General features: G+C 39.4%; 13 protein-coding genes across 25 annotated transcripts; 3 read left to right on the plus strand and 10 right to left on the minus strand.

Moving 5' to 3' along the window:
• Nucleotides 1–28,866: 28,866 nt before the first annotated feature.
• Nucleotides 28,867–136,570, minus strand: ksr2 (kinase suppressor of ras 2). Its single transcript, XM_068311342.1, has 21 exons — nt 136,058–136,570; nt 124,502–124,642; nt 123,692–123,842; nt 102,878–102,913; nt 100,847–101,348; nt 78,173–78,345; nt 64,738–64,807; nt 61,250–61,333; nt 60,839–60,924; nt 57,067–57,087; nt 56,179–56,288; nt 54,134–54,302; nt 53,124–53,165; nt 51,029–51,098; nt 45,160–45,208; nt 38,275–38,636; nt 35,696–35,792; nt 35,404–35,537; nt 34,396–34,530; nt 30,676–30,805; nt 28,867–29,013 (listed from the first exon to the last, which is right to left on the minus strand). The coding sequence occupies exons 1-21, from the start codon at nt 136,229–136,231 to the stop codon at nt 28,867–28,869; spliced, it is 2,883 nt and encodes a 960-aa protein (XP_068167443.1). The 5' UTR covers nt 136,232–136,570.
• Nucleotides 136,571–137,788: 1,218 nt separating this feature from the next.
• On the plus strand, nt 137,789–141,487 carry rfc5 (replication factor C (activator 1) 5). Of its 2 annotated transcripts, none has more exons than XM_068311237.1 (11): nt 137,789–138,061; nt 138,325–138,389; nt 138,637–138,773; nt 138,890–138,969; nt 139,089–139,162; nt 139,488–139,647; nt 139,844–139,925; nt 140,058–140,187; nt 140,311–140,388; nt 140,708–140,864; nt 140,994–141,487. In XM_068311237.1, exons 1-11 carry the CDS (start codon nt 138,018–138,020, stop codon nt 141,091–141,093), a joined length of 1,107 nt encoding a protein of 368 aa, XP_068167338.1. In that variant the 5' UTR covers nt 137,789–138,017; the 3' UTR covers nt 141,094–141,487. The 2 variants fall into 2 exon arrangements, with proteins under 2 accessions (XP_068167338.1, XP_068167339.1); XM_068311238.1 differs by having other exon boundaries at nt 137,814–138,061; nt 140,810–140,864.
• A 144-nt stretch (nt 141,488–141,631) lies between these two features.
• Nucleotides 141,632–146,867, minus strand: wsb2 (WD repeat and SOCS box containing 2). Its single transcript, XM_068311236.1, has 9 exons — nt 146,641–146,867; nt 146,327–146,495; nt 145,249–145,451; nt 145,040–145,171; nt 144,432–144,532; nt 143,556–143,752; nt 143,275–143,364; nt 143,070–143,186; nt 141,632–142,227 (listed from the first exon to the last, which is right to left on the minus strand). Exons 1-9 carry the CDS (start codon nt 146,678–146,680, stop codon nt 142,011–142,013), a joined length of 1,266 nt encoding a protein of 421 aa, XP_068167337.1. The 5' UTR covers nt 146,681–146,867; the 3' UTR covers nt 141,632–142,010.
• A 324-nt stretch (nt 146,868–147,191) lies between these two features.
• Nucleotides 147,192–153,876, minus strand: vsig10 (V-set and immunoglobulin domain containing 10). Its single transcript, XM_068310754.1, has 9 exons — nt 153,614–153,876; nt 153,204–153,518; nt 152,130–152,435; nt 151,007–151,285; nt 149,967–150,251; nt 149,607–149,720; nt 149,145–149,157; nt 148,028–148,170; nt 147,192–147,927 (listed from the first exon to the last, which is right to left on the minus strand). The coding sequence occupies exons 1-9, from the start codon at nt 153,789–153,791 to the stop codon at nt 147,833–147,835; spliced, it is 1,728 nt and encodes a 575-aa protein (XP_068166855.1). The 5' UTR covers nt 153,792–153,876; the 3' UTR covers nt 147,192–147,832.
• A 566-nt stretch (nt 153,877–154,442) lies between these two features.
• Nucleotides 154,443–158,086, minus strand: emb (embigin). Its single transcript, XM_068309836.1, has 9 exons — nt 157,880–158,086; nt 157,232–157,309; nt 156,925–157,108; nt 156,642–156,724; nt 156,345–156,481; nt 155,486–155,647; nt 155,227–155,344; nt 155,104–155,134; nt 154,443–155,014 (listed from the first exon to the last, which is right to left on the minus strand). The coding sequence occupies exons 1-9, from the start codon at nt 157,950–157,952 to the stop codon at nt 154,957–154,959; spliced, it is 924 nt and encodes a 307-aa protein (XP_068165937.1). The 5' UTR covers nt 157,953–158,086; the 3' UTR covers nt 154,443–154,956.
• Nucleotides 158,087–158,224: 138 nt separating this feature from the next.
• Nucleotides 158,225–169,111, minus strand: malt1 (MALT paracaspase 1). 5 transcript variants are annotated; one of them, XM_068309798.1, is made up of 17 exons: nt 168,900–169,111; nt 168,249–168,415; nt 167,815–167,936; nt 166,639–166,786; nt 166,247–166,425; nt 166,075–166,171; nt 164,234–164,281; nt 163,375–163,398; nt 163,226–163,270; nt 162,929–163,132; nt 162,634–162,811; nt 162,427–162,498; nt 162,202–162,329; nt 161,850–161,999; nt 161,525–161,682; nt 161,257–161,382; nt 158,225–159,990 (listed from the first exon to the last, which is right to left on the minus strand). In XM_068309798.1, the coding sequence occupies exons 1-17, from the start codon at nt 169,046–169,048 to the stop codon at nt 159,511–159,513; spliced, it is 2,475 nt and encodes an 824-aa protein (XP_068165899.1). In that variant the 5' UTR covers nt 169,049–169,111; the 3' UTR covers nt 158,225–159,510. The 5 variants fall into 5 exon arrangements, with proteins under 5 accessions (XP_068165899.1, XP_068165924.1, XP_068165913.1 ...); XM_068309823.1 differs by having other exon boundaries at nt 168,249–168,384; nt 168,900–169,035; XM_068309812.1 differs by lacking the exon at nt 164,234–164,281.
• A 1,488-nt stretch (nt 169,112–170,599) lies between these two features.
• prlrb (prolactin receptor b) lies at nt 170,600–180,852 on the plus strand. 4 transcript variants are annotated; one of them, XM_068309834.1, is made up of 10 exons: nt 170,600–170,826; nt 171,234–171,270; nt 172,327–172,447; nt 173,374–173,506; nt 175,494–175,663; nt 177,528–177,691; nt 178,659–178,800; nt 178,888–178,987; nt 179,067–179,136; nt 179,238–180,852. In XM_068309834.1, exons 3-10 carry the CDS (start codon nt 172,387–172,389, stop codon nt 180,027–180,029), a joined length of 1,632 nt encoding a protein of 543 aa, XP_068165935.1. In that variant the 5' UTR covers nt 170,600–170,826; nt 171,234–171,270; nt 172,327–172,386; the 3' UTR covers nt 180,030–180,852. The 4 variants fall into 4 exon arrangements, with proteins under 4 accessions (XP_068165935.1, XP_068165933.1, XP_068165934.1 ...); XM_068309832.1 differs by having other exon boundaries at nt 172,280–172,447; nt 179,238–180,851; XM_068309833.1 differs by having other exon boundaries at nt 172,289–172,447; nt 179,238–180,851.
• Nucleotides 180,853–182,873: 2,021 nt separating this feature from the next.
• secisbp2 (SECIS binding protein 2) lies at nt 182,874–189,822 on the minus strand. Of its 5 annotated transcripts, none has more exons than XM_068309828.1 (18): nt 189,679–189,822; nt 189,117–189,232; nt 188,867–188,963; nt 188,707–188,779; nt 188,397–188,584; nt 188,223–188,307; nt 188,027–188,121; nt 187,383–187,529; nt 187,201–187,290; nt 186,973–187,071; nt 186,737–186,869; nt 186,376–186,536; nt 186,146–186,275; nt 185,841–186,015; nt 185,505–185,725; nt 185,036–185,190; nt 184,458–184,653; nt 182,874–184,316 (listed from the first exon to the last, which is right to left on the minus strand). In XM_068309828.1, the coding sequence occupies exons 1-18, from the start codon at nt 189,685–189,687 to the stop codon at nt 184,192–184,194; spliced, it is 2,295 nt and encodes a 764-aa protein (XP_068165929.1). In that variant the 5' UTR covers nt 189,688–189,822; the 3' UTR covers nt 182,874–184,191. The 5 variants fall into 5 exon arrangements, with proteins under 5 accessions (XP_068165929.1, XP_068165926.1, XP_068165931.1 ...); XM_068309825.1 differs by having other exon boundaries at nt 189,084–189,232; XM_068309830.1 differs by having other exon boundaries at nt 189,084–189,232; nt 189,576–189,713.
• Nucleotides 189,823–190,520: 698 nt separating this feature from the next.
• Nucleotides 190,521–196,718, minus strand: mfsd10 (major facilitator superfamily domain containing 10). The gene is made up of 13 exons (XM_068311117.1): nt 196,653–196,718; nt 194,984–195,169; nt 194,039–194,135; nt 193,825–193,928; nt 193,464–193,622; nt 193,033–193,224; nt 192,599–192,692; nt 192,379–192,490; nt 192,184–192,292; nt 191,978–192,068; nt 191,746–191,793; nt 191,553–191,642; nt 190,521–191,355 (listed from the first exon to the last, which is right to left on the minus strand). Exons 2-13 carry the CDS (start codon nt 195,134–195,136, stop codon nt 191,252–191,254), a joined length of 1,353 nt encoding a protein of 450 aa, XP_068167218.1. The 5' UTR covers nt 195,137–195,169; nt 196,653–196,718; the 3' UTR covers nt 190,521–191,251.
• Nucleotides 196,719–197,039: 321 nt separating this feature from the next.
• LOC137593224 (RE1-silencing transcription factor-like) lies at nt 197,040–203,115 on the minus strand. Its single transcript, XM_068311895.1, has 6 exons — nt 202,109–203,115; nt 201,773–201,998; nt 201,262–201,404; nt 200,936–201,159; nt 198,308–199,388; nt 197,040–197,784 (listed from the first exon to the last, which is right to left on the minus strand). Exons 1-6 carry the CDS (start codon nt 202,233–202,235, stop codon nt 197,675–197,677), a joined length of 1,911 nt encoding a protein of 636 aa, XP_068167996.1. The 5' UTR covers nt 202,236–203,115; the 3' UTR covers nt 197,040–197,674.
• A 1,049-nt stretch (nt 203,116–204,164) lies between these two features.
• LOC137592536 (zinc finger protein 462-like) lies at nt 204,165–210,184 on the minus strand. Its single transcript, XM_068310801.1, has 3 exons — nt 205,571–210,184; nt 205,198–205,484; nt 204,165–204,865 (listed from the first exon to the last, which is right to left on the minus strand). The coding sequence occupies exons 1-3, from the start codon at nt 210,182–210,184 to the stop codon at nt 204,739–204,741; spliced, it is 5,028 nt and encodes a 1,675-aa protein (XP_068166902.1). The 3' UTR covers nt 204,165–204,738.
• Nucleotides 210,185–215,428: 5,244 nt separating this feature from the next.
• On the plus strand, nt 215,429–220,437 carry coq2 (coenzyme Q2 4-hydroxybenzoate polyprenyltransferase). The gene is made up of 8 exons (XM_068311439.1): nt 215,429–215,513; nt 215,926–216,310; nt 217,080–217,246; nt 217,594–217,715; nt 218,378–218,463; nt 218,559–218,692; nt 219,829–220,017; nt 220,172–220,437. The coding sequence occupies exons 2-8, from the start codon at nt 215,989–215,991 to the stop codon at nt 220,319–220,321; spliced, it is 1,170 nt and encodes a 389-aa protein (XP_068167540.1). The 5' UTR covers nt 215,429–215,513; nt 215,926–215,988; the 3' UTR covers nt 220,322–220,437.
• A 5,979-nt stretch (nt 220,438–226,416) lies between these two features.
• mboat4 (membrane bound O-acyltransferase domain containing 4) lies at nt 226,417–228,554 on the minus strand. Its single transcript, XM_068310802.1, has 3 exons — nt 228,439–228,554; nt 227,712–227,936; nt 226,417–227,374 (listed from the first exon to the last, which is right to left on the minus strand). Exons 1-3 carry the CDS (start codon nt 228,552–228,554, stop codon nt 226,417–226,419), a joined length of 1,299 nt encoding a protein of 432 aa, XP_068166903.1.
• Nucleotides 228,555–231,125: the final 2,571 nt, after the last annotated feature.

The following is a 231,125-nucleotide window of genomic DNA, read 5'->3' on the forward strand; positions in this document are numbered from 1 at the left end:
TCCAAGTAATGCAGTTGACACCTACTTGACGTGTGAGGAATTTTCTGTTTATATTATCTGTAAAATTGATTGTATCAAATCAAATATCACATGTCATTGCTGCATTTCTCTTACTACCCACAGTCCTACTGGTTACCTGCAACATTTTACTCATCTGTCTTCCTCTGAACTTTCTGAAAGACTAACATTGGGCATTACAGAGCGGTAAAAAATGGAAGGAGATGACAATGTTGGATATGTGCGAGATTTAATCCACCTCTACTAGACAGTGATAACGCCAATACACTAAGGTGACAAAACATCATGTTCGTCATCATTGTTGTTGTTGCCACTGTCGCAATTATATGACCTCACACATTACATGCACTGCACGACGCTTCCGCCCCAACGTTGCTACAGCAACCTATCAGATCAGCTGATAACGTGGCCCAGTCTGAATAGAGCAAGATCACATTTGGACACTTGCTAAAAACAGTGTGGACTGTCAGCCCTAAAAATCAGACAGTGATGTGCAGTGAGGTTCATGGCTGGTGAGGCACTGATCTCAACATAATTAGATTTATAAACACATTAACCTACAGTGTAGCTTATTCACTATTTACTTATCAACAGTGAGTGGGTTATTTTTAAAGTCTCAGAGCAGAATTGTTTACACGTACAAACTGTGACACACAAATAAGCACATTTGATTAAAAAATATGTTGTTTTGTTGTTACATGCATGTTTGTTTATATGTTACGTTTACTTATAAATGAAGTCGCTCCTTCTGAACAAAAGCAATTAAAAAATTATATAGTAAGGCAAAGCGAGCGGAAAACAAACAAATGGCTACATTTGACTCGCTGACTATAGATTGTAGTTTGCTGTCACTTCTTCTACAGCCGAGGAAGAGGAATCCTCGGCCGATCCCTGGGATCACCAGCGCCCCCTACCAATGAGGCACGACAGCATTGTGCCTCACGTAGTGCTTTTTTCCACTAGTTTCAGGACCGCTCAACTCAATAAAGACGTTACACTCATGCAGTTGTTGACAAAAAAACACTGTACAGTTTCGCAGTTTCCAGTTTTGCTGCCTTTGTAGTGGCGTTTCAGAATTTGAAATTAGGTGGGCAGCACTGGCCAAATGGGGATAAATAAGGAGGTTAGAATATATTCAAAACAGGGCCAACAGTTCCCCACCAGCTATGAGATGGAGAACTCCTTCCTTCTGATGTGATCCAAAAAAAAATCACATCAGTATGGATTCCCTGTGGCTCCTGGGTGATTCTGAAATCTGTAAGGCCAAAGCAAGGCAGGAGCACAACCGGGGTACTGAAAAATATTGCACTTCAAAAGATAACACCCACTCTTTGTTGGCATTGAGATTGCCTTGGCACCAACAAATTCACAGCTAAAAGGGTCAACACAGACAGAGGCAGACAGAGGAGTGAGGAGATCTAAGGCCCTGTCCACACGATGCCGGAACTTTTTGAAAACGCAACTTTTTTGTTGCGTTTACGCCTTCTGTCCACACGACAACGCAGATATCCGGAACGAAAATGCAACTTTTTGAAAACGCTGGCCTAGGTGGATTTTTTTTTAAACGTTGGGTCTGCGTTGTCGTGTGGACGGTGTACCCGCAACTTTTAAAAAACGCTGACGTCTTGCCTGCGACAAAAACCGCTGTGACGTCATATTTATTGGCTTGTGTGTACAAACATGATGGATGTACGAACCTTGTTGATGGCAGCATTCTTGCAGGCGCTTTGTGACAACAAAACACGGATGATTCCTATTGGATAAAATTTGACTCAATACTGCCACCACATGGTTTGGCATGCTTATAGCCGTCTTTGAAAATGCACTGATGCCTTTATGTATGGACGGAGATTTTTTTGTAAAAGCTGTCCTGTGGACGCGAATCGTTTTCGATGCGTTTTCAAAAAGTTGCGTTTTCAAAAAGATCCGTCATTGTGTGGACGGGGCCTGAGGGCATTGCTGCATATGGAAATATGTTTGCGTCTTGTCAAGGTCAATGGGCAAAATCATTTACACAAAATGAGCGTTTGGTTTCTTGTTTCTCAGCTTTACAACAGACTGTTGAAAATGATAACAGTAGCCTGTGTAGTTTCGCCTCTCAAATACTCGTGGGTGTTATGCAAGAGCCTGCAGTGGTTTGGATGTGGCAAGTCTTTTATCCAAATCATATTTTACTCTTGACATTTTTAATATTTGATTACTTGAAGCATGGGTCTAAATCTGTAGCACAATTTCAGAATCCAAAATTTTCCCTGGCTTCCGACTATTTCTTTTTGGACAGATGTAATAGATATCCTAAAGCAATTTATCCTGCCTCTAATTTCACTGAAAAAAAACCTCAAGACCGTTTATGGTGTAGCTCATTGGTAAGATTACTCTTAAATTCACAGCCGAATACTTGAGCACTGCAAAACAGAATAAAAATAGCTTGTTTTGGAAAGTACCGTAATTCACACTAACATGTAAGCTTCATTAACCTTCCTGGGGCATGAAAGTAACACACTGCCCTGGTGAGATTCCGACTGTATGAGCAAATTACACTCTTCTTTCTTACTAGAAATTTTGACTCATCACAGTAGAAAAAGTAAAAGTCTTACTACTACCATTAGTTATGATTCCTCTATATGTAAGTGTGCAGGTAAACCATAGTGACCCAGCAATTGACCAAGACCCTGAAACTGAAGACTCTAGATGAATTTAAGACTTATTATGCAACATTGCTTCCCCTTTTAGCTGAACATAAATGCAACATCATCAACCGCTGCATGAGACAAATCATATATGAATCATTTTTCATTTGACATCACTGGACATGATTGCATTTTAGACGTTTACTGTGGTCTATGATTACATGTCAGAAGTGCTTGGAAGGATTTAGATCCTTTTTCAGATATTTACGGTGACACTATGAACATTTACACAATGTGACCAGACACCAGGCCCCCACGAGAAAAGAGAAACTTCACGAGTAAAAGTGTTGAAATGACTTCCCCAAGTTGCATTGAAGCATATCTATTCTTGTGTAATCCAAGAACCCACAAGAAAAATAGAAAATCTGAATGGGCAAATGAAATCCAAAACTGACCTAAAGCTGGTCAAGAAATCAAAATATCTACCAAATTTAAAAAAAATAAATAAATTCTCTTTTGTCTTGGTGCCATAGAATTGGAGGGTCCAGTTCAGACGTTAAAGTATTAGACGATCGGTCTCAAGGGTGTGTTATAATTTTATTGGCTAGCCCAGCCATGAAAACCATTCAAAATAATAATATAATTTAACCCAATTCAGGATAATTAAAGGGACTGTATTATGAAAAACACATTTTTTTCTGGTTTCTATATAAATATAGTGGTCATCCCTAACCCTAGCAATTCCTAAAATCTGGTCTTGTATTGATTGTGCCGAACATAAACTTGTGAAACAGGCCTTAAACAGGCTGATCAGCATCAGCTGTTGTTGTGATGTAACGGAAATGATTGACAAGAGTGATTGGCATAGCCTGGCCTGGTCTGCACAACAAAACCCCCCTCTCCTTGGATAGGGGTGTATTCCTTGCCAAGGTGAATTTTTTTGTGTTCAGCGGTAAGGTAGCAGCATGCTGCAATGTTGTTGCTCAGAGCTAGACAAAAATAGCTCAGTTGTTGGTTGTACAAGTCAACTGTCCCAGCCAGAGGAGAACAGAAGAGACGTGGTGGCCTTTTATTTTTAACGACAATGTGTCGGCTACATTTCCTGCAAGTTTGTTTGTGTGTGCGGATAACTTAACTTTGGCTTGCTTCAGCAATGAAGATCAGTACGAACATGGGTTTGACTCACCACTGACCCTCAGAAAAGGAGACCCTCACTCCCAACTATTCAGGACCCAGTAATCAACCCAGCTCAGAAGTTAGTGTCAACACATTTTTATCTTATTTACATTTGCCTATGAGCGTGAATGAAATCTGCTTGTATTTGGCTAACTAGTTAGCTCCGCTTCTGTCTGCTCTGCAAAGGCACTTGAAGCAACTTTCATGTCATCATGAGGAAGTTTGGTTTCCCCACTAAAATATTTGCAAATTTACACAGATGACTGCAGAGAGAGACTACAATATAGACAACAGTTTCAGAATTTGGAGACTGCGTTGGCGACATTAGCTTGTGTTAGTTGTTATTAAGAGTCTGTTATCAGTGTCGGGATGGGAGCTGAGTGGTTGTGTTGGCAAGGACTACCTTTCGTCTTGGAACTGGAAACTCAATTTCCCACATCTCAGGGTTAAAGAACTCTGGAATATTCACTGTTCACGCCAGATGCACAATTATTCGCGCCGCCTCTCAACTGTGGGTCTGTGTGTATGTGTGTGTATGTCCACGGCGTCACTCCCGTTGTCACCTATGTTGATGAATTCATCAACATAGGTGACAACGGGTAGCAGCACCAGCAGCACAGCTACACACCTATAGTGTGTGCACATTACTATATGATTTCCACATTTTTACAGTATTAAGATGAGATGAGGCGAAATGAGGAGATGAGTTTTGGAAATGAGGAACTAGGCGATTCAAAATATAAACTTATGAGTGCAGTATGCCATTTTATGAACATTTAGACCTTAGTAACACGCATTGAAACACATAGCTCAATATCATTTAAGGATGGAGGTCTGAAATAGCCTGTAGAGATAATTTGAGTGACTTTAAGACAGGACCAGTTTGGGGCAATACAGTTCAAATAGTTGAGTTTGAAACATGACAACTGGGTGTTGTCTGGTGTCCAATATGTCCTAGATGACCAAATTAGGGCGGCACGGTGGCGCAGTGGGTAGCACTGTTGCCTCACAACACGTCGGGTGCGGGTTTGAGTCCTGCTCTGTGCGGAGTTCGCATGCTCTCCCCGTGTCTGCGTGGGTTCTCTCCGGGTTCTCCGGCTTCCTCCCGTGAGTGTGAGTGATTGTTTGTCTCTATGTGGCTCCGCTGTACACTGGCGTCGTGCCCAGGGTGTCCCCCGCCTCACGCCCTGAGACTGCCGGGATAGGCACCGGCTCCCCCGTGACCTGCGTAAGTGGATTAAGCGGGTTAAGAAAATGACTGACCGACTGACCAAATTAGGAATTGGTTCGGAATCCATGTTTGAGCCCATACACAGCTCAGGGAACCACAGTGAGACAATCTCTTACCACGTCAATCATGCTCCTCAACAAAACCTTATTTTAGGAAATCCATGGCTTAGAATACACAACCCACACATAAACTGGTCCACAGGAATCCATCATACTGACTTTGAACAGTTTTCCTGTCTGTTCAAAGTTTGTGTGTGTGTGTGTGTGTGTGTGTGTGTGTGTGTGTGTGTGTGTGTGTGTGTGTGTGTGTGTGTGCGCGTGCGTGCGTGCGTGTGTGTGTGTGTGTGTTTTCTATAGGGCAATTCAAAGTGTTATTGCCTTTGGCTGTAATAAAAATCCTTCCTTGGTCCATATCAAGAGAATAATAAATTAGCTTTCCAAATATAATGTCAAGGCAACATGAACTGCATAACTGGCAACATTAATTATAGCCTGAGGCAAATTATGAGTCAGACTATTTAGTTTTAAAAAAATCAATCTTGTCCCATGGAACAGTGATAAATGTCATAACACGTGAAGCAGTTGACTTCCGTGAATTACATCCCATGAGGTGACACTCAACATTCAAATAAAATTTAGCACTTAACCAAAAGTCACTTGAGGTTTTTATTGACAATTTGTCTTCTTCTCTAGACATTAGAACAAACCCAAAGTTGCACAAAAAGACACAATTTTTTATTTCAAGGCCTGAAATTTGTAGTTAATTTACATTCATTTTAACAGCAGAAAGTAAATCATTTCTGGAAAGGTAGAAAACCTTTATAAACTTTACTGTACAAATTATACAAATGAGGTTCAATTACAAGCTTGAATGACAGATTTGCTTTCTAGTAAAGACTGCATTTTGTGTTTTTGATGCTATTGTGACACCGATGGTTATGAAGTGCTGATCAAACAAAGTAATGAACCTGGAGGTAAACGGACATATTGTTACATAATGGCCGCACCGAAGCAAAGCATTTAAGGTACAAATAGACAATAAAGAGGAATAACTGTGATAAGTTACAGGGGGATGAATTCTTGACAAAAAATTGAAACACAGCATTTATTCAAACAATGAAAGCAGATTCAGAGCACGTTTGAATCAAAAATTAAGATTAGAAGATAAGATGTGAAAGAACTTTATTAATCCTGAAGGAATTTCTCAGTCAGTTCAATATTTCAGCTAATCTCTTTGTAAGGTATCAATTATACCCTTTTGGAAAACCTGTTTCTATTTGACATCATTTCCAATTTGTTGCAGCGACTTAAAACTTTGAAAACCAAGCTTGGAGAAAAAATCCTGGCAGAAGCCAGCTGTGAAGTCCTTTCAGTGTGTTCCCTTGTAGGCCTATAGCAATCAGACTAATGAGAATTTGAAGGTGCTGCTTAGGATAAAATAGTACTGAAGCTTGACTTTTATTTTTGCTGAATCTATGTTAAAGAAACAGTTATTTTTGAAAATAGCAGATAGCTGTCCCTGTCACCTCTTAAATTTATGAATTAACAGTATTCATCAATTTCTAAAAAAATATTTAAATGTAAAAATGACAAATTGTTTTTAATTAGAAGTTGCTGGTTAGCAGAGTAGGCTTAGCTGTTTCCCACCTATTTCCTAAGATTACAGGCTACTTGCTTCTACAACATCCTTAGTCAAAATATATAGTGCATCTCACAAAGTGTTAACTTTTGACTTCTCCAAACATTTCTCTGTTTTAAAAAATAAACGTGGGCCATAATTGTGAAACCACAGGCTGAGAAAAAAAACCGCAATTGTATCGAGAAAGAAGAACCATAAGCAATTCTAAGTGGAAAAATAAACGTCTTTTTGTCCCCCCCTTCATCCTCTTGAACTATTTTTCATGGGATGCTGGTTTCCCTCGGATGACTGTCTGGCATAACACACAGTTTTTGTTGAGCCAAAGGGAATTAAGTGAGCACATGACCTGAGCTGGGTTGCCTTTTATCCGTGAATTTTTTTTATTCCTTTCCATTTTTGACTGTGTTTGATCCCAACAGAGCCCTATTATTCGAGTGCATGAAGGAAGGTGTAAAGGAATTGCAGAGAAATAGATCTAAAGGGTCTGTTTGCTGCCCACACTGTGTAAACTCATACATGATGCAAAAATTCATTGTACTATTTGAAATCAGCAGGTTCTAGTTAAACTTTCAAGTCTTGAAACCAGTGTGGGGACCAAGTTGAACTAAGACATGACGAAGTGGAATCATTTCTATCCCTTTTCTCTGCTACAGACATGATTGAAAATATTGCAATACAATAAAATATGTAAATAAGACATGTATGAAAATGTTAAAGTTCATGTAAATAACATGCCCAGTAACATAATACCACAAAGTCAATTCTCATGAAGGCCAAACCAAACAAAAAAATAAAGACAAATATCAATACCCTTTGTGCCACCTGCATTGTTGTTTAGAAATCTATTATAAATAAATCCAAAGCTGTTTAAATCAATCCACTGGACTTTAAGAAAGTTCTTGAAGACGTTTTGTCTCTCACCCAAGAGACTTCTTCAGTCCTGTGTGGACCAAAAGGTTTAGAGTGTGAAATGGCAGTGGAGAGGTGCCAGTTCACCGCCTGAGCACTGCCGAGGTGCCCTTAAGCAAGGCACTGTTCCCTTACAAGTTGCTCATAGGGTGAGCCATGAAGCAGCTGCCCACTGCTCTACACCTGACTATTTACTTGCATGCTTACAGGTCCCTTGAAAAACTTATTTTCAAGACACTCCGTGAGTGTTTGCGTGTGTGTGTGTGTGTGTGTGTGTGTGTGTGTGTGTGTGTGTGTGTGTGTGTGTGTGTGTGTGTGTGTGTGTGTGTGTGTGTGTGTGTGTGTGTGTGTGTGTTTGTGTGTGTGTGTGTGTGTTTCAGGGCCTGTACCATATACGAATGTGTAAAAAAGGCTGGAATGGATTCCTAGGGGATAATAAAAGTGTTTCTTCTTCTGTACAGACAATGTGTAAAAATAATCAACAAGAAAAACCTGTGTGACAGAGCACCCACTACCTGGGCCAACAGGATGACAGGAAATGGACCTGACCCACAGTGGAGACTTTTGTACAAACTTCCCCTCAAGAAAAAAACAGCCGACCTCCAGTGGAGGACTTTACATGGTGCCATCGGTTCCAATGCTTTTATCTCTGTTTTTAACCCTGCGGTGTCCAGCCAGTGTTCCTTCTGTCCCCTTCGTGAAACAGTTTTTCATGCTTTTTGTGAGTGTGGGAGACTTGCAGTGCTCTTCACTCTTCTAACGAATGTTTTTAATCTGTTCAGTGAAAATTTTAGAATCAGGAAATTCATCTACGGTGCTGGGTACAATAAATCGAATCAGAGAAAGTGGCAGCTTTTAAATTTTATCTCTGGAGAGGCAAAACTCGCAATTTATGTGACCAGGAAGAGGAGAATTGAAAACAATACTGTTTAAGAAGCAGCTACTGTTTTTTGCTGTAACATCAGATGTCTCTTAAAACTAGAATTTGGTTTCTATAAAATGACAAAAGACCTGAATAACTTTAGGAACATCTGGTGTTACAAAAATGTCCTATGCACTTTAGTTGATGATCAACTCACTTTTGCAAACTTCCTGTTATAATGCACTAATTTTTAAATTGTATTTCTTTTTATTGGTTTTTAGCACTTTAGCACTTTCATCTAATGTAAAATTGTAAAATGTTTGAATGTGATTAAAGTGTTTTTGCAAAAATCTAAATCAAAAATTCTTCTTCTTCTTCAGTCTTTCATGTTTTTAGTGAATGTAAGATACTTGCAGTGCTCCACTCTTTTAACGAATGTTTTTAATCTCTTCTTCTTCTTCTTCTTCTTCTTCTTCTTCTTCTTCTTCTTCTGTGTTTTAAGTCCTGTACTTTGAATATGAATGGAGCAAATTCAACATGGAGACAAGAGCCTCTGTTATTAGTTTGATAAATGTTAGTTTTCTTCATTTAGGAATGTTTTTGATGTGAATTCCTTTTTGTGTGAATCTATTTTCGATTTTGTGTCAACGTGATTATCTTGTAATTTGGCTTTTATGAATAAATATACTTTTAAAAATAAAAATAATCTTCTTCTTCTTCTTACTGCAGTGCAGAAGCCATTTTAAGAAGAATGTGTCAAGCAAGAATCAGAATCAATTTTAGCTATTTCAGAGCTTCGAATGATTTAGACACTTCTACAAACCTATAGTGTCTCAAAGGTGTCTTATGTTTCGTGTTGAGTGAGGAACTTATGTTCAGGCAGTAGTTGGTTTAATCTCTTTTGGATTTTGTGTCAACATGACTATCTGGTATTTCGACTTTTATGAATAAACGTGATTTTAAAAATCAAATTTTCTCCCTGTTAATACCAAATGCCAACTAAAACCACAGCTGAAAAGAGTTCACTGATAGTCCTCCAGTAGTCTATTACCTTTATTAAAACCCATCATGTTTTTCTCATAGAGCAGCCTGTTCTAATAGAGTTATTCCTCAGCTGGGAACTGAGTGGCACAGATCTGAATGTAAAAGACAAACCTAAACATTGGTGCTTTCAGTATGTTCAAGGGGAAAAGTCTACAATGTCACCAGCCTTATTTGTTAAAGCTAGTAACATTCGTGAATTACACTAGTACTGCAGGTATTCACTCTGAGTTATTGAGTATTGTTCATTATTAATGAGATCTTAGAATTTCAATTGTGCCACGTAGAAAAATAAACATTACTGATGAAAATGGCTGGAGAGAGTTGTAACAACATGAAACCATGTCAGTGACCTGATGACATACTTTCCTTGTTCATATTGTTGGTATTATTTGCCTAATGATGTTTACAAGAAAATAACAAATATTACTTTTTATTCCCCCATTCCCATCATTGCCAAAGAAATGGAACAGAAATGATGACTACTCCGTATTAATGGAATGTGATTATTTCAGTCAGCGCTGCAGACCAACTCTGGATCCTGTGTGAATCCAGATTGCCATTGTAGAATCTTGTCAAATATATAGGAGTGAGGACTCCAGTGCTCTCACCAAAGATCTTATTGGAAAATGTGTTCCCTAAATGAAAAAAAAAAAAAGCCTGTAAAATTTGCAGATGTAAAGATATAGAAAGGACTTTTATTACCACTAGAAAATGTTAAATGCATACTCAAACCTGTCAAGAACGAGTAGTCAAGCGTATTAAATCTGCAATCTAGTAAAATATTTACCATATTAAAATATTGAACTGTATGTTCTCTTCATTTTAATTGCATAGCCTTGAGGTCACTTGACGCCTACATGTGTGGGGGAAGTGTTGAATAATCTTAGCTCATTGTCTTTCACAAATACATACAAATATTTCATCCAATTATCTGTATTTTTGGGCTGTGTAAACAGGATTCAAGCTGTGATTCCAGAAAGAAGAAAACTCACATCCTAACATTCTCACATCTTAACATTCCTCCGGTGGGTACACGGTTCTTGCAGTTAATTTCATTCTTCTTCACTCATTCGGAGAAGATTAATTTGTCAGTCCAGACAAATGGGCGTGCCAATTCCTAACTTAATAGACCATGTAATGGAATCAATTAAACTGAGATATTCTCACCGGAGGGTTTAATCCCCTCCACCAGCGTTTGATACCCCTCCATCTTTTCTCACTATCGATAAGATGCTCAAGATGAGATAAGATGCTGAAGCACGCTTCAGAGTTTAAAATGAATGTGAAATTAGCAACTTTGTTTCTTTCAGTTAAAAAAAAAGCAGTGTCAAAAAGGAAATGTGCAGTGTGCACACCTAACGTGTTTGCTTTGCTCATATCCATTGGGGCAATTTTCTAAGATGGGAACTTCGCAAAACCTATCTGTGTGCATATAAAAACTGGCCTTAACTGGACAAATAAATCTGGGTAAAAAAAAAAGAACTTTTTTTTTCTCAATGTCGTCTTCTGATGTGGTACGCTTGAACAAGGCACTTAAACTCAACTGCACAGACAAAGCTGTTTAGTGGCCATCAGTAAATACTTTGCAGATTTCAGGTCTAAGTATCTGTGCTGCTACATATCATAATCAAAGAAATTCTGTTTACATAGTGTTTCCCAATCAGTTAAAGTGTGGTATGTAACTTAATCACTGCCTCAGCTGAAATGTGCTCATAGGCTGCATCTTAGTACTGCACAAATGATTGTGGACATAGAAAGCACAGAGCTGTGAAGTGATGCCCTTTGGTTAACATCGTGGTAAACGAGTGTTTTGAGTCATCATTTAGTTTTTCGTTATTCAGCCAATATGAGAAACTTTCTCAGACCTAAAAAAACAATGTATGAGGCCTTAAACATGACCACCAAAATATATGTCTATATCAATATTATGTAACTTGGTAGATACATTAATGTTTCTTTACTGTCTCAGAAAGTCTCACACCTCAAGAAACATTTTGGACAGAGAGGACAGTGCCTGTATTTCAGACAAATTGAAAGGGAATCGAGTATCTGTTTGTTCCCATCAAATGTGATATATGGGACACTGTCACATGAAAAAACCTAAAATATGAGTACATTATCTCAGCACTGTGGAAAGAAAATATATTCATAGTGAAGCGAACAAAATTACTGGCCCCACTGATTTGACTATGTTAAAATAAATAATTTGCATAATTTCACACTACAGATGTTGTGATTTCCAATTTTGTAGTTGTGAGCTCCCTAAAAAGCTGAGAACGACATGTTGTAGGATTATAGTTTTTAAAAACATATTTGCAGCTTAAGATGAGTTGCAGCATGGTATGAATGGTGTCGTGTGCATGTAGAAATTTCTCAAGAGAAAGACAAGGGTGCTGTTTGGGGAGAGGCTTCAGGCATAGTGTGGAGAAAGGCCTCTCTGTTAAAAAGTCTGCAGTGTGTTTGTCATCCACTCTGATAAAGTCAACCAGTGCTGACTGCTAAAGGGTCCAATCAGTCATTGAAGGGAAGATGTGTGTCATAACTGGAGGAGCAGGAGAGGTTTGTGAAAAGCAGGGTAGGCCAAGAGAGGGTGTGTCGGAGGGCATGCAGCGGTGGAACAGATGTGAGTCGAGCTGCGGACGAGCTTCACGCAAAGAGGCAGTCCCATCGATGACTCCGCTACAGCCTGGAGCAGGAAGGTTGGGGAGAAAACAGAAATAATGTCAAACTGCAAGTTGTTTGAAAGCACAGCCTGAAAAACACCAAACTGTTAACAGCCTACATTAAACTGACATCCAACAATGCAGAGCCCATTAAATAAAATTTGAATCACATACCGATAATTGTGTTCAGGTTTAGTTTTAATTTAGCCAGTCTAAGAATGACAAAAACAAAAGTGAAGAGAAAAGATGGAGTCTGGAAACTTTTGCCGTAATGAGCTCCGTACCGTGAGTGGAAAATGTTGTCGTTATTCATTCCTGATGAACTGCAGAAAGAAACAGAAAATTTAGTGGTTCTTATTTTCTGTGCTTCCTTCCCTGGTTTGAAGTCAGTTGGGCTCCACAGGGAAAATGAGAAGCGACTGTTTACCAACCACATTGTACAGAATTTCAATCTGCAAGCTGATGAGGGTTGAGGGGTTGTTTGTTTAAGGTGCCACCGCTATGCCAGGTGTGCTGTTTTTGTCTTCCCAAGACAGTGACACCCAATCTTGCCCTACTGCTGTGATTGACTATTCATTGCCAGAAATTTTTCAGAATCCATAAACTAGACCACAAACCACTATCTTTTCCTCAACCTAACCAATCTGAGTGAAAAGTAAAAAATGTTTGTTTTTTTTAAATAAAAATAAGTCTTCTGCTTCTAATAAATGTAAAACACTATATAAATATAATGACATTTGGCTAAGAATGGGATATACTGTACATTCTCCCACGAATTCACCTGAAAATAATCCTTATTATCATTATACCAGAAAACAATTAGGTAATGAAAAGCAGTCAATTTGTATATGAAACTAGATATCTGACTGTCTGTCTAGGCCCTCGGTCATCTGGGTCAAGTTAATTGACGAAGAGAAGAACAGAATCAACTGGACTTGCTTTAGTTTGGTGGAAAATGTTTCAGTTCTCAGTCCTTCAGTTCTGAACTGGAATTGCAAAGTCTTGTTGAAATTTGTTTGCTATTCTTGATCTCATAGCTTTTGCTCTACCCTTTATTTACCAGAAAAAAATGAAGTTGGAAAAAAAAAAATTCTCGTCAAGAAGCAACCTACTTCAAACATTGGACTATCCCTTCAAAATCAAAGAGAGAAGAGACGGTCCTGAATATTAAATTTTATTAGAAAGAATAAGGTTGTCAAGGAATCCAGGATTAGATTTTTTGAAAGTCAATCATTTGCCTGTCGAAATGCAGATGAGTGCAAATATAAAACTCTGCTGCATAAACTCAATCATGTTCACAAAAATCGTAGTTGCACACATGTCTCTATCATAATGTAAAAAGACAAGGACATACGGTGGCATTCTTATCTTTAAAAAATTCAAGATCTTCAAAACCTTTTAAAAATCTACAGCATGTACCATCCCATGCATGAACACCAGATTTCAAACTTGTCATCCACGAGACTCACAATGGATCTTAGGGAGTCTGAATGGCACTGTCGCTGCACATTATCTGCCAGATGGGCTAGCATAGGGCCTGCTGGAGGGGAAGACAGGGTCACTTCCTCCTTCCTCTTTCATTATGTAAGATTTATTTTTGGGATGTACAGTTCAAATGAGTGTGGGTTTGCCAAGTGGCTGTCAGACAGTCAACCACTCTCAGGCTCTTGAGTATGATGTGAAATCATACCGTATGACTGCCAAAAACGTCTTACTGAAATATGTCCGACAGCCTGCATCGCTGGGAATAATGCTGTCACTGAAGACATTTGTGCATGATTTGATAAGTAGCTCTAGCAGTGTTACATTTATGTGCTCACTGAAACAGGTCAACAGTTGCGTGGGGTTTATGCTACATGCATGAAGGTGTTGTGCTGGCCTTAAGGCTTAACAAGCATTACCTTACTGACACGGCTTTAGTCTCAGATTGGTTGAGCATCCTCTTTCCATGGCGCATGTTGAGTTGCTTGTGCTCACTGTTTGTCTTCCAAACCCCTTGTCTAATGAAATACATCTCCAGCATAATAAGCCTTGTGGGTGTCTTTAAATGAATAAAGATAACCTCACAGTCTGGTGGGGTTATAAGGCAGAGCTAATATGCTGCTCTAAATTGACTGTTTTCAAGTGTGTTTCTGTAGACATGTTTGTAAAGGTGACCACTGAATAGATATAATTAACCTCATTAATCAAGGTCCTAGAGGAATAAAATCTCCTCTTGTTATGTCTTCAATCTGGGACATTCACTGAAACCCAGGAGTTATTCACTGATGTTGTGCTGCACATCAATTATTTCAGGTGTCTTTTCAACAACTTGCCTGCCCTACCATTGCATCCCTTGATTAGATTTCCCACATTTCTTCTACATCATTACAAATGAGGTAGATGCTGGACCCTTTGCACTTATTTGTGAGTATTTGATGTAATGGGAGTGAGCAATAACTAGACAGCATAGAAGATTAAGGCTGCAAAGATATCTGAGTCACACCCTGGATCTACTATGCCTGGTTGCACTATTACCAGCCTAACGTATCAGGTCTGCAGCACGTAGGTGGGTATGTATATATTGGTATATATCCATTTGCAGGATTACACAAAATGTTATGAACAGATATTAAGGATTTCCTTTCAAGAGGTAGGCACATAAGTATAAATAAAGCCATGACAATTTTGCAATCATTCAAAAAAAATTTTCAAAAACATTAAGATTCTGCAAGACAGTAGCAAGAAGTCAGTGCATATTACACAGTAGAATCCCAGTCAGTCTTTATTTGAAGTTCATCTTGATCTAATTATTTATAAAAATTATTTTTCGTCATATGATGTCACCTTAATACAATCAGTTACATTCAATCTATGTAACATTCTCTGGCCCGTCTATTTTTAAGAAACCCACGGATCATTCTGTTTCTGATCATTTTTCATCTGTTTTTGGAAAAGATTACCTTCTAGGAATGCAAAATACATGTGCCATATTAAAATCCTTTTCAAAGTTTCAGTGATGTTTAGATGCTTTGCATAGAATTTAAGCTGCTGTCCTCAAGGTAACTAATGACCTCTTTTCAGCTGCCAGCAGGAGAGAGGCAATCATTTTAGTTTAGTACTTTTAGACTTTAATGCAATTTAGAGTTAGCAATTTGTCTTCTGCATATTGTTTGTTTTTGGTGATGGGAGGAAGCCCAAAAACCCAGAAACAAAACACACAGACATGGAGAGAACACGCACAATTCCATATGAAAAGATCCCATGTAGATTTGAACCCAGGGACTTTTTGCTGTATGGCCACAGTGCTATCCACCCATTTCAGTGAAAATTTCAGATTACGTTTTTTATAATCCTGTTGACTAAACTACCAATGCAGATGACACATAAATTCTTTGGCAGGGGTAACAGATATCAATTCTTAATCCAACAAGAGTCACCTCCAGAAGTAAACCAATGCTGTAACCTTCTGATCTATTACAAGTCATTCATGCACATTTTTCCTCCAGACTAAACCTCTCTCTCTTCAATGGCAAAAACTTATTAGTTTCTCGTCCTGAATTCAGGAATTAGGTATGCTGGTTTTGACAAATTTTGGGGGTTTTTTCACATCACCTAATCCCAATTCTTTCTATTCAATGTCCATTTAGAATTGATAAAAATGAAGCCACAAATTAACAGAAATAATAGAACGGTTGACTTGATATCAGCCAATAATTTTTTTGACAAAATATGATACGATAAGATGAGATGAGATTAGATGATATGAGATGAGATGAGATAAACCTTCATTTGTCCCACAGTGGTTAATATGTTGAGGCATGTTCTTATGGTAGTTCTGCAGTTGCCATCAGGGCTCCGTAGCATTTGAGCAACATGGGATAAGACTTCTCAAATTTAAAAAAAATAAATCACCCACTTAAACGCATTTACACAAATTTGATGTTGTTCCTTGTTATTCACGAAGTATGGTGATTTGTATTTCCATTTTGTTTTTGTCTTTTACCATTATGTGTATAATGTGTGTAATTGATTTTTTACTCATGTTAACTTTACATCTGACCACTTTTATCATGAAAACTTGATGTGAATGTTTTACCCCCATACTGTCTGTTGCATGTCATGTCAGTATTAGAAAGCACATTGTTAATCAGTTCATGCTGATCTCCTTTCTCTCCATCTGATAGCTGAGCCTTCATCCATGGAGTCTAGTCGGCCTCAACCTAAACCAAGGATATGGGTGCATCTTCCCATGGGTCCAACAGTAGTCCAGTTTCCACCGGCACCCTGTAGAGTTTCAAATGTAGCTATCTTTGATTCTGGATGAGGGGCCATGAGAGGTGGACTACAGGTTTGAGTTGCATGGAACATCATATTGCAACAGTTTAGTGTGGTCTACCACCCACAGGAGGAGCAGCAGATGTTTAATGCAGTGTGCATTGGGCAGTAGTAAAAGGCAGGTACCTTGGCGGCCCAAAACCCTGTTATTTAAGTTAACTGCAGGAACATGTCTGGAAGAAGAAAGAGCCCAAGCTCATGCAGGAGGTATAGACTACAGTTGGATCAGGAGTCAGGGAAGATGCAGACTTGGGAAAGCCAAGATGAATAGGTTCTGGTCTGTCATGAATGTTAAGATGAGGATGCAGTTAAGTTGGTCTACAACTCCCATCTTCTGTAAAGCGTTGATGATATTCAGGGGAGTGGAGGGGACACGGAATCTGAATGGTCCATGTCACTTCCTGCCATTGCTGAGGCAACTGAGTGGAGCTGTGGGCGCAAGACTGCCGGTGCTGGTTGTGATGGTAATCCTCAAACCTGCTGGCAGACACCTGAGGTGAGGGATACTGTTAAGATTAAGGAAGAGTCCTTACAGGTCTTGATTGACTTGTGGAAGTCCAGAGGCAGCAGATGAATACCAGCAGTCATAGCATCAGCCCTCAAAAGAGGCAAAGATCCGGTCATGGGAAACGGTTTGTTAGACCATGGAAGAAAATTTTCAGTTGGCCCAGAAGAAACTGGCAAATTGTTTGATGTCTCAGGAGGAGAAAGTGACCATTTCTCCACAATCTTTATGGGATGGATGGAAGCCTGTTGACCTCAACTGAAGGAATAGTCAAGTGGTGGAAGGAATACTTCAAGGATCTCAATCACACTGGCATTCATTCCAGGGAGGAAAAAGAGCTGGAGGACTTGGAGGTAGGTCCACTCACACGTCTCTACAACTTTGCAGGAACAACAGGCACCATTTCTCTAGAGTGGCAGACTGGGCTGATGGCTCACATTTTGAAAAGGGGAAACAGAGAGTATTTCCCAGCTATTGGGGGCTCACACTGCTCAGCGTGCCCAGGAAAGCCTATTCCAGGGTACTGGAAACTAGTCTGGCTGTTCGTTGAACCTCAGATCCATGGGAACAAGGATATTTCCAACCTGGTTTCAGAACACTGTACCAGGTCTAAACTCTTTTGATGGTGTTGGAGGGTGCCTTGGAGTTTGACCAGTTCACATGTGCTCTGTTAACTTGGAGAAGACATGACCGTTTCCCCTGAGGCATCCTTTGGGGAGTGCTTTGGGAGTATGGTGTATTCCCATTCTGTATTCGCAGAGTTAGGGTTACAGTCTGGTTAGCATTGCGGGCAGTAAGTTGGACTCATTTACAGCTGCGGTTGGACTATGTCATGGCTGACCCTTGTCACAAGTTTTGTTCATAAACTTCGATGGACAGAATCAGCCAAGTGTCGGAGGATGTTGTATTTGGTGACTTGGGGATTCCCTCTCTGCGTTTAATTATAAACATTGAGAATATTTCATCATTTGTGCTTATAACTTCCGAATTATGCAAACTGCATGTGTATCAAAAACCTCCCCCAACCCTAGCAACAAATTTGGTTTTGGTGGAGGTTCACTCCCTGTAATCACTCTTGTTATATTTTGTGTGCTGCATTTTCATCTCCTTCAAAGTTATCAACATTATTGTTTATATTATGGTGGATATGGCGCACAGCTCCCGTGAGTGCATCCATAACCACACCTTTATCATGGTATAATTCAGGGCAGGCAAAAATTCTAGACAAATTCTAGGCAGATTTTCTATATGCAGTAATTTCCTAAGAGACTTGTTCTTCTGATTCAAGGATTGTTGAATGTACAAAATGCTAATATTAATACATATTGAAATTATTTATATATTTTGTCTTCTAAAAATGTTTTAGATGTTTGTAGTTTCTCAATGACCTCTCTAAGAAGGAATTTCTTTCCACTCTGGTTTGATTCAGCTGTTTAATTAGACTTCTCTTCCTTTTCTACTTCCAATTTTTGCTTTGAATATAATTTCTATATAAACACAGCTTCAGCTATAAATACTGAGATATGAAAGTGGTCTCAGCACAGTGTGAACATGAGCCTACTGTATTTTCAATCTGTGGTGTAGTATCTTTTGGCCCTTTTTAATTTGTTTGGGATTTCCGTTTATGCTTTGAGTAAGAAATGTTCCCTGTAGCTGTATTTACTGAAACAAGTAATACACAGAACCTTGTCAGGTTTAACACTAAGAACCTGTACTGAAAGTCATGCTCTGGTGGTCCTCTGCTTCCTTGAGATTGGGTCAGGTAAATACTTTACGCTTCAGTGGTCAAGTTTGGACTTTTGAGGTTAAGGTAGAGAACAAGAAGGAGGTTGGTTGACTGAGCAGATGGGCAGGGCTCTCATCTGTTCATCTACTTATCTATCTTTCCATTTTCCCACTCTCTGCCTTCACTCAGGCTGCCTTCAACCATTGACTCACAGGTATGCCACACAAATACACACCAGCTCACAGACAGTGGCTCTCACATTCACAGAGGAGCTGATACAGTTGAAAATCAAAAACACAAGATCTCAGGATTATAGGTGTTTCCTTAGCTTCTCCAAAATATGAATTGAGTGACTTTACAGCTAGCATTTTCTTGTATACAAAAACAATCACTATCATCTTGTGTGCAATTGCTTATCTGGACATCTACGTTTAGAGACAGAATGCACTTCAATGCAGTGCTTGTAGGTGGTAACAGATAAGGCATATTATCTGACCTCCAGCGAACCATCCACTCGGAGAGCACCTTATGTCTCCCTTGTCCTTATAAAAGGCATTCATGATTACCCAAATTAACATTGAAACAGTTTTCTGAGAAAGATGAGACATTTCTTCTGCTCATACAACGTCTGTAAAAATAGGGACCAAAGAGAAGAATGATGACATCCACAGTCAATTATTCCTATTTTGAGCTAAGCATTAGAAACACCAGTTGTTGTTTTTTTGCATTAAAGTCTTGCAAACTGTCTAAGAATCTATCATCATGTATTCACTATTTTAAAAGATGAATGCTGCCTGTGTGTCATTTTAAACAGCATTAGGATGATTACAGAGCATTAAAAAACCGTTGATAATGTGCATGCAAAAGAAGCACAAAATGTGGCAACAGACTGTGAAACACAGTAACATCTGTCCCATCATTTTACAAACTAACTTATTTGTTTTTGTCACTACTTCTACTGGCAGCTTAACTGAAAGACAATTCATTTTACTTTAATTCAAGTCAAATGCATCTGTTTTGCATTTAATTTGGATATTTGACACAGAGAAGCAACAGGGAATAACAGCGATACATTCTCACCTTGACCCGGCTGTATAAAAGGGGTCACTGCCACAAAAAAACACATGGAGACTGCAATGTGGACATACCGACTCAGTTTACATTGATAGATTTAGACGTTTTTAATTTTATTCTATTTTTCTTTTATTCTTACTACTTCATGTTGCTATCTCTCCCCTTGGACTGCTGTGTCAAAGTGAATTTTCCCTTAGGGGGATCAATAAAGGTCCATCTTATCTGTCTCTATCTTATCTTAGGTTTAATTTAACATTCGACACAGCACAATGACATGAACACAATCAACTGGCAGCTTTATTGTATTGCCTCGCTGAGACATCAAATTAGCAAGATTAAATGTGACATCCTGCTAGACTTGGGGAATGGCGTACATCAGCTAAGATAAAATTAGGAACATGCATAGCTCTGCGATGGCAGTTAAGTGTGTTACTTCGTCGAACATCATGTGTGTTGTTCTTTATGTAACGTTCAGCATCTTCAGCGGGTCAACAGGTCTGTTCCCTTTAGAGTTGGACTGAACTAAAAACTGGATTGTAATATGAGCGTTAAACGAGGACTGTTTGCATTACTCAAGCCCTAGTTCCTATGTGTCACACCATCTTTACTGGACTTGGTACTATTCTTTTAGTACCACCTGTGTTGTAATCCCTTGAATTTGTTATTCGCGTGTGGTTCCTGGAACGCATTAACCGCAAGTAACGAGGGAGCACTGTACTGAACGGTCAGGTGAAACATGAGACCACTTTTGGTCAGAGAGGATCAATCCCCAGCACGCAAAGAATATCCTGCATGACACAAATCATTGGTCACCTCCATTTGTGGTATGAGACTCTTTTTGATGTTAGGCTCTAATACATTATATAGGAAGTGATATCAGCTACCGCCTGTGGTCTGTTTATTTAGAACTGCTTGTAAGATCTGGTCTGAGCTTCCTGTTATATCAAAGTGCTTCACAAATGATGAGCATGATTAAGTAGTGTAATATAATGACACGAGTAAGGTTTTATGTGCCAGTATGTTGTTTCATTTTGCTCTGCATTTGATGGAGTTTCAAATGTAGCTATCTTTGATTCTGGATGAGAGACCATGAGAGGTGGACTACAGGTTTGAGTTGCATGGAACATCATATTGCAACAGTTTAGTGTGGTTTCCACCTACCCTGAGAAGGTGCTGTCCTGTAATGAAAAATGACCTGCATAAAAGTATTAGATACAAAACCAAGTGCAGTTGAGTAGACCCGGTACTACATAGAGGAAATGCTACTTTAGAATGCAGAAATAAGAGATGTTTTAAAGGGACTATTAGCATCAGGAATGATTAATGCAATAAAATCACATTTTTGAAAAGAAAAATTGCTAAATGTGTGAGCATAACATTTATGTATCCCAAGAAAAAGTAAATAGTAACAGATAGAAATACTGTAAGAGATTTCATGGCATTGCTTTCTTTTGAGTATACATGGGCCCCACCTTGATGATTACCACATTATGCATATTATTAATTTCTTCTTGGGCAAGCTTGTCCTGCTACTTCAGCTGTCTGGCTTTTTGGAGCTCATTTAGGCTAACAGGAAGTGGAAAATTTTAATGTGTGTCACTAAACACACCTACTCTAAACCACTTACAACCTGGTAATGTGTTCTGTCTGCATATATTCTCTGCCTTACTTTGCCTTTAACCATACACATGCCCAGCATAAATGGGGTTATGGGGGGGGGGGGTCAATTTCCCTTAAAAGTTTCCCCTCAACCAAAGAAGCGAATGACACATAATTTCCTATTATTTCAAACAAACATGACATGTTAGTGATATGATACAGACTTTCATATCTGACATGCGTTACTAGGTTTAAAAAATGAATTACATCTAGGACTGGCTTCAATGGAAATTTATTGTAGGTCTTTTAACAGTAAGATAAACAGATATTTGTAATGTTATTCTATAAAGACTGATGTATTTCCCTTAATAAACCTGCTGAGCTCGGTTAATTAAGTCATAGAAACAGGTAAACTCCACGGAAGATAGGAATTAAAGAAGCCAGTTAGCTTTCAATATTTTCGGTTTCCTACAACACTATTTACCAATGCACATGTCATTGTGAGGACAGCATCCCTTTAGGCTACTGTTTATTCATTCACAGACAAGTGCAGAGTGGCTGTTTGCTGTGTGTGCAGTTAAATTACCCTGCCTGGTTTGGCCAGTGCAAGAAGAGGACTGGATTTTGGTGAAAGGATTTTATATGATTATTTGCATTTGCTGAGTAATGTAGCCGCAAGAGGGCACAAGCCAGTGTTTTTTTTGTGCCGGTCCCATATACAGAGGGTTGTGTCAGGAAAGGCATCCGTCGTAAAACTTGCCAAATCAAACACGCAAATCAAATCTATGACTTCCATACCAGATCGGTCGAGGCCCGGGTTAACAACGACCGCCATTGTTGCTCTTCACCTACAGGGTGCCGGTGGAAACTGGACTACTGTTGGTCAAAGAAGGAGAGGAGGAAAGAGAGGAGTGCCAAGAGTATAGGACTGAGAGTAGGGGCCTTGAATGTTGGAACTATGACAGGAAAAGGTAGAGAGTGGGTCGACATGATGCAGAGGAGGAAAGTAGACATACTGTGTGTACAGGAGACCAGGTGGAAAGGTAGCAAGGCTAGAAGTTTAGGAGCAGGGTTCAAGTTGTTCTATCATGGTGTAGACAGGAAGACAGATGGAGTAGGAGTTATCTTGAAGGAGGAGTTTGTTAGGAATGTCCTGGAGGTAAAAAGAGTGTCAGATAGAGTGATGAGTCTGACGCTAGAAATAGAAGGTGTGATGTTCAATGTTGTTAGTGGGTATGCTCCACAGGTAGGATGTGAGCTGGACTACAAGGAGATATTCTGGTTGGACTTTGATCAAGTGATGCAGAGCATACCTAGAAGAGAGAGAGTTGTCATTGGTGCAGACTTCAATGGGCAGGTGCAGGTAACAGAGGTGATGAGGAAGTGATGGGCAGGTTTGGTATCCAGGAGAGGAATGCAGAAGGACAGATGGTAGTTGACTTTGCAAAAAGGATGGAAATCGCTGTAGTGAATACTTTCTTCCAGAAGAGGCGGGAACATAGGGTGACCTATAAGAGTGGAGGTTGGAGCACACAGGTAGACTACATCCTGTGAAGACGGTGTAATCTGAAGGAGATTAGTGACTGCAAAGTAGTGGTAGGCAAGAGTATAGCCAAACAGCATAGGATGATGGTGTGTAGGATGACTTTGGTGGTGAGGAAGATGAAGAGGGCAAAGACAGGAAGAAATGATGGAAGCTGAAAAAAGAAAAAAGTTGCATGACTTTTAGGAAGGAGTGAAGACAGGCTCTGGGAGGCCAGGAGGTGCTCCCAGATGACTGGACAGCTATAGCTAATGTGATCAGGGAGACAGGTAGGAGAGTACTTGGTGTGTCATCTGGAAGGAAAGTAGATAAGGAGACTTGGTGGTGGAATGAGGAGGTACAGGAGTGTATACAGAGAAAGAGGATAGCTAATAAGAAGTGGGGAACTGAGAAGACTGAGGAGAGTAGACAGGAGTACAGGGAGATGCAGCGTAAGGTGAAAGTAGAGGTAGCAAAGGCTAAACAAGGGGCTTATAATGACTTGTATGCTAGGTTGGACAGTAAGGAGGGAGAGACTGATCTATACAGGTTGGGAAGACAGAGAGACAGAGATGGGAAGGACGTGCAGCAGGTTAGAGTGATTAAGGATAGGGATGGAAGTCTATTGACAGGTGCCAGTAGTGTGATGGAAAGATGGCTAGAGTACTTAGAACAGTTGATGAAGGAGAGAGAACAAGAGAGAGAAGAACAAAGACTAGAAGAGGTGACTGATGTGGACCAGGAAGTAGCAAAGATTAGTCAGGATGAAGTGAGGAGGGCATTGAAGAGGATGAAGAGTAGAAAGGCAGTTGGTCCTGATTATATACCTGTAGAGGTTTTGAAGTGTCTAGGAGAGGTGGCAGTAGAGTTTGTGACTGGGTTGTTCAACAGGATCTTAGATAGTGAGAAGATGCCTGAGGAATGGAAAAGTGTACCGATGCCCATTTTTAAGAACAAGGGAGATGTGCAGACTTGTGGCACTACTGAGGAATAAAGCTGATGAGCCATACAATTAAGTTATGGGAAAGAGTACTTGAAGGTAGACTTAGGGCAGAAGTGAGCATTCGTGAGCAGTAGTATGGTTTCATGCCAACAAAGACTACTACAGATGCAGTATTTGCTTTGAGGATGTTGATAGAGATGTACAGAGAAGGCCAGATGAAGCTGCATTGTGTTTTTGTGCCCAGAGAGGAAGCGTGGTATTGTATGAGGAAGTCTGGAGTGGCAGAGAAGTATGTTAGAGTGGTGCAGGACATGTACTAGGACTGTAAGACAGTGGTGAGGTGTGCTGTAGGTGTGACAAAGGAGTTCAAGGTGGAGGTGGGACTGCATCAGGGATCAGCTCTGAGCCCCTTCTTGTTCGCTATGGTGATGGACAGGCTGACAGAGGTTACACAGGAACCTCTGTGGACTATGATGTTTGCAAATGACATTGTGATCTGTAGTGAGAGCAGGGAACAGGTGGAGGAGAAGCTAGAGAGGTGGAGGTTTGTCCTGGAAAGGAGAGGAATGAAGGTTAGTAAGACAGAGTACATGTGTTTGAATGAGGGAGACCCGAGTTGAAGAGTGAGGTTACAGGGAAAAGAGGTCAAGAAGGTGGAGGATTTTAAGTACTTTGGGTCAACAGTGCAGAGCAACGGAGAGTGTGGAAAAGAGGTGAAGAAGCGTGTACAGGCAGGATGGAACAGGTGGAGAAAAGTGTCAGGTGTGATGTGTGATAGAAGAGTTTCAGCTAAATTGAAAGGTGTAAAAAACTGGTGAGACCAGCGATGTTGTTTGGTCTAGAGACAGTGTCACTGAGGAAAAGACAGGAGACAGAGCTGGAGGTAGCAGAGATGAAGATGCTGAGGTTCTCTTTGGGAGTGACCAGGATGGAAAGGATCAGGAATGAGTACATCAGAGGGACAAGCACATGTTAAAGGTTTTGGAGATAAAGTGTGAAAGGCCAGACTGAGTGTTTGATTTGAAAATTGTTTCGACCATCACGAGTAACCAACACCAACACATCCAAAAACTATTCCTCAAACAAGTTTCAAAAGACTGACTTTAATAATCCTGCATGACAACTGGAAATTTAGCTGAATAACTGCCATCATTCTCCCTAAGAGGAAGGATTATCTATTCAAGATACAACTTCAGGATGATAGCCAGTGGGTGTTTTAAGATCTAATTAATAGAGATATTACAAATTATAATATTGGTATTTAATTAGGAATAAAACATTGACACGATACCGGAACTTTTTGAAAAGGCAACTTTTTTGTTAAGTTTACGCCTTCTGTTGACACGACAACGCAGATATCCAGAATGAAAACGCAACTTTTTTAAAACGCTGGCCAAGGTGGATTTTTTAAAAAAACGCTGGGTCTGTGTTGTCGTGTGGACGGTGTATCCGCAACTTTTTAAAAACGCTGACGTCTTGCCTGAGACGAAAACCTCTGTGACGTCATATTTATGGGCCCGTGTGTTGTGACAACAGAACACGGAGGATTCCTATTGGATAAAATCTGACTCAATACTGCCACCACATGGTTTGGTATGCTTATAGCCGTCTTTGAAAATGCACTGATGCGTTTCCATGTGGACGGAAATTTTTTTGAAAACGCTGTCGTGTGGACACGAATCGGTTTCGATGCATTTTCAAAAAAATCTGTCATCGTGTGGACGGGGCCTAAGTGTAAGTTTGTCAGAAATGTCATAAAAACTTCAACCAAAGTAAAATATGGATAAGGGTTGAGATAAAAGATGACATAATAGAAACAGAAAACATCCAAATGAAAACATCTTTTTATTGTCATAACTTTGTAAAGGATGAATGCAAATAAAAGAGCTTGTGGTCAAAATGTACTCAACACTAAGCCATGGACCATAAGGCATCATTAAATACAAGCTTTTTTGAGCTATCATCTAGAAAACAAGGACGGAATCAAGGGGGAAAAAAACAAGAACAGCATCAATGCTTATGCAATTAGAAGGAAATGGTGAGAAGGAAATTCAAATGAAGAGAAAACAGAAATAACAAAAAAACACAACACAATTTCTACATTCAAAAGAAAGAATTAACATAAAATCACACAGAATATTGATAATACGGCAAGTGATGATAAATCAATCTACAATCTGTTATGTACATTTGGCAGTAATGTTAGATTTTTGATTGTTGTCCAGTTAATTATTCTTTTTTCATTTTAAATGCTATTGTAATCATTTATATAGTCTATAAATATTCTGAAACAATCACTCTCTCAAACAAATCTGTTCAAAAGTTCTGCAAAGCCTGACATAAAACTTCATTAGGTACTGAGATCAAACTGCTCAACAGACAACAATTCTTCCGAAAAATGCTCACATACTATATTATATTCCATCTCATGCACTTTAAAGATGTAAACAATACAAATATAAATGATTCACTTTCAATATTTGAATCCCAGCAATAAAATAGACAGACTCCAAAAACAGCAGCAGATTGTTGGTAAGCATTTTCCAAAACACAAATGTGTTTATAATAAGGTGGAAAATGGATATTTAACATGATTGGATTGTCTCTATCTATTCAACGTGGCTAGAGAAAATCAAAAGCAATATACAGCTCAAATGACGCTTCCAATAAATGGTTATATGACTCAATAAACCTATAAAACATACAGGTAAAATATATTATGATATACAGAGTGAAATACAAATATACAACCTGGGGTGATCTTCAGCATCTTGATATGTCTTGATGATATGTTAAAGGGAACATTCAGCCAGATTTAAATTATACTAACTAGTTACATTACATTTAAAATCCAATAACAAGAATTAATTATTAATTAACAATTTAGGTGAAAAAAAAGTTTCAGTTTTATTTGGTAGCAGTGTTGTGGTCAGAGAAAAACAAAACTGAAATCTAGCTAAACATAATATACACAGTCCCAAAGTTTGGAGTTACAGTGATTCTCAGGGAGCTCGTACAACCCCTTTTAATAGTGGAGGCATTAGAAAGCATTTGTTCAGGTGTGTTCAAACTAAACTAAGATCTTCATCTCGATCTTTGGCATCCAGATGAGATGCACTGAGATTTTTTGGAATCCTTTCGGAAACACATACGTGTTACAAAAACAGGATCTGAGCGATTTCATCTGACAGTTTACAAAGTGAGAAAAGTGACTGATGTGGATTGAGTGGCAGGTCACACATCTTTGTTTCCAAAACTTTACCATGTAGTAATTTTTCCTAAATTTAACGAAAGTATAATCTCATGTTAGGCTCCTCCAGTCAGTCTGACAACTCGGGACAAAGATAAGGGCTAGATTAAAACTCCACAAATATTGATGGGAATTAAATGAGTCATTTGTCAGTTCAGTTGCTACAGAAGGATTTTTTTTTTTTGGTGTGATCATATTTTATGGTGGCTAAATGAAAATGGTGGTGTGATATATTTGAAATAGTTTTGCTAACAGACTTGCTAAGTAATAAGAACTTCACCATTAATTATTACTTTACTGATCACTGTTGTCTTGTTTATTGTTTAGCAAAGATGCAGCATGTAGTTTGGCTGTACTTTCAATGAATCCAGTATCTGCTCATGTCCCCTCTTAGTTTCTCCAACCGGTTTATATTAAAATTAATTTTACATTCGGTCTGAACACACCTTCACATAGCTGATTTCTAAATGATCGATGAAAGTATTTTATCAACTTATGAAAAACATTCTTAAATCCACTCAACAAAGGTCTTGGATGAAAATTCAGCTTGTGGCAAGAAATTAAAGAGTTCCAATTGAAAGCTACTGCAACACTGAAAATCTCAACATATTTGAAAAAACTCAATCTCAGTTTTGCCCTTGTAGAGGTCATACTGTAAGCTCTCTTGTTACTGTTTTAAAATCACATTATTACAACGCTTGGATCCTTAAAATCATTCTGTCTCTCAAAGTGTACCCAACTTTGATTCATTAAACAGGATTATATACAACAAAGAAAGCTAATTTATAATTTTTCAAAACTTACTGATTAGGGTCTGTGAACTTCATACATCAGTGGCCAGGTTCCAATTTGTATTAGTAGGTTTTATATTCTGTATCAATCAACAGCTGTTTGAACTAAAACAATATAAACTGAGAAGGGGGGCTCAGTTATAGCATTTCTGAAGTATAACTATCTCTGTAAAATACATTTCCAGTGTCAGTGACGTCACAGAACAGTGAGTCCTGGGATTTTCTTCATGTCCAAAATTATTGTTCAAATGTCTCACTTTATGTTCACAGGACAAAATCAAAGCACAGGCTGGTCAGAGAACAGCTGCCCATGAAAGAACCGTGCCAACACATCCCTTCACAAACAGGGACGTGAGCTTTTTCACATTCAAATTGTACCTTGTAAATATTAGGACATTTTTCAATTTCATAAAGACTACAGACAAACATAATCTGTATAGACATCCATACATGTGGGACCATGAAGTAACAGTGACAAATGGTCTACACAGTTGACAGACATAAGAAATGGCAAGACAATGTTATGAAACTGTACAATACTTAATGTACAAGAGTTACATTCATTCAAAATAAAAGACATGGAAAAAATTGATAATTATACAATCAAGTTTTTTTTTCTAAAGTCCAGGATGATGTGAGCAGTTGAATGTCACGAGCAAAATACATCCAGGAAAAAACAAAAGTAAAATGACAGAATCAAATCAAGAATAAAGGACACCAAAGGAAAAATATCCAGTATGGTTTAAAGCAAACCAAAAAAATTATGAGTCCCCACTGCTTTCAGATACTGGACAGTCAATCTGTACACACACATGCGAACGTTCTATGAAAAAACACACAACATGGGCAGTTTTCATCACTGGGCTGGCTTTTGGATTCAGTTCTTTAAGGGGTTCGGTTATTTATGTAATTATGGTGGTTGCTTCTCTAATAGTTGCTAATTGTTAGCTTTTTTTTGTGTTCCTAACTCATTTGACATACTCAGCTGACTTCCAGAAGTGCCCTGGGTGGGAAAGGCGACGGTTCCGTTTTGGCAGCTTTTCCAGTAAATCTACCAGCTTGGAGAAGCTGGGCCGCTCTTCCTGCTTGTTCGCCCAGCACAGAAGGAGTATATCCTGGGGGAAAAAAAAAAATTGCTCTTCACAATTTGCATTTAAACATGCTGTACTAAGGTGTAGTTGTTTACAGTCTTAACTGAGAAAAACTGTTCTGAAATACTCATTTAATAGAGGAACAAATTTTATTTGATTTAACTAGTAATGGTTGCTTGATCATTACCTGGTTCACATGGCCAATACTAATAAGAACCAATTACATAACGTCTGTATTACAAAAGTTCATGAATAGTCCATAGTGCCAAATGGATTTATTGAGAGGTAAAAATGGGAATGTAAAATGTTAGAAAATCTTTAATCCTTGTGAAGCACATCTTGAAAATTATAAATGTGTTATCATCCTTTGAAACTTTAAAAATATTTAAAAATACAGTTCCTCTCCTCCATTTCCTCAGTTTTCCCTGTTTTTCTTGTTTTCACTTTTAATAGTATGTCCCACCAACTACTGACTCTGAATGTGGAAATGCTTTGCTTGTTAAATCAATGAAAGCAGTTTGGTTTTCTATTAATGGCCAAATATTTTTAAAGTTATACATTTCTCATTATCTTATTGATAATTTTTCGGTCTGATTGCTACAATGCCTTTTTTTTTTTTTAGTCTGAGGAGGGTTCCAACTGTGAGGTGTGTGACCTGAAGTTGGGATGCGGTTTAAGACAAACAAGACAAAACAACGGTGTAAGGTGACAGGTGTCATTGTTTAACAATGAAAAGTTGGTTACTGTTTGGCCAGTGGATTCTGTGTTCTCACCAAAATGGCCAGAAAATCCAGCAGAGGTGCGGATTTTGGAAAACAGCTTATCAAATCAAATTGAATTTTATTTACAATACATAGCACCAAATAATAATATCTGACGAGGCATTTAATATTAATATCACTATAAAACTACTGAATAATTGAGTTGGATTTTACCTTGATTGACTCAAGCTTCATGACAAAAACATGCTTTGATTTCCTGTAATTTCAATAAGATTTGTTTTGTTGAAACCAGTTACTGCAATGTCTTTTTCATTTTATTTTTCATTGTTACTTTGTCATTGTAATCTCCTTCAGCATCTCTGTCATTAACCATTGTCTTCATAATCATCATGATAATTGGTGTTGTCTTCCTTGTTACTTTGTCTTCTCTGTTTGTTTTGTCATCACCTTTATCGTTGTTGTCGGCTTTGTTGTTGTTTTTTTTATTATTTATGTATTTGACATATTTAATATCATTTTCTTTGTCATATTCATCTTTCTTATGTTGTTGATGAATCACAAATTAAAACCATTCTGCAGACGTAGGATATTTAAGTTAGTTTGTTTTGTATTATAACCAGTGTTTATTGGAAATTATTTCATAATTGGCTTAAAGATAAAAATGTAAATTCTGTGTCCCATTACTGGCCAAATATAGGGTACAGTATGTCCTGCCTCCTTAGTGAGAGAGGATTGCTTTACATTAATTTAACTCTAATTTATTCATGCCCAAAGCTAAAAAATCTTCAGCATTTTATATTTGCCCTGTCATGTTTTTCAAGTGGAAAATGCACTTTCAAGAATTCTTCTAAAATGGTTTTAATTATTGTCTAAAGAGCCATATTGCGAGCATTTTAAACATGGAAAATATGCATTAATTGAAAGGTTGTAAACATAAATTTAGGCAGTATAAAGAAAGACTTACTGATATCTCCTTCCCCATGCCCGTCTGGGCAAGGTTGGGTTTCATCCCACTGCCGATCTGCCATATGATCACCTCTGCTGGCTGACTCTTGTAAGGCCACTCACGTGCATGTAATTCATACCAGATGGTGCTATGAAGATAGAGGATTGGAGCAGGTAAACCCTTTTGTCTGTCTTTTCAAGAGAACAATGATGTGCATTTTACAACAAATTTAAGTGGCTACAACTAACACTGATATCTCTAACTATGAAACATCACATTCTGTGGCTTTGGTCAGATAGCAGATTAACTCACAACTCCAAAAAAAGTGCATTTCATGGATGAGTTTTGTCATTCGCTTCAAGTTTTACAGAGAAATTTCATCCAAGGGTTAAACAAACGGCACATTTTTAATTAATGCTCATGCAAAATTAGCATACACCACCCTTGTGTAATTTCCTATTGCTCCTGCACGTCATGTTTAAGCAGCATAAAAATAGCTCTTCGCCAGAAGTAGCAGAGAAAGTGGCAGCTGATTGTTGATGAATATGTAAAACAGCCGCAAGGGTCACCTCAAGGTAACACAAAGGCTGACAGAGCAGCTGGACATTGTGCAATAGTACTGCACTCATTTTCCCTTTAAAATGATATGATGACGAAATCTGCATATGAAGGCCTATCTGAAAATCCGTCTGTGCAAGAAGACAACAGAGCAGGGTCCACGCTCACAAATAATTCAGTGATGTCAACAGAGGAAGAACAGGAGCCAGATGGATTTTTAATCAACTTAGGCTAAATTTCAAAATGGACTGAAGGGTGGAGGAGCTGGGGTGGTGGGAGACGCAGTAACCTGAATAGAGAAATTAAGGGAAGGATGTGATTTCGGACACAAGGGATTAAATACTGCATTATATTTGACAAATGACACTAATAATTAAGTTATATTTTCAGCAGTATTTCTGTTTCAGGTCACTCCTATAAATATCATTGTTTTATCTGTGTATCAATAATATTTTAATATCAACAATTATAATACCTCCATTAGGTTTGTGTGAAAGTCTGATGAGAATTTAATGAGATTAATACTGTTTGTTAATTATGAAGCTAATGCTGACAGTTTGTTGTCAACGATTAAGCTTATGTTAAAGACTGGAAAGTGGAAACAGTAAGATTCCCTCCAGGTAACATTAAGCCTATCAACATCTCTAAAGCTCACTGTTAACCCTTTAAATGTCATTTGTTTAATCTGTTAAAAAAAAAAAAATACACTGACTTTGTGGCTCCTGGCAAAAAGCATCATGACAGCAGGACTCCTGGAAAAAGCTCTCGCCAAACGATGTCTGGCTCATAACCAGAAGTTATGACCGTCCGTCCATCCATCCGTCCATCCATCCGTCCGTCCATCCATCCATCCATCCATCCATCCATCCATCCATCCATCCATCCATCCATCCATCCATTTTCTAGAGGATGAGAGGATATGAGTATGACGATCTCGTCTACAGCTCTTATCAACCATGCATGTCTTGGATTTACTGAAATCTGTCTTAGCCGGCTATGGGCGAGAAGTGGGGTACACTCTGGATGACACGCCAGCTCATTGAAGGGCCACACGAAAGACAGACAAACACACAGGCTCACATTCCCACCTGCAGACAACGTGGACAACAGACATTTATAATCAAATTGACTTATATTATATATTGAATTTTATCAACTGAAGCAATGATTTGTCTTTTATTTACGTTACCTAGGCTGATATCAACTGAGAGATTTTCTTCTTCCAAAAGCAGCAGTGTTGCCTTACTATGTTTCCACACCAGCCAGAATGAAAGAAAAACAAAACAAAACTACAAAACTACCAAGTATTCAGATGGATTTTTACACTATGCTCATGCTGTTAGAGCCTGAAGGAGAGACAGGTGAGATGGTTGATCCTAATCTGCAACCACATGACTAAATTTCATTAAATTCTTCAAAAAGGACATGTTATATAGAGACCGTTAGCAGCAGGTAAGTTTTGTTAACATCGAATGGTACCAGTCTAAATGTTACATTTATGCTAAGCCACCACTAACCTGCTTCTGGCTGTAGTGTCATATTTATTGTATTCTAATTACTGCAGGCTCTGATCCAATTTTGAGATATTTCACAACTTCAGCTGATTCTCTTTCTGTGTTTTTGTGCAAACTGTGCCTTTGAACTCTTTTTTGTGAAACATTTTCCCACATGAAGGTCGTAAGATGGAAAGCTTAGTTTGGTTCACAGAGCCTTCCTTTAACCAGATTTTTTTTTTCTCTCTCTTAAATCTTGTGGAGTGGAGTGCAGTGATCTTCTCAAAATGTAGAAATGTATTTGCAGAAGCAGTCATGTTACACACTGTTACAGACTTGATTCAAGTCACATCACGTAGGACATGTGATAAAAACACCAATGTTTATTCAGAATCAACAACAATCCAGATGGAATCACAGTAATTCATGACTGTCTCTTTTTTTTTTTTGATTCAATGAAGTTTGAACTGAAATTTCAATTGAATGTTCACATTTACCACTAATCATATGGAATGTCTTTGGAAATTGTCAGTCATCCAGCTCATGGTAGATTTCTGTGTTATATAAAATTTACAGGACATGAAGGAAAAACTTTGTAGCTGCTTCACCTCTTATCCCAGAGGCTTTTTAAGTTGTGAATGCTTGCTGGGGAGTTTAAGATATTTAACATCGTGGAATTGGTTGTGTTATTGGTCTGCTGCTCTGTGATTCAACACAGACATCTAATTCCTTTCTTTAACCTACATTTCCTTAATTATTCCACTGATCGATGTTGAATCATCTCTTCAAGTAATTCAAGTATGCAATTTGTACAATTAACTATGGTCTTGATTCTCTCAGATGAAACAGAGTCAGAGAAACATTGTGATAATGCTCAGTAAAGTAATGTAAATACAATTTTTTAGCCATTTTAACACACTTAGCTGTGGGTATGTTGCATAGTATGTCTTCCACAAACTCCCATTGCTGCTGTCTAAACATAAAGGCCCATCACCTTCTGCACAGCTGAGACCCTCACTCTGCAAACACTCTGCCAAGACACCAGCTGTTTGGAATTCTGAATACAAAATCATCCTTTCTGATAAATTAGCTGATGTCTCTTGACTCTTCAACAATTCTATATTTTAACCTCCTCCTGCAATAATCCAATCAATTTTTAAAAAATCTTAATTTGGTTTCTATCTTTTGATTGACTAAGGCTTCAAAACATACCAATATGTGGGAACAACTCGAGAGCCATCTATTCTAAATGCTTATTTGTACATTATTTGCTCTCTGAGTGCCATTATAACTGAGTGTCTATTCATTTAGTCAGGTCAGGAATGCATGGAAAATTAGCTAGTGTATTCTAAGTGGAGTCATGTCTTTTTAAATAAAATGTTTTAAAATTGTTCATCCTTATTATTAAATACCTATACGTTGGACATCTAATGTATTACAATCACAGGAGCACAACTGTTATATCACATTTTCTGTACATGAGAGTAACCTCATTTTCATGCGACATCAGGGCACAGATCTGTGAAAGTAAGTAAGTAAGTGGGAGAGAAGTCATCGAATACAGTCACACATTTTGGGTGTGGAAGCCCTCTCTGCCATCAGGTCAGAGCTCTTTGGTCGACTGCGGTTGTGGTAAAGTGCTCAACAAATAAAGTTTGGATTGGATTGGATTGGAGAGCTCACTTACCCAAAAGCAAAGACATCTGACTGTTTGCTAAAGGGAAGCTTGTCCTCCTCTGTGTCTGGAGAGAGCTGCTGGATGATTTCTGGGGCCAGGTGACACAGCCAGCCATTTGGAATCCTCAGTTTGTCTTCTCTCCGGCTGAAGAAGATCGAGATGCATTTACTGAGCTGCTGTATCAAGCTGCCAAGCACTTATATATGTTGTATTGCTCAATTATCTTCACAATGTATTACCATTACAAACAGCCGTGAGAGGATAAGTGAAAAATGTTGCTTTTCAATTACTGCTTAAGAAAAGTGTGAGCACTATTAGCTTTGTGGTTGCATCACAGGGACCCACCTATTAATTTATTTTCAGTCCAATAAAGAGTTTATCACAATCTATGTTACACAATGAAACAATTTCAGTTTCGAGGTATGTGCTGATGATACTACAGAACTGCAGTTTAATGATGTAAAAAGGAGGAAAAAAGATGGAAGCAGAGACACGTCATTCGCTCATGCTAAGAGCGAGACAAAAGCAGATGCTTGCAGTTTCTATGTTTTGAAAATCCACAAAGAAGAGAGAAAAATCGACGTAGTCCCCTCTCACCTGTGGCCAGATTTAAGAAAAATCAATCAAATTTAAACACAATTGTTGAAGGCAATTTGAATTTTAACTCAATGACAGCAACAAAATTTTGTGAAATCAAACAATTTATTTTCATTGAAAGATTTAGATGATAATTAACCCCTCAGTTCTATTTGTTTTGAAAGACTTAGCAGTACTTTGAAGCGGCTGTCAATTCCAAACGGAAACTGCAGTTTCCGTTTGGAACAAAATTAACAAATCTGAAAAGAAACACTGTCCTTACTTCCTGTCTTAGAACATACAAAAACAAAGAACCGTCGAAGAATATAATTACTCACACAGTCATTTTGTTTTGAGTGTTTGTATCAATGCTATTATAATAATGACTCGAAGACCATTTCCTGTGGTTCATGTACAGAAAAATAATTCAGACAAATCTACCTGCCAGCCTGCAAAACCCCAGAGATGGTGAAGAGTCCAAAGTCGGTGATGACAACTTTGCCGTTGTCGTAAAACACATTCTTGGATTTCATGTCTTTGTGTAAAATCCCTTTAGCGTGAAGGTAGCCCATCCCCTGAGGACGCACACACACGCAAACACACACACACACACACACACACACACACACACACACACACACACACACACACACACACACACACACACGTCGTTTTTATAGAATTCAATGTGTGTTCCAGTGTGTTCCGGAAAATCTATGTTGAGATGTTTTACCTTGACCATCTCTTGTGCAATCTGTCTAGTCTTGTTGACATCCAGAATGACTTTAGCATCCCGCACCACCGAATAAAGTGTCCGACCTTTACACAAGCTGTGACAGGGGAAAAAACAATCACTCAATTCCTTCTGTAATTCATAATATTGCTTTTCTTCAGTCAACACGAGGTATATTTATTATGTTGTAAAAAAGATAAAGAGCGTTTCAATGAATAATCTTATTGTTCTCAATCATTCATTGCTAACTGCTTCGTCCGCTGTTGCGGGTCGTGCGGTGCTGGAGCCTATCCCAGCTGACTGGGGGCACGAGGCAGGGGACACTCCGGGTGCAATGCCAGTGCACCCCGGAGCCACACCTAAACAAGCAACCACACGCACACACTGAAACCTATGGACACTTTGGTATCATCACTTCACCTAAGCTGCGTTTTTTTGGAGGTGGGAGGAAGCCAGAGAACCCGGAGAGAACCCATGCAGCTACGGGGGAGAACATGCAAACTCCGCACAGAGCAGGACGCAAATCCAGAACCGCCTTGCTGTGCGGCAACAGCGCTACCCACCATGCCGTCCACACCTTATTGTTCTAGAGCGTAAAGCTAGTTGATCACCCTCACAAGTTTGCCTTGAAAGAAAGAAATATAAATATATGACTTCCGGATTAGCAATTCACAGCTTAATTCACAGTTAATGATATAATAAGGGTATTAACAAGCTTTAAACTTGTGTTTTATTAGCATAGAAAATTGGATAAGTATACAGCATAGCTCGTTTTTCATGAAATAAATTAATTACATTAGTCTGCATTTATTATTTGCATTGAACTGCTTACGTAGGGGCTTTATAACCACTTTGGCACCAAGTTGATGACACGTTTCAGAATGACAAGAAGGCTGATAACACAACAGCTAATTAAAGGACACATTTTCATTTTCTACTGTTGGGATAATGTATTGGAATCCGTTTAGCACCACCTTGTCCTTTATTCACTTTCTTCATCAGCACACAACTTTATCTTCAAACACACCGGAATCCCTTATTTCTGGATGAAGAAAAAAGTTCCAATGTGAAAACATTCATATTGGACCATGAACTCAGATATCGGTGCTTTAGCTTTTCAAATACTTTCCTTTAATGAACTAGCGTATAAAAGCCTTTATCTTCTCAGTTCACATATTGAACTTGCTTCATTTAAATGGTTGTTTTTCTAATTTTTAACAATTTGCACAAAAAACTCAAGCTTATCCTGATGTTCATATGTGTGACACTGTGTTATTGAGTTAGTGCAGTTTGAGAAGTTGTTAGACAATAAAATGTCATCATCCTAAAGTGAATTGCGGGCCCACTCAGTGACAGGGTGTAGCAGTGGTGCGTGGAGGTGTTGTCATATTTCTGGTGAGGTGCCATCATAACAGTGTATTAAAAGACAGCTCTTCAACATCCCCCTGCTTCACACCTGAAGCCCTCAACCCTGACTGCGCCACACAGGTGACCACCAGACGACCTGAAGCCAACAGTTCATGCATATTCATTCCCAACCTCCCAACTGCATTTTTAGTAGCTCTCTTCCCTTGGGCTGGGTTTTTATAGTCTGTGTGTCACTTCAGTCCACACTTTGCATAAACATTATATCATCTGACAGCAATTACTGCTATACCACAGACAATATCACTCCATATACGCCTGAAAGGCAGCATTTGGTAGAAAGAAAAAGCTAATGAGGAAAGTTACTTATGTGCGATGAAAAGTAGTAATTATGCTACGTTATTAGATAAAAAACTCAGCAGTAAAACCACAGATGGTCCTGTCTTCTATGCCACGAGCAATAGAGCCTCAACGATTTGTAATAAATGAAGCAATTTAAGATAAAGGTAAAATTAAAAAATACATTTCCATGAAATTTGCAGAAGATTTTCACCTTTAACAAACCAATAAAATACACTTTAATTTAACGGGTTTGTCTTGTTTTGCTTTGGGCTACAAGACCGTAAAGATCATGTGTTTTACTTTAATTATTTTCAACAGTGTAACAGAAGAAGCAGAGCATTGGTGGATAACATAGCCACCTGTTGCCTTGACATTTACAACAATTTTTTAGCAATCAGAGGTGACAATTTCTGAGAAGCTCATCTGTTGTCTCCGCTGCTCTTGCGATAACTTCATCTGGCATCAACAGCAATCATGCATCTCAATCAATCACTCAGTTAGTCTGGTACTTCAAAGGTATTTGTGACCAGAATGAAGCTAGCAGAGTTTTGTGACGCATTTAAATATGAATCTGTGAAGCTACTAGGAAGTATCTCTTGTCGTACACTTTGGACAAAAAAAACAATTGGAAAATATTTTTGACAGCTTGTGTTGATTAGAAACAGAGAGTAGCAAAAATCAAAACATTTTCCTGTGCAAATTTATTGAAAAGGAAATCGATGACTGTTTTCAACGAGAACACAGCTCTGACTTTTTTATATTACAAGAGTTAAAATGTTGAAATCTATAAACAAAACAGTCAGTATGAAAACTAAAATAAGTTTGAATTTGAGCTCAATCTTTAAGACATTCTGTTTCACCTCAATCTTTACCTGGTGATGATGGCCAGGTGCGGGGGGCTCATGCAGGCTCCCATAAAGAGCACCACATTCTCATGGCGGGTGTTGCGGTAGGCCATGACCTCACGCTTGAAAGCCTTGAGCTGGTCCTCGTTGTCACGCTCAATGTCGATCAAGCGGATGGCCACCTCCCCGTGCCAGCGTCCGTGGAACACTTTACCAAAGCGTCCCTTTCCAATCATCTCACCAATCTCCAGCTGTTCGAAAGGGATATCCCACTCCTGAAGGAAGATGCTGGTCTGGCTGACCTTTCGTGGGAAGTTGCGAGCCGAAAGGAGCGACAGGTTCATTTCCTCAAACTCATCACCAGAATCCTCATCGTTGCCCTCTTCGTTCTGTCAAAAGGCAAAATTTTACTGTCCTTTGGTAGCTGCAGGCCCTCATTTCACAATTTCAGCAGTATGCATGGTGATAAAAATGCTGTTATAAAATAAAAAAAGGTGGTGTGGAACATTTCTAAGAAGATATCAAATATTAAATTCCTATAAATGCCATTCAGCATCTGGAGGATTACAAATATTAAAACGTCCTCCAAACTACGTTTCTGATGTGAAATACACACATAGTTGTTAATCTGCTCATTTTGATGCCTGTGGTGTCTTTTATAATTTGAGCTAGGCAAGATTAAGGGGATCTCTCCTCCCCAGAAAAGGATGTCAAATATAGGATCCACCGAACACCCCCTATAGTCCCCTATTGTCCCATCCACTTTTTATAATAATTTGTTCAGACTCCTCCCACACTTTTACAACGTGCCAAATTCATTAGTCTGTCCTTTAAGTGCTCTTTTCAGCACCCTGTCAGTCGACTGTCATCAAATCCATTCCACTTGCTTGGAATAAAATGTGGTATAAAAGACAAATTTATACCACATTTTCATCACTGTCTGGAACCAGGGTACCACTAATGCTAGCTGCTGATGGAAGCCTACTAACAATGTTAAGGTGGAACATAAGGCTGCCATCACAAAAAGCTTCACCAACCATTGGAGAAAAACACAGTAGAATGTCAAAAGACACTAAAAGACAAGGAGAGAAAGAAAGGATAAAATGCAATAAACCACACATGCAAAAACATTTACAGAAAAAGACAGATAAAAGAAAAAAGCTTAGAGAAGTTCCCACTTTAAACTTTCATTTTCTATTGCATCTAACTTTTTTTTTTTATTATTTATATGTCTTTACAGATTTTATTAGCTACTGCAGTGCCACTTTAAATCACTTCTCAAAATGAGCACAATGGGAAATCAAACCTCCTTTTTGATCACTGTTGTTTCTCAGTCATTTCCCATTTATTTGCTGATTGGGTTGTTAAATGTGTATTTTTAGCCACATACAAACTCTATATATCAGGAATGTGTGGCACAAAGCTATACCGTATACTGTATACCTAACTCAATGAGTCTGCTGATGAACTCTGTGTGTCACTTATGGATAGAAACAATTACATATGTGAGAGATAACAGATGGTCGATGATGCAGTTTGACATGAAATATTTCCCCAGGCATATACGTGGGGCGCTGACATGAAGCAGTGTTGTATCTAATAATGTCTACGTAAACAAGGCCACCAAGAAAAATATCTCAACAGCAAATGACATCATCAGGAATCTGTGATTATTGTTATTATTATTATAATTATTATTGTAAGTTGCTTAAGATTACCAACGATTTCGGGTCAGCTTACGAGAAAATATTGTGAGTATGGGCAGCAGCTCATTGAGTGACAAAGCAGCCTTTAAATAATTCACCAGTCTTCTTCTTTCCTTTCAGCTTTTCCCTTCAGGGGTCGCCACAGTGAATCAATTGCTTCCATCTAACCCTGTCTTCTGCATCCTCTTCTCTCACACCAACTACCTTCATGTCTTCCCTCATTACATCCATAAACCTCCTCTTTGGTCTTCCTTTAGGCCTCCTGCCTGGCAGTTCAAAACTCAGCATCCTTCTACCAATATATTCACTATCTCTCCTCTGGACATGTCCAAACCATCTCAGTCTGGCCTCTCTGACTTTATCTCCAAAACCTCTAACATGTGCTGTCCCTCTGATGTACTCATTCCTGATCCTATCCTACCTGGTCACTCACAGAGAGAACCTCAGCATCTTCATCTCTGCTACCTCCAGCTCTGTCTCCTGTCTTTTCTTCAGTGACACTGTCTCTAGACCAAACAACATCGCTGGTCTCACATCAGTTTTGTACACCTTTCCTTTCATTTTAGCTGAAACTCATCTATCACACATCACACCTGAAACTTTCCTCCACCTGTTCCATCCTGCCTGTACACATTTCTTCACCTCTTTTCCACACTCTCCATTGCTCTGTTTGACTGTTGACCCTAAGTACTTAAAATCCTCCACCTTCTTGATCTCTTCTCCCTGTAACCTCACTCCTCCACTTGGGTTCCTCTCATTCACACACATGTACTCTGTCTTACTGCGGCTAACCTTCATTCCTCTCCTTTCCAGGACAAACCTCCACCTCTCTAGCTTCTCCTCCACCTGTTCCCTACTCTCACTACAGATCACAATGTCATCTGCAAACATCATAGTCCACAGAGATTCCTGTCTAACCTCATCTGTCAGCCTGTCCATCACCATAGCGAACAAGAAGGGGCTCAGAGCTGATCCCTGATGCAGTCCCACCTCCACCTTGAACTCCTCTGTCACACCTACAGCACACCTCACCACTGTCTTACAGTCCTCATACATGTCCTGCACTGTTCTAACATACTTCTCTGCCACTCCAGACTTCCTCATACAATACAACAGTTCCTCTCTGGGCACCCTGTCATGAGCTTTCTCCAGATCTACAAAAACACAATGCACCTCTGTTTGGCCTTCTCTGTACTTCTCTATCAACATCCTCAAAGCAAATACTGCATCTGTAGTACTCTTTTTTGGCATGAAACCATACTGCTGCTCACAAATGTTCACTTCTGCCCTTAATCTAGCTTCCACTACTCTTTCCCATAACTTCATTGTATGGCTCATCAGCTTTATTCCTCTGTAGTTGCCACAACTCTGCACATCTCCCTTGTTCTTAAAAATGGGCAACAGCACACTTCTCCTCCATTCCTCAGGCATCTTCTCACTATCCAAGATCCTGTTGAACAACCCAGTCAGAAACTCTACTGCCACCTCTTCTAGACACTTCCAAACCTCTACAGGTATATCATCAGGACCGACTGCCTTTCCACTCTTCATCCTCTTCAATGCCCTCCTCACTTCATCCTGACTAATCTTTGCTACATTCTGGTCCACAACAGTCACCTCTTCTAGTCTTTGTTCTCTCTCATTTTCCAACTTCATCAACTTTTCAAAGTACTCTTTCCATCTTCCCATCACACTACTGGCACCTGTCAATAGACTTCCGTCACTATCCTTAATCACCCTAACCTGCTGCATGTCCTTCCCATCTCTGTCTCTCTGTACTGCCAACCGGTATAGATCAGTCTCTCCCTCCTTACTGTCCAACCTAGCATACAAGTCATTATAAGCCCCTTGTTTGGCCTTTGCTACCTCTAGCTTCACCTTACGCTGAATCTCCCTGTACTCCTGTCTACTCTCCTCAGTCCTCTCTGTGTCCCACTTGTTCTTAGCTAACCTCTTTCTCTGTATATACTCCTGTACATCCTCAGATGACACACCAAGTATTCTTCTACCTGTCTCCCTGATCACATTAGCTACAGTTGTCCAGTCATCTGGAAGCACCTCCTGACCACCCAGAGCCTGTCTTAACTCCTTCCTAAAAGTCATGCAACACTCTTTCTTTTTTAGCTACCACCATTTTGTCTTCTGCTCTGCCTTTGCCCTCTTCATCTTCCTCACCACCAGAGTCATCCTGCACACCACCATCTTATGCTGTTTGGCTACACTCTCGCCTACCACTACTTTGCAGTCACTGATCTCCTTCAGGTTACACTGTCTACACAAGATGTAGTCTACCTGTGTGCTCCTACCTCCACTCTATGTTCCTCCCTCTTCTGGAAGAAAGTATTCACTACAGCCATTTTCATCCTTTTTTCAAAGTCAACTACCATCTGTCCTTCTGCGTTCCTCTCCTGGATACCAAACCTGCCCATCACCTCCTCATCACCTCTGTTTCCTGCCCCAACATGTCCATTGAAGTCTGCACCAATGACAACTCTCTCACTTCTAGGTATGCTCTGCATCACTTCATCAAAGTCCAGCCAGAATGTCTCCTTCTCCTCCAGCTCACATCCTACCTGTGGAGCATACCCACTAACAACATTGAACATCACACCTTCTATTTCTAGCTTCAGACTCATCACTCTATCCGACACTCTTTTTATCTCCAGGACATTCCTAAGAAACTCTTCCTTCAAGATAACTCCTACTCCATTTCTCTTCCCATCTACACCATGATAGAACAACTTGAACCCTGCTCCTAAACTTCTAGACTCGCTACCTTTCCACCTGGTCTCCTGGACACACAGTATGTCTACCTTCCTCCTCTGCATCATGTCAACCAACTCTCTACCTTTTCCTGTCATAGTTCCAACATTCAATGTCCAGACTCTGACGCAACTCTGATGCCCTTCCTGAAGCAACCCTCTGTATTTATCCGGGCTTGGGACCGGCAAAATAAGACACTGGCCTGTGTCCTCTTGTGGCTACATTTTTAAATAATTCATCAATACTTTACAGAATAATGTTACTTTTAACCTCTAATCTTCTGCCCTTCATTCTCTATTGCCCAAACACACAATGTTTGAGAAAGTGAGACAAAGAGTCAGACAGAGTTCAGGACCCTAATTGAGGGTTACTTGGATTGCTATTATTCAACAATTAAGAACACTGTTTGGAACAATTTGCCTGTTAATTATAGCTTTAGACCTTCCCAGTCATTTGAATGGGAGAAAAAGGATGAGGGGGAAGACGAGCAAGGCTGCTCCCAGCAGGATCATTAACTTGGATAGCAACCCGGCATTCATGTCGTCTACTTCACTGACTCACTACTCAAACCTGGGATTCATAACCGCATATTTCTGTAAGTCCAGCAACACGGACTGGCCCTAAAATTGGGCGGGTGGTATTCAAAAAACATGACCTGCACATCACCAGGCCAGCTTATGAAAGAGAGAGTGGGAGATGATAAACAGACAGAACACGTCATTCGGTCGTAGAAATCCACAGACAGAAAGGAAATGACAGAGAACTAAAGAGAACAGCAGCCTGCCAGAGAAGGAACGAAAGAGAGAGAGAGGGAGAGGGTGACTGTTTACATCATAAATATTCAGATATATGTAAAAAAAAAAGAAAAAAAAGAAAAGGTAGTACATATTGAACACACACTTGTATCTAGTCTCTATATACAATAGACCTCGGGTGACACAGTAGCTCATCCAGCAGGGCCCTTTGCTCCTTGTCATCCCCTCCCTCTCTCCTTTCCTGTCCCCCTGCCTTTACCCACAAAATAAAATGGAAAAAAAACTTTTCCTGAGTTCTTAGTCCTTTGAAATATTACAGAGAAGTAGAACACTTTTGTTAAAATATGAGAGAGAGAGAGAGAGAGCGAGAGAGAGAGAGAGAGAGAGAGAGAGAGAGAGAGAGAGAGAGCGAGAGAGAGAGAGAGAGAGAGAGAGAGAGAGAGAGAGAGAGCTATGACAATATGAAAATAAAAATCACCCAGTGGAGAAACCAACTGATTTATTCTGATTTGATTTTAAATTTAGTGTACAGCAGGAATGAAATGCACCTACTCAAAGACACCTTCTGGAATACCATTCAAGGCACTATGCATCATATTTCTTCAAAATATATAATTGTGGCAGCAAAAACAATGACGATGGGTGAAGCTTTTTTATTCCTTCTTTCTGCTTTCAAAGTAAACAAGTTGACAAAACCAATTGTGAGAGAACAGGAACATCTCTAGGTGTCCAACCAAGCAAATGTCAAACCAGTTTTATTTAACGGTGCAGTGGAAAACCAGTTTGCATGTCTGTATATAGGTAATATTTGTTATCTTACATTCGGTGAACTTTGCTAATATTGTAATGTCTGTTTCTGCAGGTTATATATTTGTAATTAAATGGCAACACATAAGTTTGTTGGCAATATTTCAATTTGAAGACATAAAACAAAGCAACTCTGCAAAATGAGTAAGTAAATGTGTATATAAAATACAGAAAACATTCCTACAAGTCAGAAGCAAAGTTACTTTAGTATACTTCCCCGAAAAAGTCGACAGAGATAATTGGATTCTTTATCACTTTTCCTCCAGCAGCCATGACACCTACCTTATGTGTGAGGAAGAGAGTCTCATTGAGACATCCAGGAACCGGGATATGAAAACTCAGTTCAGTCACAAAGCACTGCCAGATTTCTGGATGCTGTTTCCTACAAACCGAACTATGTGAGACTGGGTTCTCAGCTGTCGCAGGCATGAATATAAAGTTCAGGAACATACTGTGTAGAGAGCAATCCCCAATACAACCCCACACTGCAGGATCATCAGAGGCCATTCAAGCCCAACGCTCTCAATGATCTGGGAGGCGCTGGGTGTTCACACCATTCAGCAAACTGCTGTACTGCCAAAGGTGTGTTACAGTGGTTAAAACACGGACTGAAAAACGTTGGAATAAATCACATCCCATTATGTGCAGAGCAAACAGCACACTTGGGACAGACGAATGTACAGATGGGCAAAAAAGGTTAACCTTAAATGTCCCCTTTGGCGGATGGACAACAAAGCAAAAAGCTGTTAAAATTGATGCTAATTGAATCAATGTCACTGATATCACCGACAAAATTGTGTGAAGAAATGAAAGAGTGGAAAGTGTACATTTATTCAACAGCATCATAATGGGAACAATTCAAAATGATAAGAAGAACTCACGTCTGATGTAGGTTCAACTTCGATTTGAAGCAAAGGGTTTCCTTCATTCCTAAAACAAAGAACAATTGGACCAATAAATAAAGACAAAGTAGGTCTCATTATGCCCATTTAAAATAATGAGCGCATGCTTTTTTTTTTTTTTTTTTTTGCGCCATCTGTTAGATTTTCATTCTTTACTGCAAAATGTAAGTGCAAATGAACCATTTTGGATTTCTGGTTTCCTGACAATGTTGCAACATTTAATGATACCTCCAAAAAGATTTAGTTACCGCAGCTATGTTGGATATTTTGACAGTTGCAGTTCCCTCTAGAATGGAAGACTGTTAAAAGAAAGTCATTAGATGGGAGACTGACTGAATACAAAATGACATAACACTCCATGCACCTTATCGTTATTTTTCTTTAAAATTGAACCTCGAATCTTATATCTGTAAAAGAAAGGTGTGCTTGGTATTCAAATTTGTATGTCTGATGGTTTTTCCAAATTTCGATGCACTGTGTGTGTGTGTGTGTGTGTGTGTGTGTGTGTGTGTGTGTGTGTGTGTGTGTGTGTGTGTGTGTGTGTGTGTGTGTGTGTGTGTGTGTGTGTGTGTGTGTGAGCATTGATGTAATTGCTGCTTGAGCTTGATGTCAGAACTACAATCAGAGTGAATATACGTAAGTAGTCCCGGCTGAAGCTGGCCCTTTAAGAGCAGGCTCCTCCCACTTCATTGGACTGATTGCCCATTGATCGCGCCGGTGTGTGGTGTCATTAGGAGAGGTGAAGCCTTGAATCGGTGAGTGCTGCTGAAACAGGGACTGAACAGTTCATTATTATTGAGGCTTGGCTTTTTTTTCTTTCTTTTTCCTTTTTTATGCGCCAGAGCACGATTACACAATAGAATAAAGCTGCATAGTTTCTGAAGCTGTCAGCTGTCCACTTTATTTTGTGAGTGGGTAGCTTTTCAGTCTTTTTTCAAACACAAGAAAGTCAGATGATGCAGAATCCCTCCTTGTTAAATTAGTTGCGACACGGAGGCCATCTTAATGATTACTAAAAGAGCCATTTTCACCACGACTGATAAAACAGCGTCTATACCACACAAGCGAGAATGTAAATGAAAAGAGTTTCTCTTCTTTGGTTTCCAAGTAGGTCATCCTTGAGTTTAATTTGTGTTTTCGAATGTTGTTTATTTTTAGCGTTAGTTATCCAGGCAGTGGATTTGGTTCCTAAAACGTTTCCTGCTGATATTACGCTAGAAGTGAATACTGCACCAGAAGTCTTTATACTTTAGACCAGTAGCAGGAGCACATCCATGTAAATATCATTTCGCATATAAATCAATACAATGTGAACTGGATGAAACACAACACAGAGCACTCCTAATCACTGATGACACTTCCTGAATTTTAATTTCACAAATTCTTTATGAATTTTCAAGCTGATTTCAAGCTGATGAGTCCCCCCATTCATTTCTGACCTGGCTGTGTTACGCCTCCACCTACCGTACAACCCTGGGTCTTGAAAAGGATGAACCACAAATGGACCCACTTGTTCTCCTCCACCTAACTGGACGTGTACCAGCACCAGGTGACCTCACAACCCCTTTGTGCTGTATTAATAATGGTGGGCAAAGCAATCCCAGACTCGGCGGGCAGACCACAGGTGAGCCAGCATAAAAAGTAATGTGATTCCTGTGGTGCTAAGGGCCCCTACCAGTGATTCCATCTCTGCTCTAATGAGGGGTACCTGCCGAGTGTTGGGGTCTGAGACAGGCCCTCATTAACCCTGGACTGAGGCCATTAAGACAGAAGGAATCTGCCAGCTGCCACTGCGAGAGCATGCAAAGACGAAGGACGGGAGGGACAATAGCATTAATTAAATCAGAAGACTATGGGTTTCAAAACCATTATTATATATTTTCATTGTCAAAAGGCAGAGATTGGGTGACTGCCACAGCAAGAAAAGGAGAAATTGGTGAAACTGTCAAACTAGAGACATAATAATGAGCAGAGGCTGAAAGACAGAAGTTTTTCGGGAGTTTTTCTCCCCATTTTTTCCTTTAGTGCATATTTTATAGACTTTTGTTATACTTTACTGGCTATTTCATTTTTTATTATATCTGTTGATGTATTTTCTGCAAATATAGCATGGAGGCAGTTGCAGCAACATTTCATTGTAAAGTACCGCACTGGATTATGGCGATGAAGCTGAATCTTTAAGAGAGCTTTTAAAGTACCTTGTTTGTTCTGGCTGGGGAACACCATAAATCAATAGTATCAACAACTCCCACCACATTCTACACTTGTGTATTTGCCTATCCACCCACTACTTTTCAACAGGGAAGTGAGAAAACAAGTCCTTATTAATCCATTCACATTCAATAACTTGCCTGTCACAATCAAAACAAATTTTTGCCAGGGGATAGATTTTAAGACAAAGCTTCTGTTCAAAAGGGAATTTTCTGATGAATTTTAATTATTTGATGAATCTTTCTAAAATATTTGTTTGTATTTGGTTGGTTAGTGTCTGTTTTTGTTTTGTTTTTTCATGAATAATCTACATTTAATTCATTTTTATTTACAGGTACAGTCAATGATTAACTTAATGGGTGGTGCAGTGAGTAGTGCTGTAGCAGATGAGACAATTATGATCTTGAATACAAAAAAAAATGGATGGCTGGATGGATGGATTAACTTCATAATTCATTCATTATTTTAGAGGCAATCAATCATCTTGTTTTCAGATGCTTATGTGGATTTGCTGGAGCCTATCTCAGCTGACATTCATACATGGTCACACTCACGTCTCCGGTCGATTTAGAGTGTCCAATTCACCTAGGTTGCATGCTTTTTTGGAAGTGGAAAACCCCCAAGACACATGCAGACAGACAGAGAACATACCAACTCCTCACAGAAATGCCACAGGTGGATCAGAACTAAGAACTTCTTGCTGTGAGGCAGCAGCAGCACTAACCACCGTGCCATTGTGCAGCCCAGAATATACATATAATATGGTGAAAGCTCTCAAGTGTACAATATTTTGCCAAATCAGTTTGTCCCTCATCAGCTATGATAACAGATGTGATTGAAGGCCTCATTGATTGGCTCAACTCGCTGTGGGAGGACAGAGCCCTCATTATTCAGAGCTGCCTGTTCGGTGTTCATTCAACGAACACTATATGTTTTTAATGGGGTTTAGTTTCATTGTCAGTTGTTAAAGAACTTTCAAATTGCCTCCAGTATGCCGATGGTGTGATCCCTGTCATGTTGCTCTGGATGTAACATTCTTACAGACGTCATATTGTCCTCAGTCTTCATACCTTCCTTTGGGGCGAGTTAGTTTTTCAATACGGTGGTAATTTGCATTGAAGTAATTTCTTTCAGACTCAGGGTTACTACTCACAAATATCTATCAAGTAGGTCCAAAACTCACATTTTGATAATAATCGCAACAGCTTCCCTACAAATACTTGGACAACCGATTTTAAAATACAGACAGTGTTTTCTTTTTTCTGAAATTCTTTTCTGACTCAGTTCTACACAACTACACAAGCCCTTCCTGAAATAGGGACTTTGGACACAGACCTAAAAACCAGCTCCTGGTCTTGTGACCATATAGCATAACAACATATTCATCTTTTAGAAACAAGTCAACTTACACACCCTGGAGTTTTATGAAGTAAGCTTCTCAAATAAACCAGCTAAGTTCAGACTGACTAAGCTTTCTTTTTTGTTTGTATTGACCTGAGAGCAGACGAAGGAATGGACGAATGAATGAATGAATGAATGAATGAATGAATGAATGAATGAATGAATGAATGAATGAATGAATGATTTCATTGTGGTGAATGTCAGTAATGAGGTTGTGTCAACATATTCCATTCATTGGTGTTACCAGGCAGTAATTACCTGACAGAATAACTCCAGAATGAGTCAGGATTGTGAAAGAGAATTGTATTAAAGACTGTCAGGATGTCCTTGAATCCACAGCACTTCTTAGGATTATACCATGGAGCTACATCAGAAACACATGACTCCGCAGAATTACATTTCCCATGGCTTGTGCTTTCAATAGATCAACAATACTTCGCTTGTTTTCCTCTCTGGTTTTGTCTTGTGGAAACTGGATCAACTCTTTTAATCTTTACCATTTGAATTTCTCAAATGTTTCTTAAAGTCAGCCCTGTTCATTGCTATGAACACTCTTACTGTTTTTTCCAACAGTGGATAAATGGTCAGCCTCTCAGGTTGCTTAACCACAGCATGCATTCACATTATTTCTACTAGCTGGACCTGGCTAGAATAGATCTGGCTGGAAGAGCTAAATTTACCTAATTTGGCTAAAAAAAAAAAACTTCAAAAGCTCCTATTGGTTTTTTAGGCTCATTCAAGTCAGGTGTTAAACTTTAATCCGCTCTTTTCTTGGTGCCCTTTGTGAAACAGGCTTCTAGTCACACCAGAAGGGAAAACAATTCATCTCTCTCCAGTGACAGAGCATTGTGTGAAGGTTTCACCTTGTCAATTCTGTCTGCTAGCAAACATCAGACAAAGGCTGTCATGTGAAGTGATGCACTACCGACAGGGTAAAGAGCCCTGAATTAAGTATTTATAAGCTGCCAAAATGACATAAAGGAGCCTTTTAAGATGACAAATGTGGATACAGGCTGGGGGATCCTGACACTCAGCATGGCGTAATGTGTGCTGCAAGCATCTTAATCTGTTATAAGAGCTGCTTTTTTTTTTTAATTATTGAAATGTCTACGTTCAAAAGGGATTCCTAATTCAAAACCAAATACTTCTATGATGGTCTTTTATAAACTATAGAGTTGCTAGTTTGCAGCTGATCAGAATCAGAATACCTTATTGTAATGTATAATACGAAGCTGAGCTCTATCCACATTCACGGTTCCCTTAAATGGCATTTTTGAGATGCTAAATTTTGACCACAAAGAGAATGGTGACTCTTTAAGGCTTCTGGACAAAATAGATGCTTCAATCATTCATATTTTACACCTTACACACTACCACAACCACTTGATTTAAATTGAAAGTGCAAAAATGAGCTTAATGACACATGAAAAGGATTAAGGTAAAGAGTGTCTCTATATATTTCACACAAGCTCGTTCTTTTCAAATACATAGAAGCCTGCTGTTTTGAATACATACCATGAATTACAGCCATTTCTTTGCCTCTGATTTAAATCAATTCACTCACTATTCTGCATCTAAAAGCTGGAAGCTGCGACTGAATGTCAAATGAAAACCTCATATAGATTTTTTTTATCCAAATAAATCACTAAGATGTGCAACCTCCTGCCATGCACCTTAATTTAAAACTCATAGCACTTACCTTTTTCTATACAGGACCTTTTCAAGACCATGCTGATATTTTGAAAACAAAATTAACAGTGACATTATTTGCTATTGATTAAACCATTACGATCTACTGGTATGGTTCCCCCTCACAGATGGGAGTTCTCTTGTCTTGTTTCTTATGATAGATTGAGATTCAAATCTAATTAACATCTGGGTCGAAAAGCATCACTCCTCGCCCTCTTCCGGTTGTTTGCCTGTGACCACTGGCTTTCTCAAAGAGTCAGTGGAAATCCACTTGGCATCCCAAGTGTAGCGTAAACTAAAGGCCAATCTAACATTAGTCTCTCGGTATTCGTCATGTCGGCTCTCACATTAAAGTTGTCACCCGAATGGCTGTGCTCCAATAAGTTTGACTTGGCTTCTGACCAGCAGCAGTGGTAAGAGGAGGATGTGAGGGAGCATGCAGATGAGAGGAAGATGACAAAGAGAATACATGGGCCTGATGATGATCAGAGTTACTTTTTAGGTCGGCATCGTTTCATTAAATTCCTCGTTAAAAGATTCCACTCACCCTGGTTCAGAAAGGACGGGGTGCAGGATGAGCTGTGGTGCTCTGCTTGGCGGAGCCTCTGGAGCAACATCTAAAAACATGGGAAAAATATGAAATAACCGCCACTGCATTCAGCTCTGAACCCTTTTTAGCACTGTTCGTATTTTTTTTCTGTGTTTGAAAAAAAAAGGAAAAGGAAAAATTGAATGGATCCTTTTAAAGCTACAATGATTACAGAGATATGAAAAGATCAGCTTTAGCTGCTTATGTTTGTGGCACCAGTAGAGATTTTTGATAGTGAAGACAATGTTAAATAGAGAAGAAAAAAAGTCTCAGTAACTTTTTCAGGAACACATGAACCAAAACCATCAGCACAGCTAAAGCTTCTAGTACTCTTAGTTTTAGTTTGCCATATGATGAAAGATAAAATCTCCATATAGCAACCACATGGCATGAAACCAGGTCTCAGACACGTTATTACAGTAAATTTAAATACTGTAGTCCTACTAAAATCATCTATAACAATATAGTTCTGCATTTCTTTGAATACTGAAATTAGAGACAGTAAAACCTAGCACAGTATAAACCCATGATGCCAATATAAACCAGTTTTACAAAGAGACCCTCAAGGTACTGAGATTTTAGGGGCCAGTGCAAAGCATGGTTAACATCAGAACACCTTGCTGACGATTTTTCTTTATCAAATCAGTTGCAAAGAAAACCATTCATTTCTCGCATGCTGTCATCGCTTGAGTGCAATGAAAATGCACCGTTTCAGTTAAAAACATTTGTCGAGTGTAGCATTCAGAATGTGACGCTGAAAATTTGTGACACAAAGCGGGAGCCGCTAAATACATTCCCTCGGCTGGCACACAACATCTTTCAAACAGCGGTACGCAGTTGTGTTGCTTGTGTGGCTTCTGCATGGATGCTTGTATGGATTTACTGAAAAGACTGGAGACTTTACCACTGGAAAATAATGTGAATCTGAGCTAGTCGATCGATCTGCTAACGCTGTGACAGACTCAACAGGGTATCCCGATAATTTATGTGAGTGCAAGATTAATAAAGTACATTTCTTTTTTTTCTTTTTTTTCTTACATCCCTGCATTCTACTGAAAAATAAACTATATAAAAAAATAAGTAAAACTACACACTCAAGTCTTTTGTGAGACTGAAAATAAGTCTTGCATACAGACAATAAATTAATTCCTTTCAAACCATATTGTAATTGGCCCTGAGAGGTTTAAATGATTATTTTTGTTTTGCTCTCTTTTGTTTTTTTCAGTGCCATGGTGTTGCACTGATTGAACTAACAGTAAGTGGTAGCATTTGACCATGTTTTTGTGCTGCTTATAAAGACCAGTAGCTGAAAAACAGAGAACAACATGTGCTGTTGGTTGTCTGTGATGTATGCAGTGACCTTTGACTCAGGTTTCTGCAGTTGACCTCTGAGTCTGGTAGGTCCTGAACCGGTATTGATACAGTACAACAATTTGTCGGTTCATCTACTATAAATGTTCCAAATGCTGTGTGTGGGGGAGAAAGAGAAAAGATTAAGAGCTGTGAGAGCAGCCCACGGAAATGTGATGTAGTGCTCAGACTTGTTGCAATCATGACAGATGCAGCAACTTAATGCAGACAGTTAGGCATTTGTAGGTGGGGTCAGGTCCCTGTGGCCTGCTGGCTAACATCGAATCAGACGATTTGAAATGTCTATAATAGCAGGATGAGCAATCACTGGTATTAAAAAATTCTAACCTGCTGCATAGCACTTGTGACTACAATAAAATAAACCTAGAAGCCATTCTCTGTGCTGTATATTTATGCCTTCCTAAAAGCCCGTCTTCCCAACTCGCAGTGACATCTCAATCTTTTCCTCACACCATTTCAGACTGTCTGGGTTGAAATAACCTACTGAATGAGCAGACTGTGCAGTACCAGTGGGGGCAAAAGCAGAGGCTGGGCATTGACAAATCATGAGTAGGCCCAAATGAGACAAGTGATGAAAAGGTGTTATGGTCTGCATCAGCACTGAGAAGAACCCTCTTCTATCTCACGTTTACCTGGAAGCTTGCAGTGCACTATGGGTAAAGATCAATTATGAGGTACATACCTGGAAAGATGAACTGTTGTTTGTATTTGAAATAACTGGATGCTGCGGAAAGAGACAAGGGAAGAGCTGGAGTTTGATCTTAAGTCTGATGTGACTCTTAGTCCAGGATATATTCTCAAATTCATTCATATACCGTATTGGCCCAAATATAAGACGGTGGTTTTTGCATTGAAATAAGACTGAAAAAGTGGGGGTCGTCTTACATTCGGGGTCTAGACATTATACCCATTCACAACGCTAGATGGCGCAAGATATCTTTAAAGCGAATGCTGAACTTAACTCCCCAGGCCAAAGCAAACCCCTGTCACGAAGAAGAAAAAGAAATAATAGCAGTAAGAAAGAAAAGAGAATAAAATAAGAGAAAACAGAAAATTGGGGAAACGTAGTGACAATCTGGAGAAAAGTGTCTCGGATGGTAGCAGGGTTGGTGACATTCATTTACAAATGTGATGGCACTTTAGTTTACATATTTAAATGTTCAGATATTAGGATGTGATAGACAGTTTTTCCATGATTTCAATGAGGCACAATAACATGCTTTTTCTCTCGAATATATTGTTGTAATCATTTGTTTCAGATGTACTGTAATTATTTTCTGTATAAAAATTAAATTTGGTGTTCAAAAAGTCTTTTTTCAAACTTGAATCTTGAAAAAGAGGGGGTCGTCTTATAATCAGGGTCGTCTTATATTTAGGCCATTATGGTACTGTTAATAAAGTCTGCATTTTTTTCTGCATGTTTCTGAATGCATTGTGAATTAGACATTTAAATTATGTATCAGGTTTGCACTGTAACCATTAGGATTGGAAGTTGATTTTCAGATGATAAAATGATTATGATTATAATTATAATAATGAGGCAAAATCTCAATCTAGAAATTTCTAAACTCGTCTCAGATAGACTATACTGTGCACAACGATATTTTCTGGGAATGTAAAGTATATCAAGGCTAAGTAACAGTATTGAATATTGAAGTCCGAGAGAATCCATGTTTCATTAAATTTTAATACCTGTCAAGTTGAACTGTTTCTGTTGCCGTGCTGACTGTGGGGAGGGATGTAGCGGCGAAGGGGGAGTAGCACTACTGGGTAGAGGAGGTGCTGGGGAGGAAGGGGTGGAGGAAGTGGTAGATGAGGGATTACTGCTGGAGTCTGGCTGGTATGGAACGGAGATGTGATCCTGAAAAAAGAGAAGCAGACGAGGAAGCTCAAAAGAAGCTTTGCTTAAACTTTAATTGTGGTGATCCTGAAACTTTTATTTAGGTAATCATAAAATTCCTCCACTTTAATTTCATAGTGCGTCCTTTCTAAATCATAAACCCACGTTTTTAGATTGATTTTATACCTTCCAGGGAGCACTTGGTTTAAATTATTTTTAGTGTAGTATGAAAATCATCTTGCAGAAATTTGAAACTTGTACACAGGTAATCCATCAAAATGAGCAATGTGTCGCTTTTGCTTTAACTCAAGAAATCACTGTGCGGGACTGCTGTTGTGAACAGGAAACAGAGCTGCAGGAATATCGCACTTAGGTCCTTTGTAATCAGCTTGTGGTCACATCTGTTCAGCTGACTGCAGATTAACAAGTAACCTCTGGAGTAAATGTCTTTGTTACTAAACCCACGTTTCAGATCGAAATCACAACCACTGTCTAGACATCCAATTTCAATACAAATTATGGCTAAACATAATAATTTCATTATGAATTCTCATAAACCAGAGCTTTTTAGTAATAATTCATAAATAATAATTTCCTTCTGAAAGCCTCACAGGAATATACAGACCCTGCTGAAAAATTGCCTAATTACATCGTCACTGAAATGTAATCTTCTATAAGGTCAACTGAAGGTCCCTCTCCACAGCGATCCTGAACTTATCTCACACCCAGTTTGATGCTTGAACAACTTCTGAAACTTCTTGCTTCCTGGTACGCGCTTCCTGATTCAGGAGACCCCTCTGACAACAATGATCACTTACTAACTCACTATGTAAAACTAATGCCATAAGAACAGAGTTTAAAAATATCTGTGTAATAGGCCAGAATTTTGAATAATCAGGAAAAGAATAAAAGTGAAATACTATGTCATGTTGTATTTAGGTATTATCTTTAGCATCCCACATCTTTGTAGTTACAAAGTAGACTGATGTCATGAGGTCTGATTACAACAAAATGCACGTCATGACATCTCAAATCATGAAAGAAATTGTTCTTTGTGTTACAAGACCTCTATTTATGACTATAATTTTAATTATTGATTACTCATCAAGATTACAAATTTCCTATTATGGTGCTGATAATGTATCAGTCCAATATGTAGCTGCATTTTTTAATATTATCTGGTATTTCTTTATTAGAAAGGAAATGTGAAAGTTTTGTATTTATAAAGATCTTAACCTGCATTTTGTGACAATTACATTTTCTTTCTTAGCATTCATATTTTGTTTCCAGGATTTACATTACAACGGTAGAATCTTAAGATAAACTGTTTCCTCTGACACTGAGAAACTGTTAGATGTGCTGTAAAATATTCATGAAAACAAAAACAAAGACATCAAATCCATCTGTGAAAACATCAATGCTGCTGAGGATATTTGTGGATGTTTCATAATCCTCTAGGGAAGTCACATTGACTCTTGACTATGTACCAGTACCTCAAAAAACACAAATGAGTAACACACTTCTGAGAAAAAAGAAAGAGAAAAAGCCTGTGGCTCAAAACATGACGTTACCTGGTACATGAGATTTAGACATTTTTGGAAACATTACTTCTAAATAACAGCTCCACTCTTCAGGCCCAGGGAGGTCATACACAGAGATTATAGAAATGAATAATGTTTATCACCTCTGCCAAGTGTAAATGAACCAGCCTGGAGCTTGGCTGGTTTATTCATTTACGATCCTGCACACACAAACTCCTGTGTCTAGTTGCATATGAACGTAGGTCTAATAAGGGGATACTTTCATGTATAAAATATAATAAAAAACACTGCTTCATTTCTTTACCCATATATATTAAAGTTAAATACTGAATGTAAAATCAGTTTTTTATACTTACTTTGTTGATTTTGTTGGTTTTGGGGAGCGTCTGACTGATATGCAGGTCTGTGTACCTGAGTGGGTTGTTGATGTCACATGGCACTGATTCAGTCCGTACGAGACGAGCTACTAAAAAGACAACAACAACAAAAAAACCCAACCAAAACAAAAACACAAAAAAAACCACAGAGGAACATTGAAGTATTGTGGGAGAATAAAATGAAATAATCATCCTTTGCTAGCTTGAAAATTTGGAAAATGCTTAATTAGCACATGCTTCTCGTACTTAAAATGGAGAAACTAATTTTCATAAAAAGCATTCTTTTGTTATCCACTGCAGACAGTTCTTTAAAGTAAATGTCACATTATGCAAATTTCGTCATTGAACAAACCGTTACTTTTTGCTCCAGTGGAGAATATGACAGTAGAGGTTACTAATTTTACAGTATTCTACCGTATATAATTTTCTGGTTATCATTTGCTTACTGTATATTTTAAAATGATGAACAGACAATCTCTGTTACTGCCCTGCTGCTTGTCAGAGCTGCTGACCCCAACACAGCAGGAGAAATGGAAGAGAAGTGAGAAGAGAGATCCCTAAACCTGATCCTCACATCCCATGTTATATAGTCATTATATTCTTCTAGATTTGTTTTTAAACAGGGTAAGTAAAAACAAAGGATTGTGGATCATGTTCCATGAGAAAATAGTTTCATTAATTTATAAAACATCTGTTCAACAAAAAAAAAATACAGAAATTCTGTTTTGATTATTTTGAGTCCTTGCAAATGCAGTGACCCCATCTGTTACTACTAACAGTAGGGCAGAACCTTATACCATGACAAAGTAACACTACGGTATTTTCTTGGATCTTACACAACCCAAGGGTTGAAGGAGTGTTGTTTACCTTGAGTTGTTCCTTGGTGGTCTTATTTGGCATAGAAAGGGAGGGGAAGGAAGAGAAAACAAAAAAGTCTCAATTCTGAAGATAATTCAAAATTTTAGTACAAACAGTGCATGATGCAGCAGTCACATCAGTGCAACCTAAGTGGCTTAATTACTCAGTAGATAACTTTTCATTGCCTCAGGCTGTTGTACTTCTATAATGGGGCCAGGTCTGAAAAAAAGTCTCAAGACTCTGACACATTCAAATACATGAATAATCATGAAGGCAGAATAAGTACCAACCCACAAATTTGATATCCACATAAACACAACTTATTTTTAAGATTTTTCATCTTCCATAGGTTTCTACTACCTTCAGTCTGACAACTTTCTTAAAAATCATTGCATATTACTAACTGGCATGTGGGCTTATCACCAGCAAGGAGAGGCTTTCAGGTCAAGTACACTGTGCTCATGTTGGCAGGTAAAGGTAGGGTCCTTGGTGTGCTGATTCCTGGCACTTCTGACTTGTCCTAAGGATGTGAAATATCACTTCACTGGCAGGGAAGGAACCAGAGCTGGTGCAGTGCAAACTAAATATAGTTGGGATAATCTCTATGCCTTTCCAAAATCCTGGAGACAAGCAGTAGTCTCTCATTATCCAGAATTTCTCAGGGTAGATGGAACAGTCTGCCATTCTTGGAGTCTATGGGTGGTGTCCTGGAAAGGGTTCCCTTGAGAGACTCTACAAGTATATTTGGGACCAGGATTACTGCCAATCTTCACATCTTCAGATGTGCAAATGTAGGTCTTAGACACTCCAGTGAAGAGAAGAGAAGAACTGTCAAATGATCACTTCCTGGGTTGTGATGTGGGTGATATGGCAGCCAAAGATGCCAAATAAACTTGGTAAACCAAACAGGCAGGAAGAGTGTACTTGGGACATGTGTTACACATGGATTGTAGGGATCTTCAGCGTCCACCTTTCATAAAGTGAAGGCTTGGGACATGTATTTCAAGTTGGCCAAGACCTGTGCTGTCAACAGACAGACACTTACTGTTGATGAAGGACACCGTCAATACTCCTTTCAGGGTTAGCTGGCCCAGGGGTCTGCCGAAGCAGCACACTGTTAGCAAGACGTGTTAAAACTTCAGTAGTGACTACAGCAAAAATGCAGATGTAGGAGATGTTTGTAATCCTACGACAAGGACTTCTGTTGATTTCAAGGAAATTCTAAGAGACCGCTGACAGCTGAGAAAGAAAAAGTATACCTTGGCCTGAGGTGTGCTTTCTGAAGGGACTTTCCATTTTCTTTGGCCTGAGGGCACATGTTTCACAGTGGCACAACCTAGTTTGCCAACCCCGAGCCCCTCAAGGTTTTTTTCAAGTACACATCTGAAATAAAAAAAACAAGCCAAGACCCCATAGATTGCAAATCTGGAAAAGAAAGTGGATTTGGATTGACCATACCATCAGAAAACCTGCCACAAACAACACCCGACAAGCCCTGAAATGGAACCGTCAAGAGAAAAGGAAAAGAGATTGCAACAGGAACAGGTGAACGAGAAGTGAAGTTGCAGAAATCAGAGAGTGGGAACAGTTTAGCGAAAAAGCACAAAACTAACTGAAATGGAGGATATTCGTCATTGGTCTATGGACCCGTGAGGTGCAAAAGGTTTAGAATCTGAAATAAAAGTGCGTAAAACAGAGTATTTGTTGATTTCATGACATCAGACAAGTTTTTGTGAGTAGTTGAGTAACAAAAGGAAAACACTTACAAACCTAGTGTGATGTCATAATCAACAAGCACGAGGAGAGGACCCAAAAGCCAACCTGAGTCCAAAGAAAGGAATAAAAATAACTTAATTATGGACAAAGCTGGAAGCTAGTGAACGATGTAGTCTAACAAACAGTTTAAATTAAACTCCTGGGTTCAGAATAGGGTGCGAAGGAGGGGGTAGGCGCTGACGCAGTTAAATCTCACCTGAGAACTACAGAAGCGGGGATCACAAAAAAGTGGTCTCCTGATTACCAGACAGGATGAGGAATGAATCATTCAATAACTTTATAGAAGAGTCTTCCGTCTTAAGCTTCTACTAGCTTGACTGGCGAAGGGCTTCACAGTGAAATTACTGTAGCTTGACGAAATTATCATCTGCATTGTGGTCTGAGTGCCTATAGGGGCATGACAGATAAATGACTGGACAGGCTAGCAAAGAACAAACAAGGAGACCGAGGTGAAGTGGAGGTCTAGCTCAACAGGGTGCTCTCTTTTCCTGATGAGCGTGGTCTTTTGGTCAAGCGGGGGCATGAGACAGCGAGGTGACCAGTTTCCCCACAGTACAAGCGGAGTCTATTGTCCAGATGGCATTGATCCTCGGTCGAGGTTAACCTCGTCGGTCCTAGCTCCATAGGCTCCTCCAAAGGGATGGAGGAAGAGAGGATAAGGTTGGGGTGACAGGTTGGGAAACAGAGGGTATAGTGGAAGGCTCGGGACTAGGAGCAGGTCTATGGAGTCTAGCTGTTCTCACTTTCCTTTGCTGCCTTAAGCAGTTGTCAATTTGTCTAGGGAAGATTGCTCATCTCAAGCAACTAACTTATCCTTTAATTCATCAGACACGTTATGTAAATAAAGCGCCTTTAACGCCAGTTCATACCAGTCACTCCCTGCAGCCAGAATGAGAAAAAAATTTGAAAAACTGGCTGCAGACTGAGAACCCTGACTAAGGGTGAAAAGCTGATTCAGAGCTTCCTGACCCCTTAATTGGGTGATCGAATAAACTCTCTGAACCTTCCCAGAGAAAGAAGGAAAAAAAACTCCAAAAAGGTGATTTTCTCCCAGAGAGTGGTCGCCCACTGACCCGCTTTTCCACATAACAAATTAATGCAAAAACCTAGTGGAGACTGCCGGGGACTACCGGAGACTAGCGGTAACTAGCGGAGAGCTGGATACTCATGGTAGAAGTCAAGGCAGAAGCCAGAGCAGGAGAGGAACTGGAGGAGAGTGACTGGTTGGAGGATGACTTAGGGATATGAGACCCTATTTGCTGAACATTCAGAGAGAGCACCTGCGGGGAATCCTGTAACTCAATAATCAGTCGTTCATGTTTTCTGAGAAGAGTCTCTTAAAAAACCAAGAGCTTCCTTGAAACGGTCGAGTTCCCTTGGTCCGTGTTTGGCGCGTTGATTCTGTGATAATCGACAAGCACGAGAAGAAGACCAAAAAGCGGTGCTGAGACCAAAGAAAAGTATAACAAAATAATTTTATCGTGGACAAAACTGGCAGCTACTGAAGGATGTGCAGTAGTCCAACGAACACGGGTAAAATGAACTCCCTGAACCAGGTTCAGAAGTACTGGAACAGGGGGAGAAGGCAAGGTTGGGCGCTGAAGTAGTCAAAGTGGTAAGAAAACGTTGATTAGGTGGCGAATTGATTATTCAATCAACTCATGACACGGAAGAGGTTGGACGGGAATAACAAGAGAAATGTTGGGGACAAGTTGGACACAGGTGTGGAGGTAGACAATGTACCATCCCCTGACTGCCCGGCCACACTCAGAATGCAAGGAAAACTCACAGGAAAGCAAAATCAAGTTCTTTTAAAGCAAGAGTCTCATAAACGCCACACTTAGTGATCCAACCCTACAACAGAAGTGGACATGTCACTCTGAAAAAAATGCTGTAAAGAATTAAGACAGCTAATAGAATTTTTAACTATTAAAATTATTTCATTTCATTTCTTTTTATACAGCCCATGACTCATGAAAACACAAACATTACATAAAAAAAATACCTTTGAGGGATTCTCGTCCGCCTCGCTGAATGATCAGTAAATGGCAAGGTGGGGCTTCTTTGGTGCATTTGTTGTGGCACTTCAGCCTGAGTATATTCAAAATGTCAGGAAAATTGATTACATTTTGTTTATTTACTCAATTATAAAAGTCAGGGCATTAAAATGTAGAAAAACAAACTGTTAATTGCTAATTCAATCAGGTGAGATGAAAATAAAGGGCTCAATATCAGAGAGAAAAGATATTTTAAAAACATCCAAGAAGGCACAATGTAAGTAAATAATGATACATATCCTTTGATATACAGTATCAAAGGAAATGTCTTATATTTGCATGCAAGTTAATATCAGTGATCAGACACAAACCACAACAACAGTTTCAATCAGTTGTTTAAAAAAAGTACTTGTACCTACTTGCAGTTTTTACATTTCAGTCCAAACAACATTCCCTTTCCACATACTATGCATGTCTGGGACATCCAATACTTTGTGGAAAACCTGCAGACAAACAAGGAAGGAGTGACATAAGGACGTTTAAAAAAAAGCCAGAGCAAAAAGCCCATTTCACATCTAATATATTGTATAAGACACGTAGGAACTGTGAATTACCTGAAGAACACTGCTTTTGACCTTTTGCATTTTTAAAAATTCTGTCATTCTGACACAGCCTTTGCCAAAGAACGCCTAACGTTCGGTATAACCTTTATGAGAGGATAATAAATGCCTCAAGAAGCTTACCTGCTAGTTTAATTTGGGCCCATGTCATTTTTATCTCGCAGTAAGTCCGTCCAAATGAAAATCTTAAATTAAAAAAATGTATCAAAATGTGACACGGCAGAACAAGTCAAAGCAAATATGTGCCAACTGATGTGAATGACAAGAAAGTGTGAAATTTGCATTGTTTGCATTAGAGTTTAAATTATTCTGGTTCAGGAGAATATTTCCATGTGAAGAGGGTCTTTTCTTATTTGGTGAGGACCCAGCAGGTCATAGATGTTCAAGCATAGCTTAGCTAGTGCAGTGGCCAAGATTCTGGAGGGGATAACCTGAATATTTGTGGACCTTCTGATTAAGTTAACAGATACACTAGATTTTGAACTTATCTGAAATAATTTTGTAGGTCAGAGTTTATGTTCAACAATTAATAGATGGTTCATAGCTTCACTCTTTCTTTTGTCTACTGTATGCTGTCTACTGAGTTTAGTCAGTAGCTGTTGAAATGACTTTAAAAATAGAAACAAAATTGGGTTATTTTTTTCTTATAGAGTCTGCTGATAATGCTGCACTCAACATTTATGCCACGCTTTATTGCTTAAAACATCCATTAATTGGATTTCTTTCGCTATGTAGGCTGTCACATAAAGAGCTAGAGCTGGGCCTATTGATTATGAATTAGAGCAGAAGATGGATGAATGACCAAGACATCCCACAATAAGCTGGAGTTTTAACCGGGGTGTACCCTGCCTTTTGCTGATAGCCAGCTTTGATGGGGTTCAGCAGACCCGTCAGGAGCAAGGCGGATTGTGATTTGTGATTCTTGTTTCCAAAAAAAAGTGGATGGATGAATGGAGAAATCTTTAGCAGAAATCCCTAAAAAGCTTCAGGCTCCAGGTTACTGTCGGAAATGTCTAAAATCATATGCATACATTTCTACATCAGGCAGCTATTCAACAAGTGACAACATACATGCAGCCTATAACTCAATAAAGTGCCGTTGAAGGAAAGATACACCATACAAGTCTTGAGTAATTACTGTTATTATACTAAGTTTATTATATTATTTTAATAGAAATAAAAATGTGTTTCTTTGCAATACTGTTTAATAGTTGTTTATGTAACTGTGAGCTCATGTCACCGCTGATGTTTGATCTATATTGTTGTCAATCATTGTCAAATTGTTAAATGACAATAATGAATTTTCAATGATCTTCTGTTAACTGTTAAACCTGCAACCTGAGGAGATAGAGAATAATAATAATAATAATAATAATAATAATAATAATAACAAATCACATGAAAATTCAGTTTATTAAGCTACATTTTTCTAATACTGTTGTGGGAGGGAGTAACGATGACAAGTGAAGTGGCTATAGGGACAATTCTAATGTTACATCACAGCCTCACGAGCCACTGCTTGTGAGCTGCTTGGGGACGGTAAACATGAGTAGCACAAATAAACAGATGATCCCAAAATCAACCTCACATGAGTTACGCAAAAAAAAATTTGTTTTGATTTTTTGTTTGTGCCCACTTATGAATTGCTATAATGCAAAAGCCACAGGCCAAAACTTTCAAGCAAAAAGTACGGCAATCAGCGCAAGTAATGTGAACTCACAGGGTTCTGCCACTCTAAAAGGGTCTAACAAAGTGGTTTTCTGAAACACAATGTTGCAATCAATTTCCTGCACAGACTGAGTGAGAGGCCCATGTATGTATATGATTATTGGTTGCTGACGGGGTGCCAAAAGTGCTGCTGGCTGACTATTGGCAGGTGACAAATGTTATCTCTGTTGTCTCGAATGTCTCTATTAGTCTCTTTCTTCACCTCAGTTGAGAAGTACAACTCAGTCCAAACCCTGATATATTCTTGGGGGGACTCTGCTGTCAAATAAATACACTAATGTGAAACTACGGAAAAATTCTGAATAAACAAATAATCTGTTTAGCATCACCAGGGCTCTAAAGTAAAAGTGGTGCATTTTGTACTATTTATGCAAATTAATTTATGTTAACAGGACATCAATGTGATCAAGAGCCCATATTAAGAAGTGCAAATGGGAACATCTAGCAAGGTTTTGATGGAATAATGGAATTTCTTCAAATAAGTATTAATCTTCCCTGTAAATTAGCCTTGCACTCAGTTTGTCTGCAGTTTGTGAGGCATAGAGCATCTTTCTCCACCTCTGACTCCACCTGACTTTCGGTAAGTCAAGCACTCCCCATTCAGGAGAATGCTGCATCTCAGAACTAATAAGGTATTCTTTTACTGTTTAGATCATTAACTTTTGGAGCCAAGAAAGGTGGGAGGCAATAAAAAGATGGTTATGTATGTACAGGCAGACATAAATACAGTATCAGTCAAAAGTTTGGACACATCTTGTCTTTCTTTTTTTTTTTTAATATTCTACATTGTACATTATAACATTGCTGCAAAGACGCCACTTCTGAGGAAGAAAAATAATAAATACAGAATTGCTTGGGACAAAAGTAATAGATATTAGAGCAGTGGAAATCTGTCCTTTGGTCAAATTTAAGATTTTGTTCCACCCACCATGTCTTTGTCAGACACAAAAAAGGTGTGCAGATGGTTTCTACGTATGTGGTTCCATTGTGAAATAGGGCGGTGGAGGTGTGATGGAATGGAGGTGCTTTGCTGGTTATACTGTTGGTGGTGTATTCAGATATAAAGTACACTTAATGGGCACGAGGACTACCACAAGGACAATGACCCCAAACCCATCTCCAGACTGTGTCAGGGCTATTTGGTCAAGAAACACAGTGATGGACTGCTGTGTCAGATGACCTGGCATCCTAATTGATCTATTTGGATGAGTTGCACATAGAGTGAAGGCAAATCAGCCAACTAGTGCTCAGCACCTCTGGGAACCCCTTGAACACTGTTGAAAAACCATTTCAGGTAACAACCCCATGAAGTTCACTGAGAAAATGCCAAAAGTGTACAAAGCTACTGTCACAAGAAGGGGGGGGGGGTAATTTGAAGAAAAAGCATGTTGTACTTTTTAAGTTTTTTTTGTTTATTTTATAGTTTCTTTGTACTGTGATGTCTTCAGTATGAATCTCCAATATGGAAAATTGAAGAAGAAAAAAGAAAAGCCAGAGAAGGTGTTGTGTTCCAAACTTTCCTGTGGTACATTCGTTCACAAACTTTCCTTCAGACCTACCTGTGTTTTATTGAGTTTCCCAGATCTCTTCGGGGAATCTGTGGGGACCAGCGAGGCACTGAGAGAGTGTCTGGAGAGGAAGACAGAGGAGGTTTTAATGTTTTATTTGTGTAAGATTTCAAGAAATGAATGGATGGAGGGATGGATGGATGGATGGATGGATGGATGGATGGATGGATGGATGGATGGATGGATGGACGGATGGATAGATAAACAGATCGATAGATATAGGTAGATCTGCTGAAGGTTCCGTCCAAAAAATAAAAATATTGGTCCATCAGCGCTCACAATGACTACATGGCCTAGTATATTTATGTGCCACTTCTTACTGCCAAGAGACAACAGAAGCCTTCACAGATTCGGCTGGGAAGGAAGCTCGATATGCCGAACATGCATTGAGATAACAGCTACTCATAACCATGCATATAATTCAGTAACAAAATAGCCATGCTAATAATGTCATAAGTCAATCTCTGCATCAAGCAAGATCAGTGTGTTCTGTTTCATTTAAATCTCCGCGGAATTCCTTTATAGTTCATAGTCCTATTTAGGTTAAATTTTGTTACATTTTTAAAAATTTAATACATAACAAATATAATGAATGAAACCAAAATGAGCACCTGAAATATTGTTTTCTCCACATATTCACACTGTGAATACACACTGTGCACAGAAAAGAACAAAAAATTCCTCATCGATGTCTTCGAACACCTACATTACCCACTTTGAAACTCATCCACTGAACTATAAGTCTGAACTGCGGATGTGCTTTCCTTGTGTATTCTACAATTAGTAATTACCACAATAATTCTTTAAATAAAACTGCATTAGCAGTTTATTATAATTTGGAAGAGAGCCCAGAGCCACACATGTTTTTATAGTACCGGTATATAGTTTTTTTTCTCACAGATGCATTAGAACCGAGTACTGGTACAAATACCTGCTGTTGAGTGTCAATCCAATTTGTCATTTTAGCTGAAAACAGTATAGAAATTTGTCATTTTTTCTTAAGAATAATATAAGTTCATCGAATGAAGTGTTGGACCAACATTGTTTCAAAGGAGAAACCTGAAGGATGCAGAAGTACAATTGTACCATTGTGGAAGTAAAATATAAAAACTGTTGTCAAAAGGAACTACAGGGAGTATCACACAAAGAAAAAGGAGCACTAGCATCAGTTGTAATGTTACTGGTGCCATTACTAATGTAGTACTTGCATACTTTAATAACATACCAAGACTCCAGGCATGCAAAATATATATTTTTTATTGGTAGGAATTTTGGAATTTGTCATCGACACTGTAGTGTGTTGGTGCAGCTTGTGTGAAAACGTAGTCCTCAGGCTTGAGGCGAGGATCCAAAAGGGGAACTAAGGCCAAAGAAAGGTTTAACAAAATAGTTTTATTGTGTACAAAACTGGCAGCTAGTGAAGGGAATAATTCAAAGAACACGGGTAGGACAAAACTCCAGGGTCTGGCATCAGAAGGTCTGTAGCAGGGTAACAAGGCAAGGCTGGGCACTGGAGCAGACAAAGAGGAGAGGAGACACACGTGAGCAGCATCGCACACTGAACTCTTGAAAGGAAAAAGGTTGGATGGGAATAAGAAGATGAATGTTGGTGAAAAATAGGAGACAGGTGTGGAGGTAGGTGATGTGTCATCATCCAAATGCCCAGCCACTCCCAGCCTGCAACACAAAAGAAAAGAAAACTCTGCATAGGAAAACAAAAATATTCTTTCAAAACCAGAGTTCACATAAAACACTACAGCTTTTTGCCACACAACAAAAACCTCTTGCTTCAAATAAGATCAAAATCAACCTGTGGACCTTTCTATTTGGAGTTAACCTATGTTTACTGTGTGTGCATAGATTTCCTCTGGATACTGTGGATTTTGCCGCAGTCCAGAAATATGTTTTAAAGGTGAAAACTACATTACCCATACATACAGGTTGTTTGTCTACAGTACGTGTTGGCCTTTGATTGTTTTGTTTTTTTTACTCACTTCATTGTCACGTAGTTGCAATGCTTTTTAGAAAAATAAAAAAGTATCACTCTCATACTCTATTCTCTTTGTAAGCAAACACAAACACATGGCCTTATGTGTCATCTATCACATCTTCTAGGATGCAAGTCTGAATTTCAATAGCGAAAGCTCTTTTATTTGAACAGCTCACAATAACACTGCAGCACAAAATTGACTGAAGAAACCTGAATAGACTAGGAATGAATCAATAGCTGCAGTCAAATATGTAATAAAAGGGTAATTTTTGGAGTACTTCTCTGTAGAGTTATTTATGAATATTATAAATGTCAGTGGGATGGGAGGAGATACTGGAAACTATAGATGGAAAGAGGACGTAAACAATATATTGAATTTTGAAGCTAAAGAGCCACAAAATTAGACCTGGAAGTTACTTCCTCAACAGATCAAACTCGTAATGGCTTAAAAATGGAACCATGGTCAAAGAAATTGATCTCTCTGAGAGGAAAGATGAGGTTTTCCTAACCTTAAAATGAAACTGTGAATGCTTTTGTGATTTAAATATTCATATATCACACAGAATATACATTATTTATTTTTATTCAAAATGTAAAGAAAATACATGAAGAGTTATTGTCACTGGGATGGAAATGTGAAAAGTTTTCTGACATTTCATTTGTGGTACTGTAAACTCTGATTAGAGATAGGGCGATGAATGTAGATCTCCTGTACATCAGTTTAGATGTAAATTAAATAGTGGCCAATTACACTCTGTTGTTCATTAAAGGGGTTTTTGTATAGGAGGAAAGCATTTAGATCACAAAATCCTCTGATTGTGTTTAGGTACTTATTATAATTAGTACTTACTATTTGGGACTCTGGTAGGTGTCTGAGGTCCAGTAGTAATAAAAAGTCATGTCACAAAAACAAGCTTCTGGCAGTAGGCTTATCAAAAAGGCATAGATACCCCATCCCCCCTGCCCACATGACTCTGACATTTATTCTGCCCCTGTAGCCACTACACATTGCATCAATGTGTAGTACTAGCACCCATGCATTAAATTGACACACTTTTGTCTTGAAGGACTGCTTGTAGACACTACAAATGCTGAGCCTCAACTGGGACTTTGCAAATAGCATCAACACATTTTTTACTTTCACACAGAAAGTGTACGACACCTTATTGTTTTAAAAATGTGCTGTTTACACATCTAAATAATGTTATATCTTGAAGATGTTTCTATATTTACGCTTATTTTTTTGTTGACTTTTACATATGCACTAGCATGCCAAGTCGAATTCTTGCCAATGGTAATAAAACAGTTCTGATCCTGATTTTTTTTTTTCTCCCCATCCCTATAACATGAATGTATTTAGGTTAAAAGTGACTCGATGCCGAGAAGCAAAAGTGACTCTTGTTGCTCGGCATTGACAGCAGATAAGCAAGATAAGAAGTTTTATTCAAAATTATCATCGGAAGAGGGAACAGCCATCCATATCAATTGATTATTAGGCATTGACAGTGCTAATCTCATGGCACTGGTGCCAAATAACATTTCTTGGTTCCTGAAACCCCCACTCCCCCTCCTCCTTTTCCTCCTCCTCCTGCTCCAGTTTCTCGAGAGGGTTGGTGTCTTCTCTCCACACTCCGATGCATCGCTCAATTACACTCAATCAACCTGATAACTCAATACAGAGGGGAAACTGACATCATCTGCTTATTGTCTGCCTTGTTGGCGACTGGCAGATGATTGGACTTGTCAGCTGCGTGGTCAGGGTTATTTGTCACTGTGAGTGCATGCTGCTGACATCACTGACCGTCTTCCACAGCAATCTTTGATGATTCCACCATCCGTCAAACATTGAAGAGAGTATAAATTAATGTCAATATGTACTCATACATTTTTGTCATTAAAAAATGTAGGCTTTAGAAATAATTACATTTGCCCCTTCACTTCTAAGAGTCACCAGAAGTCATATCAGTTTATTTAAAGCTAGATGATTAAGAATAGGAATAAGAATTAAGAATGTGTGTGTGTGTGTGTGTGTGTGTGTGTGTGTGTGTGTGTGTGTGTGTGTGTGTGTGTGTGTGTGTGTGTGTGTGTGTGTGTGTGTGTGTGTGTGTGTGTGTGTGTGTGTGTGTGTGTGTGTGTGTGTGTGTGTGAGAGAGAGAGAGAGAGAGAGAGAGAGAGAAGGGGAGACAGAGCCTGCAGGAGCTGCGAAACCCCAAGGCGCCAGACATCAGTGTTCTCTTCCATCTTCTCTGATTGGTCTCATCCTAATTAAGCCAAGACCTTCCTTTCTCCTCCTTCACTGACCAGTCACAATTGGCCATCATGATGAATTGGCATTTGTGTTGGTTTGAGATAAGACGAGATCAGATCAGATCAGATCAGATCAGACGAAACGAGACAAGACAAGATGCACTGGTGACGCATCCGGGGTATACCCTGCCTCTTGCCTGTAGCCAGCTGGCATAGGGTCCAACAGACCTTCAAGGCAGATAAACACCCAAAGACAAGACATTTTCGGTCGTCACTTCTTCTAGAAGATGACTGAATGGATGAATGGATGAATGGATGAATGAATGAGATGAGACCCTGTACAATGGGTATCAAAACACCAACCTTCTGAAGGATTGCACTGATAAAATTCTGATGAACAACATAGTCTTTTTTTTTTTTTAAATCAAAAATTTACTTTTTAAGAGACTATGGAGAATGAACAGTTTGCAGTAAGTCAAATACCATTTACTGCATATTGTATATTCCTGAATGTGAGTCAGACACGGTGGAGCGGTGAAGATTGTGTAAAGAGATAAAGAGGCTCCAAGGGTCTAGAAGTATATCTCAAAACAAATCTAGTTTATTTGACATAATTCAGATGCCTCTCCCAATGATTGAATATGGGCTGAATTCTATTTCCCATGAAGCACTAACTGTTACTGTGGGTAAAAAAAAAGATATGTAGAAGATAAGGTGAAAAATTACACCCTCATTAACCACATCCTTCATCTGTTCTTACAATTAGGTCATTGAGGTCCAAGAGGTTAATGTGTAGATTATAGCTCTATAGGCAAAAAGACTCAATCCAGATCCATACAACAGCTTGATCAGGGTCAAATAAACCAACTCAAACTGTATATTACAAAACAAGAACACAAGATGTCAATGAAGGTCCTGTTTAAGGAGATAAGAATGAGACAATATGGTTGTTGCAGCAGATTGTATATCATAGCAGTAGAAGTTAACATGACTGTAAAAGAAAGCATGGGTGTTTTCGGCACAATGTGCTGCATTATAGCATGTGCCATATGTACCATAGGATACAGGCTGTTTCTCATCTTATTCTCTTATTCTCTTATTTGTCATCCTTACATTTTAATGGGGCTATCTCAAAGGTGAAGTGACACAACTTTATCGGTATTAGCGTGGAGTGGAAGCAAGAAAAAACGGAAGAAAAAGAGTGGGAATACACAAGTGTTTTTCTATCTGAGTGTGAAAAAAAACTCATCAGATGAACAAGAGACAAAACCAGGTTGCTCAGTTCCTATGGTAACAGCTACACGCTGATCAGCCTTTTTGCAGAATATTGTGCTGTCAACGTTGACTAGCAAATACACACACACGCACACACACATACACATTTACAGATAACCCGCATACACACACACAGAATCCCTGTGATAAGCGACAACAGCAATCAAAGCCCCAGGAAAAATAGCAATTATCATGGATGAAACAAGTATCTCTGCATGGCCTTACAGATAGTGGGAGTCTTTTAAGACTGCACAGCCTAAAGTGTGCCTATGAGACAGAGGGAGGAGGGATGGGAGAACAGATGATGCCTGGCAGCCTTATGGTTCTGTAGTGACTTCCTCAGTTGGAAGAGGCAACTGGCTCTGAGCACCCAAACGTTTCAACCGGCCGATACACAGCAGGTGTCGGTGGTGAGGTCTGTCTGGCACGGCTGAAGGCTTTCAGGGCCTCTTCGACGACACAGATGATGAATGGGTGATAAATTTAAAAAGTCCAAGTCTGTTGTCTTATTAGAGCTCGGTTGCCCCCTCTAAGTTATTGTATATAAAAGTGTAAAAGGGCTAAGATAGAGGATAGGAAGGATTTGTACGAGATAAGAGATGTGTGGCTTAAAACAGGAAGAATTCAATGTTTTATTGGCGCTTCCTTCCATATCACAGAACCATCTGTTGTTCTGTTCCACTGCTGTGGCTAACTTGCTATTGAAACAAATTGTTAGATAATTTACTAACACTATTTAGAATCTCTGGTGAGACATTTAAAAGATAATGATGGGATCTATGCCCTCTGAGCTGCCTCTATCAACACTTGTCACCCCCTCATTTTCACTTAGGTTTTGTTTACATGCGCTGCATGAACGCGTGCTACTGCTATCCATCGCCATAGTCTGGAACTTTTTTAACTCTCAGTAACTTTGTTGTGACGTACTGTGTTTTATTCTTATTCTCGTGTTTTGCGCTCCTGTTTTCCATGATACAACTGTTGATTTTTCTGCACTAAGCCTGGAGCTGGTTTCTTAATGTGTAAGCCACGAGACTGGCCCGTGATCGCAGAGAATTTTTTGGAGAAAACACAGTTTTAGAAATTTAGACAGAAATCAGTGGAGACAAGAGATGATTAAGAACAGGATGTAATAATGGTTCCGGACAATCATCACGGACAATGAGAGATCGCTGGTTAACAACACACGCAGACTAATGAAATGTAAGAGAAAATATATGGAACTGTTGTCTGTTCCATACTTTATTCCCGTCCACTAACCTGCGTCGCAGTGATGAGGAGGACGTATAATTATAGCACTTTTGCCATATTCATAAGCAACTGTAAATAAGATAAAAACATGTCTCTCACTTAAATAAAGGCTGAGGCTGTTTGTTATGAGCGCTGTAGCTTTGGATATATGCAGCTGTGTTCACTATGATGCTGAGGATAGACCTTTAGCGGACACACACAAATGACTGAAGCGGAGTTAGCCAAATGCTATCTGACTTCAACAGCTTGTGAGGAACTTTCAGTGTGTAGCTCCGACCCAGGCCGTTACCACACACTGCTACCGTAGCCTGAACGAACTCCCCATCGGGGATGACCACGCCAATATCCGATTGGACAATCAAATAGGACTCAGGATAGGTCAATTTACTCTATCAATCATTACATTTCTTACACAAATTTCTTACACAAATTGAACTGTTACAAATCAGAGCTTATTTGCTGTGGATTTTTCATTTTTAAATATATTTATTGATGCAGGAAGTGTTTGCTTTCCAGATTCTAGGATTTGTGTGTGGACCACTGTATATACTGTATGTAGAGACATGAAAAAAAATTGATTTTCATGATAGGACCCCTTTCACAAAAGGAACTTCTGACAGTGTTTGAGAGTTCATGGTCCATCATTGCTGTCCTAAGAATAGGTGAGTAGGTATTTTCGTAATTGGTCTCATTTAAGGGTCAAAGCATGTTAAAAGGTGAGCTTATTCTGTTAGCTTCTGTCAATAATGTAAAGGGAGTGAATTTGCTTCACACTTTTAGAAAGAGTCACCATATCTACTTCTAACTTACCTATAAAAGTAAAATATTACTAAATCGAACTATGCAACCTCATTTTTCCCCAAGTCCCATTTTATATATAGTTATTAGAGTTTGGCACTTTTATTTGCCAATGGGGATAGCCATTGTAGTGGGTCACTTACAGATCCGTGACTCAACTGCAGAGTGTCTATATAAGGTTAGGGTGACTGAGTGATGTCATCAAAACAAATAATACAAATACAAATAATACAAATAATAAGTGAGCTGTGTGCAAAGAACAAGAACATTTGAGCCATAATATCTAAATGCATACTCTCTCTCGCTCTCCCTCTCTCTCTCTTTCTCTATCTCTTTTTTATCTCTGCAATGAACAAATCTTTTACATTGCAATTTATTGTTAAAATGTTATCTCAAATCAAAACCACTGTTTACGAAACCCTTGATTTGATTTGACTTATGAGTCCCCATAGGGATATTTGTCTTCGCTGACTACATTATGTGGAGGACACCATTTCACACAATATTCACCAGTCAGTGACCATACAAGATAGATAGATGGATGGACGGACGGACGGACAGACAGACAGAATAAACAAATAGCAACAAAAAAACATTAACAAGCACAGAGACAGAGCAGAAGCAGACAGACATGTCAGCAGAACCTGCTGTTCAGGGGGGCAATGGCTGCTGGGAATGCATCGGTGAACACACCCTTAGCTTAGGCCAGTGGTTCTTAACCTTGTTGGAGGTACCAAACCCTGCCGGTTTCATATGCTCACTCACTGAACCCTTCTTTAGTAAAAAAAAATTATTTTTTTTCAAATTTTAGACATAAGTATATGTTTTACTGGTGTATTTAATGAATAGTGCATTAATGTCACATTTTTCAAAGAACAAATCCAAGACAGTGCATGAACTCACATGAAAAAACCTACCTGCAAATCAGTGTGACTTCTGCTGTTGTTATTGAGAGACCAGTTCAGATATGTGTGGGCGATCACTCTGCCCGGTTACACCAGTGAATATCCAGGGTACGGACATCGAGGTGGTGTCCTCGTACAAGTACCTGGGTGTTCACCTGAACAATAAACTGGACTGGAGTACAAACACTCACTCCCTCTACAAAAAGGGTCAGAGCAGACTCTATCTGCTCAGGAGGCTGAGGTCTTTTGGAGTGCGGGGGCCACTCCTAAAGACTTGTTATGACACAGTTGTAGCCTCAGCTATTTTTCATGGGGTGGTCTGCTGGGGCAGCAGCATCACTGCGGCCGACAGGGAGAGACTGGACAGGCTGATTAGGAGGACAGGTTCTGTCCTAGGATGCTCCCTGGACCCAGTGGAGGTGGTGGTGGAGAGGAGGATGACAGCCAAGCTGTCATCGATGATGAAGAACCACTCCCACCCTATACAGGGCACACTGAGATCACTGGAGAGCTCCTTCAGCGATAGGTTGCTTCACCCAAGATGCGTAAAGGAACGCTATCGCAGGTCCTTCCTGCCCACGGCTGTCAGACTGTACAACCAGCAGTCCTCCCAGCAGACCACTCAAAGAACTCAGGGAACTCAAAGAACAAAACATTGTAATTCTGGATGAACAATGTAATCATCAGCCTGTAGTGTATATTTTTGATGTGTAAATATAACTGTACATTCTGATAATATGATGTGTGTTAATATGTTAACAATATGTGAATATGTATAGTTCATATGTTGCAAATGTTAATATGTATGTATATTATTTAAGTATTTATGTATGACCCCCCCCGCTGCCACGATCGCACAAATTTCCCCACTGTGGGACAATAAAGGTTTTTTATTATTATTATTATTATTATTACTATTATTCACCTTGGCAAGTGCTACTTTTATGTCATTTTCACAGAAAAGTCTGTTTCTTTTGTTTTCTATGCAGCTTAAGGAAGTGTTCCTTTATTTTTGCCAGTGTGAGACTAGAGTTTCTCAACTTGACATTGCAAATCATGCAGAACGCTGACTCCCATCACTTTCCGTTATACAGCACATGTACATTCACGTTGCACATATTCGTCCGACCACTTTCTTTTTTTGCTCAATATAGTTACTATGAATTAAAATATCAAGAAAGCAATCAGATGACGTACCACCATGACAGGCATAAATCGATTACTGAGCGCGCAAAATCCCATGTAGCACAGGTAGGCTAATCGATGTAGCGTCACGTGATCAGCTGCAGCCAGTCATAGCTCAGGGATGTATGTCATCACGAAATTGACACGATTTGTCAAACGTACACAGTAATTCATGTATGTTCGGCAGAAACATCCGACCCGATGTGTCGGGTGTTAATTCGGTTCCGTGACGTTAAACCGGTTCCTGCTGGTCTCCCCAGAGGAAGCGCCCCCGACTCCAAAAAACACCCAACACATTGTGTCAGGTGTTTTGTCTTGACCTACGTCTCCGCCGAACCCCTGAGACCGACTCACCGAACCCCTACGGTTCGATCGACCCTGGTTAAGAACCTCTGGCTTAGACATTGACCCAAAATAATTTTGTTCGCTGTGAGAGACTCTGATTTTGTCCTGATCTGGACAAGCCATCCCTAATGAACTGGCATTAAGCCGAAAACACTCAGGTTTGTATGTTGATCGAGTCCCTGGACTTCTAAGTGGGTAAAAAGCATCATCACAAATCAAGTGTCTATCCTTACTGTTTGAGATGAACAGCCAGGGGCACTGAAGGCAAGCTAACAGGAAAAATGACCTTCTGAGGCCACCACAATTTTCATACTGGAATAAATAATGATTTATCATAATACCTGAAGCAAAAACAAAAACAATGAAAACTGAATATTTTATTCAACTTGGCCAAGAGGGTAAACAGTAACAAAAACATACTCAGTCAAAAGCTCCTTACTTGCAAAACGCATTCAGCATAAATGAAAAGATGGTGCAACAATGAACATGCCAGTGGATATATTCATATATTTGCAGGGGTGAACATTCACATATCAATGAATTCACATAAAATCTGCATTATCTTTCTAGGATCAATATAACAAAACAACAGTGATTCTGTGATACACAACCAAGCTGAAATGTACATTTAATCACGACGTGACGTTGTGTCGACATTTTAAACTAACAAAGAAAAAGTTACATTTTATAAAAGGTACTCCAGTAAGAACTTATATCAGAACACTGTCATATCTCGCCTCAGTCTGTGGCTCTCCAAGTCCTGCTGGCAGCATTAAGAAGCATGAAAATTGATAACAGAGGCCATGCTGTACTAATTAACTAAACATCTATTGCTTTTATGTGGCAGTAAACACAACACATGATGTGCCAATAACTAACTGTGCTATATTTAAGCTTTAGAAAGTAATCAGAGCTGATGAGTGATGATGGCAATGCCAACACGATAAGCAGCAGGGATACTATGTTCTGACACACAAACACACACACACACACACACACACACACACACACACACACACACACACACACACACACACACACACACACACACACACACACACACACACACACACACACACACACACACACTCAAACTGTCTGTTTTTCTAACACGGATACTGAGAGTCTGACAGTTCTGTTCATACCTGATCAGTTCTTTTTCTGTCATGTTTAACTGGTGCCCATATGACCATCAGGTGTTCAACACACCATTCTAGAGAGGGAAAAGGGTGTAGTGCTCTTTTGATGCAAGCTAATACGTCAATAATGTCTTCTTAGTGGAAATACTGCAAGATATTGCAAAATAGTGTTTTTCTTTTTTTTTTTGTCCAAGCAATAGCCAATCACCTGTGCATCACAAAGTGTTTTCATATTTCTATTTCTCAATGGGACAGAAATGTACATAAAAACAGTTTCCAGCTGTGTTCTAGCCTCAGCCTAAAGAGACTGAATACCAGGATGCAGTTTTATCCATCTGCATACATTATTTGTATAAAATACCACAAGACCAGATGGAGATAGAGCTTGTGTACCAACCCCATCGTAACATAATAACTGCAAGGATAATAACTGCAAGCAGGTGACCCGTGTCTACATGTACACACAGAATGGACGGAGTGAAAACCGGCTATTTTCTGACGTATAACAGCTCCACGTCAAAGATAAACATGCCTGACAGTTGAATATTTATTTGTCTGTTTCCTTATTTATGAGTCATAAAGTTTATATACAGTATTTACTTATTTATTCATTCATTCATTCACGTTGATCGCCTAAGATGGCGACGCCGGTTCCAGGTCGGACCGGGACGCCCTGCCTGCTGGCGGGAGAACTCGGTAATGGAGGACGTCCTCCAGGAGGAACGACGTGAATTTCTACATGTCCCGGTCCTCCTCTCGTTTTTGGAGTTGTTCTTCTCATAAACGTGTTGATCAACGCACTTGTGCAGTTACGTGTGGATGGAGATTTTTTTGAAAATGCTGTCGTGTGGACGCAAATTTTTTTCTATGCGGGGTGAAAAAAGTTGCGTTTTCGGAAAATGCAGTCTAGGGCCATGTCTGGCACCGTGTGGACATAGGCCTAGACTGATCACTGACTCATCCTGAGAAGACAGACTTCGGTGTCCTCGGCGTCTTTTGATTCAGATGATTTGTGAGATGAGTGATATGCCTTTTGCTGGAGGGACCTGATGTATGAGATGACAGTGACACAGTAATCCCAGACATACACAGACCCGTTGCAGATGTTTAGCTGTACTGGTGCCAAGGCTTGTCTGAACATCAACACAACAACGCTACACATACAAAATCATACACAAGTACTGTCAAAGAATGAGGGGAACACAGAACACTAAATACTGTACACAAGGGTGTATTTAGGTGAAAGTAATTAACATTTACACAGGCAGCAAGGATGAAGTAAAACCTTAAATAATGAACACAAGACACGAATAACTAAACATACAATAAGTGCGCTTTTACATATATTTTTGTAATTATTAGCTTTATTTCCCCATATCTGACAAACAATAAGACCAGTACTAATAATTTAGCCAAAAAAGTAAAATGTTCAGGTGTGACAATAAGCAAATCTTCTCTTTATTAATTATTAAGATATAGATGACTGTCTTTTCTATTTCTTGGGGCAGAGAGGAATTTAATTAAATTGTGAATCTGTTTTCAACAATAATATTTTAGGCGTCTGACCAATTTATTAAGGACGTGCTCATGTGATTATGCCATGTCATGCGTCTAAAGGCAAATATGCAGTGCAGTGTCCCACATACCCATCAGCTAACATCTACAACTCTTCACAACACTAAAAACATCTATTCATCACCCCTTTCCTTGACATGTCAATTATGTCGTCCTTCCTCCCCAGGCTAATGGCTATTGTAGTATGCCCAAAATACATTAGTCAATATGGCATTGATGTGTGGCAGTGTAACATCTCCAGGTGTCATGGTGTGGCCTGATAATTTTTTACACTTTTCAGCAGAGCTGAATTAAAGGATATTAAAAAAAAAACAAGCAAGAGTTTAAAATTACTTTTTGTATTTTTGTAAATTTCCTTGACAAATAGTATTAACACAGAATATTTACTGTACATGCTACAAAGTGAAACAAAATATGATTGTTCCAAAACTGGCTTAGGATAAGGGTCATAATAAAAGTAACATTCCACCAGTTCAACCTCATTCTCTTCATATAACAACTAATAATTTTGGATGAAATTCAACCCCAGCACAACCAAAGAGAGCACAACTTTTTGACTTAGCCAAGTGCAAATAGCACCTCAAGAACACTGTGTGAGAACTAAATAAGCAGATATCAGAGGAGATATGAATGAAAGAGATGAAACTGAAAGCATTTCAAAAATCTCAAAAGCTACAGCATGAGCTGATTAGGATAAAAAAAACCCAGTTACTTACTTGCAGAAGGTGTTTCAGCATGGACGGGAGGTGTGGATGGGATGAAGGAGGGGAAAAAGAAGGATCGCAGAGATCGTTCAGTATGGAGGGGCGAGCGTTGCGTGGGCAGATTCTCACAGCTGCCCACGCTGCTGTGGATCTTAAGGTTCAAGGGCTTGGTTTTCTTCTTGGCTCTGAGGGAAAAGACAGGGGACATCAGAGGAGGACATAAGAATCAAGCTGAGTATATTTAGATGAACTTCAACTATTTCTTTTTAACGACTGTTTACTAAACATTAGAAAATTAGTGATAATACATAGTTTGCAAGATATGATGTGATATGCTCCGTGGGAATAAGGGGAGCATGTCACATCTCAAACTGTGGTATGCTCATCTTGGTTGGAAGATAATTCCAACACAAAAGTGTTGCCATGGAAACGAAGAGAACTGAAAAAAAGAGCAAAAGATGCATTTTTTTGCATTTTTTATGGTATCCATGAACAATTTTCCAACAAATATAGGTAAAGAATAGGTAAAATATTACCATAAATAAGTTTTCTAAAATTTGCAAATCAAAAGGCACCACCATGGCATATGGTTATTGCTTACCAAATCCTTGAAAAATTAGTTATGAGGAATATTGCAAACGTAAAAAATCTTTACAGACAGAAGCCCTAATGGACAGAGTGTCATACATGCCCACAATTTTTGCCAATGGGGATAAAAATATAAACAATGAAACTGACATTGTTGGACTTCAAAAGCAGTCCAAATGCAGGCTGACATTGTACATTTCTGTTGTGAAGTGAGGATAGAATAAAACAAAAATATTGCAAGAGACATTGTTTAATCTTTGGGTGGTACCACTATGAGATACAGCCTAACAAAAGTACTATCAGTGGATCCTTAGACATTTGAATATACAGCTAACAAACAGGAAATACTGTTTCTTGGATATGGCATATGGCATTCCTCTGCAGGGAGTTTGGGCTCACCCTTAGAGATATTCATTTAGGAAGATATCCAAGTGGAGCCACTGCTCCTCTACATTGAGAGAAGTCAGCTGAGATGTTTCTGTCATTTGGTTTTAAGATTTATCCCTGACACCCCTCTGGGGACATATTGTTGGCATGTCTCACTGGGAGGGAACTCTGGGGTAGACCCCAGACATGCTGAGCGGATCACATCTTTGGAATGCCTTGATGAATTCTAAGATACCTAGAGGAGGTGGCTGGGGAGAAGAGTCTGGGCTTCTCTGCTGCCTCATTGATGGACGGATGGATGGATGGATAGATAGATGGATGGATGGATGGATGGATGGATGAACGGATGACTATTGGTTGAATCTGTCTTTAGTTTCAGTATAAATTCAAAGTGCTAAGGCCTCCACCCACAATAGACCACATGTATAAAACATCATGTAATTCAGCTTTAAAACATGCTGTATTTGGAGTTAGTGATATGAATCTGGCTTTTAAAGGAAAAACTCTTATCACTAACTATTTATTATTCTCTCCACCTACACATACTGTATTCCCCACAGCTGAATGTAATAAGCTATCTGTTCTCAGAGGTATTGTGAGCAAAGGTAAATATTCACCAACTGTACTAATGAAATAATAAAGACTCAGTGCTAAAATTCTTGAACACAATTATGAAAACAATGGTGGAAAATTAAGGGAACATTATACCGTCCCACAAACGTGATTTTTAAACATGCACAAGCTCTTATTTACATATAATTCACTCTGGATCTCAACAGACAAATAACACTACCACAAATGTATTTTGGTACAGAAATATTTGGTAAAGCAACTTAAATTATAACTACAGGGTTGATACAACTTAAAGACATTTATATATATATATATATATATATATATATAGAGAGAGAGAGAGAGAGAGAGAGAGAGAGAGAAAGATAGATAGATAGATAGATAGATAGATAGATAGATAGATAGATAGATAGATAGATAGATAGATAGATAGATAGATAGATAGATAGATAGATAGATAGATAGAGAGAGAGAGAGAGAGAGTGTGTGTGTGTATATAGTATATATACTGTATATATATATATACACACTGTATATATATATGTGTGTGTGTATGTGTGTGTATATATGTATATATATACGTATATGTGTGTGTGTGTGTGTGTGTGTGTGTGTGTGTGTGTATATATATATATATATATATATATATATATATATATATATATATATATATATATATAAACTGTTGACAGCTTGGTAAAAGTCAAAGTGACAAAAAGAATGGAAAAAAGGCAGTTAATTGGGAATGATATGTCATGGATCACTTAATGTATTAATAATCCTTCCTCGAGGTGTTAATTGTGGATTTAATGTTTGTAATTCAGTGTTTTGGCTGATAATTCTCTGTCAGTCTTACTCATTGTTAGATGTTAATTCTTATACTTGCATGTAAATGATGTGATCGCAAAGCAACTCAAAGTAAAACAAGCCAGTCTAAAATCACACTGGCTGCTATGTGAGCTTGTACTTAGGCAAACTTGTGCTCTGAGGCAAATGCCATTGTCATTCTGCTCACGATGACAAGACCAACATTTCTAATGACATTTATCATTAATCAGGTTCAGATTCTGAGTTTGGCAAATTAGCCTGGTGACGTTTACTAATTAAGTCCATGATCAGCAGACACAGATGGGGGTGTTAAAGATACATGTGGATGAAGACATTAAAGGCATTACCTGGGCCACCAAGTTACTGAATAGTATGCAGTGGGGAGGCCACGATACATGAACCCGCTGGGAAGGTTGTGGGCCTATTGGCTAAACACCGAAGATGAAGGGCAACCACCTGACAACGAATTAAGCTGTTTGGCATTTAAGGGGTTTTGACAACTAGTCCAACTGAATGATGGGAATGATGGGACCAGATGCTGGGAAAAGTCAAGCAATTATATGTTGCTTTCTTTAACGTTTTGACCTATTTTTAGTATTTCCATCTATTACGCATAGACTTGACAGATATAATAAGACTTGGTGGAAGAGTTAAGACTTTCATTTAATTTCATTCTGTCATGGTTGTGTTTTTTGCTCTGATCATGTTTCTCTGCACGGGCGGCATGGTGGCGCAGTTGTTAGCGCTGTCGCCTCACAACACGGCGGGTCCGGATTCGAGTCACGCTCTGCGTGGAGTTCGCATGCTCTCCCTGTGTCCGCGTGGGTTCTCTCCGGGTTCTCTGGCTTCCTCCCACCTCCAAAAGCATGCACTTCAGAGTGATTGGCGGGTCCAAATTGCCCGTAGGAGTGAGTGTGTGTGTGTGTGCTTGTTTGTATGTCTTTGTATGTGGCTCTGCGGTGCGCTGGCGTCATGCCCGGAGTGTCCCCCGCCTCACGCCCTATGCCAGTTGGGATAGGCCCCAGTTCCCCGTGACCCGCTGCGGCGGATACAGCAGCGGTACATGAAAATGAATAAATGAATGTTTCTCTGCTCTGGTCTCCCTTTCCCTCTCTACAGTGCTGGAGCGTGGCAGGAGGCGAGTCTGAGCCCGTGGGCAGAGTCTGGTCTCCGCACCTTCGTTTCATCAGGCTGATTACCAGCGTCCTATTTAGCCACCTTTCCCCTTTTGTTCAGCATCGGAAGAGTTCCATATCATGCACTCTGTGTTTCGCCATTTTGCTGAACTTGTCTCCTGTCATGCGTTCCAGCTGCAAGCTTACATTTCCAGTGATTCTCTTGTTTTTAGTCTTTGTGAGTATTTGCCTGAGTAAGGTGATTTTCCATTGTTACTTTGTTAGCTAGAGTTATTTCTCAGAAGATGATTCTCTCTTGTTACTTTATTAGTTACGTTCTTCCCTTGAAGGTGATTTTCTGTTGCTACTTGGTTAGTTTAGCCTTTCTCTAGAAAGTGATTTTCTGTTTGTTTCTTTGTGCTTAATAAACTGTATGCCCTTGTTATCTGCATCTGGGGTCCTGGCCTTGCTTTTGCCTCGCGACACAAAACACATTCATTCTATTCAGTTCTAAACTAGATCAATATAAAAATCAATGTTTTTTTTAACTTCCTTTAATGCTAGAAAACAGGCCTGTTATCGCTGTTTTTACCAGCTCTATATAAACTAACAGACAGGTTTTGGTTAGACTTCATAGAGCAATGAAGTATTTGTCAAATGTGTAAAAACTCAACTATTGAATTCTGGAGAAAATCCTCATAAAGTAGTGGGTTCATTTTTTTAAAATAACTTTAAGAGAAACCCGAGGGCAGCCAATCTATTCCATTGGAATTTAAAGTTTAATTTAACCAGATGAGAATGTTGAGACTCCATTGAGTGCCCCCCTCATTTTAATAAAGTGAAAGATATGGAGGGTTATGATTGAATGGCTGGTTGCTGCAACAGAACATAAAAGGACACCACTATATAGTGCAAAGTACTCTGCAAGTTACTTGGAAAGTGTCGCGAGTTAACTGACAGTAAAAGTACATTAGAAGAGGCTTCAGGACAGCATAGATATCCCCAGAGAAATGGGGCAAGCTACAGCAACATGGCAAAAGCAATTTACTAAATCAAAGCTGTGTTTTTCCATTAAACCCACTTCATTCTGAGTCTTTGCTATCTCAGTGATGAAACCAGTTGGTCCAACAATAGGGAGGCAAAACATGTTAAATTCAATTGTTTATGTCAAATAATAAGCTACACTTTCTGCTGTCACTGTGCCGAAACCAATTTTACGAAAATGTTCCACATAATTATGGAGTGTGTGTGTCTGTCTTTCTGTCTGTGTGTGTATTTGCATGTTTAACTTAAATTCACGGCCCATGCCAAGCCCGGTGAACTGATAGTTGGAGAGGTGTCAGTTCGCCTCCTGAGCACTGCCTAGGTACCCATGAGCAAGGTACCGACCCCCACAAGTTGCTGTTTGGGCACTATGCGGCTGTCCACTGCTCTACTGTCATCCTCTCCCACTTTGCATGCCTACAGGCTCCTTGTGTGCTTGGGTTTGAATATGTGTGTGGCTTTAGATCACTTCCTTATGGGGATAAATACAGTACATAATATCAAATAAATACCTAGTACAAGAATGAAGGTCCCACCTCTACCACTACGCTCTCTATCTTCACCCTCAGCCATGTTTTCTTGAAGTGTTTGTGTTCACCTGCAGCAGACATTAGCCTTGGAACGATCTGCTGCAGGTTATACAGACATTTATTAAAGTTCTGTGAACATACACATCTTGTATGGAAGTGGATATCATTTACTAACAGTCTTATTTTAGACAGCTTTATCTAGGACTTCACAAACACTGGAAAATGTATCTTCTGTACTGCAGAGCACCTGAATAAATGTAGCTAAACTATTGAACAGTGATGACATGACATCATTACTGACAAATGTGGTCAAACAAGTAATGCCGTTACTAGTAGCACCTCTATGGCAAAACATTGATGGAGGTTTCCTCAGTTGACTGTCTTGATAAACTGTGATGGGGTTGAGAGAATGTCTGATGTATTCAGGGCCATCTGTCCACATTACAATCAGACAGCTGCTGAACGAAGATTGGGAATGAATGGATAGCTTAACTGAACTATAGTCCCATTAAGATTATTATGAATAGAAAGAAATAACAAATAAATTGAGTAATGTTAATATTATAAACACACAAATGACAGTCACGCTAATGGTGAGCTACCGCCAACAGACAAATCAAACAAATTAAGAAAAACACAGACATTTAGCAAAGGCCACATGTTAAACTGCAGCAAGCTGAGAAGCTTAAAGGGGTCCTATTTTGAAAATCACATTTTTTCAGGTCTCTACATATGCATAGTGGTCCTCCCTAACCCGACCAACTCCTAGAATCTGGTAAACAAACACTTCCATGCATCAATAAATATTTAGAGTTTTAGGAATTCATGGCCGGAACCGAATCAAAACGATTGGATTTCGCTGGAGTGATTTCACAAAATTGCGCTCTATGATTGGACAGAGTGATTGACGATATTAGATTGGTTGACATACCCAATCACGTTGCCATCCCCGAGAGGGAGTTTGTTCAGGCTATGACAACATTGTACGGTAATGTTCTAGCTCAGAGCTACACACGGAAAGTTCCTCACAAACTGATGAAGTCAGCTAGCATTTGGCTAACTAGTTAGCCCCGCTCCAGTCAGGTGTGTATGTGTGTGTGTGTGGGGGGGGGGGATGGGACGTGTCCATTGTTATTCACAATGTTAGGCTTGCGCTAGCCATTAGCCACTTTGCCATAGGCGTAGTAAATTCCAGATTGGCTACAAGATTTTAAGACTGTGTAGCCACAGTGGCGTTCTTATTTTTACGGAAAAAAGGCTAAAACTTACAACTTTTTCGCTCGCTAGCGGCGCCTGCTATTTCCGCTAGGCTATTTCCGCCACTAAGCGGCGCTATCGCCGCTACTTCCTCTAGCGAGCGGCACTAGCGCCACTACTTCAGCTAGCGAGCGGTGCTAGCATAAATAGCGCCGCTATTTCCGCATGCCGACAGAATTTAGCCGAAGCATGTCGACGGATATAGCCGAAGTGACCCGAACGCTCCCGATCATTGAATATGCACTCGGGTCATCACCTCCTTTCGTCCAATGAAAAACAAAAATATTGTTTTTTTACAAACTGAACCCGCGAATTGGTGTAAGACAAGGCGAGGACGATCGATCAAAGGAATCCAGTGTTTTATAGTAGAGTTTGTGTTAAAGTCCTCATTAATAAACAAATGGTGAATGCTGAGAGGGGGGAGGAGTGGAGACAGACCGATCAGAAGGTAAATGAAAGATATTATCAATACTTGTTTGCAGTCTTAGACTTTTGTTCCCTATGACCGGCAGGAATAACCAGCGATGCATGTAAATATGTATTAACCTCGCTTGCTATTTTTCATGCCTTTTTAAATTGAAATGAAAAATCATGTTATTGAATTAAAAAAAGTAAAATAAATGAAACTATGGCATACCAATTGTGTTGGTGGTGGTCAAAGTTAAAATGTCTTCTAACTAAAACTTACAAGTAAACATTGAGTAATATTTTGTATGACTGTATCTTCACATAGTGAATGGAAGTTTTCAATTGTCGAATCTCACATTTATACCTGCATAAAGTAGGACAGAAATAAAGATAGTTCAGCTTGAACTGTTGACTTTAGTGTATTTTTGTAGGTAAAATGAACAGAAGATTTTGCCCTCAGAATGCAGGAAAACAACCCCATTTTCTAAAAAATTTCCCGGGGGAGGCCCCCCGCACCCCACCACCCCCTCCCGCGAAGAACATTGGTCGTCTGCGTGCTGCACCACTGTCTTGGACACAGAGTGTGGCTTTTTGTGGCTAACTCAATTCTTTTACACTGAGCCACAGTGGCTTAGTTATACTACCTCCTAGTGCAAGCCCAGCAACATATTTGCAAATAACGATACGAATTTGGAAATGTTTAAGAATGTTTATGTATAAAAAGAGCCCTTTATATATGTAAAAAGGAACGTGAGTTCTGAATTCCAGTAAAAGCAAGTCTCATAATGTGTGGAATCTCGCAGTGCTATCCTCACATCAATCTCTCACTCCTGAAAGTGAGTCAGGCAATTAGACCTGTAAACCAGCCCAACTCTTTGCTCCCATCTCCTGCATTAAATAAGCAGACTGCTGGTTATCACTTCTCCATCACACTGCTTTTGTCAGCTATTCCGATTAGCCCATTTTGTGTCATTTGAATTTAAATTAAACCATTCATCACCCTGTATGGATGCTTTTATCCTCCCCTTGAAAGATTTGTGGAGAAAAGTGAGGGAGTACTGAGAATGAATGTAGAAAGAAAGGAGAGGATTCCCAAATTTGGTTTTGAAACGGCTGTCTGTGAAGGCAGACGGGCAGATGGGAACTCCGCAGTTGTTAAAGCAGCTTTTCAGTTACCTTTTCTCTGCTCGGCGTATAAAAAGATCAAGACAAACATAGAGAATACATGATACAGAAAGACAGAAGAAGGGGGTGGGTGACTTGTCAAATGTAAGTGGAAAAAAAATCGAAAGTGTGACTCGTAGACTCTAGGAGTTTACAGTGTGATGTATTTCTCATAGATGGAAATCACCACATGTATTTCTTCTGGTAGAAGTCTTTTATCCCACTATGTCTTCAAAGTTTCTTTTCAGAACACCACTGACTTTCCACTTGATATACTGCAGTGTTTAAAATTTAAAGTTTTAACAGAACAATTTGGTAAAAGTCCAAGGATGAAAAGTTGTGATGATGATCATTTGTTTGAATCTTGCATCTGTGAAGCTTTTTTCAGCTGCTTTATCAGTTGAAAATCAATAGAAGTTCATCCATTGTGAAAGACAACTTGTACTGTATATACTATAGCACCTCCCTTCTAATATGTCAATATCTGTCTTGCACAGATCTTCATGTTTTGGCTTAAGAACCAGTAACATGAGATTGTAGCTTTATTTAAGGTTTCTCACATGGTTTGTATTTTAGCAAGAGGAAGATTAATATACAAGCAATAAATAAGTAAATATAACACTCCTGAATATCTACTTTTTCCACATTCAATTCCATCCTCTCTATCAGAGACTAACAGTGAAACCCTTCAGGTAGAAGTTTCATTTGATCAAGGACAGAGAAGGAGACCATCGATGATTCAAAGGACATGCAACATTCATATCCTGGCATATCAAGAGTGTTTCAGAAAAAAGGGGGTTATGAATACTGCATAGATCTCTATCTGCAGTTAAGTTGCTACTAGTTGCTCAATTTTCAAATGCAATGTTTCCTTGGTGCTCTGATATGTAAAACATTCAAGCTCTGCCTTTATATTCATCTCAGAGATTTTTTTTTAATTGGAAAATGGCCATGGCTGAAAGCGCTCAAAGTATGATGCCATACACATTGATGGTCAAAGAATAATTGCTTTATAAATAAACAGTAGGAGACACATCTGATAAGAACAAGCAAAAGAGGACAAGTCTCGAAAGGAGAGATATGACCGCAAGTCAAGTTTTTGTAATTAAATGTGCTTATTTGCATGTTACAGTTTGTATGTGTAAATAATTCTGCTACAAGACTTTAAAAATAACCCAGTCACTGTTGCTTATTAAATTGTGAATAAGCTATACAATTTCTATACAATTTTTATACAATTTCCTCCGGGATTAATAAAGTATTTATCCATCTATCTAAACTGTAGGTTAGTACGTTCATAAAGATCTTCATCTGATTATGATGAAGTCAGTGCCTCACCAGCCATGAACCTCACCGCACGTCACTGCTATATAATGGATGCAAACTTCCTACACTCAATTTTCATAAGTGAGCTCTTTGAATTGAGGAAATGAACATATGGGGGGAAAAAACCCACCAGACTGAATGAATAACAAAGTAATAATTTAACCTTAACAGATTCCATATGCATTTCATACACTTTAAATAGAAATACACTGAGAGGTCTCCTGGGCCCAATATTGTAACAAAAGGCACCCTGTTGCTTTTTTATTCAAATAGTCCAGTGATCCAACGTCATGCAGCCGAGCTTTTCACTGCTTTAAGAAAGTTTGTGGAAAAATGACATGAAGGTGGCTAGAATAATGATTAGAATAGAGAATTACTTTAGGCGCTTTGAGCTCTTTCATACCAAGCAGGACGTCTTTCTTTGAGAAGTCTCAGGTATCAAAATGGCCACCTAGGTTAGACCTGTTTCTTACCAGAGGCAGTGTAGTAAAGCCAGGGTTACAATTAATCCAAAAGGAAGTCACTGTTACTGGAGCAGACCAAATCTTATCCTTATTCAATGATTAAACAAAATTCACGAGTGGAAGATTTTGTTTGATCTAAATTGGATGAGTCCACATTTGCATGAAGGTCAGACAAATCTGAATTCATCTGCATACTGTGTGTGATGCAATGGCTCTGAAATTACAGTAAACCTGCTGAAATAATATAGAACCAATCTTAATCTTATTTACTTTCTCAATTTTGCTTATACTTAAACCTCATGAATAAATAACTAATAAATGACATAATTCAGTAATTAATTTAGATTTAGGTTTGTATTTACATTTAATTTGATTGACTAATTTGCCTTTTCATCAGACAATGATGGCTTGTTATTTGTACAGTTTTTAAGGCCAATAAGACAGCATTATAGTTTATATGCCTGGTCACCTCTGTCTCAACCCCCAAACTACGTCATATAATCTGGCTACATGTTTGATTGTCTTTTCTTGTAGTAATGTCTGAATATAATGAAACTCATTTATTTGCCTAATTACCTTACTGCCAGTCAGAGATGTATACACATTACTATATATAAAATTATCAACACATGTTTCATGGACACTGAGAGGGTCGTGTCTGTCAACTCATGCAGGTAGGTGTGTGACTATGCCCACAGGTTTTATCCTGGTCGTCATTCGATCTGTCATCAAGACAACCTCTGCTGACCCCCCACTGATATTGTCACATGATTGTATGATGGATTTAAAAAAAAACGTTTTCCTACTCTTTTTCTGTCTTGCTCTCCTTTTTTAACTGGCAGTGTCACCTTCTGGGACAGGGGTGGGTGTCAGCATATTGTCAGAGGCCAAGGGTGGTGTAGCACTCTCAGTGGAAATGAGATTCATGTGTGTGTGTTGTGAATTGAAAGTTCAATATGATGATGAGGAGACAGCAAAACACCTGAGGTGTGGAAGAGTGAGACAAAGGATTGAAAAAGAGGACAAAGCCTGTGCTAGAAACAGAAAATGAGAAGGAGGGATGGGGGGTGGAGTTGGGGGGGGGGTGCTGATGACCAGATGTGAAGCGTGACGAGGGTTTTGGGGACCAGTGAGCAGGATCACAGGAGTGACAAGTTGACAGGAAGGCGGACAGTGACATGTTGTTTGCTCAGTATCTTCTCAGGGATGTGTGTTGGTGCACACTACCACTGCAAGACTCTGCCTGGTTAAAATAGCTTTATTCTAATGTCATGTGGAGGCATCAGAAGAGGTAATGGTGGATAAACGTATATGTTTTCAAAGCTACTGATCGATTCGTTGTCTGGACATGACTTGAAATATGCTGTTGCCTGTTGCTGGTTGCTGGACCACCACCATATGAGAGTTTGTGTGGATGATGAATGCTACCTTGTGTTGTAAAGCCCTTTGGGTGGTCGGGACAAGACAGGCAACATAACGGCAGTCCATTTACTGGCAATTCATAAAACACAGTAAACACCCATCCATCATATTCAGTCAGTGATAACTTTGGATAGTTGATGCTATGCTAACAGGTTTTTCTGTGTATTGATGCAAACAATAGTAAATATCCAACAGTTGCATGTGGTGTATCATGCATCCTTCATTAACTTCATAGAGTTCATATACTAGAAGAGTCCATATACAGACTCTTCTAGCTCTTGTTTGAAGATATTATAGTTAAAGTTTGTAACAAATGTGTGTTGTAGCTGTCATCTCTTCTGTGGACACATGATGCATTTAGGTTACCTATGACAGCAGATATTTCCTTAACATTAACATGAGTAAATATTAAGACTGTTCTGAAGTACAAAGGCTGAAGTTTGAACTGAGTCTCTGACGACAAGATGATTGCGAACGCTCGTCTTCAAGATGGCTGATAATAGACTTTGTTTGTTATTATCTTTTTCTAACAAGTCAATAAAAAGGATAAATGTCCTAAAGGTAAATTTTATTGTCCCAAAAATCTTTTTTGGAAATTGACACACCTAGAATTGATCAATATACAGTATTAAGATTTCAGTTCAAATTCTTATCCAGATAAAAATGAGTGGAGAAAAGTTTTGGTCTTTAGATTGGAGCTGAGCGGGTGGTTGAGAGCAGATAAGTCTGGAATCGGGGTCAAACCAATGACTATGTTGATTATGTCAGTCGTTAGAACCTTTGCTCCTTTATGAAAAAGGCATGAGCTACTAAAACTCCTCCTTCCTACTCTTTCCATCCATACACTAATTTGTGTGCCATAAATTCAAACTTAATTTACCAGCAACAGGCTAAAGGAAATATAATTTTGATGTATTTTTAGGAAAAAGTTGTTGAGCATTTCACTAAAGAACACAACAGTTATACACCTTCTCTGCCACTGTTTGCATACAAAGTTTATTTAAAGGACTGCTAAACTCAGTGCAAAATAAACAGAAATGCTGCTGAAGTCATCTCTTCCATTGACAGCAGTAGTTTCTGTGACTGAGGGGTTTGTACACTGGCCAGCTGGCTGGCTGGTTAGCGAGTTCCCCATAGCTAATCAACACCGAAAACGTTGTTGGAAATATTTAATCTATTCTATTAAACTATTTCTACTATTATATAATTCATGTTATTATTTTATACTTATTTGGACCCCCCCCCCCCCCACACACACACACACACACACACACACACACTCCATTAAAACTTTTTGGGAATATTTATAACATGTTTATTGTACTGCAACAAACAAAACAAGGAAACAGCACAAACAAAGCCATCCCCAAACAAATAACTAATTTCTTAGACAAAATGCAAATCCCCGTGACATCATCACACAAGCTGTCTGTGCACTTCTCTAAACTTTACAACAGCCACCTCCTAACACACTAAAACATCACACACACACACACATATCACATATTCCATCAGCATTGCAAGGATTTGCATGAAGTCCATTTTAATGACACCAGTGACACCAGGAGCAGCCAGGATAATCAGTAACATAGCATGATGTTAAAATCTTACCCTTTGATGGTCAAAAGTTACTTGAAATCGACACTCTGGTGTGAATAAAGGGCTTCGTTTTTGGGTCATGAGGTCCAGTGAGGTTGAGGTAATGGTGTGTTTTGACAAAATATTCAGCCAGTAAGATGTTTAAAAGTAAAAATGGACAGTTTTCTCTCATGTAGTTCAACCCTAAGGCCTGCTTCACTGCAGACGCTTCCATAATCTTGGAATCTGTGTCTAATGGCTGACCTGCATAGATGTGCCGCAGCAGACGATCTGATCCTCCAAATCAGGCTCTCGCTTAAAAAGATTTATCATATCAGTTTATAATCCTGCAGATGTTTTATTAATTCATAAGAAAGGGACTGAGTGTATGAAAATTGAAGGTGATTCAGTGATATCTGAACATCACAGCTAGGAGGTTCTGGGTTCGAGTCCTTTATGTGCGGAGTTTGCATGTTTTCCCCGTGTCTGCATGGGTTCTCTCCGGCTTCCTCCCAGCTCCAAAAACATGCACTTTTCAAGTTACTTGGTTGGTTCCAAACTTTGTTCCAATTGTTTCAAAGTGTGAGTGTGTGTGTGAGGGATTGTCTTTCATGCGGCCCCACGGTGCACGGGCGTCATGTCTGGAGTGTCCTCCACCTCTTGTCTATATGTCTGCTGGGATAGGCTACAGCAACTTTGGTGACCCGCAAAGGCGAAAGAGGAGATGAAGGAACAGACATAAGCTCTTAATGTGTGCATATAAAGGACTGATGATATAAAAATGATATTCAAACGATCATCAGAGCTGAGTTGTTGCATATTAGGTATAATGTTCTCATGTTTCTCTCTCTTATAAACTTGCCTACATACCATCAAAGTCTGCTAAAACAACCTATGCTATTTAGATTTAAGATACCCATCTACAGACTGAGATGACATTATTGAAAATACATCATTCTGGCATGATAAGAAACTGATTATGCTTGATGACAACCATCAATAATCTGCTGGGAATGCTCAAGAACACTTATTGATGTTTTCCTCATTAGAACTCTTGCATTGACATATCTATTAGCTCATATGCTCTGGTACCTTTTTATTGTTTGCTAATCTCCAGTTTCTGTCTTTTTTCTGAACTACAAATGTATAAATTGATGTAATAAATGTTCAAGTAGTAAATGTTATCATAAAAAACTGAATTAAGTCTTATATCTAAAAAGAAAAATCAATGTAAATGTCCTTTTCAGGGTTGCAATCAGTGGTCTTAGATGCTGACATTTTATCATGTCCCAACCTTCTCGTAGTTGGTGCTCATTTTCTCTAGCATTGAATTGAAGGAGAAATTATTTTCACATCCCAGTCAAATTGAAACCGTAGATCAAACCTTATCCCCTCTAATTGAAGTATTAAAGCAGCGGCACTGAAAGCAAGCCAAGTATCTAACCCACATCTGTGTGGGTTAAGCGGTGTTTTTTACAGCACAAGCTGAGCATTAAATGACAGGCAGCCTAAAAAAGGAGGAGGTCAGGGACAATATGGAACCCGGAGGAGTTGTTATCCATCTTGACTTGAACATCAAAGAGACGCACGGAGATGAAAGCTTCACTCCAATGGCCCGAGTGATGAATGATGGTAATAACTCCCATTATGGTTGTAGGACAGTAAAACTGGTAAATCAATCAAATAGCAGCTGCCAAAATGGTCTTTTACTTTGGTTGGTCTGTTTGAGCAATGCTTGACATTTTCCAAATTCACACTCTGGTATTGAACATGAACACGCAAGGAAACTTGAGATTTACTAAATTGATGCAAAAGCAAAAAAAAATTTTTTACAAAAGGAAAAAGACATTTTGTACGCTGATTTTTTTTTCTGCATCTTACATAAGAATTTAACTTTAAGGATAACTTCTGTTTACCGCTCCAACCAGCTCCAATTTTTTTATAAGACAACACAGGAAAACTCTCAGACTAATAAATCCATTCTCCTCTGTCAAACTGTGGCTTTTTAACAAACCACTACCTCTAAACACTAATATAAATTCATAATCATGACTTCAATTTCTGGGATGCCAGCAGAAGCTACCCATTATGGCCGATAGTCAGTGGATGGATGCAAAGGTAGGAGCATCTGGCTGTTAAGGGTCTGATGTTGACATCCACTCCCACCTGACTTGTCATTAATGGCAGTGGGGCAAAAGCCATGATTAACATGGATGAGCTCTTGTCTGCAAATGAAAGAAGACACACACTCGCAATCCCCTTAGCCCAACACTGGGGCGACTGCTGCTCTTCATCCCTCTCTCACATACATACACGCATTATTTTGCAGTGTTGACATACACAACCTGTTGCAAAACACTTTAATGTGCAGAGAACATTCCAAATCTGGAACCAAAAATCGTTCAAGGGTCAGAGGTCATCCGATAATGTGAAGATGTGTGTGTGTCTCAACAATCTGTATCTCAGCAGATCCTCAAGGGAGCAATAGCATCAATTTGATACAGGCTGAATTTTCAGGGCCACTCTTTTTCTGTAATGAAAGGTAATTAACGTCTTGAAATTACAGATTATTCCATGAGACAAAGTGCAATAATAGTGAAGACTAATTTTAGTTGTGATAAGTAGGGGAGCTTCTGCATTTAATTATAAGATTTTTTAATACATCTTTCTCAATATCTAGTTGAGTATTTAATCAAGGCAACATAAAATATTGATAGCAGAGCAGTCTAATGCAAAATTATATTGACAATGTCTGAACAACACAACAACTGCAGCATTCTTAAGAGACTTCAGTCTTTGTTGTATTGTTATTCCCTTCTCCAAACCTTCACAAACAAGCTACGTTTCAGCAGAGAAAATGCATTTATACAGAGTATTTCTAGTAGTGGTAACCCCCACAAGAGACAAACAGACGAGCAGCAAGGCAAAAAAAACAAAACAAAACATAACCTTCTCAAGGTGACTGGGCTTAATTCAACAAAGCTTTTCTCAAATCCAATTATGTTTTTTATCACCAAATATTATTTTCTAGCTATTTAACTTTTTTAAAAAACTGAGAGTATCTTCTTGTTGAGTGTTTTGTGGTTTAAACGAAGAATCATTGTTTCTGAGAACTGACAGAACTGATATTTGCAACACTAAAAATGTTTGCTTGCAAACATAAATGAAAAACACAGGCACACTAATACAGCTCACATTTTAAATTACAGTATTTTCTGCACTATAAGTCGCACCCTCAATAATTTGTTTGTTTTATAATTTATTTCATATATAAGGCGCACACAATAAAAAATAAATAAAATGTATTTGATAAACTGCAGCGGCTGTAGTTGCGCAATCCATCCACTAGATTGAGCCGCGATGCTCAGATAGTCATGATTGCATTCATGACTTCCTGACTACCTTCGAATGGCCCCTATTGTTATGTCAATAAGCCATTATGAGCCTCATCAAGGAAACCCGATCACTCGATCACTTTGCCATCTTAGAAAGAAGTCAACACCCATATTAAAAAACCTGACATTAAAAACTGGTTAAATTCATTACAAGTGCAGTTAGTGCGAACAGAGCGGATTATTTCCTGATCTGAAGTTTGAAGCAGATATTTAAGCTCCAAAGCTCGTCTTCATTTATTACTTAAGTATTGTTTCGATCAATCAGTAGTCCAGTCGGAGGTGAGGTGCAGCTATTTGCTGCTTTGTGTCCTAAACAATTTTTTAACTAGTTTTTAATGTCAGGCTGCTAATTTACTGGAAAATGTGACGGTTTTACTCCTAGAACTGACCTTAAAGTCGGTGTCTATCTGCCGTCAGACACCGTAAAGTGGGTTATTTACGACGCCAAATAGTTAGGAAATACTGAGATCAGTCAGTCAGTCAAACTTTAAATAGAATTGTTGAACGTTCCTTATGTATTCCTACGTAATCATCGGTGCTCCTACAGTCTGCTCTACCGTCTGAGAGCAGCTCCGTCAGAGCCGGGACTTCGGTGACGCCCCTTGACTACCGTTGTTAGGGGGCGTGGGCCCGAGTGCCTTGTGAGGGAGCTCCTCTGGTGGCGGAGTGCGGCATGACTGGCGGCCAGACTGCCGGATTTTTTTCAGCGATCATGTTTTTAACCAATATTAATATGAATATTATATATATGCGAAAAATACGGTAATATGCCTCTGAGGAGTCATCAACTGTGATGATGTAATGTAGTAAATAATGTAGAATTTAATTGAATCATGCATTTAAATGTTTTTAAAACTTCTACCTATTTTTTACCATAATAATGATAGCATGCAAAAAAACAGAATACGTTTAAAAGTAAATCACTCTTGGACAAACTTCAAGAAAACAATTTATTTTTGTCCATTTAACTTTTTAATGGACATAAAATTCTTCAGAATATTAAATATAAAACTAATTTGTTTCATCCTGTGTTTTGTTTCATTCCCTCTAGTTTTTACTTTCAGTCTAAACTAAATTACTTCTAAACAAAGCATTTTTTCAGCATTATGTTTTCCAACACTGCTGATTTGAACCATCCATCACATTAAAAATATAATAAATACCGTAGTACCTAGAATATTTACTGTATCATAAGCCTAATGTTGTTTGTCCATATCTTTAAACATCTGAAAGTCAATTTTAGGTCCTGTTCAGGTGTAGATCTTATCTATTTTACATTTAGATGACAGATAGTGTCTTTAACACACTATGTACCACCTCATAGCTGCCTTTTAGTGAATTCTCTACCAGAAATAATGCGATGCTCGATCCCAGTCAATGTCATCAACATTTCATCAGTTCCCATCACACTGCACAGAAAAAGAAATCAAATAAAATATGTATTCTCTATCTGAATTGGTAGACGTTATAGATGACGTTAAATAACACATTGACAAGCTCTCAAAAGACATGCATTACGAGAGGGGTGAAAGGAAAGACAAAAGGCTACAGAGAGATAAGGGGGAAAGGGAAAGAGGGAGCAAAATATATGATGTGTACACCAACTCAGTGAAAGCATACAGCTAAATTAGTCATGGAAGGAATGCAAATTTGTTTCCCCTGAGAGTTGCATGGTAAAATTACCCTAAGAGAAGCAGAGGGTGAATCATGCCAACCCCTGGCACTGTGTGATTTATTAGCAAACATTCAATTCAATAAGAAAGTGCTTAACATTCAAAAAGCTGTGAAAGTCTCATGAGGTGGTATTAACTATACGATATTACCATTTCCACTGGAAGGCAAGGGGAACACAAGAGACAGTGGAAAACAAACACGGCTGCTTCCAGTATGATCTTGGTGCGACACGCCAAGTAGGAATGTGACGGACTGAAAAGTCACTTGGCCTTTTCCAAGCGTGCATGTTACCACTCATTAACATAGACAACAAGGTTCATTAATTGACACTCCAGCTCAGAGAGCCTCTCTGCTTTGAAAAGGGCACAGGGAGGAAAGAGAAGGGACGGATATAGAAGGGTTGAAAACATATGCAAACTGACGTTACTGTCACACTCTTCCCTGGAAATTAGAATGTATGTGCGGTTGCTTATCTATCACTCCTGTTTTTTTGTAAATATCATCTAAACATTTGACAATATATTAAATCCATCAAACATATGCTTATTTCATAAATATTTTACATCTCATTTTTAAAAAATTTGTACAGTGTATATGTACTGTATTTTCTGGTAACTGGCATCATCCAATTCTTTTGTCCAAAACTTCAGAGTAATTTTCAAGCGTTGATGTCAATGACAGGTCATATACAGGTGGCATGGCTGATTCAGCAGGAGTACTTTCATTATAACAGTCATCCGACGATATTCAATTCATCTACACACGAAGGCATTAATGACAAAAAAAGACATTTACTGAATCTCAATCCACCCAGTAAAAAATCGAGGATCATAATTTCCAATGTAAGGATGAAGCAAGTAAAAACAAAAGAAGTAAGAAGTCTTTTGTGACTTCAGCTGTAGGAGAAACAACTCACTTGATTTCCCTAATCGGTAAGATACTGAAACCTGTTAATGGTATGCCATGTTCTACTTTTAGAGTACATCTATTAGACAGGACCTGAAGTCATTACCATAGGAACAAGAGCTCTGTATCTATCTGCTGTTATGCAATGAAGTACAATGGAGAAAAAGTACCATTAATATCAAATTTGTTTTGTATCAGATATTATATATGTTAGCATTATTAAATAAAAAATCTACAATACTTCAAGTACAGTGAAGAAGACCCCTGTGTGAACTTGAATTAAAATCTGTTTGGTCCTGTTCTTAATATTAATGCTTTTTTCATGTTAAAACTTTTCTCTTTACCTACTGTATTTGAGTTATTTGTTGAAATGGGGCTGTCGATGAATATTCATTTTTAGTTTGTTAATTACACTTTGCCATTTGGAAACCTACTTAGCCACCACAAAATGCTGTGTTTCCAAATAATTACACACCTTGAATGAAAAAAACTTGTATAATTATGTGACACCAGCAAGGTTTATTTTATCCACAAAAATAACAAAGTTACAGGAAGATTGTGATTTGGTTTAGTTCTGCCCACTTCAAGATAGTAAGTATTTTACATGTAGGTGACATAAGGGACCTCATCAAACACTGATCGGGATTTAAAGTAATCGGCACTTGAAAAGTCGAAGGAATACCATTTGAAAAAGAATATAAGTGTTCTCAGTGCTACTCAAAAATAAAAATCAAACAACAATACATTTATGTGTGTACAGTGTGTGCATGGTGTTGTTTACATGAACATATGATCACCAATTCCACTTTTTGCTGCTTCAGTTTTCTTCCCATTGTGTCAAAACTGATTAAACTCCTGGGAAATCATAACAGCAAAAAAAAAAAAAATCCAGCAAGTCATCACTGACAATGATTGTTAACATGCAGCCTCTTTCCATGCTGATCACAGTCGCGTTGAACACTAAATGCTCGTGTCAATAAGAAAGATCAAGATGACCAAGAAAGTCTATAAAGTTGAATAAGAAGGATGAGGGTTTTTCATCTTGATAAATGTCCAGATTGCAGATTCTGAGAAGACGAACAGTGACAAATACTGTACAGGCCTGTCAAAATTTTTGGAAGCCCTTCGTAACTGTAAAGCAAACCTTGATTTTTTTCTGATACTTTAAAGTTCCATCCAACAATGTACAGTATATACCCACAAGACAAACGCAAATGTGTTTGTCAGTAGGCTGAGGACCGAGTCACAACTGAATAAATTTGAACATTAGGATTCATTGGAAAGCAAACAAAACTTTGCTTTCCAATGAATCCCAACTTTTGAAAGCTCATCTCAGACTGAGATTATCATTCAAAGATATTCATAGATATTACTAAACACATCAGCAAGGAGGCTTTTTGATCATTATTTCTGCATATGGTTTACAATAAGCCAGAATGAATAGGCATTATCACATAGAAAAACACATTAAACCAAGACAATCAAAGTTATGAAGGAAAAGATGAAAGGCAACCCAAGGAAAAATAGAGAATTTGCAGAATTCTTAAGTTAATGTGAAGAAAACAGTTCAGAAAAGCACATCATCCTGGAACTGAGGCTGCTGTGCATTAGAAAAGCCATCAGACACAGGCATTGCATTTAATGACAACTTTAAGACTTTAACTTTAAAGCAGGAAGCACTTCTTAGAACATTATCCAAAAACATTGATTATAACCATAAATGGACATTAAAAACTTTAGTATCAACATATAATGATTGAAATATAATGTGCCCCAATGCCTAATACAATAAATGTACATTTTGTCCATGCATAGTCTATGGTGTAATAACCTTTCAATTATGAAGTTAACGGAAATACTTGCACTGCACTATCTTTAGGTCATATTCCGCAACGATAGCTTATCTCATTAAGCTAAAAGGATGAAAATGTCTCTTCGGGTCAGAGGATAATCCCTGGTTATTTTGTCCCGGCCACAGAACCAAGCAATTAGAACTATATGTGGACCTCTGAGGTTATTAAAATCCTAAAAATCCTAAGGTTGGTAATTAGAGGGAAATGGCAGTATGAGACAACCAGTGAATCAGCAAAGAGTGTGTGTGTGTGTGTGTGTGTGTGTGTGTGTGTGTGTGTGTGTGTGTGTGTGTGTGTGTGTGTGTGTGTGTGTGTGTGTGTGTGTGTGTGTGTGTGTGTGTGTGTGTGTGTGTGTGTGTGTGTGTGTGCGTGCGTGCGCGTGTGTGTGTAATATTTTAGATTATTTTAGATTAGATTTTAGATTAGCTAGATGATTAAGAATAGGAATAACAATTAAGAATGTGTGTGTGTGTGTGTGTGTGTGTGTGTGTGTGTGTGTGTGTGTGTGTGTGTGTGTGTGTGCGCGCGTGTGTGTGTGTAATATTTTAGATTATTCCTTTAGAATCAGTTTGCTTCTGTGTTTTTTTTTCCATCCTGAACCATTAAGTGAAATAACAGTTTAGAATTTGTCATCTTAATAGAGGATTTAGGAAAAAATAATATGGAATGATCACTCCCTTAATTGTGATCATTTTCTCTTACATCAAAAGAAAACAGATGCCAACTCTGCAGTGAAGCCAATTCTGTTGCACACATGGATACAAAAAACACAAGTACAAGTGTCTCATACCAGAACTGAACCACTCTGACTTGATGCTTGCCAGCATCATCCTCCAACCAATTATGATATATTACGAGAGGTACTTGGCTATCGAAGAAGCCAGCAGATCTGCCAGGTCTCGATTAGTTGCAACATTTCCAGGCACACACAGCCCATTGATTAAAGGGACTCAACTCAAAGCCTGCAGCCTATCAGCGCTCAGGGACCGGTAATCAATTCTCTAATGCCGTTTGAGTCTATTCACTGCAGCTTTGATGCACTCCTCACCGTGCAGATACAGATACGAACACCCACATGCGTAGACACGTGTGGACTGAATCCTGTCCACAAACGAAGCAGAACACCGAATGTAACCCAGATGGCTTCTGTCAAAGCCGAGGACAACTCCCAAATATCAACTTACAAAGTGTAGCAGTGATAGGCCACTGTCATATAATGGCATTATCAAAATGAGTGCAGCTCTCCTGAGGCGTACTGTGGTTCCTGATTACCTAGCAGTGGTCGACCCTGTTTGTGGAAAATCTGATCAGCATAGTACCAGACACAAGAACGGCCGGTCAGGATCTCAGCCTCAAGGCCGCTTATCTTCACCGTCAGGCTCTAGGTTCTTTATGGGCAATGATGTCCTCCTAGGAATTAATCTGATTGGACTCTGGTGGTTGATAATGTTCTGGTAAAACTGTTAAAGGGAAAGATGGGCCTTTGACTTCCTCTTTATGTCAGTTGGATCAGTCAGAATCATGTTGCAAAGTCTTGTCTTCCATTGAGCAGAGCGGAAAAGGACTGAATTTCTAAATGTGTACTTCTGGGGAGGTTAACTGCTGACAATTATTCACCAGCAACAAACTATAACAGAACTTCTAACTAAATATTGTCAACAGTCAATTAAATGTGTGTAATAAGACATATGCATCCTGACTCCTAATTTGCTACTAACCTATGTTTAAACTTCGTCCACATCATGTTTATTCCAGTCATGCACAAGGGGACTTGGAAAGTCAGATATTTTATGGGTCTGAAGACTTTCTAGCAGATGGAACTGTCTAAAGTTTAATTGCTCAAAACCCCATTAACAACAACTGGGAAAATATCATAAAAATTAATTACATACCGCTTGTAACCAGTAAGGCTTTGTGGATCTTCAGTGGTGGAAAGTAACCAAGTTTATTACAGTTCTGAATTCTTAACCATCCAAGTACTCGCATATAACAATTACGTAGTAACATTTGAGTCCGAATTAAAAGTATTTTGTACTACACATGATATATTTGGGGGCATGTTTCTGAATTTTAAGTCATTTGAAAGGGTGACAGGACTTACACTGTGTGCTTACAATTTGGACCATTGTGTTTACATTTGTCATCGCAAAAATCCAGAAGAGTGCATCACTTACTTTGGTGTTTGTGTGTCATCCAAGCGGTTTCCCAGCTGAAACTCATGGGATTTGCTGCGGTGCAGTGCAGTGAAGCCGGGCAGCAGATGGATAAGTTTGCGGCTCGGCGGAGGTGGCGTTCCTGGAGCTTTAACTTTGTTTCTTCGCCGCATAGGGGGGGTCCCAGGCGGGGTCATGGTGTTGACTACTAATGGAGTCCGGGGAGGCGTGTGGCCAAAATGCCTCTGGCGGGGTGAAGGAGGCAGGGATCGATGCCCGGAGTCCAAGGGTGGGAAGAGCCCTGTGGTGGGGCTATCGACAGTCAGTCGATCGGCATATAAAGGGGGGGCCACAGCCTGGGGGCTCTGGCATATGTGCTGGTTGTACTTGGACTGGACTTTGGGGCTTTGAGAGAGCTGGAACCGGATCCACTGGCTGGCCTCTGGTTGGCATACAGGAGTGTTTTCTTTGCCTGATTCAGAGGTGGGCCACTGGATAGACCAGTCCTGCTTCACTTGGCTCCCTGTTGGAAGAAAAAAATATGATTTTATGCCCACATAGCCCAAGTTTATGAAATTCTGTTTAAAATGTATGTTAACAGATCACACGGATTATCTTCAGTCTGGGGAAAATTTTGTTTAAATTTCTTCTGGTTGAGATATACCGTATGTCTGGAAACCTTCTGGCACAAAACCAGCACAATAAAATTAAATGTAACATTATTAATACTGATCACAGCTTATTAGAAATATAAACAGGATTTTCTGTTCAACTACTATCCAATGTCAAGTCAGTGTTACTTACATAGCCCAGGGCTTTATAATATGTACAGCAAAAAACAACCTCTATCCTTAAATTTTTCTGTCCTTGTAAAAATACTGAATTTCTCTTTAAAAAGAATAAAATAAAATAAAAAATAAAACTTTGCTTTTGAATTATCTTTCAGAACTACAAACACAAATGTTTTAGAATTCTCAACTGTAGATATTTGAAATCAGTAGAAAATAAAGGGCAGGTCACATAAGGTGGGTGAAAAAAATCATCATGATTGAGGTAAACATTTGCATAATATATTGTAATAAGTCAAACTAAATAGATCTTCATCATACACTTAATATTGAAACAGTCACTAAATGCAATTCTTGACTGCGGTGAAAAGTCATCTTGACAGCAGGTGAGCATTTCAAGAGTAAAGGGAATTCATCCTTGAACAAATTAAGGCCCATATATGCTCTGCATTAAAGATGCACACAGATATGGATGAAGTCTGCCCTATACTCATTATGTAAATATTGGGCATATTTTCAGAGCACTTTCTGATAAGGATGAGGTAGGCAGGAAGAAGAAATACCATCAGAGATGATTGGAGTAAGCAAGACATGAAAAATGCGTTAAAACTTCATTAAGCCTGTTCACTGAGTATTATTTCCACTGTACTAAAATCAGCAATGATTCCCCTCAACTCTAGAAGGTGTCTTAAAAGAATGGTAGTGAATGAAGCTAAACGGGTAAAGGTATTATTTTCATCTACTGCTAGACAAAAGGGCCAAATTTTATTTTAGTATATGCAAATATTCAACAATATTGACTGTATATGTCACATATGAAAATATCAGAATACACTTCCCTGTAGGCACCCAGAGTCAAAGACATTTTTGGATCAAATCAAATGAATGACTAAAAAAGTCAACATGTCAAATGTAAGTCGTCATAACATAATAGAAGTATTTCAACAACTACTAAAGCCATAAGTCTTTAATAGTCACAGATATATGTGGGCATTGATGCACAAGCCTTTAGTCATGCATTGCTGTACAGAAATGCTGATGTGAAGCAGACTAAGCATGAATGGATGGCACAAGCGAGTCTGAAAAATGGGTCTGCCAGAAGACAATAGTTCAAAGCTGCATGAGTCATGAAATAAGCCAACTTCTACGAAAAGTAAACTTTCTGTAGAGAAAGAATGAAAAACAAAGGAACAGTTCAAAGGTGAAATAGTTGAAGGTGAGCAGCCAAAATGAGTGTTTTTGAGCTCAGACGATAATACTTTACCTTCATTACTATGCAACTTATCCTCCTCAAGTTGTTCTTCAGAAAGAGAAAAGGAATGTGTTTATTGATCTGGCAGAAACACAGCTGCAATAGTCTGCAGTATTCTACTTTCTTTCCACCTGTAGTTATACAAAGCTAAGAGGCTGTTCAATTCACAATTCATCCAGGGTACATTTCAACAGGTATGTGTGTGTGTGTGTGTGTGTGTGTGTGTGTGTGTGTGTGTGCGTGCGTGTGTGTGTGTGTGCGTGCGTGCGTGCGTGTGCATGTTTAAATATGTATGCACAAACACACACATCATGGCTGACCTCACACTGATCTGCTACTCAACACTAAGCCATGTAAATTTCATTCAACAGTCCTGTACATTTCTTTTTTATTTTGAGTCATTATTTTCATTGCCTGTGTGATGCTTATGATTCTTATCTCTAAGGACCTACAAGCATCAAAAACACAAACTTCAAAAACAATATCAACAGCAACATCAAATGAAGCACACAAAATATCACCCATAAAATGTCCCAGTGGAATTGTGAAACTTGATAGGAAAAAAAGCCTGCAGTCTTTCCTATTTTGCAATTGTATGTAGAAGCCATTAAGATCCACTACCAATACACAAAGGACATAACATATGTAAGTTTTAAGCATCTTGTGCTATTTATATATATGTTTTATATTTTAGTGATATCTCAATTGGGCTTCTTGTTAAAGTCAACTCAAACGACACCCAGTGTAATGCCTCTCCAAGTATTTGTTCATTGAAGGTTATGTTATGTGATAATGAATTGTAGCAAAACATTTAGTTCACATATAAATAAAAGAAATAGAGGTGCAGCACCAAACTGCTGTGGTTCAAATTTTCTTCCTGGCATAATTGTTAAAGAACGTAGTGTCGTTGTCGGGTAATCAGGAAATATGAGTTCTTATAGGCATGATGGTGGCTTTAAGAGCTTTGGCCTCGGCATGAGAAAAGTTGTATTCAGCAGTGCAGAGATGCCAATACAGGAGAAATATCTTATGGGTGAAAGTGAACAATGCCTGTTAAAATGTGTGAACAAAGTTAAATTCCCAGATACAATATGTCAGTAACTGAGGTGGAGCAAATGTCATATGTGGATGGACATATGATATATATATATATATATATAGCAACACTAGAACCCAGTGCTCAGACAGCTATACTGAGCAGTCCATTTCATTCCATTTCAAAATTCCTATATTAAAGTTTATCCATATTTGTTTCCTGTATGGTCACAGAAGCCCATTGCAGTCAAATCCATTAATTTAGTAACCTCGGATGTTGAGGATGTACCATTATTATGCTCTCTAAACCTTGAAACAATTGCAGTGTGACAATTACAGAAAACATCAGCAACTGCTTTATTGAGGGTTTTAGAGAGAATGGGAAGATACTATGAGTGTGCTTGATGTATACAGCTGAAACCGTTAATGTTTGTAGTTAACAAAGGCAAATCTGGTCCTATCTGAAATAGAAATGCTTAATACAAACTAAGCAGGGGTCTGGGATAGCGTGGCTTCAATGAAGAACTAAAAGAAGTCAGTTTTTTGTGTTGTGTTTGGAGACGAATTTCTATTAGCTGAGAGCAAGAGGTGATAAATTGTCCCTCTAATAGGTAGAATTTTATGATCGAAATGCTCATAAAGTCATTTCTACTGAGGGTTACAAGAATACAATACAGAGTCATAGCCCCAAACAGGGCTATGACTCTGTCAACCTGATGAGGTTCTTCTTTTCCTCTATTAATACTCAGTAATGGGCTGTTCTTGTTGCAGAGGGCCTTTTTATATTTTTTAAAGCTATCTTTCCAGATGAAATGAGATGCTCTCTGTTTAGTGGAAAGTCATTTTCTACAGACACAAACAGAACTTTAAATCAATGGTAATAATACCCTATGTCTGCTAGATCTGAGCTCAACACCCAGGGGATTACTGAAACATTGTACTGCATTCCTATGACATTATTGTTCTCCATGGTAACAGCTTCTGAGGATCACGGGTACGGCAGAATTTAAAGCCAATCTCTACCCTTACCTTAAAAACTAATATATTTTGTAGAAATAAAATGTGAACAGCTTGAGAACCAACATCATCCAACTATGTTATGATAACCAGGGAATTAAAGGTAGCAAGTCAGAACGGGTCTTTGGTGGCGTTATTATACTCACGGAAATACATCATATGAAGGTTTTATCGAAGCAATGGGTATTTTGTGCAAACTCTGATAAGTTCCTTCAAGTATTAAGAATCTTGTTTCAGTCATTAATTTCATTCTAGGTTCTGATAATGAAAATATATCAAAAACAAATCTGACTCAAAACCTGAATGTTCTATTTGTTGCCGACTAAACAAACAACTAAATATGTGATTACAAGCGAACTGTTCATACTAAATGATACTCAACAAATACATCTGCTTTACTTCAAACAAATGTATGAATTTGACTTTCTCCATCTGTAATCGACTAAAAACGTTCACGTCCAAGCTACTGTCACAAATTGTAAGTAACAAATAATCTTCCTCAACATGTAATATTTTCCCATAATATTTTAAATGATCAACCAATGCAGTATGAAGACGGAACGATTACGATCATCCCATTTTCAAGAAGATGAATGTATGACAAAAATCTAAATTACTGTTAAAAGGGACTTGAACATTTACTGTAACCTTGATGACGTTTCATGAAAATTAAAAGGTGACATGGTTTGTTCGTCATGCAAGAAAGCCCATTGAGAATAATTTATATATTTAAATTGTAAGAAAATTAATTACTTTTAATTACTTTTATTTGGCAAATCTTGGAAGGAGCTGGCCATAGTGAGGTCAGTGTTCTTAACTGGTGAGTACAGTATAGCTAAGTCTCATCAGCATTTTCAAATTTTATACACAGTGGGGAAACATGTCACTATTTGTCTCAGTAAATATATTTATTTGTTCAATAATTATTTTATCCACTGTATTATAGTTTCTCACCAGCATTGAGAAGCAGTTTTGAAATATTCTTTTAACAGTCTTAGAGATAAAAGTAGCGGTAGAATGTGGACAGTGATTGTCGGCGGCAGCAGGATCCATCCCAGGTTTAAAAAGACTGGTTGGACACAAGCAGACCTAAAATAAATTGGGACATTGCCAGTGGACAGTGAACTGAGAAGTAAATCAGGCCATACACAATGTAGAATTTTAAATATAAACCGAGAGTAATGTCAAAGGAGCAGGAGGATATTTTCATGTGAGACACGGTGTCTATGAGTTCAGACACAGAAAAGTGGTTTAGCAAATCTATGAGCGTGATGAACCTCTAAAGCAGCACAGTTACCACATCTGACTAACTCTACTTTTTCAGCAAAAGCTCAGGAAGAGATGGGGTTTACTACCTGACCAAATGCCTGGGATAGAAATCCAGGATTATGTTGGTGGGTAGATACTGTCTAAGGTACAGAGAAGTGGCGCATGATCTTCCTTCAATGTCTTACCACAGAGGAACAAAAAAATTTTCACAGCCAAGTGATTCTGGAGTATGCCATTCAAAACAGGTTGATATTAAGATGTCAAATGCAAATGAACACAGAAGTAACTAGAAAGCACTCAGAGAGTGTGTATATCCACCAGTGCCATCAAAACCTAAACCATCAGAAAATGTATAATATATATGTATTTGTAATAATTGTTTATCAGCAGGCCTCTGAAATAAGCAGTGAACGTCCCTCATCAATCCGTATCTATGACATCACTGGTGAGCTTGTTCTCTCTGCTTGACTCATAGTCATCTATATCCTGCACAGAATGTTTCCATGGAAAACAAACACAAACAGAAACAACTGGACAAAAATGTTGGAAAACATCAGAGCTTACTTTGGTTCACATGTGTGTTCTTAAAATGATTGACACTTCAATAGCACTGTTTATTTAAGACTATCGCGAATGTACTCCCTGTCAACAGCCGTAAGCTGTAGTTTGCACTTACAGATACTAGTCAGTCAGGTCCTCACTGATTGTTGTACCTGAAAACAAAACAAGAGGCTCATTTTCTAGCCCTTTCAGAGAGAAATGAAAATGCAGAGATTCCGAGTGGACCCGGAGGAGTGCTCATACACAAACACGGGGAAAGATATGGGAGAAGTTCAATCAAAAGTCCTCTATTAGCAGGAATAAACCTACTCATAATGTAAAAAATCCAATTGACCCCACATGAATGATCACATCTAATCTACGGAACAGTTTACATCACTGAGGTTGATATTTGAGATGGGAGTCAACAGAAAATTAATTGCTTCTGGTCAGGTCTGGAGCCATTTAATACCTGATACATGAGGTACAAATTTGTCATCTTCAAAATTTGTACCCTCTAAATTCTAACAAGACGGCGTTTTTTTTTTAAATGTCAGCCAATCACCTTTGATTTGAATTATGAGCATGCCTTTGGTAATTACATTTGTGCATGAGGCAGCCTCTCTTTAAAAATTAGTTTGACAGGACTCATCAAGTTGATACCACAGTGAAATTTCTCTGTGAGATAAAAAATGAACTTGAATCACATTCAGGAAACCATTGCTTCGAGTAATGAGTCACTAGTATCTTAGCAACTGCTACAGCAATATAGTGACAGGATTTGACTTATGAATTTCTTGTTTCTCTAAATCTAACTAAGATGAAGCCTCAGGCACACAAGAAAGCTCGCTACTGAAATGAGCTGAAGAACACAGAGTGAGCATAACCCTGTCAGAAGAGTAACTACAGTACATTTGTGTGGATTATGCTTGTTAGAAACTTTAAAAGTTGTTTTTTTCACAGAGAGCTTATTAGAAGAAAGTCCTGTAATTAATCACAATTTCGAGAATATGAACTGAACAAAGAAATAACTCGCTGATAGCGAGACTCGCCTGTGCCCAATCAATTTCTGACGGCATTCATCTCCTCCGGAAATTCACATTGGAAGTTTGGTTTTCTTTTACTAAATTGATGGATTTTTATGTGATGCATTAGATAATATTTTAAGTACTGTACTGTATGTAAGTATTGCAAGCACTGTATCATTCTATAAAATTATCAGAACAGACTTGAGAGCACTTTGATTGTGGAAGGTGCAAAAAGAATTTATAAGGAGGAAATCAATACGGAGGTCTGCTCCAAATAGTTACATTAAAGCTTCTAACACTGGACTACTGTACCTGTAGCATTAAATACTCAAAGTTCAGAGTCCCAGATGAAGGTTACTTAGGAGGATGTATTTCTTTGCCAAAGAGATAGATGACTAGTCATAATCATGTTGTTGAGGTGAATAACACAAATTACATCACTGATTCTCATCACTTCTTTCCAAGGTGATTAAAGCGTCACAGTCTGTGTAGTTAATGCTTTCATCCCCCTAATAAGATTTTGTATCACTTTTAAGATGCACGTTAGCGCATATGTTGAACGGTATGTGAATGAATCATCATTCAGAAACACTTCAGCACACATTAGTAAGTGAATGCATCACTGCTCATTCGTGCCGAGGCTCGGCACTGACAGCAAACGTTTCAGCTCAGTTGCCCATCCGTTTTGTTGATGCCTGAGCTGTCACATCGACTTTGGTAAACCTAGTCAGTACAAGCAAAGTAAGATTAAGACCTCACTCATCTTGTTTCGGCAGCTCGCATGTTTCTTGTTTTTTTTCAAAGATCAGGCTGTGAATGACAGCTGAGCTGACAATATCACTCATCCATTCATTCATTTTACTATCTGCTTCCTTCCTTCTACTGTAGCTGGTCACAGGGGTTACTGGAGTCTATCCTAGCAGACTCACAAGCAAGAGGCAGGGGACACTCTGGGCATGACGCCAGTGCGCCGCAGAGCCACACGTAAGACAGATAATCACTAACACACACACTCACACCTACGGGCGATTTGGAATGATTAATTGACAATATCACTCCTGACCAGTAAAGAAAGCTAAGCATAGCTGATTGGTTATAAAGGTTCAGTATTCAGTCAGTTCAAATCTACTGTTAAACAACTCTTCATACAAGTACTGTGTAATGAATTTGTGTAATAAATGGTAATAAATGCAAAGCTGATGAGTTTATTTCAGGGAGAATAGCTATTTTCCTTTTCATGAAAACTTCACTCTCTGCCTCGGCTAAAATATCATGCTAAAAAAACCCCAGAAATAATGGTTTCTAAGTTTTGTAAAGTTAACCTAAACAACCTATTAGTGTGTGTGCGTGTGTGTGTGTGCGTGCGTGCGTGCGTGCGTGCGTGGGTGCGTGCGTGCGTGTGTGTGTGTGTGTGACATTCCTCTGCATTCAAAGAACAAGCAGGGGAATGCCAGCCAACTCCACAATGTCATAAAGAAACATAATGACACCTCAGACAAAGTTAGCGTCTGATGTTATAGTGCTTTAGCTTATGATTTTATCGCAAACCAGGGTTTAGTTCAGCGTCATTTCTCCACCAACCATATTTCCAGTGACAGGTGGCAGCTGTGAAAAACCAAATATAAACTGCTTGATCAAAAACAGAGGGCAGTTTAACAGATGGATGAATTAACCAGTGTTTATAAGCTTGGTTTAATTTACTTAGACACAGTAAAACAGAAAATACTATGATGTATAGGAATTACCATGGTGTCATTGTTGGTGACATTGTGAAGTGAAGCTCTTCAAGGCCCATTATTGCTCTAGAGTAAATTGGATGTACAGATCGACGGACCTCCCTCTACATTATCTGCATTTATTTACTACATAATCATCTACGTTTTTGGAGGACTTACGCACACGGACAAGACCAACAACATGAACACTGATGAAGATTTATTGCCATTTCCAGTCTAGGAGTCAACACAGACAAGTGCATGTGATTGCCTGTTATTCCTCACTGAAAATTGATGTAAATGTGCAGATGTGAGGACGTGATTCCATGTGTAAAACCTGCATCCAAAGAATATATCTCCCCACCTATATATTTGAATAAGCTCACTTGAAAACCTCATAGTGTCATGTTTTAACTCCACCCAGCGCCTAACTAATCAAGCGCACAACCAATCACCGCACATCTGCCAGAAGGAATCACGTGAACAATATGGCGTAAGGCATCGGGCAGCAAAACTTTTACTATCCGGGGGGCGTCTCCCTGCCACGAAAACCGCTGTGATGTTACTGTGTGTGACCCGTGTCTACATGTACACACAGAATGGACCGAGTTAAAACTATTTTAGAAGTATAACAGCTCCACGTCGAAGGCGCGTTGATAAACATGGTTGACAGTTGGATATTTGTTGGTCTGTTTCTTTACGAGTCATAGTTTATATATTTATTTATGCATTCATTCATTCATGTTCCCTCGCCAAAGACGCCGACCCCAGTTCTGGGTCAGACAGGGATGTGCTGCCTGCTGGTGGGAGAACTCTTGTGATGGGTGCGCTTGGTTTATAATACCAATACATTTGTTTTGATGTGTTTGGTATGAAGTCTGATATTATTGTTTTATCCCACTAGTACAAATATTTATTCTTTCATTCATGATATGAGCAACGCAATGCGTTGTAATGTATTGAATCGCATTACAGTATATCCTTTATATTGGGAATGTATTTCTTGATTAGTGGACAAGGGACCCTGATGCCACGCCCACCTTGCATCTGGCAATATAACTACAGATATTAAGTGAATTATTGACATGCATTCATTTCATCCAGTGGTCCAAAACATGACTCCAAATTAGCAATGTAGCTTCAGGTTTGATGCATTGGGAACACAGAACTCTGTACAAATAAACCACACTGCATTCATACGGTGATAATAAGTATTACCACTTGTTTCCGCAGCCTTCGGTGTGGTCAAACATCAGAGAAGTTGTATGTGTTCCTGATTGGAATTACATATTTGTGAAAAAATAAATAAATAAGCAAGACTTCAAAACCACTAAATCATTCAATTGATTATTTCATTGAATCTATTCATTAAGAATCCAGCTCCTGTTAATGTGAGGATCCTATCATTCACCGTGAGGACCTAAATGAGAAAACAAATTCGAATGCACAGATTTTTAAGTGCAGATCATGGTTTTAAGAATTTCCATGTGACAGAAAAAATAAACAAAGGGGCTGAATATGATTTACATAATGACGAAATCTTTCTTTTAAAATGTTTCTTTCCACACATTTTCGCAAAACGATGGTTACATTTATACATGTCTTCATATTTAATTTTGGAGCAGCGTTAGCATCAATATTCCATTATCTCCTCTCACCTGAATAATCCCACATCTACACATCAATCAAACAATGCACAAAGCATCTGCAACTGCTTACCCAGTGATTAATGCAAATGGTACACCCCGCCCCCATTAATAAGGCAATCTGAACATGCAGTGAGGCTTTGAGAAAGGTAGATAACAGCTTCATAATTGGACTAACTACCACTAAATGTTTTGTTTCTTACGGCTAAATGGCAGTGAAATGCCAGTGGGACAGAGGCAAGTCTGTCTTACTGCCATTGTAAACAGGATTTGCTGAAAAGGCCAGTGATTCAATGAATGCACGTTTCGTTTTAATCTTGACCCCTTGAGAGTTTGAGAATGTTACAGTCAAAGTAACACTTCTACCTGTCTTATGGCTGCTGCACTGGGGTGCATTCAGGGCTCAGGCCAACCCTCCTCCTGGTAGTTTTCCTGCCATGTTGCACCTGCTCCTTCCTTCTCAACATGAATACATTGCTTGATCTAATGTCATCATTGTCTCCTATTCACCCTAATTCTCACTTTGGTTGTTCCACATCCTTCTTTCTCCACATGCTTCCTTCACACTCCTATCTCCTCCCTCACAAATTCTACGCATCCCTCTCCTCTCTTTCGCGTCTGTCTCTTGCTGATGGCATTTGAAGCCAATTATGTGTTTTGTGTGAGTGAAGTTGTCACCAGGCATTGCGAAGGGATGCTCCTCTAAACTATCAGCAGCAACAACAAAAAATAACGGAGAAAGCTAAAGAGGAGATCCATTGTGCCGAACCAAGATCAGAAGGATTAACCTGATCTACCGAAGAAGTCATTTTCACGACATTCCGTGCGTGTGTGCGTGTGTGCGTGTGTGCGTGTGTGTGTGTGTGTGTGTGTGTGTGTGTGTGTGTGTGTGTGTGTGTGGACTCATCTAGAGATGTGGGCTGGATAATGTGTGTATATTGCAGCACAAAGCAGCGACCGGCTGCCTCCGAATGGTATGACTCATCCTCATTGCAGCTCATTGAATCCCATGAGCCTCTAGTGAAGAATTCTATTAAGCTGCATTAGTCTCCTTCTTCTGCTATCACATATATCTACATACGTTCATTTATTATGCTCTGTATCTCTCTGACGTGTGAATTACCAAGACTGAATTTTTAACATAATTCCCGATGACTCATGAACATATTTTCTTTGAGAAAAACATGGCATGCATATGCAAAGATTTTTCTGTGCTCTCATTCAAGCAATTGAATTGATCTGTAATTTTGTAACAACCTCCAGATTTTCTAACTCTTTGAAAAATACTCATGGTATAAGAAAATCCTCCTCCTTGTTTTGCAGTGGGTCTAATTAGTTAAATTTATGCTTCTAACACAACAGTGGACTACTGAACCTGTTGCAAGTGAAGGACAAAATTCAGAGTTTCAGATGAAGGTTACTTTAGAGCAGGGATGCTCACATTCTTTCAGCATATGAGCTACTTATAACATTTTTAATTTTAATTTACTATACTGATCCCCATAGAAATTATTACTCCACCCCAGGACACACATTGTTAGTTAGTCACATGCGCATATACATAATGACCAAGTCAAAAAGATGTACCAACTACAAAAATGCAAAAGATATTTATCTATAAATATTCTAGCGGGAACCGGGAACCCCATGGAAATTCCACGATAAAGCAATAATATCAGACGTCGTTTGTTTTTTGTCTTCGCCGTCACAAGAAAACAAACCACTGTGTCCAACGAAGCCGTAATGGCTCCGTGTGTGTGGGACGGACGAACGTGAGGATGAAGGCCGTTTCGACGTAACGGACCAGCCATCCGGGTAGACACTGGCTTCGTGAGTTCAGTCCTGGTGAATAAAGCATCGGGGTTCCCCACACCAAAACGTGAGGTCCCAATGAAAGAATATAAACAGCTATGTTTGACGAAGCCAAAACGGCTCCATAAGTGAGAGACATGGACAAATGTGAAGACTGGTGCTAACTCGGCTAGCGGCCCGAACTTCTAGTTAGACCCCGGAAGCGTGGCAGCATGAGGTTTTCAAGTGAGCTTATTAAAATATATAGGTGGGGAGATTGAGATTGTACTGTATGTGCAATACACGATTTACCTTTCATAAAAATATGAACCCATATTGCACAACAAAATTAATTAAACACAATTATCTATGTATACAGATTTTTTTTAGTTTATTCTAATGACTTGCACTGAATGGATTCAACCAGTCTGGACAGTAGCCGCTGACAAACAGCCTCAAGCACATTTCCAAATGACCATCAGCCATGGTGGAACAGTACGTCATTTAGCTATTTGTATTCTGCATGTCCAGCTACATGGAAGAACTGCTTAATCTCTGGACAGAGCTCTCGGAATAGTCAAAGGAATTTCCCTGACAAAGCCATCTCATGTCACTGTGTAGCAACAACTCAGAGTGGTCGCAGCAACCCTCTCCAGATGTTCACGGAATAACTGTCTTTGAAGAGATCTGACCCAAATCGAACACACTATCTTCGTTGCCACATCCATGATCTTATATTGAGCATTTTAATGCATAACGCTTGTTGATGGATTATGTAGTGGTAATTAAGGAAGTCCGGGAAAGCCTCGTCTTGTCTGCACTTGGCAATAAATCAATTCAAGCGGCAAAACATTACCATCTGCGGTAATGGACACCAATTTGTATGCTGGGTCATAGTTTCTATGAAAATCTACCTTTGCAAATTAACCAGTTGACCGTGATCAATGTATTGAGCACCCCTTCTTTAGAGAATGTATTTCCTTATCAAAAGTTAGATGAGATGAGTACGATCATGTTCTTGTTCTTGAGGTGAAAGACACAGATTAGTAATAATAATAATATTAATCAATCCTTTATTAATCCTCATAGGGAAATTACTTTTTTCCACTCCAATAATCACGTGTGTATATATATCTGTACAGGCCCGTAACACACACACATACATGCTCACACACTCACACACACACACACACACAAGGGGCCTGAAGGCATGCGCATGATGGGGGGTGTAGAGCGGTGAGCAGCTCTCACATGAGGCTCGCAAATGTACAACTTATAAGGGGAAGATGCTTTGCTCAAAGGCACCTCGGCAGCGTGCAGGGGGTGAAAACGCACCTCCCACTACCGGCCCAAGACCCAGTGTACTGAGCTACTGCCGCCCCATTACATCTCTGATTCTCATCACTTCTTTCCAAGGTTTTCAAAGCGTCACAGTCTGTGTAGTTAATGCTTTCATCCCCAAATAAGATTTAGCATCACTTTTAAGATGCACTTTAGCACATATGTTGAACGGTATTTGAATGCATCATCATTGAAAAACACTTCAGCACACATTAGTAAGTGAATGCATCACTGCTCATTCGTGCCGAGGCTCGGCACTAACAGCAAACGTTTCAGCTCAGTTGCCCATCCGTTTTGTTGATGCCCAAACTGTCACATTGACTTTGGTAAACCTAGTCAGTACAAGCAAAGTAAGGTGAGAATATCACTCTCCTTATTTCTGCGGCTCACATGTTTTTTAATAAGACGGTCTTAAGTTTAGGCTGTGAATGACAGCTCATTGCAGCTCATTGACTGCAATCCCGTGAGCTTCAAGTGAAGAATTCTATTAAGGAACATTAGTCTCCTTCTTCTGCTGTCACATATATCTACATACCTTCATTTATTATGTTCTATATCTCTCTGAAATGTGAATTGCCAAGACTGAATTTTAACATAATTCCCAATGACTCATGAACATATTTCTTTGAGAAAAACATGGCATGCATATGCATATCTTTTTCTGTGCTCTCATTCATGCGATTGAATTGATCTAACAACCTCCAGATTTTGTAACTCTTTGAAAAAGACTCATGTTATAAGAACATCCTCCTCCTTGTTTTGCAGCAGGTAATGTTCTTGCGATGCTGTGTAACTCTTCAAAAGCCCGTGCTTCTCTCCTACTCATGCATATGTGCAGTCACAAGTAATCACAAAATCCCAACAAAGTGCACAGACGCATATCAATACACACAGATGTGCAAATGTAGCAATGCGTCTCAGCTCTGATAGGTCTCCCTCTCCTCTCTCCATCTGGAAAGAATACGGGGGAAAAAAACAGCCGTGAACATCCTTTATTTCCCTGCTGAAAGCACCTCTCATGTTGTGGTGTTGCTGCGGTGCGTTCACATATCCCCGGCCAGTTAACGGTGTTACCAAAGCCCATTAGAGGCTCTGTGTGGCTGGACTCTGTCTTTAGTGAGCCAAGAAGAGAGGATGAGAGAGGATGAGAGAGGAAGGAGGAGAGTGCGACTGAGATGATGGGTAAATGAGAGCGGCAGATGATAAACAATTAGTTTGAAGACAGGAAAAAGTGGGTGAAAGAGTAGGCAGTGAAGAAATTAAGCAAATACAGACGTAGATTAAACAACCCATACTTTAATGACAAAATCTGAATAGTAACAGTCACTAAACTTAAAATCCAACCCTTGAAGGAATACCACATTGTGACATAGTAGTTTTTTCCAGGGTGTTCAACGGTACGGAAGATCTGATCACCCTCACCTGCAGTCAAAAATAGGTTTGGAGGACAAAAGTGCCTTATGTCCTGCGGTACATAAAGCATAATGGGATGCACTGTGTATGGAAAAAGGCGGTTTTCTCAAGTTTTGGGACCCTGACTCACTGCCTCAAGATTTAACTTTTTCATCCTTACAGCCATGGAAATCACATTGCTTCCATCATAATCAGTCAGCGATGATTGCAATCCATAGCAAATAAATATCCATGACGTAAACCGTCGACCAAATAACACAAAACTTACAATTGTGCCCTACAGATGAAGTCATGTTGAGAAGCTAGTACAGGTTTTGAGGAACAAGGCATTCCGCACCATGACCGGGATTTCACAACAAAACCGGAATGGATAGTGACAAAATATCAGAGCTCAAGCTCTTCAAACGAGAACGATGTTGTTACGATCTTAGTCCAGAAACTCTACAGGGAGTGACATCTTCGATAATACCTTAACATAACACTGTATACACATGTATATGTACATACATATGTACATGCAACTGAATTAGTAGAAAAAGAAGAACACGACACCAAAGTAGAAACTGACCGGAGCATCAACTTGTGAGGGGTCAAAAGTCAATGAGCAAGACAAGGATAAGGAGTCTATTCTTAACCATAAACAACGTTGAACTGAGACAAGAATCACCTTGTTCCATGTTTTGGTCTTATAATTGCAACCAAAGCATTTCCATTAAAGAAAAAAGGAAAGTTTTACTTGTAGCTAAAAGCTCTATAAAATGGTTCCGGCGCAGGGGTGGGGGTGGGACTTTGCAAGTCACACTAAAAAGGGCAGACAGTGATTGTAAATTATGTGGATACCATTTCTGGATCTATTCTACTTCTAGTCCTACTTTATTATTGTTATTAGAGGTTTCCAAACTCAATAATGAGTGATGAATAATATTGCATTTGATTATTGGCACGGCTAAATTAAACTATTTCACATTCATTCCAAATATCATCAGTAGGAACCTGTCACTATAGACTCAAGGAGGGGGAAAAAATATCACTGCTAGCACAGCCAAAGACTTAGGCATTGAGAGCAAGAGAGAGCTATTCTCCAAAGACGCCTGAAGCCTGAGTGGTCTGAACCCAGCTGGATTCAAGGCATAGGCGGCTGGGAATGCCTAACAGACTGCCAGGAGACGCCTGCCTGTCTGTCTGCCTGTCTGTCTTTCTGGACCTCATCCGCCTCCAAGCCGGTGAGAAAGAAAGAAACAAAGGAGTTGGAGCAGCATACAAGTAGGCGAGTGACTCCAGCAGTCTGACAAACAAGCACAGGGAACAACGGAGAGGCGTGAATATTTTAAGAGGATGGCCGACCACCTGCAGAATCACAAAGAACTTGATTTTATGGTTGTTTGCTTCAATTTATTAAATGCTTTGATGAAAAGACCATTTAAATCTCTAATAGAACACTAATTTAATAAATTGCAGCATTATTGAAGGAAACACTGAAGAAAAATTACTGATCAAGTTAAGCTATTTAATTATTTAGCAGTGGCTTTCATCTAAATGGAAAGTGCGGCACAGAATTGCATGTTTGTGTGGTCATCTGTGTGCACCTGTGTGTGTGCATGTGTGTGTGTGTGTGTGTGTGTGTGTGTGTGTGTGTGAGTGTGCATGTGTGTGTGTGTGTATGTGGGTGTATGTGCGTACGTGAGTGTGTGTGCATGTGTGTGTGTATGTGTGTGTGTGTGTGTGTGTGTGTGTGTGTGTGTGTGTGTGTGTGTGTGTGTGTGTGTGTGTGTGTGTGTGTGTGTGTGTGTGTGTGTGTGTGTGTGTGTGTGTTTGGGTATGAGTAAGACAATAGACAGCCAGTGGGCCTATGAAGACAGTATCGTGGTGATCTACTGCCCCCCTCTGGTGTATTTAAGTTACTGCAAAAACTTGGACTTTCATTCATTTCCTGACCGCTTCATCCGATTGCACGGGTCACGGGGTGCTGGAGCCCAGCTGTCACTGGGCGTGAGGCGGGGGACACTCCGGGCGCTACGCCAGTGCACCGCAGAGCTACACACACACACACACACACACACACACACACACACACACATACTCCTAGAGGCAATTTGGAACGGCCAAATAACCTGAAGTTCATGTTTTTGGGTGTGGGAGGAGGGCGGAGAGCCCACGTGGGCACGGGAAGAACATGCAAACTCCACACCAAGCGGGACTCGAACCCAGACCTACCTAGTTGTGCGGCGACAGCGCTACCCACTGCCGCCCAAAAGCTTTGACTTCTCATACTAAAAACGAACTGTGGTCTCTACCGCCCCCTGGTGTCTAACAGTGAAACAGGAGAAATGTACTTGTATCAGACGCATCAAAGTTCTCAGTTTGTAAAACACTTTTTGAATATAAAAACCCAATTATTGTTGAATTCATTCCTTAAACAGTAATTACTTAGAAATGTAATCGTGCAAGAGTTATATTGAGACAGGATGGAAAAGAGTTTGGGTAAGCGGAGCTTTCCATGGTGCTGATCTTGGTTCTCATACTATTTTCATTTCCTTTCTCCCCAACTACGGTGGGAATATATAAGGCCAATTGTTCCAAACTGTGATTTTGCAGCTGAATAGCAGCATAAAAAAATAAGTAGCTTTTATCTATGGGTGACAGGTTGACTGGTATCACAATTTTGCACAGATACAGTATGAATATAAAGGTGTGTGCTGTCCATATCTAACTGGTAAAGGAAGACAAACACATAGTCTAAGAAACTTCACAGTCTTGACCAATGTACTTATTCTTAACAAAGATGTGGGCCAAATAAATAAAAGATTTTGTTAATAGCAATAACAAGTAGTACTGATTTACTGACGATTGTCACCACATCAGCCCCATCACTGTCACACATTTGTCTCTGACTTAACTATGCATTTTATCTCTTAATATTTAATGTCCTGCCTCTTCCTCCAGCTATCCACTAACTTGTTGCTCCCACCATTTCCCATCACCTGACCAACCCCGGACCCCTTCACACCTGCTTCCTTAAGAGCCTTACACACTTTCATCAGATGATCTAACATGTTTGTTTGTCCTTCCCTCTGCCTCTGTTATTCTTGCCATTTTGGACCCTTGTACCTGATACTTAATCAGAATTTTTTTTCTTTTTACCCCATATGCTGTGTGTCCGAACTGATCTCACAATGTGTGATAATCAACATTTAACTTCCTCTCTGAGTAATTTCATGAGCAGAAAAGAATGATAACTTGATAACTTGAGTTTGATGACATGGCTGTCTGCTTAACATTTGTAATGACAGTGGTTTTACATGATGACTGCAACACATGACTACGTGCCACACACATGAAAATATTTAATAATGTCTACAATTGCTGTATTGTTTGGAAAAGAAGTAAATATTTTATTGATATTTTTAAGGCTGTAGAGAATATGTGAGCAGAAATGTTTGAGCATAACACCAAAGGAAGTATACAGAGACTCTAGAGCAGGGGCGACAAACTCATTTTCACCAAGGGCCACATTAGCATAATGGCTGTCCTTAAAGTGTCAGATGTAAAGTATAAAGTAACTTTAAGTTATGTAAAAATAAATAAAATAATGTAAAATAGAATGAGTAACGAGGGATTAAAGTAATCCTTAATGTTAAATAACTGAATTTATTACTTATTGAAGTTACTAACTTTACAGTGACACTGAAAAAAATGTTTCATTATTGCTCTGTTATAACATAAATCCTCTTCATTTGTCAGGTTATGAGACCCACAGAACTCCATCAATAAAGTATCAAACTATCCAAGTGAATAAAGAAAAATAACATCACACACAAGTCAAGACATTAACTTCATTCAAAACCTTTTTGTCGGTTTTAAATAGGCTTAATTACTGCATTGTGGGAATTGTAGTTTTGTTCAAAGCACACTTTTGACCTATTTATTTTTAGAAACTCTTATCTTTATGCTCTGGCAGATTGCATAAAATGATGTAGTGGGCCACATGTGGCCCCCGGGCCTTGAGTTTGACACATGGGCTCTAGAGTATCCTTCTGAGCACATTTGACTATCTATACACACCTGTATGTGTATACAAAGCATTACTGTACATCAGGGGTGCCACAGTCAAATCCATGGAGGGCCAAAAAAACAAATTTGCTACAAGCCGAGGGCCGGACTGATTCAATGTTCATTAAAACATATTGAAATGAACAAAGCCTACTGAACCAAGAGCTAACACAGTGTATATTATCTAATGATTAAATAAATAAAGCAATATTTTGTTGTGGCTTTGTCAGTAACTTCAAGGGGAAACATTTTCAACAAGGAAACAGCAAAACTTAAATATCCCTCAAAAATAAAATATATTCCTTAATATCAGGATAAATGCATAAGTGAAATTACATGCTTTATAAACTAAAAATACATTATTGTGCATGCATTATTGCATTCACAATAATAACATTGTGCATACACAATAATAATGCATTATTGTGCAAAATCTTTAAAAAAAAAATTTGTGCTACGATCCTACCAATTATTGTGGTCATTATTATTATTATTATTATTATTATTATTACGTATTATTATTATTACGTATTATTATTATTATTATTATTATTATTATTATTCTAAAAATGATTGTGCTGCTCTACGATCCTACCAATCACTGCTTTCAAATAGTAAAATTAAAAAAAATTAAATCAGTCGTATCCTTTCTCATGGCTCTTACCTTCAAGTTTCCCTGAGTCCATTCAACTGAAATAAATATAAATAAAACGAAATACAAAAATCTATGACACAATGACAAAACAATACTTCCTTCAAAGATACATCGTGTCTTGTAGAAAGAAATTTAAAAATTTAACTGAATTTTAAACTGAACAATTACTCCTCTGTGATTCTCACTTGTCTGAGACTGACCCAGATATTTGATGGAGTCTCATTTTTTCTGTTCCGAGTCAGGCTCTGAGCTGAGGAAACTCTCAGGATGGAGTGAAGGAGTTTATCCGTCAGACGGCGGATAAACGTGTGTGAGGTTTTGTTCAGCTTCATCAGAGAGAACAATTGTTCACACAGGTCTGTGCTATGAAACACAGAGAGCGTCCGAGCAGCTTGGATGCACAGCTGGAGCACTGCATCGGGGATGAAACGTGCAAACTTAGCAGAAGACACACAGGTTTACCTTTTACCTCTTTGAACATGTACTCTGACCCCCACCTGGCTTGAAACCCCCTGCTTTCAGAGTCCAACCTTCCTTTTAGCAATTTTTGATGAGGGGAGTAGCTAAATTCAACCTCCACTCTGACACTGTAATGACTGCTTGATTCACTGTCGCGGGTCACGGGGAGCTGGAGCCTATCCCAGCCGACTCAGGGCGTGAGGCGGGGCAAACTCCTGGCCAGTGCACCGCGGAGCCACACAGGGACACAGACAACCGCACAGGCACACACTCATTCCTTCAGTCAATTTGGAATGGCCAATTAACCTGAAGCGCATGTTTATGGAAATGGGAGGAAGCCAGAGAACCCAGAGAGAACCCACGCAGACACGGGGAGAACATGCAAACTCCTCACAGAGCGGAACGCAAACCCGAAACTGCCTTGCTGTGCGGTGCTACCCACTGCGCCACCGTGACACCCTGCTGATAAACAATGAAACCCAAAGCCTGCTTGATGCGCTGCAGTGACTTCCGTTACCGTTGATTTGTGGGGAATGTAGTTTTGGTCAGTGCAAAACAACAGTGGGCCAATGTGGCCTACGGGACGGTTCTAATAGTAATAAAAAATCATCTGGCGGGCCATAAATAATTCCTCACGGGCCAGATCTGAACCGCATGCCTTGATTTTGAAATATGTGCTGTATGTCATATAGTTTTTAGCCATGTCTGGGATGCTATAGAGAAGAAATTACAAGGTAAAATAACATGTGGAATCTTACAAATCTTAAGAGGACACAGAGGCACACAGGGAAGGCTGACCTTAGACTGTATGGATGAGTCAGGTCAGAGGTCAGAGTTCATGGTTCAGAGTCTGGGAATAAGGTGTGTGTGTGTGTGTGTGTGTGTGTGTGTGTGTGTGTGTGTGTGTGTGTGTGTGTGTGTGTGTGTGTGTGTGTGTGTGTGTGTGTGTGTGTGTGTGTGTGTGTGTGTGTGTGTGTGTGTGAGAGAGAGAGTGAGTGAGTGAGTGAGTGAGAGACAGAGAGGGACAGAGGTTGATTACTGATATATTTAACAGTTCAAACTGCAGGTGAAGAGCACTGTAGATCACAGTCTTGTAGATCAAATTCATTCCATGTGAGAATGGTTGTATTATGTCCTTATTTAATGTCAGCATCACTGACAAGTTAAACTGGACACTATGTTAACACTACTTTACTGTAGGCTGTAATATATTGTGTTCTGTACTTTAAATCATCTCAGAGTCTCTGGCTTATATATGGAACATGTCCATCCGTCCGTCCATCCATCCATCCATCCATCCATTCATCCTTTATTTTGTAGTCAACTCCTTCCATAAAATAACAGTTAACCAACTAAGTTGGCATCTATGGTCAGAACTGTTTATCAAGCAAGTTTTTTCTCTACAGATTCAGTGGCTACGAAACACGTCGCTACATAACAAACACTCCAAATGGTAAATGTTTGTACTTATTTAGTGTCTACAGAAAGATGTCGGGCATGATGGACCTTCTTCCAGTTGATATTTATAGAACAGTCTCTGATGGCCGTGAGCACACATAAAATAGACTACTGTGATTGGTCCAGACTGAACACATGATAGTAGTATTGAGGTTTATTCTTCACTGCACATTTCTTTCCCATAAGATGAATGAATGAATGTACAGGTCATGGGTACTAGCTATGGGCAAGAGGCAGGGTAGATTCCAGATAAAACTCCAGCTCATCGCAGGACAAACATTAACAAACATTCACGCTGACACTCAGACCTACGGGCAATTTACAGCAACCACTTCATGTCAGTCTCATGTTTTTGGTGGCAGGAAGCAGCTTGACCTCCCAGACAGAACCCACATAGACGCACATTCAAACATGAATTTTCAGCCATTTGGTGAAGCTATGCTGCCAGTTGCAAAAAAAAAAAAAAAGACTGTAAAGTTAATAATTAATACAGATAGATACATACTAATCTAAATAAATGTAAATGTTATATCAGTGGTTTAACTGAACAGTGCTTCAAAAAAAATCAGAGACATTTTGCACTTTAAATAAGATCACAAACTGCATAAAATGATAATTGCTTGTTAATAAATGCAGAACGATATAAACCTTTGTGCTTCACAACATAGTATTTGTATGATTTACCCAAAAACTGTTCATATCTGATATCAACGTAACATTTTGCAGCTATACTGTAGGCTCTGAAATGGATTCTCAGCTTTCAGTAATTGGTCTTGATGTATTTCAGTTTGTTACAGAGCTTAACAGACATTTGACATAATATGAAATAGTAGCTCAACTCAACTGTTTCTCAAGAAATGTTTTTCGAGGCATGATGCTATTAGACCAAAAGAAGAAGAAATAAGCTAAAACAGGAAGCATTTTTTAAAAATGTTATTCATAGGTGGTATTAGTATACTGTTGGAATTAAGATTGAAGATGCTGAGAGCTTCAGATACTGCTGTTGAATGATACCTCCTGACTGTCTCTTTATTTCCTGTCAACATGCAAATATAAATACATAAACAAAAACATTTTTTCACAGTAATTGTTGTTTCATACTACCTTACCATTTAACACTAAGCTCACTTTGAATTGATCTTTGCTTTATATTTATACTGTACGTTATCTTTCACAAATGAATTAATTGATCTGCTGCAGCCTCCAAGACAGAATATAAATAAATAATAATACTGTATAATAAAATTACCTTAAAATCATCCTCAATTCTACACCAATCATCTTGTTTTTATTTCTTAATATTTTTAATTAAAGGTGACTTTTACTTTTACACAGTCCAATTTTTTTTTTTTAAATGTGTGTTTTTTTGTGTGTGAGCTCATCGCCGTGGGTTTTGGGTGAAACCTCACCGAGCTGGTGGGCTTTTCTCAGGCAGGAGAGGGAAGCATTGAGTCGAGCACACTCCTCTTCATTGGCACCAAACTTCTGCAGCAGCTCACACACCTGCTCCTCGCTCATCTCCAGCAAGCCCTCTAGGGTCACCTCACCTGGAGTCATCTCCTGTAAAACACACAGCAACGCAATGACATACACACACAGCTACACATAGAATAGGAGGCTCTGATGTCATTACATAGTTGCTGTTAGTGCTGTTAGGTGCACTGAATAACAAGTATTAAATTACAGTGGAAATAAATTTGGAAAAGTTTTAACCATTTACAGTCGTAATTACTTACAAGAATTTACAGGTGGTCATGGATGTAAATTTGTTTCTAGCAATTATCTTTTAAATGGGCCTGGACATTTTAGTTTGATTTATTTACACTTGAAAGGAAAAGTGGTTTTCTTTAAGCCAAGATCTGGTAGCAATCAGAGACGCTTCAGCGTCAAAAACGTGTGAAGTGCAGAAAATGGCATAAATGTTGAATGCGGTATATATCAACTAAAAACGTCAAATTTAGTTTTGCTTAAAAAAACAACTTGAACAAATGAATCAAGTATAAATCGAATTTAAACTACATCAACACATCTCAGGAAGTCATCAGATCTCAGCCCCATTAAAAACATAAGGCAGATTCTGTAGGACAGCATCCTCTTCCACCCACTTGTCTGTCATCAGATAAATTTCATTTTTGAGCGATTATGAATTCCCCATATCCATAATGATGAAGGATTATGAGCGTACCAGTTCTGTTAAAACCTGTGGTTGGACGTGTTACCTCTGTGACCTCTTTCCTCAGGTTGACGATGCGGAACCAGTGTCCGAGACGAGGGAAGTCTTCCAGCTCTGCACTGCGCTCCTCTAAGGCCACTTTGCATTTGCAGGACAGTTGGCGACTGAAGTACTTCACCAACTTTCCCTGAGGACAAGAGGGACAAATACAGTGAGGGGAGACTGGCCTTACCATACTATTTTTAATGCATCAATCTCTTTCATCCCAAGGACTGATATTTCCGACACAACGTAAACAAAACACAATACAGTTTGAGGAATTAGCAGAGATGTAGTACTTTTTTTGAATATTTATCTCAATCAGAGCTGTAGAATATTAGGCACCAACAGTGACTCGATGTGGAGAAACTGATATTGTGATGTGAAATGACATTCATCAGATGATCTGAGACACTGTCAGGAAAACTTGTTGATTCTACAACTCTTTTTTGAACCAGTTCCAACCACCAGAAAAAGGAAAACTCGACTGACACCAGTCAGTTTATTTTTCCTCATGACACATACGAGAAGCTGTAACTTTTTACCACAAGCTGGCTGCATGTGAGGATGAAACTGGCCTCTGCTGACAGACACACTGAGGATGCAGAGCCTGCATGTCAGACAACCATTTTTCGGTCAGACAGTCTCTCTTACAAAGATGACATTCATGAGAATTTTCACTTTGTGTTAAGCAACATAAAAAGTTCTTGCCGTATCCAAGATGGAAACTCTAGAATAAACTTTGACTCGGACGCACAAACATTCCCCCTCCTGACACTCCAGCCGTGTTATAAAATCTGTCAATTTAGATTTGAGTTTTTTGCTTTCTAATTCTACAGACCAGAAGCCTGCCCCTTGATTCTTGAATTTCTCATATCTCAGCCACCGTAGTCGACACAATCTGAGCAACCAGAGGAGCAGCAAGGAGGACATCGTCACAAGTAGGCACCAAGGAGTAATCAGACAGCCAAATCGCTTTAGGCAGCCTGGCTTTCTCTCTTGAAACCAAGAGAATGAGCACTCCATTACTTGTTACAACATCCAATGTTAAGCTTAGCAACAAACAAACTAATGGTTAATGGTGTAAAATTGTGTCATCAATGAAAAAACCTACATAATCTCCATAGAATAACTCCTTTGTCAGGTAAATAAAGGAATTTTTATATGAATAATAGCTATTGCATTCATGCTAAATCAAAGTAAATTCTAACCAGTATGGCACCCGTCACAATTAGACAAAATCTCTAACTATTTAACAAAACCGTTAAGGGGACAGTTCACCCCGGTGTGTATGATTGGCGTTCTTGTCTGTGGTACTTTTCATCAATTTGGGTTGTTTTGGTCTGAATTTCTTTACTCCAAATTTTGGAGATGCCAGTGGTAAACATGTCAGCCCCCTCCTGAATCTAGCAGAACTAGATGGCAACCGGAGCCTGTGGTGCTCACGGTGCCAAAAATAAATTCGAAAGCAATGTTTCTATCCAGAAATCATAACCTGGTTGCTTAAGATTATCAACAGACCTTGTGAGCACTTTCCTTTAGGAATTGTTTTCTTTCTACTGAACCAGACCAAATCAGCACACAGAAGAAAACATGCACTTATTCATCTGCTGCTCATGGCTACAGCAGAAATATATTTGTTCCTCAAAATGCCTGTGCTCTCGCCTGTAAAAATGTAGAGTGCTTTCTTGTATTGCTAGGACCCTGTTCTCAACACACTGAAATCCCTGGGCAGCCTGAAAAACCAGCGCAAGTAAAGAACTGAATCATCTTCTGTTCCCTTAAGCAGCAGCACCAAGATCACTCAACGTGTTTGCTCCAGTGGAGGTTCTCAGTAGCTATGGTAACAGCTGTGGTAGTACTACTAGTACTACTAGTGCAAGTAAGTTCATAAAGAATCATATCCAGTATTGAGCAGTAGTACATGGGCATTTATTTTGTAGAGATGTTGTTATGGCATTCAAAGTCGTAGGCTGGGGACCGCAGGGTCGCCGGTTCAAGACCCGTGTCGGACAAAAATTTCGGATTGTGAACTGGCAGTGGGAGGTGCTAGTTCACCTCCCTTGAGCACTGCCAGGGCGTCCTTGAGCAAGGCACTGTCCCCTTTATAATCTGCTCATGGGGCGCACCACAAAGGAGCTACCCACCGCTCTACCTCCCCATCACTTGCATGTCTTCAGGCTCTGTGTGTGTGTGTGTGTGTGTGTGTGTGTGTGTGTGTGTGTGTGTGTGTGTGTGTGTGTGTGTGTGTGTGTGTGTGTGTGTGTGTGTGTGTGTGTGTGTGTGTGTGTGTGTGTGTGTGTGTGTGTGTGTGTGTGTGTTACAGGCCTGTACCCACTATATATATTCATGTGACTAACCACCAGTGTGTGCTAGAGTGGACTAACAATTTCCTAAGGGATTAATAAAGTTCATTACATTTACAAATGTCATTTTTTAGGACAGGACATGACACTGTTTTCACCGCGTTCAAACAGGGTGGTGAAAGAAGGTTTTCCTCACCCTCTGATAAAACAGAAATGATGTCATTTTTTGGTCCGTTTGCTGGATTTGCTGTCCTTCATGACATTTGTGATGTCTTACATTGTGATGTCTTACATTGTGATGTCTTACATTGTGGTGTCTTACATTGTGATGTCTTACATTGTGGTGTCTTACATTGTGATGTCTTACATTGTGATGTCTTACATTGTGATGTCTTACATTGCCATCAAGGTGTGGTATACGCTCTGACTCTTGGTTGAAGTACAGGCTACATTTAAATTTCTTGTGTCCATAATTCTACATTCTACTAAAGGCATTGAGTCAGTGGGGCACACTGACTTCTGGCATATATAAAAAACAAAACAATTTCAGATAAATATCACATATTTCATCTAAATCATAGTGTTACATAATTAACAAATGTCAGCTGAACAGTAAATTAGCATTCCTGTGCTGTCATTCCTTTCAGTGAATTGTTACAAATGCATTTATTATATCTTGTATTTGGTTTAGTTCTGGTTTTAGTGAAGTGTAGAATGGTGGTGCAGTGGATAAAGCTGTCGCCTCACAGCTAGAAGGTTCTGGGTTCAAGGCCTTTCTGCACAAAAGTTGTGTGTTCTCTGTGTCTACATGGGTTTTCTCCGGGTTCCTTCCACCTCCAGCAACATGTAATTTGGGTGGATTGATTTGTCCAAATTGTCCATAGGTCTGAGTGGTTGTTTGTCTTTTGTGTGGCTCCCCAGTGCACAGGCGTTGTTCTCCGCCTCTCGCCCATAGGTCAGCTGGGACAGGCTCCAGCGACCCATATGACCCTCAAAAGCGGAAGAAGCAGTCAGGAAGATGAATGAATGAATGAATGAATGAATGAATGGTTTTGGTAACGACAACCTTTGAAAGTGTTTGTCAGGCTAACTTTACAAGAACTAGCATTACATCTGTTTTAGTGACAGTCATCCAGTGCTTACAAATGCAGCTATTATGAATCTATGTGTCACTTTCTATAGTATTCTTGCCCAAGTTGCCAAAGTTGAATCATCATCTCTCTCTGACAAACTAAACTTCAACAAAGGACATCATTCTCAATTTCTGGGCTGTACTTTAGCATTAATAACTACGATTTCTTGTTGTGAATACAGTACAGTACAAATTTAAATAATGAAAATGCAAAAGAGGCCCAATGATTCGCTGGTGACACGTTCAGGGCGTACGCCGCCTCTCACCCGTAGTCAGCTGGGATAAACTCAGCGTTACCTGTGACCCACAAGGAGGAATGAACAAAATCTCCTCTACAAGAAAACGGATGACTGGATGAACGGATGAATAGATGGACGGCCGGACGGATGGATAGATGATGGATGCATGGATGGATCTGCATTAAATCAACTTCTTTAATTCAGTACATTATTTGAGGTACTTGCGGGTACTGCAGTATATCTTCCATAACTAAAAGTAAAACTAATGCTGGGACAGCATTCATACTGTATTCATACTCACATTCGTGCTTACTGTCAATTAAGAGTCACTGATTTACGTCTGGAGGTGTTTGGACTGTGGGAGGAAGCCAAAGTATCACGCAGAAACGAGAACATACAAACTCCACAGATGGGTCTCAGGTGGGCTTGAACCCTTTTTCTGTCAGAATTATCTGCTGTACCACTGCACCACTCTTCATACCAGAAATACAAGTACATTCAAATCCTAGTCCAAGTACCGAGTCTTTGAGAATCAATTCTATTTCCAAAGTCAAAAATCTGCGTCCGAGCACACGTATGGACTCACTGCTGGAAAAAGTCACACTAGCTTAGGCAACTTGAGCTGTACTGCTATACATACACATTTCCTGAATTGCCATCAGCACGTCCTCCCAAGGTGAACATCATGCTCCAGCATGCTTACAAATGTCAAGACTGAGCAAACTGAAGAAAGAAATACTGAAATACAGTACAAATATTTAGTTCTTACAAAGAGCGTGCATGGAAATGGAACTGAGTCTAAAATCTAGGTATTTTTGAGAAAATGTGGACTAGTCGCCAATATGTGCAGACGCGCGTATGCTGACTCTACAGTATATTTAATTACATAATATTTATTTGTGTTATTGATTTAGAGCTACTTTAAAAACACTTGTGGTGGTGCGGTGAAGGACTCAGTTTTATTGAAACTGAGCGACAAGGTGCTAAAAAACTTGATGATGATGATAACCTTGAACGACCAAAAACCAGTGAAACCATTCCTAGACATCATGATCTGGTGGAGGCGCTGGCCTCCACCAGATCATACCAAAGCAGAAACACAAGTGTAATGATACCACTGATATACTACTGATACTGTAGATATCATAAACCCCTCCATGAAAACTGCGGCACACTGGCGTCACGCCCGGAGTTTCCCCCGCCTCACGCCCTAAGACAGCTGGGATAGGCTCCAACTGTCCGTGACCTGCCACGGCGGATAAAGCAGTTTGGAAGATTGATGAATGAATGAACCTCTATGAAAAGGAAAGCTGTTTTTCTTAAGGAACAGAGAACAATCTCAAGAGCCCCAATGGCCCCCAGGCAGTGTGGATTTAATGCCCCTGACCTGACGTCTAATACAAAGCTCAAAGTGACCAACTTTATCCTGTTGCTGTGGCAAAATGGGACTGAGCATACAGTACTGAGAGACAGTACACAAGCAGAAGGTGTTGGGGCTAGAAGTCTACATATAGAACTGAAATTCACCCCAGTTTTTTCTCACTTTACTTTCAGTGAAAAAGATGAAGGCAACATAAACAGGATCCCAATGGTCATGCTGCTTGTATTTTTTTACTATCAAGTTAGAAACACTCAATCAATGCTTTTTTTGGGGGGGGGGGACATGTGTTGTTCCCATGTCTTGTGTCAGCATGAACGAAACAAATATCGTAATAAATATCATAATTTAATTACAGTTGTTTTGGGAGATGAATAAAACATGAAAAGACAAAAAAAATGTCATGACACTTAGCTCGAGATGGAAAAGGGGACGCAACATGAAACCAGATTGAGGCGTTTAAAGTAAAGTTATTTATGAACAAGAACAAGGTGTGAAAACCAAACTAAGAAAGACGGACTGATGGGTGCCGCTCAAAACAAAGAAACAATCTAACAAAAGGAGGAGTCACTAAAACAGAGCTGATTCATTCTTAAGAATAAATAGAGCTAAACAAGACAGACAAACCCAAACTCTGAACCATTACTCGGACTATTTACTACTAAAAAGCAAGAATAAATACAAGGAGAGTCAGCACCCCTAAGCCTGGCGTTCTAGGCCTGTCCAATCACAAGCTGGGGGTAACACACTGCAGTTTACACAATTCAAACTACATGAACACAGGATTAAACAATGAGTACAGGGCAGGGGCCATAACAAAAAGTATAAAGTAGGGATAAGTTAGTTAGACAACTACTAGGAAATCTACTTTCTCTCTTTGGGACAAAAATTATTCAGCACAATAATTTCACAGGCTCTGGTTTCTACTTTGACTTGTCTCCACAGTAAAGACTGTGGCAGATTTTTTAGAGTAGAGCAACTCCCCCACAAGTGACTTCAACAAAATGTCAAAGGTCAAGGAGCAACAATGTAGTCAATAAAATAAAAGTTTTGAACAAATAAATATCCATACACATGGAAAGACTATATCAATATTCTTGTGCAGAAAGCTTAATGTTGATTAGTGCAATCCTGAAAAGTACTCAGCAGTGACCAGCCAGGATCAGAGCTGTGGTGCGTCTTAAACCTTGTAATTGTTGTTTTTCTACACTTCATACAATAAATTTGGATGATTATGATCCCACGAACATTTTCTTATTACCTAATTTAAAAAAATGAAGGAACAATCATATACGTACACTTGCATTACTCCCTGATTGTCTGTAAGGATCAGCAAAGCACAACAGACACACACCACACACTAAATGCCAAAGAGCAAAACAGCTATCGCTGATTTGCATCCATCCAAAAAAGAAAGTGAAATCGGCCAAAAAAAAACAAAAAACAACCAGGCTTAGTGCTTGACCATGATCCAGATTAACCAACTGTCACAAAATCATTTGCAACAGGACTTAAGGTAGATTCCACAGTCAAACAAGCCAAAGAATTGAAACATATTATTTCAGAGACTTGTTAGTCCTTTTTCTAATTTATAAAATAGTTTGATGCATCCTTCATAAAGGAACATTTCTTATACCCCTGTCTTATCCTCCCAGTTCATTTTTAGGAGTACTTTTAAATAATAAAATAATATTATTAATAGATTAAATATTTCAGTGCTAGTTGCTCTCTTCTAGATTTGATTCAAATTAAACTCTTACTTTCACTTGCCAGTGTTCGTGTTCAATGCTCCATTAACTTGTGTTACTTTGTGGATAAACTGAAAATGGATTGATCTGTCTTCCATAGTTACTTACGTATGGAGGTTTTCAAATTAAAACTTAAAAAGGTTTTTATAATGTGAGCCAGCATAATTACAAAAAAAAAAATAACTAGGTTTTTATAACAGCAGATTGTCCAACTAGATGTTCCACTATGGTTCTGTTCTCAGTTGAGCTAAATTTGACCTCTTCACAGCTGCTACACTCAGTTAATCCAGATCAACTGGAACACTTAATGAATGTACAGCAGATGATAACTTCCACGCCAGATTTATCCTATCGGTTCAACCGGTCCTGCACTGTCCTGCATTAGGAACTCTTCATTCAAGCTTCATCAGTAAATGTTTGGAATCTAACTTCAGCTCAGTTTAAGACACAAGTTAAAGTAATGCATCTTGAAATTTATGAATATATTTGTATGTACATCAGAACAATTTAACTGGAAGTAGCGTACAACAACTTTAGCTCGCTGAGTGTCAGCAGACTGTTGTCATTTTAAAAAATATTTCGAACTTAAATTTTGTATGTGAAAATGAATTTAATGAATGATTATGATGGACACAGCATTGTTTTAAGTATAATATTTTCTGTTTCTGACTTTGAACACATTTTTTTCTGCAATTATACTGACTAACGTCAGTTTATTAAGCCCTCATTTAACCAAGCAAATTAATCAATTGAGATTAAGGGTCGCTTATATACTAATCTACATCATTCACAACAATACACAGCATGCACATGTGATAAATATGGGTATAGACAGAAGTATACAACACACAATTGAATTACATTAAAAGTGCAAATATAGTTAGATTAAAAACAAGCAATCAACCGAAAGAAGTACAACACTGGTTTTAAAGACCAAAATAATTTTTAAGAAAAACAAAAAACGAGCAGGTGGTCTAGACGAAAACCCAAATGTTTGTAATTCAATTTCTTTATCTTGTAAGTTAGATGGACAGGACAACGGCACATAACACTAATACAATGCAGTGTATTTTAAGCTCAGTTCACGCACACACTCACACCTACGGACAATTTGGGACTGACCAATTAACCTGAAGCGCATTTTTTTGGAGGAAGCCGGAGAATCCGGATATAAAATATCACACAGGCAATGTGACAATCACGTCCTCACTGCCCAGCAGTCTGCCAGAGTTGCAAATGAAAGACAAAGACAAGAGGGCGATTTTCGTACATCCCTTTGTTTATGACTTCAAGAACAACATACTCTTTAACTTGCTAAATTGTGGTGCTGGGACTGGTTTTTTTTTTTGGGAGGGGGGTTTGGTAGTATTCCTTTTTCCTGTATAATTAATAAACTGGATCAGAGGCCGTGCTCTATCATGTCTGTGCCTCTATGAAAGCTTGAAAAAGATCATTCATCATGTGTGTTTCTGGTGTCATTCTGGTGTGTCCATGGGATACCGATGACAATGGATAATCATATTAATGGAAACCGATATCAACACTTCACCCAGTTAGTGATGTAAAGGCTGCTATTTTCAGCTAAAGCTAAGGCAATGCTCATCACTCACAACACACTGTGTCTGAGGTGCAATTTAGGTCCTTTGGGCTGATAATAGGGATGAGGAAAAAAGGTGTCGTACAAGAATCAGCCTTATACACAACACTCATTAAGCATCGGGACAGGTTAATAAGGGAGGCCTTGCACATGACTGACGTCAAAGTGACCCTGATTAAATCCACTGGTGTACGACTCATTTGTTGTCGAGGTAATAAGAGCACAGCAATCCTGAGAGGATTTGAAGACGATAATTTCTGGGAATGAATCCTATGTTGTATTTCTAAATTAACACTAAAGTGTGCTTTCATTATTTTCTAACATTTTTATTTTCTGTTGAGTGTTTCCTTCACACAAGAGTATTTAATCTATACATGGAATCTCTTCAAAATCAAATAATACATCAGAACATGACCAAGTGTCTGCAGTGTCCAAAGCAGTTTCCTGGGAATTGATAAAATGTATTGTACAAGAGGTATCATAGCTCACATCTAAAACAGAACTATTGCAGCCCACAACAGCACACGTCTACCAAAATATCTCACTCATACCCGAATCCATGTTGCTGTTTCTGTAATTTTGTCTGGTGGGCACACACTTGGAAATGTGTCCAGTAACTGTGTTTTCAAGCACTGCAGAAGTCCTGGTAGCACAGAAAATAATTTCAACAAATGTCATCTCTTCTTTATTTTTTTTTTGTTACAGCACAATTAAGCAACCTGCAACGCGTGAATGCATTTTGCTAATAGAACTAGAGAATCAGTATTTGGACACAATAAAAGGAAATAGTTGACCATTGGTGGTGCTGGAGATATAGTTTTAATATGTATTTAATAGCTACAGTAATCACATGGCGGTGTGAAATATTTATTGCTTGCAACGTCATTTCTTGTGAACCTTGTTTCCAGCTGGAAGATATCTGGATTCAACAACACAGCATTGATAAACCATCTCTCCTAAATAAAACTCCACTCAGAGACACAACTGTTGCCAGCTGGCTTTGAGAGACAGATATTCTCCTCAGAAATAAAGCAGCAACGGGGGAAAGTGAAAATATATGGAGATATGCTTAAAGTTTTAAACATCGTCAATATGCAGGATGGTGATAAGCATGAGCTCAAATACTAATGCGTGGTGCCAATGTCCTTCTGAATGAGAAAACAGAGACATTTTTGGAATCACATCAAGTTTTTTATTTATTTTATATACTAATCTGATTGAAGGCAAATTAAGAGCACACACCAGTTAGTGAATACTTCAAACACATGCAGTTTGAAGTTTAGTTTGTACAGGCCCCTGTAGCACACACGCACACACAGGGGGGCCTGCAGGCATGCAGGGGGAGGTAAAGTGGCGGGCAGCCCCGTTGTGGTGTATCCCAAATGAGCAACTTGTAAAGGGGGATGGCGCCTTGCTCAAGGGTGGCTCGGCAGTACTCGGGAGGTGAGCTGACACCTCCCACTGTCAGCTCACACTCGGGGTGTTTTTTGTTTTGTTTTTTTTTGGGGGGGGAGCGGGAATCGAACCATGGCTCAGACATGACAGAGTTTTCAGGGTATCTTCTCAACTAGCCAATGAATTCTGTTCAGCCAAATAAATAATACTACTGTATTATGCTTTACTGCAGGATTCTGTCTTTTAGTGTTTCATTTAGTAACTTTAATTTTGCATTTCAATCAAACTAAAGCATAAGTCATACTTAATGTAGCAAAATGATGACGATATTTATTGGAAATATTGTTTTAACTTAACTTAAAAGTGTTAAGTGATGTGAATCTACACCACTTCATCCTTCACAAAATGAGGGATTAAATTAACTCTATAAAATGCTTTGTTGTAAAAGAAAAATATATATTTTTAACTGTACACCTCATCCATACAACATAAAGGCACTGGAAGTGACAATATTGCCACAAATAAGACAGATTCTCTCCCTAGCATCCTGGCATATCTTTATTTTTAACTTAAAGAAGAACTACATGATTCCTCACATTCACTGTGTTTGTGGAGAAAAGAAAAATGGTCATTAAGTGACTGGAATATTTTGCAAAAAGCTCTCTCAGGTTAATAATAATGTGCTATAACACTTTCTGGATCACTTATAACTAATAACCCAGGGTCCACAATGTGTTGTGAGACATTTAGGGAACAACATTGATCATGCAGAGGTAGTTTGCTTATTACTAGGAACAAATTATAGTTCTCTGTCTTTCTCTTCTGCCAGAGCAACACTTTCAAAACTTGGCCTGAAACCTCCAACCGTGTCACATGACTACTGTACATGTCCAGAGCTTTTATTACATACAGAATATTCCTGTGGGTTTAGGGTTCACATGTGACTTTGCTTTACAAAATCTTGTACATCCCACGTTTGCTTGATGGTACATACAATAAGCCTACTTATTGGTGAGTTTATGGCACTAAATGCTGTTTATTTTGATGTCCTGAGACATCACCATAACATTCTTACAGGCCCTTATTGCTGTGCTGTTAGACAGTGTGTTTTCAGTCACCTTATCGCTCTTTTATGGCATTTTTATGTCCCTTAATAGCCTCTCACTGGTGCTGGACTGGTAAAGGTGGTCTGAAAACGGACAGGTTGCTTTTCTTGGAACACAAATCCTAGAATATTTTGTTCATTACGTAACGCAATTCAGGGAATATACTCCACGGGCCAATTAGATGTATAACTCTATTCCAGTAATCTGGTGGGTTTACATAACGGTGGGGCCTGGATGCGCCGTGAGGACACCTGGCTCGGCTGGCGGATCGGTGACGGACTGTAAACACAGGCTCGCCTGCAGGCCTCGGCTGCCTGCCTCGACATGATTCTGATGGAGAAGAGCCACCTTCTCCCGCCGCCACCTGCAGAATGCGCAAGTCTCTAGCAGCCCCACTGCAGCCCCGTGGCCTCTTGATTTATTGCGCTGCACATCACGGATAGGGCTTCTAGCTGCAATCTGTGCGCATTTACGCAATGACAGCACAGAAAAAACCGAGAAGTCCCTTGACGTAAAAAGGTACTGGAAATATGCAAAAGGGCCCTGGAAATAAATAACAGACGATGACAAACCCCCCCCCCCCCCTTCCACCACCACCACCCCCCGTTGATTCAGATGAACTTGCGCGGCAGAGATTGTCATTCCGCTCAGATGATCCTTACCTCCAGCGTTCGCATCTCTTTTTGTGTCAAGTCGTTGGATGTGGCACATTTGGTCCGTAAACCCTCCAAACTAGAAATGCTTATGTCTATCATATTTTGCACCAACTCGCACTGCTGCAAGGCTTTCTGCAAACTCAGATGCAGCTCCTCGCCTTTTGTCATCTCCTCGTTCATAGTTTGGTGAGCAGTGGTCGTTATGTTCCCCGGTGCACTTGCAGAAAAATTTAAAAAAAAAAAAAAAAAGACAGCAACCAAATTAAAAAAAAAAAAAAAAAAATCAGTAAAGAGACGTGGAGAAACCCACGGAATCGAGAAGCCTGCAAAACGCCATGAAACGAGATTTAAAGACGAGGTTCGAGCCGTGGGAGAGTCGACTCCATTGCAACGTCAGGTCCTGGTAGCTCCTGCATCAAGGTGTCTCTGCTCCGAGGCTAAATCAAACACAATGTGAGGATGCGGAGCGGGACGACGCGGTTCGCCACAGCATCCATTGGCTGCTCCCCCCCCCCCCTACCCCACCTCGCTTCAAAAGAAAAGATCAGCTGCTCAGCAGCAGCTTGGCAGGAGCTGCTGGTTCTAAAGGTGCCGTGTGGACTGGACGCAGGTACTCCCTGTCTCCCCTGGCAGCAGCTGCATCCAGGTTCGTTCCCACCACACCGACATGTTTCCTGTCAATCAAACCCACAGCAACAGCGTCGCATCGCCCAGGCGCCGCCGTGGAGGGGCCGCTCTCGCGAGAGTGGAGCTCGGTGTGGACGGTAGAGGTGTTTCAGGCAAGTCCCCAGGATGGTTGAGAGGTAACCAGAGGAGAGACACACACACGTGTTCTGGAAGGGAAAAGCTTTAGGTTTGCAGGTCCAATCAATTAAAAAAAAAAATTCAAGTGTCTCAAATCATGGTAAGATAAAGGAGCATAATTAGGAACTGCTACAAAATTATTTTAAGTAGTTGTGCCACCCTCAGTATAAGTTTTAAATTGACATTTTCAGTAAAAGTAAAATCTAAAGGAATTTAGATTTGATTATGCAATTTCCTCCGGGATTAATAAAGTATCTATCTATCTATAATTGTAGGACAAACCTACATACTTCTTACTTGTTTTAATTGTTTGATTAGTCATCAGTTACTTCATCACAACAGGGATTACATTATTTTGTAAGGTCTCCATGACATCTGAAAACCAATCATTATTGTTGCGAAATACTATGTAAACACGTTGTGTGAGAAATCCCACCAAAAAGAGGGCTCATAACGGATTTCCATCATGAAGCAGGTGGGGAGACACTGCTTATTATTATTATTATTATTATTATTATTATTATTATTATTATTATTATTATTATTATTATTATTATTATTATTATTATTATTATTATTATTATTATTCCGCGGTACACTGGCGTCGTGCCCGGAGTGTCCCCCGCCTCACGCCCTGAGACTGCCGGGATAGGCACCGGCTCCCCCGAGACCTGCGTTAGCGGATAAAGCGGGTTGGAAGATGACTGACTGATTATTATTATTATTATTATCATTATTATTATTATTATTATTATTATTATTATTATTGTTATTGTTGTTGTTGTTGTTGTTGTTGTTGTTGTTGTTGTTGTTATGAATGTTGTTGTTCTTGCTTTCTCTTTCCTACAGCCAGATTTGGTTCCAGCCTGGCCTAGAAGGCTACGTCAGTCATTCGCACCATGAACTGTATTCTTCTCAGTCCTAAAATAACTAATGCAAGGTCTGAATTTTTTTTCTCATGTTTTCTACTCATCACTTTTTATAGTGGACAAATTGTCCAAAATTGCCCGCCCAAAAGGATCATATGGAGCGAACCGATTGGTTTTACGTCGTGACGTTTCACGCAGACTTCACACAGGAACGCGCCAAGCACGAGAAGAAGCAGACGCATTGTGGAAGTGACAAAATACTATTTTGTACGTGAATTCGCTGTTATAGGAACATGGCTTCTTCAAATAAAGCTCAACAGACCAGAAATCTACCGTGGTAAGTTAAGAGTCTTTGTGGTAGGGTAAACAATTATTGACGTAGCTCGTTAGCTACCTAACCTGGCGATGAACAGTCAACACAGCAGTTAGCTTACAGGTCAGATGGATGGCGTCTGTGTGTTTACCAATAACACCATGCTGTGTGTTATTCGTAGTTTTAATACGAGCAACATGTGTGCATGTCAAGTTAATCGTTTACCACCAGAAAATATGCATTACTAGATCAGTAATAACGGATGATTATGTTTACTCCCTCTTTAGGGTAGAAAAATACAGACCACAGAAACTTGATGATCTAATCTCACACAAAGACATCCTAAGCACCAGTAAGTGGACTTCCTGAATAAACTCATGTCAGCACAGAGGGCTTTGTCATGTACTCTTTCCACTCTTAAGTAATAAATGTATTGAATTTGTGCCGGAATAAGTATCTTTGGTGTTTGTCTTTTATACTTTACAGATGATATGAAATCCCCAAATCCTGTAATGTTTTTTTTGTTGTTGTTTAAATTGTTATTCCATCCAAAGGACAATATCATAGTGATACTCTTTCCTTTGTTTTCATGCCCTTAGTCCAGAGATTTATTAGTGAAGACAAACTTCCCCATCTCCTGTTTTATGGCCCCCCTGGAACTGGAAAAACGTCCACCATTCTGGCCTGTGCCAGGCAGCTGTACAAGGACAAGGAGTTCAACTCCATGGTGTTGGAGGTACACTACAACTCCTCATTTCATTTTGTTTGTGTTGTTAGATCTTCTGCTTGTTTTTGTAACTCAGTGCTTGAGCGATGTTAATGCTTTTGGATTGGATTGTTGATTGTTTGCAGCTAAATGCATCTGATGACAGAGGAATTGATGTTGTTCGAGGCCCAATTCTTAGCTTTGCCAGCACTAGGACCATCTTTAAGTAAGACTAAATACAAGCCTAAAATAACTGTCAGATAAATAATTTCAAGAAAAACTCAACTACAAGAGGACTTATTTGAATGTATGCTTTTTTTTGTCTATTCTCCCTTTGTCCTAAAGGAAGGGCTTCAAGTTGGTGATCCTGGATGAGGCTGATGCTATGACCCAGGATGCCCAGAATGCATTGCGGCGAGGTAAAAACCACCTGTTCGGTTGGGCATCGCCCACTGTGAGCCTGATGTCAACATGATTCCCGATGAATTAAAGTGAATCTGTTTGTGTACCTTAGTAGAGTTTTACAATAATATCTGACTTAAGACTTCTCTATAGATTTAGTTAAACTGGGGCCTTGTATCTTGCTACAGTTGAGTGATAATTAACATTTGTGTTTATTGATTTCATATTGTTTCTTCTGTAGTCCTATTACATTGATCTCTAACTTCTGATCATTTGTGCTCCCATCTCTCATGCTCTCTCTGTTTATTTCTCCCACTCCCTCTCTTTCCCTCCTCATCTCAGTGATTGAGAAGTTTACAGAAAATACACGATTTTGTCTCATCTGCAACTACCTGTCCAAGATCATCCCAGCCCTCCAGTCACGTTGCACCAGGTTTCGCTTTGGCCCACTGTCCCCAGACCAGATGATCCCTCGCCTGGAACATGTAATCCAGCAGGAGAGGTGAGTGGGGAATGTGTGAGAAGAGATTTTAAGCTCCTATGTGCAAATAGCAGGTTTAATGTGGACAGAGGCCTGAATTCAGATTAGATAACTGTAAAATCAAGTCTGGCATTTTAAAATTAGTTTTTGAGACGTTTTTCACACATTCAAGACGTACATCATCTATAGATTGACAAAGTCAATCTTGTTGCAACAGCATTGACATCACTCCAGATGGAATGAAGGCCATTGTGACATTATCGTCAGGTGACATGAGAAGATCACTCAACATACTGCAGGTACAACCCCGAGACCTTCTTCATCAAGCTGTGTTTGTGTTCATAATGGTTTAAAAACAGAAAGTAAAATGTATTACCCTTCTTATTTTATATTTCACCATCATGGAGAGGTTTGCTCCTCTGTGATTTCAGAGCACCAGCATGGCTTATGAAAAGGTGACAGAAGACACAGTTTACACCTGCACAGGTCACCCCCTTCGCTCCGATATAGCAAACATCCTCGACTGGTCCCTCAACAAGGACTTCACCTCGGCGTATAAGCGTATCCTTCACTGCTGGATTACTGTGCAGTAATCCTGCTGTATTTATGTTGTACAAGACAGGAGAAGACTATGACATCTAGCCACCCTTCATGTCATGTTCTTGCAACTCAACATTTTCTCAGAAATCCTCCAGCTCAAGACGTTGAAAGGTTTGGCCCTAAATGATATCCTGACTGAGGTTCACCTGCTCATACACAGAGGTAAAGCAGCACACAAAACTACAAAAGACCTCATCTGCAATTACTTGAAGGGAAAAAATGTTTTTCACAAAGTCAGACTTTAAGTATTTTTAGTGTTTTAAAGTAAGTATAGTCTGTTTTGTACTCGATTATATTACACTCCTTTTTTATATATATGTACACACAGTTACATTTTCATTATTTAGGCTATCCTGTGACATAATGATGTCTACAGTTACACATTTTGATTTAGAATTTTTGATGTGATCCATTTTAGTCCCACTTTAATATAGCAACACTTGGGACAAAACGGTTTCCCCCTTCTGTGCTGCAATTTTAGGTCGGTATCCGTTGATCTTTTTGCGGCCTCCAAATGTCTTCAGTAGCTGGAGGGGTGAAGTATCAGAATGCTGTAATTTTTGTTTTGTCTTTCTCCGTCAAGTGGACTTTGCTCCAGCTATTCGGATCGGCCTGCTCATCAAACTAGCTGATGTGGAGTAAGTAAGATTGCTCTTTTCATCTTGTGAGCAAATTTAATATAAAAAATAAGAAAATACGTCTCATATAAGTGACTAAATAAGGAATCCGCATGTTGCTCATTAACCAGTCTTATGAAATGTCTTCAGGCACAGGCTGGCCTCAGGAACTGATGAGAAGATCCAGCTGAGCTCCATGGTTGCAGCCTTCCAGGCAGTGAGAGACCTGGTGGTCAGCGAGGCCTCATAGATCTAATACCCAGCTGAGGTCACAACACAAACCCCTGCTGGTGATTGCTGCCACTTCTGTTACAGTTGTATTCCTTTACAACAGAGCATTGTCTTTCACTGACTCCTCTATCATCCTGCAAGTTTGGAGCAAAATCATTCCTTTCCTGTGGCAGAGCTGAAAATACATACCGTCTTTTCAGTCAAACAGATGAATTCACTGATCAATGCATTCTCCTGTTGAAGCCTGTGGAATCAGTTTAGTGAAAAAACAGATACCCTAAAGTGGTCACTGTATGATTACCCACCATGGCTCCAGAGTTGATCGCAAAAGCAGAAACTAACGCTCACAGCCATCTGAATCACATCTATCTTTGTACAAACTGAGCAAATGGAAACCAGAAAAGACTTCTCCTTTAGACACCAGAGCTGGATTTGAAAAATAGAATTTTTTTACCAGTGAGATAGATGTAGTCAGTTTGTAAATACAAAATATACTATGATTAAAAATAACTGATCAAAAAGCACACAACTGTAAGAATGCAACTTAGACGTGAACATGTCTTTGAATGTTTAATAAAACTATTTCCTATGACTCCAGCATTGTATTAACAATGAACAAGTATCTGTACAGTAGTGGTCAATGTGCTGTTTTTGGAATGGTAAGCAAATTAAAAATACATGTGATATTTACACAATAAATAGTATAAAATTCAGATATTCAAGTTAAGCATGTGAACATCTAGTGTATGTGTTAAATTATGGTAGTAGTGCAATAAATGAAACCCCTAGCAGAGGAATGTTGCATCTACGGTATAATACAGTAAGAGATGCTGACTGCTAAATTAAGCTTTAAAGCATGTGAACACACATTTTATAATGAGATCATGTAGAACAATCACTGCCTGTAAATGTTAGCTATTGCATTGGCGTTCCTGTTTAGACTTCCCAAACTTCTCTCTCTTCCCCTGAGGAGCAGGTCTTGAGCCGTTCAGGGAAGTTTCTGTAGGTGAGGTACTCCAGGATGGTCTTGGGGAGGGGCAGCGGCTCTATCTGGTGCGTGGAGACCGAGTGACGGAGGATAAAACGGCACAGGTGGCACAGACTGGGGACCGTCCGCGGAGCTCTCCAGAACCTTACATGTCCATCTCTGGTTCTGTCACAGGAGAACATGGCTGGTGTTAGACGTCTATGGTGGCCCAGGGGGCTCAAGTGCAAAATAGATAAGGGCATAATCTAATAAATTTAAAAAAAATTATACTGTACAAGGATTGCAGATTTCTTCAAAGCAAATAAAAATGACAACATAAAAACAAGTTTAAATTTAAGCTAACGTTTAAGGACCAAATATGGTGTGATCTGTAGAGAGACTGCTGCAGTAACTAAAGTACATTGGTGGGGAACTGCACAACATACTTTTATCTGAACACAGATCCAAAATACACATAATAAAAAAAATTAAAAACAATTATCTGAAAAAAAGTGGGACCAGCAGGTCTGTCAAATTCTTAAGGTCTAATGTATAAATTTGGCATGTAGCCAAAAAATTAAATCGAGTCTTAATTCTATAACATTTGGGTATAATCTGAATCCATTTCTACACGCCAGGTTTGCTTTGAATGTCTTCGTGCCTTGAACTGTGGAGACGGGATTGTTCGTCTGGTGGTAATCTGCAACCATAATCACTAGATGGCACTAAAGAAAGGATAATAACTGTTCAACTCATCATCTACCATTTAAAAAAAAAAATCATTTTAGCTCTACGGTTACATTTTTAGGCATAAAAACCCAGAGCCAGCAAGACAGTAAGTGGAATTTAGGCATCCTTTTTTTATAGGAAAACGAACCAATGAGCTCCATTCTGATGGATGACGAGCCATTTATTTGTGCTTATCATTTCTGAACCAGCTGTGGAAACTCAACCCCTCCCCTTCCTCGAGCAAAAACAACATTTTGAAATCCACCATTCCAATCCACAAATTGAAAAAGTATTTTCACCCAGTTGCCACGACTCCCCCCTGTGGATGGTAGCTGCAGCAGATCCCGTTTGAGTCTCGGTCCACTTGGGTCTGCATCACCATCCCTTTCTTTCCTGGCTCCCATACTTGAAGCGCTCTGCAACCATAACAGTAGTAAAAAGTTTCTGCCTCAAAATATCTACGAAATGACAAGATGCATGAGATGAAGCAGAGAAACTACCCACCTGTTGTCAGCCACAATGGCCAAGTACAAACCATTGGGCGAAAACTGAATCGAAGAGATTTGATTTTGGCCATAATCTTCAAAGTTTTCACTGTGGACATCAGAAACAAAGTTTTTTTTTTAATCATCCTGCTTTGCTTTATGTACCTTAAGAGTGCAAAGGTGGAAAAGACAGTCGATATTCGAGTCATGACTTGAATTTGATCTGTTTTCTATTATATTTCCAGTCTGTACAAATGAAAAAGAAAGAACAGGAGGAAGCATTTCAGAGTGAAACCCTACACCAGAGTGGCCAGCTTCTCTGCAGTGTACGGGTCCCAGAGGTCGATCCACCAACTGGATCCGCTGAAGGCAGTGGTGGCCAGCATCGCCCCATCAGGAGAGAAATCGCAGGACGACAGGAGGTACAAAGTCTTCCGGCTCCCTCCTGTGAGGCTCCTCATGAATGTATACGACCGCAGACTCCACAGACACACCATCTGATGGACAGAAAACCACCAGGGCTAATTGAGTCTATACCTTCATCAGATGAATCCCTCTTGGTTGAGGCTCAGTTGAGTGTCAACAGGACAAGTTGGAACATGCAGATAACCGTGTGATAAGGATCTGCTGTTGCTCAACACTGAGGTGTTTTTCTTTACATGTGAGAAGATGATGAAATTGCAACTTTGGCGTGCATGGGAAAAGCTTTCAGGTGTTAAAGACATTTTTTTTAAAAACCTGTCACGTTTCTGTTGGTTTGCACTCATTAAATACTGAAGCAGATTAGAGAACCCGATCACTGCGTGCTCAGGGGAATCTATGCAATGGAAATAAAAAAAAGATATGTGTACCCGTACCCTGGTTAAAAACAATGAATCTCCATCCTTGTCTGACAAAAAACATTTAATAAATAAAAAGTTGTATACTTAAATGCAAACATAGATTTCCTGACTGCCAACCATTGAGAGGAAATGCAGCTCGACAGACCAGAAACAAGGGATGTAACCCAGAGCTGAGAATATTCACATGTACAAAATCAGAAGATCTGAGAAAGAATATAATCATTATGGAAATACAAAAATAAAATATAGTACTTCACTGTCGTAATTATAATGCAAATATTTGTGTTACTTTCCATTGTTGCCTTGAATGTTTATTGACAATAGTATCACTCACTCTGTCAAATCTGCCTACGGATGCAATCATGCTGCAATCTGATGATACGCTGCAGCAGCTGATCCAGTCTTTATGGCCTGAAAGCACCTGCACCCTTTTACCTGCAACGCACAGAAAACAACTGCAATTGAAGTGAATGATACAAACTATAAACACAGCACTGGAGGCAAAAAAAAAAAAAAGAATGTCAACATGCAGTTGTTTGCTTTAACCTTGAGCTTGTGAAACACACAATTTCATTTTGTTGCACTGACAAAAGAGAGGTGGGTGATAAAGAAGCTGATTGGCTGAATGCAGCTACACATCCACTGTTTTGATTGATTATCAGCACAGATTCCAGTTTCTCACAGTGGACATTTAATGGCACTGATGTTTTAGGCACAACAGTTAAATGCACAGAGGGAACGTTCAACATTCACGCCCTTAATGCAAACAGCTGCATCCTTTAATAATTTTGCTCCGCAACAGTTTTTATACTGCATTTTCATATACAAACCCTAATTTGATATTATATATTATTAATGCAATATAATTTTTTTTTTAAAAAGCATAGAATTCTGCTGACATAAAATAAATGTCTGCAGAGTACTGAACAAAAGCGCACACACCTTTCTGAGTAAGATCCCAAATTCTCAACGTTTTATCCCGAGAAGACGATATGAGAGTGAGTGTTCCATTCTGAGGGAAGATCAAATTCCTGACAACGCCTTCATGACCATGAAGATCAAACACAGCATTACCTGAAAATGTATCAAAGGCTTCTTCAAAACAAACTCAGAAGACAAGACATGTAAACAGTGAAGTTGTATTCTATTACCAGTCAGCACATTCCAGATTTTGATCACTCCATTCTCCAAGCCTGTGGCCAGAAGAAGGCTGTGGTTCCTTATAGGTGGGGTTACAGCTGGGGGAGCTGCTGCAGCAGATTTTGGGGGTCTGGGCCCGAAGGCGAGTCCCCACACCGGATGCCCACAACTGAAGCTCTTGTCACCACGGTCAGTTTCTCCATTCCGACTGTCTCTGTGTGTGAGAAGAGAAACAAATTGAGTACAGCAATTTGCACAAAGCTGAGGTCAATCATATGATCCTGCCTTGCCCAAATGTTGGAAATGTCAGCGAACAATTACCACACACATACACAACGAAAGTGTGAGCTGAACAGGAATAGGAAATCTGACTTTTCTTTTTTTTAAAGCTTTTTATATTTAATTAAAAATGTAAAAGGAGCTAATAGTACACATTTAATTTTATATATTGAATACTAAGGGTACTTTTCAAGCTCAGCATTAACACGAACATGGCTGCTGAATTGTTTAGAATTAAGAGGTTGTCACAGGAAATCAATTTGATTCATGATTTTATTTATTTTCCGATTACAATTTTCAATCAGTTTAAGCGAGTATGGGCGGGCGTGTAGCAGAACCAAACACGTTAATGTGGGGGAAATGTAGAGCCTGAAGTTTTAACAGCAAAAGATTTTAATGACATAAATGGAATAACTTCAGTAAAATAATTGATTTTGTTGAAATCAATTAGCAGAATATTGTCACACATTTCTATTCCAAAGTACATTCATTCAAAAGTTGAGATTGCACAATAACATGTGATGCAACTTTGAACACCAAGACAAGCAAGGCTGGTAGTCACCTAACATATATTTCTTATTTTAACCACCTTCATGACTGACCTTTCCCCCGCACTACACTTATTTGTGTCAGTTTGAACACTGGGTCTAAATAAAGTTGAAATCTTCTTAAAGTTGTTTTTTTTTACAAATCATAAACTCAATCATGTTCAATAACATCCCGCCTGCATGAGATTCACACCCGTCAACTGAACTGGAAGCCATAATGTACGACGGAACTTGAATGCGTCGTCGGTCAGTTTAAACCTACTCGGAGTCCAGAGGCCAGGCGACGACCCAGACGATCCCGTGTCCCATGGACCAGGCGAACCAGTCTCCTTCCGGGGAGAAGTCCACACTCCATGTCTCACATCCAGCCCTGCCCTCAAAGGACGGAGGACGCCTGGTCTTCAACTCCAGGATCAGAGCCGGTTCAGGGGCTGAAGGGGAGCGGGGACACAACATAGAACAGCTGACAGATCAACCCCCATCCAGTAGCTGCAGCTCGGTGGTGCGTTTTTGTTTCTGCGTCTCCCCGGAGACGTCTCCTGGTCCCCAAGCGGTAGGTTAGAATGTGTGACTTACATATCTGCTGGATCTCCTCCTTGTTTTCCGTGGAGCACATAATTCCTTCCTCACATTCTTGGCTTCACGGCTTCCGTCCTGAATGCGTTGGCTCTGACTGAGGCGCCTCTCATGTCCGGAGCAGTGACCCGCGGTACCCCGGTCTGATTAGTAGGATGTGTGAAGCAAAATGTTCACGACTGATTTCCTGTTGTCTGACTCACATTAAACCGTGTGTCGTTGTCCTGCCTACGTCATCACGTTTATTTTTCCTGACGTTGCCTCACTCGTGCCACGCCCCCTTCAGAAAAGGTATTCAAGACACGAAATCCCTCATAAATGTTTCCTCAATAGTCGTCTGAAGAGTGATCTTGAAATCAGGTGTTATTAACTTAAACCACTTAATTCTAGAGTTGAAAATAATCTTGAATAAATTATAGTTGAACAATAAAAATGTTCTTTACAGTTTCCAGGTCAGGTGTTGTATTTAAATTTTGTGGGGGGGGGTTTAACATTATAGAAGAAAAACAATCAGGTTGGAATGAGGGAATGATTACTTTTTGTACATAGAAAATACATTTAATAATCAGTCAATGAATCACAGGAATATTAGAGAAAAAGTCAGTTCACAATAAGACAGTTCATTTTACATAGCACTCAGATTATATCACCAATCCTTAGTTTACATATTTACAAAGAACATACCCAAAATAACTAACAGACCAACAATGCTGAGTCAAGAATGTATTTTACTTTTACACTGACCCACTCATCAGGTCTATGAATTCAGGTCATTAAAAGACGAAACTGCATTTCAATTGTTTTCACACACCAATCCATTCTAAACAACACAAGATGAATGACAAACAGATTCCACCACATTCTTAAAATGGTGATCGTCAAAGCTCATCTGTAAAGGTTATTACAACACGGGAGTAGAGATGTACGCGAGTATACCTGCATGAGTAAGTCAAGTATGTCCCGAGGCCATGACCTCACCACCAAGAAGATACTAGCAACCACATGTTTAAAAATCTTCATTTATTGCTTTTATTACAATATCAGGGTGACATATTCAAAACAATGCAAACAAATCACAGGAATAAACTTCCCAACCCATTAAAAAAATAAATTTAAAAAGACTTTTCCACCAGTTATGTTCACATTTTCAATGGGAGTAAATATGTTTATCTGAAATAAAAACACCCAATGACTAAAAAGTTACAAGGTCCGCTGATTCCTCTGTTTGAACAGTATCTTCCTGCTGCTCAGTGCTTGTGTCAGCAGTTTCTGCATCGTCATGGTCACCTTAAAAAAAAAGAAAAAGAAAAAAGTCACTTTTTCACTTCACAATTTTGACATTTTTAACTTTGTCAACTATTAACTGTGTGTCATGATGAGGGCATACTAGATGGGACTTGGTGTATCTGGACAAGTGTTGTGTGGCTTCCATTTGCCAAAGGAGGCAGCCGAGGAACGGCATCTTGGAAGATGTGCTCGTCGTCCGATTCCACCAGACTCAGCACATCTTCTCTGTTGTCCTCCTCTTGCCTGGAGAGTAAAGGTATGTCAGATAGCATACGCATTACACTCGCAGTATATTTGATTGTATGAACAACACTATTATTTTACAGAGCAAGCTACACATTATGACATCTGTGCTGGTTAATGTTTTCAGAGTTGTTTGGTACTGATATTTGTTTCACAAGAAGCAGCACTGTGGAAACCCACTGTTGACACAAATGACCAGAATTGCCATCAATAATGGATGTTTAGGAGCTGATCGCAGCTGGAACATTAATATTACTAGATAACCCCTTAAATTGAATTTTAATCCAAAGTTCAGAAAGACGCACAGTCGAAATGGACGATAAGATATCAGGCAGTTTATGTAAAAGTGACAAACATCACAATATCAGGCCTTTTATCAGAATCTACTCGAATAGGTTACATTCTGCGTCTCCAGTCAACTTAAAAAAAGTCACTATATTGCACCACAGTAAATTTCGTGTGATCCCCGCCAGAAAAACAAGGACGCTGATAACTAAACCATATGTTACATATGAATTGCTGAATATCAGTTTCTTCTCTATGCCTTTTACCAACTTTGGACAGGTAGAGGCTAGTTCTAACCCGATTTTCAGTCTTTATGCTAAGCTAAGACAAGCTACACATCTCCAGTCTTTAGCTACATCTAAACCGTCCTGAGATGGGACTGACATCACTATCTCTGAATGCCCAAAAAAGCAAATAGGTGAAGCAATCCTCCTGAACGTGCCTCAAAAGTTAATTGGATCTTTGTCTAACCTGCCCAAAATAAATGAATTTGCTAGGAAAGAGGTTAAGAGCAGTAATGTTGTCACAGGAAATGAGAACAACTGCACTGTGTTTGGTTAGATAATTAAAGGAATAATATAAAGCAGATCACAAATTACAGCACAGAATGACTGAAAACCTTGATTTCATAAAATACAATTTAATGTCTCACACCAATGTAGTATTAGATAAAGAAATAGAATACTTACCCAACATCACATCCTGAAACAAAAGTGGGAACAGAAATTGTGACATAATTAGTTTGTTGGGGTTTTTTTTGCTTTTTTATACTCGTTAGGCACTGAACTGAACCACAGGAGAATATTTGTACCACTGTCTTGTATGATCTTTTATGTACAAAGAAAAAGAAAAGTTTTTTGTCTTTTGTACCAACTCGTTGATTAGAATTATGTCACAGGGAATTTACAACCCATGCCAAATATGTGTAGTTCTGTATGTGGTAGAAGTGTGATTGGACAATGAAACTAAAAAGGCCAGCACTCCTGTGGATCATAAAAATGAGCAAAAAGTAAAAATTTGCATTTTTAAATCTCTTACTGCAGAGTATGATTTATTCTTCAGTTTCAGTTCTTACACAAATGTTTTATAAGAGAAGTTAGTGCAGACTAATGCAAAGGATCAAATGTGCATTTGTGAGGACCAAACATTACCTAGGCAAATTTGATGTCGATTGGAGAAAATTAATTTAGCTATGACTACAGATAATCCCATGATCAGCGCAGCTATGAAGGTACCGATGATGGCTCCTGTGTATGCAGCGGAGTCTGCCAAGAAAAAACAACACAACATGGGAGGATTACAAAGCAGAAAATGGGAGGAGTAGCAGGTTTATCACCATTCCAGAGGCAAAATCAACACTTGCAGCAACTAGTTCATTCATTTAGATCCCTGGTTCATGCTCATTCTCCATTACAAATAAATTCCCTCTGATAAAGCTACAATTGGATAAATTTTAAACTTTCAAGCACATGTGAGTGCAGCCCAAAGCCTTCCTCTCATCCCAAACTCACTCGTTACAGTGAGGATGACTTCCAGTTCTCGAACAGCCAGGGGGTTCTCACTGCGGCAGAAATAGATCCCTTCATCGTCTTTACTGGTGTTCTGTATGGTCAGCTTCAAGTCCGGCCCTTCCAAAGACAGAATGTACTTTGGACCGGGTACAATCGCCACCTGCAGAAGCCCTCTTCTCCAGGTGGTGTTTGCAGGTGGGATGGACATGGTTTCTGTACAGGTTAACGTTATGCTGGTCCCCTCCTGAACAGTGACCATTGGCTCGCCTTCAGGGTACGGAGGTTCTGGGAAACAAGGAACAGACAGTTCTTTAAGTTTGGGGTTTGCACAAGTTCATCAGATGAAGCACAGAAATATTCATTGTTCCTGGTGACTGAAATTCAGTAAAAATAACTACATTTGAAAATTAAAGGAGAAGCACTGTGAGGCAATTTGTCCCCAGATCAAAGCTGTGAACAGGTTTTACTGAAACTAAAGCACCTTATATCAGATCAATAGCCTGAATGAAGTCTATTCAGAGTGAGTTTTGCAAATCATCCAGTGAAACAGCAACACTTCAGTGGAAAGACATTTTCTTGAGAGTATTTAAAATACACATTTCTATTGCTTTGAATACCCAGAAACAAAATCCTGTTGGTAACAATTGCACCGAGGTGGAGTCAGAAATGTCAAGTGCTTGTCTGTGTAGTTAATGTTAGTCAAACTCCAAAAGTTACATCATTTGTATGCCTTGTTGGTAATTTTCACCATATGGGGGCCCAATGCTAAAACAAGTTTGGATTAAAATAGTGGCCACTTTACATCGGATAATCTTAGCTCACCATGGAGAACTTTATACACTTAAATCCTTTGTTCCAGAGAATGTATTTTATAATTTGATGTAACTGATATTTTAAATTATAATATGGTCAAAACAGACTCAACAATGTAGAGAAAGGCTTCTCCCTGGGGAGTCTCAGTGAGGCCCCTCAGGTGGAAAGTACATGAAAGATTCAGCAGTAGAACATTTCAGGCTTGTAGAGAGGCTCATTTCACGTACTGAGGATGAAGGAACACGAGCCGTTTTTCCCTGAAGGGAGCGCTTGGTGCTGGGCCGTGCACCTCAGTGTCTGCCCGTCAGACAGCCTGGATCGGTTCAGAGTCACCGCCAGGCTGTCTGTCAAACCCGTTGCATAGTTTTGTCCTTCCCCACCAGATCCTCGGTCGTCCCAGGAGAGTGTTGGGGTGGGATAGGCTCCGAACCAAGTGCAAATGAACTGGAAGTGTGTGGGGTCTGATGCTGGCTCCCACATACACACAGGATGCCGGTCTGGGACATCTAGACGAGATAAAATACTTCAGTTATGGACGGGAAACAAAGCACAGAGTCACCTGTGGACTGCTAGCCTTCAAACACCCATCAGATTTACAATCTGTGCTTGACGACAGATGAGCAAACCTGTAAAATGAGTTCACTACAGTGACACTCTTTGCTACTTTGCTTTATTCCTATAATAATCTTCAGAGAGCAGATGCCTATTTTACATTAATCCTAGAAATGGCTACACAATAAAAATACAGGAATCAGTACCCTAACCCAAAGGAACCCCTGACATCAGACACCTCACCTGCTGCTGTAACAACTCTATATTTGGTCAGTGTGACTTAAAAGGTCATTTACATAAAGACAATAAAATTCTTTCCACCTCCTCAGGTACTTTTATTACTCTCCAACATTCCTTGTGTTTTTATTCACTCAGGTGACACCCCTATTGGATCTCTCATTCAAATCTTTACATTCCCACTTCTTTTGATTTCCATGTTTTTACCCAGTTTTGAAATCGGGTGACTTTCATACAAACACCTAATTTCGCATTCCGACTCATGATGAATGTCATACATAAGTATAACACAGGCTTTGCAAACACGTATGTTCCTTAAATGACTTGACACTTGACCTGTGAACGGGAACATTCCAACACAAACACAAAGTTTGTAGGAAATTGTTACTTATTGTTAGACTCAATTTATTTCATTTGCACCATGTGGTAAAATTATATGAAATATAACTCCTAACAGTGTGCAGCCGTCCAAAGAATGAAAATTACAATAACATAAAACTTGTCTACATCAATTCTTTAGTTCTTGCTGTTCAATCTGGATGTTAGCCATATAGTACTTACAGTAAACTAGCAGCTCTGTGCTCTTATTAACGGCCCGGTGAGAGACGGTGTTTTGGGCCCTGCAGCTGTAAACTCCTTGAGCGCTGGGCTGAATGTCCTGTATCCTGAAGTCCAGCAGAGATTCAGAGCTCGACACCAGCGACTCATTGCTGGTCGAAGCTCCACTGAAGGCCCACGTGAGCTGCTGAGAGGGGTAGGATGAGCTGGTGCAGTTGAAGAAGATGGTTGAGCCCCGATAGACAATGAACGTCCCGTTGGTCAGGGCGGTGCCCGGACCGATGGATGTGGACAAGTTTTCTGGTCCACCTGAGATGAATACAAGTAGCACCTTATAAAAGTCTCAAGCATGACATCTTGCTCCAAGTCCTTGTCTTATACGAGACACTGTTAGGTAGTTTTTTTTTTAAAAAGACAATTTAAAATGTCATCTTTAAATGTCATCTTTAAATTGACAAATCGAGAAAATTCCAAAGAGTTAAGAATCATGTGACACATGAATTGATTATTAAAAGTAGAGCCAGTTGCACTCAACAAATTTGAGGTTCTTGGCCTCTTTGCAGGGCGCATTCAATGTATATTGTATTAGAAAATAGTCAAAAGCAAATACTGTACCGCTTCCAACAAAGCATTTATAGGATTTTGATTTACTTTCCAACTGTGTATACAAACTTGGTGGACAAAAACAACAAATCTAGTGCAAATCTATATTTTAAATTACCCAGATTGTGCATAGTGGTGGAGGATCATGAACTGTACCAGTAATTAATAAGACTCTTCGTCAGCCCAAAAATTTTAATCTAAATCCAAACAACTACTTTCTGACATACCTGGAGGCCAAACAATCACAAGTGGTCACATTCCTTTTAGGAACGTTTGCACACATCTGATTAAAAAAATTTAAAAAAAAAAACCCACCAGTAAGATGTCTGCTTTTTAATCTAATTCCAGTAGTTGATGAAGCAAACAATCAGGATGGAAAATACTGTTTTTTTAAATTAAAAATTAAGAAAGTAAGTCTTTTTCTTGTGATGAGTGTTTGTTTAATGTGTCGTTTCCTTTTTAAAGATCACTTACTTGTGACTCGAAGCAGGACGCGCGTCTGGAGGGTGCTGCTCCCCGGTAGGGTGGCGTTGCAGAGGTATCTGCCCTCATCTCCAGGTGTCACCCCGTGGATGTTCAGACTCCCGTCGTTCAGCACCGTCGTGTGCTGCTCGGGGTCTGACGGGTCCGGGGACGACCCGCCGCCACTTCGAGCAAACTCTCGTCCATTTTTCAGCCACACGGTTAAAGTAGGTGTTACATTTCCGACGGTGTAACACGGAAGTAGAGCGATGTCGCCCGTCGTGGTTGTCACCTCCGTGTCCGTGGGGTCATCACTCACAAGTGCCGCTTAGTCAAGAAAAAAAAAAAAGGAGAGAAGAGGGGAGAAGCGTGAGGGGAGGTGTTCACACTCACCTGTGTCACCCGGATCCATTAGCACTCACCCGCCGCTGACAACCACAGCTGGAGAAGCAGGAGCGACTTCATGTTAACTTTCCAATTAGCCTCATCGTCCTCGAAAGAAGTGAACAAACAGGGAGCAAGTCTGTCTAGTGAACGTTTGTGAACCTTTTCACCACGCACGGCATCACAGTAGGCGCCAGTAAACCCATTAAACCCCATAAACCACTGCTACCTATCAGACCGACTAGCTCAACATGCTGGTCTACATTTATGTGTTGAGCTTTATTTACTGGAGCGTGCTGATCCGGAAACGTCGGCATTGATAAGCCACACCCTAACTACACCTTCTTAAAGAGACAGTGACACAAAGGTGGTGAGGCGTTTGCGTTCTGGGCTTTTTCGCTTAGCAGAATGTACTTTTGTTAGCAGGACTTTTCAAAAATATTAAGAACAGGTTTTGATTAAATTACTTAAAATAATGTATGTCACAAGAAGCCATCCATTAGATTTTGCAAGTACTCTGGATAATCTGCATCCATAATTCTTAATAATTCACAAGACTGACCCTGAAAGCTATGTGGAAGACATGAGAGCAGCATTACTGTATGTGGATGACTTCACTCTAATGTTTTGTTTCTTTCTATGGTAACAGAAAAGCAGATTCACCAGGTATGTTGAAGGTGGATTTTATTTACAACGGTTCACCATTGTATGAACATTATCAAGCATAAGAAAGAGATAACAGAATACTCTTCATTTCTCTCTCTCTCTCCTCTCTCTCTCTCTCTCTCTCTCTCTCTCTCTCTCTCTCTCTCTCTCTCTCTCTCTCTCTCTCTCTCTCTCTCTCTCTCTCTCTCTCTCTCGTCTCTCTCTCTCTCTCTCTCTCTCTCTCTCTCTCTTTCTAAGTATGAAGAAAGAAACATGAGATTTCACCAAATTTAATTCTGTAACACAATGAAAGTAATTGTAAGTAATTTATGAGTGCCTGTTTGTTTTAACATATTCATATGCTTTGACGGGAACTGTAACATAACACCAACACCTGCAATCCCAGGTTAGTCATTCTAAAACTCCACCGTGGAATTCGGAGCCCCTATGGATTCGCAAGTTCCCACTTCTATGGAAGTTTCTCTTTGTGGTGCAGTCAGTGCAAATACAGTTTAAATGGATAAAGGATTTCCAGAGTGTAAGGCACTGGTGATTAAACATAGTGGACAAATGATGATTATTATTAAGTTGTTATTGTACATTGCTCAGTGAAAACATTTTGACTAACAGACTTCATGTTTACAGACTAGATGATTAGATATGGAGTTTAAGCTCTATTATCTCTCAGTAAAATACATGAACATTTTTAAAGAAGCTAATTCAGAGATTAAGGTCTTCAAACTTTGCGCTGTCTCATTGAACTTCCTTCGGATCCATGATTTTCTGTCTGTGTCCTGATGAGGTCATAAAAAGACACATAATGAAAAACAGCAAATGCATACATCCCACTTAAAAAAAAAAAAAGAACCACTCCTGTACTTACAGTGTGTTTGTCTGATCATTTATCCCATCTCCTGAGAATTTGGCAGATAATTTGATGTTGAATACAATAGTGTACAGTACAATTTACACACACTGACATCATAACATCACACGGTCTGACTACCTGCTGTGTCCTTTTTCTTTGAACGGCATTTCTCACAGAGCAGAATGACTGCGACCAGGATGGTCACCTCCACCACGATGGCTATGAACGGCTTCAGAGGTTCATACAATGTGATGACCTTCAAACAATAGTACAGAACAACAGTGTGAACATACTTCAAGTGAAAATCCTGTGTTCCAAATCCCTCTTTAAAAAAGTACATGAAATGTTGCATAAAAAAACATAAACTAGAAATAGAACTATATTTAATGTGTCCTACCTGAAGCTCTATGTGGCCCACGGTGGTGCTGATGGGGTAAACTGCACCACAGTAATACAAGCCAGAGTCTGCCTCCGTCAGGTTGTGCACCATCAGTTGGGTCTTTCCCTCTCTGTTTATTATTTCATATCGATGAGGCTCTGCAGCAGCAACAATCTGCACCTGAATTGTCCAATGAGTCAGATGCCATGAATGGTTTTTCTAACTATAAATGTGTTCTTGTACACATGTAGCATGTTAGATGCACAGTAATGCAGATAGTAACTCTGAAAAGTGAGATATTTTAACTGCATATAATCACAGTAAGCATGGTTAATACCTTTTAAGAGTTGGAGGCATGACACACAAACCCTATTGTGCAAAACGTTATCACAGAGTAACAAAAGATTTGAGTTTCGAGTTGTGGCCAAAAATAAAAAAGTGCACTTCCTTTCTGACAGAGGTGATGAAGGTGTTGTGACACAAGAAGTCCTCATCACTGTTTTTCCATTTAACCAACCACATCCTCCATTTGAAAAGAAATTAAAAAAAAAACAAAACATGAAGGAGGTTAGTGGTGGAGTGACTGTTAATTTAAATAAATGTTAATTTATTCGACTTCATGTGTTCATAGCTGTCGATGTGATATTATTTCATGGTCAATAATCCATAAATTTTAAATGAAAATAATCTTGGATCTGTTGTAAAACATAAATTGTACACTTCAAAAATGTTGAGTTGAAATGTTTTATACTAAAAGTATTAAGGTTAATTTTATATTTTTAATTGAAACTCAAAATATATAACTCAAAACAAAATCAACGCAAACACACATTTCCAAATAAACACTGCAAGATGTGCAGGTGAATGGTGCACCCACCCTGTCTGTGCCGTTTGCTTTATACCAGTACCACGTTCTAGGCTTTGGTTTGGTTTCCTCCATTTTACATGCAAACACCACAGAGTCGCCCACGTAGCTGACTATCGGCTTATCTCGCACTTCACCAATCTGAGGAGCTGTAGGTATATAGTGAAAATAGCATTAAGAACTACAAATGGTGCTCTACAGATTGCATTTTTCACCCTTTAGACATAGAAAGAGGAGCAGAAGTTTAGTAAGCCCTGCTGATAGAAATGTAAAATGTAATTTCATGCTTAAATGAAAGGGGATTTGTACCTGACAACACAAAGTCTACTTTTGCTTCCCTCTCAAACATGCAAGAGTAATTTCCAAGGTTTTCTTCACTGATAATGTGAAACCTGTAGAGCAAAAACTGATTTTATACCAAAACATTTTAATTTAGATGAATGTTACTAAAATATATATAAATTGACGTGTGATTTTTTTTCCACTAAAAAAGATTTTTCACACAAAACATGGTATTCCATATTACCATATTTTATGTACTTAAGGTGCATTTTAAAGGAAGTACATGAAAGGGAGTACATGAAGTACTTACATTCGTCTGAGAGTATATTGCTCATCTTTCAGCTGCACTGTCACATGGCTATTCTCAATTTCACGCCCGTCTTTTCTCCAGAAACCAGTTATGTTTTGTGGTTTGTTCTGGTTCCCAGTCCAGCTGCACTCTAGTGCCAGATTGACTGGACTCAACAATTCAACCATCTCAGTGTGACTTTCACCTGTGTGGAGAGTCAAAGAACTTGAAGCACTGGAGTCCTGCAGCATTTGACTGCTTTGTTACAGCAATGAAAATTTAAATGTAACATAAACATAAATTCTAACTGCTGTTTGAAAAAGATTACCTTTCAGGACAATGCTCCTTGCATCAGTTGGCAGGGGGCTGATTGGAACCAGGGGAAGGGGTGTTCGGTCAGTTGTCTCTGACAGGAAAATAAGTTATTCCATGAACACACAAAATTGTGTATTTGCATTATTAAAATACAAATGTACCTAAAAATATTCATAAATATCATGTCATATTTATTAATGTTGCTCTCTTGTGATTATATCTCATATAATTGTAATAATGATGCAGAAAATGTACAAGATCTGAAATAGTCCCTCTTTTAAAGTGCAGGGTTATTTGCTGTGACATTTATTTCCTGAAGCCTATAAAGATAAACTATTCTTTTGAAATTGTGTCATTGTATATTTTTTTGTTAATTGGCATTTATTAATTTACTTTTGAATAAGTAGTTGCTCATCTTTAATGGAGAGTTTCAGTGTTCTGGAATGATGTAAAATATTTTTGTGGACGCTGAAAAAAGGAAATAATAAACATTTGCCATCTGCAACTAAAACATGAAACATCATAAGATGACACATCAGTTGCAATGCATTTAAATTTTCATTTACTCTTAGCAAGGTCACACATAATTTAGTGAGGAAAAGAGAAGGTATGAAGATTCAAAGCAGCCACAACCAGTCAAAATTAAACCCGAATAATTTACCAGCATTGATGTGTCTACAAGAGAAGAAAAGAAGGAGGGCATGAAGACGGAGCAGCTTCCAGGAGGTTAACATGATTATTATCCTTCTGTTCTTGTCTCTGTATGCAGGTGTCTCATTCGCTTCCTCCCCCCTCTGCCTGCTGCATCGTCGAACCAGCCCTCCTCTCCTTCACCAACTGCAAAAGTGACGCAGCCATGATGTCACCTTGCAGCTTGTGGGTGGCTGAATCCATCCATTATTGAATCAGACAGGGTTCACAACTTGATACTGTTACACAGTGTCCTATCCTGTACAGCTATGCAGAGTCAGAACACGCTGCAATAAAAAGTCTTATGCACTGTGTGTCCTTAGAAACCAAACATGGTTTAAAACAGATTACAAATATAATGTAATAATAGCAAATGGAACAGCTTACATCTCCGATACCACTTATATTACAGTAATTCATATTTATCATTCATTTCTTCACCAAATTAATTCTTAATGGTTTTATGCTGCATTTAGTCTCCATTATTCCTATATACAGTAGATACATCTTGTGACTAAATCCTGTTTTTTCTTTCAGAATTTTTTTACATCCTTTTCATATCTTGACTCCATTACTCCACAATTTATTTAAATCTGCTGAGAATAAATATGAAAGACCACTAATGGCTTTAAATGTTGGAATTTGTTTTCTCCTCATTCATTTAAACCGAGGAGAGTGAATGGAATTCTGGCTGTCATAACAGCTTTTTGGAAATATTCTCAGTGGGTTGAACTTGTTATTGTCATTATTAGTCCATGGTTAAAGGACCTCACCATGATTGGCTCTTATTAGTTACTTGCATAATAAAATACATTAATCTTTATATAGTACTTTTTACACTGAATTCATAATTCTCTCACAGCACAGTCGCACCAGGAGTGTAAACTACATTTGTAGCCACAACTTTCATGGGCAGAAAGATGGACACATAGCCACCAGTCCACACAACCACCACCAACAAACTTTATTCCACCAGTGTGAGTCACTGCTGCTGGTGAAATGTCTTGCCCAAGGACATAACATCAGAGTACAATGACTGGAATTGAACAGGATTTGAACTTCCAATCCTGTGGATATTGGACAATCAGCCACTGCTGCTTGGGTAGAAAATCTGTGAACAGCTTTGGATATTTATTTGAACTACACAGCAGAGGGAGCGCCTGCAAATTTAGGCTTTTTGTTAACAAACCTTTGCTTTTTACTTGCAGTGTATGCACTGATGACTTTGTCTATTTAATAGCTCAATAATTTGGCTCATTCTTCTGAAAATGTAGTTATGCAATCTCAGGAAAATGTATTTTCAGGAGAAACAGGTTTTTATCTTTATTATTGGTTTTTCCTCATTTAAGAGTTTTTGCAAATACTGGATGTTGGTTTTGTACATCAGAGTTGTTACTGCACAAAATATAGTTAGTGCAGTTATCCCTTTTTGTGTAAATATTAGTTAACTGAAACGCATGTTCGTTCTTCTAAATTATTATTCACAGAGTTAACGCTAACACTAAGCTTATAAACGCTTATAAACCTGAAGAAAAAATATATTCTAAAAACTCTGAAGTCATAAAATGCTACAGATCAGAATCACACGCAGGAATGATGATTTTACTGCTGCTGAAGCTGTAGACTGCTGATGAATACAGTCTGCAGCTCATTAATGTCTTCGGGGGCCTCGATGGGGATGCTGACCCTGTTGGGTGAGCTGGAAAGCCCCCCAGGGGAGTCGTATACACGTTCATAGCGAGGCTGGCTGAGATTGTCATAGAAGGAATCCCCGCAGCCTCCCGTTGCCCCTTCGACGTGTTCATGGATGTCCAGGTACTGCTGCTGTGGCGACAGGCGGCTGTAGTCCTGGGGTTGGTGCAGCCCCTGATGGAGGTAGGGGCAGTGTTCAGGCCCGGGGCTGTGACAGGGGCTGTGGGGCATCAAACACGTCTGCATGCAGCTATTTCTCCGCATATCCCTATGCAGGTCCAGTCGGGCAATCAGTGGCTTGCCGATGTTAATGTTCTTCATCCAATGGATGGGATCATCAGCCATAGAAGTGAAGGTGCCCTGAAGGCACACGGTAAACACCAGCTCCTCCTGTTGTGTGTGACATTAGACGTATTAGAAAACCTTCTTGTGCAAACAGAACATCTTCTCTGACATTTGGTCACAGAATAATTGACTTTGAGTGAAGTAGAGGACGTGAACTCCTGACTTATGCATTTCTTTTCATACTTTATCATTGTTTACATGACATGTATAATTAATTATGCACAAGCATGTCTACTTTTGTTTTTTAATAATTTAGAAGGGTTTGGGGTTTTTAACAAAGCTGGAAGATTAAAATGATTTCAGTTATGTTAAATGGGGAAGTGTTGATTGACTTACAAGTTGTTTGACTTCCGAGCTCGGTCATGGAATGGATTAAACTCCTATCTTAATGTACTATTGTATAGTAATTTAAGTTTAAGATGATGACAAGTCAAGTAAGCGTGTTTCTTTTAATTTTGCTTTTTGGCACTAGGTGAGGTCAATATTAGAAAAACTGCCATTGAAATAGAATTTTTTTTCCTCCACACATATAATCCTTTCACTGCATCCACTTTTAACTAAACAATCCCTCCTTCCACCTTCTCTTTGATTTAAGTGAGATGACTGTGTTAAACTGTGTCGTTAATGTGTGGTTTTTCATTTCCATTGTTCCAGGTTAAAAGATAAAGTGACTTGTCTGGTAGATTAGGAAACGGAGATCTTTGTGAGTTTGCCTTTTGCATCAAGCAGAAAAATAACTTTAACATGACATGTTTCACTTGTCACTCGCTGCTAAATGCTTCTAGTTGCTTTGCTCTGCTTTTTACTGGTCTTGACTTTTTTTGTCCTCCAGATCTCCATCCTGTCCTACAGCCTTCCCGGCTCTATCCTTTTGTACAGATCTTGATTTATTGTTGTTACAACCTCTGCCGAGGCTGAACAATGAGGACATCCCCACTGTGTCTTTTTAATAATGAAAAATAGACCGAGCATAATAAAGGTGTAACGTTACGGCCTGGAACAGGCCTTCTTAAAAAAGGCCATACTGACTCTGGTGATTTCCTGACTTTTCCTACACCACCACTAACTGGTCAATGCTTTCAACATTGAAACGTCTCAACATCGACTGCAGGGGAACAACATAAAAAAAAGTTCTACAACATTACTGACATGTCAATTAACGTGCGCTGCACCTTGTATCTGGTAATAAGTAGTGCAAGTTATCATTTGGTGGATGATAACGTGGTGCTTGTTCTGATTATTGCACCGGTCAGGTCAGACTTTCACACAGTACTGTATGCATACTGTCCTGTGAGGAAGTCATGTTTTTACCCTGAGCTTCTGCAGTGCGCTGACTCGAGTGTAAAGACAGTGCTGCGGCAAGCTGCTGGACAGGAAGTGGATCCCCGTCTCCTCTGGGGTCTCTCTGTTCATCTCTTTAGGATCCACATCAAGGTCCTGTGGTGAGGAAAAGATGAAGATGACAGTGATAAGTCTAACAAACACATCACTGTTTGTTCTCAATCTAATTAAATTATGCAGTTTCCCTATAGGTACTTTAATGATTGGTGAAAGCTTGTATTCATGACAGCATACATACATGTGAGAAGTCAGTGACCTGAGCTTGACAGAAAGACATGTCCTCTGGCTTCTTAATGATGTGAGTGTAAATGACAAGAACATTGGAAAACTCTGCAGCAAAGCCCAGTTTGATCTGAGCACCACAGTCAAAGCTGAGACACATACTCTCAGGAAGCTCTGGAAAAAAAACCCAGAGATAATAAAAGTTCATAATAAAGAAATCACAAAAAGGAGAAAAAATGAACAAGAAGACCAAGAAGTAGCACATGATGAAGAAAGTCAACATTTGACTTCTGCAGTAAACAAAGACAATAACTGAAAAATGTAATGAGTTTTAAACTCACGGTGAGCCTTAGCCCACTGGCGTCTCTGAGTGTGAGCAGGATCGGCACTGTCGCCGGGCAGAATAGGATCAGATAGAGATCTCCTCTCTGACAGACTGCTGCGGATCTCCAGAGCTTGTTTCCCTCTCGTAGCATCAAACTGCCCCATGTCTGAGGACAATTTAAAAGAAAAGTCCATTACCTCGTAAACTGATGAGATGTTCGTGTTAAAAATGCAAATTGAATGAAGCAAATAATGTTGGAAACATAAGACTGTTTAAGTATAAAAAACTGTTTTTAGCTAGCTGATAGTTCAGTCATAATCCTTAACCTATTTCCATATTTTTTTTAATTCTTCTGTTTCTCCTCTCACCTTCTGCAACTCTGTCCAGCACCACAGTGATCTTCTCGTCATCCAGCAGGCGCTTCTTTAAAAACTTGACAAACACACCGTTGGTGAAGCCACTCGAGCTCAGCTCGAAGGCCTCGGCATCTTGGCACCTGAACGGCCAAAACATAGAACAAAATTCATATATTGAAAATCAAGAGATCATGAATTTCATTCAGAATCAGGATTTACTGTATGTCATAAACTTACGTAGCATAACCAAAGACAATATTGGCTGTAACTCTCAGGATAATGTTGGGAGTGCTGTCATCATGAATATTTCTAGAAAAAAATAATATAAATGAATTAATGACTTTCAGTGCTGCTAACTCTGTCAGACTAAACTATTTAGCTTTATCTACATTTTTTTTTTAATCAAAGTTAACTTTAATAAGTCAAAATGACAGGAGGAACCACCTCTTTCTGCACATGTCCAGCAGAAACACATTCAGGCCAGTTTCCTTCTCCTGCATCAGTTTAAGAATGCTCTGCACACACAAACAGTTGGCTGAGTGGTACGGGTTCGGTGCATCGACCGGCACCATAAAACTGTTGCCGTAGTTCTCATATCCATGACCAGCGTAGTACAATAGACCTACAAGGAGAGGAATGTATTTTAAATCCATCCTTCACCGGATGTTAAGTCTGTCCCTTTCTACATCCTTCATAAAATCTATATTTTTTTCTGAATGAATGAAAATCCCAACAATACCATAGACTCCCTTGTGCAGGAGCAACAGAAACTCGTCAACAGCGTTCCTCATCTCCGACTCTGTGAGATCCAGCAGCGACACCACCTGGAAGTTCAGCTGCTGCAGGAGGTTGCTGAGGTCGTACACGTCCACCATGGGGGCCTTGAGCTGAGGGTGGTTCTGGTAAGAAAGATTACCGATCAGCAGGGCCACTTTGTCGGTCGCTGGAACAGGACACAGGAGAGGGATAGCACCACACAGTAAATATTTGTACAAGGAAAACAATTAATGTATTATAATTATCACCAATCACTTACCATACAGCTGTTCTGGAACACTATTCAGGAAAAAATCATTGGAACCTAAAATTGCAACGTCAGTAACAACGGAAGAAACTAAACATCGAGGGAAGAAAACATGATTGAACAGGTTGGTGTAAATACTTGATAAATATTATTATTCTTACCTCCTCCAATGGCGTAAACATCATCTAGGGGTCAAAAATACAAATGTTTTAACACAATATAAGATGAATATTTTCACATGCAAGTTTAGTGATTTCTTTTTCGTTCAGGAAATCTTTATAAAGGAAGGTGAGCCTAATAGTAATGTTAGAAGAGAGGACTACTGTCATGCAATTGAGTAATTGTGATTACATCTGGACAGCTGCTGTAGTTCTATGTTTCTCTTATCCCACAGAGACGCCAAAATCCAACAATGCATTATCTGACTACTTGCAAAAAATAATAAATTCGACAAATATAATCAGCTGAGTGGGTGAGGGGGTGGATGAGGGTTGTAGGGGTCAGTCTCTATTGCAAGAAGCATTGAAAATAAGAGTAATTTTGATTTAATGGAGCTCTGATGGAATTTAGATATTGATGAAAATGCTCTTTCTGGTACCTAATGGTGATGACCCATAGAAATTTAAAAAATAAAATTATTTTTTTTAAAAGGAATTAAGCTGGCTTTGATACACAGATAATAAATACATAAACAAGAAGTAATAAAAATGAAATGAAAAAATATTGCATTATTAATTGTTTGTTTATTTTGGCATTTTAGTGGAGTAAGAAACACAAAGAACATGATGAACCGTGAATATATGACTGATTAAGAGAAATGACACCACTCAAATAAAAAATTCATGCATGTGAAACCTGCAGATCAATCCCTGTGAACCTTGTGCTTAATGTGTACCCACTATCAACCACGATCAACATGCAGTTACAAGAGAAGTTGTGACAGACCAAAGCCAGAAGTAACGTGTTTAGCCTTTGGTTCGTTACCCTCCTACCACCATGAACATGTCCTGTCAAGTCTACCTTCAGTGCACTCCATCGCCCCTGAAATCTGGATCGAGATCCTTGCATCTTTCATCAATAACAGAGCAAATAAACAGATATAATAACATGAGAGATGTTGTTACTTCCTTTTCAGTGCAAAAATAACAGAAGCTGCCAGACGACAGTCACCACAGCAAACCTTTCCTAACATACCGGTACTGTAAATCATTTCTCTAGCGATACAGTCCACTACAAATGCATCTGCAATAAAGCACTGAGCAGAACACAATGTCACCATTAATATATGTAACACAGTGTGTTACAGAACATGTAAAAATCAAAAGGCCCTGGGTTGTGTTTCCTGAGTCTAGAACAGTATATATTGTCATTTTCTTTATAATTTATTGTGAACTGTTCTTTGCATGTCTGTAACCTTGTTTATTCCTGCTGCTGCTTTTCTTGGCCAGGAAGATATTGTAAAGGATATTATTAATCTTTGTGAGACATTTCCTGGTTGGATCAAAGTTATGTTCCAATCTTTTTATGTTCCAAGCCCTTCCTGCAAGGGCTTAGAACACATCTTTAATTTAACATATTAAAGATGTGTTCTAGTCGACGTGTTTAATATGTTAAACAAAATAATTTCCAAGTTTATTTGCCAGAATGAAAGGCCAAGGATAAGACTTAAAACTCTTCTAATGTAAAAAGATGGGAAAGGCCTGGACTTGCCGGATTTAAAAACATACTACTGGGTGTCTCAGCTAAATGTAATAGTCGCATGGGTCACATAGGATGAGGAAACAGGGTGGATGAACGTAGAACAGAGAACAAGTAAGGGTATAGCTTTGGCAATACCGCCTTATCTTAATATTAAATCTACCAATAGATTCAAAATAGAAAATGAATGGATAAAACATACTTTAAAAGTGTGGACAGCAGTAAAAAAAATGTCCAGAGGCCCTGAATCAGTTTCAAGAGCCTTGACGATTGCGGGCAACCCAGACTTTCCTCCCTCTATGTGGGACAGTGGTTTTCAAAAATGGGCTGACAAAGGACTTGTTACTATCAGTCAGTTATTGTGTGGAACAGAAATTAAAAGTTTTTTTTCTCAATTACAGGAACAGTTTATGCTTCCATCAAATGACCTGTATAAATACTTTTAAATAAGGCACTATACTATGAACCACAAAGACAAGGGAATAACTTCTAAAAATCCAAATGGAAATGAAAAATATTTTAATATTTTTATGGGTTTAATTCCCAGACAAGCCCAGCACACTATTTCTTTATTCCATTTGAATTATGGGTAGCGTTGTCTCCTCACAGCTAGAAGGTTCTGGGTTCAAATCCTTTCTGTGAGGAGCTTTTTATGTTCTTGTTGTGTCTGTGTGGGTTCTTTCCAGGTGCTCTGGCTTCCTCCCACCTTCAAAAACATGCAGATAAGCTGAATTAATCGTTCCAAATTGCCTGAGTGGTTGTTTGCCTTATGCGTGGCTTTGCAGTGTACTGGTGTCACACTTGCAGTGCCTCTCACCAGCGAGTCAGCTGGGATATGCTCCAGCAACCCCCGTGACCCACAAAAGTGGAATAAGCAGTTAAGATGATGAATGAATGAATATACGCAATGGAGAAGATGGCTAACCTTCAGAGTCACCTAAAAAATAATCTTTCCTTGAAGAGCTCAAGAAAAAAAATGAATTTCTAGAGAAATCAAAATTTTATAAGGTGAAAGTTGTTATTATGGGTTATATACGAGTACAGTTTGGTGGCACACCAGTCTACGGCTCAGGAGATTTTCTCCTCGTAAAAAAAAAAAATTGATGGACAAGGCAGTAGTTAAATCATCTCACAGAAGAAGTTGCTGGAATAAAATGACATACCTATCACAACATCAGCTTCATTAGTCCACATCCTCTCAGTGCTGCTGCTGATCTCACAGCGATAACTGCCATGCTGATCCTGCATTACATGAGGTATCTGAAAAGACATTGTAAATTAAACCTTGAAGTAAACCAAAAGATGATGAAGAACTCTCTGACTACAATTTCCTACCACGAGTTTCCTCTTTGTGGCATTGGGGATCGGGACGCCATTTCTGTACCACTGGTATCGAGGGATCGGCCGTCCCACTGCTCCACATTGTAGCTGCAGGTTATCCCCAATATTTAACCGCTGGAACTGAGGATGGATCACCACCTTCAGCTGACCCTCTACGGTATGATAACTCGGTCCTGATGGTGGCAGAGAATGACAATAACAATTGCTTCAAAATGTTTGCCCCACTGTGAAAGGCTTTCGAGTTGGTGATGTCCTGTTCTGACACCTAAAATGAGTAAAGTCACGTATTCTTCAGATGAAAACAGGAGGGAAAAAAAACATCTAAAAATGGCACACAAAGCAAGAAGTCAGAACTGAGACTTAGACACATCTGATATATCTCTCACCACAAGATGTGTCAACATTCAGGACATCCACCTGAGCCCACTGGCTGAATTCACAGGACTCGCCACAGTTGACCCTGCAGATGTAGAAGCCGGCATCCTTCAGGTGAACCGGACTTATCACCAGGTCAGGAGAGAAGCTGTTTGGTACCTAAGGGAAGGTCAATATGAATCATACTCACCAGTGTGGCAAGGGGGTAAAATGATCCCAGTTCTGAAATCAGCAGTTCCTCATCGTCTAGCTCAACGTACCGATATTATGTCCAAGTGCAAGTATCCAGTCTAACAAGTGGAATTGTTGGTTTTTATTGAAACTATTTTAATTTGAAAGGTTTAAACATCTATGTTTTAAATATTTAGACATGGTCAGGGTGATCTGCTCAGTTCAACTCAATTATCAGAATAGGGGGAGAAAGGCTTTGAACATGGCATTGTTATTGATGCCAAACATTTGGACACACAACCATCTCTAGTGTTTAAAGAGAATATTTCATCAAATAAATATGTTGGGGGAATTGCATTTCTGTGGGGCCACAATACCTTGTTAAAACCAGAGGTCACAGGAGAACGGTCAAAGTTGGATGAGCTGACATAAAGGCAATATTAACTCCGTAACGCTTCACAGCTGAGGTATGAGGAACAGTGAATGCAAATGTTGAACCTTGAAATAGATGGCCTACTATAGCAGCAGGAGACCACACTAGGGCAAGTGGGACCAGGAAACTGAGGCTAATGTGGCCAAATGCTGGATTTCCATCATGAATATGTAGCTGGTAAATATTCAGCAACTGTGTGAGTCCATCATGTGAATGTGGAACTAGATCGCTGCGGAATATTTCCAGGACTTTATTGAACTGTCATGAAGAATTAAAGCAGTTCTGAAAGCAAACAGGGTCAGTGAGTGTATGTGGACATATGCAAATGTTTATAAACACTACATGATTTCCAATTTTTATATTTTTCCTGGAGGAATCTTGCCTTATATAGAAAATAAAATACATCTGAAAGTCTTGGTATAAGTATGGTGCAGATTTGTTCAATGTATTCCTGTTTAGACATCAGGTTTCTCTAGCGGAGGAGATGAGGATTGATGGGTGTCAAATTATTCATTATTTTTTCTTGCACTGTACAGTAATTAAATTCCTTTCTTACACCTCAGAGAAAATGCTGAATGCTCACCTCCTCCTTGGTCTTGAACCACTGGTACTGTACTGGAGATTTACCCACAGCATGGCAGCTGAGGTGCAGTTTGTGGCCAGATAGAAGTGCAACAGACTGGGGCTGAACAACGATCTGCAAGGCTGTGCATTTGGGAAAATTTAAATACACACTTTGTTTTACATTACGACACCAATTATCCACACAACAAAGAAAACAGCATCATTGTGAAGCTGAAATTTGTTATATTTAGTTTTCCAAGTGTCTGGAGTACACACATTCATATTTTGCTGCTTAAGAATACATTAAGTCATGCATCAAAAGCACCAGCCTCTACAATGCTGCAATGAGTGTAAAGTGGCCAAAACATACTGCTGATACCAACAAGTGAGTCGTCATTCTACTTTAAGTCAAGATGCAACTAAAACAACAAAACTTGGATGGTTTAACTGTACCTGATGGTTTTAGGCACTGCAGGGCATCGCAGTTGCCCAGCATTTGGAGGTAGTCGATGAGGTGACCTGTGGTGCAGCCTCGCTCGCCCATCAGTCTCAGCAGCATGCGGCTGGGGCTGCCCTCCAGCTGCAGCACCTTCAGAGAGCACATCTCCAGATCATCAGAGCTGGAGACAGATGTATTTGAGTGACACTGAGTGAATCCAGGCTTGTAGCATCTATTACTACTACAGTACACAGTTACCAAGCAAATGGAAAAATAATGCCATATAACTTTTTAGTTGTTTTATTATATAAAATCCTAGTATAAAGCCATCCATCAAAATTTTGGATCCTGTATGAAAAAAAATCTCATTTTATGACACTTGTTTTATTTACTGGATCTGTTATTAATAACATACAAGCATCTCTTATATCATACAATAGGTCTGAATATACTCGAGATAATATAGAGTACAGTACCTGTATACACATGGTTTCATCTAATTGTCAAGAAAAAAAAAATCATGCATCCTGTCTCTGAGTGAAACGAAGATCAATGAATCTAAAATGAAATTTCAGCTTACTAACAGTGTCTTTCAAAACGTTTTAACTGAACGACGCTCTGCCATAACTTGGTATCATCTGAAGCCTGAACCAGTGTAAGCCCACCTGACTTTAAAGCGTCGCTCATTAGCGACGATCTCTCCAAGTTTTCGCCATCCTTTATCGGTGGATTTGTCCAACTTCTCACAGAGACGCCTCACCACCGCCTCAGTCAACATGTTGATCTTCGTGGATCGGTCCAAAGACTCGGACATGGCAGCAAGCAAGGAAAGCACTGTAAACAATCAGTCCGCAGACAAAAAGTCTACTTCCTGGAATTCATGGTAGAAGCGGCTCAGACACGCCCACCACTCCGGCTTGGTTTTCCCCTGACTGCCCGCGGGTCGCCCCCCAGTCAAAGATCGTATATGCGACAAGATAATACACTTCTTTTTTAATTCTTCATCAAGAATGACATTAAATGTACGCAATTTAAAGGTTTAAAGCTGATTTAGGTAACCTGTAATGATAATTTTTTGTCTCATGTTTTCTGAAACTGATAATTTGTCTTCACAGTCCCACATAAAACAGATAATATGTAGATTTTTTTTTTAAAAATCTGAATCGTATGGCTCCCTCTAGTGCTGCTAATACAAATTGCAGCAATCGGGAAGCCCTGCCTAAACCTCAGAGCTGACAATCACGCTCCTGTGGATGCAGTGGGTAGCACGAGTCCCGCCCCACGGAGATGTTTGAATGATGTAGACATTATTTAAAGACATAAAAGCGTCATAATGTCCAAATATGTTGAAGGCGCTTGCATGTTTTTCCGACTGGAAAAAAATATTGATAACTCTTGTTATTGGATATTTTATTCTAACTTTAATTTGTTTGGGGAAAAACCTGATGTGCAATTACATGTGAAATACCTCAAAACCCGCTTTGGCGGCTTCAGTAGTCAGCAGAATATCTCCACTATTACATTTGCAAAATCTACATGTGGCTGTTGAAAATGAAGATCGTCGTGATCCTCCTTCAGAATGTTGTTCGATTTCAGTTCTGTCTTTAAACTCTGGTTGAACTTGAGGAACGGAGGGCTGTCATACCTGACATAACTGTCTGAACTCACCAGTCAGCATTCATTAGCAGAACAGGCGGGCTGGTGAAGCGTCTGTGGAGCATGGGCTCCTTGTTTAGGGAAAATATTTTTCAGTTTTACCTAAATAATTGCGAACTGCTTAAAAACTATGGTGGAATTGAGTCCTCTTTCTGAATTCAGTGTGACATTAATTGTAATGCATAAATTCTTAGAATAATTCTTAACGTCAGATTTATAATAGTAAGGTTAGAACCCTTAAAATGAAATCAGGCAGAATTCTAGAATTAAACTGGACGGAGATTGATATCAGAAGATTCTGAGAAGTATGACCTTAAAAAAGAAAAACAAAAACTGCTTTGGACATCAGATTTGAGTAAATAATGTTTGTGCTGTTTTAACAGGTGGTTTGGTTTGAAATGTTTTAGTCGAACAAAGGCGTTTTAAGTTATGTATCTATTTGTCTACAGTTAAATATTACTCACAAAAATCAGGTTAAGCAATACCAAAAGTCGAAGGTTGTGAAAAATCCCAAAACCTCTTTGGAGTGATTGTAAAACTATGTCTTAATAAATAAATCGTATGTCTTAATAAATAAATCACACAATAAACACATAAATAAATAAATCACACAATGTCAATTGGCCGAGTGATGACGACACAAATCCCTCCTCTTCAGTTCTCAAAGCACCTCTGTTCCGTAAACACAACTCTCGCTGGGCGTCAGACGCGGTGGAATGACTGATGGCTGCCTTTCATTTGCGGTCCTGTCAACGTCAGAACTTTATTAGCCTTTTTTTATATGGAGACTGAAGATACTTATGACGTCAATATTCAAACATTTAAAGAAACCAAGATTAACATGATGATTTTTTTAATGATCATCAGTTATTTTGTGCAGCGTTACAGAATTGTGAAATAAGAATACAATAACTCCTTGAGAAACCACATACTCAGGTAAATCATTTTAATTATTTCACAGAAATTGTATGCGTTTAGTTATTTTTAAGATTTCATAGTCGTGTTAAATAGGATCATATTTGATGATCATAAACTTAAATGTTAGGAGGATTGTAAAAAGTTATGACTGCATCTGGACCATATTTCTGATAGATTTCTATAAGTCAAGATGTAAGATGTCATTTTTACCGAGAGGCTGAGTTATTATGACTCTTGATGTACTTCATATATGTGTGTGTGGGTGTGTGTGTGTGCGTGCGTGCGTGCGTGTGTGTGAGAATATGTGGTATCACAATTATTTTAAAAACTAAGCTGGAGCCCTCTTTTTTTTATGCAGCCCTTATAACACTTGTCAGAGCAAATGTTGCAGTATAAAACTGAACCTGTTGTCACTGTCCAAGCAGATAAACAGCAGGCGTCCGGTGAACAGGTTGGCAGCAGGTAGGCAGAAAACACTCTTCTGATATCTCCTCTAATGAGCAGAAACCACTTGAAGGCATGCAGTCAAAATAGTACATTGATGTCAGTCTGATCCTAATCCTGAAAGTTTTGAATGTTTTGAATGCTTGCATGCAGAGCTTCCAAGAACGAGGAAGTAAAGTCTCCATTTGTTGTTGTTGTTGTTGTTGTTGTTTTTGTTTTCTTTATTGTACAGAATCAGTGCTGAGGAGTGAGGGTCTGTCTTATAGACTTGATAATGCTAGGATCCAGGATCTTTTTCACAGTCATGTTGCTATTTTTAATAAATCCAGTAGCATTTCTCGCCATTGAACCATATTAATCAGGAGGTTAAGAAATGTCTAAATGACATTTTGTTGCTTTCACAGGTGAAATGTTTGTGTGTTAGTGTCATCACCATTCATAACAAGAAAAATCCTTGTTAATTATCTACTTACTCTTACTTTTAGGGTCTGTTTTGTTTTTTAATTGGACCGTTCATCTTTAGAGTTGTAGGTCATTACAGGCTGGGAACAAACTGATTTGCAGACAACACTCGGGAGGGACTTTTATTACTTCAACCCCTCAAAACCTACAAGATTTCTCATGATAATAAGTAAATACAGTAAACGACATAAAGACAGAGAATACAGGCGTTCATTACTGGAAAATCATATAATTCCAGGGAGACCACTTTTGAGGGTTTTTTTTTAATTTTATTTGGTATGTGCATCCAGTTGTTTAATCTTGAAAATCAGACTGGTATATTTTGGAGATGACTAAGCCCTATTCATAGACAGCTCATTTAGATTCTTAGCATTATTAGTTCAAAAGTTATGTGAGTACTACACGTGGCTATACATGGCAAGTTGGCAGAGGCCAATTATTTTTTTTACAGTATGTCATGTTTAATCAGAATATAATGACTGCTGACAACCTGCATGTGTTTGGCTACAACATGTACAAGTATCGGTTTGCTCATTGTTTTCCCTTTATGTCTCCCTGTTTCAAGTAAAAACAGGACTCACAGGCAAACCTTGGGCTTATGTCGGTTTATAGGTACAAGCTTGTGATGCCACTTCCCTCTCTGAGACACACAACGTGCTAATTTGTGACAGCATGAGGAGCGATCTTGGATTGGTAATGCTATTGCTGCTGTCTGCAGTTAGAAAGTCCGACAGTAAGTTAAAAGTAATTATCTTTGGTTTATATAAACAGACGCGATGGATAGTTTGGGCTTTGTTTGTCCTGGTTTAGAATTATATTTATTTCCAGAAGTATTGTATCTGATTTATCTCTATAGTTATCTGGATAATCAACCAATCCATGTTGATCGGATCCAGTACAGAGAATACAGATTTTCATTCAAATGTATTCTTCATGACTGACCCAGTTAATTGGAAACAAAACCTGCCCATTACCATTTGTAAATGCTAAATAACAAAAGAAATGTTTGTGTACAAAAGCAGTGTGTTCACCGGTTGGGGGCGGGGGTTTGGTGGTTACATGCCAAAGGATTTCTCGGCTTGGAGTAGTAGCCTTTGGAATTCCCGCAGGTTGTCTGCTATCCACCTGTAATGTCTTCTATACATTGTCCAGGACATCTACAAACTTCGATTTTATGATTTCATGTGAGCAGTATTTTCAAATAGATTCTAGACTCTAGTCTAGAAGGTCATCAAGTTTTCCATTTGTACATTGATGATCTCATTTTCAGGTTTGGATCATGATTGGTCACATGGCAACTAATTTAGAAGTCTACCATGGTCCCATTTCCAAATGGACCTGACATTTAAACACAGTGTTATAAATAGCAGTACATATTTTAGAACTAAACAGCATTATATTTTTGTGTTTTCTGGAATTTTTAAAGAGAGAGAAAATATGTCTGTAGGGAACTTAAATGAACATGGGACATATCTACAAAACTACATGTGTGGTTGGATACCTTTAAAGGCAAATGAGAAAAACCTGCATGGAATTTGAGTGAAATACCCATTTAACATTGTGTTTAAGTTATGGTTTTACAACCTGAGTGTTAGTTTAACATATCTGTGTTTAATGGAGAAGGTGATACTTGTTTTCTACACCACCACATGTTACCAGGCACGTCTCCACCAGAGAAACCAGTTCTGCTCAGCTGCAGGTCCCCTGAGAAAGAAACGTTTACCTGCTGGTGGGAGCCCGGATCTGATGGAGGACTGCCGACTACACACCGCCTCTATTATGAGAGAGAAAGGTCAGTCCAAATGCAAGTTTTCATCTCATTTCATTTTAATGCTTAGATTTAAAATTAGTGGACATACATGATGTTTGAGGTAGAGATTAACAACAAAGACTCCTGGCTTTCTGTCACTGGATCAGGTACCTCAAACAACTAGATCCCCTATCAGGTTTCACTGGTTTACCACCCTCATATTAATATTAACAACAGTCATTGCTGGATGTCCATCAAGGATTTACAGTTGAATACCATAAATAATGAGATATTTCTTCAGGCCTGGTGTTGCTGTCTCTATTTCTGGATTCAGAGTTCTGTTTTTATAATCACTTTGCCACTATCGCAAGGACAAGATTTCTTCACGCGCCATTAATACGTACAAAATGAAGGATTTGTATGTCAAACTTACATATAGGTTTTTACATGGGCTAAACCTAATTCCTGGTCACTGGTGCTATGTTTTGGTTTGTTCGTTGTTGAGGTTCCAATGAAGCTCAAATGATACCATATGCAGTCATGGAGAACCTGCTGACTCCTGATTGGTCAGAAGAAGAAGCAGAACTTTATTAATCCCCTTTTACGGGGAAGTTACTATTTTCACTCTTTTTACAGGATTTTTGTGTTACATGCAGGATATATACAGTGTATTTGTGCAGGCGCTTGAAACACACAAGAGGCCTGTGTGCATGCAGTTAGTATCACAGCACAACAGTATGACAGCAGTTAGCATCACAACACATCACAGCATATGGGGAGGCAGAGAGTGAAGGGCAGCCACTTCAGGTAATGCCCCAACTGAGCAACTTGTAAGGGGACGGCGCCTTGCTCAAGGGCGCCTCAGCAGTGGCCGTGAGGTGAGCTGACACCTCCCACAGTCATCTCACACTCCGATGTCGAAAGTCTAGCGCCAGCGGGAATCAAACCACTGATGTCTGGGCGATGTCTGGATGGAAGACGTCTGCTCTACTGCTGAGCCACTGGCGTCAGAAGGAATCGTTACCACCATGCTTCATCATTGAGACGGAAACCAAACCAGACCAGCTATTTTTTTACATTCAAGCAAATGTACACACTGCACACACTGTACACACTGCACACACTGTACACACGGCTACAGCTTCTGTTTAAACAAAACTGTGCTAAGTCAGACGACTCCATACCGACGTATGTTGGCAGGATTATCCAGTCAATCGATAGGATAATTCCAGCTCAGAATACATATGTGTTAATTTGTTCATGTACTGACATGTACGTGAACAAATTAACACATATGACTCTAACACTGAAATCACTTCATTAAACATTATGCATTACACTGATCAGGATTGCTGATAAAGCACTGTTAGTCTCTAGCTGATGCTTTGTCTCCTTCATACGTCTGTCTCTTCTTCATGGATTTGGTCCCTCAGATCATCAGGTACAGGTTGTCGCTACAATAAAATCTAAGGATGATGACATCATCACATCTTTATGTTTATGTTGCTTGTGATTTACCTTGTTATTGTTATGTGCGATTAAAATAAAATCACCAGCGTCATTGCGATGTTGGTTATTTGTCAGTGTAGTACTGCTTGTTCATAAATGAGTGGAAAACTACCAGCTGCCCAGTTCACACACTTGTGCTTATTCACCTGAGTACAAATCTTTGTTGCTAAGTAAACTTGCATACATCAAACACTTACCTGTGTGACGCTCAACAGCCCTGACCTGAGGGCAAAATAATAATCCTCATGCTTAGAGACCAAAGACGTCCAACATGTGACACTCATGAGATGCGAAGAGGATATTTACAATCATGTTAATGTGGTATATGAGGCTGGCCACCGTAACTATGGGGACATCACGCCAAAATGGTATTTTCTTATCATTCAAGCTCTTTTCTTGTTTATTGAGTGCAAACATGTCTTTTCTGCCAACATTAGTTTTACAATGCTGCTCCTGTTGTGATTATATGCAGTGTTTACTCATATCTGATTAGTAAAGGTCTTGTTTTGTCTGCATACAGATTGGAGGGCATACACGAGTGTCCGGACTATCAGTCAGCAGGGAAGAACTCCTGCTTCTTTGAGAAGAGCTACACCTCCATCTGGGTCGACTACTACCTGACAGTGGTGGCCTCCAATGCCCTCGGGAACGCCACTTCAGACCCCGTTAAGATCGACGTGATGGAAATCTGTAAGTTGTCTCCCAAAGAAATTGGATCAAGATGAGACAACACTTCATTAGAGACAAATGTTGTTCTTATTCCTTTTCATGGACTCATATATGGTTCCCATCAGTAACATAGCGTACATGTGTGTGAATGAGAAGGACCCAAGTGGAAGAATGAGGTTACAGGGAGAAGAGATCAAGAAGGTGGAGGATTTTAAGTACTTAGGGTCAACAGTCCAGAGCAATGGAGAGTGTGGAAAAGTGGTGAAGAAGCGTGTACAGGCAGGATGGAACGGGTGGAGGAAAGTGTCAGGTGTGATGTGTGATAGAAGAGTTTCATCTAAAATGAAAGGGAAGGTGTACAAAACTGTGGTGAGACCAGTGATGTTGTTTGGTCTAGAGACAGTGTCACTGAAGAAAAGACAGGAAAAAGAGCTGGAGGTAGCAGAGATGACGATGCTGAGGTTCTCTTTGGGAGTGACCAGGATGGATAGGATCAGGAATGAGTACATCAGAGGGACAGCACATGTTAGAGGTTTTGGAGATAAAGTCAGAGATGGTTTCACTGAGATGGTTTGGACCTGTCCAGAGGAGAGATAGTGAATATATTGGTAGAAGGATGCTGAGTTTTGAACTGCCAGGCAGGAGGCCTAGAGGAAGACCAAAGAGGAGGTTTATGGATGTAGTGAAAGAGGACATGAAGGTAGTTGGTGTGAGAGAAGAGGATGCAGACGACAGGGTTAGATGGAGGCAATTGATTCGCTGTGGCGATCCCTGAAGGGAAAAGCTGAAATGAGAAGAAGATGTGGTTCTCACCATTGGAAGCACATGATAAGCTCTAAAATATAAGCAAGTTTTAAAAAATTGAATTATAGGGATGAAAGGCAAAACATGTCAATGCAAAAACGTTTAAGCACAAATTTTAACAAATGTGTGCATTGTGGTTCACGGAGGTTTGGCTCTGCATTACTACTTAATAATGAACTGCAGAGGCTAGTCTGGGGATTTTAGCACTGATAAAATGCAGCTGAATGTCTAAGACAAGCCAAAAACAATCCACACACCGATTATGGATGGCTTCATCTGTTTAGCTCAATAGTGTTTTTGTGTTATTTGAACTTTGGATGTCTTTAATATCTGCGTTCATTAGAGATGGGGTTAACACTGCAGAAAATAATCTACATGGATTAGTCACAGTTTTATTGACTGGACAGCATTCCTTGGTTCAGTGTGGAATATTACCCTTACAGGCAGGATGCACATCAACAAACCTGAACAGAATGCAGTAGAACAAGTTTGTGGCTTGTTCAAAACTTGGCTTAAGGTTGATCATGTATCTTTCTTTTGTTTGTTTGTTTGTTTGTTTGTTTGTGATATAGTAGTATAACAAAAGTAAACTTTCATCTGAGCTATTAATTACCATTTATAAGTTTGTTTGTTTCTAATTTTTCAGTAGCTTGTTTCAACCTTTAAATACACAATTAATATTTTTCTATTTTTGACATATGACCTATCTGCGTTGACTCTTCAAGTTCATAGTTCTATGTGACCCATACCTGGCAGAGGTGTTAAACAGAGCCATGACCCCACATCATATTTATTTTACATATTTACTCAAATTTGCAATGAGTCGGTCACCGTTGCCGCGATCACCCATGTTTTTGTCAACGTTTACTTCATCATCCTCCATAAATGAGTCTAATCCCTGGTGTCTGTCTTTGATTAGAGCAAATTTTCTCAGAATAGCAATAATGGTCACAAACATTGCATTTAGTGCTAATCACCATACTAATAACATAAAGCATGGAGAAAAAAGTGACTGTTAAAAGTAGTGTATGGCATGCATGCACCCGCATGGCTGTGGTTTTCTTTTATTTGTGCTCAACAGTGAAGCCAGACGTCCCTGAAAATGTAACGCTGCTTGTGAAGGAGAGAGAGAAGAGTCCATACCTCCACATCCAATGGGAGCATCCTTGTAACACGGACACAAAGTCTGGCTGGGTCACCATTAAGTATGAACTCCGAGTCAGACAAGACAATGACAAGTGGCAAGTAAGTTGTTCATGTCGATTCTTTGCAGTTGAAATAGTTGAAGTGTTTAGTCTGTTCATTTAGCCACACTCATTTAAACAAGATACTATCTAATAATAGTCTGGAGGGTATAAGTGGAATTAAGTACAATATTGAAATGACAATAGTCATCTGTGAAACTAAAAGGTAAAAAAGAAAAAAAGAAAATTGAAATTCCTAAGTTCAGCCTTGGGCGCAGTGGTTAGCGCTGTCGCCGCACATCAAGGCGGTTCCGGGTTCGAGTCCTGCTCTGTGTAGAGTTTGCATGCTCTCCCCGTGTCTTTGTGGGTTCTCCCTGGGTTCTCCGGCTTCCTCCCACCTCCAAAAAGATGTTCTTCAAATTAATTGACCAGTCCCAAATTGCCCGTAGTGTGTGAGTGTGTGTGTACGTGTTTGTCTGTCTATGTGTGGCTCCGCGGTACTTTGGCGTTGTGCCCGGAGTTTCCCCCGCCCTATTCCAGCTGGGATAGGATTCAGCTCCCCGCGACCCGCTACAGCGGAACAAGCAGTTAGAAAATGAATGAATGAATGAAAGTTCAGCCTTATGGCTACATCTTCAAATGTCCCTTGGGGACAAATAAAGTTATTTGAATGGAAATAAATTGAATTTTGGAGCAGCTGCTGTCAGGATAGAAAAAAATAATTGTATGAATTGTTACCGTCCCAAGTGGAAGGAAATAGTATAAATCCATAACTCCAAGAAGTCGAGTAAACATTGAAGACAGTCAATCGAAGGTGATAATGGAGCGGCCTCTAGGACTGTCAGCTGCTTCGACCTGATCCTACTTCTGTTTTTTGTTGTACAATAAGTCAGTAAATCAGAATATAATCTTTTTTTTCCATGATCCCTCAGCTCAGGTATAACAAATGTTTTCTGATGCCATATTGGATGTGGATGTAACCAGAACCCTGGTATGAGATTATGTTTTATTTTTGTTTTTTTCTCTAGGAGTACCTCTCAGGAACTCAAATCCATTTTGACCTGTACAGTGTGATTCCTGGGGTGACGTACATGGTCCAGGTGCGCTGCATGTTGGATCACGGGTCCTGGAGTGAGTGGACCAACACCACCTTTGTGAAGATCCCCAACTGTAAGCGCTTTTCTACATCTTTGGATACACAGCGAGGTGGAAACTGTTTGAAGCTCTAATGGATGAAAATGTTCTGTTTTTTTGAAGTAGATCCCCAGAGTGAGAAATCTTTGTGGATTATGGTTTCTACTCTCTCCTTAATTCCACTGAGTGTGACAATGTGTATCTTGATCATGAAGAGAAAAGAGTATGTATGCAAAATATCAGTGAGAAAGATTGAATGAGTGAGTTAGGGATAATTTGACTAATTTCAGTGTGTTCCTCAGCGTGAAGCAGTGGGTTCTTCCTCCTGTTCCGGGTCCAAAGATAAGAGGATTTGATTTTCAGCTACTCAAGGTAATAGTCTGCAATGGACACTGCAAAGCATGTCCAATCCAGTAGTGTGAATGCGATAGTATAGTCATAATGACTGAACAAATCTCATCTTACCCTTGCAGAATGGGCTATCTGAAGATGCCCTGATAATCAACCCAGATTTCCATACGCTGGCCAGGAAGGACCAGATGGAGGAGTACGTGACTGTGACAGAGAACAACAACGGGGTTCCGCGAGATCCCTCCAGTTTTCATAAAATTACAAAAAACTTGGTTATTCCTCCGTGCTTCCAATTACATTTAGAGCGCCAATGTGAAGACTCAACTCACATCCAAAGCGAGTGCGAGATAGCCACGGAAACGAGGCATGACATAGATGACTTTGTGAAGGAACCTCTTTCAGGAGAGAGTTTATCTCACGCACAGCCATTACATCTGCCGCAGAAACAGCAGTTCACATGTGGGAACTGCGTAAACACTGGCGCCACAGAACAGAGCGAGTCAAAGCAGCAGGATGCAGTCAAACCCTTCACAAACGGCAGCTATGTGGATGTTTGGACTCACGCTGAAAACCTGCAGACGGTGAAAAAGGTGGACTACAGCAGAGTGAATAATCTGAAAGGTGACAGTGTTCTCGTTCAGGAGAAAAACCACTTCACACTTAACAGCGCCGGGTACACAGATGTTCAGACTCAAGACACAAAGGCATCAGGAGACTACAGTCGGGTGAAAGAGGTGGACAGTGACAATAAGGTCTTTCTACAGAAACATTTGTTGGGTTTAGATCCCTGCAGGGAGAAGTTTAACCACTACAAAGACTGTGGCCTTCAGAAACCAGCAGCTGGAGCCTTTAAAGGGGGAATGTGCAACGAACCTGACAGCGGATATGTGGATAACACCTTTGAATTACGTTAATGTAAGGTTTTCTTGTATGCAATTCCCACAAAAGTGTTTGCAAGAACTCGAAAATCAATCCTGAAACAATCATTTTGTGGGTCCGAAGAAATATTTTGACAGCAAGCAAATGGATTATGAAACCTTCTATACACATCTCTGATTACCTAAAAAACTGTCCATGGTGCCAAAATTTCAGTTTGTCAATCATGTCAGCTGATAAACAAATACATTCCCATTTTTCTCATCCATACTCAATAAACACTTAGTAGCAGATAACTGCCTGCTAAGCAGACTGTAATCAAGATGGTCTTTCCAATGGATCTGTTGAAATAAAGTAAAATATGAGACAGCTTTGTGCTTGCATGGTAAAATGTATTAATACATAAATGTTTTCGACTTACTATTTTATTATATAATTATCAATATATGCTATTGTTATTGATGATTACTTTCGTACCAAAGAAAAAAAATTGATCCTCAGGCTCCCACCACACGTGGATTTCACTGACAACACAAAGAAGTTGTTGCTGTTAACCCCAGTTCTTAAATAAATTAATCAAAATTAATTAATGTATGAATAAAAAACAGATACCATTCAGAGAATCTAAATTAAATTTGTAACCATGGAAATTAAACAAAAGGTAAAATTAATGGTGTGCAAAAAGTATGAAAAATATATTTTGAGTCTGGAAGTGAAACGTGACGGATATTCTTTGATCAAAGAGTTCTTCATTGTGAACAAATGTTGATCATTTGAAATGACAAAATATACAGTTCATGTTGAATTACTGTACATTCATCTGTCTTGTCCTCTTTATACAATTCTGTATGAAAATACACAAAACCATGGCAAAGCTTGACTTTTTTCAGTAAGCCAGTTTAATCTCGATTTGAAATGACTGATTTCTCTCAGAAGATGATGGACAAGAGAAAAAAATTCTCGTTAATTTACATTTGAACAAAAACTATAATGTCCAATATTTTTCATATCTCTTGCATACTGTCACAAACTATAGAAAAATCCAGAGCTCTACACAATTAAAATAGGCCAAGCTCTTTCTAAAGCTTCCTAATTAGTCTGAAAAAAAATAAACTAAACAATTTGGTTTTAAATTATCCTGATTCACCGGAAAAATCTGTTTTAATCAGCTCTATAGGTGAAAAACAGCAGCTCTCTGCAGCTGTTTTGTGGATAATCATGGCTAAAACTGAGGACGTGTGGATATTCACAAGTCAGGACAGGGCGATAAGGCCATATCTGAATGTTTTCATGTTTCAGTGGCTACGAAGTAAAGTGCTATTAAATAATCTGAGATGTTCTGCTGGTGCAACATCTCCAGGCAGACAGTCCAATGGACACGACACGCTGCTGGGTTCCACGGATGCAGATCACGGTGGACGCCACTCCTCCAGATAACACACACAAAAGCCCACTTGGACTTTGCAAATGCTCGTCTGGACAAAGAGGAGGACGTCTTCTCTTTTATGGTTATTTTTGTCCATGCAATAAGATGTAATTGTTTGGCCAAAGTAACGTATCCTTCATTTGGCATAAAATGAAGGTGTAAAATCTGCATCTACATCAGGTAGTTTGCAGAGAAACTCATTCTTGGGCACCAGTGGACATTTCAGCATGACAATGACCCAAAGACAGTTAAAGTAGTGAAGAAATGGTTAGCGAATAAAAAAGGTTAGCATTTTACAGGAGCCCAGCCAGAGTCCTGACTTGAATTCATTTGAGAATCTGTACAGGAAGCTCAAGATCAGGGTGATGGCAAGGAGACGCTCAACCTGAAAGAGCTGGAGCTCATTGCTCATGAATGGGCAAAAACACCAGAGGAGGCATGCAAAAAGAAGGTCAGCAATTCTAGATGTGTTTGATAAAAGCCAATACATTTTTTTGTTAAATAAATTCTTGAGAAAGGTATTAATGATTTTGGACCACTTTTTCCCCTTTTTAAAATGTAAATGAAAATTGAGAATGATGTATCTTCTCTTGTAAGTTATCTTATATTCAGTCCAGGTGACATTTTGTCAACATTTAAGCTTCAATTAAAAATACATCAGGTTCATAATTCATTCCTAAACTTTTATTACTTCCACAGACCTTTCTGAACCATTAGTCTGTCGAACATGGCTGTCAAACTCTTTTTCACTGAGGGCCACATCAGCATTACGGCTGTCCTCAAAGGGCTGGCTGCAACTTATAAATGTAACTCAATGCAATGTAGCATAAATGTAATTACTCCTTGATGTTAAATAACACTAAATTTATTACTTATTGAAGTAACAAACATTACAGTTGCTCAAAAAATAGATAACTGCTTGTTTCTCTGTTATAACATAAATCCTTTTGTCAGGTTATGTAAAAAAACAATTCCATTAGTCAAGGATCAAACTATCCAGATGAATAAAGAAAAATAACATCAAACACAAGTTAAAACATTAACTTTGTTCAAAACATTATTTGTCAAAATTAAAATGGGCTTAATTACTGCATCGTGGGAAATGTAGTTTGGTCAAAACACACTCTGAATTATTTATTTTTAGACTCTGATCTTTTATGCTCTAGTGGGCCACATTTGGCCCCCGGGCCTAGAGTTTGACACATGCTGTAGAGCATCTAACTGATGCTAATTATACAAATTATTTTTCTTTCTAATGAATGCAAAAATCGATCCCTTTGTAATTTATACCCAAAAAAAAGTCTGGCTTGCTTAGCTGGTTGAATGGATAACTAAAACTGATCACACTGATATGGGACTGTAGTCTTCTCATCAAACTCACCACCAAATACAAATATGACAGTACTGTAATGGTGAACTATTGCTGCAAGATTTCTATACAACTTAAGAACGTAGAGATTTTTTTCCACACATATTTATTAGGAAAGAAAAGTGTCATTAACAATATTAATCGTACGCTTTGTCAAAAAACATTAACACATGACGGCACTCATAATCAATGCTGTTAGTCACACTTGTGCTTTTCTTGTTCTAACATGTCAGAAATTTCCAACAACCATTCTCCCGGTGGGATTACACCAGACTAAATTGAACTAAATTTCAGCATCCTGTCTGTGTTCTTATCACCATCTATATTTTATCACCTTTCTACAGGTATTTAACTTAAAAATATCAAAATACTGAATTTTAAAGACTTTGCTGATTGTGATCTGATGTCTTTTCTCCTTTACTGATTAGAAATGCTTTGAGATCAGTCTGAATGTTATCCTTTATAGCTCCTTCACCTCCTCTACACTCACTAGAATGTAATGTGTCACCTTCAGCCGTGATGCTACTTGTGTTGTTTCCTCATTATTTAGGTCACAGAAAAAGCACATAAAAATAAAATAAAAAAATAAACACTTCATTTTTTAATGATATCACTTAAACTACATGAGTGGCAGTTGCTTATTGTGTATAGTGTTTAATATGTCAATAACCTCAAATGAAAGACAAATAAAGACTCTGTACAAAGCAATGGAACTGGGATAAAACAACAGAAGTTCTGAGTGAATTGAGTGAATTGTCACTCAAATAATTCACTTTTGTACACAAAAAGTAGCAGCTTGCCTTTTTAGTCTAAACTCACCTGACACGTGTCACACTGACCTTTGACAGTAAGACTTTTAATCCATAAGAACTTTTGTTTGACTTATTCACAAATAAGTCAAACATCTGCCGTAGTGCAGCACTTTTCAACAGCCAAGAAACTGAATAAATATGAAACATTTGTTGTGTACTTTCTTCTGTGCAGATGTGGAATAAAAGTCCAGTATTTTAGAAACTGACATACTTTAAACTGAACCTAACGGGGAAAAAACAAAACGCATCATATTGGCTGAAAGTGTTGCATGGTTGTCTGTTCACATTTGTTATTGCAAATTCATATTGTGGGATTTCTACAAGTTCTGGCCTGAACTTTGTACACGAAGTTAAAATACACTGATTCTCCATATGATCTTCACCTCAAACATAATATATTTCAAGCTTTTCAGAATACAAAACAAAGGATTTCACAATTAATTGCAGATATTACCAACCTGATTCATTTCATAGTAAAAATCCCTGGTTGAGAAACAGCAGCAGGGCACTGAGCATTGCTCTGTTTCTGCATGTGTGATTAAGCTGATCAACAAAAAAAGAAAGGTTTTTAGGCACAGAGGGCTTTTGCGCTGTCAACTCCTGTCCTCCTCTGTGTTTTCAGTACATTCCTCCTCCAAGCACATGGAGCTCAGCTGCTCCTCAAAGTTCAAAAATTTGTGGTTGCAATCCTTCGCCAACAATTTTTTCCAAACTTTTACTAGAAAGAGGAAATACAAAAGATAATTATTTACTTTATTTACTTTACTTTTCTTTAACTTTGGTTAAATCTGTAACAAATTTTCTACATAAAAAGAATTCATGTAATTGGTTCACAGATAGTAGGTCAAGACTGACTTACTGTATTCTGGTTCCTCTAATTCTGTGCTGACAGCACTGATCTCAGCCTTCTGGGCCAGGCTGCTGATCTGCAGCCCCTCCTCAGTGTCGGCTTCCTGCTTCCCCTCCACCTGGGACATCCACTCTTGGCTTGACACCATGACCTCATAGGCACTCCTGGCCTCTGAAGACAACTCGATCATCTTATGATAGAAGTCCTGTGGGTAAGAAAGAAAACATTTCACCACCTCATCATAGGGTCACACGAAAGACAAACAACCAATCACACTCCTATTCATTCCTATGGGCAAAATTAAAGTCACCAGTTCATCTGTATTGCATGTTTTTGGTGGTGGGAAGAAGCTGGGGAACCGACAGAGAACCCAGCCAACACAGAGGAAACATGCAAAAACAGAAAATCCCCAGGAGTATTTGAACCCAGGACCTTCTTGCTGTGAGGATACAGTGCTTCCCACTCCGCAACCTTGACGTTTTGAATTAGTTTAAATACATTCAAAAATATTTTACTGTAAAATCAGGTCATGAAACGCATATGAAGAGCTGTTTTTGTCGTCAGAAATATGTATAAATTTAACTGACCTGTGCACCGTCGTAGTTGAAGATGCCCACCAGGCTGACGGGTACTGCCTTGTTGACGCAGCGACCCAAAGCTCTCCTAGAAAGGGCAAACACGAATGGAACTCCTTGTTCACGACAAGTGTCAATAATGGTGTAAAGAGCTTCATCCAGGCCCCCTACAAAAAGATGAAATGTTTCTTGAAATGCTTTAAAGAATTCTACATTTTTAGCCGCTTCCCAAATTTTGTTTCTAAGATGACTGCAACAAGTGTAATGGTTCTATCAATCCACCAAAGACAAAACAAAACTGATCTCCAAAACACTTGCTTTGTGTTTCTTAAAAGTCAAAAACTAGTTTCAAAACAAGTTAAAAACATAAAAGACATTTTGATATTCCAAACACTGTTCTGGTAATTACGTGTGTGGTTGGAGCTCTTGACAAAAACAACCCAGAGTCAAACTAGATAAAGCTCCAGGAAGGACACTTTACCTTTGGATTGAATGCGCTCACAGTTCGGAGAAATGACAACACACTTGACCTTCCTAAGTTTCAGATGCTTTAGGACCTCTCTGAGCCCCATCACGATTCGCCTTTTCATGCGGGCCTTCATGGGGTCTTTCTGGTACAGGCGGTCCTGGAAGCGAACTAGCTCCTTCAGCAGAGCCGTCACACACTCATCCACATCTTTGCTCAGCATCTGGCTGCAGTAGCTGGTGTGCATATATCAAATTGAGAAACAGCAGTGAAACTCTGATTGATTACACAGACAACTCAGACAACTTGTGGTGATGCAAATATTGGAGCATGGTGCATTTTTAGTCTTACTCCCTGAACTTTCTGCTGTGGATTTTGAGGCGATTAGCTGGGCAGGGCTCGGACGTAACAGTTTGTTGCTGCGTGATTTTATCTTCATTGGTCTCTTCTTCGCTGTCTCTCTGGTTTGTGGCATCTAACTCTGACTCATCATTCATCTCTTCAACAGGACTTCCAACAACTTTACCTGAGGGTTTAGACCAGTGACATACACATCAATTATTGGCTATAGTCAAAGGCTACCTTCTGCATGAAGTGTGCTTGTTTGATGAGAAAAATCTATGTTAAATTTGATCATTCCATCTGCTTTCTCTCACCTGTAATGTCCGTCTCACTCTGCTCTTCTTCTGCAGCGTGATCTTCAGGTTGCACTTCAATTTCCGGCAGCAGCCCTCTCTCCTCCAGCAAACGTCTTTGTTTCCTCTCCTCCCTTTCTTTCAAAATGACCTGAGCATCAGAAAAAAAGAAACAAGATTGTAACAGAGAAATACCTTCTTGCAAAACGCTGCAAAGGTGTCTTAGCTCCAGAGTAAGACAGCTGACTTACTTTTTTCAGCGGTGTGGGTTTCTTTGGTTTGGGCACCTCCCTCTGTTTGCCTTTCTTTACCAAAGGACTGGTGGAGTCAAGGGGGTTGTGAGCAATTTTATCCTGCTGCCAGGCTGGCTTTTTTTGGACTAACTGTTGCTTTTGAACAACAGGTCCAGAAACTACAAATAAATAAGATGGAAAGATATTTATTCATTTTGGAGTCTTATTTAGTTTCATGTGAAAGTGAATTTTGAGCAGTAAGAATGCTATTTCCAAGCGAGTGCCAAAAGCCAGAATTTACTTGAAAAATTTACTAGACCAAAGAAACATGAATTAGGAACCCAGTTGGGCACAGGCACTGATGCTGCTTGTAACTCACCAGAGAGAATTATCGGCTTGGCGTCCTGCTTAGTTTTTTGTGATTGCTGCTTTTTTTCCAGAGTGGCCAACATGTTTCCTATGTCGAGCTGAACAGGAGCTTTGCTCTTTTTCCCAGAAACCTTTTCAGTTTTCTAGAAACAAAAGGTACAAAATAGGCCAATAAACTAGGCTCAGTCTACACTGTTTATTTCAGGGGTTACATACTTTATTTATTAGTAATAGAAAAATACAAACCTGTCCTTTCTTAGCCGTCTCTGGGGGCTGGGATTTTGGTGCAGGTGATATTTCCTGAGTTTCTTCAGCATACCGACTCTGGATTCGTCTTTGGTTTTCCTAGGATATAGAGGATATTACTTCTAACAAATTACGTCAAGTTTCATTTAATCATTCATTTTGAATTCTGTATTTATTATAATTAAGATATTAAAGCAAGTTAGGAGGGAAAAAACTAGGGATATATACCTCACTGCATAGTTTTGAATCATTTCTGCCTGTTAAATATCTTTCATTCCTAGTTAAAGTCAGAGTCAAGCCTGGAAACTCTTCTTCATCCTGACAAAAGAAAAATGACACCAAAAAAAACTTAACATTGACCAATTATAAAAAAAATACTTTAAAAAAAACTTATTGAATGTTTTAGCTACCTCAAATTTTGGAGGCTCCTGAAACATGGCTGGTCCCTCTGACTCGGCGTCTGCCTCTTCACCTGTACCTTTTGCCCTCTTCTTCTTTCTCTTCCGTTTTTTCTTCCCTTGGGTTCCATCCTCCTGCTGTGCAGCAATTTCCTCCATCTTATAAAAGGTAAAGGGGATACAACAAGATTTATTCAGCACGGTAATTTAATAGTTTTTCATACTTCTACCACTAAAAGGGGGACAGTCAGTGATGATGATACAGCATATAACTTGAAATACATTAAGCGATTAACATTTGTATTACTGTACTTTTCTGTCAGTTTAACTGATAAAATAAAAAATACAAATACAACTAATTTAAAAATACTGGTTATAAGGATGACTAGAACTCCAGAAAAAGGATTACACAGTTTCTTACATGTCCAAACCCCTGATGATGTAATCTTAAGGTTTGAGTTTGAAGATCGAAACTGTCTGCCAACAACCGATAATGACACACAAAAACAGCCGCTGGATGTACAAAGTCAGATGATTTGATTACTTTTAGGCCATTTTGGCAGAACTACAGTCAAAATATTTTAGAACTCTTTAACTTGTGTGGGTGCCCTGATAAATCAAAGTGTTGAGCTTTGAAATCAAACATGTCATCTTACCTGCATGGAGCTGTCGTGAGCCATCTGTTCTTTTGGGGCAAGTTTCTTTGGAGGTTGTGAGGCGATATTTGCCCAGGAAGTCTGCACCGGCTGAACTGTTCAAAGATAAACAATTTTAAAAGTGTATTTATTAACACCTAATGTTATTGACATTGCCTGAGTCTGTGACAAGCTGATAGCATGGACTTCTACTTACCTAGGAAAAGCATAGGTGAATCTTCCTTCCCATTGGTGGCTATCTGCTGTGAGTCAGACAGTTCTGGGGATTCTCTCCTGTCAGACTATTTAACAGAAAGAGCAGCACCATGTTCACGAGAAGCATCCACCAGAAAGTCCCCAAATATCACTACTAATATTTTAATATACTCACCTTCCAGGAAAGTGATGTTTCCATTATGCTTGTGGATTGAGGTGCTGGATCCCAACATGTTCTCTGGACAGAGGTATGAACACCTAACTCTGGGAAATCAGTTAAGTTTGCATCAAATGGGATAAAGTTTGCTTGTGGTGATTTGGACTTTTGAGCAGAGTTTGGGGTAGATCGTGTCCCTCTGAAACCTAAGGTCCAAGCACAACAGAACATCACTGAAGATGATCAAAAGTGAGTGAACAAAAAAAAAAGGTAAGTGAAGGTACATGACAGGATCAGTTAACCGGGGAGTGACTAATGTGATATCTACCTTTTTTATATGTATCCTTTGAATTGTTAACCATAACTTTGCCTTGGGGAAGAGTATCATTGTTTTTTGAGATCTGCGGAGACAGACGAAATGCCATTGACATGATTTTACAACCAAAGCTTGTCACATCCTTTTATTGTGACATCAAAAAGAAACCAACCGTTCTGATGGGACGGCTGCTGCTGTAGCCGTGACTCTTTGACATGCCTCCAAATGGACTTGTTGCAATCTGCTTTGGCCTCACACTCGACTGATTCCTGAACATAGATCAGAATTGCAAACAAAGAGAGAGCCTGACACTGGTGACTGGGGGGGGGGGGCATGAAGCAGTGTGTTAGCCTACCACAAACACTAATCTAGAAGAAGAAGAAGTATACTTTATTGATGTAGAACACTGGTTGCCACCATACCCTCTGGAGCTCTGTTTGGACCCATTACCATCTGGTGATGTCAGAGGTAATGAGCAGGACTGAAGCTCTGCAGGATCTTTCTTTTGTCTCCCTTGTCTAGATGACGAATTCTTCTCCTGGGGAAGGAACATACTGCCTGTCATCAACAGTGTGCTGGAACATGACCTTTGACAATCGCGTTTCTGTCTGTAGTTCACCTGAGGTTATGTATTAACAGCTAGCATAGATCCGTATTAACATGTTATCTGTTCCTCCACGTTTAAAGTTAAAACTTTGATCAAACTGAGAGCATTTAGCTTTTGATCACAATAGTCACCAGTGACTTAATCGGCTATTAGCCTCGCAACGTTAGCATAGCTAATGCTACCTTGCGGGTTCACACCTCGGATGAACTTGGTTTGTACTAAACTTAACAGCCACAGTGGGTTGTCTGAAGTCATTTCTCTTCTGCGCACTCACATTTAAAGTTCGCTGAAAGTTACATCAGATCGCGTTAGGAGCATCAGTGCGCGATCGCTTGGTTTGCTAGTTCGCCTAAAAATTGGTCATTTTCATCAACTACCTTGTCCATTTCCAGATCTTCCTATAAACAGTTTACATCTCAGCTTTTCCGCCGATCCTCGGCTTGTTGTCGCTCCTGTCACAGGTGCTGTAACCGCAACATGTTAGCTATCCAAACGGCGAGTCATAAGTGTGACGGCGTGATGGCCCGCCCTCCTCCGCCTCTGATTGGTTCATTATGATCACTTCCTCACTTCTAGCCAATTATCACTCTTTTTATTTCGTAACCTATGAACCCAACAAAGCCAACGAGCACCAGTCAATCAATGGTAGCGTGGATTGGAACCTCCCTCCACCTGAGTGGGATCACTGATACCGGACTGGAGTTTAAAGCACAAGTGGCTGGTCTCAAGTTTAGACTTTTTGAAGTTCGTTAGACATAATGATTTTCAGACAGTTGCCATTATTAAAATGTTTTTCACAAGTTATTGATATGGCCATTATCAGGATTTACGCTTTGTTTTCCCATTCAGTCATGAGACCGCACGCCTTGTATAAATTGCTCGTCAGAACTCAGCATGACAATGAGGAGTTCGCAGTGACATCCTGAGGCACACGTCCTAACAAATAAAGGCAAACGCGTATGGGAATATAAATTCTGCGAGTTCATTTTGGAACAAAAGTGTGCCATTTTTTTTTACTGTATCTACCTGTCCATATATAAGCTTTAAAATACTATTGTGTGTTCAAGTCAAATCGACGCATGTGTATTAGCGTATCTCAGTATTTTAATCCTGATAATAATATTCAAACGAATGCAGCATTAAATACACTATTTCAACAAAAAGCCCTCTTTCAACTTAATTTCGATTTACATTTAAGGTACTTTCAGTTTATACTGTATATTCAAAGGATATTTCTTGCAATATTCAGTCTTGCACTCATGCATTATTATTATGCATGGATCATATGGAATATTGAAGTGAGGGTTAATTTATGTTTTCATCCAATGTGTTAATCTAAAAGAAAAAAAATCAATACAGTGTATATTTGTGGGTAAAATATGTGTAAAATTTAGTAAATATTAATGCTGAATGACAGAATACCTCAAAACTTACTGAATTTCAGAAAATGATTCACAAGACTAAAGAAAAATTAGCTGAATACAATTTTATAATAGCTTCCACAAAAAGATTAGTTTCTCATTATTCTTTTTTTTTTTTTTTTTTACAAGACAGCAGACTATGTTAATTTCTGGAGTTAAAATGCAAAGATAAATGCTACCATATAATACAATATCTGAGTGATTGATAAAATACATTTTAATGTGACATCTACTGTATGTCTCACAGGCAAATTTATCACTTACAACCCAACCAAACCCACACATCAGACAATGTGCATGTGTCTGCATATGAACATTATTTTCACTTATTTCTCATTTGTGTCATAATGTCCATCTGTTTGGCACTTGCATCATCTTATTGCATTATTTTGTTGAATGGAATGATCTTTAGGTAACAGTACAATATACACATCATTAAAAAAGGTTCATGTTTGTTGTACTGTCATATGTAAACATATCATTCAAAACTAGGCAATAGAAAAATGTGTCTTTCAAGTCATTGCATCTCTCATTCCTCCTTTAGCCTCTTGGCTGTCCTCAGAAAAGTCAGAGGGACAATAAAACAGGCTGATGTGAGGAAGAAACAGGTCTGAGCTCCAGCCATCCAGTAAACTGTGAAAAAAAAAAACCATACACACAAGTATAAGATAAAATAAGCACAAATTTCCAAGAAGAGGTATCGCATCACAGCCTTCAAATGTACTGTATTCTCTAAACTACGTCAGCAGTTTTAATCTGCTGACTGTTAGATTTAAAAACTGCTAACAGATTGCAGATTTGTTGCCTTTACTGCCCTTTGTCTTTCTTACCTGAGGATGCCACGACTGGCCCCATCGCTCTGGCCAGAGCACCTAAACTACGCAGAATCCCCATCACTGTACCCTTCTGATTGGCCGAGCCTAGAGGAATATTCACAGTACATAATCAGCAACACTTTGTATGTCACAGTATAAAATCAACAGGGTTCGTATTTCCACGAATAAGAATGAATAAGATGTTCACCGTGGTCAGAAACAAGTGTTGACAGGCATGGAATTACTACTGCAGCTGCTGTAAGAAATAGAACGGCATAAAATGTAAGCACTGAATACATTTAGCTGAATATAAATTCACAAGGAAAAAGTATATTCATACTATACTTTTTATATAATAGTGGAGTATTACATCACAAGTGCTTAAATGATTGTACAATTAGATTTACATGACTTAACATGATAGAGTAAAACGAGCTCACCAAACGAGTATAACAGCAAGCCCATGTAGAGCATTGTTACATTCCAGGACAGCCCGATGAGAACAAATGCTGGAATTAATACTGCGATTGCCTAAAAATAGGAAATACGTAATTAGAAAGGAGACAGTTGTGTTGTGGTGCATTCTGCCTCTTTAAGAGTACGTCATCATAAAGCTTTCAGCCGTGTAAAAAAAAGGTGCACCTACCATACTAACGGCCCTGATTTGCTGCCCAGGTTTTATCCTGCGAGCATAACCCCCCTGGATCAAGGCCATGACGACACCAGTGAAGAAGAACATCTTTCCCTGCTGCATACTAATGAAAGAAAAATCAGTTTTCTCCTCCTGAGTGTTTACAGAAGCTGGTGGAGTATATACACAACTTTATCTCTGGCTTTATACCTCGTAAAATGGAAGCGCTGGTGAGTCAGAAAACTCAGTGTGAACTCCAGACCAGAGAAGAGGAAGAGGTAGCAGAAATAAACCAGACCCAACACTTGAAGTTTCTGCATTTCTGGAAAAGGCAATTACTACATGGCTTACTGTGCAACGGTTCAGTCATGTATTACATCCGGGTCAAATGGGTCTACCCTTATCCCACAGAGAGGACCTCACAACTCACTTTCTTTTGCGGGTGGATCTTTTGTTCTTGTAACAGCTGAAAAATGGAACAAAGATAATGGGTTCAGAAGATCCCTGAACCCTGAAGAAGAACCCTAGAATGAAACAAGAACACATCTGTTTATGAGATTTGTATTATTGGTTTTAAAACCCCTACTGACCCATCGTCCACCCATTCAGGTCTGTTCACACTTAATGCCTCAGAAGCTCTCTTCTGAGAGGGAATCTACAGACTGGTAACTCCCTCACTCTTCCCTAAAATTCAAATCACTTGCTATCTTTAATATTATTTATGAATTTGCTGACATTCCCAGTATAGCTCTGACCACCGAATGGTAGGTCCAAAATACCAGTGAACTTCACTGGCTGAAGAAAACCTTTGCCTTTCAGGATTATTGTATGAGTCTGTGTGTGTGAGCTGCTGATGAAGTCAACCTTGGCATTCTTTGAGAGCGTCTCTGGCAGCATGAACCAAATGAAAAGTAGATCAGCAGTGCTGAAGCCAAATGCAAGCAAAGCCGGGGTTTGGTAGAAGACGTTTCCTGTTGACTTGTAGCTGGTGGCTAGGTAGGCACCCATCAGAGGACCCACGGTGAAGCCCAAGGAGAAGGCAACGCCGATCATAGCCTTGTGATGATAAAATTAGATGTACAGTTTCTTCAATATGTGAGATACTTATTTAAAGGTCTTCTCAATGCCAATTCACACAAGAATACACTCACCTATTAGCAACATTATGTACAGTAAAAGTTACCTAAACCTTTAGCAGAGCCTTCAACTAAAGAATAAGTCAACTTCCTGCTACAATTGGAACATGCATCCAACATCATCATGGTGTTTTACGGCAAAAGAAAGTCTGTGCCTACCATTCCTCGGTTCCGTGCTTTTGGGCAAGTCAGGTCAGCCACGATGGCGGTGCAGAGGGTGACATTGCTCTTGCAAATGCCCCCAATTACCCGAAACAAAAGGAACATGCTGAAGCTCCGGGAAACTGCCCAGACGGCGTAAGAGGACATCATCCCTAACTGGATCATAAGGCACGACTTAGACTTGAAGAATTCAGGCTGCATGGATTTATGTACAAGAAGACTGACAACTCTATGCTTACCATTAGTAATTCTAACACTCTTGCTACTTTAGGAATGGTTTTGAATAAGGACAAATACAGGGGTCTAAACTGTAACATCCAAAAAATGAACGGAATATGTTTTATATGTTGTTACTCACTGTAACAAGAATGAGCATGGGTCGTCTGCCATACTTGTCAGAGAGAGCCCCAGTTAAAGGAGACAACAGGAATTGAAGCAGAGAAAACAACGAACCAATCAGACCTGGTGGGGAAAATGAGGAACAGGCAAATGAATCTATCTTTGCATTGTTAAAAAATCTATGATTCATTGCAACCTGAAGCTGTGTTCAATGTGAAGTCAATCCAACAAACCTCCAAACAGAACACTGTTGTATTTCCTTTCCATAGGAATCCCCACGGCTTCCCTGAACCAGCCCACAACACTCTGCAGGAACTCGTATACAACATCCTGTACGAGGAAGAAGGAAGGAATATTTGGGACAAAACAAATAAAAAACGGGAGGTCTATTTAGCATGAGTCAGCACACACAGGCAGATGAGTGCACAGCCCACGTCTGCCAAACTTATCACTCATGAGTTGGTTATGGTTTTCATGAGAGACATTCTTTGCACACAGCCTTCTTTGTTCCATAGATGGGACAGACTATGTGCATCAAACTCTGCACACTCTAAGTCCAATACTTCCTGTTGTCTTTTTATTAGCCTTTCATTTATTTCTACACTTGAGAGGTTTAATTTAATGAGAAGGCTGATGTGTATTTCCAACACAGAATATCTGACACACATATTGTACAAAATTTTCCAGTGATTCAAATTCATGAAAATTAAGGTCCAAGTGATTATTTCTGCAGCTAATGAAAAGTCAAATGAAACTTTACTCTCTCAAGTGTGTGTGTATATATACTGTGTATATATATATATATATATATATATATATATATATATATATATATATCCTATACACACCTCCTGAGTGTAACATATATATTTATACACATACAGTATATACATGTATAATAAACTTGTAGCTTCTAACTTTTGACTCTGACAGTTATAGTGTAAGTAATTTACATATATAAGTAATTTGAATTACTAATACTTTTAAACAGTTTATATTTAAAGTGTGTGTGTATATATATATATATATATATATATATATATATATATATATATATATTATGCATGTACTTTATTACCTGTATGATATGCACCTGGATGTATCCTGTCAATTAGGCTTCGACATACTTTACTGATCTGGGAAAATTACTTATCAACTTAAATGTAAACAAAACTAACCCCTGTTTGTGCATAATGGTCCAAAATTGATGGCAGCAGAGGAAGAATGAGCGTAAATCCCAGCAGGTCTACTAGCAGGAGAAGAAACACACTGTTTATAACTTTTGAAGAGAAGGAGCTGCCTTCCTCTGCAGATTTGTTGACATCTGGCATTTCTTTAGTTGATATATGGCCTCTCGACTGTTTCTGTATGTAAACAAAACACAAATGAAAAATGTGAGCAGAGAAGCATTAAAAAGAAATAGTTTGGCAGTATATAAATATTGTAGTGGCAATAATCAATGTAATCTAGTCGTATAATAGTGAACAATGTTTACAGTACATTAAACTGGCTGGTAAGACAGATTTTTAGTTTACAGGAAAAAGCACAGGTTAAACATTAGGGCGGGACCTCAATGACAACAGTTTGCTTTTAAAGAGGTGTGGTTTCCAAATAACTTCCTTGATAGTTTTCTGTAAGGAAATAGGACATTTGGCTTTAATAGGACAAATAAAGAAAAAGTCATTCTTATAAAAGTGTAGCTGACATTTTTATATTTCATCACATTTCCTGCTCTATTTAAACCACAGTAAATACACAAGACATGATCAAAGTATAATGATATGTGATAAATTTAGTTATTTAACATTAAGGATTAGCTATATTTATTTTATATTACAGTACATTGAGTTACATTTAGTTGCATTTACTAGTTCCATCTGACCTTTCCAGGATAGCCATTATGCTGATGTGGCTCTTGGTGAAAATTAGTTTAGAATATACAAAATGGGGCGTTAATCCAAACAATAGGATAATATTATGCGGTGTATTCTGCGAACAAAGGAATTCAGAGGGCCAGTTCTTCTAGTTCATGTACGGCCATTTACTACCACTGCAGATATCCCTGCAATAAATAACAAAACCTTCTAAGTCAACGTAGTAAAGTATGAATGAAGTTCTTTCCAAAGGAAACATAAACTACACATAAGCAGAAGCTCAAGCCTACATATCCCAATAAAGCTTCCGTACTTCTTGAACTCAAAGAGGCTCATGTTCTTAAATCACTGTGTACCTGACACTATACTGTGGACTAATCAGCAAACTTGAAAAACATTTGTTTCAAACTTGTAGCTTCTAACTTTTTACTCTGACAATTAATTATGGTGTAAGTAATTTACATATATAAGTAATTTTAATTACTACTAATACTTTTAAAGTTTCTATATACAGTATATATATATATATATATATATATATATATATATATATATATACAGTATATATATATATATATATATATATATATATATATATATATATATAATTGGTATACACACACACACACACACACACACACACACACACACACACACACACACACACAATTTGTCTGTTTGTAAAACACATTAACTGTACAACCAGAACTATAAATTCCCACATTAATCTGATCGTGAACAGAATAACATCCACACTAAATACCAGATGTTTACAAGTGGAATTAGTTCAGGATGATCTTCTCAAACGTTTCCTACAAGTCGCTGCTTCCGCAGACTGTATTATTCCAAATTTTACAGCATCACCTCTTCTCCAAAATGCCGCTGCGAAATTAAACCCATGTCACACTTTTGTTCAAATGGCGTTCTAACCTTCGACTCGAAAATCAAATCATAGATCAAATCAAAGACTTACTAGCGACGTACAATCCTACTTTCTGTCTCATCAGCCCATTGAGTAAACACCAGGAAGCAGAGTCCTCTTACGTTTGGATGCCAATGTGTCGTAACCAATGAGGAGTAAAATGTTGCCTTCATGTGCTACTCCTAAACTCGTTTTTTTCTCAATTCAGCTATTCGGGTGCATCCACGATAGTATGTTGTGTTCCGGCGTTGTAAGTACTGTACTGATTCACAGTTCATGAAACTAAAACCTGCTTATGAGAATAAAAAGTTTATGCACCTAAAGCCGATATGGAAACCAGCACACCCACATATTCAGTTTTGACTTGTATGACGAATTAAGTAGAACATCAATATTCACTGCATTGAACACAGCGGAAAGAGACTCTCATAAGCAGAATACTAGTTTATTTACAAAATGTATAGTGACAAGGTAACAAATCAAACGTTTTTACATTTCACACCCAACTGGAAGCAGTCGCAGATGTACTCATCGCTGAAGTAGTTTATTTGCCCGTAAGAACGAAATCTACATATTGTTAAAATGTCCAACAGACTTGAATGTAGCACTATTGTTTCCACAGCGAAGTGGATCAGGTCTCCGCATTGAACTATTAGAATAATTGTTCATGACAAGAACACTTTCATATAAGCATGAGATATTTCAATGTTGGAATTTTATCGTTTTCCCTCTAATTAACATTTTCACAGATTAAGAATATTCATTCGTGTTGTCAAACTAATTCAAAAATCTTAATGAAATATGTAACCTTTCATATTGTAACTTTTTGATGTTGCATCTTACACCACAAAAAGTAACAGTACATTCAACAGCTTAATCATTAAAAAAAATACCATAAAACAAGTTTTAAAAAGCACAGAACATGAAAAAAAAAATCAGAGTTAGAATGTGTTAGAAATGTCCTTCTCATTACGAGAAGACAGTTACTAAAAAACCCCAAAACAAACTAAACAAAATCCTATTTTTAAAAAAAGTGGAAAGCATCGGTCTTGTCCAGCACATGAAGAAAAATTTTACATCCCATGTCGAATGATGTGACGTTCAAGTTCAGCACTGTTCAGGAGTTTTCGCCCACAATACTGACAAGTAAACCGATTGCCCTCTGCAGTCACTCCGTCTGTAACTGAGAGAAAGGACAGATTATCTTACGCTGGTGTTCCAAACCCACAGTGATATACATTAGAAAAGTAACATGGTCACGTCACCCAGTACGACTATTCACATGTTCAAATAACAGAAACTAGATTTTGACAAGTCTTATTTAACCATTTGAATTTGTTACTGCAAAAGTTGAAACAAGGTAGATCAGAGAAAAACAACCTCACCATTGTATCACCATGTGTGAACTATTCCAACTAATGAGATCCTTGTGGTGATTTCAAGATAAAGAAAAGAAAGCCGACAGAAATAACAAAGTCTTTCACAGACTTTTCTTCTGACAAATGAAACATTTTAAGGTTTAGTATAGAACATTCGAAAATGCCCCCTTTCCACAATTAGATTTTTTTTTAAAAATCAATATAGATTGCTGTGGAGTTATAGGACACAGCTTTCATCAAAGTCAGTGGGTGTCTTCAAAATGTTGCTCCTTAACCTTTACTATGTTTCTTAATAATGTAATTCAGATCTACTGTGACCCATCTTACCTAAAGCTTCTTTCATCCTGTCAGTCTCTTGATGTTCCAGATGTGAGCCCTGGTTCTTATCATCCTCAGTGATCACCTTGTCTTGCTCCTGCTTTTGCTCAAGATGATCATCCTGATCTTCAGCCTCAGAACCACTGAGTGAGTACAGTTCTTCATTCAGACATTCAGTCTTGAGTTCCGGTATTTCACAATGACCAACTCCTTCGTCCAGGGAGTTTTTCTGAGTTTGCAGTTTCTCTTTGCAGTCAACAGGAGACGTGCCCAAGATCCCCTCATGGTTCAACTTAGGTTGTCTACACGTGGGGCCAATGTTCTCCTCTATTTTAACCGTTTTGTCACAATCTGACTTTTTGCAAACCATGAGAATGTTTTCCTCCTCATCCAGCTGCAGGACCTGACCTAGTATATTATCTTCTCTTTTGTCATCAATGTTCAAACTTCTATGCTCTACCACCCTAAGGTGGAGCTTGTGGTCTTGTGGTTCTTCAGAAAATGTATCAGATGCTGCTGAGATTCCTTTTGCTGTTTCCTCAGGTTGTGGCGTGAATGTTACTCTGCTGACATCCCTCCCTCTCACCTCATGTCGGGCTGGGTTCTCACTCATCTGCATATCTTTCTCTGGAGAACTGCAATCCTCAAACTTGATAACTGCATTATTCCCTTCAGAATAATGCTTTTCCGATACATTATCTCTCCCATTTCCTCTTGCTGCATCTGGCAGGAACAAAGTCTCCGCTTGTTCTGGTTGGCCCTGATCCAGGTTTATTTGTACCATTGTTTTTTTTTGTTCTTTTTTGGCAGAGTTTTCTCCATTTCTGCTCTTGCCAACCTGACCTTTCCGAAGTACTTCCTTTAACTTTGTAATAACATTCTCCCTGATGTAATTTTCTGCCAGGCACTCAGATTGTGTCTTCTGCGGAAAGTCATCTAAGTCTGTAACAGACTCCTTTACAACATCACCGCGGTCAATTGGGTGGTCGTTAACAGACAGAAGTTCCTCTTCCTGTTCTGGCTTCCTGTCGACCCTTGCCTCATGCTGATCGAGGTTGATCTGACCCACAAGTTCATGATTCCTTAGAACCTGCACAAAACAGAAATATATGGAGATCAAACTTAACATTTGCATGCCTGTATAGCCTGGAGGTGAGCGCTAAAAACAGTCAGAGGACATGTTCACAGAGGTAAAAGGCAAACCTGTGTCCCTTCTGTGTGGAGAAAGTTTGGCTGTAATGAAAGAATATAATCTAAGAAGGCCCCATCAAACGTCTCAAAAACACAAATAGACATGATTTTTATTTGAAAAGTTCGGTTTTGTCTGTGTGCCTGTTGAAAAATGTGTTTTTTGCTTTATTTATTTAATCATTTAATGATATACACCTCTGGGTGCAATAGGCTATGTGCAATCTTTTCAATATATTTTAATAAATATTGAACCAGTCCGGTCCTCGGCTTAAAGTAAGTTTGGTTTTCTGGCCCTATGTGTATTTGAATTTGACATCCCTGCAATACATGAACAGTGGTGTCGTAGTATGCTGCTGTTCTCCTTCATATCCAAGGCATTTTGAATGCAGAGAAGAGATGAGCCTGTATTAGCGGAGATGTATGCAACAAAAATGCTTAGCTAATGTTTTTATCAGACAACTTATCTGAAAATGTAAGAATCAAGTATCTAAGTAATTAAATTGTCATGCATAGAAAGTTATCACATATGGTACAGCCTTCAGGTTTTAGATATACGTTGGGTTTTTAACCTGGTGTTTCTTCAGGTAAGATGAGTTGTCCTGTTCTTAAAAGCCCAAACCACACACATACTGGACACATTTCTACAAGAATCACTTCGAGGTAAAACAGGAAAACCTTGGAGAAAGGTCATGCAAACATATAGTGGTGTGGCTTTGTGCTGTGTACTTTAAAAACTCATATCTACTTAATGAAAAACAATCTAAATACTTTAATTATTATGCGTAGCTAAATGCTGCTGGATCTACATACTTGCCGTGCAAGTGAGGGTTACACGCTAAGTGTGTCAAACTATGTTTTTGCTGTTGATGTGATTCTACCTGGCCTGACCAATTCATTTGTAGCCCTGCAAGACACAGCCAGGACACAGGCAACCTCTACGTGGCTGAGCATACATACTGTATTTGGTACACCAGAAAATATGCAAACTACAGTACCTTTATACTTTACTATATACATACATGCATGAATCATATATGCGTGCTGTTCAAAGAAATAATAGTCTATATCTCATTGTCTACAGGCATAAAATATGGAAAACAGCAACAACAACACCAAAAACCTTCCACATTATCTTATATCTATTAATTAAGTACATATTGTATCATATTGCTGCTTCATGGCAGTTGTAGCTACGCAGTAATCGTTAGAACTCATTTCAAAAGTGAAACAGTCACAGAAGGGAGATAACGGGATTCTGTTTGTTAGAGCTATATTTTATGATACTGTGCTCTGATTTTAAAAATGTTGAAATTAACAAAATTTTATTTTTACAATTTTTACACCATGAAACAAACATTTGCATGACTTCCATTAGTTTTCCAAATTTGAAGTCAGCTTCTACTGAATTTCGATGGTACAGAGAGCAGCTAAGCTTAAAATCCTTACCTGGTGCTTATCACTCAAGTGTGCCTCTAATGTGCTCAGATGAGTGCAGTCGAAGTAGCACAGCCGGCACTTGTAGGGTCTGATTTCATCATGTTTCATCATGTGCAAGCGCAGGTTTTCAGGACTGCCACTTGTGAAAGTGCATTTGTGACAACGGAAGACGAGGCCTTGAAGGTAACGTGATAGCTTTGGGCGACGCACCTCCATCGGCACAACGCGTTCCTCTGAAGAAAAAAACACACAACAGCAACAAAACTGAATAGAAGTCAACCAATTAGGCTATCAATTGGTGGGAACACTAAATCCAGGTGGAGCACCTGACGTACCGCGATGCAAGACGATGTGATCGATCATGTTATTCTTGTTCTTGGTCTGGTACAGGCAGAACGGGCACTGGAGGTCTTTCTCATGAGTGGGCTCTGACGGGCAAGTCAGGTGACCCATCTCCATGTGCATTTCAAGGGTTTTCCTGGTTAGGGAAAGAGTGACCAGAATCTATGTCAGCTACAAAGTAATGAAAACCTGCTGCCCAAGATATCCCTAATAAAAGGATCATATTAAATGACGAGACGGCCAACTCAATAAGTTATTATAACATTGCATCATGAATGTAAAGAATCAAAATCCTCATTCTCCCAAACTACTGAATAAAACTTTGCTTCCTGTGGGACCATTTTCAGAAGGTTTTCCTTTGCAAGGAAATAATATTTGGGTTTATGCTTTCTGTTGGATCTAATATGATTATTACGACATCTAAATATTATCAGCATGCTTTGCTCTAAATGAATGACCACATTTAATAAATCTTTTATCAACAGAAGAAAATATTCACCTCACCTTAAACCAGTGAAAAAGTTGCAGTCCTTACACCTGAGGATCTTCTTTCCGTGGCGGTTCATGTAGTGTCGTCGCATACTAGAGAGGTGTCCAGTGGTGAAATTGCAGACTTCACAGTGCAGCAGACTGCTCTCCATTTCCACATTTGACACGGCACCAGCTTGTGCCATGGAACTGTATTGATTCAATTGTCTCTGCACATCTGGGTGCTCCAAGTACAGGGATTCTGTGTAAGTACAATAAATCACAATCTTAAAAGTTCCCAATGAAAAAGTTGTATGTATTACAGATCCGGACAGTCGCATATATGGTATGAAAGAAAAAAACATGACTTGCTTTCAGACATGTAAGGTTTTTCATCATATTCATTCAAACTGCTCAATTCCTCTGATGAATTATGGGGCTCATCATTGGCTCCCTGGTTTTTATACTCATCTGTGTTGTCAGAGTCAGCAGGATCCATAATAATTTCTGGGCGTTCATCAGCATCAGCGACATGGAAAGAAAGACAGAACAGTTGCAATATCAAAGGCACCCGTATTAAATAAAAACCCAATTATCAGAGTGTAGGCTGAACTCTACAGACTGACAAACTGGCAAATTTTCAAAATCTGAATATTTTATCCTGCTAACATAAAATAAAACATTAAGTGATCTGACTTAGGTTAAACCAGCCAATGTGAATATCATAAGAAATGAATAATCCCAAGGGCGTCACAGTGGCACAGTGCGTAGCGCTGTGTCCGCACAGTGAGGCGGTTCCGGGTTCGAGTCCCGCTCTGTGCGGAGTTTGCATGTTCTTCCCATGTCTGTATGGGTTCTCTCCGGGTTCTCCGGCTTCCTCACACCTCCAAATATACAGTATGTGCTTCAGGTTAATTGGCCAGTCCAAATTGACCGTAGGTGTGAGTGTGAGCGTGCATGGTCTTTTGTCTTTGTGTGGTTTCGTCGCACCCGGAGTTTGCCTCGCCTCACGCCCTAAGACAGCTGGGATAGGCTCCAGCTCGCTGTGACCCGCTACAGCGGATAAGGTGGTTCGGAAGATGAATGAATGAATGATAGCATCCACCTATCTATCAATCGATTATCTATATTTCATCATCTAACTGTTCATAGCGGGACAGAGCATCTTATTATTGTGGGGTTGGCCTCGCAAATGCTCTTCATACGTAAAGGTATTGATTCATTTTATAAAACTGGATTATATTTTATGGAGATGTCCGTGTAGGTTCTCAGTCAGAATAGAAAATATTTTCTGGCTTGCCTGTGATGAACTCCGGCTGCTCTGTCTGAAAACTCTAAAGAACTCTTGAGTGGTGGCAAATCTGCCAGTGAACACTGTCTGAGTCTGAACACTGTCTATAAATTTTATTAAAAACACATTTCACTTATGTGAACATTCACAATTAAGCTCAGTAAAATTACTTTAGTTAGTTGTTACTGCAAAAATACTCAGGTTTAAGGAAAGTCACAATTTACGGAAAAATAAGTGTTACAATTATTGAAGGAAATTCAATAAAAGTACACACTTTTTCATCAACGTGATTAAGGGGTAAAGGGAGGCCGTTCGATGGTCCTAATTCCAGACTTTACCAAAGAACACTTTTCACCTGGTTGAACAGCCTCTCCCAGGAGGAGGTGATGCCAAATGAGGATAACTTGATAATCCACTTTTTAATAAAGTAAATATGGGCTTAATAAAATATCTATCTATCTAAACTTTGGTATACAGTGGACCAGCTACTCAAGACAACCGTTTTCTTCACAGCCACTGATGTTTTCTTTTTATATATCAAGTATTTACTGTCCCTGATTGGATGCCCACCCACACAATGTGAGTGCGACCAGACTAGCTGAAGACCAAACATTACCAATCAGTGACAATAATAAATGGGTGGAAAATACTCTTCAAAGGTTATTGTTATTGTATGCTGGACCGTATTAAACAGTACACAACGTAAAGCAAGTGGTGATAAACTGACATTTCCAGTTACCGCTGACACCAGGGCAAGGAAACACAACAGCAGGGAAGACGCTGACTCTGTGTGAGATCACATGTGTGAACACTATTGTTTTTTGTCCTTGTGTCACCGTCATGAACTACCTTTAAGGGACCCGGACCATTAAATCACAGAAATGCGTACGTTTCTGTCAAGTCAGCACAAATTGTTCTGCTTTCCCTGTTACAAAATCCCCTGTTGAAGGAGTCCCTTGAATGGTCAGTCGTTGATGGCATGTTATCCTCTTTCTTACTGGAATACTGCTTAAATGTGTACTAAAAAATATATATATTTGTGTCATTTATGCTTTTAGACGAAACGGTATAATGACTGAGAGATGACATTTCACAAGCACACACAGGAACTTTATGACAAAAACAAAAGACGGACCGACAAAGAGATCCTTATCAACCTGGAATTATAAGTTATATCAGTGTATGTTAAGTACATTAGAAATTAGATTCCCTAATAATATTTGCTGCTTCAAATTAACTGGTTCAATGGTTCAAAGGTTACAACAGGTTTGTCAGTAATGCTGGTGTTGAAGTCTATGTAGATTTATACAAAGAGGTATATTTAATATTAAGACAAAAATGTTCTCCTTTCTGCATTTTCCTTTTGGGGTTTGCCACAGCTGATTATCTTCTTTCAATAACTTCCGTTTTCTGTATCTTCTTAGTATTTAGACATACCAGATATAAATAGGGTGGACCTTTCATAAAGACATTTAAGCTTACCAAAACACAGCCTAATGAGAAAACAAAACTGCAGCCTTTAAAATGAACACATTTCATTGATTGGTATATTTGTATGGGTCAGTTTTAGCTATATATGGGTAATAACTGGGTGGTTTTGAGTTTAGTTGACAAACTTCAAAGAACAGAACCTTAGCCTAAAAATCTTTTGATAATTCACTATGTCTGCTGGTGAGAGAGCATATGAAGCACCTTCATATTCAAATTCAATTTACTCACTTTGATGATTTTTCATAAAGTGATTAATCCACAGGGCCATGACAGTCGTCTTATATAAGCACAAGTTACAGCGGAAAGGCCGCAGGGTCCCATCTCTGAAGCGGACGTATTTCTTAATCCTGTTGACATAAAAATAAAAGAGGGATGCTCACAGCTGAAGACTGAAGTGACATTAATTTGTTTTATGTTTCTCATAACATTCTTGACCACTCTTGAACAAAGTGCTCATGCTGCATTGACAGTAGAATGATTAACTTGGTGACTTTGTTTAGAATGACTTGTAAAATACATCATTAAGCAATATTATCCTTATTTTTTTAAATAGCTAAACTATGTCAAACTATACAATATCAGTGTCAAACCAAACTATACAACTATGCAATGCTAAACTATAACTGACTGGCAGTTCTGGACCTAGTTTCTAACTCCAGTCAATAAAGCTTCTTCTTACTTCTGTTTTAATCCTGAGGTAGACCGATTGTTCTGATTCTTGATAGTCGCCATGGCTGCATGACTAGACTCATGTGAACGTAAACCTGCAAGTGACTTCAATGTCTTCCCACAATGTTTGCAGAGGAATTTGTCTTTCTTTGACTCCAGGCATGACTGCTCCAGATCAGTGGGTTTTGAAGGTGATGACCGATGACTCTGTGGCACACTCAAGGTTTCTGATGTCTCCTTTGACTTGGCTTGCTCCTCCACAGTTTCTAAACTTGGCAGTTCTTCTTGGCCACAGATCTGAAATTTAAAGTGACAAATAACACATTTTACACATAGATGTATCACTACAGCTGCAAATTGTTCTATTTGAACAGTGAACTTACCTTGATGGTTTTATGCTCTGTTTTTCCAATAACAACCAAGGCCCTGTTCTTTGCAACCGTTGCTCTCCGTCTCTCTTTCTCACGGTGGCAATTCAGATGATAATGCAGTTTTCTAATTCCATATAACTTTTTGTTCTCGCAAAGGGAGCATTTGTAAAGCCCAGTGGTTTTCTTGGAAGGTTGTGATAACACAATAAAGTCCAATTTGAAATCTGAGCAATGAAAAGTATTATAATGGTCAATAAGCTTCTGGTATGAGTCGAACTTTAAGTCTGGACACAATTTACACTTGACCCGTACCATTTCCACAGGCTGGTTTATGATTCTCTTGTTTTTAAATTTGTTATACTTCTCTAGCAGCTTGGAAGCAGAAAGTGAATCCAATTTGTGAGCGTTTTTGTAATGAGTATGCAAATATTTTCGACACGATCCTTCATAGTTACACATGGTGCACTTAAACAGCACTTTATCATCCTGGCCTGGTGGGATGCTTGCTTGACATGTCTCAGCAGAAGTGGTGCTCACTGTCGGCATTTTAGTTTTTATAGAGACAGCTTCTAATTCTGAGTCCTGGTAGCCATATGCAGGTTTCACTTCAGCTTCAGCTGAACATTTGGATGCCATTCCTTCAGCCTGTTGATGGTCCCGATAGCAGTGGATTTTCAGTTTCTTCGATGATGCATGGATTTGTAGGCATATTTCACAAGCATAACCTCCTAGATTAGAACCTGTTCCAACAGTATACCCAGACATGTTGGATAATTGGATGTCAACCGTTTGAAGTTCATCAGCCCGGACTACAATTTTTGGATGCTTCATTTGGAAGTGGGTGAGGGTACCATGGTAACTCACATTGACATAACAGCAGCTTGGACACTTATAGAACATTTTTTTGTCTTCTCTTGTTGTACAATTAGATTCACATACATTAGAACTGATTTCTGCTTGATGAAATACTGCTTTTTTAGGAACTGCGGCGGCTGTCTTCTTCTTGGCCAGTTTGCAAGATGATGCATAGTACTTTAAGAAGGCTTCCCTTCCGTGTTTCTTAGCATAATGCATTCCTAGACGATTTTTCTTGAAATAGAATTTGGGACACAGGGTGCACTTGTAGGAAAACTCCTCAGCCTTTGAAAGAAATTCATTGCTATGGTGAAACTGATAGTGCTGAGCAAGTTCAAACTTTGTGGTGCATTTATAAGAGCAGCACTGGCACGAAACCAAATTTGTTTTACTCAATGAGGAAGATTTGGATAGTGAGATTTTGTTGTGTGTCTTGAGTTTTTTTCTACTCACGGCTGATGGTTCAGGAACTGGTTTGGGCTTCTGTGGTAGTGTTCTTGCCACGGTCCCATTATGGCCTTCCTTGCAGTGCATGGTTAGCTTCTCGGGCGTTGTGCAAATTTGTGGGCAGGTTTTACACATATAACCACGAATTCTCAGCCCCGTGCTTTTCATTTTGACACAATCCTCCAATCCTTGTAAATTAATTTCATCCACATAAAGACTGTCTACCATTTCTACGAGGCTTTGGTGCTTCATCTGGCAATGTCTGACAACTCCTTGATTGCTGGAATTTACATAGGTACAGTGGGGACAATTATAAACATGTACTTTTGTTTGGATTTGTAATCCTTCTTGTTGCTGTTCATCTAAATCTTCCAGTGAAGCTCCTTGGTGTTTAATTCCACAGTGAACACTCACACCATGTAGAGTGGGAAATACTGCAGAGCATTTTGCGCACTTGAACTTTTTTGAAGATATTGACTGACAAGATGAATCAGGCGATTTCTCAAATTCAATAGGAGCTTGGTAGGTGTCAAATGACGCAGGCAATTCCTTTTCAACTTGCGCGTGCCTACTTGCACTACGCTTTTTACTGCTGATGAGATAAAGGACTGAGCCATCTTCTTTCACAGACCAGGGATGGACAGAACGATAATGGTATGTGATACTTGAGATAGAACTACCTTTAAATGAACACGCTCTGCACATATAGGTTTTAGTTTCACTTTGTCCAGAACTTTGAGATGGTAAACTGTCACCAGTGTCCTCACTAACACCCTCAGTGTGCTTTTTTTGAGTTTTCTTCTTTTTGGAAGGTAATGCTTTGGGCCTGACATATAACTGAGTAGTCACATAATTAAGACTTCGTTTGCAATCTGGGTGTTGCTCCTGGTAGTGTTTAAAGACAACTGCTGCTTTTTTATGATAAAAGGCACACAACTCACAGTGAAACCCCACCATTAAAGTTCCTTGTTTTTGAGACAATGTTAAAACTGTTGCAACTAGGCGCTTTGACTTGTGGGCTTCTCGCATGTGCCTCTTCAAGAGACACGCATACTGGGTGTTGTATGGGCATTTAGGGCAACATAGAGGCCTTCGTGTTCTTGATGCTTTCGCAGATAATGTTCCAAGCGTCTTTGTCTTTAATTCTTTTTTTCCCAAGGATGTCGTAGTGTGTTTTTGGCTTCCTTTTTTTTTAAGGTGTGATTTCTTTATCTTTGAAAGAATCATTGCAGTATGCTTCCGGATATGTTCTGCATCAGTCACAAATCCATCGTGCCGCGCAGCGTAATGCCGCAAAACCGTATGGATTTCTCTGTGTCTATAGTTACAAAAATGGCAGAAAAATACATCTTTCTCACCCTTGCTAATAAGTGGAAGAGGTAGATGAGCAGAAAAGGAAACATGCTTTGCGTAAATTTTAGATTTTGTAATTTCATCACGAATCACGTATGTATACTCAACAACACTTTCCAACTTGATATCAATGCTGGGGTGGACTTTGGTTTGATGGTTCAACACTCCTTGTGCAGATGTATTTCCATAGTTACACTTTTGGCAGTAGAATAATTTTTCTGGAAAATTGTAGGGGTTTGCATCATTTCCTTCGTGTTCAACTTCCTTTTCAGTCTGTATGTCAAGTTGTTTAGAAATTTTAGAATCAAAAGATGTAGTTCTGGCTGAGACATCAGACTTTTTTTTAAACTTTTTCTGAGATTTTTTCTGCACATTAGCACTATACGATATTATAGCTTCAACACTGGTTGATACTTGTGCAGAATGTTTTGCGTTATGATGTCCTAGAACACCTTTTATTTTGGAACTCGAAAAATTGCAAAACTGGCAGTAAAACAAACAATTTGGCGAGTTCTCCATCTCAGTAGAAATTTCATCTACAGACTTGTGGTGTGACTTCTGTCTCTTTCTTCTGTTGGCACAAGATTCGTTTTCCGACACTCTGGGAGACTCTGAGTGAGTCTCGGAACAGTCCGGTGAGTGCTGAGGCAAAGAAATCTCATTTTGTGTTTTTTCTGTTTTCTTAAAAGAATCTGGGGGGGTCTTTCGAAGGGAAGATCTTTTTTTTGGTGGCACAAAGTTTGGACACTTATCCGGTATCATTTGCGACATTGTTTCCATAGCAACAGAAGCTGACTGTTTAATTTTGTCTATTGTGACTGCTACTTCAGGGTGGTGTCTCTTGTAATGAACATGCATAACTATAACTGATTTATGATTAAACTTGCAGCTGTTGCAATGATATATTCCACAGTGTTCTCCCTTGGAAGTAGGAGGTTGCAGGGACGATGCATTTTTGACTTCCTCACATGGTGTATGCACGCTCTTGTGATTAATCTCTTGTGATTTTTCTGCATTGGGCACATTTTCACAATTAATCAACTGTGAGTGTCCGTCTTGGGGTCTCATCCTGGAATATCTGCTGTACATTAAAGAATTATCCATTTTGTGTTTTGGGTGATTCTCCTTGTAATGTTCTTTCAATGGTGTCAATGTATCAGTGAAAAATTGACACAAAAAACATTTGTAAACTAAATAAAACTCATGTGATTGCATGGTGAAGATATTTGGAGCCCCTGGATGATTTTCACTGTAGTGTTTTTTAAGGGTAGCTGTGCTTAGAAATTCAACTGGGCACTCCAAGCAACGAAAGGTAGCACTCTGATCATTTGAATCCTGAATGTAGACAGCCCTAAATTTTATGTATGGATGGTCATTCTGATAATGAGCAGAAAGACGACTTATGGTCCCATCACTGTAGTCACAGTGCTTGCAATAATAAACATCTGGGCACTTCACATTTCCATGAAGATTAACCTTCTTTTTGTCTTCATTTTCATCACATTCAAAAGACAACTCTGTATTGCTCAATCGTTGGTGTGTAGTCCCATTTGCTTCCTCTAGGAGCTCCATGTCTTCTGTTTCTGACTTAATTTTTTTAGTGGGAGGACTTGTAGAGCTTTCATTGATGGACCTCTTGCCATTCATGTTTGGGTGTCTAAGATCAGGAATTCGAAGATGGTCATCTGGCAAAAAATTGTGATTTTCACATGCAGAGACATCAATCACAGGCTTTGCTGTCACTTTAAACACGCCACCTTTGGTTGGACTAGACTCAGATGGAGTCTTTTCCAAAATCAGTGTCTCTGTGGGGCCATCTAAAACTTCTGGGCTATCAAACAACTTCGTTGGCAGCATTCCATTTGATCCACGTGTTTCCTTAATGCATTTTTTGATGGCTTGCGATGGCTTATTGTAGCTTTCTGTGTCCTCTGAAGAGTTCAGTGTGAACTTAGTTGTTGAGGTAGGCATGGCTAAGAAAATACAGGAATTCATCTTTGAATGTGAATTTCCCTGGCGATGACAAATTTGGTTCTGTGAGCTGTCGGAATTCATCACACTTCCTATCACATTTTCTGATTTTAGTTGACACTGGGCCTCGTGCTCACTCACATTTCGGTGGTGGAATTCAAAGTTATCTCCCAAATTACTGTTATTGTTGTCAGTGCTAGCTTTGTCAGTCGCAGCTTTGTTGAAACCAGCTTCACTGAGAGCAACGTCTACACCAAAGCCATGATCCTCGGTAAAGTGCTCAAATAAGTAGACCTTGGATTTGAAGAGGAGTGTACAGTGTCTACACTGGATATTCTTGGGGGATTCTTGAGTGACAGCTTGATTGTATGTCATGTGACCAGAGGGAGAACTGTGCATTGAATCTGAGAAAATAAATAATAGGTACTGTTGAGTGGTTCATGCACTACAGAAAACAACACTTGGCATTGCTAGACAGATATTGATGCTAAATACCTTTTTGCATCTCGTTTTCCTCCATGAACCAAGAGCCTTACTTATAAAGACACCTGGAGGACTGAAAGTATGGTTTACATTACTACACAGTGCAGACCCAGCACCGTGTAACTCACTTTGTAAAACTCGTAAGTAAGGCACATCACTGAGGTTTTCTACAGATAAAAAACTTATTAACGACAGTAGGTTGGAAACAACTTATTAGTGGACTTCTCTCTGTACATATAGGTTAGCTATTGTTTCGTTCAAATGAACAATAAATAAGCGAAGTTCAGGCCTACTGCAATTTAAATTAACTCCGTAAAAACAGTCAAAATAAGTGAATTAATGTAATTTAGCAAAAAACACAGTGGTATCATGTACTCACATTTGTCGACAGCCACAGGAAAAGCTTTAATATACACTGTTTTGTATCATTGTTGTTGATAAGGTGAAGAGACCACTGATTTCCGCCATTTTTCCCGCGAGTGCACCGCTATATGGTTCGTTCTTCCGCTGCAACAATGGAATGATTCAAGTAGAATACTACTTCCTCCAAATCTCTCTTGGCCTTCAAAATAAAATTCTTACGCTCGCTTCATCGTGTCATTCACAAAAGCGCACTCTATTCCGCTAACTTTGCGATTTGCTACACTTGAAAATTAAAATAACTTAATTCTTGGATAAATCAATGTCTTCTATGTCTTTGGAACTCTTGTTCTAACTCGTTCATATAAACACTGGTCTTTATGCCTAGTTCCTCCGATAGTTCTTTGGTTAGTATGCAGTACAGTCCTACAATTATAGATGACAGTCGATTTTAAAAAAGACAATTTTTTATAAACGATTTTCTATAAATTAAAATGTGATTTATTAGCCAATACCCAATTTCTGTAGACTGTTTAAATTGAGCAGGACAGAAGTCCACAGAATTATTTTGAAACTGAATATGCTGGCCAGTACTGTAGCAGCAAGAGGGCGCAAGCCAGTGTCTTATTGTGCCGGTCCCAAGCCTGGATAAATAAGGAAGGCTGTGTCAGGAAGGGCCTATGACTTGAAACTTTTGCCAAATCAAAAAAGTGTGAATCAAATGTATGACTTCCATACCGGATTGGTCGAGGCCCAGGTTAACAACGACCGCCATTGGTGCTGTTCACCTACAAGGTGCCGGTGGAAATTGGACTACTGTTAGTCGAAGAAGGAGTGGAGTAAAGTGTGTTGTAGGGAAGAGAGAAAAGAGGAACGCCAAGAGTATAGGACTAAGAGTAGGAACGTTGAATGTTGGAACTATGACAGCAAAAGGTAGAGAGTTGGTTGACATGATGCAGAGCAGGAAGGTAGACATACTGTGTGTCCAGGAGACCAGATAAAAAGATAGCAAGGTTAGAAGTTTAGGAGCAGGGTTCAAGTTGTTCTATCATGGTGTAGATAGGAAGATAAATGGAGTAGGGGTTATCTTGAAGCAGGAGTTTCTGAGGAATGTCCTAGAGGTGAAAATAGTGTCGAAATGGTGGAAGCTGAAAAAGGGGGAGTGTTGCATTACTTTTAGGAAGGAGTTAAGACAGGCTGTGGGTGGTCAGGAGTGCTTCGAGATGGACAATTACAGCTAATGTTATCAGGGAGACAGCTAGGAGAATACTTGGTGTGTCAACTGGAAGGAAAGTAGATAAGGAGACTTGGTAGTGGAATGAGGAGGTACAGAAGTATATACAGAGAAAGAGGTTAGCTAAGAGGAAGTGGGACACTGAGAGGACTGAGGAGAGTAGACAGGAGTACAGGGAGATGCAGTGTAAGGTGAAAGTAGAGGTAGCAAAGGCCAAACAAGGGGCTTATGATGACTTGTATGCTGGGTTGGACAGTAAGGAGGGAGAGACTGATCTATACTGTTTGGCAAGACAGAGAGACAGAGATGGGAAGGACGTGCAGCAGGTTAGGATGATTAAGGATAGGGATGGAAATGTATTGACAGGTGCCAGTAGTGTGATGGGAAGATGGAAAGTGTACTTTGAATAGTTGATGAACAAGGAAAATGAGAGAGAACAAAGACAAGAAGAGGCGGCTGTTGTTTACCAGGAAGTTGCAAAGGTTAGTCAGGATGAAGTGAGGAGGGCATTGAAGAGAATGAAGAGTGGAAAGGCAGTCGGTCCTGATTATATACCTGTGGAGGTTTGGAAGTGTCCAGGAGAGGTGGCAGTAGAGTTTCTGACTGGATTGTTCAACAGGATCTTAGATAGTGAGAAGATGCCTGAGGAATGTAGGAGAAGTGCACTGGTGCCCATTTTTAAGAACAAGGGAGATGTGCAGAGTTGTGGCAACTACAGAGGAATAAAGCTGATGAGCCATACAGGGAAGTTATGGGAAAGAGTAGTTGAAGCTAGACTAAGGGCAGAAGTGAGCATTTGTGAGCAGCAGTATGGTTTCATGCCAAAAAAGAGTACTACAGATGCAGTGTTTGCTTTGAAAATGTTGATAGAGAAGTACAGAGAAGGCCAGAGGGAGCTGTATTGTATTTTTGTAAATCTGGAGAAAGCTTATGACAGGGTGCCCAGAGAGGAACTGTGGTATTGTATGAGGAAGTCTGGAGTGGCAGAGAAGTATGTTAGAGTGGTGCAGGACATGTATGAGGACTGTAAGACAGTGGTGAGGTGTGCTGTAGGTGTGACAGAGGAGTTCAAGGTGGAGGTGGGACTGCATCAGGGATCAGCTCTGAGCCCCTTCTTGTTCGCTATGGTGATGGACAGGCTGACAGACGAGGTTAGATAGGAATCTCCATGGACTGTGATGTTTTCAGATGACATTGTGATCTGTAGTGAGAGCAGGGAACAGGTGGAGGAAAAGCTAGAGAGGTGGAGGTTTGTCCTGGAAAGGAGAGGAATGAAGGTTGGCCGCAGTAAGACAGAGTACATGCATGTGAATGAGAGGGTCACAAGTGGAAGAGTGAAGTTACAGGGACAAGAGATTAAGAAGGCGGAGGATTTTGGTGAAGAAGGATGGAATAGGTGGAGAAAAGTGTCAGGTGTGATGTGTGATAGAAGAGTTTCAGCTAAAATGAAAGGAAAGGTGTACAAAACTGTGGTGAGACCAGCGATGTTGTTTGGTCTAGAGACAGTGTCACTGAGGAAAAGACAGGAGACAGAGCTGGAGGTAGCAGAGATGCTGAGGTTCTCTCTGGGAGTGACCAGGATGATTGGGTCAGGAATGAGTACATCAGAGGGACAGCACATGTTAGAGGTTTTGGAGATAAAGTCAGAGAGGCCAGACTGAGATGGTTTGGACATGTCCAGAGGAGAGATAGTGAATATATTGGTAGAAGGATGCTGAGTTTTGAACTGCCAGGCAGGAGGCCTAGAGGAAGACCAAAGAGGAGGTTTATGGATGTAGTGAAAGAGGACATGAAGGTAGTTGGTGTGAGAGAAGAGGATGCAGAAGACAGGGTTAGATGGAGGCAACTGATTCGCTGTGGCAATCCCTGAAGGGGAAAGCTGAAAGAAGAAGAAGAATATGCTGGCCAATGCCCTAAACATTGACAGAAAAAAGCAGAAGTATTGTAAAACAGCTAAAAGTTTTATATAAATACATTCATATCAGTACGATTTTTCAATCATGTAAATTTCTTTATAATACTGCACATGTTTAGTACATGTTTACTACACTGTATAGTAAACCTCGGACGTATTTTTATTGTGAAATTAGACTGTAATAAACTGTAATAGGAAGGGCTGTTTTATTTCTTTGTCGCTGGCTTTTCATTTGGGAAACTTACTTTTAACCTAACTGCAGTGGTTAATACTGTGCAATAATGTAAGTCTTCTGCGTATCACAGTAATTATATTAATAAGTCTCATAAACATTTTTGATGTACAAAATAACTTCAACCTCAAATATGTCAGTCGGCTCAGAACGTTGCAGAAACAACATTACATTGTAGAACGTTGCGTAAAAAAAGCATCGTTTCTGTTGTAGTCGGCTGTCCATTAATCCTGAGTTTTCAAATGACCGTTCTAAAAAATGATTGATTCAACTTACTTACTTAAACCACAAAAAAATCACACTCAAATGTAAGTCTACATGCTTATTGTACCTGGAGACTACTAATTATTATTTTTGTCAATGAAATACCCAAGTTACACTCTAGATTATACTCTAGACACTCTGATTATTTAAATTATTTCCATTCTAGAGAGTACTTCGCCATTATTGCAGTTGGCCAGTAACAAATATGTAGTTTTTATTTACAAGATACCAAACGCTTCTCTTTTTTGTCTTTTGATTTACATACGTCAAAGAGAACAAAAAATAGAACGAAGCTCAAAACCATTTCACAGTGTTCCAAAACACATATATATATATATATATATATATATATATATATATATATATATATATATATATATATATATATATATATATATATATATATATATATATATATATATATATATATATATATATATATATATATATATATATATATATATATATATATATATATATATATATATATATATATATAGCTATAATACATGAATTCGTCGAAGGAGACGATTAAATTACGAAAACGTCACTGAAAACACAAATCGTACAACACAACAAATGTCATCTAAAAAAAAATAAAAAATTACACACACTTGTAAACTTTTTTATTAAGAAACCCTGTTGGTTAAATACGTAATTCTAAACCGATCGGAAACACGTTCGTGAGGGTTACATTTCGCGTATGTATTTGGTTCCGAGTATTGTTTCTCCCGGAGCGATATTTTGGACGTACAACGACAGAGAATCGCTGCTGCGCTGTCGCTATGACTAGTGGATGTCCACTGTTGGATTTGTGTTTTCATGTTCCGCAGCCAACAGTGTAAGTACGGCCCTTTCAGAATTTAGTTATAGACATGTAAATGTTTATAGTGTGTCTAGCTTGAGCTAGAGATAGACGAGGTGGATTATGGGTAACGTCAATAACATGGAATGAATGACAGCGTTATACTCTTTAAGTGTCTGCCTACAACGTCACTTAGTTCTACCAGCTGATACAATTAGAAAGACACTTGGATATAAAATCACACACACACACACACACACACACACACACACACACACACACACACACACACACACACACACACACACACACACACACACACATCCCAGGATTTTTCCAGCAGATTCCTGCTTGCAGAAAAGGAATGCCTGTGGCAGCAAATCAGTCTTCTCCTTTGAAAAAACCGGCTGACAAAACATTTTGTTCATGTTGTCATTTGTGTGTTCAGGGATGCGGTTTTTTCCTCGGAAAGAAGATAACGACTACATCCATCTGACCACAGAGAAACACCATGTTCCTCGCCAGGATGACCTGCCAGTTACCTCTGAATGGCATGAAGAGGATTCACCTAGGAATTTACCACCGCTGTGTTTCCTCCTTGTCAAACTGTTTTCTCAGCACAGAGGGAGGAAGGAGACCAGATGAGCTCCGCTCAGACTCTTGCCTGTTAAGAACATTTTTTTCCAGCCAGAGTGCCATCTGCCCTTCGCATAGATGTGAAACACAGCAGTGTGGAAGGAGGTCATTCAGTTTGTCAGCAGCTGCTATTGTGAATTCTACCCCTGCACCTATCCAGCCATACCTCCGGTTGATGAGGCTGGACAAACCTATTGGTTTGTACATTCTTTTGTCATGCATCTTTCTGTCTGTGGTTATACATGATTTTAAAGACAAATTAAAATTGTTGCTAGAGGTTACTTTGTCTTGTCTACACTTCTAGTATTGCAAACTTATTTCTTTAGTCACCTGTGGATCAAAGATTATAGGGAATTTGGACAAAAAGAAAAAGTCATGTCTACTTAATAGGGGTGTAATATAAACATTTTTATTTTATTTCAGTGCTAGTTTTGAAATGCACATTTTAATAAACTTAGCATTAGCTTCAGTGTTGATGTAATTGTAAATTTTGGGATATAACTGTATAACAACCTGTTTTAAAAAGGTGAAATGTCGCATCCAATATTTTTGAGATCTGAACTCACATTTTTGTTTACAAACTGTACATCATCTTGATCCTCAGGTTAACTAAACTTAAGTTAGTTTACTTCTGTCATGGCAGCTTGGAGTTTAACAGAAAGATCTGGGAGACCTGAGTATGTATATTCAACAATATGAGTAAAATTAACTACCGGTACTAGTAAAAGAAGCTTGAAGGAAACAATAATGCTTTATCTCACATAGCAACATGAGCCCGAAAGAGTGTTTCTGTAGCAAGTACAAGTTTCTAAAGGTAAACTGCTCAGCATTAGTCACATTGTCCTGCTTAGACTTAACTCGTCGCTGTGTAAGCATTTCTGAAAAGCTCTGTTGAGATGTTGTCACTTAGATATAGTGTGTGTGTGTGTGTGTGTATGTGTGTATGTGTGCGTGTGTGTGTTGTAGGGACATGGCTGCTGTATCTCCCCTGTACATGGAGCATTGCTTTAGCTGCAGACAGTGGATGTCTCCCACATCTGGGTTTACTGGCTCTGTTTGGTACTGGTGCTCTGCTGATGAGAGGAGCAGGCTGCACAATTAATGACATGTGGGACAAAGACTTTGATAAAAAGGTAGGTCATCATGTGAGAATAGCAAGTGGCATATTTATTCATTCTGTGGTTTCTTTCTGCATCAGTTTGGTAAGACTTGTCAAGATAATTTTCAAACAGCTTAGGTTTTATTTTACTCCAGACGGCTTTTCCAATAAAATAGGTTGATAACTGGAAAATAATGTTTACAAAAGCTATACTGGTTCATAAATAAATGGCTTGTTGAGGTGAATTTTACTCACCCACATCCTCATATCCCACATAATCACAGTTAATAACTACTTTATTACAGCAGTTACAACATACAGTAATCCTATTCTTATTGTTTATAATTTTCATGTCTTATTATGATTTTTTTTTGTCTGCAGGTGGCAAGAACATCTTCTCGACCAATTGCATCAGGAGAAATTTCTCGCATTCAGGCCCTATTCTTCCTTGGAGGGCAGCTCTCTCTGGCACTCGGAGTTCTTTTGTGTCTCAACTATTACAGGTTCCCAGAGATCATTTTCTTTTTAATCTATGTTTAAAATAATAACAGCAGGGATGAAACAAATGACACTTGCTGTACATAAACATCAAACAATGTCTTTACACGTTTTGTGCATTTCGTTTATTTAAAGCATGGATAATGGCGTCATTCTGCATGGGAGAATATCCACTGGTGTCACCTGTGACAAAAATAAGTGCAATAATGGAAACATGCATAATTGCTTCATATGATGTATTGTCATGTCTATGTTAAGACAGCACATGTATACAACATGCACTGGAAGATGTTGGAATATTTTTTTCCAGGAATAGCAGCCAGAAAGCCAAAGCTGATATGAGGCTTCTACAGATTTTGTCCAGTCATAAAATTCCATTGTGTTTATAGTCCTTTGTTTATGAAATAAGGACTATAAACACGGTAGAATTTTATATATTTTAATATAAAATTCCCTCTCTATAGTAAAGAAGGAATTTTATATTAAAATATTTTGTGGTCAGTATGAAAATGCGAAAGATGAGCAGAAATGTCTTTCAAAGTTTATATCATTCTGAGTCTTTCAAGAAAGCCTCCAAAAATTGTCAAGACAGCTTTTGCACAGACTGTATACCCATTGATTTAAAATAATACAAATTTGGTTACAATTTTGAAAATTATCTTCACAGTATAGCGTTGGGTGCTGCTTCATTGTCTCTTGTTGTCACCTACCCTCTGATGAAAAGAATCACTTACTGGCCACAGTTTGTTTTGGGTGAGTAACATTGTTCTGTAGTGTCATCTAAAATTAATGCTTCCTGCAGAGCCAGAATTGGTCTCATGTTCCTTCCATTACTGTGTGTCTGTTAGGCCTCACCTTCAACTGGGGAGCGCTGCTGGGCTGGGCTGCTGTCAAGGGCTCCTGTGATTGGTCCGTGTGCCTCCCTCTGTATTTTTCAGGAGTGATGTGGACACTGATCTATGACACAATATATGCACATCAGGTGAAGCATTGAGCTCCACAGATCCGCCCAGTTGTAATTTATTTTTCCATTGAAGCACATATTTGACATGAAATAATAGCTTGTTCAGCATTTTTGGCCTAATTTATCAAAGATTTTTTTTCTGAATGCACCAGTGCTTAAACACATACAATAAGTTTAGCAATATGATCAACTAGAATGTGTGGATTTTGATATGTAGGAAATTGACGCCAAGCACCAGTGACAATGAACACGTGTTATAAATTGAATTTAATTGAATTTAATAATCTACAAAGGGAAATTAAGAACGCACACTCTAGTTTTTGTTCATCAATCAAATCACATGCATGCATGTTAGTGTGTACAGGCCCCTGTAATACACACAACCACGCACAAGGGGGCCTGTAGGCATGCAAGGGAGGTAAATTGGCAGGCAGCTCCTTCTTGGTTCACCTCAAATGAGCAATTTGTAAAGGGGACGGCACCTTGCTCAAGGGTGCCTCGCAGTGCTCCGAAGGTAAGCTGACACCTCCCTGTCAGCTCACCTCTGGGTGTTTTTTATTTATTTTTGGGTGGGAGCGGGAATCGAATTGCGTATCTTGAATTATAGGACGACCTGCTCTACCGCCTGCTCTACCACTGAGTCACTGCTGCCCCTATCAAAGTATTTTAGACACAATTCAGTTTTAGTATTCAGTGAAGCTGTGCAGTTCAACTCAGAAACAGGATTACATATTCGGGACAATTATTATGAGGTTCTCTTTCGTAATTAGATACACAATTAGACTAAATGCAAGGCAACATTCAAAACAAATGTGTGTGTGTGTGTGTGTGTGTGTGTGTGTGTGTGTGTGTGTGTGTGTGTGTGTGTGTGTGTGTGTGTGTGTGTGTGTGTGTGTGTGTGTGTGTGTGAAGTTGGAACTGTACAGTGAAATTCATGAGGTCAAGGTCTATAAGTTTGAGAAGAAACATTTACTAAATGAGTTTTACTAAATTACAGTAGCTGGTTTTCAGAATGAAAAATATTCCTTAAACTCTAGGGATCTTGTAATGATTTTGTTGTTCTCACTGTGACACATGCTGGAGAACAACTTGTGCTTCATAAATATTTAAAAGAAGGAGAATACAGACTTTAACTCCCATTCTTTGATAACTAGGATAAGGATGATGACATCAAGGTAGGAGTCAGATCTACTGCGCTGAGATTCCAGGAGCAAACCAAACCTTGGCTGAGTAGCTTTGCAGTGGCCATGATGACAGGACTGATTGCAGCCGGTGTCAATGCTGAGCAGACACTCCCTTATTATGCTGTACTGGCCACAGTAGCTGTTCACCTAAGTCATCAGGTGAGAAGTATACTGTACTGTTGTCCATGTTGAGGCATTGGTTAATCATTACAGAGGTTTAGTACCGTCAGTGACATGTTCTCTGGTCCAACTGAATTGGTCTCAAGTATGTGTTTTTCCCTTGAAATATCACATATATGCTCCTCTCTTTTAGATTTACACACTGGACATCAGCAAACCAGAGGACTGCTGGAAGAAGTTTGTCTCTAATAGAAATCTTGGACTCTTGCTGTTTTTTGGTATTGTAGCTGGCAACTTGTGGAAAGTGAGAAGAAACACAGAAAATGAAGAAGAATTCAGATGAATTGAGATAATCAGTGAACGTTTTATTACATGTGCAATCAACATAATAATGGTACACACTGTAATTTATGGTTTTCAAACCATAATTGGTACTAACAATAAAGTGATTGGGTTGTGTTTACTCATAAGATGCTATTTATATTTGTTCTTTTTGTCCATGTTCTTGTAGACGAGATGATAGTCTTGTCTACAGCTGCCTTGTGGGAAAGCAGCTGTAGTTCTGCCGTGTCCCAGCTCTGAACACACCCAACTGTTACAAATATCCATGTCCTAACAGGTCCAAGGCCTGAAGGGTAAATTCAACATGTCAAGAGTTTGACTCAAGGAGTCAACTTCCTTTATTTTATGAGTTCATGACTAATTATTTGGGTCATTAATCGATATTCAACCACATGGTCTTTTGCTTAGACAAAATATGTAATGTAAGATGTTGTTGGGACTTGCACAATTTTTGAAATTGTATGTATATGTATGTGTGTGTGTGTGTATATATATATATATATATATATATATATATATATATATATATATTTTAAAAAAGTCCCTCTCACCCTTTCAGGGTGGTATCTGTGTGTCATCCTCAAGCTCGGGTCTTCTACCAGAGGCCTGGGAGTCTGAGAGTTCTGCGCAGTATCTTAGCTGTTCCTAGGACTGCGCTCTTCTGGACTGAGGCTTCAGATGTTGTTCCAGGAATCTGCTGAAGCCACTCTTCCAGTTTGGGGGTCACTGCCCCAAGTGCTCCTACTACCACGGGGACCACATTAACCTTAACCTTCCACATCTGTTCCAGCTGTTCTTTCAACCCTTGATATTTCTCAATCTTTTCATGTTCCTTCTTCCTGATGTTGGCATCAGCTGGAATCGCCACATCTATCATCACTGCTCTCTTCTGCTCTTTGTCCATCACCACTATGTCCGGTTTGTTAGCCAGTAGCTGTTTGTCAGTCTGGAAGCTGAAGTCCCACACGATCTTAGCCTTGCTGTTCCAACCACCTTGGGTGGTATGTCCCATTGGGATTTGGGTACTTCTAGTCCATACCGGGTACAGATGTTCCTGTACACTATCACAGCTACTTGGTTGTGCCTTTCCATGTATGCTGAGCTGGCGAGCATCTTACACCCTGCTACCACATGCTGGACTGACTCTGGGGCTTCTTTACATAGCCTGCACCATGGGTCAGATTTACTGTGGTAGATATTGGCCTCTATTGCCCTTGTACTTAGGGCCTGTTCTTGTGCTGCCATGATCAGTGCCTCTGTGCTGTCTGTCAGTCCAGCTTTATTCAGCCATTGGTAGGTCTTCTTGATATCAGCCACTTCCTCTATCTGACGGTGGTACATGCCGTGTAGGTGCTTGTCCCTCCATGTCGTCTCCTCCTCCTCCGGCTTCTGCTGTCTAAGGCATTCACTGAGCAGTTCATCTGTTGGGGCCATCTTCCTGATGTACTCTTGGATTTTTGATGTCTCATCCTGGACTGTGGCCCTGATTCTCACTAGTCCTCGGCCTCCCTCTTTCCGCTTAGTGTACAGCCTCAGGATGCTGGACTTGGGGTGATACCCTCCATGCATGGTGAGGAGCTTTCTCGTCTTGATGTCTGTGGCTTCTATCTCCTCCTTTGGCCAGCTTATGATCCCAGCGGGGTATCTGATGACAGGCAGTGCATACATGTTGATGGCTCGGATCTTGTTCTAGCCATTCAGCTGACTTCTCAGGACTTGCCTTACTCTCTTGGAGGTATTTGGCTGTGGATGACTTCCTTGCGGCCTCCTCATGGTTGCCATTAGCCTGTGGGATTCCAAGGTATTTGTAGCTGTCCTTGATGTCTTCTATCCTGCCCCCTGGTAGGTTGACCCCTTCAGTTCTGATCATCTTACCTCTTCTTGATACCATCCGGCCACATTTGTCTAATCCGAATGACATCCCTATGTCGTCGCTGTAGATCCTGGTGGTGTGGATCAGTGAGTCAATTTCTCGCTCATTCCTGGCATACAGCTTGATGTCATCCATGCAGAGGAGATGGCTGATTGTTGTCCCGCTTCGGAATTGGTATCCGTAGCCACTCTTTGTGATGATGTGACTGAGGGGGTTCAGGCCTATGCAGAACAGCAGTGGTGATAGTGCATCCCCTTGGTATATGCCGCACTTGATGTTAACTTGGGCAATTGGCTTGGAGTTAGTCTCCAGGGTTGTCTTCCACTTCCCCATTGAGTTCTTGATGAAGGCTCTTAGTGTCCTGTTGATCTTGTATAGTTCTAGACATTCCAGTATCCACGTGTGTGGCATTGAGTCATAGGCTTTCTGGTAGTCAATCCAGGCGGTGCACAAGTTGGTCTGCCTATTCTTACAGTCTCTGTGTACTGCTGTCCACCAGTAGCTGGTGCTTGGCTCCCCTGGTGTTACTACCAACTCCTTTCTGTGTCCCGCTCATATATTGATCCATGTGCCTACTCATCTTAGCTGCCATGATGCCTGACAGGAGCTTCCATGTCGTACTGAGACAGGTTATTGGCCGGTAGTTGGATGGGGTAGATTCCTTCTGTGGGTCTTTCATGATCAGGACTGTCCTGCCTTCAGTCAACCATTCTGGGTGTGTCCCATCCCTTAGCAGCTGGTTCATCTGTGCTGCTAGACGCTCGTGGAGTGCTGTCAGCTTCTTTAGCCAGTATGTATGGATCATATCGGGGCCCGGTGCTGACCAACTCTTCATCTTTGACACTCTTTCTTGGATGTCTGCCATTGAGATGGTTACTGGTTCTTGTTCTGGGAGGCAGCTGTGGTCAGTCCTCAGGTCCACTAGCCACTGGGCATCAGTGTTGTGTGATGCTTTTATTTCCATATGCCCTTCCAGTATTTCTCCACCTCAGCTCTTGGTGGGTCTGGCCGGATGCTATTTCCCTGCCACTGAGAGTACACCTTTGCTGGTTGAGTGGAGAAGGTCTTGTTTATTCTCCTGGCCTCAATCTCCTTTGTGTATCGCTTCAGTCGGGTGGCCAGAGCAGTTAGTCTCTGTTTGGCAGTTTCGAGTGCTTCAGGTATGGAGAGCTTGCTGTATTTCCTGGGTGCCCCTTTATTCACCATGTTCCCCTTCTGTAGCTCGGCTAGCTGGCTGACTTCTCTCCGTGTCGCCTTTATCTTGGCCTCTAACCGTCTCTTCCATGGAGGGTATTGTTTGTTATGCCTTGTGTTGATCTTATATCCCAGCATCTCGAGGATTACTGTTGCTGTACTGTGGATCAGCTTGTTGGTCTCAGTTATGTTCCCTGTGGGGATGGTTCTTATTGCAGCATTCACATCTTCTAGCAGATCTTCTGAAGGTACTTGACAACTTAGCTTCGGTATTTGTCGGAGGCTTCAGGTTTCCATTTGGGTCACGATCTTCCTTCGCAGGTCAGCAGCTCTTGTTTTGAGGCTGTGTATGTCTCTTGGGGCTTGGTACCCAATCACGGATTGTGGGGGGGGTGATATCCCCCCGCTGACCTGGCGTCCTGGCTCCCCCTTGCCGTAGCATTGTTGTAGTATTTCATCGATCTCTAGTTGTAACAGCAGTTTTCGGTTACGAATGTTGGAACACTGGGCTAACAGCTGTTTCTTTGTTAGCCTTGATTGTGGGTTTCGAAGCATCCATTGGTCCCACATCTGCCCCATATATCCCCTCTCTCTGGGATTACTTGTGTAGTAGCATTCCAACAACTCCGTATTCTCCGCCCTTGTCCATATGTGTCTTGTTCCAGTAGCCCATTTGTCATCAGATTGCCCTGGTTCCCTAGCATCTGACGCGGACCTTGTTAACCCGGGCGACGTCCAAGCAGGTATGACTCTGTCATTATTGTGTTCACTCATATTTTTGAGGTAGGCTCGTATAGCATTAAGGGTCTTGCCTAAGGACCCTCACTGGATAGTGCCCGCCATGTCTGGGGTTCGAAACCACGCCCACGCCCTGCTGCATTCCAGACCACGCCCCTTTCTGCATTTGTGTACGTTGACTGGATATTTATACATTATATATATATATATATATATATATATATATACACACTGTTTTTCTTCCTAAATAATCCTTATAGTTGGCAGTCAATAGGATGTTATATTCATTAACAAATATAAACTGGATTACGTCACTGGATTACGTCAAGCAAAATCACCTGTTAAGAACCAGAATGATGAAATGCCGAACGTGCTCGGACAGTAACTGATAACCAGTAGTAACAATAACAATGTAGCGGGAGAAAGAAGCTTTACTTTTACAATCCACAGTTATCAGAATAAATAAAAGAAAACATCTAGGGGAGGAGGGGAGCAAAGGTCATGCTAAAAAAAATGTTTTAAAACGTTTACAACAACACAAAAACACATCACAAGCTATGACTTTCAGAGTATAAAGAAGTAAGGATGGAGATTCTGCTGTGTGCAGCTTATAAAGGTGTTTAATGTAGAATGGTGTTTCAACAGCTCTCATCTGAATCGCACAGATGAACTGCATTCACCTCCTTAGGGAGGATGGAAGGGGAAGGGAGAAAACAATTAGAATTCCTGCTGGAATGTAACACAAATATTGATAAAAATTGGGGGTTTTGAAAATCAGCTCAAAATGCAGTGTTCCAAAACTAAGAAAAATAGTTTCAAAACACTCAATAGTTTTTTTCTACCCATGTTCTTGTAGATGAGATGATCAGAATCGCCGCTTATCTTCCTTGTGGGTCAAGGGTCTGCTGGAGCATATCCCACCCAGCGATGGGCACTGCTCTCTTAATACAATCAATTTTCTTTATAGTCATATTTGTTAACATGCCTTTATTGGAACAAACTCGTCTGCCCTCTAAATCAGACACAAATCGTTTCCCCCTCCAATGAACTCTTAATTTTTTCATGAAATATCTTTTTCAAGGTACTGCAGTAAGTCACGACTTTCATCTGCAGAAAGATCTTTCTTTCTGCTCATGTTGCATGAAACATGACTTATAATAATGTATAATAATGTGGAACAACTTCCTCAAGTATCCATCCATCCATCTTCTCCCGCTTATCCATAGTCGCAGGGTCGCAGGGGCAGCAGCTTCAACAGGGAGCCCCAAACTTCCCTTTCCCCGGCCACATCCACCAGCTCTGACTGGGGGATCCCAAGGCCTTCTTAGGCCAGTGTTGAGATACAATCCCTCCACCTGGGTCTTGGGTCTGACACGAGGTCTCTTCCCAGCTGGATGTGCCAGGAACACCTCCATAGGGAGGCACCCCGGAGGCACCTGCCCCACCTCGGCTGACTCCTTTCCACGCAAAGGAGCCCCTCACGAATAGCACTGTTTCTCACCCTTTCTCTAAGGGAGATACCAGCTATCCCCCTGAGAAAGCCCATTTCCACCGCTTGCATCTGCATTCTCCTTCTGTGATCTCCTCACCTACGGTCATCGCTCATGACCATAGGTGAGGGTAGGAACTAAGATTGAACGGTAGATAGAGAGCTTTGCTTCTCGGCTTAGCGCCCTCTTTGTGGCAACAGTGCGGTAAAACGACTGCAATACCCCTCCTGCTGCCCCAATTCTCCGTTCAATCTCACATTCCATTGTTTCCTCACTCGTGAACAGGACCCCAAGATACTTAAACTCCTCCACTTGTGGAAGGACCTCATTCCCCACTCGGAAAAGGCAGTCCACCCCCAATTTCCTCAAGTATTGTCCTGTTATTTAGGCTCACATGGCAAACAAATCATCAAACCTCAGATTGATGTTAGTAACCTAAACTGACAGGCAAAGCAACGCAAATCAAATGTTTGTTTTATCCAGTTTGCATTTGCATGCTAATTTGGAACACAGCATATAATTGCTTTAGAAAACATTCGACTTCAGAAAGAAAGAAAGAAAGCATAGTTTATTGATCCCCAAGGGGAAATTACATTGTCACTCAGGTGTACATTTTTTGTGTTAGTTTTTTTTAAAATTGCAAGATTCCTTTTGCCAATTAATTATGGTTCATTCATAGTTCATGGTGATTGATATGCTTTTCTGTGTAAACAATAATAACAGCCAAGAAAAGAGCAGCAATACAATACACTTAGACAATTGCAGAGGTTCCTATTTTCAAAAATGTGTATGAGTGCATACTCACAGGTGGACAGTGTCGAGTCTTGATAAAAGAAAGAGCATGATAACATTAAGAAGTGGGAACAGACCAATGTATGTTGTACACAAAAGCCTCAAACCAGACATATCTCTTAACTCAACAGCCATAACAATACAAGAAACAATCATTTGCGTGTTTATCCAGCTTAAAAAATGGTAAATTTTCCTACACATTGACGAAAGCCTGGGGTGCAGGTATCTGTATATATGATAATCAGCTTTTACAGTTGCTGCCCAGGTCAAAATTCCCACAAAGTGACCTAAATGCAAACCATGCCACCACAGGGAGAAACTAAAGGTCATGAACAGCGGGAAGTATTTGCACCTCATGTAAACCAGTCTGCGCAACCATGAGGCCGTTGTCGCGTTCCATTGCCGAGCAAACTCCGACATGCGGCTTGATGACTCTGTGGACCAGATATCTCCGTCAGATAGTTTGTTCCGGTCTGGACAGTCTCCTGACAGATTCTCCCAAAAGCCAAACCCGGCTGCGTTATTGAGACATTCGCTGATCTTCCAGTGAGAATAATATCGGATCCTCAAAATCATTGCTAGACCCCAAACCCATAGGAAACCATAGAAAGTGATGGACTTGTAGGAATCGTAGATGCAATATCTCAGAAAATAGATAAGACAATACCTTAAACCCACCAGCAATAACACATGCACCATCTTTAGGAGGACCACACACAGCGGGTTAGGTGAAGGGTTCAACCTGATATCTGCTATTCGGGACACAAATTGGCTGTAGGAGAACAAAGGGCCACCAAGCAGTGTGGTGAAATTGAGGACATAGCTGATGAGAGGGAGAAGCATCACCAAAGTCTTCCTTTTGCATGAAGCATTTAATGTTAATATGACTCTATTCTCCATGAGGTCCATGGACACAGACGTGATTCTTTGAGTGAGCAGCATCAAAGACGACACTGCTAGAAACAATCTGAAATCAAAAAAGGAATAAATGTTTCAAATTTTGTACATATTTTATGTTTTCCCTTGAACATAGAGCAAAATAACATTCAAATTAGTTTCAAAGTTTGTCTCAGTGAGGTCTTACTTTCTGTGAATTCACTTATAATGAGATTGTTTTGTCAAAATATTTGTTTGTATTTTTGTATTTGTATTTGTTTTACATAATATGTAAAATTCTTAGATGAATTCAGTGTAGTGATAACAAAGCCACATATCAATAGATTTATCCTTTAAACATGTGAATTATGGTCCAGATAGTAAAGATATTGTCAGCTCACATACTGATGAGCTCATGGGATTTGTACCTAATGCAGACATTCTCGTGCAGGTAGTATTCCCTGTACTGGATGATCAGGTGCCAGAATGTTTGCCACAACATCTGGATAGCGAACGCCCAGGCATGGATACAGCTGGGATCCACAGAGCACACAAGTAGGATAAAGGCAAAGGCAGGAAGAAACAGAAGCATACTGTAGATGCCCATTGTGACGACTGCCAGGACACATCCTCCAACTGAAACAAACACATATCTGTAGAAAAAAAATATGCCGGTGACTCAAATGCTAGCATCAACTGTATTAACTGCTTGGTTGAATGACAGAAAACTAAACAGCAACTATTTTGATTTGGCAGGAGGGATGTCTAAGTTATTCTGCTTTTTCACTTTGTCTGATTTTTCATTTTTCCTTTTCTTATTTTTTCATGTATGTCTGTGGACTGATCTACTGTATTATCTCATATTGTTTTATGTAAACTCATAACCACAAATAACTAAGTTGCTTTAAAGATTGAAAATTAATGTAAAAGTTATGTACTGTATTCTGTTACAATGCTGCAGTCCTGCTGTTGTCTTTTGTTCTTGCAAAGCCATGCATGCATACAAATCAAGTCAATATCAATTAAATGTTGCTGTAAATGTATATTAAATCACAAAATTATGAGTGTCGTTTCCAACCGTACGCTCCATGGAGCTCTTTTATCCATTTTTTTTTACAAAAACACATAGGAAATAACAAAAATGTAATTACATACCTATATGTCAAAGACAAGTATCCCCATTTGGTGAGAAAATAAAACAAAAATGCACCTGGAAGTGAAAAACATTGGTGTATTAAAAACTGATGATGTTCCCACACCTGATCAAACATTGCTGACAGAAGCGACTGACAGACGTTTGGCGCTGACTGCCATATTAAAGCGGTGAAATATTGGTTTTAGCTGGACTGATTCATTGTCATTTCACATTTTGATTGCATTAATGTAGTTGCTCTTGTTTGCTATTGTAACAGAGTATTGATAACACTCATTCTTTTTTTTTTATCATCAGCAGCAGTGTGGGCTACAGAAGCATTTTGTTAGTTTGCACTGCCAGCAAACAAAAGAAGTGTGGTTTTTTTTTTTTTGTTTGTCTTCCTCTCCATCTCACAGTGACAATGCAGTGACTCAGGCATGCAATTATTGCTTTGTTATTACTCTGTTACCCCTAGAGCGGATACCGTGGTCACTCTAGAAAGAAAGTCAGTCAGTCATTTTCTAACCTGCTCAATCCACTAACGCAGGTCGTGGGGGAGCCGGTGCTTATCCCGGCAGTCTCAGGGCGTGAGGCGGGGGACACTCTGGGCACGACGCCAGTGTACCGCGGATTCACATAGAAACAAGCAATCATTCACACACACACTCACTCCTATGGTCAATTTGGGACCGGCCAATCAACCTGAAGCGCATGCTTTTGGAGGTGGGAGGAAGCCGGAGAACCCGGAGAGAACCCACGCAGACACGGGGAGAGCATGCGAACTCCGCACAGAGTGGGACTCGAACCCGGGTCCGCCGTGTTGTGAGGCATCAGCGCTAACCACTGCACCACCGAGCCACATATTTTAAAAAAACACGTGAAAATTTTTTTTCATGATCTTTTACTGGTGTCAAACTTTGGAACAAACTCGACAACAAAGTTAGGAGCCTATGAACTCTATCTGCCTTTAAAAAACTTTCAAAAACTTAACTTTGCAAGGTTATTTCCACCTACATTCCACTGTAGGTGGAAGCAACAACACGGCAGGTCAGGAGGTGGTCCCCGGAAGCAGAGGATATGCTGAGGGACTGCTTCCAGACCACCAACTGGGATGTTATTGTGGGCTCACACGGGGAGGACATTGAGGGGGCAGCTCAGTGTTTTACAGACTACATGAACTTCTGTGTGGACACCGTGGCCCCTGTCAGGACAATCAGGTGTTACAGCCAACAACAAACCATGGGTAACCAAGGAAGTAAAGGCTGTCCTGAACAGGAAGCGGGCGTTCAGGAGCAAGAACGAGGAGGAGATGAGGAAGGCCCAGCAGGAAGTGAGACTCTGCCTGAGGGAAGCCAAGGAGGCGTACAGGAGGAAGCTGGAGAAGCAGCTGGGGCGCAACCAGGTGCGGGAGGTCTGGAATAGGATGAGAACCATCACCGGACACGGGAAAGGGCGCAGCACTGTGGAGGGGAATATTGAACGAGAGAATGAACTAAACAGCTTTTTCAATCGGTTCAGCTCCCCCACCACTCCCTGCTCCTCGTCCCAGGCCTCTTCTGGTCCTGCAAACCGCTCCACTTATGCTCCCTCCTCCTGTGCTTCCTCTCCTTCCACCCCTGCCACTTCTCCCAAGCCCACTCCAAGAACTGCGAAGCTCAACGGCCCCACCTCAACCACTGGACTTCTAACCTCGCCACAACCTCCTGCTCACCACCATGACGGAGACTGTCATCACTGCAGACCTGGTGACGAGAACGCTGAGGAGGCTCCGACCCTATAAGGCGGCTGGACCAGATAAGGTCTCCCCAAGACTCCTCCGAGCCTGTGCTTCGGAACTAGGGGACCCCCTGCAACAATTGTTCAACCTCAGTCTGCGGCTGGGGAGGGTCCCGTCACTGTGGAAGACCTCCTGCATTGTCCCTGTACCCAAGAAAGGACGCCCTACTGAGCTCAACGACCACCGACCGGTCGTTCTTACCTCCCATGTAATGAAGATCCTAGAGCGACTGGTCCTGGAGCTCATGCGTCCACAGGTGCATGGTGCTATGGACCCTCTCCAGTTCACCTATCAGGCCAAGGTTGGGGTTGACGACGCTGTCTTGTACCTCCTCCACCGCATACTCTCCTACCTGGACGCCGGGGGCTGTGCCGTCAGAGTGCTCTTCTTTGACTTTTCAAGTGCCTTCAACACCATCCAGCCCCGGCTCCTGCAGGATAAACTGACCTCCATGGCTGTGGACCCCTACCTCGTGAGCTGGATTACGGACTACCTAACAGACAGTATGTCCGTATGGGGGACTGTTTGTCTTCTATGGTGACCAGCAGCACGGGGGCGCCACAGGGGACCGTTCTCTCCCCAATTCTCTTTACCCTCTACACATCAGACTTCAAGCACAACTCGGATACATGCCACATACAGAAGTACTCCGATGACACCGCGATAGTGGCATGTATCCGGGAGGGTGATGAGGGGGGGTACAGGGCATTGGTGGCTGACTTCGTGGAGTGGTGCCAACAGAACCATCTCCAGCTCAACGTCTCCAAGACAAAGGAGATGGTGCTGGATTTCCGGCGGGCACCTCCCTCTCCACAGCCAGTGATCATCAAGGGCAGTGAGGTGGAGGTGGTAGAAAACTATAAGTACCTGGGACTGCAGCTAGACAGCAGACTGGACTGGTCACTCAACTCGGACTGTGTGTACATGAAG

Source organism: Antennarius striatus, chromosome 3 (genome assembly GCF_040054535.1).
Source record: "Antennarius striatus isolate MH-2024 chromosome 3, ASM4005453v1, whole genome shotgun sequence".
NCBI classification, from domain to species: Eukaryota; Metazoa; Chordata; class Actinopteri; order Lophiiformes; family Antennariidae; genus Antennarius; species Antennarius striatus.

Coding starts and splice junctions, on each gene's coding strand:
- secisbp2 (XM_068309825.1), bottom strand. Junction 186,870..186,972: donor AGACGGCTAAGAAAGGACAG/GTTTGTATTTTT, acceptor TTTTGTTTCTAG/AAAACTGAAAAGGTTTCTGG. Junction 185,191..185,504: donor TGAGCGCATTCAATCCAAAG/GTAAAGTGTCCT, acceptor ATCTTTTTGTAG/GGGGCCTGGATGAAGCTCTT.
- rfc5 (XM_068311237.1), top strand. CDS start 138,018: ATGGCTTCTTCAAATAAAGCTCAACAGACCAGAAATCTACCGTG. Junction 138,062..138,324: donor CAGACCAGAAATCTACCGTG/GTAAGTTAAGAG, acceptor CTCCCTCTTTAG/GGTAGAAAAATACAGACCAC. Junction 139,648..139,843: donor CATGTAATCCAGCAGGAGAG/GTGAGTGGGGAA, acceptor TTGTTGCAACAG/CATTGACATCACTCCAGATG.
- emb (XM_068309836.1), bottom strand. CDS start 157,952: ATGTTAACCTCCTGGAAGCTGCTCCGTCTTCATGCCCTCCTTCTTTTC. Junction 157,109..157,231: donor AAGGAGCATTGTCCTGAAAG/GTAATCTTTTTC, acceptor CTCTCCACACAG/GTGAAAGTCACACTGAGATG. Junction 156,482..156,641: donor AGTAGACTTTGTGTTGTCAG/GTACAAATCCCC, acceptor ATATACCTACAG/CTCCTCAGATTGGTGAAGTG.
- LOC137592536 (XM_068310801.1), bottom strand. CDS start 210,184: ATGCCTACCTCAACAACTAAGTTCACACTGAACTCTTCAGAGGACACA. Junction 205,485..205,570: donor CAGAGCATAAAACCATCAAG/GTAAGTTCACTG, acceptor TTTAAATTTCAG/ATCTGTGGCCAAGAAGAACT. Junction 204,866..205,197: donor ACCTCAGGATTAAAACAGAA/GTAAGAAGAAGC, acceptor TTATGTCAACAG/GATTAAGAAATACGTCCGCT.
- LOC137593224 (XM_068311895.1), bottom strand. CDS start 202,235: ATGGATCCTGCTGACTCTGACAACACAGATGAGTATAAAAACCAGGGA. Junction 201,999..202,108: donor AAAACCTTACATGTCTGAAA/GCAAGTCATGTT, acceptor GTACTTACACAG/AATCCCTGTACTTGGAGCAC. Junction 197,785..198,307: donor CAGGATGAAAGAAGCTTTAG/GTAAGATGGGTC, acceptor CCTTTCTCTCAG/TTACAGACGGAGTGACTGCA.
- malt1 (XM_068309798.1), bottom strand. CDS start 169,048: ATGTCCGAGTCTTTGGACCGATCCACGAAGATCAACATGTTGACTGAG. Junction 161,683..161,849: donor CCAGTGGGCTAAGGCTCACC/GTGAGTTTAAAA, acceptor TTTTTTTTCCAG/AGCTTCCTGAGAGTATGTGT. Junction 161,383..161,524: donor AGGTCACTGACTTCTCACAT/GTATGTATGCTG, acceptor TCCTCACCACAG/GACCTTGATGTGGATCCTAA.
- wsb2 (XM_068311236.1), bottom strand. CDS start 146,680: ATGTGCTCCACGGAAAACAAGGAGGAGATCCAGCAGATAT. Junction 145,172..145,248: donor AATCTGGAATGTGCTGACTG/GTAATAGAATAC, acceptor ATACATTTTCAG/GTAATGCTGTGTTTGATCTT. Junction 144,533..145,039: donor TTGGGATCTTACTCAGAAAG/GTGTGTGCGCTT, acceptor TGTGCGTTGCAG/GTAAAAGGGTGCAGGTGCTT.
- mboat4 (XM_068310802.1), bottom strand. CDS start 228,554: ATGTTTGATCAGGTGTGGGAACATCATCAGTTTTTAATACACCAATGT. Junction 227,937..228,438: donor TACTTGTCTTTGACATATAG/GTATGTAATTAC, acceptor TTTTTTCTACAG/ATATGTGTTTGTTTCAGTTG. Junction 227,375..227,711: donor CACGAGAATGTCTGCATTAG/GTACAAATCCCA, acceptor TTTTGATTTCAG/ATTGTTTCTAGCAGTGTCGT.
- vsig10 (XM_068310754.1), bottom strand. CDS start 153,791: ATGGGGTTTAATGGGTTTACTGGCGCCTACTGTGATGCCGTGCGTGGT. Junction 153,519..153,613: donor GCTGTGGTTGTCAGCGGCGG/GTGAGTGCTAAT, acceptor TTCTTGACTAAG/CGGCACTTGTGAGTGATGAC. Junction 147,928..148,027: donor GATACACCAAGTCCCATCTA/GTATGCCCTCAT, acceptor TTTTTTTTTAAG/GTGACCATGACGATGCAGAA.
- prlrb (XM_068309834.1), top strand. CDS start 172,387: ATGAGGAGCGATCTTGGATTGGTAATGCTATTGCTGCTGTCTGCAGTT. Junction 173,507..175,493: donor CTCTATTATGAGAGAGAAAG/GTCAGTCCAAAT, acceptor GTCTGCATACAG/ATTGGAGGGCATACACGAGT. Junction 178,988..179,066: donor TTGATCATGAAGAGAAAAGA/GTATGTATGCAA, acceptor TGTGTTCCTCAG/CGTGAAGCAGTGGGTTCTTC.
- mfsd10 (XM_068311117.1), bottom strand. CDS start 195,136: ATGCCAGATGTCAACAAATCTGCAGAGGAAGGCAGCTCCTTCTCTTCA. Junction 194,136..194,983: donor ACCATTATGCACAAACAGGG/GTTAGTTTTGTT, acceptor TTCCTCGTACAG/GATGTTGTATACGAGTTCCT. Junction 191,356..191,552: donor GCCAGTCGTGGCATCCTCAG/GTAAGAAAGACA, acceptor TTTTTTTCACAG/TTTACTGGATGGCTGGAGCT.
- ksr2 (XM_068311342.1), bottom strand. CDS start 136,231: ATGAACGAGGAGATGACAAAAGGCGAGGAGCTGCATCTGAGTTTGCAG. Junction 56,289..57,066: donor CCACCAAGGAACAACTCAAG/GTAAACAACACT, acceptor TTGTCTTTTTAG/TAGCTCGTCTCGTACGGACT. Junction 34,531..35,403: donor GGGGTTTTGCAGGCTGGCAG/GTAGATTTGTCT, acceptor GATCTTCTTCAG/CCGGAGAGAAGACAAACTGA.
- coq2 (XM_068311439.1), top strand. CDS start 215,989: ATGTTCCTCGCCAGGATGACCTGCCAGTTACCTCTGAATGGCATGAAG. Junction 217,247..217,593: donor ACAAAGACTTTGATAAAAAG/GTAGGTCATCAT, acceptor TTTTGTCTGCAG/GTGGCAAGAACATCTTCTCG. Junction 218,693..219,828: donor ACACAATATATGCACATCAG/GTGAAGCATTGA, acceptor TTTGATAACTAG/GATAAGGATGATGACATCAA.